General features: G+C 56.6%; 6 protein-coding genes across 14 annotated transcripts; 3 read left to right on the top strand and 3 right to left on the bottom strand.

The window, feature by feature from the left end:
• The first annotated feature begins 15138 nt into the window (after positions 1–15138).
• PTGES (prostaglandin E synthase) lies at positions 15139–40044 on the top strand. Of its 4 annotated transcripts, none has more exons than XM_075439117.1 (5): positions 15139–15228; positions 16010–16192; positions 17736–17818; positions 22073–22318; positions 38859–40044. In XM_075439117.1, the coding sequence occupies exons 2-5, from the start codon at positions 16085–16087 to the stop codon at positions 39175–39177; spliced, it is 756 nt and encodes a 251-aa protein (XP_075295232.1). In that variant the 5' UTR covers positions 15139–15228; positions 16010–16084; the 3' UTR covers positions 39178–40044. The 4 variants fall into 4 exon arrangements, with proteins under 4 accessions (XP_075295232.1, XP_075295235.1, XP_075295236.1 ...); XM_075439118.1 differs by lacking the exon at positions 15139–15228 and adding an exon at positions 15497–15561; XM_075439120.1 differs by lacking the exon at positions 38859–40044 and having other exon boundaries at positions 22073–26755.
• Positions 31021–56299, bottom strand: PRRX2 (paired related homeobox 2). Of its 2 annotated transcripts, XM_075439122.1 has the most exons (4): positions 56056–56299; positions 34637–34821; positions 34284–34462; positions 31021–33719 (listed from the first exon to the last, which is right to left on the bottom strand). In XM_075439122.1, exons 1-4 carry the CDS (start codon positions 56297–56299, stop codon positions 33584–33586), a joined length of 744 nt encoding a protein of 247 aa, XP_075295237.1. In that variant the 3' UTR covers positions 31021–33583. The 2 variants fall into 2 exon arrangements, with proteins under 2 accessions (XP_075295237.1, XP_075295238.1); XM_075439123.1 differs by lacking the exon at positions 56056–56299 and having other exon boundaries at positions 31021–33701; positions 34637–35421.
• A 6138-nt stretch (positions 56300–62437) lies between these two features.
• Positions 62438–68659, top strand: ASB6 (ankyrin repeat and SOCS box containing 6). Its single transcript, XM_075439652.1, has 7 exons — positions 62438–62495; positions 63882–64091; positions 64525–64706; positions 65132–65238; positions 65633–65741; positions 66282–66368; positions 66568–68659. Exons 2-7 carry the CDS (start codon positions 63979–63981, stop codon positions 67242–67244), a joined length of 1275 nt encoding a protein of 424 aa, XP_075295767.1. The 5' UTR covers positions 62438–62495; positions 63882–63978; the 3' UTR covers positions 67245–68659.
• Positions 68660–69529: 870 nt separating this feature from the next.
• On the bottom strand, positions 69530–73044 carry NTMT1 (N-terminal Xaa-Pro-Lys N-methyltransferase 1). 5 transcript variants are annotated; one of them, XM_075439682.1, is made up of 5 exons: positions 72940–73044; positions 71874–72015; positions 70978–71214; positions 70505–70757; positions 69530–70008 (listed from the first exon to the last, which is right to left on the bottom strand). In XM_075439682.1, the coding sequence occupies exons 3-5, from the start codon at positions 71137–71139 to the stop codon at positions 69752–69754; spliced, it is 672 nt and encodes a 223-aa protein (XP_075295797.1). In that variant the 5' UTR covers positions 71140–71214; positions 71874–72015; positions 72940–73044; the 3' UTR covers positions 69530–69751. The 5 variants fall into 5 exon arrangements, with proteins under 5 accessions (XP_075295797.1, XP_075295800.1, XP_075295801.1 ...); XM_075439685.1 differs by having other exon boundaries at positions 70978–71158; XM_075439686.1 differs by having other exon boundaries at positions 71951–72015.
• A 6734-nt stretch (positions 73045–79778) lies between these two features.
• On the bottom strand, positions 79779–204895 carry LOC142363609 (uncharacterized). Its single transcript, XM_075439327.1, has 7 exons — positions 204816–204895; positions 204313–204407; positions 116671–116761; positions 94570–94838; positions 84410–84586; positions 80204–80610; positions 79779–79796 (listed from the first exon to the last, which is right to left on the bottom strand). Exons 4-7 carry the CDS (start codon positions 94685–94687, stop codon positions 79779–79781), a joined length of 720 nt encoding a protein of 239 aa, XP_075295442.1. The 5' UTR covers positions 94688–94838; positions 116671–116761; positions 204313–204407; positions 204816–204895.
• Positions 204896–205255: 360 nt separating this feature from the next.
• Positions 205256–206488, top strand: IER5L (immediate early response 5 like). The gene has a single exon (XM_075439440.1). It carries the CDS (start codon positions 205523–205525, stop codon positions 206462–206464), a length of 942 nt encoding a protein of 313 aa, XP_075295555.1. The 5' UTR covers positions 205256–205522; the 3' UTR covers positions 206465–206488.
• Positions 206489–208919: the final 2431 nt, after the last annotated feature.

The raw sequence follows: 208919 nt of genomic DNA, 5'->3' as shown, positions 1-208919 counted from the left end.
TGTATGCTGCATAACAGGTACCAGATGGGTGTTTAAATAACCTTCAGCTGCAACATGTCATGCTGTTATCTCATTATCCCTTACAAGTTAAATGGGTTCAAGCTGGGCCTGGACATGGATGAGATGTCTAATAGCTGTGGTGGGGCTGACATTGATGGCAATTTCCTCGAACAGCTGTCTGGAAGCTCTGAGTGGAGCACAGACCCTGCAACACCCAGTCCACGGTGCGATGTCTTGTTGCCTGTTGTGTTGTGAGCATGTTGCTCCTCCGTCTCACCCCCCTCCTAGGCCCTTGGCACAGAGTTGGCATCCTGTCGTGTATGTGCACTGCCCCGACCAGCATGGGTGGGCTGGGGGTAGCCAGCAGTGGATTATCTTGAATCGGCTGCCACAAGCTGAAGGTACTGAATATTTGTAGCTGAGAGGAACTTTCAAAAAGCATTCGGTGCACAATAGTTGGGTTAGGGTATCTATGGTTTGTGGTGTTGATCAGCGGTGGAAGTGGTGTGGTGGGAAGGTGAGGGTGTGGGAGAGGTAAAGACATGGAGGGATTATAGAAAGAGGGAGGGTAGGGATTTGGGGAGCAGTGGTATGAGCTGGAGGATATGAGGTGTTTGCAGTGAGTAGGTCTGAGGCATAAAGCTATAGTGATAGGGGAGGTAGTGGAGGTCCGGTGGGTGTGCTGCAAAGGGAGAGGTAAGTGGAAGCTGTCGCTGCTCATTGCAGGGGCTTGGACTAGATGGTCTTTAAAGGTCCCCTCCAACCCAAGCCATTTTATGATTCTGCAGTAAGGGATGCAGAGATGGGGTACCTAAGGCCAAGGAAGAGGAGAAAGTCCCAGATGAGAGCTTTTCCTGGCCTTACTCTGCTTTCGGTGTGTTGAAATTTTCTGTCACCCACCCGCAGTTTGATTTGTATGTTGTTGGTTTAAAGTCAGCATTCTCAGAACTTTGTGCTTGCAGCTCCATGGCAGAGAGCCTAGAGAATTTGGGATATGGCTGGTTAGCGTGGCTTTCTGATCACGAGGCAGCATACCTTGCAGCTGGCTGGTGAGCCAAGATACATAATGTCTCCAGCCAGGGGACAGAGTGCTAGGGATCGGTGTTGCAGCCCTGCTTTGAGTTCACGGAGTGCAAGAGGTTTCCAGGTAAGAGCTGTAGGGTCAATGAATCGATGCTTTTCCCAGAAGAACTCTTGTGTTTGTGTTGGAGAATGTGTAAGGGCCTCAATATTTCCAAGTGCTTTATGAAAGAAGCTTGGTAACATGACTGCTGTTTTACACGAGGTTCTGGGCTGGCAAGAGATTCTCACTGAAGGTTTCTCACTGGAGAAGAATAAGCGGGAGACTCATTTCCCCTACATTCAGTTTAATTTCTGCCTAAACACAGCTCTTCTCTCCCTGCCTTCTGACTCTGGCTAAATGCTCTCTAATGCTTGGAGTTTTTCTGAGGGGAGCTTGGTTTATTTTTGCGCCTTTTCTTTTTGCCCCCAGTATGTGTGGTTTGGGTTTGTTTTCTTTCCCCCTTTCAATTTCATTGTCATCTTCCAAGTGCTCCTTATCCTAAACATAGAGATGAGGCAGTGACAGGAAAGGGCTGCCACTCTGACGTACATTGGGATCTTTTAAGGGTGGGATTGTGGTGGGCTTTGTCCAAATACAGAGCCTGGCTAAGCTCTGAAGACTGTGCTAACGCTGTGGGAAGGCTCTGACTCACTGGAATGTGTTCGTTGACCTTTCTATAATGTGACAGTAGCAATAACACAAGACACCAAAATCTACATTAAAGTTGAGCAAACATTGTCTAATCCTAGCAACACCCAGGGAGTCAAGAGACTGTCATCCTTCTCTTGCAGGTAGGAAAATTGAGGTCTGCAGATGGCAAAAGGTCTGCTTAACATGGTAGTTGATAGCAAAGGGTTTAGCAATTCTATTAAGCTGTACTCAAGAGCTTGAACTGTGATTTGCCTTGGGCAGGCTTAAAATTCCTTGTCTAGGGTACAAAATCACAGAGTCCCTTGAGCCAGTGTGTGCTGGTGTGCTGTGTCAAGAGGGACAGTCCGACAAGGAAAGGTACGGAGGAGCCTGGGGTTTGGGTGAAGTGGAACATCACATACCTGTCCAAATAAATCTGCCCGTGTGCAAGAATTCCTGTGGTCATGTCTGAACCCTTGTGAAATTCTGATGTACCAGTAGGGTTTTTTTTTGTTCTGTTTGCTGTCTCTAGAAAATTGAGAGGTTCTTCCCTATACAAGAGTAAAGGAATTCCCACCCTGATGCCCAACCTTAAAGCCCTTTTGCCTGAGCTTGTGTTGCAGTCACAGACCGGGGTCCCACTGTGCTGTACAAGCACAGCCCTAAGGACCTTACAGTGTCTGGATGCAATGGTGCTGCAGAGCAGAGTTTTACTTGGTCTGCACTGGTACTGCACCTACCCAGGGCAGTGTGCAGTAGCTGAGGATCAGCCAGGGTTTATCAGTGCTGGTGATGCCCTTTGGCCCTGGTGAATGCTGACAGTCTCTGCAGAGGGAGACAAATGTGATTTTTAATCTGATATCAGGTGGTTTTCAGCAGGTGTAGCTACACAGGTCGTGTTACCTGGTAGGGAGAGGGGTGAAAGGTAGGGGAGAGGAGGTGCTTAAAGCCGTGCTTGACCTACAGCATTGGTGTGGGTGAGGGAAGCTGCTGTCTCACATTTCTTGCCTCCCGTGGGAACTTCCTTGAAAGGTAATGTTTTATAGAGAAGTGCAAGGTGACAAGATGGCGGGACGTTTCTCTGCTCTGTATAGCGTGAGACCTGCTGCTGAAACCCATTTGATCTTTTGGTCATACCAGCTCCATCAAGCAATGATGGATGGATTAAGTCTTTCCCAGAGCAAGCACGGGAAGTTATTTAAGCTCCTGGCAGCCATACTGGCTCTGCTCCCACACAGACCACTGTGTGCCTCAGAGGGAGCAGGGATGGAGGGAGGCAGCCCTTTGGCTGGCTTTGGAAAAAATGAGAGGTTTCTGTTCACATGCCCAGGAGATGCCAAGACTGCCGTAGTGACAAGCTTTGAGGAGAACAGGGTTTTAATCTGTAGCTGGTTGATCTAAACAGGTGTCCATTTCTAAATGGACTTTCATGGCATAGATGCACTCCAAGCCCATGCTGGCTTTGGCGCCAGGAGGGAAGAGGTTAAGGCATAGCTTGGAGAAAGTTGCTGTTAAGAGTTTAAATACCAGTGCTGCAAGGACAGTGGGGCTCAGGTGGGTGTTTTGTGTGCTGGCTTGGGTGTTTCCTGTTGCAGGCAGCTCAGGGTCTGATGGTACCACCCAAAGCCAGGTGCAAATAAGCAGCAGCCACCTACGGACCATGCAAATCCACCCAGGCTGCGCTGCGAGAGGCACCCTCGGGGCAGGCACTGAGGAAAGCAAAGCTGGGTGCAGAGCTGGCTCTGCTCCTGCCTAATTGCCTCTGGGTTCTGATTTCAAGGGCTGTGTTGTGCAAGATCGAGATGAATAATGTATGAAGTGGTAGTGACAGAGCCAGTGGACCAGCTATTGCTATCGGGTTGCACTTGCATGCTGGCAGTTAGACTCTGTTTTGACTTGTAAACTAAACACTCCTGGTGCAGACATCCTCTGTGGTTTAGCGATTACATCTGGGGACTGCGTTTGGGCTCCAGGGGTCAAGCCAAGCTGCTGTCACCCAGCTCTGAGCAACACGGGGAAAGTCACATCATCTCTTCTTCCTAATCCCCCGTGTGTGTCTCCGTGACATGAACAAGATGGGAAGGAAATCCCATAAAATGATTATGATTATCATCTTAATTTAAATTGTGTTTCATTATGAAACTTATTGTCCCAGGAAGTAGTTTAATTTTAACGGTTTGGACAGTGGACTTGACACGTGTAATTTTCAAGCAGTACCATCATATATGACAAGAAATTTGCAAGAAAGATAATTAAATCTTGTGCTGTAGGTTCCTTATTTGCAAGATGGGGATGCTGTGAGAGTTGGATTTCACCCGCCTTAATCCTGCCTTTGTTTTTTTCCCTTCTTTTTAAAATTGAGCCCAGAATCTGAAACTGGAGACTGTTCCTGTTTGGCTTTGACTGGGCTCCGGTCTGGGTCTGGGATCTGCTTTCTGGTTTTGTTCTCCAGGCTGGCTTGGAAGCATCTGGAGTGGAGTAGCTCTCACGTGAGCCTGTCTGCTCTGCGTAGCAACAGCTCTCATTGAGAGAATAAGAACTAGCAGGAAAACTTTAGCCCATATTCTATCTTAAAACTTGAATTCTGTTGCAAATAGTAATTTAGGGATACAAACTGTGTGAAAGGGATGAAACTTGAACTTGAAACAAAAGAAGAAAACACTATGCTTACGTGGCGGGGGAGGATGGCTACAGGAAGAGGATTATAGGGCATGAGTAACGCTGTGCCCTTGCTCCAGTCATGGGCTCTGGTGTGGCGAGTGGCTTGTATTTCATCCAAAGTACATACATAAAGTGGTGGGTTATTAAGCAGACATCCCCATCCAATGCTTTGGGACCCTTAGGTGAAAGAGGATTTAAAAGTGCTCAGTAGGTTTTGGGTTGGACTAGAATCAGAGGCTGTGTTTGGCTTGGGGTTTGCAAAACTAAACACCCTGCTCTTTTACCCATCTCCTGTGGAAGAGCCGTAAATACAGGTCACTAAAATTAGTCTTGCAAAGCAGCTATTCTGACTGGCGCCTCTGTTATTCCTGCTCCTCTGTCTCCAACTCATGCTTGAATAAAGACCTCTGCCTGGTTTTAATCAGCTTTAGCAGTTGGCACTGAGAAGCAAGTAGGTTCACCACCAGAAAGCAACTATTTGCTGCTGTAATAGTTTCCTCATTTGTTCAGACAGGCCAGGTCTGGCTGCCCTTGGAGAGTGTGGAGGTTGTGGAGCTGGGCTCGGGACTTACCAGCTGGTTGTAAGGCAAGAGAAGAGCACCAGGCAGTTTGCTGGTGAAGGCTGAAGGACAGCAGTGCCTGTTCAGGCTCCTGGTTTGTCAGAGAGTTTCAGAGGGCATCTGTAACCAGAGAACAGCAGACACCAGCAGCCAGCAACCCTTGGCACCAGTGGTGAGGTCTCCTGAGCAAGGAGGGATATGGTGGTTTCTCTGGAGACTGCAGTGAGGAGGCTTCCTGGAAACTGCACCTGGACTGTCCATCTCTGTGGCTTGGACATCAAACTGCTGTTGTGAGACAGCCAAGGCATCTCTCCTGTTTGATGGCTTGCTGTTGGTAGCTTTCCAGTCCATCTCTGACCTGTGTGCTGTCTCTTCTGCCTCTGGTGCTGAGAAAAACCGTGAAGAAATCACTCAGGGTAGCATCTCTTAGACCAGGACTCCAACCCAGAGTGAAACTCTGAGATGACAAGCTATTGTGCCGCTCTTTCCCCTCAACAATAGTGGACTGAAGCAGCCAGCTGGAGAAAAATAGCTTTGTAGGGCCTGAGGTGATCCTGTTGCAGGTGGCCTTTTGGAGCTGACAGCCTCGGGCCCATTTTCCAGGGAGGACCATGTGCTCTGCAGCCTGCCCGTGTTTGTCCTTTACACCCAGAGCAGAGCTCTGCCCTGCGCATGCTGGTCACTCCGGTACTGTGGGCATAACTTCAACTCGTGCGAGCTTGATGCAAAATGAATTCACTCAACCACTCTCTTCAGCTGATAGAAAAAACAGTCATCTTGCTTCTTTCTTAGGTTCTTTCTGAATTGGTTGGTTTGTGTTACTGAAAGAGAAAAAATAAAATACAGGAGCAAATTTTAAAATTATCTACATGTACTGAGAGTTTGGGGAGGATCTTGTACCTTAGGAGCATGAACTTGAGTGACTGCAAACAGACACTTACTGAAGTCCACTTACCCGACTGATTTGAGTGCTGCAGCGCAAGGGGAAAAGCATCACGCTGTACAGGAGCTCCTTTTGGTGGTTCTGTAGGTTGGATATGGGACATGAAAGAGCTCTTGGGCAGGTAAATCTCACAGAAAGGCTGTAGCCACCAGCTCTGCTGTCATCCCTTCACGGTGAGCACCATCAAGCACGCTGGGTGGCTTTCCCAGTCCCCTCGTTCCAGCTCCCAGGCTTGTCCAGCCACATACAGGTTGTTCCTCCTGTGCACTGGAGGAGGGATATCTGTGTTTGCTCCTGCGGAGGCACAAGCGACACACTTACTGAAAACAGATCAATGAACAGTTGTCACTAGGTCTCAGTGTTCAGAAACGTGGCCCTCTATTTAAGCAGGACCAGCTGAGAGGTATTGAATTCTTTCACTAACGCAATGTCCAGCTGCAGTGGTCTGTGAGGACGTGTTAATTTATGCCTCGCATCTTACTCTGAACGACCTGGCAAGTATCATTCCCATACAGATTCATTAATGTTAAATAAGGATGGAGGGTAAGGAAGGGATCTGAAAATGTTTGGTTCTTTTTCCAGGAGATATGTTATCTAACAGGAAGAAAAATGTACTCTGCTAAAATAAAAGGTTGCATGCAGGACTTTAGTTTCCAGCTATTGTTAAAATGTGTGTTTGAGAGCTGGGAACCCTGTGGCCAACAGTGAGCTGGAATGAGTTGAAAACAGGAGAATGGACGTGCACCACAAAGAGCAATGTTAAGTCCATGCTAACAGCGTAGCCAGAGAGGAGACTGCACTGGAAGACACAGAAAGGCCCTGAAGGAACAGAGATGAGCAAGCCAGATCTATTGCCAGATAGCTGCAGAGCGAGTGTCCCAGGGCTGTCTTCTGTAAGAACATAGCTGGAATTCCTTCAGTTTGGGAGTAGCCCCTCCAGAGTACGAAATAACTCAGTGTGGAGTCATCCTGGACCCCTCAGTGAGGACTCGTGGCACTTAAAAGAAAAACGAGCTATTAGGCGGCCGAAGGATGGTTGGAGCGCAAGGGGTGAAAGCAGTTGGCAGTCATGTGCTGGTCATCTGCTTGCTTCAGTGTTGGAGGGAAATAAGAAAGTATGACTGGGATAATCAAAAGCATGGAGGAATCTCCTTTGAAGAGACATGAAAGCAAATGCGACTGTGGTAAAGCTGACTAAGAGGTGATTTCACAGACATGTATCGAAGGAGGAGTACGCTAGACAAAGCTGAGCAAGAACTGCTGTTCTTCCTAACCCTCTGCGTGTCTCTGTGACATGAACAAGAGGGGAGAGAGATCCCATAAAAAGATTACTATAATTATCATCATCTTAATTTAAATTGTGTGTCATTATGGAGCTTATTGTCCCAGGAAGTAATTTAATTTTAACAGTTTGGACAGCGACTTGACGCGTGTAATTATGAAGCATTACTGTCATGTATGACAACAAATTTGCAAGAAAGAGAATTAAACCTTGTGATTCAGAGCTTAAGTTAATCTCTGACTCCTAAAGACTGGATGAACCAGAGCGTGTGGGGCCAGAGAGCCTCAGTCAGTTGCTGACTGGCACAGGGCCTTGTGCTACCTGGAGCCCACACTGTGTCCCATGGCTGGTGCAGCCCGGCAGGCTCCCTGCCCCTGCTGAGGAGCAGCAGCTCCCTTCCACCAGTGAACATGCACACAAAGGTCCCCCACCGTGATACGGTGCAGCGTAGCTCCCTGCGCCTTTCTGTTGCCCAGCTCTCCTCGTGGGACTTGCCAATGTGGCCGTAGCATCCCGTAGCCTCCTGTCCCTATGCCCTGTCCACAGCTGGCTTCCCACCGGGATCCAGCTTCTCCCCTGCTAACGGCAGAGCACTTCTGGTTCAGTTTTGTCTGAGTTGGTGGCACTGTTAGGAGAAATGTGCTGTGCTAGAGAGATGCATTATACTGCTTTGTAAATATTTGTAATGAGCACATATCTCCTCGTGGAGGGCTGCAGAGAGCAGTCAGGGTTACATAAACACAGGGTGAGCAGCTGTCTGGGCACACATCATGGACGTGAGGGCATAGCCTGCACATCGGGAGAGTAATCGAAGCACGGGAGCTGGGCAGGTTCCTGGAGTCCTGCTGGTAGTTAGCCCAAGCATCACTGCCTGTGGAGTAGCATGGAGAGGTTTCTTTACTTCCTTGCATCATGCAGGCCAAATTGTGGTCTTGATAAAGTCAGGGGATCACTCCGGGACGTTGTATGGTCCTAAACCCCCTTCCTTTTCCTCACTGTGGGTTTGGGAAATACGCACTGACTGTTTTTAACTTTCAAGTGCAGTAGATGTTGCATTGCATAGGGTATGTAATCCCTGCTCTGATGTCCAGGCAGGGGCCTGTGAGCTTCATTCCCTTCTCCTTATCTCCTGCTCTGCTGCCCCAGGACACGGCTGCAGCCTTGGCCATGCTCTGTGAGTGCTCGCGCCGCTACGAGCAAGAGGGCGGCTGAGACAGCAACGCAATAAAAGGCTTCCAGGCAATGGGTACTGTACATAATACAGATAAATTACTCCTGCTTTCTGGGCTGATTATGGGGAGGGTGTATTTTGCATGTGGGGGTGTTTATCAGTAACGTCAGACTTGAGACCTGGAGCACCTTTCTCCTGGCTGTGGAGGTGCTGAAGCAAGCCTGGAAGAAGCGTTGTGCGTCACCCAGTCCAGGGAAAAGAAAGGGAAAGTTTTGACATGCATCTGGAGCATAGCTATGGGCTGACAAGTGACTCAACTCCGAAAACCTCAATCTGCCGAGAAGCTCTGACTTCTGCCTGAGTCAGGTCTCGTGAGAAGGAGGCCCTGGTCTGCTGCTCTAGGGAGCCCAGCCACCCTCCTGCTGCTGAGGACCTTGCTCCGAGAGGTGAGAGCATTTAGGAGATCAGCATGTGCGATAAAGAGATTTAGAAAACATGACCTATACGGAAGGGCGGGAGGAATTGCTGCTGTTTAGTCTAGAGGTGATGGAGGGGACACAGAGAACTCGGGGTTTTAAAAATAAGCTCTGTGTTTTGGAAAGCTTTGTGGTGGGTGAAGCTCTATGACAAGGCCAGGAAGGAAGGCTCTGCTTAGAGTCGGTTTCACCAGGATGGTGTAGCCACTCTCAGCTGGGGTCAGGGACAGGCAAGGAAGTGCTGACCTTTCCATTCCCTCCTGTGCTACGTTTCCATGTCTCTGTAACAAATTGAAAAAGCCTTTCTGTTGAAAATGGGTCTTACAAGGGTTGAAAATGGTGAGTCCTGACACCTGCTGTTCTTCCTGGGTTTCAGGGCAGGGTTACAGAATCACACAGAATCACAGAATGGTAGGGGTTGGAAGGGACCTCTGTGGGTCATCTAGTCCAACCCCCCTGCCCAAGCAGGGTCACCCAGAGCAGGCTGCACAGGACCTTGTCCAGGCGGGTCTTGAATATCTCCAGAGAAGGAGACTCCACAACCTCTCTGGGCAGCCTGACAGGTACTCACCTGCCATAAAAGGTCCCTGTTCTTAAGCTGGGCACCCCATTGCATTTCTGAGGGCGAGCAGAGCCCTGCGGATCCACACAGCAGGAGACCACAGTCCTTGGTCAGGCACCGAAGTCCGTCTTGGTTTGTTTTCTACTTTTCTCCTAGAAGCTGCTCATCTGCTGTTGAATGCCAGGTCTCCATAAGGCTCAAATCTGGGACCGCATCTGCCTTCACTCCCGGCCCTGCTAGTGAGTCAGTGCTCTTCATGCTGTAAAACACACACTGATTCCCATTTCTCTGTAACACAGCATGTGGAGGCAGCACCACGCAGCATCCTTTACCTTTGCTCTTGCTCAAGAGCATCCCACCAGGGAATCTGTATTTACTCTGTAGTTTTGTGAATGCTTGAAGCCTAGGAAATGTTTCTCAATTCTGAAATTTTTGGCAGCAGGATTTGTTTCTCTTCTCTCCCAGTCTGGCGGGGAAACTCCCTCTTTTTGGGCAATAGCATAAGCGTTTTTTTGCCTGTTGTTTACAGCTGATGGGATCTGTTTTTTGGGAAGAGAAACACATCACGAGTTTCTTGCGGTGTGGTGAAGCGAGAGAGATGCCGGCTTCCCCCACACCCCAGCCCTGACCCCTGTCTCCCACCTTCACCCGTGGCAGCAGTGCAGGTGCAGCAATGCCGAAAGCCAGCTTTTAAACCAGCTGGGTCAGAGGGAGAAAGCACGTGAGAGGAGAAATAACTTCCCTCAGCCCCTCTCCCAGCTGGGTTGCATCCCTGAAGGCACAGAGCAGCGTAGCCAAGGAATTCTTTCCTCTAAGAGAAAGCCCAGGCGTGAATCCATGTGAGGATCAGAGTAAGGGAAAATAATCTGCCGCCCACATGCTCACAGCCTGGTGGCCTTCCTTCCAGCGTCTCCTTGCTGTCACAGCGGCAGGGGACGCGGTGACTCCCCTGCAGCCATGGTGGGTATGGCAGTCTGGGGCAGGAGAGTGGCCGAGAGCTGGGCAGCAGCCTGGGAGCAGGCAGGAAGGGAGGGTGGATGGAGCTGGAAGGAGAAGGCAGGAGGATGTGCCACTGCCTCTCGCTTGGCCCAGGGCCTGGTCCCTGTCCCGGGGCTGGCTGGGGAGCAGCAGCTTCCTCTGCTCCTCTTTGCCTGAGACCCAGAGCCACCACACCCCTGCCCCTTCCAGGGCCTCTCCTGATGGCTTTCTCCTGCTGCAGGCATCTGGTCTTCTGAGTGTGAAGGACCGTTCGGCTGATCGTACATTCCTCATGCCTGAGGCCTCTCAGATAGTCCAGCCAGTGCAGTCACTTTAAAATACAAAACAGACAAAATCTGCTTGAGTTTGCCAAAGGATGAAGCATCCCATTTGCTTCAGGAGATGCTAATATGGGTGGTTTCACTGCTGAGCGCCTTTGCTGTGTCTTCTGCCATCCTGCCCATTGCAGTGAGGAGCCCAGGGGCTGCAAGTGGAGCAACGGGATTTCGTTCATCTGGGGGAGAATGTGCGTCACGGTGATGTGACTTTTCGAGCAGGCGAAGGAGTGAACACAGGTGGAGCACCTTTCTCTTTAATCAATAGCCAAACCACTCATGCCTTTACTGGAAAACGCAGCCGTGTTCGATGAGCCAGCGCAGTGCAACCTCCCGTAGGCAGCCGGATTTCCCAGGGCTGCGTGCAGCCAAGGGCGAGTGATCACTGCGGCAGGGCATGTCTGCAGGCTCCAAGGCTTTGTGCTGGGAGCAGCAGGAAGAAATGGCAGAGAAGGAGGGCACCAGTGCCCGCAGCAGTGTCAGAACAAGCTGGGAATGTGGCTCAGCACTGGCGGGGTAGGCAAAATCCCAGCTGGGCTTTGCACCTTCTCCACCAGCCCGTGGGAGCACGCTGGAGAAGTGCCACCCGCCTGCCTGTCTCCTCCAGGCTGGAGCGGCCTCCTTGGGCTCTTTGCCCGGCCTGGGCTGTGGGGTGTAATTGCCTGTTTGGGAAAATTTTGGGGAATCTGAACTGTAATTGCCCAAAGCGTCTGCTGCCCTTGAAGGTCGAGTTGGAGCCCAGGCCATGCCAGCCCGGCATACGTGCCTGTGCCTCATTGACGAGCATTTATTACACAACCAAACCTCTCATGTAGCTGCCACCAGGAAATTCCCCAGCATAGCAATAGTGGAAAAATATGCAGTTATAATGCTGTAGTGTAATTCAGCTGGTCAAATAAATAACAACCCATGTGGGAACTGAGGGTGATTTTTATTCCTTAATCTTTTCAAAGCAGGGTTGTTATTAGAGGCTTCTATTTTTAAGTACTTTTCTCAAGCATCTCCCATTAATTTTTCATTCCTTCTGCCTGCTGCAGTTCAATTCCTCTTCCAGCAAAACCCTCCGTCTTTTCCCCACAGCCTAACCTGACGACTAAATCTTTCAAAGCCTGACCCTGATTCTTATTAATCATTTCTCAAAAAAAAGTGTTGTTTTTTGCTAGCAGTGGTGGTTTGGAGTAGGTCCTGTCCTGGGTTGAGACCTCTTGTGCTAAAGGCTTTAAGGCACAGTTTGCAGTTTAAAGATGTACTGCCCTTAGGACATGGTCTCGTTCAAGCAATGGCTCCGTCCAAGCAGGATGTGAGCCGTGGAGTAGGATCAGACTGTTAACAGCCTGCTTCCGCCTGGATTAATGGGATGGCTGAACATACTCCTGGGAGCTGCATTGCTTTGGGTCAGGAAAGCCAGGAAGGTGCGGCTGTGGATGTGTCCTACACAGCATGAGACCCCCAAACTGGAGAAGTCAGGCAGGAGCTGGGATTCCAGGAGCATCACACCTGCCTTCACAGGCAGCTCTGCCCCTCGTCCCCATCCACACAGGTGCTGTGCTGGCAGACATCGGCCCTCCCCACTGGGGTTCAGCTCGGTGTAACGGTGGAAGGGTCTGAAATGCATAAATACGTGGAAAAATAACTTTGCCTACGTGGTTTTTATACACCATGGAGCTCGCCCAACACCCACACCTGGGTCTGTCCCAGGGGCTTATGCATAAACAAACTGTGCTTCTTGATCACTCCGTTCAATTTAAATTTGTGCTAGTTGCTGGTGCAAATTGTCCAGGGCTTCCTGCCAGCGCTTGAATAATACTGAGGAGAAGAAAGTCTGTCTGGCTAGCAGGAGAAGTCCTGGCATGTCTGCAGGTGGTACCAAGCTTGTGCGTATTCCTGCTGCTCAGTGAGGCGTGCTGGCTGCCTCGGGAGGGGAAGAAGGTGCACAAAGGAAAAAGGCCTCGCTGCCGAAGAGCCTGCGGGCTGGATCCTCAGCTGGTAAAAACCAGAGCGGCTCCATGGAGGGCGTGATGTGAAGGGTCTGGCTGCCTGCCCCAGCCCCAGGCTCCCGGGAGAGCTGGGGAAGGGGCTGCTGGAGAAAGTCTCACCCCTGCTGCAGGGCTGGTCTGGCCCTTGCATCACCTCGGTCCTTGGTCACCAAGGTCTTCTCTGCTACGGCTTTGCTCCCATCAACTATGGAGGGGGGAAATGGGAGGGAGCAGTGTTTGAGATGTGGCTTTGCCATCAACTGCTTATGCTTGGCATTATGGCATTCATAACTGCTGAGCTCCAGGGAGATGTGAGTGGGGCTTGCTTGGGTGCAGTTTGGTGGCAGCACAAGGCTGAGGTGTTTGCCCAGCACCCCAGCCCTCACCGCAGTGTTTGAATCCATTTGGCTGCTGTGTGTCCTGGTATCCCCGTTCCCGTCCCCGGGAAGCAGCTCATCGGAGGCATTTGCTGCCGGGCTGCTGAGCCCCACACCGGGCTGTGCCGGGACTTGTTCGGCAGCCGCCCTGACGCCAGGGTGGTGGTGACCAGCTACAAGTACTTCTCCCTTGAAACCAAGCGTTTGGGGTTTTCAAAGGCCCTGTGCACCCTTGGGATGTCGTTGGGCTGAGCCAGCGCATCGCGATGAGCCGTACAGCATCTTTGGATTTGCAGCATCAGGGCAGAGCAGCCATGGCAAGGGAGATTCAGAAGCAAACGCAAAGAATTTGCAGATGTCTGTGCCAGGAGAGAGACTGTGTGCTTGAATTGTGTCCAGTTCTGGGCTCCTCAGTTCAAAAAAGATGAGGAGCTACTGGAGAGAGTCCAGTGGAGGGCTACAGGGATGATGAGGGGACTGGAGCATCTCTCCTACAAGGAAAGGCTGAGGGAGCTGGGCTTGTTCAGGCTGGAGAAGAGAAGGCTGAGAGGGGACCTTAGAAATGCCAATCAATGTCTGCAGGGTGGGTGTCAGGAGGATGGGGCCAGACTCTTTTCAGTGGTGCCCAGCAACAGGACAAGGGGCAATGGGCACAAACTGAAGCACAGGAAGTTCCGTCTGAACATGAGGAAGAACTTCTTCCCTCTGAGGGTGACGGAGCCCTGGCCCAGGCTGCCCAGGGAGGCTGTGGAGTCTCCTTCTCTGGAGATATTCAAGATCCGCCTAGACACGGTCCTGTGCAGCCTGCTCTGGGTGACCCTGCTTCGGCAGGGGGGTTGGACCAGATGACCCACAGAGGTCCCTTCCAACCCCGATCATGCTGTGATTCTGTGAATGGTCCTCCTGGCTCTGAGCTCTGCCCTGCCAGGCTGGGAGAAGCACAGGGGTCTGGAGCCGGGCAGGCTGGGCTGGGAGGAAGGACGTCTGCTCTGGGCTGGCACAGGAAGAGCTCAGCCGTCAGCTGAGATGGCTGGAGCACGCAGCTCACGTCTGAGCTGAGCATGGCAGGAGCAAAACCTCTTTGGCAGTGCTGATCCTGGCAGAAAAGCTGCTCTGGTGTGACTATGTGCTGACCGTTTGCTGGCAATACAAAAAAGGGTGTAACCATCCCTTCTGCAGGGGCAAGGTGGGGGCTGGCCAGTGGCATCCCTCAGCTGCTGTTCGAGGCTTGTGGGACAACGCTGCCCAGGCAGAGAGGTGACTGTTTTCCTTCTTGGCTTCCTCCTCGAGCACCAGCCGACCTTCCAGATCTGCCCGTATAACCTCACTCATGCTCACATCAGCAGTACTTCTGTATCGCCTGGGCCCCAGGGCCGCTGTGCCCAGAGAACGAGGCTGCCTCGAATTCCCACCAGCACCCCCGGCAAAAGGCTGCTGTAGCCTGTTCTCCCCCGGCAGCGGGGTGCCACCAGCATCCCATCGCTGGGGACAAACCTGTCCTTGTGCAACAGGGTCTGCAGGGACAGGACCAGAGCCCGGTCCTGGGCTGAATGCGGTGCTCCTCTTGGGTTACTCTGGTCCCTCCTGGAAAGGACAAGATTAGTTTTGCTCAGTGGCAGTTAAAAAGCCAAAAAGCCCTGAAGAACAAAACCAGTCCCAGAGGCACGAACGCTCTGACAGTTGGTTTTGTAAACGACAAAATGTCATACACCGTTCTTTGGGGTTTGGGTTGGTTGCTTTTTTTTTGTGGCTTAAAACATTTTTTTTATTCTAGCATGTCAGTTAATTAAAAAACTGCTTGCATCTCCAAAGCATTAATTTTCCACTCAGTCTCCGACAGTTTCCATTTGCCTGAAATAAGCCTTTTTTTTTTTTTTTCCTGTGTGAAGGAACCAAATCCCAAATCCAGCCCTTCAACACTAATAAACTTGGAGAGCTCCAATCTGCTCCATGCTGCCGGCTCGCCGGAGGTTTGCTGCTGCCAGCACTGGGGCCGGGGCTGGGGAAGAAGGAGTTAAAGGATTGCGTTGGAAGAGCAGCCCAGCTGCCTGCAGACGCTGAGATCTATCTCTTTCTTCACCAGTGTTCGATGGCTGGAGAAAGCCAGTTCCAAATTCAGATGCTGCTTTGTAGACCGAGGATGAAATTACACCCGACTGCCCTGATTCACCCTCTCGGAGAAAACCAGGACGAGCTGTCGTCGGGGCTGGGCAGGTGGGTGTTCATTTCTGTTTGCTGGTTTGGGGCTTTGTGGTCTGTGCCTTGCCCAGTTGTCCTTCCAGGCTGGTCACTCCGGGAGCTCCCCTCCCAGCCGGGGGACGGGGGCAGCCCAGACCCCGGTGATGGGCGCTGGTGGGGCAAGGGAGGGCTCTGTGCCCTGCGCCCCATCCCTCGCAGGTGGCTGGGCAGGGCTGGCTGCCTCTGCCGCGGGAACAACTCAGCCCACACTGGGCGGGACTGGGGAGTACTGGGAGCGCTGCCGCGGAGGGGTGGGCTGTGGGATCGGGACGGAGGGAGCGCAGGAGCACAGGGCTGGATGCGGCTGAGGTAGGTGCCTGCCTTCTTCCTAACTCCTCCTGCTTCCCAGGACTAACCCGCTCCAGTCCCGTGGGTGAGCGAGCGATGCTCGGAGCCGCTCCATCTCTCTGGGCACAGGCAGGAGGGGAGGTGGGCCGGGGGGCTCGGGGTGTTCTGGTTTAAGGAGGCAGGAGGACGAGCTGTGGCCACGCTGAGCCTTGCTGTGGCCCTCACGGTCGAGGGGGCTGCATCCCAGCTTGGGGTATGGCATCTCTGTGGAGCTGGTGGTGGCAGGGAGTGAGGAGCAGAAGCAGCCTGGTCTGCATCCCTGTCTGGGGTTTGCTCACCGGCAGCTCTGCCACATCAGTTGTTCCTGTCTGGCCCAAAGGGGTCTACAGGGGCTGTGGGCTTTCAATGAAGAAACAGCGGTGACTTCTGTTGTCTTTAAACGTGGCTGTTCCTGCCCCCCCTCCCGCAGAGCCCTCTCGCAGCCCAAGCAAGATCTCCGCTGGCTGTGAGCGCTGCAGGCGACCGAGCAGCACCTTCCCCCAGAATGATGGAAAACAGAGTGTTTATGTCATTTACGTTCTACAGCACGATCTTGATTTTAAAAATGTATGTCGTTGCCATCATTACGGGACAAGTGAGACTCAGAAAGAAGGTAAATTCCAGTTTCCTTTACCTTTTTGTCCCTTTCTGGCTTTTTCCTTGGGTTTCAGTGGGTTGTTTGCTGTTTTGTTTTTGTTGTTTTTTTTTTTAGTTCCTGTAAAGGTCGACAAAGTTTTCCCGAAGCAAGTTGAGTTTTCTTTGACTGAAGTTGAAAGGAAAACATGTTTTATAGCTGCGGCAGATAAATATCTCACTTCTCTTTGGCTCTTTTTGTTTATTTCTAAAATCTGTAGGTTGATGTTTATAATTTCTGAGTCCCAACCTAAATAGCAATTTCAGATCTAAAATGCCATGCAGGTGAGCTGCTTCTGGAAAAACACTGTTTACAGTTCATTTGCCGTGCCTGGAAGAAAAGGAAGGGGGGGGGAACAGTTTAGGAACAAATCATAGCAATGGTCCTTTTTCTTGCGATGTAGCAGAAAGCTTTGTGCTTTCGGAGACTGAATCGCTGTGAATGCTGCAGGAGAGCAGAAAGTCGTGGAGAATAAAAACAATAGCTGGAGGAAATGGTTCTTGGACATGGGGAAAAATATAGGGAGGACCGAGAGCTCTAGCCCCAGTCAGGAGATGGGGTTAACCAGACCTTTGGTTGCCCAAAACCCAAATTGAACTCATGACAAAACTCAGCTGTCTGTAAAATCTGTTTTTAAGTATTTGAGGAGTTTCTGACTGCATCAATGGACAGGGGGGGGGGGGGGGGGGGGGGGGGGGGGGGGCGGGGGCGGGAGAAGAGGGGGTAGATTTCTGCTTTCAGGTAAAACACAAAGATAGATATTCCTGTGCTGTACCATCATTTTAATGGATGATTTGCCTTCTTCCCTTGATTTGGCTTCTCCCCTTGTGTTTCTAAGTGATGCTCCAGCCCTGGGACAGTCTGAGTTTGTAACACTATTAAAGAAAGCACCAGGGTCCTTTCCAGGCTGCAAAGTGAAGCTGTTGCATGTAACCAGGTCCCTGAGGAACAGCTTCTGAGCATAGATGGGGAGCTTGTATAAACCATTTTTATTTGTAAGTTTATTAGTGTAGGATCCGATTCCCCCAGGGCTTGTTTCAGTCATACGGTACCACTGCCAAAAAAACAGCCAGGGAATATTCTTTCTCGGTAGGGTGAACTGATCTGTCAGTCTCGGTTATCTTTTGGATGCCACATTCAGTGTCTGCAAGCTCTGTGCCGGCAGGGATCACATTTGGTGGTTGGCAACATCCCCTTTCAGTGGGTTTCATGGGGATAAGTGGACTGGGATCAGGCTGGATCTCCCTTGAAGCCCACAGTTTGGGACCTGCTCGATGGGCAGAGTTGTTTTTCAGAAGATAAGGAAGGCCCCTTGGGAGGTGCAGGGTTTAACCCCCAGGACTGTGCACATGGAAATGCAGTTGCTGTTGAGTTTGGGAAGGATGGTGAGGAACTGGGGCTGAAAGGTCTCCTTGGGCAGGAAGAAATCCACCCCGGTCTTAAAGACTGGGGGCAAAGCTTCTGCCTGTAAAGTTCCTGAAAACATGATGAACACGTGTGTTATGGGGACTCTCTCTTGCAGGCGTTTGCAAACCCAGAGGACGCGCTGCGGAACGGGGGGCTGCAGTACTACCGGGAGGACCCCGACGTGGAGCGGTGCCGCAGGCGAGTACACGGCAGGGCTGGCATTCACTGGCAGCTGCTGGCAGAGAGGCAGTGGGAAGCTAAAGGGCTCATTAATTAAGTAATTACCTAGGCGGGTTGAATGCCTGGAGCTCAGCTGCAGGACCCTGAACACTGGGGCAGCTTAATATTTAATGGCAGCATGATGTGAGCTGGAGCAAGGACACGTGGAATAACACAGGTTTGGGGTTTGACTGACACCATTAAACTCCTTCCTAGAGCCTCAAGTTGCATCAGGGGAGGTTTAGATTGGATATTAGGAAAAATTGCTTTACTGAAAGAGTGGTCGGGTATTGGAACAGGCTGCCCAGGGAAGTGGTGGAGTCCCCATCCCTGGAGGGGTTCAAAGAACTTGTAGATGTGGCACTTTGGGACATGGTTTAGCAGGCATGGTGGTGTTGGGGTGACGATTAGACTTGATGTTAGAGGTCTTTTCCAACCTTAATGATTCTATGATTCAAAGTCCTTCAAACCCCTGAGGGCTTGTCCTGTACCCACACCCACAGGGTCCTCATGCCTTGCTCTGAAAGGACCCTGAACCCCCCCAGATCCCTGCACAGCTTGGACAGGACAACCAGGCCATGACTGGGAACTGCGTGACTGGTCCCAGTGCTGTATGCTGCCCTGTTTGGGGATCTGGGAAGAGGCTGGACACGATGGTAATAACTGTTGTCTCCCTAATTGGGCAAACCCTTATATCAGATACTCAGCCCAGGGTTTGCTTTGCCATCCTCCTTACCCAGAAGGTGCCCCAAGTGCTGGGCTGGGTTGCTGCGTGGGCTGGTGATGTGCAGGAAAGGGGCTGGAGCCGTGCCCTGCTGTTACTGAGCCCTCGTCTGCCAGCTCTGCTGCGGGTGGGGACCGCGTCTCTTGCCTCTCGCTGCCTGCAAGATTTGCTTTGAAAAATATCCAGTGCCACCTAATCCCCAGGGCTTCCGGAGGGAGGAGGCGGGAAGACAGGCTGTTCCCTTGCTAGGAAAGAGAAAATAATAGTAATAGTAATAATCATAATCCTATTTTGGTTAGTCAGAAAAGACAAACTTCCATAAAAAATAAATAACCGGAGCTGCAGCAAAGACCTGAGGAAGTCTGGGATCTGATTTGTGCAGTTAAAGCACTCAGGGTCCGTCCTCGCTAATCTGTTCACAGCCCTGGGGAAGACAAATTAAACCCAAGGTGTTTCCCCTGAACAAGGGTGATGTTGAGTTTTCTTCTTGGACGTTGCTGGGAGGGGAGCGGAGCCATGGCTGGGCTACTGGGGTCTGCGCAGGGCAGGGGCAGAGCAGGGGAGAGCAAGCGGCGGCCGGGAGGGAGATTTTCCCCTTACCCCCAGCTGCATCTCAGCTCTTTTCTTTCCTTTCTCCTCCCCATTCTTCTGTTTGTCCTTCCAACCCTGCTGAACCTCGAAGTCCTTGTGGGCTTGTTCAGATGGGGCTGTGGTGGGGCGAGGCGGTGGGTGTCCGGCACGGTGGACACCAGAGCAAGCCATGCTCATCACCGCAGTGCTGGGCTGTGGGAGGGGTTGGTGGTGGTACCCACAGAGGTGATTCTGGCTCGGGAAGGCAAGCGGGGCCCTGGGCTGGGAAGGGAAGGGGCTGTGAGCAGACAGACAGCAGCCCGCCTTTGTGTCTGGGAAGGGGCCGGCTCTGCCCAGGGACCATCTGGCTAGGTGGAGCAGAGGGCTTCCAGCAGCTCCCCACAGTGCTTCTGGGTTTGGCAGGGAATATGTCTCCTTCATGTCCGGGCTCTGAACAGCTCATCCCCACCGAGTCCTCCTGGCATCACTGCTACAACAGCAGGACTCATTTTAGTGTCTTTTCTAGGCCAATTCCTCCGTGCTGTCCCAAAATCACACCCAGAGTGCAGCTGAAATAGGGTTTCCAGGAGTGTCCTTGCCACATCCATCCCCGCCCTTGCTTGGGGACGTGGCCCTTAAGCTAGGGACTGCTCCTCATGGAGATGAAAGAGTAGGCAGGAGAAAGCCCCTTGCTCTCTTGCCTGTTATGGGTATAATGGGATGAGTAGCTCGTTTCTGGGCACAGCAGGCTGTGCACGCCTCTCATGCTCCGGCAAAGCCAGGGCTGGAAATGGCTTCGGTGCCATATTTACCTGCAGGTGCCCTGGTCCTGCTGAGCCGGGCTCTGGAGTGGGGAGGGGGCAGCGAGGGACGCCGGCGGGGGCTGGTGTTCAGCACATGGGTCATTCTCTGTGACCAGAGATGGGAACCAGCTGCTGGACCCAGAGCCTTCGCTCGTGTCCCCATCCCTGGGCACTGCAGTGAAGGGGAGGAGGTTGGGGCAAGCTGGATGATCAGAGCCCTTCCCCACGGCTCCTGCTCCATCTCCCAGCTCAGAGATCGATCCGGCCTGGGAGCAGTCACCCTCCAAAAAACCTGGGCACTTGGTGTTGAAAATTTCTGATGGAGAAGCTTTTGGCAAACCTTGGCCCGAAGAAATCAGCGTTTCCCAGTTCAAGAAAGATGAAGAGCTACTGGAGAGAGTCCAGCGGAGGGCTACAAGGATGGTGAGGGGACTGGAGCATCTCTTCTATGAAGAAAGGCTGAGGGAGCTGGGCTTGTTCAGCCTGAAGAAGAGAAGGCTGCGAGGGGACCTAATAAATGCTTATAAATATCTGAAGGGTGGGTGTCAGGAGGATGGGGCCAAGCTCTTTTCAGTGGTGCCCAGTGACAGGACAAGGGGCAATGGGCACAAACTGAAGCAGAGGAAGTTCCATCTGAACATGAGGAAGAACTTCTTCCCTTTGAGGGTGATGGAGCACTGGAACAGGCTGCCCAGGGAGGTCGTGGAGTCTCCTTCTCTGGAGATATTCAAGACCCGCCTGGACAAGGTCCTGTGTAGCCTGCTGTAAGTGACCCTGCTTCGGCAGGGGTGTTGGACTAGATGACCCACAGAGGTCCCTTCCAACCCCTACCATTCTGTGATTCTGTTTGGTGGGGCTGTTGCCAAGGCAGACACCAAGACATGTCTCGCGCCATAGACTTGGCTCCAGGGGCGGGAGAGGGGGCTTAAAACACAGCCCTCCTGCTTTTCCAAAGTCAGTTTTCAGCCGGGTCTATCCCAGCCCGTGTCTACACTACTGAGCTGTGGCTGAACATGCTAAAGCTTCCCAGCGACTTCTCAGGTTGTGCAGAAGAGCAGCACAGGCATCTTGGCCTTTGCTTCAGGGAAAAAACTGTTTATAGTTTTCCCTGGGCTTTATGAACGTTTAAATGTCCCACAGCACAGGAATGGGGAAGCAACAGCAGCTCCTATCAAGGCTTCATCTCTGTCTCTCAAACCTTCAGAGATAACAGGGAAAAGGCAAGTGACCCTTGTGCCTGGGTCACTCTCCAGCCCAGATCCATCCCCACCGACCAGGGCACGGCTGGAGAGTCCCCTCATCATGGCGTGGGGACGGGGCTCTGTGCTGCAGAAAGCAGCTCTTGCATCGCAAGGGAACAAAAGAAGGAGAGGCGGAGGCGGTGGGAGGGCGAGGACAGCCCCACTGCTTTGGGGAAAAGTTTCCCTCCTTCGAAGGACGGTGCCTGGGGGAGGAGGGACACAGCCGACACTCACGGCGCGATCCACTCCTGTTTTGGTAGTGGTGCGGTGCGGGTGGTGGCGGGTGATGCTGTGACACCCAGGCAGGTGCGTGTTCGGATGGGTTTGGTCCCGTCAGTGCCCATGTGTCGTCACATGGCCGCAGCGGTCCCTCCAGCCTGACTGCTGTGCAACTACGCAGATGCTGCTGGCACAGCATGGGGTGCAGGGGGTGCTTGGGGTGCTCCTCCCCACTCTCCAGTCCCCTTTGGATGCGCTTATGGAGAGGGGCGAAGCCACGAACCCTCCCGTCCTGGGTGTTTCTCGTCTGGAAACCACCTCGTTATTGTGTAACATGGCCGCATCTGGGGCCGTGCCGTGCTGGTGCAGCACCAGCTTTGAGCTTTTCGCAGCTTCGCAGGGTCTTCGGTTTGCTTTGTTTATTTAAAAGCTCTAGTGCTCACGCTGTCGTCCATCGTGGCAAAGGCAAGCTTCGGGAGCACAGCATCCCAAGGGAGAGACACTGGGTGTGAAATCCTGGTGTGTGTAGGGGGGATCTGACTCTTTTGGGGGCTGCGTCTGCCCCATCCAACGGAGGGGAGGGCCAGCAGCACCCAGGGATGGACACTCTGGCTGGAAGGGATGGGAAACGGCAGGGAAGCCTGGTGGGAAGGATCAACCTTATCTCCCTTTTCAGGGCCCACCGCAATGACATGGAGAACATCTTTCCCTTCCTCTTCCTCGGAGCCATCTACTCCCTTCTGGATCCCACTCCCGCAGTGGCCAGGATCCACTTCTTCATCTTCTGCGTGGGCCGCATCGTCCACACCATCGCCTACCTCCTGCAGCTGAAGGCGCCCATGCGCTCCGTGGCCTACAGCGTGGCACAGCTGCCCTGCTTCTCCATGGCTCTGCAGATCCTTCTGGCCACCACCCCATACTGGTAACACCCAACGGGACCGACCACCCAAACCCCCTCGTCCTGCGCTCTGCTGGTTTCTCTGGCTGGACCGGGTGGTGCGTGTGTGAGTGTGCATGTGTGCGTGTGGCCACGTGGTATATTGTCTGTGCACCAGGGATGCTTAGTGCAGCCTCGATAAAGTCCCCATGCTATTGAAACTGGGCAGGGGAGTCACCTGAGAGAAGGGGCACGTCTGGCCGTGGAGCAGGAAGGGGATGCAGAGGCAGGTTTCTCTTGCTCCTGCTAAGGGTGGGAGGGGGAAAGCACCCAGACTGCCGCTTGAGGAAGGGGTTCATTGAAGGAAAGAAGGTTTTCTGGCCCAACTGCCTTTGGAACTGGGAAGGGGAAGATGTGCCCTTTCCCCTTGGTCACGAATACCCCGTAAATCGGGAAGGGAAAATCATGAGCATCCCAGAAAATCTCTTGGTCAGCAGATGTGGGTGGTAGCAGAGGAGGGTTATAAAACAGCTGCCCTCCTCCTGCCCGGCCGTGTGGGTGTGTGGGGAGGAGGGGGTCCCTCAGGTTCTCTGTCCCATGAGGAGGAGGACAGGAGGCAGGTATCTGCCAGGCAGCGTAATGTGGAAGTTGCAATCTCAGAGGTGGTGCTGTGAAGCCGCCGAAGCGTTTGGTGCTTCCGGCACCACCTCATCTCGCACCACGGGACGCAGCTCCCTGCCAGGGAGCCTTGCTGCAGGCAGGAGCCTGCCTGTCCCACAGGACGCCCCGCAGCTGGCAGCTCCCGGCCAGAAGCAGCTGTGGCTTTTCCATCTCAGTCTCGTCGTGGCAAGATGCAGAGGGACATGCCTGGAGCAGCCGGCAGGAATCGCTTACCCCATAGAGAGCCGGACACAAAGCTCTGGGACTTCTGGAAAGACTGAGATGCTCACACAAAGCAAGGGGTTTGCAGTTTGCAGACAGAGCTTTCTCCCAGGGGCAGTATCTGCATTCACATGCCGCTGACGCCTGAAAGTGCTCCCAGGGCAGCAGACCAAATTTCTCCCCCTCTGTTTGTAGCCTTTCTCTGGCCGCAGAACAGCCCGTTGCTATTTGGGGAATGTGCCGTGTTTCCTGCTGTCCACTGCTGCCGAGCCGTGCGCAGCCTGGATTAGCCGGTGTTTGCAGAAAGCTCTGGAAATGAGCGGAGCGGCTTTGAACCTCCTGGCAGGAGGAGAATACCACTGCCCCGCGGTGTTGCCTGCGAGCCGTTGTGTTGGAGAGAAGAGGCTGGGAGCAGGGTACCGCAGGATGACAAACCCTCCTGAGCTCCTCTGCCGTGCAGCTGTCCCGGCATGCCAAGGGCTGGTCCAAGCAACAGCAGCACACGACGGAGCATCCCTACGGAGGACAGGGCAGGAGGAAAGGTGTTGCTGCTCAGCACCTTCTCTCTCCTCTAAAGACAGTGCAGAGTATTACTAAGATCACAGGGGGAAACCAGAATGAGCAGAAAATAAATTCCCCTTCCACCTGTTGTAAGCACTAAAGCTGTTCCCTTCACCCCGCTGTGCTTGGAGATGCTCTTCCCGACACGTCACTGAGCGCCTGCGTGCGCAAAGCACGGGGTGAAACACCCGCTCAGACTGATGCTCTGAGCCCTTCCCCAGCGTGGGTAGCAGCTTTGGTACCCATAACTCCTGACCCCGGCGCAGATGTGGCCTCAGGCCAAGCTCTTTGGTGAGGTTTGGAGCTGAGTGCTTTGCTCTCCCGCGGGGAACGCGGGGCCCGCTGCGTGCGGAAGGTGGGCAAGACTGCAGGTTCAGCAGCTTGCTCTTGGCCACTTCTCGTTTACACAGCCTCAACAGATGTCTGGCTAACACATACCTCTCTTAACAAGCCTTTCCTGCCTCACATGGTGCACGAGGTCCCGAAACCCTGTATGTTTTGCTGCTGCTGCACATGCATCCTGGTGGCAGGAAGCAAATATTCCCAATAAAAATAAATCATTGTGCTCTGATACATCCTTCCTTCGGGAGCAGCAGATGCAGCTGGGCAGCAGCTGGGTCCAGCCCCAGCAGGAGGGCTCCCCGGCTGCGAAGTGCTTTGCCATACCCCACTGCAGAGCCTGGAGTGCCCTGAGACTCCTAAAGAGATGTCCCTTTCCTTGGGGCCCACCTGCCCTGCAGAGAAAGCTCTTCTCCAGGTGTGCATTATTTGTGCTGATCCTTTAAATTCAGCAGAGCTGGGGCTTGTAAGGTATTTATGCTCAGTTTTTCTTCCTAGAGTAGCAGGTTGCTATAAAGCTTGGTGTTCCCCAACCCTCCTCCATCTCAGCTCCCCCAGAGCAAGCTAGGGGTATGAGGTGCTTTGTCCCAGCAAGTTTTCTTCACACCCTGCAGAGCCAAGCTGGTGCTTAAATCCTGGAGGGCTGGAGAAGTTCAGGTAAGATGTGGTTGCTCTAGTTTCTGTGCTTATGACTTGCAAAGGAGCTGCCTGTGTTTTTGAAGCTCAGCAGCCCTCTGCTTTAGCTGGTAGCTTGCTAGGAAGCAAAAGCCTCATTTCCCTGGTTTCCTCCTCTTTTCATGAACTGTTGGTGTTTGGGACGTGCTGCCCCATCAGTGTCTGTGTTAGCTGGTTGAGATGGACAAAATGGCTTCACTTGGTAGATTTTTCTTTCCCTCATGCTTTTTGCTTTCAAATAAGAAAGGCAGCAGCTTTATAAAATGGATTCTCTCCAATACGTGTTGCTTGGTTAGAGATGTAGCTGGGACTGAGATTTTTGGCATGGAAAGGAAGAAATGGGGCTGCAGAAGCCAGCTCCTTTAGCCTCTAAACTGCCTGTTCAGTGCCTGGGGCTGATGCCCTGCTCAGGGAAGCTGAGGTTACATGAAGAGCTCTGCTTTCTTCCTTTTTATGAAAAAAAAATAAACCCTGCTGTACTGGCTGCAGAGAAAATCTTGGGAACGTGAACTCTCCTGGCTCCAAGAAAACAAACAGAAAAAGCCCACAAGGCAAACTTCAGAGAGGTCCAACAATTGTGCTTATTTTGAAATGCTGCGGAGGTTTGTGGGACGCAGGACAGAGCCCGGCTCCCGGCTGCCCAGCCAGCCTGAGCCCCGTCAGGGCTCTCCCAGGACCCAGGCGGTCAGAGCCGCTGGCTCTCCCCCAGGCACAGCCGAGGGTGTTTGCTGCGTGCGGGGGGAGTGATGAGCTAAAACATCCCCTGCCTTTGCCCAAATAATATCTTAAAGCCCGGAGCTCCCACTGTCCTGCTCCAGTCTTGGCGCAGGGGGAGGATGAGCCCAGGGTCTCTCGCAGCTCCAGGGGAGCAGGGATGGTGGTTGCATCTACCAGCCTCTCCGTTTTGGTGCATGCGTTGTGTGTGCCAACGATGTGGTTCTCAAACCTGAAATGGTAACACTGCGAAACCCACCTGGGACCGCAGAACTGCGGAGTTCAGTGCTTAGATATTTGAATATGACTCACACTGCCAGTGTTATGTGTCTTCCCTCTGCCCTGCTGAGCCCAAGGTGTCTGGAGGTGGGGAAAAGCAAGCGGAGACCCAGCAAAAGCCGCTTCCCCTCCCATGCACTTCCAGCCACTCAGTCCTAGCCCTGAGCTTCAGACGTACCCCTTCCTCACCTGCCTGTGCTGCTTCCCGGGTCTCTCCTGTTCGTCCAGGCCTATCACAGAACGGTAGGGATTAGAAAGGACCTCTGGGAATCATCTAGTCCAACCCCCCTGACAAAGCAGGTTCACCTGTCCAGGCGGGGCTTGAATATCTCCAGAGAAGGAGACTCCACAACCTCCCTGGGCAGCCTGGGCCAGGGCTCCATCACCCTCAGAGGGAAGAAGTTCTTCCTCATGTTCAGATGGAACTTCCTCTGCTCCAGTTTGTGCCCGTTGCCCCTTGTCCTGTTGCTGGGCACCACTGGAAAGAGTCTGGCCCCATCCTGCTGACACCCACCCTGCAGATATTTATGGGCATTTCTAAGGTCCCCTCTCAGCCTTCTCTTCTTCAGGCTGAACAAGCCCAGCTCCCTCAGCCTTTCCTTGTAGGAGAGATGCTCCAGTCCCCTCATCATCCTTGTAGCCCTCCGCTGGGCTATCCCTCCCCCCCCCCCCCCCCCCTTGGGCACCTCTCCTGTGACACCAGTCTCTGTCTTCTCTGCGCTCCCCAGATCTCCGCTTGCCTCGAGCAGGCGCGGGGCTTTTCCTTCTGCTGCGTGGTTTTGCCACGCAAATCCCCTTATTCCTTAGGAGCAACTGGGATTCTCCGGGCTCGTAGGGAGAGGGGCAAGAGCCGGCCCTAAGGGCACGGACACCCCAGAAGCTCCCCCCCACCCCGAAAAGGTAGCGCTGCTTCCCTGCTCCCTTCCGGCATCCCCGGGGCGAAGGTCGCCCGAGGAGAGAGCTCCATCCGCCGGGTGCTCCGGAGCGGGGCTGCGGGACGGCCCCGGGTCGCGACACCGCTGCCAGGCGCGGGCGGGGGTCCCCGGCCCCGTGCTGGGGGGGGGGGGGGGGGGGGCGGGGGGCGGCTCCTCTCCGCACCTCCCGCGGGGCTGCAGCACCCTCGTGTGGCGGCGGCGCGAGCTGCGGGGGGACCCGTCAACCCCCACCCCGAGCAGGCAGAGGGGATGCTCTGCCTCCCTGCGATAACCCTGCCTTGGCCTTGTCGCACCCGCTCCGAAGGGAGCCTTTGCTTCTCCCTCCTTCCCCAACTGTCACCCCCCCAGCTGCTCAAAAGCTGCCCTGCTCCCGTGGGTTGCTCCCTTCGGGGCTTTGGGAAGAAGCAGCAGCGAGCAGAACATCAGCTGCAGGGGGGAGATGCTCCTTCCCGCACAATTTTGGGTGACCGTCGCGTCCCTCGGGGCAGGAGGTGACATGTGGCTGTCAGCTGCGCCCGTGTTTCTGCAGCGCACAGGAGGTGTCAGCAGGGCTCGCAGGGTCTCCGCGCCTTCCCGTTGCCACCCGAGGGAGAAGGGCTCGGTGCAGGGGCAGTGGGAGAGCAGGATGCGGTGACCGCTCGATGTCTGTGCGATTCATTCCGGATGGGGATAACCAGGCTGGCATCCTGGTGAGCTGGAAAATGTGAGCTCTGTTTTGTCTCGCTGCTGTGGCAGCCGATGCTGATGACAATACGAAATTGTTCTCATTAAAATATTGCGGGGGCAAACGTCAACTTTTCATCAGTCAGAAAGCCATGCGCAAGTGTTGGGCTGTGGGGTCAGAAACAAGGCAGGGGGTACGGGGAGGTCCTCCCATCTGCTGACACTCGCCTTTGGGAGCCGGCTGATTGAAAACCAACTGCTTCGAGGAAAGAAACACAATTTGCAAATAATGTTCTCTAAGCCTTCTGCCCCTCCACCTGAAGGTGTGGTGTATGGAGGGAGACCAGCTCGCCTGCAGAAATCGGTTCTGGTGCTGGATATGTCCGTGACAGGCTGCTTCCTAGAAGGAAAAATTTTCCCATGCTGGAAGAGGAGGAGAGGTAGCACAATGCCTCTGAGCTCCTCTTCGTTGGCAGCCATCCCCTGGGCGCATCCCTCCCCTGCGGAGTGCAGACCCTGCCAGGTGAGCTGCAGCTCTCCGTGCTTGTCTGTCTTCTGGTTTGCAGACCTCTCGGAAGCAGCCCATCGGCTCCTGGGAGCTGGCAGACCACGGGTTGAGACCTTCTGCTCTAGCGGGAGCTGAATTGAAGCTGGGACAGTTCAGGCAGGAAATAAGTGACATATTTCCAGCAGTTAACAATAATGAGTCACTGGAAGAATCTGCCCTGGGATCTGCAAGCTCTTCACTTCCAAGGGTCTTTTGACTTGGGACTGGGTGCTCTCCAAAGGGATGCTCTGCGTTGGCCTCGTGCTGAGGACATGAGGGTGCTGCTTGGGTGATATTGTCTGCCTGGGGCTAGGCAGGAGGTTGGACAAATTATCTTAATCATCTACAAGTCACTGAATGAATGAATAAATAGGTGGTCACAGAGCAGTAGTGGAGCAGTACAACAGGGGTGGTTAAGCTGCTGGTGAGTGGGACCGTGGCCGCTGGAGCGGGCCAGTATGGCGTTATGGGCTGCACATCCCACAGATCGGACCTGTAAATTGTGTGTGGGGTGCCCCGAGTCCCAGCGGCAGGTCATGGTTCTGGGCACTGAGAAAAGATCTCCGTGTCTGTCTGGAGTTGCCCACTGCCCCGGGATGGCACAAGGAGCTCTGTGGCTGCATGGTGGAGAATTCGTGCTCCTTTCAAGCCTTTCATGGTGTGGCTGCCCCCTGGTTTTCCTCCACTAGAACCAAAAACAGGGTGGAAAGACACAAAAGCTTAGGCAGTTAGCAGGCTTGGGGTGATGTCCAACACAGGGACTTGCTCCCCTTCTACTGGGTGCTGCACTGAAGTGCTGGGATGAAATGGGTTGAGCTTTGTTTCCCTCTGGGGAAAGCTGGGACGTGTTGCTGTAGGGGTCCTTCCTCAACCTTGCAGTCCCGTGGGGTCCATGTGTCACAGAGGCCACTGGTGATGGGGGGACGCAGGGGTTGCTGCTGGGAGGGAGCTGGTCCCACGGGCTCTTGTGGAGCTGAGCCCCTCTGGGTGCGTGGGAGGTAGCTGCAGACCCCCTGGCTGGGGGGGATTGGGGATGGCTTGGAGAGGAGGAGGTGGGGCAGATGTCCTCCAAGCAATACCATGGTAGCTGGCTCAAGAGGAGTCTGCTGCAATTCGGGAGATGAAGAGACGTAAAAGCAACAAGGCAAGCCTGGGGTGTCCCTTCCCCACCCCTGGAAGTCAGCAGGGCAGCAGCGTTCTGCACAGGCAGCCGAACCTCTGCCGTGTTGCACCCACACAGACCCACCCGCCATTAACTTCCCAACCCAAGTACGCTCTTTACCTTTGATCCCTGCAATACCTTGGGGTGATGGATTTCAGGCTGAGTTGTGCTGCAGGTTTCAAGACAGCCGTGAGGACACTTTCTGCCTTTTCTAATCATTTCCTAGCAATTCCTGCCACTTGTCTCGCTGCTTTTCAGTCTGGGTGTGTGCTGGGTGGTTTCCCTCGGGCGCATCTTCACACCTCTTGGCTTTGCGTTACCTCTGCTGCTTTGCAGCTCGGCACTGTGAGCTCCTAGAGCTCGTCTGCCTTTGGCTGCCCCAGGCTATTTGGTATCTCCTTTGCCTGACCACTGCTTCCCCCTGTTTTTGGGTGCTCTGTGCCTGCTCTGCAACTGTGGCCCTTTGCTCCCTGGGAAGCACTCTGCAATCCAAGACCTGATGGTTTATTCCTACCGTTTTGTTTCTGGTCTTTCAGCTAGTGCAGAATCTGACACTTCTGCTTGCTGCCTTTTAGCTCAGTTTCTGTAGACCTGGAGGTGAAAACGCCCAGGGAGCCACGTCCTTCTCTGGTCCCTGTGTGTGTGCTCCCCGGCGGTGGGCTCCTCGGGGGCTCTCCCCGGGAGTCATCCTGCTCACAGCACCCTGTACCGCTCACAGCACCCTGTACCGATCCCAGCTCCCTGCAAATCAGCTCAACCGCGAGGCTCTGCCGAGCCTGCAGTGAGGCCGGGCTGCCCTTCAGATCCTGTGTCGTCTCACCCCGTCAGCCTGGCTCTCTGCCCCATCAGCGCCCAGCCTGCAGCTCACCAGGTGAATGCCCTTCTTGGTGCACAGAACGGAGCCTGGCAGAGCTGGATTCATCTGGGCTTCCCGTGCTTGTGCTCCCCAGCCCTTACAGAGTCTGTGTGCCTGACAGCGGCATCTGTCTCAATGCCTGGATCTGCCTGCAGTGGTGGTGTAGGAGACAATCTCCTTGTTTCTCCACTGCCTCCAGTTCTCCAAGCTGGTCGCCTGTTGCCTCTTTCCAGCTCCCAGGGCTGTGCAATAACTTTCTGATGGTCTCTGCTGGGACCATTGAGTGCTTGTCCCAGGAGGACAGGACGTCTCTAACAGATGCTCATCCCTGATGTCTGTGGAGCATCAGGCAGTGTTTACAGGTTTCTACCCCCATTTGCGATGCAGTGTTTGACCTGACAACCTAGCAGCGAGGCGCTCTGCTGCCTGCTCCTGGCCGAATCCCACCTCAGCCCATTTTCTTGCTGCTGGGGGGAAATGCGGGTGCTGCTCTCAAGGCTGGGGGTATGGACTGGGGCTGGTGTTACATGAACTGCCTGAGGCAGACCCCATAAGCTCTGCCACTCCAAGTGGGATTTTGAAGGGGAAAAGCAAACCGAGCCCTCTTCCCTGACACCCCTACCTCAATAGCCCACAGTCATTATCCTGGAATGAAATAAGATGGATCTGGCAAGGCCCTGCAATTTGCTGTTATGCAGGGACCTTTGTTAGGCTGTTTTCTGTGCCCCGTGAGTTTCCACCATCTCTGCGCATCACCTCAAGGGTCCCCAAGCTGGAGGGTCCTAGCAGCTCTGCTGTGGGACTGTGGTCCCTCTGCCCTGTCTCAGCTCAAAGGGGCCTCGACATGCCTCCCCCCCCTTGCTCCTGCCCCTCTCCTGGGGCATGCGGACCACTTGCTCTCTGGGAGCCTGGGATGAAACCCAGGTCTCAGGGAGAAGCTGTGAGATGCCACCACCATGCAAGGAGAAGGTGGCCGGATCATGGCTCTTGTCCCCTCACCCAGGGCAGTTGGTCCCCTGCCCGTGCTGCTTGTCCAGGGCAGGTGGGCAAACTGCAGTGGCCGGTGAGGAAAGAGCCACATCCCCATCGCATGCATGGACACGTCTCTACTCAGTAAAATATTTATTCCTCCATTATTTCACAAGAGTTGTTTTTACAAAAACCTTACAAAAATTTCCAAAACACAGACATGCAGAAGAAAAAAAAAACACCCACCATGGATCTTGTTACAAGTAATTGAAATGTACAAATAAAAGGCGAGAGGGAGCTTAGATTACAATAATCCCTCTGTCCTGCTACCCCTCCATGGGTGCAATTTGTATCTCGTCTCGGTGAGGCTTCAGCGTTGACTGACAAGCTGCGATAAGCTGCCAACAGCATGGTGAAGGAGGAGCCCTAAGATTAGAAGTGAATGTTTTCAAATATATATATACATATAGATATTTAGTGAAGAAATATTTATTCCCTGCTTTTTTTAGGTTTACAGAAGTGGCATCTGCAAACTATTAAATGGGTTTATTTTCATTAATGCTCTCAAAGAGGCAGCGACATTTATATCCCTGTGGTTTCATCTTGTATAACCGAAAAAAGAGCCCCATGCTTTCCACGGGAATAGGACACCCCCAGCCCTCTCCTCCTGCCCCAAGCGATGTTTCTCATGGTGGGTGATTTGATCCACAGTGGATCAGCCTTCCCCCTCGGCCTGGCATGTCTCGGCTTTTGTCGGGTCTCTGTGCGGCGTCTCGCTGCGGTTTGGGCAGCCGTGTGCTCCCCTTCTGGCATGGCAACTGGGAGGGATGGAGCCTTGGAAATAGGAGTGGGGGGGCACAGGGTGGGTATTTAGGGTGACTTTGCTCCCTGGATGAGGTGGGAGATGTTGGTCAGGTTGTGCCCTCTCCCTGCCCGATGAGGAGGAGGATGTGGCTGCTCCCAGTTCAGGGGCTGCATTGGGTGGAGCAGAGACAGCTGGGGATGGAGGCAGGATGGAGGGGCTGGTTCACCCCCAGCCAGAGGACATCTGCTCCTCTCCTGGTTCTCCCATGAGGTCTCCAGCTCCAAGTGCTGGGTGAGTCCCCCAGGGCAGGCACTGCCTGGGGTGAAGCCGAGGGTCCTGGCGTCGCAGACACTGGGTAGCATGTGCATCTGCAGTGGGAGCCCCAGTGGCAAAGGGAGAAGATGCTCCTGGGAGCAGTGGGGACTCAGGTGGGCACCTGTGCAGTTGGGACACCTTCAGCCTTGGTGTCGCACACGGGAGGCTGTTTATCTGAAGGAAGCACCTTAGCAATTACTGTATTCGTCCTCAGATCTACCGCTACAGTCCCCAGCCGGCTAAGCCCTCCTAGGTGAGCAGGGCTGGTGCCTTCTCCGCCAAGGCCATCCATCTGAGCTGGTGGTGTCCCCGTGCTTGGCTGGTGGCTCTTTGTAGTGGGTAAGGAAAGGGTGGTCTGGTTTCTGGAGAGCTTTGTCCACAGGGTAAAACCTCCATCACTCTGGCTTGTCCCCCGCTGCTGCAGCGTTGGCAAGGGAAGGTGGAGGGTGCGTCTGCAGCTCAGATCCACAGGCGAAGGGCTGGGGTGGCGTAAGCCTTGGGCAAGGTTGCCTACCCTGTGTCCATCCCCCTGCACATCCCACCTTGCAACCTCATTAGGCTGCATGGCAGGGTGAGATGAGGGAGAAAACCATTTCCTTTCTACAAAACCAAAAAAGCCCACCCCCGCGGAGTTGCCAGCCCCAGATCCCCGCACACATCTGCAGAGCTGCCGACGGGGAGGCTGTGCCTCCGGAAGGCGAAGCCTGCTTTGCCGTTGGCATGAAGCGCTGGGAGCCGCCTACTCAGCTGAAACCCAACAGCTTTTTCCAATTTTCTCTTTCCCTGGGACGGTTCAATGACCTGGGGCTCTGCAGAATTGCTGGCAAACCCACCGAGGCAGGGCAGCGGTGCCTGCCTGGGGACCGGCGATGTTCCCAGCGGGTCACAGCAGAGCTCACAGGCTCCAAGTGAGTCTGTTGAGATGCTCCAGCCCTCCTTGCCCCTCTGGGAAGGGACAAAGCTTGATGCCATCGACACAGGCAGCTCCTAAATGCAGGCAGCGCGGTGCGGGGAGCTGGCTGGGACCAGCCGTGGCAGGGCTGAGCCGTCGGCTTCCCAAAGTCTTTCCCAAGCACCGTGGCTGGGGACGCACAAAGCGGCGAACACACGGGTCGGCGTCGGCATGCGCGGTTGAGCACCACATGTCACAGCCCGGCAAAAAGGGGGGCTCATGATCCTCCCACCGCCGCATGCTGTCCCTGTGGGAGGAGAAGACCCAATGACTCTTTGGCTCTCTGGGTGAGATACCCAAATTGGTCAAATCCAATAGTCCAAGATCCTTCCATGTTTGGAAGCAAATTCTTGTTCCCTTGGCAAGTCTGTTTGTCCTCGAAGAGCGCGTGGGGGGTATGTGTGTGTATATATAGCCTTTATTATAAGGGTGTGCGGAAAAGCAAGTTTCTAACCAAGTTTGCTCCATATGTGGCTATGATTATGTGCCACTTTGGCCTGGGACTGACTCTACCTTCAAAAGGGAAGAGGAGAGGAGAGGTGCTGAGACGTTGGATGAGTGGCATGTGGGTTGGGTGGGCAGCAGATTTGTCCTGGACTGGCACAGGAGCTCCACGCTGTATCCTGGATGAGGCCATGGGGCGGGCTTTGCCCTGGTCAGTTCACGGTTGGCACCTGGTTCTGATGGAGGCTGAACTCTTTGGCTTTGAGGCGCAGGCTGGCGATGCTGTTGGCCATGTTCACTCCTTGGGTGGGCGTCGCGGTCCCGCTGGAGCTGTAGGAGGGCACAGTGCTGCAGGGAGGGAGCAGGGGGGGAATGAGGCATGGCCCACGCAGGAGTCCCCGTGCCCCACGTGGTCCTGCTGGCTCCCAGGCCAGACTGGCCGTTCCCTCTTTGACATCTCCCACAAGAGCAGTCAAGGCTTCAGCATTTTTATGTGGCTGGATGTGTGTGGGAACCCCTTAAACTATGCACCAGGAGGTCTTGCCTTGAGCTTTTGGATGAGATGGCTGGATGCGGAGAGCTGGGAACCAGAAGGGACCCATGCCACCTCCCGTGCCGAGATGTGGGAAGGGTCAGCACGGGGCCAAGCGAATCCCTTGCGAGGACCAGCGCCCCTGCTCCAGCCCCAAAACGCATGGAGGCAGGGAAGCCTGATCCGCGGTGGGCAGGGGATGCTCAGACGGGGCTGAAATGGTTTCCCAAAGCAAAGCCTGATGAGCTCCTTTTGGCCTCATAAAACTCCCTGCGTCCTCAGCAGTGGCACAGGGCTGCACTCCCGCAGTGGTGCGACGGTCCCTAGGCAGCATGCCACATGGCCACCTCCTCCCCAGCTCCTCCAGCGCCTGCACCTACCTGTACGGGGAGGTGCTGGTCCAGGAGAGATACTCCGGGGTCAGTGCGGTGGGCCGTGGTGCCATGGGCTGCTCAATGGCTGCTTCTTGGCTATAGGATTTGAGGAGTGATGCCGATCTGTTGGCCAGCATTGCCCTCTCGTTACGGCGAAACTTGGCTCTCCGGTTCTGAAACCAGACCTGTGCGGGGAGGGAAGGTGGTCAGCAGGGGCCCGGCATGAGCAGGGATGTCCCAAGTATCCGTCCTACCGATCATGGTCACATGCAGGATGAAACAAGAGAGGGGACAGTCCCTGCTCCTGCCTGGGGACAAGGCAGAGGGTGTTGTTTTCTCCCACACAAACCTTTGCTCACCTGGACTCTCGCCTCGCTGAGGTTGACCCTTCTGGCAAGCTCCTCCCGCACGAAGGCGTCAGGGTAGTGCGTCCTCTCGAAGACCCTCTCCAGAGCCTGCAGCTGGCTGCTGTTGAAGGTGGTGCGGTTCCTCCTCTGCTTCTTCTTCCTCTTGGCTGCCCCGCGGCTCGGGCTCAGGCTCTCGCCTGTGGGGAAAGCGCAGAAGAGGCCACATGAGAACCCCACGTGTGACACCCCACAGACCCCACACAGGGACCCAGCTGGGCTTGAGCCCTCCCAGGGGTTCATACTGCCCTGCTCTGTGCCAGCCCTGCTCCCTGCAGGCAGATGGCACTCTGCGGGGAGCAGCATAGGTGCAACCCTGTGGTCTCCATGAGAATCAAAACCTGTTTCAGGACCTGCTGGGGCTCAGGGTTAAACCAAATGTTTGCAAAGACCTGTGGTGGTTTCACATCTGGCTAAAACCACCTGGACCTGATTTTGAACACCAGCCTCAGCGGACTCTGGGGCAGCACTTGACCCAGACTGCTGGGACTGCATCTCACAGCCACCCCCAACAGGGACATGTCCGCAGGGTGTCTTGGGCTTGGCTCTTGCTAAGGGTTTGGGTCAAGCTTTCATGGACAGCGATGGAAATTCGGCACCAAATAATTTCTGAGATGCGGGTCTCAGCTCCCACCTCCAGCATCCCCTGAAGCCCCAGCTGTGGCATGTCCCCAGGGTGACACAGGACTGCAGCCAAGCATCTGCTCATCCAACCCTGGTCTTCAGAGCTAGGAACGAACGCCACTGCGTCTCGCAGAGCTCGGCTTCCGCAGTGTTTATTTATGGCTTTGCTGGCTCATGGAAACATGAAGCTGAGGGTGTAGTTTGGTTTCTCAGTATTGATCTTGGGCTTTCAGCCAGGCTGAGATTAATCTCCTCTTTGTCACTAATATCATTGGATTTAGGCGAGTTTATGAAGTCTTTTTCTGAGGTACCCAGTCAGCTGCCTGCAAAGGCTTCGTGGGGAACGCGTCTCGCTGGCGTTCTCCTTATAGAGGTACTGGTTAATTATTCTTTCTGCTAATAAAGCATCTGGATCCAATCTGTACCTACTGGTGGGAAAGTATTTTGGAATTATTTGAAATGTTAATAGTTTTACGACATTCTGATTCATAGCAGGGTTATGTTGGGGTTTTCTGCTCTATATCATTGCAGAGGCCATGATGGCAGGAATTACCACTCCTGAATATGCTCAAGAAATAAATACTTGCTAATAAGCTATCTTGGTACTTATTAAATAGATGTGCAGTGGTTTCAGATGATACTTGAGAAAGTAACAAAATCTATTGGAAGGGATATTTATTCTCCTGCTTCAAGACACCACAAAGCTGTTGAGCAGGAGGAAGCTATGGGTTCCAAGATCTTTAAGGCCAGAAAAACCTTCTTGGACCTTAATTCTGAATAATTTAAGCCATGAATCTGCCACCAAGTTCTCCATCAAGTCTCTAAGGCCCCTTTGTGCCCAAGTGTATCACTCTCAAGGGCTGTCCCATCCTGAGAGGAGCCATGAGGATCAGAGGAACTCCAGTATCTGCCGGCAGGTTGTCCCTTGGACTAACCACCTTCTGCCCAAAGCAGGGTCCAAACTTAGAGCCACTGCAGAGTTTTCTTGCACCCTTCTCTGAAAATCATGCTTCTGGCTAATGCCACCAACAGCATCCCAATACCAAATGCAAGCCACGCCAGGGGATGTGGCAGAGGAGGAATGGTTAAATTTATTTCCGCTGCTGGCAGTGGCCTCCTGGAACAAGCAGATGGCTTCTCTGGTGCTTTGCTACAGTAAGGACCAGTGCCAGGGCCTGGGAGCGCTGCGTGCCTCCAACACCCTGTTGGGCTGGGAGGAGATGCAGGGATGTGGAGGTGGGACCTGGGCACCACCACCAGCCCCATTCCCCATCTCCCAGACATGTGCAGGGGTGCTGCATCGTTTTGACCATGATGGGGCCAAACTGCTGGGATCAGAGGGAGAGGATAGCATCCCTGGATGGGGAGGAAAAGGAGCTCCATCCACCTCCCAGGGCCTTGCTGCAGCCACCAGTATTTCTCTAGGTCTTTTATTGTGTTGCTGCACTTCGCCGTTCGTATTTAAAGGCTCACAAATAAAATTCTCCAGATTCCCTCCAGCCCTTGTTCCTGCAGCTTCAAATATTCTGCCAGTCTGTGCTTTCCAGTTGCCCCTTTTAGTTAAACTCCTTTTTTGGTCCTGTTTTCCTTCAGCGAGCTAACGAGCCGCTGGATTAAAATACATGAAGTCCAGCCATGGTTGTCCCCGAGTTTTCCGGGAGCCTGGGGCCAAAATGGGAACCATCAGGCTGGGAAGGAGCTACAGGATCTAAGAGGGTGAGAGATGTTTCCTTACGGGTTTATGGCCACACCATAGGGCTTCTGGGGAAATTATAGACCGGGGCTTTGTACAAAATGTGCCGTCACCAAGGGCACCCGCTGCCCCCCACCGAACTGGCAGTTTCAACAGAACCCTAATAAATGTATAAATAAAATTTATAAGCCCCCTTTGGTTTTGTCCTCGATTTAAAATCTGGCTCTAAGACTTTTCTGTAAGTGATGACTTCTCTCACCCACTCTAACTTGGCTGAGAGCAAGGAGAAGGAGAAAAGGTTTCTTAAATTAACTCTCAAACCCACTCGGTAGGATCTGGCCCCGTGTCTGGCTAGTTTCTGCCTCCCCCAGCCCATGGAGGCAAGAGCTGAAGGGCTGTGGGAGCCAGGCGGTGCCAAGCGATTCCTGTACGGGGCTGGTAGGCGTGCTGGGATGGAGATTCAGGACTAGAGCTGGGTCAGGATGCATCCGGGTGCCAGCAGTTCCTGGGTGGCTGGAGAGCTGCGAGCCCTGGGCAGTGCTTGGGTTGGGGCATTTTGTTCAGCCCCTTTTGCTGGTTTTAGTGGCAGGGCCTTCTCCTGCACCACGAAACCCTGTGGGATGCTCCAGGGAGCTTCTTGCAGGATGCTGGCAGCCAAAACCCCTTCCCCATCTACTCACACCTCCCCTAAAACACGCTGCACCTCGGTGTAGCTCAGAGCTCCCCAATCCCCCACAGAAACCTTTGCTTTCCAGCTCAATTCTCCGCTATGTTCATTTCCCCCCCTGTTTTCTACCCCATCTCCGTACCGCAGGGAGGCAGCTCCTCGCCCGGGGCGCCTGCCGGGGTCCTCTGCTCTGCTCAAGGATGAGCCTTGGTAAAGGATCTACATCTTTTCCCCATTAGCTCAGGCATCGCAAGCTTGTGGGACCAGATAAATGCCACCCTAATTGCTGGCAGCGTGCGCCTGACAGGTTTACAGCGTGCAAGGTCGGGCCGGATCGCTTCTATCAAAGATGCTTGAACAACCCCAAATCGGCTCTCCAGAAATGAGCATCGCCAAGAGCTCTGTGGCACCGGAGGAGGAACGGGGAAGGGAATGGGCTGGGTCCCCTGAAGACCCCCTGCCATGTCACTGCCACCCATCCACGGGAATTGGATTGAACCAGATTGGCTGACACCTTGACGGAGGAATCGGAAACCGGTTCCCCGCCCCGACGGGCTGCCAGGAATAAGAGTTTGTAATTTGCACAAAGTTAAAAACCAGCTCACCGCCGTCTCTCTTTTGCCCCAGCACAGTGCTCGAGGAGCTTACGGAGAGAGCTGAACCCTTGCCTTTGTCATTTATAATCTGGGGGTTCATTTGGGGTGTGGCTGGTGGCATCAACTTGATTGCCCAACCCCGAGGTCAGGGGGACTCCTGAGCCATCCCCCCAGCCACCTTCACCTTCGGTGTATTTATATTCCACGGATTACAATTTCCGCTAAACGGAAAAAAAATGCAGGGGAAGGGGGAAAACGGAGGGATAACGTTACTGAATAACGAAAGATGACATGGTGGGGGAGGATGGGGAGAGCGAGGCGCGGGGGCTTTGTGCAGAGCAGGATGGGCCTGGTGTGCTGCATAAAAAAAGCCTTAAATTGCCCCAGCATTAGACAAGACACGAGTCTTTTCGCCCGTGGTGTGGATGATTTTTGGGGTGCTGGATGTGGTCTGGGTAACCTCCAGCCTTCTCTCCGCCATGCCCCAACCTCAGGCAAGGCTTCTTGCCCAGAGCTACGGGCAGCCCGGCAGGCAGCGCTCTGCCCTACGGGTGCCACGGGGTGCTGGGAGTCACCCCAAAACCCTTCTCTATGCAGGAGCACCGACGCCAGCAAGCCTGGACCGTGCCATGTCAGCGAGCCGCCCTGCCGCCGCGAACTGGGGAGCGACCGGTCCTGCCCCACTGGCGAAGGCAACGGCCCCAGCGCCGCCAGGTCGAGCTGTGCTGGCTCAGCTGAGTGCCGACCAAGCCCACTTTTCCGGCTCTTGCCTTTTCCCTCTGTGCTTCCATTAGTTTCCAATAGGAAGGGCTTGGTGGGTTCCAACTGCCGAAGCCTGGGCGCTGGGCTTGCCAAGGGGGGCCCCCACGCTGGCAGGGCCCCCAGCCTCCCGCGCAGCAGCCGCCGAGTGCTGTAAAGAGGTAATTTTCACTAGATTTCCTCCGAGGCTTTGGCTTTGACTTACGACCCCCATTAGCAAGCGATAAATGACCTCCGGGCAGCTGTGATCCAGACCTAACAAGAGTTTAAAGTCTCAGCCACTCGCACGCCTGAGCCCTGGGGACCGCGACGTCCCTGGGCAGCGATGCTCCAGCAGGGCAGCTCATCCCTTGTGATGGCTTTCGCTGGTGGGCTCCGTCGCCAACCGTGCTCAGTCTCCTGCTGCGGAGCAGCTCCCCTCTGGACACCCGGTTTGGGGGGTTTCTTTGCAAAATGCTCATCCCAGAGCGTGGTGTTTGCCCCGCACCGTCCCTGCGACCCGGGGTGGTCACCTTGGCTGGCCACAAGCCCGTCTCTCCCTCAGCCGATGCTGCAAATCCCTGGCGTGCACCGCCACATCCTGGGGCAGGTTTCACTGGCTCAGCTCTGCCACTCGGCTTTGGGGGGCAAATACCCCCCTTTTTCAGGGGCCGTGCCAGGAGGGAGCGAGTTCAACCCTCTCCTGCAAAAAAACCCAGGCTACATCTCCAACGTGTTTCATTTTCCATTGCGCCACAGACCCCGGAGCCCCCAGCAGTTTTCTGCCGTTAAATTATTTCACGCGTTCCATTTATTTGCGAGCAGTTTGCCAAAGGCCTTTTTAAGCTTTGAATTTTTCAAAAGCCCTCACCACCCCCCCAGTCAAATGATCAAATCTGCCGTACCATTTACTTCCCTTCTCAGCCTGGAACAACGTTTTTTTTCCCCTTTCTTCTTCTCGGGTATAATTTAAGGGTTGAAGTAGCCTGGAGGGAATTAGCTGTAAATTCTTCCTAAGACAAATAAATTCAGTCCTCTAAGTTTCTATGTTTTTCAAGCTGTTGAGAGACGTTTTGGGTTTGTTTTACTTGAAATAATGATCGTGGCATATCTGACCCTCAGGCTGCGGCCAGCTCTAACCAAATAAATAGCTCTTATTAATTAAGGTTTATCCTTAACAAATAAAACCCCAATTTGATCTTGGCCGGCTGAATTAGCAAAAATAAACAACGGGTTCTCCGGGCGCTTGATGTGGATTTAACAAATTAACGCTGGGCCTTCATCAGGGAAGCCGCAGGGTGGTGGAGGCCTTTTACAGCCAAGAAATCCTTTGGAAAAACAATGTCTTTCGTTTCTCCCATGGTCTCTCTCGGTAAACATGTGGAGTCCCTTCATCCCTTTATATACTCGGGGGAAGCGGGGAGAGCTCCGGCGATGACGTCCGCCAGAGTTTCATGTGCAATTGTTTAACTTGTTCCTCTAAATCATGTGATGGGGAGGAAGCATTTCCCTGCGGATCGCGGCGAGCAGCGCCGGAGCAAAGCTCTCGGGTTTGGGAATCGCCCCTCTGTGGCGTCCACCCGCTCCGGCTCCTTTTTCTCCTGTAACCTTCAGCTGAGACACCCAACGGTTTGGGGGTGCGAGAGCAGCTGGGTGCAGCTGAACCCCCTTTCCAGGAGCTGCTGCCAGCACCGCCCTGTCTCGGGACGTGGCTGGGGACAGCCCGGGAGCCCCGGGGGGGTTTCACCCACCCACACTGGCGCTGGGCAATGAGGAGGGGTGGGAGGAGGGATGCTCTGCAGACCAAGGCGAGCCAGGGGCTCGTCCCCGCTCGTGGGCGCAGGCAGCATGGGGTTTGTCACAGAAGCGATGGTGTGAGCTGCCCACACCTCTGCAGGTCTTTAATCTCCCCACATCACCTTGGGAAGCCCTGGGGGGCTGAGAAACGGCTGGGAAGCTTCCCCTCCGTGTGTGCTGGGTCACCCAGCCACGGTGCCTTTCCTGCACCCACTGGTGAGCCAGGCCTGGGTGCAAGGGACCAACACAGCATCGCAGCTCGGGGGCAAAACCACATCGGCATAACTCCGTTTTCTGCGTGGTTTCACCCCGCTATCTGGGGGAGAAGCCCCTTGGGGCCGCCAACACCTGCCCCCAGGGTGCCGGTCCCGGCTTTGCTCAGCATCACGCTGCGAGGTCCAAACCCATCCCGGGAACAGGCACAGGGAAAGGGATCCCTGGGGAGCAGGGGCTGCCAGCCCCATCCCGGGCTCCCGCACTGCCGGGAGCGGGCTCCGACCTCCCCATCCCACCCCATGGCCGCTCCCTGCTCCCCCTCCAGCTCAGCCCCAGACTCGCGAAGACCCCGGGAATGCCGGAGGCTCTGGGGCAGGCGATTGAAGCCGGGGGGGGGGTCCAAATGTGCTGAGTCCGACGGAAACTTTCTCGACTAAAGTGGCGTACATGAAAAATTTAAGAGAGGGGCAAGTCTCAGCTACTGGAGAAACATTACAGCGAAATGTTTCCGAGGATGTTTCACCTCATTAATTGTGAAAAAACTGAAACGCTGACACGTTTTTACAGGCTGCCAGTTTTGCTGGGGGAAAAGTGTCTCCGTTAAAAAGGAGCAGCTAAAGCCTGGACCAAGAAAGAGGCCAAGGCTGTCCCGGGAGGGCCTTAGCCTGCGCTCACTGACAGGCAGCAGCAGACTGTTTTATGGTTATGGAGCTGCCGCCGCACCAGCCAGAAACCACCCAGCGCCGCGGTTCGCTGCCCGCAGCCGATTTTCAGGAGGATCCTGCCCGGCACTGCTGCGACCCCGGGGATGCTCCGTGTGCCGCCTGCACCCCCCGAGCCCAGGAGGCTTTTCCCTTTGTACCCCCAGAAGCTGCAATTGCTACTCGGCGGCGGTGCCGGGGATGCTGTGCGGTGTCCAAGCACCCATCGTGGCATGTCCGACCGAAAGCCTGAGCAAGCTGGGAAGGTCCTGGAGAGTCGGGAGCATCCCTGTATCCCAGCAGGGACGTGTCCAACCTGTGCTTACAACCCGACTGCAGCACCGCAGCCTTCTTCCAGCTCATTCTCATCTCTAGCGCAGCAAACGTGGCGGGAGCGTGGTGCTTAGCTGGGTTTTGGGACCAGAAGGAACCTGGGAAGGAGGAGCCCCGTGTTGCAGGGTGCTGCCCCTCTTAGGGACGGTCCCAGCGCAGCAGCAGCCACCGAGTCCACAGGCGAGAGCCGTGAGCGAATTCAAAGCGGCTCTCCAGCAAGCGCAGCAGTGATTTATCTGCCCCAAAACCCAAGCACACAAGAGGGACAAGATTAGGAGGTCACAGAGAGGAGGGCAGGAAGAGAGGAGATGAAGGAAGAAGGGGATGAAGAGAGAGGAACCAGACACCAGAGAAGCCAGGAGAGGACCGAGCCGGACCAGTCCTGTGCTGTGCTGCAGAGCGCCCTGAAAGCTGGTGAAATCCATGGGGCTGCAGTTGTCTGCAGCAGGTAAAGCTCCGCGGCTTTGTTGTGCCAAGCTCTCCCCGAACACTCCACAGCCCTTCCCACCACGCCGGAGGCTCCTGCAGCCCAGCTCGGCGCTCACCCCGCTGAGGCCAGGCCCCGGGAACGGCATTTTGGCACCGCCGGCTCCTGCGTCAGTGGAAGCGTTTAATGAATTAATTGCAGCCACATTCCCCGGAGGAGGAGGCAGGGTCGGTGGGATGCTGTCAAGCCTCGGGAAGGGGCTGGGGAGCATCTCTGGCCATGAAGCTCCGGCAGGCAAAGGCTGAGCAGTGTGAGAAATTCCCCCCACTCTTGCAGGCGGCTGGGGAAGATGGTGCCACCACCCGCATTTTACCTTGGGTGGGAACCACCTGCCCGGGCTCAGACCTTTGGAGGAGGGGACGTAGACAGACCCCGCTGCCAGCCTCGCCGGCTCCGGGATGCACCCCAGCACCTGGCCCCGACCCTGCGGCAGGACCCAGATCACAGAGCCTGGCACCGTCAGCATCCCCTGAAACCAACAGCTCCAGAAACAGCCTTTCAAGCCGCGCGGCGGGGGCTCAGCGAAGCCTCTGGCTGCGCTTTCCCAGCCGCCTGGCTCCCACGCACCCCGGGAGCCATTGTGCAGGGCCGCAGGGCTCCGACTGCCTGGCTGCGCCCGCCGACCGGTGGCACCGGCCCAGGGCACCCAGCCCGGGACACGGGGTGCCGAGCACATCCCTTGGGCTCAGTGATCTGCAAGAGAAAAAATTCCCTCCCAGGGCCGCGCCTGTGCGGCGGGTGAGCCCAGCCCGGCGAAGGGCTTTTCAGGAGCTGCCAAGAGCATCCCGTGCGCTCGGAGGGGGCTGCAGCCGCAGCCCGGCACAATGGGCTGTCCCAGCTCCAGCGCCGCCATCGCCTCCATCGTGTCCGGCCTCCGCTGGGACGGAGCCGCAAGAGGGGACAAGGCGGGGAACGAGCTGGGGTCTGCTCCCCGCCGCGTACCCCGGTTTTCCCCCTCGAGGGATGGCAGGAAAAGCCTCCCAGGAAAGGTCTGTTGTCTGCATGAGTTTGCCGGGGACGGTGGCACTGCGGCCGTCACCTCCGGGCATCGCGGTCGGCTTTGCACGGTCAGGGTCTGGCATCTTCCCTGCTCGTGGCAGGGGAACGTGTGGCTCATGGGGGTTCATTCCCTTCTGGGGTCCCCCTTTCTCTAGATGGGGCTGGGGCCACGCTAAGCCTCCAAAACTCATCTGTGATGGTGCTGGTCTGGGACATCCCCTGCAAATGCCAGAGGGAGAGGGCGAGACAGGATAGAGACAGGGACGTGGTGCGTGCTGTGCCACGGCTCCCGGCCGTGCCCAGGGATGCTCAGAGAGGCCACGTCAGGCCAAAGGCTCCTCGGCCGCACGCCATGGCTGTGGGGCTGGAGGTGGCCGGAGCCGCTTGTCCGGGCGAGCCGAAGCCCTCACGGCACAGGAAAAGGCACCGTGGTGGGTTCGAAGCGCTGAGCCGGGCCAAGCACAGAGCAGCACGGACCGACGGGGGAGCAGGAATTTTAATTTTGTTCTCCCACGGATCTGCAAGCCCCCGCGGTGGAGGCCCGGGGACCAACAAAAGGCGCTGGCTCTGCCCCAGCCGCCGGCAGCCGGGAGCCTCCCCGGTGAGGAGGCATTCACCGCGGGGTTTGGCTTCCATCACCTCCTCAGAGCTTCTCGTGGCGGGACGAGACCGGAGCTCGGGCTGTCCTGTGCCTTGCGCCGCTGCAGCACCCTGGGATGCCCATGGGGACAGAGCCCTCGCTTCGCCAGCACCGGTGATGCCGTGCGGGAAAATAGCTGAGCGCGGAGAGTGGCAGTGCCGGTGATGGTTGCCAGATGTGTGAACGGGCTTCTGCGGCGCAGCGGAACGGCCGGCCCGCGCCCCGCTGCCAAAATGCCGGGGTGTGGGTCAGCCCCGGGCACCAGAACAAGGGGGTCTGGGCAGAGGGGACGGCCACAGCGGCTGCCCACAGCAATCGGTGAGCGGGATGCCGGGATGGACAACGCCAGGACGGGCGATGCCAGGACAGACGGATCCCACCGTCCTGTGCCGGGGCTGAGCATGGCAGGTGCTGCTTCTCTCCCCATTCCACAAACGTTTTAGGCACCGTTTGGTGCATCCATGACACAGCCATGGCGGTGCCAGCACCTCTCACTCGCAGCCGCCTGACTAACAGGTTACACGGTTTCCCAGCAGGGCATGGGGCATGTGTAATTAATTAACACTAATGAGACTTGTGCAAGCGCCGGCCCTGAGAGCAGCACCCGCCTGCGTTTGCAAAGCTCCGCTGAAAACTCAGCTTTAACTGCAAAGTGAGTTTCTCTGGGGGGTTGGGAAGGGGATGGGGGACGGGATGATGGGTGCCTCAGAGCATCACGGTGTCAAGCGCTCGCTGGGACTTTCGCATTATGTTTAAAAAATAAAACTAATCAGCCAGGGCTGCACAGCAGGAACACTCTGTAGAGGGCTGGCTCCCAGCCAGGGACCCCTGCAATGGCAATCCCAGCCTTCCTCTCGCCCCCCTGCCCCCCCAAAAAGGTGGTTTCTTGAAATTTAATGAGCAAAAGCCCACAGCAAGCCAGCCCCCATGGCATCTGGCACTGAAACCCAAGCCCAGCCCGCCAGGTTAAAGCGCAGACCCCACTGCATCAGGGTGATTGCCAAGGAGGGGGAAGAGGACGGGCAGGGAACGAGGGGAACACCCACAGTGTCCCCTCCTGTCACCTCCTACCACCAGCTCAACTCCCCTCTCTTTTCTGAGGCCAACTGGGCGTTTTTCACACCCAGGCCAAGGTGCCATCGAGCACCCATTTTGTCACCGAGCACCGGCACCTGCCGAGAGCTCATCCCGCAGCCACCGGCCGGCGTCCCTGGCCGGGCGATGCTGGCACGTTTGGCCAGGGCGTGGGCTGGGCACAAGCCCCCGGCCGGGACCCCATCCCACCGCCGCTCCGAGGAGGACCCTCGTGGGTGCCTGCACGCACAGGCGTCCCGGAAACCCTCGCCAGCGAGCAGCATCGCTGTCCTCCGGTCTGGTTTTCATTTGAGGTCGGTGGCCTCTCGCCAAATTTATTGTAAAACATTCATTTTAATAAGTGGCTCGTATCTTTTTTTTTTAACCCCCCAAACCCAGCCCGGTTAACTGTTTCCAGGTTAAAGCGGAGACGTGCGTGGTGAGGATGGCAGGGATGGTGGGGATGGCAGGGATAGGGTGGCAGGTAGGTTGCTGGGGGCAGGTGCTGGCCGTGGGGAGGACACCGGGGAACACCTCGGAGATGCCAGGGTGGTGGCAGCTGCATCAAGGACCCACTTCTGCAAAGCCCGGCGGCGCTGAGACCCTCACCCTCAGCACCCCAAGCCTTCCCCCTTTCCAGGTCCCTGGGGAGCCCAAGCACCATTTCACGGCGCTGGGGAGCCCAGCCCCAGCACCAGACTGGCTGAGACCCCAAAACCCAGCCAGGAGTAAAGTGAGGGGCACATTGGCACCAGTGTTTGGGGTCCCGGGGTGCGGGTAGGGGACCTCTGGGCACTCTCATACAAATCTCATTAAAACTTAACCCCCGATGGGTAACCGGGCCACGCCGAGCAGCGAAGGGCTTTGCAAAGTGGACGGTGCCTGGTAGTTTAGTTTCAACATTTGTTTTAAGTTTTATAAACCTCTAATACTAATAGAAATGCTTCAGTGTCTTTTAATTTAAATGAAAACAGTAATTTTTTTGAATTTAAAAAATTCCCCAGAGGTATTCACAACCCCCAAATTACAGCCACGCGGCTGGCCCAGCCAAGAAAGTGAAATCGGTGAGGAAGGAGCATGGCGGCCGCCCCAGCCCGCGCCGAGCCCAGCACGGCCCCAAGCAACGCCGCACCAGTGGCCGTCCCCGTGTCACCATGTCCCCTCCACAGCACCCCGTGGATGCTTTCCTGGGGATGTGGGATCCCAGTCCGCAGGGCAACCAGCCCCCCCCACGGCTGTCCCTGGCAGGGCGGCATCCTTCTGTCTTTCCTGCCGTCCTTCTGTCCTTCCTTTTTCACCCTTCCCTCTCCCAGCCTCTCCCTTCCTCCTCTCTTTCCCTCTCCTGCACCCGGATCAGTCCAGGCTCTTTGCTCCCCTCGTCCCCGTCCAGCGCTGCGTGCGGGGTCCCCCCCCGTGCTCCCCTGCAGCTTCCCTGCTGCTCCCACCCCAACACGCCCCTGCAGCAAGGCAAACCCCCCCCCAGCCCCTGCAATGCGCTGCGGGGCTCGGGGTGCAGTGCAGCCCCCCCATGCATGCGCTGCAGGGCACTGTGCCGCTCGGGGTGCGATGCAAGCCTCCCCCCCCCCCCCACTGCCCCGTGAGAGCTGGGGTGCGGTGCCACCCACTCCCCATTAACGTGCTGCGCAAAGGGGCTGCAGTGCCCTGCACAGCTCGGGGTGCAATGCAGCCCCCCCACAAGCAGTGGGTGCAATGCAATGCCCCTGCATGACTCCAGGTACAACGCAACACTCCCCTCTCCCCCCAGCGCCCTGTGCAGCTCGGGGTGCAATGCAACCCCCCCCCCCCATTGCAATGCCTTGTACAACTTTGGGGTTCAAAGCAATCCTCACCCCACCCAAGCAACATGCTGCACGACCTGGGGTACAACGCAGTCCCCCTGCATGACTCGGGGTGCAATGCACCCCCCCACACACCCTGCAATGCCCTGTACATCTCGGGGTGCAATGCAACCCCCCCTCATAGACAGCTTGCAGTGCCCTATATGTCTTGGGGTGCAACACAACACCCCTCGTAGACAGCCTGCAACACCTTGTACATCTTGGGGTGCAATGCACCCCCACACACCCCCTGCAATGCCCTGTACATCTCAGGGTGCAATTCACACACCCCCCCCCCCTGCAATGCCTTATATATCTCGGGGTGCAACACAACCCCCCTCGTAGACAGCCTGCAATGCCCTGTACATCTTGGGGTGCAACATAACACCTCCCCAAACACACACCCTGCAATGCCCTGCACATCTCAGGGGGCAATGCGCACCCCCCCCACCCTGCAATGCCCTGTACATCTCAGGGGGCAATGTAACCCCTCCCTCATAGACAGCCTGCAATGCCCTGCACATCTTGGGGTGCAGCCCAACACCCCTTATAGACAGCCTGCAGTGCCCTGTACATCTCAGGGTGCAATGCACACACCCCCCCACCCTGCAATACCCTGTACATCTCAGGGGGCAATGCAGCCCCCCCTCATAGACAGCCCGCAATGCCCTGTACATCTTGGGGTGCAGCCCAACACCCCTCACAGACACCCGGCAATGCCCTGTACATCTCAGGGTGCAACGCAACCCCCCCCAAAGCCCCGCACGCCTCGGGGCGCAGCCCACAGCCCGGGACGGCACGACCCGCTGCAGCAACCCCTCTTGCTCCAGCTCCGTGCAGAGGCTGCTCCCCGCAGCCCCCCCCGGGCTGTGCCCCCCTCCCCAGCGCCCCGCTGCCATGTGCTCCCCGCAGCCCCCCGGCTCCCCGCCATGTGCACTCCGGTTTCCTCGCGTGTGAAGCCGGCAGCCTCTGGATGCCGTGGCGGGGAAGCGCGGCGCCTCCGCACATCTGGTTCAGCGCGCGAGCCTGGCGCCGGGCTTAGCCGCAGTCTCCATCCAGAGACACACAGGCTTTAATAGACTCGCGCAATTCTTCCTGATCTATCACTGAAGCCGCAGCTGAAAAGCTGCTTTATTATATTCACTCCAAAGGGCTGGGGGGGGGGGGGGATGAGGAGGGGAGGGGGCTGGTGGCTGGCGCTGCCGCTTTCTGATGGCTCCCAGCCCGCCCGGCGTCCCCCCAACCCCGGGAGCTGAGCTGGCCCCCCCGGCCCTGCCGCGGCTCCGGGGGCTGTTCGTCCCCCAGACCCGGGGTGAAGGAGCAGCGCCGCGGCTTCATTAGGCCTCCTGCTGCCGTTTGCACCCACGGATGGGGGTCTGTCCCCCTAACACCCCCAGAGGGGTGTCACTCCCCCGCAAGCTGGGGCAATTTCCCCCCAACCCCTCCGACATCAGCGTCTCATTTACCTCCCAACTCCCTTCTGTGGGATCCACAGCCGGAGCCGTCGGCACGGGCTGCCCCATGGGTGGGCACCGGACCTCCCCAGTGCCCCCAGCAGGTCCCAGCACTGGGACTGGTTTTCCCGAGGGAAGCACAGGGCAGGGAAGCGCCTGGTGAGGGATGCTGAGCACGGCCAGGGCTTCTCGTTATACCGTGGGAAGGCTGGAAAACATCGCCCGCAGCCACGCGTCCCTCGGGCGAACGCAAACGTTGGGAATGCCTCAAGGGTGAGGGTGTGATTTTTTCCTTTAATTCTCGGAAATTTGGGGGCATCCAGTGAAAAACAACCCAGTTCTGCAATGCCGGGGCAGCGCTGGCCAAGAGGCACTGGAAAGCCACCTTGAAAGCCCAAACCAGTCCTTGATCCCCAAGCGGGTTTGCATTCCCCATCCTCCCTGACCTGGCCGGGCATCGCTGGCCCCAGACGGGCACTGCAGCGGGGCAGGGGATGGCTGACGTTGCCCACCGCGCTTTCGCCTTTTCCCAATTGCTTTTTCCAGTCAGGAAAAAAAACCTGATTTGCATTAACCCTGATGAAAATCCTTGCCGAGTCCCAGCTCAGCCCAGCTACAACTCGCTGCCCCGGCGTTTTGAAGGATGCTCCGAGCCTTCTCGGTGGCTCAGGATCCCATCCTGGGAGGAAAACTCCTTCCAGCTGCTGCTGGCACCTCAGGGAGGGGACAGGGTGCCAGCCTGGGGACACCAAGCCTCTGCCAGCCCCAAAGCTCCCACGTCCCATCCTGCTTCCAACCTCATCCCTTTGGCTCAGTGACTTTGCAGCTCTGGGGGAATAATTCCGCGTGGCCGGAGGAGATCAGCCCCGGGAGAAGGGGTGATTGGCCCCGCTCCCTGGGAGACAGAAGGGTTTCTAACGAGGCAGCCTCAAAGCCCCAAATCATTTCATCAGCCTCCCAGCTACAGACACACGCCCAGGCTCTCTTAAAATGCTGATTCGTTGAAATTCACCCATCTTGGCTGCGTGGAGTTGAAATTTCATATTTTTCCTGTGAATCAGACCCGTTCCCTGAAATAACAGCCCAAAAGGAGAGGGGAAATAGTCTTGCACTGAGCTGTTCCTGGTCAGGCTAGACATAACAGCCCGGGGGGGGACAGGCAAGGTGTCCCCACGCCCCGGCACCCTCCTGGGCTGGGCACGGCCATGCCACGGAGCACATGGAGCTGCTGCTGGGGCTCCTGAGGGAGTGTGGCAAAGCCCCGTGTCCCCCCCGTACGTGGGACCCGCTCGCTGTCCCCTCCGGACCCTACTGAGCGGTGACTTTTGCAGCTCTGCCCCACGCTGGAAAGAGGGGTGGGAACCAGCATCCCCGCGGCAATGCTCTCCAGAAACCTGGCTCGCTGGGAATGCTGAGGGGGGAAAAACATCAGCAATGAGAACTGCGGGGTAAAAAGTGATTTTCCTGCCCTCCTGGCCCAGGCAAGACTGCTCTGGCTCTCGGGGTCCCCCAGCAAGGGGGTGGCCCATCTCCCCAGGCCCTGGGTTTGGGTTTTTTTCTCTTTTCGCTCTGGCAGCAGCTCCCCCAGCGCAGATGTGAGTGTGCTGGGACCCTGCAGAGCCCTGCAAACGCTGCAGAGAACATGCTGGTATTTCTTTCCTTGCACCCCCGGGGAGGGCTGCGAGTGAGCAGAGCTGCTTCCCTGGGGCTGCGAAAGCCCCCACTCCAACCCAGAGCCCCCCAGGCTGGGGTGGGGGGAGCCTGGAGCCCAGGTGGGGCTGTTCAACCCATTGGGGGCAAATTTTCCCCAAATTGGAGCCCAGGTGCCATGAGTCAATAAAAGCCTGACTGCAGCCCAGGGTGCAGAGCATCCTTGTGGAGCACAGGAAGGACTGGAAGGGTGAGTGGGTGTCACTATGGGAGGACTGGGATGGTGAGCGGGTGTCACCTGTTGGGGCTGGAGGGGACAGGGAAGCAGAGAGCAGTGGTAGCAGGGTGGGTCCCATCCCAGAAGCCCAGTGAGACCTGGGGGTCTCTCAGCCGTGACCCCCACCCCAGGGTCCCTCCCCGCCTGTGCCTGGCAGCGGTTTGTGCTGCTCTGGCTGGTTTTGGCAGGGCTGTGACCTTGCTTGGCCTCTTGTCCTGCCCACACCATGTGAAGAGCATCGCTCCCACCCACCCTGTGATTCTTGGATGGGCAAGACCTGGGGACCAGTTTCCCCCCACCTGTGGGACAGGGGACCCCCAGGCAGCCCACGTGCAGGACAGCAGGTCCTGTGGCAGTGATGCAGGGTGAGAGCCATGGTGGGGAGGCCTCCAGTTAGGGATGGGAAACCTGGCTGGAGGTGTCACACTGCAGTCTGGGGCTGTCCCCTGTCCCATGCAGCAACTCAGGAGGGTGCGGGGTGAGTCCCTCCCCATAGCCCTTTCTCTTTTGACTGGGATACACTGGGCTCCCTGCGAGCGGCTGGAAGCCGTCTGGGCGAGCTGGGACATGTCAGGCTCCTCATCCATCCCTCGCCTGTCACCAGCCTCGTGCTAAGTGCAAACAAATGTGGAGGGCCGGGAGGCGGGCTGGGGCGGGGAGCTCCCGCCCGGATTAATTGGTGCTTACTCAATACGTGCTGATGGATGCTGCACCCAGGACCTGCTAGCATCGGGCACAGGGCAAGTGCTTGTTTTGGGCACAAGGCTCAGCTGTGCTGTCCCCCCACCTTGGGGACCATCCCTACATAGACACAAACCCCTTGTCTTGGGGTCTGCAGCCCTCAAAGCCCCCCAGGGAGGGAGATGTCCCCAAGCAGGTGCTGGTGGGGACAGTGAAGGTGGCTTGTGGTCTCTGAGAACCATGGCTGTGCAAGGCTGGCTCTGGTCCCGGTGCCACCCAGCCCAGCTGTGCTGGCCTTACAAGGGCTGAGACAGCTCACCTTCCCCCCAGCACTGGATGCCACCATCCCCAGCTCTGCCACACAGGGACTGTCCCCACCAAGGGCCTCACAAGAGGTCTGCCAGCCCAGGAGGATGCTGTGGACAGGGGATCCTCTGCCCAGGCACCCTCAGCTGATGCTGTTTTAGGGAGCAGCAAGGGACCATGGGTGCTGTAAATCCCATGCCCCAGCCTTGCTGCCTGCCAGCAGGTCGTGTCCCACCCTGGTGCATCCCAACCTCATCCCCCAGGCTGGGGCAAACAGGTCCTGGGACCACCCTGAGCAGCTGGGACCCCTGCTGTCCCCTCCTTTGGGGGACAAAAGCATGAGAGCATCTCCTTGGAGAGCTGCAGCCGTGTCCAGAAGAGACTTCTCAAAGCCTCTTCCCCCAAATGAGGGCTGAGTCAGGGTCCCGACACCCCTGCCCCTTCCCGAACAGTCACTTGGAAACCATGGAAGGCCTCCTGGGCAGAGGGGCTTGGGGGATTTACAGCACTTTTGGGGCTGTGGAAGGCAGATGGGTGTTGGAGAGAGGGGTCTGCCGGGTCTGAGGTTACAGGGCAGGGGGACCTCGGCTGGCTCCCTGTCCCTGCTGGTCCCAGGGGTCTGCATTGCCCTGAGCCAGGCTCAGGGGGTTGGCCATGAGTTAATGATGCTGGTTTTAATTGCAGCTGAGCCATGTACGTGCACGGGTGTCCCAGGGAAAGCAAATCCCCATGGGTACCTTCCGGCCCTTTTTCGGCAGCATTATGTTACAGGGCTGCCTCCTGTCCCCAAGCTGTGTCCCCTGTCTGGTGGGACAAGCAGAATGGGAAGGCATAGAAATGCAGCCGAAATATGTGCTGCGAGCCAGGACCAGCACAGCTCCCAGGCTGGGCCACCATGGGGACATTGGCCAGGAAAGTGGCCAAGCCCTGGAAGAAGCTCAGAGATGCTTGGGGCAATCAGCCACTGCTTGACCCCAAAACAAGTCCCTTCCCCTTTTCCATGCTGTTACCAGGTCCTTGCCCCTCCCTGCCTTGCTTCCCCCTTTTCAACTGCCTTCGTTTACATAATTAAAACCAATTTGCTGTAACATCTCAATCCTCTCTGGTGCAGCCTCTCCTCTCGCTTCATCACTGCTCTGCTCAGCATCCGCACAGCCCCAGCATGGGCCGGAGGGTCCCGGGCGTGAGGAAGGGGCCCCAGGAGCTGTTCCACAAATGGGCTGCCCAGGGGCCACCACATCTCCCCATCCCATTGCCCGGTGCCACTGGCTGCAGCCAACGCGTGCCCGCCCCATGCCAGAGGGTCCCCTTGGAGGGGCCGCAGTCCTTCCTCCGAGCCCGGCTATGACAAAAGTGGCTCTTTCTGAGTTTTCAGCCCCGAAGCATCCGTCGGAGCCAGCGCCCGGCTCCCTCTCCCATCCCCAGGCGGCACCAAAAGTAAGTTCATTGTTTGAAAAGCCATCAGTCAGGGCCTGCTGGCTAAAATTACCCTCCTGCTTTATCATCTTGAGAACATTAAGGGCTGTTGTTAACAGATGTTTCGCGTTACACATTATTTGTTAGTCTAATGAAAGGAGGTGAACAAGCTTTCAAGACCTCAGAAGTTTTGCGGAAGGTTTTCGATGGGAGGCTGCTGCATCGCTCCAGGGGAGGATGAAGATGAGGATGAGGACCTTGCCATCCTGTTGGTGTTTTCCCACTCTTTCCTGGCTTGTGGGATTTCTGCCTCCTGATTTTTGGGTGCCATGAGAGCATCACATTGCACAGGTGATATTTGCACTCTTTTTCACGCAAGGATGCACTGGGTGCCCTTGGGCCAGTTTGGCGCTGGGGCCGAGGTGGGGGCTGAGCAGCCCCCTTGGCTGGAGAGGGAGGTGGGGATGGCTCTGGTCCTCAGTGCCAGCGGGAAGGGATGTGCCAGCCCTGCAAGGGGCTCATGGAGGGGTTGCTCTCGGAGCAGAGGTGTGCCCAGGGCCCCGGACATGGGGCTGCCCCCAGCCACCCTACCCAGCTGGGAGGGCTGTGGGACCAGGGGTGGTAGGTGAGGGCAGGGAGGAATTGAAATTCTCTCTGCAAAGAATAAAACCCTGCCCTGAGCTTCTCTGGCTCTGCCAGGCTCGGGAACAGAAGCTGCCTCCTGCTGTGGCCGCCCGGGGAAGGGGAGTGGGTTTCGTTGAGGTTGAAGTCTGCTGAGCACAGCCTAAAGCATCTCCCTGCCAGCGTGGCCCCCCCGGACCACAGTGAGCCCTGCCCGGCAGACGGGGTGCTGGCAGGCTCGGGGCTGCTTTTCCTCCAACCCCTGGCACAGTGACCCCGATAACGGCTTCCCGGCCGGAGCGCAGAGCCGCATCCTGCAGAGACACTCGGGTACCGGGGTCTGTTTTGATAATATACTCGCTGCCACCGACCTGTGGGGCTCCAAACTTCCATGTGGTGGAAAAAAACCCCATGACGGTGAAGAGGGAGACCAGAGAAAACTGAGAGGCTGTTCGACTTCAGGATGCCAATAAAAGATAACGTTACCAGTAAAAGTTCCTCTGCTGTCATCACGCTGATACCGAAAGCATTGCAGATGTGTAGCAAAAGGCTGATGCTCGCCACGGCAGGGCGTTTGCCCGGTATTTCACGTCTCCCCATCTCAATTTTGGAAACAGCATCCCAGCTGAGGCAGCAGCAGTGGGTAACGGCTCTCACAAGTCGGGGTTTGCGTGCAAACGGGTTTTCTTCTCTTCCTTCTCTTCTTGCTCACTGCTCTCAGCTTCATCGCTTTGGTATTTCTCTCTCCAGGTGGGATCAGGGGGAGAAACATTTTCCACTCCTGGATGGGCTGTTGGAGCACCCCAGATGCTGATGGTGTCTTCACCACTGCAACTGCCTCAAAACAAACTCTAATGGGAAAAATCCCCCGTGGTCCAGTGGTGCTGGGATAGGTGGGCCAGGGCCACAGGGCCTCTGCCCCATGAGGAATGGGCTTTTAGGGTGAAAAATGGGATTGTGGGGATCAGCCAGCCCTTTTGCCCCTCTCTTGGGTATTTGCATCACCCCAGTCTCCACAGAGCCTCTTTAGGGTGCATTAGGAGCTCGGCAGGGTGGTAGTTTCTGTGCTGTTTTGCAAATGGCCCCGTGAGGTGAGCTGGCTGCTGCAGGCTGGGCTGGGTGTCTGAAAGCGGCGCTGACCCCGCACAGCGTACTGTCCCCCCGTATGGTCCCATCAGCAGGTGAAAACCTCCCCCCAGTCCCAAAGGCAACGCGAGAAGTACAAACAAAACCCGAGGGAAGGGGCGTGAGGGTGGAAAATAACACTGAAAATACCAGATACTACCCCAGAAAGCAGCACCCTGCTGCACCCAGGCCTCAGCATCCCAGGCAGATGCAGGTGGGGGGGCTCGAGGGGAGGTTCTCTGTGGAGGAAGGAGGCTGTGTGGGGAGTGGGATGTGGGTGGGAGAAAGATGGTGGGATGAGCAGGAGTACCCCGTGCAGTGGGGGGGTGATTCCCACCGGGAGCCCCTCACCGCAGGTCTGAGCAGCCTCTGGGGAGGGCTGAGCCCCCCCCCCCCCCCACCGGCACAGCTTCCCGGGTGGGCTGCGCGCCCAGGGCAGGCCATCAGCACCCCAGGGCTGCACCCTGGGGGCCGCAGGAAACAAGCGCAGCTGGGGGGCAGGCTTGGGGGGTGTCACCCCCTCCAGGGTCCCCTCAGGGTGGGCACCACGACCCGGGCCGTGGGGGGATGTGGGGAGGCTGCACCTCCACCCCACACTGTCTCCCCTCTCCTTCTCCATCCCATCTCCGCGCCCCGAGGGGGCACCCGGCTCCGGGAGGGGGGGGGGGGGGGGTTGGGGGCTGTCGAGTGCCCCCGGACCGGGGCTTTGCGCAGGGATGGGGCGAATCCTCCTCGTCTCCCCCCCCCGTCATCCCCGGGCACCGGGGCCGGCGGAGCGGCGCGGAGGGATGCACGGAGCTCCCGGGGCTGTCCCGTTAACAACGCGTCTCCTGCCAGGACCGAGCGCCGCGGAGCCGGGTCCCGGGCCGACCCCCGTCCCCTCTCCCAGCCCCGGCTGTGTCCCCGCTGCTGCCGGTGCCACCGGCCCGGAGAGACCCCGCCGCGTCCCGGTACCCCCCGGCCCGCAAACCGAGGCGGGGAACCCCGGGGGAAGGGGGGGGGGACCCCGCAGGCCGCGCAGCCCCGGGACGCACCGGCTGCCCGGGCCCGTCCCGCACCCGGGCCCTCCCCTCGGTGCGGGGTCCCCGTGCCCCCCTGTCCCTGGTGCGGGTCCCCGTCCCCCGGTGCGGGTCCCCTTCCCCCGGCGCGGCGATGTCCCTCTGCCCCAGCCGTCGGGGTGTCGGCACCCCCGCGGCTCACCTCGACGGGGGTCCCCCCTCGCCTCCCCCCGGTTCCCCCCACCCCTCTGCGGGGGGGACACCGACCCCCCCCCCTCCTTTTTGTCCGCGGTGCCCGGCGCTGCGCGCGGGCCACCGGCTCCGCAGCCCGACCCCGGGGCGGTGGGGTGGGGGGGAAAGGGACGGCGGGGACCCCCCCTCCATCCCCCATAGCCAAAGCTGCCCCAAACCGGGGGGAGCCGTCCCGGGGCGGCGGGACTCACCGTCCTGGGGAGCTGCTTCGCTGCCGCTGCTCCCTCCCGACGGCTCCGGCATGGCCTTGCCGCTACCGGCGGGGGGGGGACCGGCCGGGGGGGTCCCGTTCATGCCGGCCGCTACCTCCTCCAGGTCGAGGAGGTGGCTCACGCTGAAGTTTTTTCGGCTTTGAGGATTTTCGGGCGGCTCCGGGCCTCGCACGGCGCTGGGGGCGAACGGCTTGTCCATGGCGAAGGCTGGCGGCGAGTCCATGGCTCCCACCCCCAGCCCGCAGCCCACCCCGAGGTGCCAGGCCGCTCCCCGGCCCTCTTCCCCCACCCCCCACCCCCCCCAAAAAAATTAAAAATAGATAGAAAAAATCCTATAATAATAATTTTAAAAAAATAATGGGGGGAAAAAAAATAAAATCGCGGCTGCCCTGTGACTCCGGCTCCCTCCCCAGCCCCTGTTCCGCCTTGTGCTGACGTCTGGGGAAAAAACCACGCTCCCAGCCCAAACTTTCTTCCCCTGCTCTTTGCTCTGGAGCTGTTCAAACAAACGCCCCTGCTCCGAGCCGAGCGGGGCGGCCCCTCGCCCCCCCCCGGTACGGCGACCTGCCCCCCTGCCAGGGGCCGAGCCCCGCCGGCAGCCAAGCCGCGGAAAAGGGGGGGCAGAGAGGGGGGGAGACCCGCTTTTCTCACCCTTACCCCATCCACATCATCGCCCCCCCCACCCCCCAAGTCCTGCTTTAAGTGCTTCTATCAACAAGTGTAAGTGGCTGCGCTCCGTGGGGAGGGATTGCGGGGGGGGAGGGGGGAGAGGGGCCGGGTTTCCCCAGCCCCAAGTGGGGCTGGAGGGAGAGGTGACCCTCAGGTTAGCGGGGGACGCGGCCCCCCTCCACCTCCAGGTCCCCATCAACCCCGGAGCAAGGTCACCTCTCCTGGGAAAAGCCCGGCTCTCTTGCCTTAATGAGATAATTACGTCCTGCACCACAGTTAAAAACTCATAGGCTGTTTCCCTTGGGGTTAGAAAGAAACCTCCCTAATGAAAACCAGCCACTGCGAGAGGAAAAAGGAGTTTTTCCTCTTTAAAAATTATATACATATTTTTATATGTATATATACACAGATATATGCAGGGAGGTGGCGGTGGGAGGGAGGGGGGCAGAGCCAGCGGCTGGTTGCTGGTGTCCGGCGAGGGCTGGGCTCGGAGCGATGAGCAGAAATCGAAGAGGTTAACGGTTATTATCTCTCCCCCTGATTCCAGCGCGCTCTCCTGCCCGCCGCCGCAGGCACATATGGACGGGGCTGCGCGCACGCAGGGCTCGACGCGAAATCTCCGAGCGGGATCGGCCGCTGCCGCCCAACCCTGAGCTCGTAAACATCCCCGCTCCGGCGCAGCCGAGGGAGGCAAACCCCTGGCTGAGTTATTTTAACATTTGTCGAAAGCTTTGCTTGCGCTCTCTTCTCCTTCAAGTCGGAGGCGTGTGGATTTTGAAGCCAGCCAGCGCTGCCAAATCTGATCTTCCTGACGGGGAAGCGGCTTCCCAAAGCTCTCCAGCTTGGAAGGGGTGTAGCTGAAGGCAGATTTTGGCTCTCTCCGGCTCCGCGGGGGGCTCCCCGAGTGTGCAAACAAGCCAGCCCAGCCTTCCTCACCCTCCCCCCTCCTTTTTTTGGGGGCATCCATTTATTGGCCCTATTGGCCCAATTTATTGGCCCAAGGGCTGCTTTCGGAGCCAGCTCCGGCGTCTGGTCCTGCCCCCTTTGGCCGTGTAAATCATGGGCTGGTGTCACACCGCTTTCTGCTCCTGCGTTCCCGGGGGGGCTGCTCCCCACAGGCAGGGGTTTCACCTCCGCCCAGCGCCCAGCCGGGTGGGTCCGCGCAGTGCCAGGGCGATGCTGTGCACTGGGGTTACGCACTCAATGCCTATATTGGAATACAGATTCCACATATTGCCGTCGGCCTTCCTGGCTGCTCCATGCTCTCGGGGAGGGGGGGGGGAGATGCCTGCATCACCCCTGGGAGTGGGCCCCGGGGGACCCAGCGCAGCCCTGTGCCACCCTTCCTCAGCCAGGCACCCACTTGATCCTGCTTTTTTCCTCCATGGCTGTGGGGACAGACCCGTCCCAGGACAGGGATGACACCATGTCCAGCAAAAACTGCTTGAGGAGCAACCTGGGGGACAGAGACGTCCCCTCGGAAGGCAGCAACCTGTGGGCGATGTGCCCCGGCTGGCTGGAGCTAGTGGGGGACCCAGGGCCACGAGGACCCCCATCCTTCTCCCAGCTTTTCCCCCTTGGCCCCAGAGACTGGGAACACCTTGCTGTGATTATTTTTTTGGGGGGGGGGCTGTGGGGCAGCTGGTCTTGGCCCATGAAGGGCCGAGGGCGGGAGGGGGCAAGGAGCAGCCCAAGCCGCGTTTGTAGCCCTCTTCCTCCTCCTTCTCCGGGGCCAGACCTTCTGCTTGAACTGTCTGGCTTTTCCAGGGGAGACGGCTTTCCCTCAATTCACGGCATTAAGTAATTAAATGGAGGGAATAATCGTCGGCGAAACCCCCTTGGGTTCGCACTTCCTCGAGCCCTGTGATTGCTGATATTTTTTTGGGTGAAATATGACCTTTTTTATGATCAAAGGGGATCAGAGTTCCAAAGGAAAGCAGCAAAAAAAAAAGGTTAAAAAAAAAGAGGGCAAGCATTTTCTTTTTTCCCAATCCTAGCGGTCTGGTAAAGTTTCTTTAGACATGCAAAGATTTACACACCTTTCTGCAGGGTGCCTTAAATTACCCTCCGACTCTTTACACGTTTCCATGAGCAGAGCAAGAACAGTAAGTCATTGAGAAATTAACTGGCCTTTCAGTAATATCCCCTGTCGGCCTTTCAGAAGGAGAATGTCTAATGACTTTTTTGAAGTAGAGGTCAGGGTTTGCTTTTTTTAAATAAAACAATCTGTATTAATGCAATTTCCTTTTTAGCTGTAGGATTTGCCTTTTTTTTTTTCAGCATCATTTTTTTTTTTCAACCCCGCCAGCCACACAAGGCATCTGAAGCGAGACCCGCTTGTTTGAAGCCCACCCTCCCGGCCTTTCCTAACTCTCTTGTGCAAGCTCTTCCTTCTTTTTTAGGTAAAATATGTGTTGAAGTGATTAAAACTGGACCTTGGAGCTGGCAAGGTGACTCTCGGCACGCTCAAGCAAAGCACGGTTTGGAGACAAAGCCCAGCAGGTTTGCTTTGCCTGGTCTGTGCTGAGCGGGGTGTGTGCTCAGAGTCCAGCTCCGCTGAGCCGGAGCGGTTGGGCTGGCGAACGAGAGCGGCACCGAACCAGCAGGGCCATGCCGGGCTCCTCGGTGTGCGGATCCGGCTGGCCAGAGCCTGCCAAGTTTGCAGTTTGCAGCCCTTGGGGTGAATGTGTTTCTGTTTGCTAGTCCTTCATCTTCCTCTCTTAAAGAGGTATTTTTTGGTAATCTCACTCTGTGTCCTCCTAGGGGGTTCCTGATATTTCTCTCATGCTGTGATAACATCTCGCGCTTCCACAGCGCTCGCCGCGGCGCGGATCCGGACGTGCCCTGCCAGCCCCAGCCCTCCTGCTCACCCCGAAACGCCCGGGCTGGGACGGTGCAGCACCCCCCGAGCACCACTTGGGCTGGTGCTGCTCCCATTGGTACCTGCGTGCTTGCTCTCCTCCATATTCCCAGAATCTTGCCCTTTGGCTGTTACTGTGTGGAGAAATTGGGCTGGCTTGCCCACATCCTCCCTGGGTGGAAGGATTTTCCTTACTGTGGAGCTGCACCTCTGCGACGCCGTAAGGAGGATTTTTGGAGTAAGGAGTATGGGAGATGGTGGGAGCTGGACGGTGCCCGGCCAGGGCGCAGCACCCGGCTCTCGGCACGGGTGGCCGGGGCTGGGGGAGCCGGGCTGCCCGTCCCGTCTGCTTCAACCGCAGCCCTGCCCGGGGCAGGGGACGAGAGCATCCCGGTCCTGACCCGGCACCGATGGCACCGGGCCGGGCACGGGGCCGGGCACTGCTGCCCGCAGGGTGATGGCCGGGGGCTCTCACTGTGCCCAGCCCTGCCGCTCCCAGCGGGAATGATATTCCTCTATCCGCTGAGCAATTCCCATTTCTCCCTCCATCCTTGCCAGGCCCCGAAAGCGCAGTGTGCCCTGGGCTAGCTCCTCTCCTCCTCCTCTCCCCTTCAGCTCTCACAGCTCCCCCCGTTCCCTCCTAGCTCCTTGTCTCTGCGGTCGCTGGCAATATAAAGCACCCCAGCCAGGCCCTTGGTGAAGGTTCTTCTCCCAGTTTTTGTATTCCCTCTGTTTCTGCCTCTTTCTTTTGCTCTTTCTTTTCTCCCTCTCTTTCTTTCCCTGCCAGGAATCCCAGTCCCAGATGAACAAATACTCCGTGGCTCTGCTATTTCCCTTTTATTCCCCCCCTCCTTCAACAGCGAGATGGGAAAAGAGTGAACTAAAAAAAAAAAAAAAAGAAAGAAAGAAAGAAAAAAATCAAAGCTGCACATATTGGATCCAGATGTGCTTACAGCCCTTTCCAGCAATTTAATTAAATTCCCCCAGACAGCCAGGAGGATTTCTTAATGATCAAATTTCCCTGGCTTTCCTCCTAAAATGCCCCTCTTTCTTCGGCTGGCTGTTGCTCTGTCTCCCTGATGGATAGCCAACTCGCATTCTTCCTAGTCCGCCCCGCCAAGGCGATGGGGAGGAAGGGGGCAGATCCCGACGCTGTTATTTTAGCCGGGCACTCGAAAACCCCGGCCGACTGCGCCAGCAATGTCCCTATTTGCAGAACCGATTTTTTCACCCAAGAAACGTGGGGACGGGGAGTCACCTCCATGGAGGCCGTGGCTCGTGGCACAGACACGGCAGGGATGCTCCAGGAAAGGGACCCCGTGTGCCCGGCTCCCCGCCGGCCTCGCCGTGCTGATGGCCAGGGAGGGGTTTCAGCCCTTGGGTCTCCAGGCTTGACACCTCCCAGGGCTGGTTTTGAGCTGGGTTTGACCCCACATTGCACCCCCAAAGCCTCCTCTCCAGCCTGGTGGGGGGGGATTATTGGGGTGGGGGCAAAGCCTCTGTGGGCCTCGTGGGGCTACGGTGAGTCTGGTGGGGCCCTTTGGGGCAGCCTGGGGTCCCCTCTCACCCCTGAGGCCAACAGGGCTGGGGTCAGAGGTGGCAGCGGGCTGACCTGCGCTTGTCAGCTCTCCTTTCCCAACCAATGGTGGGGAATGCTGGGGGGATTTCCCCCCAAAACGGTGTCTGGTGGAGGGCTGGAGCCTGCATGGTCCCTCCGCGCAGCTGGGGACAGTGACTGCGCCCGACTGCGGAGGGTCCGGGGTCTGAGTTCACCCAGTAGCCAGCAGCAGTGAGGAGGCACTCGGGACTGGAGCGAGGGTCTCAGCTGCCCAGCCCACCCGACGTGGGGTCCCCCGGGCCAGGCTGCGCTGGTTTGAAACTGGTTCAATGGGGAGGGAGAAATCCTCACTCCCCGTTACTCCTCCTGCTGCCCGGGGTGCTTGGATGGGGTTATTCCCCCCCACTCAGGGCGGCACGGCGGTGATGCCCTCCGAACCCAGTCCACGGGGGCTGCTGGGCTGCACGGGGGGTCCATGCCAGCTGCCCAGCGAGGTGTCACCACGCGGCACCCCGCAGCACCGCAGCCGGCAGCCACGCTGCAAAGGGCCTGGGACCCCCCACCCTGCCCCAGAGGTGGTCTTGGGGCCCGGGGGCTGCAAGCACTGGGGTCCCCTACCCTGACACCCCACTTTGTGTGGGGAAGGGTGGGAAACAGGGGGGAGCGTGACGGCATGTCAGAAAAACGCCCAACCGGCGCGGGCGGCCTCCTGGCTCCGCTCTGCCCCGGGGCCGCGGCTGCCTGCTGAAAGCTGGACGCGCTCCACCAGCGTAAAATAAATACGTAAATGGGAACCCCACGGCGGCTGCAGCTATCGCCGGCTCCCCAGAGCTCCCCGCGGCTGCAGGCCCCACCGGAAAAACGACGATCGAAACAGCGATGATGGCACGAACACCGATAAACCCCGGGCTGGCGCTCCCCGAGCAGCTCCTGCAGCAGGCGAGGGGTTGGGGGTGCTGCGGGCAGCAGCCCCCGGGCACCCCGAGACCCCCGGGACCCCCCGAGCCCCGGGACCCCCCCGAGCCCCGGGGAGGCGGCGGCCGCCCCCGCCCGCCCAACCCGCCCGGTGGCTGTGGGCGGTGGGTGCTCCGGGGACGGCAGGCCGGATGCGTGAGCTCCGGGGGGCTCCGGGGGGCTCCCGCGCGCTCCCGCGCGCGCTCCGGGGCGCCGCTCCCGGCCGCCTGCTGCCCCCTGCCGGCCACGCCGCAACCCTGCCCCGGGAGGCACCGCCCCTGGGGAGGCCCCGCCCCCTGGTTAAGCTCCACCCCAGCTAGGCTCCTCCCTTCCCGGCACTACTGGCGGCTTCCGCTTCCGGCGGCGGGGCCGGGAGAGGTGAGGGGTGGCGGGGCGGGGGTGAGGGGCCCCGGGGTGGCTCTCGTGGGGGCGGGGTAGTTGTCGGGGCCTCCGGTTCCCGCGCCCGTGGAGCCTGCGGGCACTCCCGGTGCTCCGGGGACTCGCCCCGTGGGGCGCGGGGGCGTTAGGGGCCGTCCGGTGGGGTCCCGGGGGTGCTGGGGGGGGGTTGGTGGGCCTCTGGATTGCCTCTGTGGGGGGCCTCTCGGTCCCCTCCCCGCGGGAGGGGTCGGTGGCCCCGGACTGGCTCCCGTGGGTCTCGGGGGGGGGGGTCGGTGGCCCCGGGCTGGCTCGCGTGGGTCACGCGGAGGGGTCGGTGGCCCCGGGCTGGCTCCCGTGGGTCACGGGGGGGGCTGGTGGCCCCGGGCTGGCTCCCGTGGGTCTCAGGGCTCCCAGAGCCCCCGGCCTTGCGCAGGCGTCTCCAGCCCTGCTCCCCCCCCCCTCGAGGAGCAGGTAGGGGTTTGGGGGCTGCAGGCCCCTCGGAGCCTCTCTCCGCGCCGGCCGCCCGCCCTGTGGCACCCCCAGCGGGATGCAGCCTCTGCGAGGGGGCTCTGCCCCGAGCCTGGGCTCTGCCCAGCGCGTTGGCTTCTGCGCCCAGATAACCCCGGCCTGCGGCTCTGCGGGTGGGAGATAATTCTCACCCAGCTCCACGGCGCGTGGGAGGGAGTCCCTGTGCTGGTCTTCATTGCTGTTAAGAAACACAGGAGGAGGGAGGGAGGGAGTCTTTTTTCTAAATGCAAAACTGCTAGAAAGGCGCGTTTGTTTTAAAAGGAGGGGTGCGCTAAGAGGAGTGTGGCCAGCAGGGCGAGGGAGGTTCTCCTCCCCCTCTGCTGTGCCCTGGTGAGGCCCCATCTGCAGTGCTGTGTCCAGTTCTGGGCTCCCCAGTTCAAGAAAGATGAGGAGCTACTGGAGAGAGTCCAGCGCAGGGCTGTGAGGATGATGAGCGGACTGGAGCATCTCTCCTACGTGGAGAGGCTGAGGGAGCTGGGCTTGTTCAGCCTGGAGAAGAGAAGGCTGAGAGGGGACCTTAGAAATGCTTATAAATATCTGAAGGGTGGGTGTCAGGAGGACGGGGCCAGACTCTTTCCAGTGGTGCCCAGCAACAGGACAAGGGGCAACGGGCACAAACTGAAGCAGAAGAAGTTCCGTCTGAAGATGAGGAAGAACTTCTTCCCTCTGAGGGTGACGGAGCCCTGGCACAGGCTGCCCAGAGGGGCTGTGGAGTCTCCTTCTCTGGAGATATTCCAGCCCCGCCTGGACGCGGTGCTGTGCAGCCTGCTCTGGGTGACGCTGCTTCAGCAGGGGGCTGGACTGGGTGACCCACAGAGGTCCCTTCCAACCCCAACCATTGTGTAATTCTCTGAAAAGGCCTTTGGAAACCAGGCAGCGCCAGAGTCCTGAGTGGGGGGAGACGCCACTGCCATGCTGGAGGCCCCTGGATGGTCAATGCGCAGAGCAGAGCACGATGCCTTTCCTGCACGGCTTCCGCAGGATCATCTTCGAGTATCAGCCCCTGGTAGACGAGATCTTGGGGTTGCTGGCGATACAGGATGCGGAACGGCAGAGCGGCCTTGAGAGGTAACTGGAGGGGGGCTGTGAGCAGAGCTCGGGGGCTGAGCGCCCGCGTGGTGTTTTAGGGGGCGATGGGTGGGGCGCGGTGATGCAGCCGAGATCAGACCCAGCACTGGCTGAGAACAAACCCCGGTCCTGGTGAGGAGCTTTGTCCCGCGGCCCTCCCCTTGCTGCTCGTCTTCGGGAGCGTGGAGGTGGAGCAGAGCAAACGCAGGGGCAGCCCTTTCTGCCTGACCCACGGCAATAAAGCCTAAACTTTGGTTCAGCTGTGACCCTGCTGCTGCGTAACCCCACAGCCAACAGGTTCCAGACTCGGTGGTGACAAGACAAGAGCGGAGACCCGAGCTTTTTCTTGTTCCCTGGTGCTGCTTTGACCTTTGCACACCCCTGAGATGCATGCCGTTCAACTGAGTAACTGGGTGTTTCTGTGTGTCTCAAGCCCTGCCTGTCTGGGCAGCGACAGGAGCCAGCTCTCGGCTGTGAGACGAGTCTTGGAGAGAGAGACCCACTCCCCGTTTTATCAGGAAGGGGTGAGCTACGCCCTGCTGAAAGTCACCGAGCTGGGGCTCGTCCCCGCCGCAGAAATCCTGCTGGAGTTTGGAGCTGACCTCAGCTTTGAAGGTAAGGCCTTCAGAGGGGGAGGGGGCTGGGCCTGGGTCCGTTCCTGGGGCTGGCCAGGAGGAACCAGCCAGTGAGAAGCACCCTGGGCAGTGGTGATAGCTGGGGCAGGAAGAGGGGGTGCTGCCAGCTCAGCCCCCCGCTCCGCTGGGGTAGCGTGGTGGGCTTTGTGGCAGCCCGTGTCTAGACCAAGCTGCGGGGATGGACTGGGGGAAGGCCAGGGCCTCGGTGGCCAGTTTGAACCTCCGAGGACTTTTGCTCGAGGTGGAGCCGTTGCAAAAGCAGGACTTGGGGGTGTCTGTGACAGCCCGGTTCTCACGGGCTTCGCTGTGTTCTCAGGGCCCTCCCCAGCTGCCTCCTTCCACTTCTGGTGGGTATCAGGGCTGTTTCGGGGGAGCCCTTAGTTCTCTTTGTGTTTTTGTCCTCAGATCCAGTCACCTACTACACTCCCCTGCACATCGCGGTGCTCCGCAACCAGCCGGATATGGTGGAGCTGCTGGCGCGCCACGGGGCTGACATCAACCGCAGAGACCGGGTACGGGCTTGGCTGCCGGGGCACGGCCACACTGAGCCCCCTGGGACTTAGCTGCGAGGGAGGGGAGCTGGAGCCCAGCTCCTGGGCTTCACTGCGTGCTGCGTGCGCCAGACGACCTCCTGCGCTCGTTGTCCGCGGTGCTCCGGTGCTGTGGCAGATGAAGTTGCCTTTGGCTGAGCAAACCTGCCTCTGCCACGGAGCGATGGGTGGGAGGAGGCTGGGGCAGACAAACCTCTGCCCGTGGATACCCCGGGGAAGGTTCACTTTGAGTTTTGGGAGTGGGTTCAGATCTGCTCTCGTGTTGGCTATGATGAAGCCCCAGCAGCGACTCTCTGGCAGCACTCAGTGTTTTAATACTTACTAGTGGTTTTTTTTTTTCCTCTGCTCTGTGCAGATCCATGAGAGCAGTCCCCTCGATCTGGCCAGCGAGGAGCCCGAGCGGCTGCCGTGCCTCCAGCGGCTGCTTCACCTGGGGGCCGACGTCAACGCAGCTGACAAAAACGGTCCGTGTGCCCCGTCCGGCTCCCCCAGCCCAGGCGCTCCCAGCAGTCGGCCCTCGTGGGTGGGCTGGAGCAGGGCACGGGGTCTGGGTCCTTCCGACTCGCTCCTGCAAATGCACACTGGTTCCAGGCTGGTGTGGAAGCTGGCTGCAGGCTGCAGAACCTCCCTGGTGCTCTGTGTTTCCTCCGTGCGTCTTGGCTGTGTCAGGTGCAGATGGGGACTGAAACCAGCCCTGTGCAGTCCACGGGAGATGGGGCTGCGCTTCCGTAGCCCTGTCGTGCCTGTGCGCTCTAAAACGTGCTCTAAAGCCTGCTCTGCCGTGGCACACGTGTGCTGTGGGGCTGCCACCAGCCCTGCACGCAGGGCCTGTCACGCTGTCCCCACAGCTGTGCACCATCACGGGGACAGCGGGAGCCTGCTGGATGGGGAAGGGCTGTTTCTGCCCAGGTTTGGCTGTCTGGTTGGTGGGGTGGATTGTTTTTGTTCCTGCCTTTTGGGGTGTCACCCTGTCTTCATCTGACTGACTGCTTGCTCCATTGCAGGCAAGACAGCACTGTTGCACGCCCTGGCCAGCAGCGACGGTGTCCAGATCCACAACACGGAGAGCATCCGTCTCCTGTTGGAAGGAGGTGAGGGAAACCTTCCCTCCGCGTGCACAACCCTTCCAGGCCTGGTGCTGGCTGGTTCTTTGTACAGCGCCGGGCACCGCCCTCTCAACTCTTTTTATGTTCCCACTTGAGCAAGAGTTAAGCCCAGCAGTGCCAGAGCTAGTGCTGTCCTGGCCTCGCTGTCTGCAATGGCAGTCACATTCTCTGTCCCCTCCTCCAGGCGCGGATGTCAGAGCCACCACCAAAGATGGTGACACTGTTTTCACCTACGTCATCTTCCTGCTGGGAGAGACGGTGTGCAGCAACGCCGAGGAGGCGCAGGTGATCAATCGCTTCTGCTTTCGCGTCACACAGCTGCTGCTGGCCCACGGTGCCAACCCCAGCGAGTGCCCAGCCCCCGAGTCCCTCACCCACCTCTGCTTCAAAAGCTTCAAACACCACTTCCCGCTGCTGCGCTTCTTGCTGGAGTCGGGTGCTGCCTACAACTGCTCCCTCCATGGTCCCTCGTGCTGGTCGGGATTCCACATCGTCTTCGAGTGCCTCTGCTCGCACCTCAGCGTCTCTGAAGATGACAGCTTCTCTACAGACCTCATCCAGAAGGGTCAGACTCTGCTGGAGCTCATGATGGCCAGTTCACAAGCTGTCCAGCTGCCCAGCAACTTCGAGGTCAACACCAGCAGCTGTAGGTACCACGGGGAGAAGATCAGGACTCTCTTCTGCTCTCTGAAGCAGCTGGAGCGCTCCCCGCAAGCACTGAAACATCTCTGCAGGGTGTTTATCCGGCAGCGCCTTAAACCATGGCCAGTAGATGTCAAAATCAAGGTCCTACCTCTTCCAGACAGGCTGAAGTGGTACCTCCTCATCGACCATGGTGCTGCTGGGCACGAGGACCTCTGAGCCTGACTGATGCCTCTCCGTCTTTCCCCTCCACGGTCGTGGGTGCCTGCAGCCACCAAATCTCTGCTCTGGGCCAGTTTTCTCCGCAGCAAGAGGTGTTGCCATCCACGCACCCACAGCTTGGCCAGCACTGCCCACGGCGTCCCTCTCTGCTGCATTTTTGGGTGTGCTTTTCTGGGCACGCCGCTGCACGCACGTCTGTGGAGGCCACGTCGCTGTGGGGCACGCTGTGGGGAGGTGGGCAGAGCCCCGTGGCGCCCGGGGGGTGCAGAGAGCCCCTGGGCATTGGGAGCCAGGTGCTGGGGCAGAGGGTGGCGGGTGCAGGTTCTGAGAGGCAGCCTGGTGGGCAGGAGAGTGGGGCGGTTGGGGTGGTGGGACCGGACGGGCAGCCCGGCCCCTCTTCCCAGCCCTGCCGGGTCCGGGGTGGGTGAAGTGGTGCCTTGGGTGAGCGGCGGAGTTGTGAGGTGCCTCAGGGTGCTGGGAGGTGTTCCCTGTGCCAGGAGGGTGCTGGCGCTGGTGTCCTGGTTTCCTGCCTCCAGGCCTGGTGGTGGGAGCAGCTGTGGTGGAAGCAGGTCCGGCATCTCCGTGCAGATGCCTTCCTCGCTCACCCGGGCTTCTGAAACCAGGAGCGTGGCGGGGCTGAGGGGAAGCGGGGCTGGCATCGGTGGCCGGCTGGTCCGCACCCCCTGAGTTCTGCTGGGAGCACCCCATCCTCCTGGCACGGAGGACCATCCACCAAGGACATCTCAGTGGTGCTGGGCTCCAGAACAGACAAACGGGGGTTTCTTGGCTTTGTGGTGTGTTCCCTGTGCAAGGACGAGGGACGGGCAGCTAACTGCTGAGCGCCTTGTGCCTCCCTCCCCGTTCCTTGGCTCTTTCCCTTGCTGACTGCTCCCAGGCCGTGGTCTCCGGTGCCTCCTTCCCAGGAACAAGAAGTTGAAGCAGGACTGGGGGTTTTCTTTCCAAGCTGCTACTGGAAGCTCCAAACTCAGGCTGCACGTGGAGGTCCTGCGTCCCAGCCGCCTGGCTCCCCCTTCCAGGCATCTGCGTCCTCGTGACGTGCCAAAGACTGGATGCAGAGCTGAGCCCCCCGCGTTCTTTGGTTTGTGGGGTTTTTTTTGTTTTTCGTGGGAGACAGGTGCAGAAGAGGATAAAAAGAGGAAAAATCTGCTCTGAGTAGGTACAGTTGGTAGCGGGTGGGTCTGGGATCCACCAGCAGTTTGGCTGCAGAAGGGCTGTCTCCCCTCGCTGCCCTCCTGGCAGCATCTGTGTTTTGCCTTCTCCAACCCCACGGAACTGGAGCTGTGCATCTTGGTGAGCTGAGGTTTAAAAAAAAAAAAATATACAACATGAACAAATACTCCCCTGGTGTTTGGAATGGGAAAGGAGCAATTAAACGACGCCTTTCTGTGGTAGCGACAAGGGGCTTTTTTTCTTCTGCAGGAGAGGTGGGGTGGAGGAAGGGGCTCTGCGGGGAGGGGGGAATCGCGCGTGAGCCCGGCTGGAGGGATGGGCTGCGGCTGGGGGGGGGGGGGCCTCTCGCCCAGCTGGCGAGCTGTCATGGCAGCCTTGGCCGCATCGTGCTGCATTAGGGTGGCACGAGCAGATGACCAGACTCAGGCAAAATGAAGTGGCTACAGCCATGGAGGAGATGGGAGCGTTCAGAGCTGGGTGACAGTGTGGGGTCTCGGGGGAGCGGCTGTGGGGTCGCAGCGTTCGAGCGGGCGGTGCTGGGCATCACTGTGAGACAGGCTGGGGGGGCCGCAGGCAGCTCAGAGCGGGGTCCCCTTAACACCCACAGCATGCCAGCTCTCCCCTGGGGTTTGCAGGGCTCTGGGCTACCCCTGTCCCTGGAGGAGGACATGGGGGGGACCCAGGATTGTGTCCCCCTCCCCTCCTGCTGCACATGCAGGACACCTGCTCGTGGGTTTGACATAGTGGCCCCTGCAAAGCCCCAGAACCTGGTGTTGCCTCCCCAACCCACTGCAGGGAACTGGCAGATTTCTCCCGTTTGCCTTTTACCCAGCTAGTGAGCAGCAGCGAGTTCAAGAGCGGGCAAGGGTCAAACACCCAAGCAAGGACTGGAGCCCTGAAAGTCCCAGAGGTGCTCGAGCTCCTGTTCGCTAGCAGAAGCCCTGTGCGACAGCGGTCAGCGGCCTGCTGCGGCCCATGGAGCGTGGTGCTCACGGAGAAGACCTTCTTGCTCTTGTACTGAGCCCCCCCGAAGGTGGCATCAAGCCAAAGTGCTGTGTCCAACAAAGCCCACGTGCAGAAGTGCAACAGCAGGAAAATGTATTTGGCAAACACGTCTTTTCACAAACAGCAGCAACTTGGAAGACAAAGCCCCATCCTTGTCACCAGCCCCGGAGGGAGGGAGTCGCGACACCCTTGCCGCTGTCCACCACCCCGCGGTGAAGGCATGGTCCTCACCCTTCTGGCAGAAGCCACCGTGTTGGACCGTGCCCCGAGCTGGCCCCGGAGAGACCTTCTCCCACCACCAGTCACCCTCATCTCATGGCAAAGGTGTAGACATGGTAGATCTCATCGGGGAAGTTCTCCTGGCGCTCCTCGGCCAGGAGGTGCAGCCCAGCTCGGCGGATGATCTTATGGACCACGTCCAGGTCCCGGCAGACACTGCTGTCCACATCGTCCATGATCACGCCCTCCTGAGCCATGTTGTCCTTGATGACCACGATGCCGTTGGGCCGCAGGCCGGTGCGGCACCGCTTCAGGAAGTCAGAGAGGTGGTTGTCGGTGAGATGTCCTGGAGGGGCAGAGCGGGGGTTAGAGGGCATGGGGTGACCGGGGCAGGAGCCCCCCCCAGCAGCACATGACATGAGGGGAGGAGACAGGAGATTGTGGCTGGGGTCCCTCCTGATCCGGGCAGCCAACTACTCGAGCTGTTTGCAGGTGAAAGCTTTAGCTTGGGGGTGTCCAGCTTGTGTCCCACCAGCTCTATCCAACTCCACCCAACCCACACCTCTGCGCTGGCCTCTGAGGGCTTGGGAAAAGCCCAGCTCTATGCTGGAAGGACAGGGCTTTGGGAGCACAACAGACCGTGCCACCTACCCGCAGAAACCTGCGCCCACGGAGTGCAAGTCTCCAACCCAGCCTCCCACCCACGCCGTGATGCTTCTCCTTAGCGCAGACCTCGAGCTCTCCTGCCCAAAGCTCTCCCCAGTGCGTGGGGCACCCACCCCTCAGGGGAAGCTGGACAGAGGACGGCCTGGCGAGACCCCTGCAAGCTGAGCAACCCTCACCGATGACCCACTGGATCCAGATGACATCGTAGGAGTTGGGCTCGGGGCTGAAGTCCTGGAGGCCGCAGCAGAAGTAGTTGCGCACCCGCCTGCCCTCCTCTCCCAGGTAGCTCTTGGCCTTGGTGAGGAAGTCCTCCGTCACGTCCACCATGTCCACCGTCTTGAAGAGGGGCAGCAGCAGCCGCTTGGTGATCCGGCCGATGCCCGCCCCGCAGTCCAGAGCGCGGGTTGTCCCCGTCCGGTTGGGACCATCCTGGAACAACAACCATGAGGGGCTGAATCCCACCGCGAGGTACCCACAGACGAGAAAAGGGGCAACCACGCGGGCTGGGGTATGGGGGACCCATTGCAGGGCAGAGCTCTCCCAGCACGCACACAACAGAGGATCCCACGGAACAAGTCAGAGGGAAAAGCCCAGCTCTGTGCTGAGAGAAGGATGGGGCTTTGGGAGCATGGCAGACCGTGCCACCTACCCGCAGAAACCTCTGCAGGAACTTCCTGGAGCTGTTGATGTCGATGCTGGAGATGTGGCCGTAGCCCCCCAGCATGCCGTCCACCGTGGCGGGCACGTCCTTCCAGTACTTCTCCGCCTTGGAGTAAAACTCAAACTCATTCTCCACCACCTCGCTCGTCATGCTGGCCGAGGGGCGCGCACTGCTCCTCCGAGGCAGGGGAGAAACCGCCAGTCAGGTCCAAAAGAGCCCCCCGAACTGGGAAGGCAGGCATCAGCTCCGTGAGTACCCCAGTTTCTATTTATCACCCCTTCCCCCTCCCCAGGACTATTTCAAACCCTAAAAACCTTCAGCTGAGAGCAAGAAGGAACAAAGATCTAAATCCTGGTATTTTCTGGAGACCAACAAGCCCCAAACCCCTTCCCGGGCAGGGATGGCTCAGCCAGACCAGGCATCCCGGAGCCTTGCTCAGCAATACACCCAATTACATGATTATTTTTCCAAGGCTGACCCACTCTTTTCACCTATTCTGCCTCTTTTTTTCCCCTGTCTTAACGTTTTACAGATTGCATGTTTATCTGCAGCGACAGCCCCATCAGTCACCTCCAATTACATCTGGAGCTGCTAAAAGTTATCCTAAGCACCTACCTCAGGACCGTAAATCTCAGCCGTGACCATAAGTTAGATATTTGCAATATAATAAAGTCAAGGCATAATCAGCAATACAAGCTATAAATCCCCCTCAGACATCTCATAATTCAAACCACTGTGGATTTGATTAACTGCGCTGGGGATTAGAAACTAGATTTAAGGTGACCAAAGGGTAAATTCAAGGACTTCAAACACCTTCACAAATAAAGAAATATATAGTGTTCGTGGCTTGAATTTGCTGGCAAATACCCCATTAGACACAAAACCTTTTCTTAGGCAGTTTCGGTGGCCCCACGTGGTCTTGAAGAGCCTGGGAACGGAGCAGGGGGATGCAGCCTCTCACCTCGCAGATCACCGGTTGAAATCCAGTTTGGCTCGCTGGTGCCAGGAGCCGGTCCGCGCTGCGATCTAGGGTAAGAAAAGATGGGATTTTAGTCCCAAATCACCCCTCTGGTCCCGCAGAGGCCCACCACAGCCCCAGGGAGCCGGGGGTAAGAGCCACCCCGACCCCGCAGGGTGGCTGTGGGGCAGAAGCTGCTGCTGCCCCACAGCTCCGGGGTGGCCGGAGGCTGTGCCTCGGGGAAGCGGTGCGTTGGAGGGTTCTGGCCCCACTTTCGGCAACGCTGCTGTCTGATCTCAGGGGCTGGGACCCTGGTCAGACCTCCTGGCAGCGTCACCCCCTCCTTGGCCCTGGGTTCGACTCGGTGGCTCCCTGGTGATGTTCTCCAGGGTGCCACAGGCCACCGGTCGAGAGCACCCGGGGGGGGATGACCCAGCGTGGACCCTGGTGCGGGCACCTTCCCCCTTCCCCGAGACCCCCCAAAGCGTGGCAGCTCCCCAGCTGACCTGCGCGCAGGCGCTGGCCCCACACCCCCCACCGATGTGGGGCTGGGGGGGGTCACCCTGGTGTGGGGCCTGACCCCCGACCCCCGCCGCCGTCTGCGGGCTGGGGAGCGGCAGGGAAGGGGGGGGAGGGAAGTGTCCACCGCTATGGGGGGCACTGGGGCCCCATCCCGGGGGGGGGGGGGAGGGTTACACCGGCCCTGCCCGTGGGGGTGCGCGGGGCCGGTGCTTGGTTCAAGGCCTAAACCCGCCATTTCCCCGGTGCCCCCCGTCGGGGTTGGGGACCCTCCCCGCTCCAGGGCCGCGCCGTGTGGGGCCCCGCAGGCCTCTGGGCTCCAGCCCTGCCCGCCGCGGGGCCCGGAGCCGGCCCCTCCCGGCCCCCCCCCCCCCCAGCCGCTGCGGGCCCACGGCCGGGGGGTGCCCGGGAGTGCCAGGTCCCGCCCGCTCCCCCGGGCCGGGCGGCCGCGACCCCCCGCTCCCACCGGTTACCTCAGGCGCCGGCCGCGCTCTGTCCGCCCCACCCCCGCCGTGACGAGCGGCCGCGGGAACCAACCAGGCAGCGGCGCTCGAGGTGACGTCAGGCTGAGGTCGACGGGGGGGCGGGCACTGACCCGCTCTCCTGCCGGCTGTCCGCGAGGGGGCGCCTCGGGCGGGGGGTGGGTCCGCTGTGGGACGGACCGGGACGGACTGGGAAGGACTGGGGCGGCTCGGTGGGAGCCGCGGCGCGGTCCTGGGCTGCCGGCGGGCCCCAGAGGGGCTGCGTGCTGGGCCTGTCTGGGGGGGGCGGTGGCACCGGGATGGCGGGGCCCGGGGTGCCACGGCAGATCGGGGGGGGGGGGGGGGTGTCGGGGCCGGGCTGCCCGCCTGCCCCCGGCCCCGGCCCCCTCTGCCGTTGTCCTTGTCCCGTCCCGGTCCCCTCCCGCCGTGTCGTGCCGCGGCCGCGCGGGGGCGCTGTTGACCCGCCGTTGCGCCGCTGCCGGAACTTCGCTGGGGGGGGGGGGGGCTGGACCCCGGCTTTGAGCCCCCCCCCCCCGCCCTGCACCGGGCACCCCCGGGTGCTCCTCTGCCCGCCGCTCACCCACCCGTACCCGGCGCCCACCCGCGCCCCGGCGGGGGCACCGGTCCCGCTGCCCCCGGGTGATGTCCGCGCCCCGCCCCCCCCGCCCTGCCGGAGCGCTGAGACCCGACGGCCTCATCGCAGCTGTGGGCCCTCCTCCTGGTGCCCTGCGAGGCAGCCGGGACCGGCCCGTCGGGGGACGCTGTCGTGTGTGTGTGTCCCGTCCCCCCCCCCGGGGATGGGCCGCGGTCGAGGGGCAACATCCCACCCCCACCCCCCCCAGCCACCCGGGCGGGGTTGACCCCCTCCCCCTCCCCCGGATGGGGACCTGCGGCCCCCCGAGGCGAGCCCCTCCCTCAGCAGGGCACCGGCCCCTCCCGCGCCTTCCCCCGCACGCCGACTTCCACCAAACCCGCTGGAACAAAAAAATCTGCGTGAAATCACCCAAAGTGGCCCGAAGGTCACAGCAATGGGGACGATGCCGCCTGGGCTCAGGGGGCGTGGGGCCCGCTCCCGCCCAGCCAGCACCCACTTCCACCCCAAAGTGTCCGAACGGCCTCAGCAAGGACGGGCTGTCCCCAAAACACAGAGCTGCTCGCCCCGCGGCCACCCAAAAATCCGCGGCGCGACCAGGATGCGGCCTCGGCGCTGGAGCCCGTTGCCATCCTTCCACGGTGCCTCTGCCGAAAGCGGAGGGAGACACCTACCTCTGGGCAAGCTGCTGTCACCCCGGGACAGCTTTTGGGCACCCAGGTCCCCCCACAAAAGAGCCCGAGCACGCCAGGGTGGCCACGACGCGAGCTGGGGGCTGATGGCCGGGGGCCTGGAGCGCGGGTTTAGTCGGCCGCGGAGTTGGGGATGCAGCGAGAGCATCTCTTGGCACAGAAAGCGCTGCTTTTGCCCCATTTTTCTTTCTAGATCTAGGTTCTCTGTCACCGGGGAGGGGACACTGAGCGCAGGGTGGCAGCGCCCGGCTGCTCCCGGGGCAGGGGGTGGTTGGGGGGGAGCTGGCACCGGGCATCCCCCGTGCACGGGCACCTGCACGACCAAACCCCACCAGGCTCCCCCTCTCCGGAGCTACCAGCTGCCATCGCATCGCCCTGCTCACCACCCCTGCTTCCAAGCAGGCCACGGGACACCCGCATCCCATCCATGCCACCCATTTCCCACGCGACCCCACAGCGTTTGCTTGCCCTGCTTCCCAAAAAAAAATGGACATTTTGCTCTTTTTTTTCCCCATGCTGCGCTGGGGCTCCTGCAGACCCTTTCGCTCAAGCCCCAGTCACCCCCTCCATCGTTCCCCACCACCGAAGCCCTTTGCGGTGGCAGGGAGGGGACGGGGCTCCTGTCCTCCGCGGGGGCTGGGGCTCCACGTCAGCCCCTCAGGTTTGGATAAAACCTTCAGCGGTTGCCTGGAACCAGGGGCCAATCTCGCTCGTAACCATCCCCTTCGATTCTATGTTATTATTAAGGTAACGGAGTGTGGCTGAAAATTAAGAGAGGAAAAAGAAATCGCTTGAGCGTCCCTCATCTTGCCACACTCCTGAGCCCGGCAAAGGGCCAGGGACGAGGGTGCCACCGTCGAGGATGCCCCGTTGAGTCCCGCTCTCTGCTGGAGATGGGTCCAGCCGTGGGGCCGGGTTGTGCAACGCCAAGGCTGCAGAAAAACGTGGCAGTGGCCACGGTTCCGGCCGCGCCGCAGAGCCGCCCGCTCCCCGCCTCGGCTCGGCTGCCTGCCGGTGCTCGCTGCTGCCGGGAAATGCTTTTCCTCTGACCGGTTTCAATCTTGTCGCTCGGTAATTCCTGGTGCGACGAGACAGAAAACACCCCCCAGACCCCCTTCTCCAGCCCATTTGTTTCCCTGCGCGCTGCTCCTGCTCCCGCTCGCTCGCTGCCTCCCGAGGTAATCACTGGGGCCGCAATCGCTCGTCAGGAATATTGGTTTTTTTTCTTTTCCCCAGGTGCTTAATCACCCTTATTACCCTTTTCTGATTAATTAATTCTAATTAATTTTACACTATCATTTTTTGAGGAGAGATGACCAGGACGGCACATGTTGTTGCAGGTGATTTGCCAGGCAGGTCCCGCAGCGCGGGCACAGCCCTCCCCTCCTCGGCGTTTCACCCTGGCCCGGGTGGGCGCCTGCTGCCCCGCTTGCTGCCATTAATGGCAATTAACAGAGCGACGAGCCCTCCGAGGCCCAGGGAAGACCCCCGAGGTACTTTGCTGGCACCCACGCGGGATGCTCCCACCTCCTTCGCTCTGCCCAGGCAGCGGGGTCTGACCCCGGCCAAACCTGCCCCCGCGTCCGCGCCTGCCTGGCTCCTTCCGCCGCCTTCGCCGCGCCGTGGCCAAGGCTTGGGAAGTCAGAACAAATTAGGTCACGGCTTTGCCCCGCTCACCGAGAGCCGCCCAGGCGCTCGGAGGGGTGGCAGAGAGTCGGGTCCCTTCGCGCCAGCCATGCTCTGTCACCTCTCATCTGCCAGCAGCGGTGCCAGCCCTTCGCCGGGTACCGGCACAGGCTGCACCGCCGCGTCGCCCCGGGGCCTGCGGACCCAAAACCCTACGGCGTCTGGGTGATCCTGCCCTTATAGGAAATACACGTCCTGTGTATTTATAGTGTGGGACAGAGGCCAGTGTCCCTTTGCTCTTCGTCCCAAAAGCAGCCCCTGGTGCACAGCTCATCCCCAGCACCCGGCAAGGAGCGGGGACATGGGCTGGGAGGCTGCGGCCGTGAGGTTTGTCAGGGATTCCCGTGTCCCTGCCACCGGCTGCTGTCCCCAAAAGGAGCTGGTCAGATGCTGCTGATGGCCAGGCGACCACCCAGCACGGCTCGGGGCTGGGGACCGTCCGTCCCACCTCGCTCCCTCGACCACTGGCTCTCGCCGACACTGCTGAAACCCCCCAGCAGCCCTAAATATATAAAATGTATGTATTACATATAGTGTAATGGATGCTATATGCTATAACCTGCTATACACTAGACAGTAGGTAATAGATATAGTGTGTATATATATATAAAAATTCTCTCTGTATACTGTGTGTATAATATTGTGAATATAATAACTCTGTGTGTATTATATACACAGATATAGTGTAAATGGACCATTTATGCCTACATGTATATACATATACAGCAGACCATACACGCCATACATCTACACACAGATATTCACACACCAGAGAGACAGAGGTATAAGCATGTATGTATATGCACATATATATGCTCACACACAAATATATCAATATAGATAAACCCATATTTTTTTATATGTATGTATGGTGTACATGGTATGGCGGAGAGGAAGAGGGAGGGAGTACGTACGTGTGTGTGTACGCAGTGCACAGTGAACTGCCCTGACTCTGTGACCAGTGAGGGGTGGTGGGGAGGAAGAGGAGGAAGAGGAGGAAGACATAGAGGAAAGTGCACAGCAAGAAGAGGGAGAATACAAACCTCTCTGAGTTACCAAAGCTCCCCTCGTTGATTAATTGTACTTTCTGTTTGATAAATGTTACTCATGAGTATAAAATATGCAAAGCACTTAGCAAGTTCACACTGTTTAAAGAACTCGGCTAACTAAATTAAAATTCCATGATACGAACGGAGCCGCTGCAGAGCAGCGTGGCAGCGCACAGTTCGGGGAGCCAGCCCGAGCGGGACCCTGCGCCATGGCCACGCGTCCCACCCGTGCATCCCTCCCCGGTGAACCCACCCACGCCAGCCACAGCATGGTGGCACCCAGCCCACGGGAAGGCGCCTTGGCCCGGCTGCAGCCGGTGGTTTTGGTGAGGCCATGGGTGGGGGTTTCTCGTGTGGGCCCCCCCCCACCCCGGCTGGGTCCCCGCAGAGCTGCAAGGGGCCAGCCCGGAGCATCCTCACCCCACGACCCGGCTCTGCGGTGTGGCCAGCCTGGGACCGTGCTGTGCAGGCCCCCACACAGGGCTGGCTGCCAGCCCGGCGGGGGGCTGAATAATTTTCTCTAATTCCCAAGCTCCCACCTCTGCGGGCGGCAGCAGCCAAGCACCCAGCCCCGGGGACCAGGGTGGCTCCAGTGGATCACCCAAACCCCCAGACCACGGGTTTTCTGGCACTGCTGAGCCCTGACGCAGCACCCCAGCATCCCACCCTGTGACCCCTCCCCACCTTGAACCACCGCGTCACCCATCACACGCTGGCGAGCGTGACAATTCCCCACACACTCGCAGCGCTGCGTCCTTCCAGACCTGTGAAGAAAACCAACTCCTCCCTTTCCAGCTCTCCCAAAATGACAGCCGAGCACACTCGGGTGAGGAGAGCCCTCCTGGTGTGGGAAGGATGGGGGACCCAGTCCCCCCCATGGGGTACCTGCAGTTCTGCAGTCCTCTGCCCCAGCTCGTGGGCCGGGGGATGCAGCCAGTGCTCTGGGGAGGACGCAGTGTGTGCACTGGGAGGATGCAGTGTGCACTGGGAGGATGCAGAATATGCACTGGAATGATGCAGTGTGCACTGGGAGGATGCAGCGTGCTCACCCAGTGCATGGCACATGCCCAGTTCACACTAGACACGCTGCTTGGCCTCCTGCTCTCCGTCACCACCGTCCCAGTTGATCAGCGCTTGCTGGAGGTGGCTTCGGTGGCAGCAGCCTGTCAGGCAGGCAGCAGCTCCCTCCTGCCTGCATGTGAGAGGAGAAAGGAGGAGGAAAACCTGGCCTGGATCCTGCCTGCCTTTCTGGAAAGATTTAGGAGCCTGGCTAGCGAGGGTTCAGCGTGGTCCTGGAGCTGCCTCCGAGCCCCTGGGTGCCCCACTGGGTCCCAGGGACCCCCAAGCCACCCTCACCCTGGCTCACAGCCGACTGGAAACCCCCGAGTGACCGAACTGCCTCATAGCCAGGATCAGCCCCCATCCGCAGCCCCGCTCCCTCCTCCCGCCCGCTGCCCCGTGCCCACCACGGGCAGGAGGTCCCACCACAGCACCGGCACCGGACCTGCGCCTCCCAGTAACTCTACAGCCTAAACACTAACGGAACTTCACGTTCACCGTTTTTGTGATGCCAGCAAACCCAGCCCTCGTGTTGGTGCCGATGGGGCAAAGCTCTTCGCGTCGCCCTGCCCAGGGGTATTTCTTCACCTCCTCGTTCTCCCGAGCCTCTTCCCAACCCTTTGGCTGAGCCGAGCTCTTGGGCAGCGAGCCACAGCCGGGGGACAGACAGGACAGGGGGATCTGACTGGGAGAAAAAGATATTTTTTTTTTCCCAAAGCCACTCTTCGCTGAGCCGATCAACCCTTCTGCAAGGCGTGACCCCCCCCCACCCACTCAGCCCCAATGGGGAGAGACTAAAATGACCCACGCTTTGCAAAACCTCTCGGGAGTTTTTGCCAGGGTGGGATGAGCCGGCATGGCACGGCGAGGCGGTGCTGGGTCCCAGCCCTGAGCCCCTGGCACAGTCCTGGGCCCCCCGGCACATCCCACGGCGGCACAGCCGATGCCGGGCTCGGCGGTAGCGAGCTGGCTTATCCTTGCAGTTTGAGCAATGGTTTCGCCCCTCTGAACCCACCCGGCTGTAAATCCTGGCACAGACGAGTCCCAAACATTCGTTTCAGGCAATGCAGTTTGTGTCATCTCGGGATTAGCATTTACACTCTTATTAATTAATACTTGTTAAACTGAGACTAAAAATAAAGCGCTCAGCTCCTCGTCTCAGCTAACGCCTCTCTGCCCTCGCCCGGCAGCGCGACTGGGCTGTGGCAGGCTCAGCGCCCGGCTGCTCCCTTTTCCATAGCCAGAAAGGAGGGAAAAAAAGGACTGTGTTGAAGCAGGAATCCTGCTGTAGCACAAACCACCCCTTTCTGCACAGCCTTGGTGGGACAAACCGGCTGCCCCGGCTATGGGTGTGCGGCAGCACGTCACCTGCCCTCGCCTCCGCTGCTGCCTGGGATGAGCTGTGGGGTGACAGGGATGGCAGCGCGCGCAGAGTTTAACCTTTATTTTCTGTTCCAGCCTCTGAAGTTGTTTTTCTTCTGTTCCTTTTTTTCTCCCTGGGCTGGGCCGGCTTGGTCGCGCTTCACATTGGGAGCTGGTTTCATTTCCCAGGCGGGACATCCCGGCAGGGCTCGTGTCCAGCAAGGACACGGTTCAGTGTGGTGGGCACAGGTGGGCGTTTGCCCCTGCAGAGAGGCAGGGGCTGCCACCGCTGCCTGCAGTTAGAGCTGAGGGGCAGCGGGTGCTGCAAAAGCCCCTTTCCCCTCCACAGGGCTGCTGCCGCCCCTCGGCATCCCTTCGGCCGCACATCGGTTAGTGCTGCTGGGGGAGCTGCGGAGGAGAAAAGGGCCTGAAACAGGGGTCGAAAAGACTTTTGGGGAACCCCAGGGGTGAAACCCAGCTGGGTTTGGGCATGGGCCATGGTGCTCCCCACCTCACTCCAGCCCACGTTAAACCCACGAGGCTCCCTGCTTCCACCCTTCCCAATCGCCCGAGCTCGTGGGCCCCCTTCAGACCTCAGCAGAGCAAAGGGAGCAAAGTCTCAGCCCAGGCTGCCGCCCGTACAGATTCCATCCATGGCACATGGATCTGTAGCGCACACCGAGCCGAGGCGCAGGGCCGCGCGGTGCCGGCTGGGTGAGGCTGTGCCGACTGTTGCTGGAGAAGGCAGCCTGCTCTGCAATATTTAATAACATCAATAAAAATAATAATAATTTCATAGTAAGTTGTTAGTTAACCTTTATTTGAAAACACAAAGCCTGCAAATTTACGCAACTGTGGGAAAGCCCTGGGTTACCAATCTGCACGACTTCAGCCACCAGATCTGACGAGACTTGGCCATGACCTTGGCTCCCGACTCGGGTGCTCTTCCGGGACCCCTCAGCTTTCCTTTTCTCGGAAAGCCCAAGCTCCATCGGAGCAAAGCCGGTGGCCAGGGCCCCCCCTCCCTGCTGTGCCAGGGCAGCACGGTGTGAGCCGGGGGGCCGAGGGGTTCTCCCAGCGCAGGCTGTGGGAGGGCGCAGCCGATGCCCGGGTGCCCTCCGAGCCGGGTCGGGTACCACTTGGCGATGCAGCACGGCTCGCACGCATCGGGAGTGAATGTTAATGGTGCCGAGCTCCTCAGAGAAATGATCAAATTCTCCATCTAAAGCAGGGAGGAGAAGAAGGGGAGGGGGAGGAAGGGAAAATAACTCCACAAATTAATTCTGCTGATGAAAATTAAAATCGGGCATCGCCAAAGCAACCCCAGAAAGAGCTGCTCTGGAGTCGCAGCTCAGCCCCTGGCTGCATCCACCTGCCAGGGTCCGGACTTGCAAGCACTGATCTGTCCAAGCTTGTCCCCCAGCAGTCCCCAGAAAGCCAGCAGCTCCCCACACAGGTCAATGTGCTGCAGCCTGTGGGGCAGGATCAGGCCCCGGCGCCGGGAGGGGCTGGGCTAACCCAGCTGTGAGCATCACAGCTCAGAGAGAGTTCATCTTCATCTCTGGTGCCTTCGGTTCACCCGGCTTCACCTGCACAGAGGGTGAGTCAGAGCACCCAAAATCCTGAGATTCATTTCAATGCCAAGGACTAAAAAAATGAAATGTCGAGGGGGTTTTATTTATTTTTTATAAAGTCCCTGGGGTTTGAGCCTTTAAAGTTTTACTTTTTCCCCCCGTGCTTTCCGTCGAGGACGGCTCCAAGGATCCTCTCGGTCTAAAAAGAAGGCAGAGACTCGGCAGTGATCACGGGACTCCAGGAGCGTCTGCTTTAAAAAGGAAACCAGCTTTAAATAGAAAATAAGGTAAGAGCTTGGGAGTGGGCCATGCCATGAACCGCTGCAGGACCCGACCCTCTTGGCCGGCAGCTCCCTCCTGCTCTGTTCCTGCCAGAGCTGGAAAACCTCCCATGGAGCCCGGGAAGACCCTCCAGCATTCCCAGGGAGGCTCTGGGGGCACAAGGGGACTTTCCTTGGCTGGGACAGCTACGGGCACGTCGGACGGCACTGAGGAGGGCACAGGGGTCTGTGCCGGGCGACACGGTGAAGACTCGAGGGTCTGTGCTGGGGTCGGGGCTGCAGGGGGACTCCCCCTCCCTGCACACGCTGCTCTGCTGCAACCCACGTTCCCAGTCCCCCCCACTGTGCCGCCAGCGTCCCCTCTCCCTGGTTGTGATTCCATTCTGATCTCGGGCTGCTTTCCTCCCTCCCTCCATCCCTCCTCCCTCGCTCGCCGCTGCCAAGTCCGCAGGTTCCTGCTGTGACCTTGAGCTGGATCCTGGAGCTGGTTGTGGGTTTCTTAAAGGAGCCGTGGGGGCTCCCACCACCCCCTTCTGCTCCACCACACCCCAGCCCAGCCACACGCTGGGACCCCTAGGGATGGGGGGAATGGGGAGCAAGAGCAGGGGGGCCCCCAAGGGCACAAAAACTGGGAGATGGTGGAAGTGGCCAATTCTGTGGCCACAGAGCCACAGCTTGGCCACACTCACCACCAACTGTTGTGTTTTCTCCAGGGTCAAACAGCTGCTGGAAGGGGGCTCCTGGCCACCCGTCCCAGCGCTATGTGAGGGGAGGGGTGGGCAAAGCCCCTGCTTGCGCGTGGCACCCAGTGCTGGCAGCAGCACGGGGAGGGGGACCCCGGTGCCAGCATCAGGAGGTGCAGGGGGTGCACCCAGCTCCCAGCACGGTGACAGGTTGGTGGCCCTCGAAGCCCCACAGCCTCCAGCAGCAGCAAGGAGAGCTTGGAAGCGAAGGCAATGCCGGCTGCTCCCAGCTCCTCTCTGCAGCCAAGCCAAGGGACGGACAACAGCCTGTCCACCATGGAGACCGCAGGGTGAAGCCTGCAGGCAGCCTCTGGTCTCCTTGCCGGAGAAAACGTGTGTGTGTGTGTGTGTGTGTGTGCGTGCGCGCACACACGTGTGTGCAAACACAGCGTGGCTCACGGGAAGCTGTCGCCTGCACCCAGCAGTGGGTGTTGCACATCAACCCCAAAGCCCATGAGCATCCCCACGGCCCAGGGCGAAGGTGAGCGGCGCCTGGAGACTCAGCAGGGCAGAAACCCCCAAACTGCCCCCACCCCGTTCCCTAAACACACCCCAAACTCTCCCAGGAAAATCCTCTGGGTGAAACCCTTCATGCGATGTGGCATGGCCTGGGGGGAACCAGCTCTCGGGCTGAGACGGAGAAGCTGAAGGCATCTCAAATTGCAAGCAGCTCTGGTGTGGACACACACATGGAGACCCTGCTCCCGGGTGCAGAGGTGTCCTGGCGCCCATGATGCTATGATTTCAAGCCGCAGCTTAGCTAAACTGGACAGGCTGGGGTTTCAGCCTTGCTTGGCCAGCCCAGGCCATACTAAAAGCTCCATCAGCTGGAGAGGACCCCAATCAATAAGTGCCTTCAAGGCAAGTCATAAAACTTTGAAATTATGCAGGCAGCGCTTGGCGCTCCGCAGCGAAGGCGGTGTTTAATTCATGGGGTGCTCTCGGGCAACCAGAGAGCAGGGTCTTAAATTCGGGAGAAAAGACGAGGGGCTGCACTGCTGCCATCTGCACCAGGTGTATGGTGCTTGGATAGGCTTGGAAGATGCCATGGCGACAAAGCCACTGCTGAGCCTTCCTCACTGCAGTGCCCAAGAGCAGCACCTCATCCAAAACTCACCGGAGGTACTGGAGAGATCCAAAGGTGCCCCAGCCTCCACCCTTGTCTGAGGAGCTCTCGATCCCGGGGAGATGCTGAGCGCGCAGCATCACTCACTGCTGCCTTGTGAGTGCAGGAGTCACGGAACCCCGCAGATGAGCCTAGGAACCCCAAAACCAAGCGCTGCCCTGTGAGCTGGGGCCCAGCCACAGCTTCTGCCCTGGACACGGAGCCCACGGTGGCTCGTAACAGTGTGGGAGGGAGCAGGAGGGGATGTTCTCAGCCCCATCTATTATAGATACATATGGGGGAAACTGAGGCACCGCGGGGTTACAGAAGGAGAAAGGATAAAGGACAGTTATGGGAGAACCTCAGCAGGGCTCATGCCCCAGAGCAGACCAGCCGCTCAGGGCATGAAAACCGAGAGATTTCCCTCTGCACTGCTATAAAAATAAAGGTCACATTCAGACCACATAAAGGCACCAATGGACCACCAAAAGTCATAGCCCAGTAGCCAGGGCACCTTTGGGAGCCCCTGATACCACCAAGGAGAGGAAAAATTGCTCCTCTGCTGCCTTCATCTCAGCTGCTGGCATGGGTTCTCTCTGAAAGGAGGTGATGGGGGCTGTTGAGGCAGCACGGGAGGCTCAGCCATTGCCGCCACCACCGTAGGGACAGCTCGGGAAAGCCTGAACCCACATCCCACCCAGTATGGGGACACAGCCCAGCGCCATGTTGGGAGGAGGAGGAGGGATGGAGCAAGAGGAGGCGGGAGAGAGGGAAGAAAAGGAGAAAAATGAGTTTTCCTGCTGCCCCAGTGGTGTGGCGATTGATCGGGTGCAGGCTGGTGTGGAGCGGTGCTGAGAGCCTCATTCTCCACCGCCGGCTCACAATTATTGGGAAAAAACCGGCGCTGCTGCTGCAGTGAAATTAGTTATTGATCTCTTGTCTGGGTGACAAGCGCGGCGCTCGGCTGCGGGGCTGCTCTCCCCGCCAGCCGGCCCCGCAGCCTCCTGCGCTCACCCTGCCGGGGCTCAGCATCGCCAGGGCTGTCCCGCCGGCGGAGGTGACGAGGAGGCAACCGCAGGTCTCGGTGCTCGCCCCAGCTCCAAAGCTGCTCCCCGGAGAGGTTTCGCATGCAATGAACACATCGGTGTGACAAAAAGGGCTATGCCCCACAAAGGATTGGACCCCCGAGTGCTGGCTGCCCCCTGCTTTCACCCTTTGCAAAGCTTGGCCCCCCCCAGCCACAGCCATCACCCACCCTGCCAGGGCTCCTGGCCCCCAGGCATTGGGATCAGGGTGCCCTGCGGATTTTTGCACCTACCGATAACCTGGCCATCACGGAGGGAGATAAGGCAGCAGGAAATCAGGCAGCTGGAGAGCTTTTGTTGTCTGGAAAGGCTCTGCGGGTCCCTGGCATCGGCTGCCCGGCTCCACGGGGATGGGGACACGAAGGGAGCTGTGAGGCTGGGGCAAAGGGTTTCCATCCATCCTAGGGACACTTTCACAGTTTCAACAACAACAAAAAAAGGGCATTTATTTTCTTGTTGTAATTCCCGGTGCGAGGCAGGAACAACAAGGGACATTTCAAACAATCCTGTTTTCCTCCAAGCGTGGTCACCAGAGAAACACTTCGCTCCGGGCAAAGTCAGGGTTTGTTTTCCAGTGGGTCCGTTTTGAGTCTCACCTTTGCTTTGAGTTAATTTGTGCGTTTCTTTTGCACAGAGCAAGGGTGTTGCCAGCGTGGCCGGTGGCTTGAGGCTGGCCCTGGGGTCCCTTGATCACATCAGGGTTGTTTGACTGCTCAGAGGGGTTTTTCCCACCAACTTTTTGCCCCAGAAAGAAGCTCCCTGAAGCGATCCTTCCCCAGGGTGTAATTAAAGTGGCTTTTGGGGTGTAAATGAAAAGGTGGGTTCCCAGGGCTGGTGGTCTCAGCAAAACCCACAAACTTTTCGCTTGGGCCTTTTCTGTGGGGTGCCTGCGATGGGGACGCGGCCGGTGCCCCTCTGCCTGCGGGCTCCCATGGGTGCTGGGTGTAGATCAGCATCTGGGGGTGTCCCCGGCGGTGGCCATGGGCTGGTGGCACTGCCCATGTGCAGAGCCCGCAGGCTGTGCAGGAGGGGACGCGGTGGAGCAGGATCTGTCCCACGAGTAGCTCCCAGGCACAGGCAAAAAGTGGCAGCGGGGTGGTGGGCAAGGGGGACAGTGGCTGGAGGCCACCGAGGGCCACCAAAGTGGCTCATGGGGTGTCCCCAAGCCCTGCGGCGAGGGACACAGCCAGCTGCCACCTCCTGGCTCCCTCTCAGAATCCCAGGCAGCGCAGGACCCTGTCAGCGTGGTGTCCCCGGGGAGGCTGGGGGGTCCTGGCCCCTTCCCCAGCCCTGGACAAAGGCCTGGGAACAAAAGCCAGTGGGGTGGGGAGGCATCTCCCGGCCGGGGGTATTTGTTTAGCCCGGGGGGAGGTGGAAGGGGGAGAGGAAGCTGCATTTCAAAGTGTTTTACTCTTTGTGAACCCTTCAAAGCCCCCCCAGTGCCCCCCACGGCTCCAGTTACAGCGGGGTTCCGTTGTCCCCTTCGAGAGGGCACTGGGTCCCCTCCAGCCAGCCCGGCCCCTTCCTCGCGGGTCTCCAGGAGGGAAAAAGAGAGAAGATGGGGAAGGAAAAAGGCCAGTCCAGCCAGGAGGAGGGAGCAGATCACTGCAGGAGCTTTCCCCCAGCTCAGCCCCTCTCTGGGTGTGGAAATCGAGGATGCCCCAGCCCCCGGGGACCGACTGCTGGGCTAAGGGCAAGCTTGGGAACTGACATCTTTCTCCCCATTTCTCTCCATTCTCACAATTCCACTGGGGTGTTTTTTATTTGGCTGGTGGGGGGTGTTATCCTGCGGATGGATCAAAACCAGCGCCTGACCCCTTCCCAATCCGCCAGCAGGGCCGCGGGCACGCAGGTTCCCTTGGAGGTTGGCAGAAGCCAGCTGGGCAAAGCCCATCCCTCACAGACTTGCCCAGGCTCCCCAGTAAGGTGCCACCAACAGTGGGAGGGCTCTGGACGCCTGTGGTCGTCCCTGGGCTGTTTTTGCAGGTCCCCTCATCACATTCATCGCCCAAAGCTGGGCACATCCCTGCACAAACAAACCCCCGGTGCCTCCAGCCCCGGCTGCGACACCAGCCTGTGCCCCAGGGACTGCTGCATACATGAGGTCTCCCGGGGCTGTTTTGGTGTTTCACCACCCTAAAGGCATCCATTTCTCCCTGAGCTGGGCAGGAAGGCACAGGAGAAACAGCCACCGGCATCTTCTCACAAGAAGCAGCTTCCCAGTTTGCAACTGGGCGCTCTCCCAGTGAGTTAGCCTCACCCTGTCGCTGGCATGGGAAGGCACCTTGCGAGCCAGCCAGCGCAGCCCCGAACCCCCAAAATCCCGGCCAAGCTGGGCTGTGGATCCTGACCGCTCCTGAGAGCCTCCAGAGCTTTGCACTCTGCGGGCGCTGCGCAGAGATGAACGGGGAGAAAGGTGCAGGCGACGGGGCTGACCCCATCCCCGGCTCTCCTGCCTCCCCGCTTCCCTCCAGGGTGCTGGCGGAAGCCGAGCCCACGCCGACGGCAGCGGCTGGGCAGATGGAAAGACCAAATGATGGCTTTGCAGGGGGCCTGGGATTTGTTTGAGCCATCGCTGTCTCAGTGAGTGACTTCGAATAACGGATACACTTGAGAAAATCGCCATCTGCTCCCGGACAATTCGCAACCAGAGGAAAAGGTGGAATAAATTCAGTGACTATATTATCTGCTCGTCCCTGGCTCCAACAGCAGGGTCAGGCTTTGTGCAGCGTCCTGAAAGCAATTTGGGAATGAGAGGATGGTTTGGGATGAGCAAAGAGTCGAAAGGCAGAAAGAGGTAAGGCCCCGGGATGCTGCGCCCGCAGCAGGGCTCTCCCGGCATCCTGGGTTTGGTGAGTTTGGCAGGAAGATGAAATCTCACCAGATCCATTATTTTTTTTCCATCTCTGAATTTTGAGTTCCTCCTGCTTCCAGCTGGGCTGGAAATACCACAAAAACAGATGCTACAATGCAGCACTTTACTGCTTCGAAACTGGGAAGAAAGCAGACATGAAAAATAAATGCAGGGGTTTGCATTGCTGGTCTCACGGCCAGGCTGGGGACGAGTCCTGAGCACAGCTGGAAGAGCCCTCGCACCCGCAGACCAGCCCTTGGCAGGCTCAGCAACTCCAGAAATCAAACCCCTTATCCTCAGCAAAGCAACTCCATCTCAGGAGGGGACAAAAGTGCCCTCTGCATCTCTGCTTGGCCGTGTCTGTGAGCCCAGAAACCCCACACGGCTCAGACGGCTGATTTTCACACACTTGCAATGAAGAGGGGGACAAATCCTGCCCCCAAAGCCACGGCACTGTGCGGCAGTCCTAGGCTGGAGGGGCCCCTCATGCCTCCGAGGGGACTTTGCTGGGGAAGAAAAAGCCTCAGCACTTGGTCTTGCATGGCCAGGAGAGACCCACAGATGTCCCTTCCAACCCCTAACGTTCTGTGATTCTGTGAACCAAGCTGGATGTGACCATTTTTGGTGGCCTTTCGCTCCCGGCAAGCCCAAAGCAAGGGCGTGGAGGTGCCCGACACCAGCGCTGCCCTGTGCTCCGGCACTGAAGGGCACCTGTTGCACCGGGAAAGGCGACGATGGGGTTTCTTCACCTGTCTTTCACCCCTCGCCGGACTTTACCTGGGCATGAGGGTGTGTGTTTGGCACGTGGGGAACGCCACCCACGCTGGCACCACCGCCCACCACCTCGGCCAACGCCTCCGCACCGTCCCAACCCCGCGACCCCGGCCAAGTGGCACGGGCAGCTCTTGCTTGGAGCAGTGAGGGAAAGCGAGTGCCTGGGGAGCATGAGGAAGAGGAAGAGGAGGATGGGGAGGAAGAGGAGGAGGAGGAGGAGGAGGAGGAGGAGGATGGGGAGCAGGCAGGATGGCAGGCAGACCGCGCAGCCGAGACGCAGCGAGCGGGAGCGGGAAGGCGAGGCTGAGAGAGCGAGGCAGAGGGAGCAGAAATCTGTTGCCCAGGATGTGTGCTTCGCTGTCAGCCGGCTCTGATTAACGGGCTGCCTTCCAGCTCCGCGCCGGCTGCGTTCCTGGCAGGAGCGGAGCCCCCCGGCTTCCTGCCGTAGGAGCGGCTCGCTGAAAGGTTACATTTGCACAATGTGCCGCTGGAAAAGCGGTGCCAGAGGTTGCAGGCGGGGGAGACGGGCGAACGGGCGAGCAGGCAGCTCCGCTCCCCTCCGCTCTGCCTGTGTAATGGAAAAAACCCTCTGGGGGACGCGCAGGAAAATATCAAGTTACGCTTCCCCAGCATCGCAGAGCTGGGCCCGGCCGGCCATGGATGTGGGGAATGAGAGCGAGGGGTGGGACGATGGCTGTGCACACCCTCAGACCCTCAGCACTGCTCCAGGGGACCCCAGTGTGGGCAACAACAGGGCTCTGCCCCATGCACCCCCATCACCGTGGGCTGCAGGGCAGCGAACCCCCCCTTTCACGAAGCTGGGCTCCCCGGTAGGGTTTTGCGCTTGCCGTGATCAGGATCCCACGTCTCTGCCGCTTGGTGGGGAAGACTGAGGTTGTTGTGGGGAAATTTCCAAATCTGGCAAGGAAAAATTTCCTTCGATGGAGCTTCAGTCCGCACCACTGTGATTTATGGGGCTTGGCATAGCCACGGCTACATCCACACACATGCACATGTCTCATCCCCAGTTTTCCCAGCCCTGCCACTCCATAACTTTTGGTCTGGGAATATTATTTTGGTGTCTGGGAAGTCCAGATCCTTGTAGGATTGCTAAGCCCACCATGGCTGCTCTCTGCCCCACAGCATCCTCTAAAAACCTCTGCTCACCTCCTCCATCATCCCTCTTGCACCGAAGCAGTCTCCTCCTGAGCAGCTCGGTACCCTCCAGGGCAAAGCCCTTCGTCCCTTCCTGCACAAGACCCTTCACCTTCTCATTTTTTTATTGCATCTCATCCCGGTCAACCTTTTGCACCCCAGCCACAGAGGAGGGGTCAGGGCAGCACCCACCCTCAGCCCGGGGTGCTGGAGCCAGCTCGCTCTGCCTTGCAGGAACCAACATTTTCCTTTCTGTCTCCCTCGTTTCCTTGGTTTCAAGGTTTCTCTTCCTCACTAAGCCCCTAATTAAAAAAAAAAAACCAAACTAGGGAGTATTCCCAAATTCGGGGTGCTGGGGGACTGCAGCAGCCCCCGCACGCTCCCTCTCCCTGAGCACGGGACCCAACGGTCTGACCCTGGTTCCTTGGTTTTGCCACAAAGCTTTTAAATCTCACCCTCCCCTGGTGCTGGAGCCGGCCAGACTCCAAACCCCACCAGGTTCCCCCGCTCAGCATCGCCCAGCTCTGGTCCCACCGTGCTGGGGTGCGAATCCTCCCCCTCCACTGTTCCCGGCTTCCCTCTGTGTCTGTTTTCATTAGGATTTGGAGATAAGCTTCCAAATAAAGGCAGTGTTTTTAACCCTTGGCCTTATCAGCCAGCATCCAAAGGCATCCACTATCCACCCAGCAGGGCTTGGCAGATGCTCCGAGGGAAAAGGGGACCCCAAATATCCAGACCTCTCCTTCTCTAAGACGCAAACCAGCCCCACAGCCTGCGGTGTGGCTCCAGGGGGTACCAGTGGCTTCGGGAAACTATTTCTACCATTAATGGCCCCTGCCTGGGGACAGCAGTGTTAATGCAACCACGTGCATGAATAAAACCCAAGGACCAGCTTGGCACACCTGGATTTTATTCCTGGTTCTGCCACTGGCCTGGGGATGACCTTCGGCAAGTTGTTTCCCTTCCCCGTGCTTGTGTTTCCTCTCCCACTCGGTCTCCCACTACCAGCCCTTTCTAAGCCCAGCGATGCTCTGCCTGGCAAGAGCCCCCCCAGCCCAAGAAGACTCCATCTGACTTTGCATCCCACCCCCCAAAGGGGTGCAAACAGCAGCAGCTCTGAGCATCAGCAGGTCCTACACCCCCCGAGCGCTCGCCAGAGCCCCCCGCCGCCGAGCCCCCTCCCCGCCGGGCTGTCCCGTGGCTCGTTTTTACAGCCTGTGTGCAAAGCCCTGAATATACGAACCAGCTGCCGGCAGCTTCCAGCGCAAAAGCTGTTCCAGGGAAAATCAGCTCCTCACATGAGCCTCGCCACGGGGGTGTCCCCTGGGACAGGGCTGGGGGTGGAGTCTCGCTCTCTTATAGGTCTTGGGGACCATGGTGGGGGGAGGAAGTCCTCCAAGGAGAACCATGGGGGAGTAACCCCAATGATGGCAGCAAACTTGCTCCCCTAACCATCCAGCTGCTTGGAGGCAGCAAACCAGCCCAAACACCCCAGGTAAGCCCTACTACTGTTGCCCAAAGAGACCCCACCCCGTGGAGGGTCCCCATTCAGATTCAGCCCTGTTAGAGACCTGTTACTGGTGACGAAGGAGCACTTCTACCTGGACGGCACAGAGAGGAACAGAAGTAGCAGCCGTTTCTACCCCTCACCAGCAGGATCTCAGGCCTGGGAGGCAGACGCTGCCCTGGGATGCGGGCAGGGAAGGTGGCAGGCGATTCATCAGACCCCGGGTGCTGCGTCCTGCTCACACCGCAGCCCGGCTGAGCTCCCTCCCTGCACACAGTGGAAGGTGCTGGGGGGCTGGCTGGGAGGAGGGTGGTGGTGCAGCCTGGCAGCACCCACCTCCCCAACAAACCCAGCCCCAGGAGCGTCACAGGAACCTGGGACTGGGGACGGCGGGGGCAAACATGTCCCATGTTAAGTGCCTCCAGTGCAGAGCAGAACCTCCATCGCAAGCCCCATTGCCAGAGCATGCAAAGAATCCCAACATCAAAGCACAGCCAAGACACCCAGCTCTTTGGGGAATCAGACCTGGCCACAGCATTCAGCATCTGCAGATATGGACAGCATGGTGGCTTCTGGGGACAAATGTGTCACGCTGGGAGCTGCTGGGTCCTCTGGCCTCCGTCCACACTCACTGCTTTCCTTGAGCCACAGCTTGTCTTGAGGATGAGATTGTTTCCTGCCCTTTTCCCAAACAAGGTCCCCAACCATACTGAAAAACCTTGAGTTCACCAAGCCCTTGCTTGTGGACAGCAGAGATTTGCCTGAGTGCATGGGGTTGGCTTTCTTCCTCCTTTCCAGCTGTTGACAGTTAAAAATACATCGCATAGTTTCCTAATGTGACTTTTCCATGGTAAGCAAGCAGCACGGCCACTACCGAGATGCTGGAGGTCGTGGGGAGAGCTGCTTGCTGCGCCCATGGACGGCCAAGCAAGTGGTTCTGCCAGCTTGCAAAGGCCTGGCCCCGAATTTGGGTCCCACAGAGGGGAACAGCATGGCCCAGCAGCAGCTTTGGCCTCGGCAGACTGGCCCAATGGGCTCACTGCCTCTTGCCTCAGTTTCCCCACTTGTAAAAGCATTTATGGTCCATCCTCTGTGAGGAGATCTCACATTAACAAAACTTGGCATTCTTTGTTGGGCTTCACAGAAAGCGGGTCTTTCGCACAGGGATCAGAGGTTAATAGAAGTCCAGGGTTGAGCTAGAAATGATCAGTTAATAGGATGACAGCAGAAGAGCCTAATTCCTGAGCATGACTGGAACTGGACGCATGGCATCCTGTCAAAGTGCCAACGGGACATGGCCCAGCCAGAGCCCGCAGCGGGTACGGGGCAGTGCCGGGGTGGCTGAGCTCAGCCCAAGGCAGTGGCGTTGCTGCAAGACACGTGTGAGCTTGGATGACTCTCCCCTTCCAGCGGCATGGCAGGCTCCACTGGGGTCTGGGGTGGGTGGATGGCTGGAAAAACCATCTCCTTTAGGCTTGCTACAGAGCTGGAAGGAGCTATGTCCCTGAGGATGGGTTCCTCGCGGCCGGGAGCCATCTGTGGTGTGGGGAAGGCAAGGGGAAAGCAAAGGTGATCTCCGTGGGAGCTGGGAGAAGCATTCCCGCTGCAGAGCAAACCATCCTCCTCCCGCCCATGGCACCACGGCGAACATGGCCGGGGCAGCCCCAGATCAACCTCCCACCTTGCGCTGAGTTCCCCGGCGGGGACAACCCAGGATGAGCCCTGGGATGACGGCGGGTCCCTCAGCTCCCGGTACCAGGAAGGAGGGTGCATCTGTCCCCTTCACCCCAAGCAGGCTGCATCCGACCCAGACCAACCCCCACAGATGTCTCCTCAACCTCTCACAGGACTGATGCCACAACCCCAGCATGGGCTCGGCAGCAGAGAGGAGCCCAGCGCCCCAAAGCAGCTGGGGCACCCCAGACCCCTGGCGAGGGGCTGGTATGGGGAGGAGAGCCTGCGAGAGGGCGAGGAAGGAGTTAAATCCCCAGCACTGCCAGCCCCCCCTACTGCTTCTCTGCTAACTTTGGGAGGAAGGGAATAGCATAAAGGTAAGAGTGGAGGAAGGAGAGAGGAGACAGATGAGAGAAGGAGCGAGCGAGGGAGAGGGGGAGCGGGAGAGAGGAACAGACGGCAGAGAGGGAGAGCGTGGGGGGGAAGATGCTGACGCTTCTCCTCCATCTCGGCGAGAGGCAGATAGAGGGGAGCAAGGAAAAAAAAAAAAGAAGGCGGCAAAGACCAAGGGAACATGGGAGAGGGAGAAGGAAGGAGCCGGAGCGAGGGAGCATGTGTGAAAGTCGCAGTGAGAGAAGGGGCCTCTTTGATTCCCCGTGCCTCATACCAGACAGTGTCTAGACTGCAGCAATTATTGTCAGCTCAGAACACCCAGGCATTGCCATTTCAGCTGAAAGGGAGCTTAACAAAGAGCAAGGAAGAAAAAAAATACCCTGCCGGCAGAGAGCTGGTCTCCCTCCAGCACAAGGGGCTCGTTGGAGGGCCCTCCATCGCCCCCAGCCCCAGTGAGCCCCAGCCCCAGGTGCCCTGGCAGTGGGGGGAGCAAAGAGTTTGCTGTGGAGCAAGGTGGCCGCGGGGTGTGAGCGGTTCCCAGCCTGGCGTCGGGGTCCTTGGCTGGTTTTGGGGTGCAGTCACCAGGCTCAGGTCTCCCTGCAAGCCCAGGTTATGGGGCTCAGGGCAAGGGGTGAAGGGTTGGGGTGAAAAGGCCCCCCCGGGGAGGTTGGAGGTAGCTCGGCGGAGAGGCAGCTTCCCCAGCAGGCAGCGTTCAGCTGTGCATGCCCACGGAGCTGCACCCTGGGCCAACGGCGGACGGTCAGACGGACACCTCGGCCTCACCGCGGAGCCCAGGGGATGTGCACACTGCCCCTGAGCAGTGGGGACGTGAACCACGGAGCTGGGCACCTGCCCCCTGCTTAGGGACCCCGATGCATGCTGCTCACGCAGCTCTTTAGCTCCCTTGGGTTTAAGGAAATGATGGGAGGTCACTCGTGCAGAATCACGGGAATAAAAATCATCCCTCCTCTCCTCCATCCAGTCTCCCCACCACCATCAGAGGAGTTACCCACTCTCCTCTTGGGCCCTTTGCCCTCTGAGGGGCTTTTGTGCCTTTGGAGGTCTGGGATGCAGTCAAGTCTCCCAGGAGGGAATTAGCACCCAGAACTGGCCAAGAGTCAGGAATTCCTGGCGTCCGCTGGAAACACCCACCCCATGCCCATCCCGGCTCTCCAGTGAGAGCCAGCTTGGAATACCTCCGAAGGGAAGAGGTCAGGAGGAGATCTTGTGTCCCCTGTCTCCACCATGCCCACGGTTTTGGGGGTGGCAATGATCCCGCCCTGCTGTCTGTGGGGATGCCCTGCAGATGAGCCCCCATTTCGGAGCATCCCCAGCTCTAGGGCTCTGCCACCCATCTTCAAAATTTGGGTGTAAAGAGCAGCACAGCAAACAGACCTTCTCCACTGCTGGATAGCACAGAGACCGTCCCCACAGAGAACCACGGCCGGTCTGGTGGGAAAGGCAGCCAATCCCTCCAGATGCCGGAGCGCAGCTCAGGTTTAATTAGCACTTTTAATGCTTGGAAAGGAGGCACGAGGGAATACCACGTGGGTTGGACATATTTTCCTCACTAGCGATCCAGGCTGGTGACAGGGAAGCTCCCCAACTCCAGCTTGCTCGGCTGGGATGGGGTGACGTAGCCCTGGGGTTTAAAACATGGCAAATACCCCTGGTGAGCCCCACTTGGACCCCTCAGAGCAGGGTTGAAAGGGTTTTTTTGTAGAAAACCCAAAGAGTCGGCATGCTCTGCCAGCGTGGGACGCAGTTTGAGAGGTGCCCGACCCAACACTACCTCAGTTGGGCTGTTTGTGCTTGTCCTCTCTTTGCCTTTGGGGAACAAGATCCATTTTCTGGCCAGGTCTGGTCATGTCTGCTAAATGGACTTCTCCCTTGGGTACATGGCATTGATGTTGCTGTGTATCAGTGCCATTCGGCATCTGGCTGCTGTGGCAGACCAGAGCAGATGACAGCAGAAGTCCCACAAAGGACTGGGATGGCATCACCTGCCTGGGGCGGGACTCGTCCCCTTGGTTTACCTTGGCTGGCCGTGGCATGTCCATGGAGAGGATGCTGTTTCGCAGCATGGGGTTCCCCGCTGCAGGTCAGTGGAGGAAAGCGCCAGCTCTGCCCGTTGTTCACGTCTCCCATCACCATCCCCTTGCAGCGGTGCCCTTGGCTCCCAACGCCGCGGTGCAGAGCTCCCTCGTGCCGCTGCAGCCAGCATCACTTCTGCATCTCGGGAATGGGGTCTCCAGCTCCCAGTTGCTCCAGCAAAGCCCTGCATCTGGGGCTTGTAATGCTTCTGCTGTGGAGTAAAATGATTTTCCAACAAGTGTGGGTGCTGCAATGAAATAAATACCTGGTATGAGCAGCAGAAAGTCATCACTTTGTGAGCTTGGGCCAGAAAGTGTTTGACGTTCACAGGGAACTTCTGGCTAGCCTGCCCTGAACCAGAACTTGGCCTCAAGGAGCCCAGATCTGTGATAGGACTCTTAGGCCTGGGGAAGGGGCTCCCTGAAGATCTGCCAGTTGCAGGGCTTCAAAACTACCACCCCAGGACCCTGTACCACAGACCCGAGCCACGCAATGCAGCAGGAATGCCACCAAGGCCTCTCTGCAGTTCTCTGACGCCGGGCTCCCACTGCAGCGTGGCAAGGCAATGGAAGAAGGCAGACCTTGCCTTCTACCTTCTCTCCAGTGTCCCTCCCTCGGGCAGTCAGGCAATTTCCAGAGCAATTTGGGGACCCCCAGCTCCCCACGGTGTCCATGTGAGACCCCGCCCTGAGGAGACGTGGGGTCCCACCAGCAGCCCCTGAAGCCACCAGCATGTGCCCACCATTAGCCCTCTTCCGAGACCCTGCACCCCCCCCAGCTCTCTGAAACAGCCGCAGTCCCAAGCAGGGGAGGTGAGGGGGGAGCTGGGAAGCCACAACCGCCGCTGCACGTGTGTGAGCAGGAGGGCGGGAGGGAAACCGGCCGCATCCCACATCGCCATGTGCCGGGAGAGGCCGGAGGCGGCGAAGGCGCTAGGCAGCCCGGACTCTCCGGCCGCGGTGGCACGGCCAGCCGGGCCTGGCACCACTCTGCACCCTCTCCCCACCACTGCGCCAGGGCCATGTGGGGAGGCATACGGGGCAGCCCTGGCATCCCTGCCCCACGCCGCGACCCTCGCCCGCCTTCCCTCCCCTCTACGAAGCCATCTGCAAGCTGCCTGTTTTCCAGTTCCTCCAGATTTACCCCTTCCTCTTTTTTTTTTTTTGTCCCCCCCCCCTCCTTTTTTCTTCTTCCTGGGTTAAAAATAATCAAGTTTCTGGGAAGCAGCAACTCCTGCTGCGCCTGCCTCCCTGCACCCGCGCCCCGGAGAATAGCTCAGCTCTCGGCTCCGTGCTCCGGCCCCTCCTCGCTGCTCTCTCCTTCCTCCTCCCCACCCCCTACAGGGATCTGACTAATATGCTTGGGCTCTGCTTGCCAGCTCAGCTGGAAAGGAATTTAACCATTGCCTGGCCTGGAGGGAAGGAGCGGAGAGCCCGGACCTCCCCCGGAGAGGAGCGACCCTTCCTCCATCACCCGGGAGCCCGGGGCTGGGTCCCTCCAGCCACGCTCCCCTGGGTGCTGGCCGGAGGGGGATGGAGGAGGAGGGATGCAGGGTGCCAGCACCCCATAGCGAGCAGGGGTCCCAGCCCGGAGCCCCACGCAGGTGCAGTAACCCCTGTGGACTCCCTCGGAGGTGTCTTGCCTTCCCGTGGGCCAGGCAAGGCGAGACGCAGCACCCCAAGTGCGGTGGTCCCCGTGGCTCGGCTCACAGGAGCCCTTCACCTGGCCACGGATGCTCCCTGGGCACCCACACCCCGAGCCTGCAGCTCATCACAGGCCTCAGCGCCCGGCAAAGGTGGGAGCTGGGGTCCCACGCAACGCTGCTTGGGGGTCACAGTGGGACCAGCAGCTCCGGCCCCACAGCCCCAGTGTCTGCGGGGGGAGACCCCCAGGTCTGGGGAGCTGCAGCTCAGCCCTGCTGCAGTGCAGCTCTGGCAGGAGCCAGCAGCCTTCCTCTCCTTCAACACAGTGGGTAGGAAGCGGCAGGCAAAGGCAATGTCACGCCTGAGTAAAAACCACACGGGGAGAAAACTCCCCCGTCCTCCAAGCCTAAACCCGGGTGCTAAAAAAGCCAGCGTTTGTGCGGACCCCCTCCGCTCTCCCCCCATGCCAGCCAGGCTCTGAGCACAAGCAGATTTAGCAGCATAGAAGGAACGGGAGCCGTAGCTGTGCAGTAAAGCAGGACAAGCAAAGCACAAAGCCTTGACCAAGGTTACCCCAGAAAGTCTGTGGCAGAGATAAGAGCTGATCTCCCCCCTCCCATGGCTTCAGCTCGCTGGTGTACTGCAGCATCTCCCTGCTCTGTCAAAGATCCCCTTGAAATCTCCTGCCCATTGCAGAAGGACTTCAAGGCCAGAAATCCTAAGCCCAGCACCCCAGCGCTGAGCAGAGCTAAGAGACACCGGCTCGGCTGCCACGAACCCCCTGCGCTGGCTGGCTCGGCCCGGCTGCTCCAGTGCCAGGGCACAAACAGTCCCGGAGGAGAACGCTGCCTTTCCCGGAGCCTGCTGCCGAGCGAGCTGTAAGCACAGCCCCTCCGGAGATGGGGCTGGCGAGGAGGAAAGGGCACCGGGCACAAAGCAGAGACCCAGAGAGCGCAGGGGAAGTACAGCCAGAGGACGACCCTTTAGCTGCTGGGATGCTCCACAGAGCGGGGTCCAGAATACGGCAGGGGAGGGGGGTTGTGCTGGCAAGAAGGGATCTGAAAGAGGAAGATGACTCCTCTCTAAATCCTCCCTTAAATGGCAGTTGTGCTGTAAAACAGGGTAGGATGGAGCTCAGTGTTTGTTTTCTCTGCAGGACCTGAGCGCGGTTCAGCCTGGGATTGCAGAGTCAGGCTGGGCTCCTCACTGACACAGCCCTGCAGGAGCAGCACTTTCTGCAGCCCCAGCTCAGCTGTCGCAAACGTCCCCGCAGAGCCACTGCCACTGCGGCGCAGGGACCCGGGGCATGAGAGACAACGGGAATCAGCACCCAGCTTGCTCCCACTGCGGCTTTCTGCCCCGGCTGCCAGGGCTGGAGGCAGCAGGATGGGTGCGTGGGGGACCTGCGAGCCCTCGCTGTGCACCAGGAGACGCACAGCCAGAGCCCCTGTGGCCCCGCACAGCCGATGGTCAGGGGATGAAGCAAGTGGTGGCAGGACACAGGCAGGAGATGGAGTGAGGCCAGGCTCTGACCATGCCTAGGCAAGCAAGGTCACTCTCATTTGCTCCCCCATCCTAAATTCCCCGGTGCCTTGGGAGCTCCCCCCGGCCCCGTGGGCCCCGCAGCAACCTCAGCAGCCAGGAACCACTGGCAGGAACGAAAGGGATTGAGAAACTGCAAGCAGCAGGATGAGACACGAGCCAGCACAAGCAGGATGTGACTCGGGGGTGACGGGGACTGCCGGAGGGGTGTCACCAGGAAGCGGTACCCGGGGCCCATCCTGTACCCTCCCTCTCACGCTTCTCACGGCCGAGCCCCAGCCCAGCCTCTGCTCCCCACACAAGTTGCCAAGTCCTGCTTGCGTTTCACCACCACCACCTAAATTCTCTGTTAACAGCACAGCGATGCCTTCTCCCTCCATGCACTGTAGGGTTTTGCACTCCCACCCTTCCTGCGGCAGTCACCCAGGGCTGTCCGCTTCACTGGGGCTGTCCCTGCCACCGCAAGGCCCCAGGCCGGTCACCCATCTGCGTGGCAAACCTGGTATTTCCCAAGGTTTCTTCAGCACAGATTTGATGGCAGCAGTGGGAGGTTTGGGGCGAAACGTTGGCTCAGACGCTGGCTAGACCTTGTCCTTCTCCTGCCTCAAACCAGCTGTTGTAGCACTGCAGAAAAGCAGAAAGGACAGGACGAAGGAGGAGAAAAAAGAACAGGAGGAGAAATTATTTTTTTCCTCACTAAACACCCAAAGCAGCTTTGCTTTGTTTTTGCCCCCGGCTGAGGCCGGCTCGTCCCAAGGTGGCCCCTTCCATGGGTGCTGTCTCCCCTGCAGCTCCCATCTCCTTGTCCCTCACCTGCCTGTCCCCTCTGCATGCTGTGGTGCCTGATGACGACTCCAGCAGATCTCCACCTTGCATAGCTCCAGCATGGCCAAGGAAAGCCAACTCAACAGCCAGTCCTGCAAAACTGCCTGCTTGGGAGGAGAGCTCCAACCCCATGCACAAGCCATAGCATCCAGTCTGTTAAAAGGCAAGAGGGGCCGAGCAAAGAGCCCCCCGGCCAACCCAAAATGTATTCAAACCATTAAAACCCAAAGACCCCAATGAGGAAGACTGGACACGGACTCACTGGCTTTGTGGCTGTTCACCCCAAATCAGCCCCGGCTTCAGCTCACACTGACATGAGTGCAGAGGACCTGGCATTGCGCTGATCCCTCAGAGCAAGGGGACCCATTTTACTCTCTCCAGCAAGGGGTCAGGGTCCAAGCGAGGTCCCAGGGGTTCCCAGGGCCACCTCGTGCTGCTGCAGGGCATGGGGCAGCTTTGGAGAAGGGGTATGGCCCTAGGGAGGGGGTGGGAGGTATCACCCCCTCTTCTTTGCAGGGGAACAGCTCACACAAGTGTCACAAAAAGTCAGTGTTCAGCAAAGGGCTTTAGCTGGGTTAGCACCCTTCCACCCAAGGAGTCCAGCTCAGTTCCCAAGCCCTACCTTGCCCCAGGGTCACCAGCCACGCCTCCACATGGGGAATTATTTGCCTCAGATGAGGAAAAACATAGCAACAAGGAGATGGATGCAGCAGTTGAATCCAGTAAAGCCCAAAGCTGGATCAGCTGCTTCCTTGCCATGCGGCAACACCACAAGGAGACATCAGCTTGCCACAGGGCAGAGCCCAGGACACCCAACTCACTGCACCCCCTGGTAGACAAGGGCTTCCCACCGGGCAACAAAATCTCAAGGGCTCCAAGGTGTTGCGGCTCTCCTTTTCCATCTCTCCATGTAGGCAGGTCAGCAAATCACAAGGACACACTGCCGGGGGAGGGAAAGCTCCAGAGCCTGGGAGGGAGAAATGAGAGTGCAGGAGCACAGTTTAACTTGAAGGCCAGGAGATCCTTCTGGGACATTCTCTGGACCCGGGACGATGCAGGAGCAAACAACCACATCACAGCAAAGCCCTGAAATGTCACAGGCACTCCCTGGGCAAAGCAATATCTCCAAGGTGGAGCAAAACCTTTCTTGTCCATCCATAGGTGGATCCAGGAGCCTCCATTACCCAGAAAACATGGGGTGTTTGTCCACGGGCAGCTCCAAGCCTGGTATGGAGGCAACACCTGTAGGGCTGTAAGAGGACTTGTGCTGTGCTCTACTCACTTGGTCTTTCTTACCTTTCTAAGAGCTGAGGGGGAATTTTGTTTGCTTGGTTTTGGAGGAATAGTAGATTTACCAAAAAGTGGAAGATTCAAAAAGGCTGAATCATCCTGAAGCTCAGGGTGAAGCTGAAAAATTTTTTTTAAATGAAAAAAAGAAAGACATGTTGGGCAGGGGAGAAGGCTTTGAAGATGTCAAACCATCTTCTTCCATCACTCCCATGATGAATTGTTGCATTTGGGCGTTTTGTGAAAGAATCTTTTTGCCTTTTTCATTCCAACAAATCTATTTTTTTCAGTTCAGAAAATGACCTCAATGCAAAAGAAGAGATCTAGTTAAAATTAGGCAACTCCCAAACATAACAAAAACCTTTCAAGCCAAAAACCTAAAACAACTGTTTGCACTGGTATGGGGTATTTTGTGGGTTCTTCTTTTTTTTCTTTCCCATTTTGCCAGAAACCACCTTCTAAATCCCTGTTCTGGGTTGACATGGTCCAATTCGCACACCCAAGACGTTCCCCGTTGGGCACCAACCAACACTCTCCATTCATTTTCCCAGCTATATGGTTCTCCATCAATGGACCAGACCCACTGGAGGAACCGTCTCCTCCAAGGAAGACGAACACTTCGGTTCACTTTGCTCACAGACCTCAGAACCTGCCCTGTGCATCCTTTATAAGACTCTCAGCCAACCTCAAAACTCTGGTTATTGGAAGAGGCTTAAGCCTTCTTAATAATAACAACCCAACAGCCACCTCTACTGTTACACTGGAGAAACCTCCTCTGGGGAGGGGAAACAGAGTCTCTTCTCAAGAGACCTGCTCTCCAACTCAACTCGACCCAATCCAACCCGACTCAACTCAACCCAACCCAGCCTTTTCCTTGCCACCAACCACAGCCCCAGCCTCCATTCCCCACCACCCAGGCCAGGTGGCATCATGTCCAGCTCCAAGCTCACCAGACAGCTATGGCCAAGAAGAGGGATTTAGCATCGAGAAAAACCAAGTTTCCCTAAGGCTCCTGCCAGGGAGGTTGGGTGGGTGGGTGGGGGGCTTAGACAAAGAGACTCGGGGCTGCATTTCCAGCCCCTGCGCCTGGCCGCAGAGGCAATCGGCAGCAGGGCTGTGCCCTCCGACCCCAGGCAAAGAGGTGAAACCCCAGGAAAGTAGCAAACAAGTCGAGGTGTAAATACAACACGAATCCACGGCACTTCAGCGTGGTTTGTTATCTCCGCTTAGACTGGAGTCGGTGGAGCCGGGTTTGAGAAGAGCAGAAATATCAGCAATTAAAGATATGTCGTGTCAAAAAAACTCTAAACTGATTAAAGTTGAAGGCTCCGTTTTCTTCTTTTCATCAGAGAACGGAATCAAAACCTGCCTGGAAAGACGCGCTCCCCCCGTTCCCAGCGCTCCGAAGGCAGCGCCTGCATCCGTCCTGCTGTGTCCCTGCATTTTAATTACCACCTTATTAATATTCATGAGGCTAGGCACTCAAGGGGGATTGCAGTCTGTCATTCTCTCTCTTTCTCTCTCCACACCCCCCCTCCTCTCTCCGCTGAATTTTTTTCCCCTTCCCTTCCCAACAGTTGGTGTGCTGCAGATCCCTACGCGGCCGCGTGTGCACGCAGCCCCGAAGGTGCCGAGCTTGCAAGGGGTCGCAGCGTGGGGCAGGTGCCCGTGCTCGCCGTTGGCAGGTGGCACGGCTTGGCGTGCGGGTGGGTGGGTGGCTGCTGCATTGCCCCTGCCGTGCGTGGCAGCTCCGGCATCCGGAGATAAAACTTAGGGATGCCGAACGGCACGCAGGCTTGGAGCATGTGTGCGCGCATATGTGAGCGTCGCGCACTCGGGGCGTGATGCCGGCACACGAGCAGAGCTGCCCGTTGGAGAGCGGGAGAGCTGGGGCACGCATGAGCGGGCGTGCAAGGAGTGGGAGCAGGGAGGGGGGGCACGTCTGCGTGTGCTCACGTTCGCGTGCGTAACTCCAGGCAACAGCATCACTTCTGAGTGCTGAGGTGATGGTGTGGGACCCGTGTGAGAAGAGCACAGCCGTGCAGAATGGCACTGGGTGAATGCAACTGCCTGCAGCCCCCACCCCATCACCTCTCCTCAGGGACTGAGCACCCCGCACCCCAGTTCACCCCACACCCCAGCTCTCCATGAACCCCAGCTCTCCATGCTCGGGCAAAAGCAGACACTGCTGAAGCGGGCAAGGGCACCATGGCATAGCCAAGGGGCCACTGTCTCCTTAGAAAAGACAAGGGCCATCAGGGTGAAGCAGGACCCAACAGGTCCTGCACACACCCAGCAAAGGGGTGACCCCCCAGCTGCGCACCGTTTGCTGGTGCAGCTTGCTGGCTGGGCAAATTGGGGGCCGTTTGTTTTCTCAGGTCCGTGGTGTTGGCATGCCCTGGGAGGAGAGAGGGCAGAAAGCCTGACTTGAGGGCACAGGGAGGGAGTGGGCTGGTGATGGAGCTGGAGGAAAATCTATTTTCTCATTTCTAAGTTGAGCAGTGTGGGGTTTACCCCTGCCTCACTGCCCTGCAGTGTTTAACCCTTTCTGTATTCCATACTGAAAACAGTGGCCACGTGGGCAGCAGAGAGCTCGCCTGGCTTTGCAAACCCTGCTCCTCTCCAACTGAAGGAAACCACAGGAGGGCCAGGCTGTCCCCTCCCAGGTCCCTGTCCCTCCCCAAGGGATGAAGGGTAGTGCTGGGGCGATGCAGAGCCCAGCTGCGGGCTGTGGACAGATGTCCCCATCACCCCACACTACTCAAAGCTGTTGGCAAAGGAGCACACAAAGCTGCCCCATCCCAACAGCCACCAGTTGCAGGTTGGAGCCCACCTTCATTTGCCAGGCAACCACAGCCAGACCATGCTTCCATCTTCCCCCAGCATCTTCATCTTGGCTAACACCACCCAAAGCACCGTCATGAGCCCGAAGCCCCTTTGGGGACAGGGGCTTGCAGCCCAGAGCTCTGCCTCCCCATCGCCAACCACCTGCGAGCAACCTGTCGAGAGACACTCCAACTCGGCGGCTCCCCAACGCCCCACTTGCTCAGCTCCACAAATATTTGAATTAAGGTCCCCTGGGGAGCCGCAGTCACAGAGTAACTGATTTCTCCTCCTTCATTATATCTCTGTGTAATTTACCGAGGGACGGCGACGTGTGCCTCCGTTCGAGCGAATTCCCAGCAGGACTCCCGAGAGCTCACAAATCAGGCAAAGGCAAGGCATTAGAATATGAAAGGTGAGGCTGGTCTCCCCACCAAGACTCATCTCGCTCTTCCCCAGCTCTGCCAGACCCGAATAGTGTTTTATTTCCGCCTGCTGCCTCTTGTGCGAGCGGGGAGGTGATGGGTTGGGGATGGGCCACGGGGCTGTGTCCTCAGCTCTGTCCTGGCTCCTGCTCCCTTCTGGGCAAGAAGAAGAGGAAAAGGGTCCCCTCCCTCTTGGCAGCATCTCGAGAGATGCCAAGGAAGCCAATGCAAACAAAGGTTTCCAAGTGAAACCATGTCACCTGGCCCCAAAATCTGACTTCTTTTCACCTGGATAAGTAGCCTATGCCTCAGTTTCCACACCTACAGAAGACAGTAGTCACTCCCTCCATTTACTAGCTTAAGACCACCAACACTTAGGTGTTGGAGGTCTGCAAAAGGCAATCAGCATTATGGATCCATCTGTGTTGCATCTCCAGCAAGGAGGAGCTGGAGGACAAGTTTGCCAGTGTAGCTCGATAGTTACCAGGAAGAGCTCATTAAGTCACCAAGGAGAAACAGAGGAAAAGAAGGAAAATGAGGAATTTGGACTAAGGATGCACAACTGAGCTGCTGGGGGTTGTTATTTTGTGAAACACGAGGTGTGAGGAGACTGCTCTTCAGCAGACCCATCTCAGCCCGAACCCAACTCAAGCAAACCCATGGCCCATCACCATGTCTCAGCCCTGCAGCGAGGTGCCAGCATGGGAGCAGGCCACCCTGAGAGCGGGAGGCATTTGTTAGTGGTGGCTAATGGAGGACCACCGGACCTCTCACAGGTCTTTGCAGCATCTATGGGCTGGGTAGGAGTTGTCCCTCTCCAAACCCTCCGGCCCTGGCCACCGTCGGGGATGTGACACCAGAGCAAAGTGCCGGCCAGGCTTGGACACAGCGAGCTCTCTGTTCCAGCTACGCTGCAAACAGCGGAGGGCAACATTTTGCTTCCTGGAAACCCAGAGAAAGAAGTATTTTTTCTGAAGAGCTGCAGCTCATAAGCAACCTGTAATGGAGATTTCAGAAAACTGGGTGTTCCCCCTTCCACCTCCTCTGCAAAGACAAAGACTTGGCAGATGGTGGTGGTGCTTCGCAGGGCTTCTGCTAGGCTTTTCTTTGGGATCTGGGTGCACGAACCCTCACTCTCATGCTTCCCTTTAGAGGTATGAGAGATGTGAACTCTGCCCATCCCAAAATCCACCCAACCCTGGGCTATCTCAACTTCTCAGAGCTCCTTGAACAAGTTGACTTGAAGACCTGGGGCTGTTCAGCCTTTAACAAAGAGCTCCATTCTCCCCAGCCTCTGCCAGTCATTGGAGTTAAATAGGCTGCACTGAAACCAAACCAAACAAAGCCCCTGCGAAGCGGCTCCAAATCCCCGTCCCCTTGCCAGCACTCTGGATTTCCCCCCAGAGCCTGAGCATGGTGCTCCCAGGTGCGCTATGGCTCGCTCCCCTCTCCGAGAGGTGGGCACGACTGGCTGAAGCAGCGAGGTTGCATTCGCTCCTGTGCTTCTTGCTGCTGGGCATCCGTGGGAGCCCATGAGGGGGTGTCGGGGGGAGAAACGTGTCGTGGAGCTGGTCCAGCCTCTCCCGGCAATACCCCTGCTCCAGCAGATTTGCCGGGGACTCCGGCCACGCTGCTGCTGGTGCCACGAACCCCCCGTAGCAGCTCCAGAGCAGCCCTTGTCGGTGCCACGTGGCTTTCCCAGGTGCGGGGCCGCCGATGGGACCTTTCCAAACACACTGCCCAATCCACCCCCTCACAGAGCCCCTGGGGCATGTTCACCCTCTCCTATTTTGGGGGATACCTCCCCATAACCGAGCAACGAGCCCTCCTCCCGCCAGCTCTTGGCATCAGGCACCATTGCAGCAACCAATTTGCTGAAGCAGCTGCCTTCCCCAAACCGGGGGGTGATGGCAGACAGGGGTCTCCATCAAGCAGGGGGGGGGCATTTCTGGCAATGCCAGGCGCTGGAGGGGCTGCTGACTGCTGGGCCCTGGGCGTGCAAAGCGCGGGGGTCCGGGGGGGGTCCCTGTGCAGGCAGCTCTCCTGATCAAAGCACTGTGAGCAGCCTGGGGCCGGGGGGAGGCAGGCGGTGCGAGATGAAATGGAGCAAAGTTCTCCGGGTTCGGACGCGGGAGTTGGAAAGGATTCGACGGCAGCTTGGAAAAGGAGGAGGAGAGGGCCGGGAGCAGCAGCGTTCAGCAGAAAGGAATGTCCTGATGGGACGGCAGCCTGAACGCCGGCCAGGACCCCCCCTTCCCAAGGCTGTTTAAAAGTCCCGGACCTCTCCAAGCCCTTTAATTGGCGCTTTAAAAAACTTCCTTGTTCCTTGACGCGGCAAGGTTTGCGTTTCATGCCCAAAATGACTCAATTCCCCCTCTCCACCCCCTCCCCATGCAAAAAAAAAAATATTTAAAAAATCTCCTTTGAAAGGTTTGCTAGAAGCCAGCTCCGTCCCCCCCCCGCCAGCCCCGGTAGCCCCCAGCCCTCACCCCACCAGCCTCTTGTGTGTATTCTTGTTCTCCCCTAATAATCCACATCCCAGCTGCCTCCCTCTGCCTTCGCCCTCCTCCTCCCTGCTTCTCTCGCTCCCTCTTTCTCTCTCCTCCCCCCTTCCTCCCCCTTTCCATAACTCAAAAGCTTGTCAGGCTGGTTCCAGACTGCTGGCGCCAGGCTTCACTCCAGGAAAAAAATAAAGCAAAAGAGAAAGGCATGCAAGGCAAAACAGCCCCGCCACATGAACACACATCAAACCAGCCCTTTATCTCTCCGGAATGCTCTCCCCGCTGCAGAGCTCCCTACCCCGGCCCGACACACGCGTGCTCCCCATCCCCGTAACCCTAATGCAGCACTGCCGGGCTGCAAGCGCACACGCCCCGGCAGAGAAAAGCGAAGGAGCAAACACAAGATCTATTATTTATCAGCGTTATCAATTATTTAGAGCCCCGGTGCAGGGAAGGGGTGGGGAAAAGAGGTCTTGGCGGAGGTGGCTTTTACCCTGGCAATTCAGGCGAGGGGCTTCTGCCCGGACCCACCTCCGCGTTGCCCCAGGGAGTGGGGTGTCTCCAACACCGTCCCTTGCATCCTACCCCACTAACGCGGGGTTGTTTCTTACCCCAGTCCTTCCTGCCTTCAGCAGAGAAGGGCTTCCCCTGCAGCGAGCCCTGATACCCAGATCCAGGAGCATCCCAGACCTGGAGGCATCGGACCTGGTGCCTGAGTGAGGGCTGCAGCACCCCACGTGCAAGAAAGGGTACTTGCACCCAGCACCCTGACTCCTTGCCCAGGGATCTGGTCAACGCCCAAAAATCTGAGTTTTGGCATCAATATGCACTTTCTCAGGCACTTCCAACAGTGGTCTCTCTGTTCAGTGGTGCATGCCTCTACCCCACCTCTCCCCGCAGCCTGGAGGATGCACCCCGCTGCTCATCACCACCCCAAACTGCAGCGGGGGCTGATGCAGGGTACTAGAGCCCCAGGGTCACCCCGCTTCCAGCCAGCTCTGATGGATCGGTGTCAGGGCAGAGCAGGAGGAGGAAGGTGTCCATGGTTCTCCACCTCATGGGGGTTTCAGGTCAGGTCTTGCTCCCAAAAGTTCAAAACCAACATCCCAAACCCAAGACCCAGCCCAGGTTGCAGGAAGAAGACTACACCAGACTACACAGCCCCTTCCGGCTCTACTTTCTCTTGGATTTTGGAGCAAACCCCAGCCCACCATCTTTGTGATGCTGCTGGGAAAGGGTCCCAGTCACCAGGCAGGAGACACCGATGGGCACGGGTTTGTCCATGGGCCATTGCCGCAAGCTAGCAGATGGCTACTGCAGCCTCCCTGCGAGGTAGCCGCCTTTCAGCGGTAGATCGCACTAAAGTAGCTACAGTGGGAACGTGTGATGAGGTGGGTGTGCTAAGATTTTTTTTTGGCAGACTTTGGGATGACTTTATTGCTCACAAGTTCTCGAGTCATGGCTGAGTAACACACTCATTGCATGTCTGAAACAAAAAAAAGTCCCTTACCCCAGCACAAAATAAATAGCCTGGACAAGGCGTGTTTGCTTTGCTCCCTTTCCCCGCTCCAGCTTTGCACGGCCGGGGGCTGCGAGGCTCCCACATGGGTGCAGGCAGCTGCTGCCTACGAGCCCCAATATCTCCCCTGCGGTTTGGGAAGAGAGATGGGCAGCAGCTCCCACCAGACACGCAGACGAGCACCAGCCCCATCCCAACACCTCCCCCAGCGATGCCCCTTCCCGGCCGGTGGGTCCCCGTACCTGAGGCAGAGCCGCATCATCCACACCGACGGGATCCCTGGGAAATGGCTTTAATCCGGATGGCTGAAGCAGGCCCGCCAAGCCCAGACTTTCACAGCAGAAGGTGCAACCTCAGCCTGCCACAGCCTCAAATACTTTCTTCTAAGGGCCAAGAGCTCTTCCCCGTGGCACCACGTCCTCATCCAAGCAGTGTCAAGGCTCCTGGGCTGGGTCAGGCGAGACCCTCAGATGCACCACGGAGGATAAATTTCTGCAGTGTGGCTGCTGGTTTGGGTGCTTCTGGGTGCCAAGAGGGTGTAGAAAGCCATGTTGTCTAAGGACAGAAGTGTCCCCACCTCCAGTGCCTTCAACTCCGAGAAACCAGTAGCTGCTCTAGAAAAGCAACCAACACATCTCTAACCCGGAAGGAAAACTACTGTCCTCTGCTCCAACAGAGTCAGTGGGGGCTGATAAAATCCCTGCGGCAACTCGGAGTGATCAAAAGTATTAACAACCCACAGAAGCCCATGGGTGCAAAGAGCGAGCCCTCCTCTTTCCCAGGTAGGGGAACAAAGGTGAAGGGGGACAAAGTGACTTCCCCAAGGTCACCCGGAAAGTGTTGCTGGAGAGCCAGGAACATACTCCAGGACCTACAGTTTTCTGGTCCCGAGCCCTCACATCCACCCTGACCTACCCCTGAGTCAGAACCAGCCCCCTCCCCCAGCCCCACAGACCCCACAGAGCCCCAGTGACTTCTGAACGTCCCTCCACCAGAGAAAGGAGAAGGTCAAGGACATGAACCCCACTGTACGTTGGCTTTTGGGTGCCAAGAGCTTCACAGAATCCTTGCTTTTGGGCTGGAGAAACCTCAACTGGGATGGAAAAATCTTTCCCTTGAGTAAAGAAAGAGTAGGAGCTTCTCGCTGCCCTTTACTGTCCCAGTTCTCCCACACCAAAGGCAAAGGACAGATGACAATTGGTTGGAAGAAGGGGAAAAGCACAAAAATTATTAATCTCGTTCCATTTTAATAGGTTCAAAAGGAGTTTTTGTAAATTTTCTACTACATTTTCCTTTTTTTGATTTTGAAAAACAACATTCTGGAAAAAACAGTCCTTGTATTTGCTGTTCCTCCTCCTGAAAGAGCATATCTTGGGGAGGAAATCAGGGAGGCTTATGGAAGGGAGAAATTTCACTGAAGATTGAGGGGGGAGAAGCAGAAGGGCAGGAGGAACTTTTCAATTAGAAATGTCACAGCCAGTTTGCGACAAAGAGAAAAATCCCATTATGTTGAGAATTTTTCATGAAAATTTTGTGTGCATTTGTTTTTTAAAAGCTGGGTTTTTTTCCAGCTAAAAATAAAACTCCACATGCAGAAAACAACAACAAAAAAAAAGGTAGCCATCCCTGGGCACAGCCGAGCGTGCTTGGAGGGAGAGCAGCTACCCTGGGACGGCTTGTGCCGCCTCTTGACAGCCGGCCCTGATCGTGGTGACACTGCCAGCCCTCGCTGCGTGCCGGGGAAGGTTGGAAGGACGCGATCTACCCCACGCCACCTTTAAATGAAGCCGGGGAGGCGGCTCGGCTGCACACTGCGACGGATCTGCAGCGAGCCAGAGCTGACGATCGCCAGATCGGGGCTGCATCCTTGCCGCCAGCTCCTGGCACAAGGCGATGCAGATGCCCGAGAGCACACCTGGTCGCGTGTGGCTGTTCGGCGGCTCTCAGCCAAGCTGCCGAGCTGCACCGACGAGTGCATTTGCTGCAATCCCCGATGGGCACCTCTGGGAACCCAGTCTGTGGGGGTTGGCCCTGACCCTGCCCATTCCCGCAGCCCATCCTGGCGGAAAACTGAGAAGCAGCAACGCCGTTGGGGCAGAGCATGCGGGTGCCGCGGCCGCTCCCAGCTGTATCCTTTTCCTATTTCCCTTCCATGCATGCAGCCGGGCTCCCCGCCCCGCTGAGGTCAGCCCCGGCTATTCTCTCCTCCGTTTCCCCTGCTCCTGCCATGCACTTCCCGTCTCCCTTTGATATCTCACCTTCACTGCGTCATTGCCCTGTGCCGGTTTGGGGCTTGCATTCATGTGGACATGCTGTTCCCTGCTGTTGTTAAAGAGCTGAGCTGGGGCCAAGCCTCACCGTCAGGGACTACTTGTGCCGAGGAGCACAAGAAATAACCTGGCTTGCACAGGTAACCTTTCAGCTGAACAAGCATGAGCCCAAAAGCTGAGCTTGCACCAACAGCTTTGAGCAGCACAAGAGGGGGAAAAGCCATGAAAAATAACGAGGAGCTGGGAGGAAACAAAGGCTGGGTGAAAGGGAGCGTTTCCAGCAGACGGAGATGGCCAAATCTGGCGGTCTGCTCACAGGGCTGGACTTAACCAAAGCTGAGCAGGGCCTGGACCTGGCCCAGGTTTGGGCAGAGGAGCCGTCCTGTGTCGGCCCCCCACTGCCCCAACACATCTCATGCGGGGGCAGATCTCTCCCGGGTGCTACAGATGGGAAACCCGAGCACCCAGTCCGCTGACCCGGGGAGCAGCAATCTGCTGCAGCAAGGGGAAAATCCCCGGTGGGGTTTGGGAGCAAGCAGCTTCCTCGTGCTACTGCGAGGCCCCAGGGAATCGAACGCCGAAGAGAGCAGCTGGGCTCCTCCCCAGGCAGGGTGACTGCCACACTCACACGTGCCCCATTGCAGCCAACTCTCCTTTCCACCGAGGAGCCACCCTCCTCCCTTTTGTTTTGTTGAACAAAAAATGTCTCCGCTGGCCCCTAGCACTGCCTGCTCCCACCGCAGCACCGGGCCAAACCCCTTAATAAAAGACGACTGAAACAAGAGCACGCATTAACTCCATGGTGGATCTCCCTCGACAGACCCCAGCGAGGAGCATCGCCCACCCTGCCGTGGCAGAGCTGGGCCGGCAGCACACAGCACTCACCCATCAGTGCAGCGGCAGTGACGGGGTCACTTCGAGCTGCCCGGACCCATCACATCCCCAGGACACCGCTCCAGCTCTTCAACACCGACAGCCGACGTCTGCCGGCGACCTCCTGGACAGGGGCTACAGCCGAGCCATGTCAGCGAGACGAGACGCCTGCTCCCAGCGGTTTTCAGGAGGAGGTGGGGGGACTCTCACGACATGAGAGCCTGGAAGAGGGCCCTGACCCCAGGTTATAGATTTTTGCCCGTTTCAACGGCAATCACTGACAAATGCTCATGAGTACATTTCTTTGGAGGAGCAGAAGCCTACTGAGATGAGAGAGCTGAGGGAAGGGCCATGCGCCTTCTCCCTGTGCTCTCCTGCCCAGCTGCTGCTTTCAGCAGAGGCTCGGCCAGCCCAGGTCGCATCCCACCCCGCTCCGGGGTGCTCTGCACCCAGGGATCACAGACGGTCCCATCCTGCTCTGCAGGTGGTTCCCAATAATGAGCAGTGCTGCCAGGGTACAGGTAAGACCTCCAGCGCTTGCTTTGCCAAATGGCTTTAAAGCTGCCCCATCCCCTCGGGCTCTATCACCTCTGCCACTGCCTGGGGAGGGATTCGGATGTCCCCAGCTCTCCCCTCCTACAGCCTTTCCAAGCAGTAAGCTCTCACACAGTCATGGATGTGCTCCCAAACCATCACAGACAGCACTTGTCACTTGAAGTCTCTTTTGGATACCATCTGTAGGGGAAAAACCCCTCAGTGCCCACTCCACCCTGCTTTTAGCTCATGGATGCTCAGGACAGGGTTGATGCCTTCAAACACTCACACAACCATCTCTCAGCCTGGACCTTGGGTGTCCTTCAGAAGCGAGGAGGGGGCTGAGAGATGAGGGATGTAGAAAAAGATTATCAATAATGGCTTGAGGACTTGGAAACCCAGACCCAGCTCTGGATGGTGGTGGTCTCCCAGCCTATTGCAAGGGGCAGCAGGGAACAGGCACAATTTTGTGTTTTCAGGCTCAAAAATAGAGTGTTCAGGTGAGTCACAGGGATTTTTGTCCCTCTCCTGGAGGCCTTTCATTCATTCATTCTTCCTTTCTTTTGTCTTTTTTGATACCCTGAAATATTAGTCAGCTGGACTGAATCTGCAGGTTTTACTCACCACCTCCACAGGAAAACAGGACTAAAAAATACACCAAAACAGTGTGGCCTACCCCAAGCAACCAGAGATGGATCTCCTAAAGATTTCCAGACTCTGAAAAAATCAGGGATCAGCCTTTAAAATAATGAGATTTGCAAGGGAAAGAAAAAAAAAAAAAAAGAAGGGAGACCAGTTGGCTTGCTTTTATTTCCCTGTTGGCTTTTGAGCCTTTAGGCTGCTCTGACGTCACGCTGCTAAGCTCGTCTCTGCAACCGTGAGGTAAGAAACCCTTAAACCAGCAAAAACCCTGCCAGCACTCTGCAACCACACAGCTTCAAATAAAAAAAGGAAAGAAGGAAACGCTGGGAGCTGAGGCAAATCTCAAGAGGTTTGGAGGATGGCTCATAGGACCGAGAGGAGCATCGGTGGGCAACGCAGAGCGAGCAGTGCCCTCGAAAGCCCCTCTCTGCCCGTGGGGTGACAGAGAACTGGGGACACGGGGTTTCAGAGCAGGGCTGCGAACATCGCCAAGCACCAGTGGGGCTGTGGCATGGGGCTGGCTCGCTCTTGGCAACCAAGGATGGTCCCAGGAAAGTAAAAAGACTTCCAGCACATTTCAGCAATTTCTCTCCGCTCACAAAGAAAGCGTGTTTACTGGAAGCCATTTTCTGCATAAATAGCCCTTTCCTGCTGTTTCCCACAAACTCAGACTAAAATAATTTCCTAGGCTTGAGGATGCCAACCCACAGCTTCCTAGATGGATGCACAGAGCTCAACCTTGAGCAAGAGACCAAAGACACCCATGAAATCCTTCCCAGAGCCCACCCAGCTCGCCCAAAGCAGATTTTACATCCCCTTCTCAGCAGTGCTTCTACCAACTTCCAACAGCTTCAACGCATCACTCTGCGCCAGTGCTTTCCTTTGGGGGTCTCAAAGCTCTCCGCAACCTCAGGCCCATTCGCCCTCCACACGCGCCCCAGAAGGAAGCATGACCTGAGACCACTGCTCAACACGCAAAGAGCGAGGAGCAGCTTGCTCAAAGACCCAGGCAGTGCATGCTGGCAGATAAACTGGTCTTCAGCCCCCAAAGGACTGGTGTGGAAAGGCAGCAGCAGAGATAGAGACAGCCAAGTGGCAGGGCTCTCCCACCCCACACCAGTGTAGGGCTGATATCTGCTCCAAAGCAAGGAGCTGGTGATGGGAACAGGTCCCTGTTCACACCAGAAGGACATGGCGGTCCCCTGAAGGGCCGTGCAGCAGCGCTTTGGGGGCTGCAGGTTACAGCTGCGGTGCTGTAGATCCAGGGCGAGGATTGAAACAAGGTCCCCCCCTCCATCCTCCCCAGTTCTTCAGCCCAGCACAGGATCCCATCAGCCAACAGATGGCTGGAGGAGTCCCTGCCTGCACCGCTGCTAGCTCTGCTGACGGCCCTCCTTGGCCACATTGTCTAGGCTGGGACTTGGCTGGGATAGGCTGAGCCTGCACAGCACAGTCCCCATCCCACATCCAGCAGCCTCGGCAACAAAACCACTTGAAGACCATGACCATGATGGTGAAAATCCCCATTCATGTGTCCTGACCATACCCTGAAGAGCCCTTGCCCTGTCCTCCAAGGCCAAGCAGCCCATGGACGTTGAATGCCGAACTGCTGTTCTCAGGTCTAGGGCAAGGAGGAGGATTTGGAAACCTCTCTGTCTGAAGCTGCTTGGGGGGATGAAGGCAGAGGGACTGCGGCGCTCTGGAACGGGAGATGGGCAGGACACAGTTAACGCCTGGTTCCTCGTGCAGGATCAGGAGGAACTTGGCTTCATATTTCAAGTGTGGGATGTTGCAAGAGGACAAGGAGCCCTGAACCCCAGCGGCATGCGTTCCCCCCCTGCTTGGTCACCGCCGCAGGGATGAAACCATGACGTGCCCTGGCTCCATGATCGTTCCACCGAGGGCAGGAGACTCCTTCCCGGCGCAGAGGGCACCTCCAGCGAAGGCCAATGCCGCCACACCAAGAAACACCAGAGAAACGCTGAAGCTGTACCAACTCCACGCCAGCATCTCAATGCCAGCAGTTTTATAAACGGCAGCTGAGCGGCTGGGGGCTGCGGGCGGAGCGGCCCCACGCGTGGCGTGGAGCAGGGGGCTTCACACCGCCTGGCTCCCCGGCTCTTGAAAGCAAATACAAAAGCTGGGCTCCCCCAGCCCTGGCTGATGCTCGACCTCTCCGTTGTCCTCGCTGCACGCCTGTCCCAGTTCCAGCAGCCGGTTGCTACAGCAACTGAGCTCTGACTAATCATTTGCGCAATGACCTTTTTTCCCCCCAGAGAGAGGGAGGGAGGGAGATGGAGAGGAGGGAGGGAGGGGAGGAGAGGCAAAACAAGCAGAGGTTAGCAAGAAAAAGCAGCCAGGGAGAATGTGGGGTTTTTTTAGGCGATGCAAGGTTTTGGGTGGGGAATTGGGGGGATGCGGGTGGTGGGAGGTGGAGAGGAAAGTGGGTGTTGAATGGGTCCCCCCCACCCGGCTCTGTACTTAGGAAGGGATGGACGGGGGGAAAGCCAGCTGCCAGCAGGCAAAGCCCCTCGCTGGGACCATTTCCATGGGCAAGGGGCTGGGAGGACCCCAAACAGGGCTGACACTGCAGTCCTCCTCCTCCTCCCCACCCCACGCCGACCCCAGCCACCACCAAAAGGCCAGAAGTCAAGAATTTGGCTCTACCCCACCACTGAGCACCTACAAAGGGCTGGCTGGCCTTGGGTTAGCCTGGCTCGAGTGCCCCAAGCACAAAACCTCACTGGTGGGTGGTGTCTGGGGAAGCTACACCAGGGCTTAGCTGAGCTAAAAAATCCCGAGTCAGCATTACATCAAGGGGGAGCATGGCTGGGCTCGGCTGAGCCACAAGAACCAGCCTGGGAAGAAACCTGAGCCCAGCTCCAGCAGCTCCGATGGTGTTACTGGGAGGGCTTTGCTCCCACCTCCACTGCCTTCAGCTGAATGAGACCAGAGTCAGGTCTGGCTCCAGCTCCAAAACAGAGTAAATAATGCAAAAGCCTCTTTCGGCACAGCTCTGAGGAGCACACATAATTGGCTCAGTAGGAGAAAACAAGTTCAGAGGTTGCACATTGTTCCTCACGTCAGCTGGCACTTAGAAAACAGATGCTGGTGAAACCAAAAAAGCCGTGGCAAGCAGCTCCTCCTCACCAAGGGGTGGATGGTTGTGCCACCAGTCCCGAGTTTTCACGGCAAGATGGATCTGGGATTTTCTCCAATGGGATCAGAAAATAGTCACATCTGACCTTGACAAAGTCCTAAGTCAGCCGAGGTGGACAATAACAGAGATCCCTGGTGACCAAGAGCAGAAAGCTATGGAGATTCACAGAAGAATGGGTTGGCCATTTGGAACGAAAGGGAAGCTTGAAGAAAACAAAATGTTTTTGCGAGCAGATATTCCACAACAGAGCCTGACGAACTGCAGTACTTTTGTGTGAACTGGAAGAGAGGAGAAGGAGGACTTGGTATGACTAACAAGCAAACCAGGAGAAGAACAAGCTGTATTCTGAATGGTGCTGAGCGCACACTCCCCACATGCAACTCCTGCCAGCACAAGCTGGAGCTCAGGACAGGGAGATCTTGTTGGGCAGGACAAAATCTCCTTCAAAGAGATATTATGGTGGCCTTGGCTGTTCCGTCCTTGCCCTGTCTTTCCGCACCAAAGAGAGGCCCTTTCTTTATGGCCACTCAGACAAAGTCCTTGCTCCAAACACCTCCAAAAGGTCCTGGAGCCAACCCTCCTCTTTCAGCTTACCACGCTTTCCTCTGCCCATCAAAATGAAGCAAAGGACAGGACACTTCTAGCAGGCATTCCCCAGCTAGTTTGTACAGCTAGAAAACATAAAGCAAAACTCGCTAAATCATCTGCAATTTATTTAAGGCAGAGGCCAGGTTGCGAGGAATACTCTGCACGCAGCATGCACCCAACATATTTCCCTTATCAGCATGACTTGGCACCTACAGAAATTCCCACTGCAGCATCTGATCCCAGACTTGGAGAAACCAACAGGAGGGTTCGCATCGAGCCGGTACCGGTGCCTACGCTACGCGGGGCATTGCAGGCAGCCACGGCTTGCTCTGCTTGAGCAGATCAAAGCCACCTCAAGCCCCACGCAATAAGTGCTGCTGAACAGCAAGATACGTTGACTCAGGTTTGGTGCTACGTGGCCATGGTCACCGGGCTTGAAATCCAGCCCGAGCTCATGCCTGCCTCCAATCCACCTTGTAGGTGAACCTGGGTCTGCAGTGAGTCTGAAACACAGCGTGTAGAAATAAAACTCCTTTCCATCTCTTTTCGGTTAAATCGCTCTGCAGCTTGCAGAACTCCACCAAGGACAATTATTTCCAGCATGTGCCGTGCATGAATGCTGAGAGCAAGACGGAGCTGGAGTTTCATCATAGCCTGGCTTTGTGTGCAGAGAGAAGAAGGAGGAAAAAAAAGAGAGAGAAAAAAAAGGAACTTGGAACTGGAGGCCCCCCCGGCCTCACCCTGATCCCGAGGAGGCTCCGCTCTGCTCTTGCTCAACCCGACACCGAGAATGAGGAAGCGGAGGAGACAGGCGGGGGAGGCGGAGAACGGTCAAGCTGAAGACAAACAGCCTCTGAGCCCGGTGCCTTGGAAAGCTTCGCCAGCGAGAGGGCAGGGGAGCGAAGAGCAGGCTGCGTCCTGCGCTGGAGCCCCGTCCCTGCCTGCGCTGGGTGCTCCATGGCCCTCGCCCTGGAGGATGCTCTGGGGTTTGATAACCTGAGCCCAGGTCATAACGGAGATGGTCTCCAGCATGGAGATCTGCAAAGCCTTGCTGCGTTGCCAGCCCAGATCCCACGTACCCAGGCTATGGCCGGCAACAGCTGAGCGCCCACGTGCTGCAATGCCCTGCCCGGGTGCTCCGCGGTGCACAGCGCCGTGCCATGACGTGCCGTGCTGGCCGCAGCCAGCCAGCTCTCTCCCTTGCTCGGTTAGAGCTGGCTTTCAGCACAGGCAGCAGCTCGCCTCCGCGCTCTACAATACCAGGAACCATGTCCTTTGCAAACAGGAGTTCGCATAAAAAATTAAACCCCAGCCAGGTGTGCGATGTTCCAGGCAGCTCCATGTGCCCAGGACTGGTCCACTCCCATCCCAACGCCCTGCACCTTACTGCTCCGGGAAACGCACACCTTACCTCCATCGTCCTGCATGCCCATGGCTGCTGTCACCTTCCCCATCCTGCTGTCCCCATCGGTGCGTGCAGGCTGGTCTCTCCTCGTCTTGCCCTGGGGGAGGGAGAAATCCAGCTGAAGGGAGCCCAGCATCTGCACAGCCCCGTTGGTGACAGACCAAGACCCCAGCATGACATTCCCCTGTTGATTTGCCCTTCCACTTTGGGAGGCCAGTAAGGAGGTACCTTGATCTCATCCCTCTTACGGCAAAGGACATTGTAACAAAGACATGAAGGGACATGCCCAGGCCAAGGAGGACAGAGAACCACGCAGAGAAGTTGGCTGGACCTGCTTGTTTGAATTTCTTTACAGCAAGTAACATTGCTCTATCCCAGCAGTGTTACTGCCTGCGAGGGATGGCCGAACAACTGCAACCGATCTGTTGAGGACAACCCCACGGTGGCTTTCCCAGCCCTTGGGCAGGGCTGTCCCTGAGCATCACCAGGGATACAGGCACTAAGCACCTTTCCGGCCGGTCAGCCCATGATCCTGCCCGGCTTGTAAGCCTGCTGCAATGCAGCACAGTCAGCCCACAAGGCACAAGGACCCGTGAAGAAAAGTGGTTTACATGGAAAGGAGTGAAGATGTAGGGCTGGGGGGATGCATCAGTTTAGTTTCTGTTAAAACCACACCTTGAATTTGCCCAGCACAGGGCGTGTGTGGAATATCCCTAGAGGGGTTCACATTACCGTGACTTTAAGAAAGATCAGAAACAATGGCCCGCAAGGCAAAACCCACGCTCAGTCTCCACTCTCTCTGGGTGCACCAGCAAACAAGAACCAAGACACTGAGATGCATCAGCTCGATCGCCTGGATCCTAGAGGTTCACACCAGTGGCTGCCCACAGGGATGGAGCAGTCTGGGGGTCACCACATCCCCCCAGACATGTGCTACCCCAGCTGCACACCTCCCTGGTACCCCAAGGTGAGGGGAGCTACGGCAGGAAGGAAATGAGAGGTTCCTTTCTTAGAATGGGAAAGGCCATTGCTGAGGTTGATAAAACCCCTCCCAAGGGAAAGGGTTTGCTGTTTCCCAAAAGAAGTGGCAAATCTCAAGGGACCAGCCCTTCAGGAGTGCCAGGGAGGCAGCCAAACCTAGAGAGAGACAAGCAAGGAGAGGGGAAACCCAGCAAACCCTGGGGTAAATGGAGCTTTCTTTCCCTTCCACAAGGCCATCGCAAGGCGGGAGCTGGGGGAAGGAAGCCTTTACCCCCCTGCCCGGCAGAGGAGATGCCGTAGGAAGGCAGGCAAGCGTGGGGCCCTGTGTGATTGCCTATAGTGAATGGCAATTCCAGTAAGTTTACACCTAGCTTGCGTTTTGTCCCGGAGGCATTGAGAGCATCCCTGGAAGGGAAGATTTGCTGCCAAAAAGCCATGAGCTCCGCCTGCCCAGATTTTGGAGGGAAGGCAGGTTGTTTGTATTTCCAGTTTGGCTGGGAAACTGGAAAAATACAAACCTGAGAAGCCAATTCCCTCCAGCCCATCACCTCCCCCAAAATACACTGGTCTCCAACCCAGAAAGATACTGGGCCAGCACACCGGTGGGGACCCGCGCTCCATGGCAGGAGACTGGGGGCCTTTGGAAGCAGGACAGTGGCTCTGCAGTGGGCATGGACTGGGAGAGGGGCTTTTGGAACCTGGGCCAAAAGTAGAGCAAAGGCACCAGGATGGGGCCTGGGGGCACCAGCCTGACAGCCTCTGTCCACCACTGAGTCATCCATGGGACCCAGAGATGGAGCAACATCACTGGGTTGAAATAAATAAATACAATTCTGCTGAAAGGGGAAAAGCAGAAAAAAAAAAAAAAAAAAAGAAAAAAGGATGTGCCTCTCCAGTGCCTCCTCCCCTCCCAGAAACCTGTGTGCTATGCAAATACATGCAAATGAGACATGGAAGGGGGGATGAAACTGGCTCTCTAAACCAGCACGGTTTTAGACCAAGAAGAGTTGGAGGCAGCTTGCTGGAAAGTTGAGGCAGAAATAGCTGTGCCATGAGGGACGAGTGATGACAACTGGAGGGTACATGTCCCAAAACGCCTTTGGCGGTGGGATCAGCTCCTGCAGAGTCACACCAGGACACAGCGGCAGCAACCCTCCCTCTTGACACCCCAGGTCAGCAGACAACCTTGAAGCACTCCCCAAATCCCACTTCCTTTGAGCCCAGGTTGGGGGGAGGAGGGAGGGGGGAAGGAGAAACTTGCTTTACTGCTGTTTGTGATTCCCCCCCATGATTCCCGGGAGGGGATGGCAAAAAGCACTGCAGTGCATGGAAACCCAAACAGCTCGGTCCAAAGCAGGGAATGGCCAACATGGGCAGCCTGGGGCGATGCTCCCCAAGGTGGGCACTTTCCCTGAGGACTGCTTAAGGAGTGACATCTTTCTCACATGAAGAATGGGATTGTACAAATTCCAGCTCGTTTGTTCCAGGCAATTTATCCACCCAAGTATTGCCTTGTTCGGTAACATTTTCTCAAGGGGTTTCTGCAGAGAAGCAGGTGAAATCTAGAAAGTCTGAAGGCTTTGGGGTGTAAACACCATTTGCCTGAGCAATGCTGCTCACGTTGATAGTCAATGCCTGAGCATTTTTTTGCTCAGAAACAGGAGGGGTTTCTGTGTTAAACACTCCCTGCTCAAGAGCAGAGCTGGCTGGAGCAAAAGCCCCTTTCCTGCCTCCTGACCCAGCACAGGATTTGTACAGAAATAGCTCAGAATCTCTGAGCTCCATGGAAAGTTTGGGACGGACTGCCAATGTCCCGGGCAGCCCTGGACCACAGCAGCCCTGCAGTTTCTGTCAGCACCCATGGGATGGGTCGGGCTGTCGCCTACGGTGACTGCAGGGCTTTCAAAACCCACCCCAGGCACTGGAAACAGGGGAGAGGACAGGGAAGCAGAGAGAGGACGATACCGGCATCAGCGGAGTTGTTCTTCATGCACCTTGAGACCGAAGGTGTGACACTGGGGTCTGCTTCATAACTGACAGCGTGCTGCAGAGGAGTAGGATATCTGCTACAGGCACTGGAAAGGACTCAGCTGCTCTCTGGGCTGAGCCCACACAAGACTGCCATCTCCTGTGATCCCCTCTCCAGTGATTCTGCCACCATTTGTAACCTCAGCTTTCCCCCAAGAAAGTCACGGCACCGTATACAAGACAGCTCCCACAGCCCCATGTCTTACTTCGCTTTATCTGTCTCATTAAAGGCGATCTCCAGCGACTCCGACACCGGTCTCTAGCATGGCCGGTGCTTGTGTTGCCACCGTTGGGCTGCACAGACGGTTGGCAGTGGCAGCCCATGGGTGCTGTGCTGAGCAGGGAGCAGAGGCACCTTCCACCCGCCCGCTGCTTTGCAGTCACTGTGGAGTTAGCGAGGTACGTCCAGCACCCCAGAACTAACCCCTGGCAGATACTACAGCTTCAGCGTCACACATCCTCTAGACAGAGGTTCATTACCTGCTTGGCTGCAGTATCTTGCAGTCCAGCACCAGCATATTGGCTTCCCTGGACAACGTATATAAAGCTGTGCCATTCCTATGCCACAAACTCAGTTCCTTTACTTGGCCTGGTCTGAAACACAGGGACAAGTTTGAGCATCTTTCTCATTGGTGTTTGAGCTGAGAATGAAGCATCTCTGGCTCTTCCCTGTGTTTTTCTATCCTTTCATCTACCCTTTTTCCCCGTATTTCCCTGACACCTCTCGGGGAGCTGCCCCGGCACTGGGGCTCCAGCACGCGTGTCTGTTGGTGCACGTACTCACTCCAACCACAACAGCATTACGTAAACCTTCAGAGCACACAACAGCCCGTGATGACAACATTTTGTGACTCCATATTAAAAACGCAGCCTTAACCCACCTCCCTGAAGAGAGAGGTGCCATGAAGGTGTCGTGGGGTGGCGAGTCCAGGAGACACCTGGCAAAGGGAGAGAAGCTGCTGCTCACCTGACCTCTTCCCGATCCCTTCTCCAACTCCTGCTCCCATCCAAGAGCCGTTTATTTTGCCCCCTTCCCCACATGGCAATATGTGAATATGAAGAATAAAAGGTGCAGACTAGCTGGGATTTCAAATTCTGTGATTAAGGATGGAGGCAATTTCTCCCCTCCCTGGGCTGATAGAGCAGGCAGCGGATGAGGACGGCTTTTTTGCGTGCTGCCAGCAGCTGCGATAGGCGCCTCTGCCGTCACCAAGCAGAGAGATTATTCTCTGGATCTCCCGGGCTGTTTATCAGGAACACTCACTGCTGCAGCCGCTAAACCAGCTTAAATACCAAAATTAAAAAATAATTTAAAAAAAAAAATCTTTTCTGTAACCTCGGAAGGAGAGGGATTGGGGAAGGGGAGGTAAAAGCATCTGGGGAGGCGAGTTGAGGTCTGAATAAAACAACCATGGGCACAGGCAAAACCAGCTCCACAGCTGCCACCACGGGGACCGAGATCCCTGTCTGGAGGGATGGAGCAGCAAAACCCGCTGGCAGGGGACCGAGGGACCCGCCTGGAGCGGGCAGCTGCCAGCCTTGGCCGGCACATTGCTAGGAAGCCAGGACAAAGTCAGCGGTGCCCACGCTGGCCCTGCCTTCAGCATCATGGCGTGGGGAGCCATTGGGAACATGCGAGGAGCAGCAGCTTCGCGCCACGGCCGGGGTGGCCCGGCTCCAGTACCCAAGGAAGAGCAGCAGAGCAATGCTCCCTCCCCATGCACAGCCCGGGAGGGAGTGGCACGTGTCGGGGATAATAAATTGCATGAGAGTCCGGATCTGGGGACTGCACGGGAAGAAAAGGCACAAGGTCTGATTTCCTTGGGCATTCGGAGCCTTTGAAGATCAGAAAGCAGCTAAGTGCAAGGCAGGCTTTCAAGCTGCCAGTACGGGTTAGTGGTGGGCCTGGGACTCCCCAGGGAGCAAGAGCTGCAGGATCCCGGCTGCCGGGTTGGATCCTGCTCCCAGCTGCAGGAAGGTAAACAGGAACAGCTCTGTCGACACCGCATGAATGCGCTCCTCCATGGGCCGTTAATTAGCATGTGGGTGTGAGCCACAGAGCACCAAGCTGTTGGCTTGGGGCTGGCTGGGTGCTCACTGGTTTTGGATCATTCTGGCACGTCCCCCTGCTACAATCCCCCCCTCGATTTCTGTCCAGACAACCCGCTGTGCTGAGGATGGTCCCACCCCCTGATATCAGGGGTATGATGCCCAGGAGTGCCCTCTTCGGGCAGAGGGGTTCCTGCCCCTCTTCAGAGGCAGAGTTGGATCCTCCAGACGTCCCACTCCCCTGAAATTCAGAATGAGCAAGACCTTTCCTGGGGTTTCTGGCAGGCAGGGAACATCCCAGCCACTTGCATGAAAGGTTAAGGCCACTTTCCAATTAGAGAGGCAGGAGCCATCGCAATAAAGCTCTTCTGAGGCGATATTAATCAGGGCATCTTCCTCACACGGAAATGCAAATCAGCAGAATGGAAACAGGAGTGATTAGAGCCAGGGAATAACGTGGGCACTTCAATCCCGGCTCCATGAGCAGCGAGGGACATGAGGGGACAGAAGAGATGCCCCGGGCTCCTGCACCAGCCCCGGGACCCAGGTGGAGGTGTGGGGGACCCACGGGCTCCACCTGGGAATATTCAGCATCAGGTTTCCAGGTCAACACTAGCGTCAAGGCCATGGGAACAGCACCAGTTACGGCAAACCAGCCCCGAGCTCTTGAGCTGGCTGCAGGGTTTTGGTCCATCCACCTGAAACCACCCAAGAGGGAGGCTGGAGATCTGGGCAGCACAGGCACAGGGGTGGGGACCTGGCAGGAGAGATGGAGAAGATAGCAGCAAGGGCAGCAACACCGGAAAAAGGGTGTAAGAAGGGAAGGAGAAAGGGGATGAAGAGCAAAAGGCAATGCAGAAAGGGGCCAAAGCATGGTCCAAGGTGGTGGGGTGCACAGAGCAGCTCCCTGGCCCTGCCCGGAGAAGTGCCGCACTGAGTCCAGAGATGGATCTGCTCCTCGCAGCAGGAGGCATTAGATCCAGCTGAGCTGCTTCAACGCAGCGTGCATGTAAATCAGCCGGACAGGCAGAGAGGAGAAAAACAAGGGGGATGAGATAAGAGGATAGAGGCGAGGGGAGGAGAAGGAGGAAGGAGAAAAGGGGAGGGAAGGAGAGGAGCAGGTGTGGAGAGAAAGAGAAGAAAAGAGAGGGCAAAGGGAGAAAGGGAGAGGGAGGAGGAGGGATGGGGAAGCAGAGAGCAGCAGGAGGGCAGGGTGATGGGCCGGGGTCATCTGGTGCACCATGGTCCTGCCTGAGTGCCTGCCAGGCCATGGGCAGGGGCTCCCACCGCCCTTGGCGCAGAGCACAGGATGAATGGGCTGGAGGTGCCAGACTACCACCCAGCCTGGGCTGAGGCCACCTTCGGCTTGGGCACGCTGCTCCCGCCCCTCGGCTTCCAAACCCTGCAGCTCTGCCAGGACCCCGCTGGGGGCTGGGGTGAAGCAGCCCCACACAGTTGATTTTCCAGCCTTGAAGATGATGTCTAATGGTCATACAAGTAGCCAGTCTGCCATCCTATAGTCCCTCACCTGCAAACGCAGTTCCCTCAGATCACCTGTCCTGAAACCTGACATGCATTTACAATGGAGGAGTTGGTGGGTACCAACATGGAGATGGCTGCATCTGGGGGATGAAATGACATGGAAGTGTTGCTCTTCTAAGTCAGGAAGATCTTGCAAAGCACAGCAAGGGATTCCTTATAAATAATAACTGGGCCCTGACCCTTTCAATCAAGGAACTCAACGGCAAAATATTATTATTAAAACCCTAGGTTGAGGATTCGTGGTTTCAGGAGAAGTTTTCATAACTGGGCAGGACACAAGGGTCTCCTGACATCAATACACACTAAGCAACCAATGCTGATGCAAACACCATCTGCTGTAATCATGACATCACCTTTAATTACATAACGAATGAGGATGTCACCACATGCAGAGTCCTGACATCACCAGCAGAGCTAGAAAAAGGTCTAGAGCAGGATGATAAAAAAATTAGTCCAAAGGAGGAAGATCTTAGCCTGGAAAAGAAGCAGCTAAAGCGGCACATTTGTGGCCTCAGGAAGGTGAACCGAGATTGATTGCTCGCTGTGTCTCCCAATAAAAGAATTAGGAGATATCCAATAACATTAAGAGGCAGAAGGTTCAAAAGAAACAAGAGGAGATGGTTCCTCACGTGGTGCGTGGCTAAGCAGTGGAAGTCCTTGCCACAGTTCTCCAGGGATGATTAAAGCTTATGTGTTTACAGAAATCAACTAGACAAATTCATGGGAAATCCATTGAGGAATATTAAAGACAAAATGCCACTCTGGCTCAGGGAGTCCCTGAGCTGCCACCAGCTTGGGGCTGGGAGATGCATCAGTGCTGGTCATCAGGGAGGACAGGCAGGGGACAGCCGGGTCTGGAGACAGCCCTGCACAGCTCTTTAGGCTGCGCTGGAGATTGCAGACAGCATCTCCAAGCCAGCACACTGATGTCAATACCTTCTGCATCGCACCCCGGGCAATACCAGAATCCCAGCAGACCCCAGTCTCAGCAGATGCTGAACTCCCCCCACAGATATAAAGTCCATAAGAGCAGGACCCGCAGTGCCACTATTAATGTCACCAGTTTAACACAACACAGAGCTGCCCTTAACCTCACCCAGTCCACGTCACTTGCCAAACGCTATTTCCCAGGATGCCAGACCCCACTGGGCTGGACACAGGAGTCTGTCCCCGGGGAGCCTGGCCATGCGCTTCCCCATGCGCAGCATCCCTTCCACGCGCGGAGTCCGTGCACGTAGCAATCCCAATTAAACCAGACTACATCGCAGAGGGGCCTGGCAGCGCTGCATTTATCAGCCTGCCTGGAAGGGGCTTGTGCAAGCTGTCCCCCCGGCTGACGGATTAGACAGCAGACAATTAGGTTTCAGACACACACACACACATACACGCACGAGCACACGCAAGCACACGCAGGGACACAAATCCTTTTTCTCCATCCATCTGCAAGGCCGAGGCGGCCGAGCCCAGCTGCGCGGCCGTCCGGTGCTTCTGAAGCTGCGTGCAGCTGAATAAGAACGAGCCCCCGCGCCTCGGCTTTCAGCGCCCGCTCGCAAAATGAGCGAGAGGTCCCCAAAGAGATGACACAATTGCAATGGAAATGATTAACCCTTGATGGGCTGGTTTCGCCGCTGCCTCCTCCCCGCTCCGTACTGCTGCAGCCAGCCTGGCGGCAAACTCCCACTCTTTGAGTTTCAAGGACAAAGCTGGAGCAAGTTAGCACTCAGCCAACATCACAAGGAATGTGCGCATCCTGCGTTTCTGCTTCAAGGCAAGCTGGGCTTATTTGGAGTTTGGATTATTTCAGATGCATCCCTTCGCTGCTGGGAGATTCCCAGCTCCTGAAAGTGGGGACGGAGTCTCAACATGAGCACCACTTCTGCAGAGGTCCCACCAAAAGCATCCCCTCTTGGTGCCCAAGACCAGAAACTACGACTGCGACACGCAGATCCTAGGTGCAATGCAAGCCAGTGTTGCTGCTTGGATTGTCCCTTCCAAGGGCTATCCAGAACAATAATTCAGTATTTCAAAGTTAATTGACACATGAAATGGCTAAGATAGAAATGGAACAAGCTAGGGTGGCTTCTCAAAGGCAAAGCCTGCGTGTCCACTCCAGGAGAGAATTTCTGATGGAATCAACCAAAAAATGGATAAAGGGAAATCAGTAGATATCCTTTATCTGGATTGTCCTAAAGCTTTTGATAGAATCCCACAGAAGACACTATTAAGGAAACCAAGCATTACTGGATGAGATGTAAAACACCACCGGGGAGTGGGAAGCGATAAAGTGGCACAAACCGGTGTGGGAGGAGGTGGTCAGGGCCCTGCTGGGACAGAGGTTGGGGCAGCCGGAGCATGGCCATGCTCCGAGCCCAACACCTGCCAGCATCGGGAGCAGGGAGCCAGGAACTGAGAGCCCCAGGAAGGCAACACTGTGGGTGCTCAGGGCACAGCAAAACCTTCACAAAAGAGCTCCCGAACTCCCTCACTACTCCTTCCTCACCCCCCACAGTCTGTCTGTCCCAGGCGGCCTGTCCTCCCATGCAGGCAGGGGTACGGGGCCATGAGCAGCTCCCCTCTCCCTCCCTTCATCGCTCACACCTACTTGAGGGAAGATAAGCTGAACATGACACCAAGAAGGACCATGTCAGCCCCTGGCCTCGCTCCTCACACTCGCAGCCCTTGATCTCCCCGTGTCCTTTCAAGACGCCTTTCAACTGTTCATTTGGAGAGGAGAAAGCCCAAGGAGAGAAATCTCCGACCCTGTGTTAGGAGTGGGACATGCCGGGGGGAGGGAGGATCCTCCGGAAACACCACACTCAGCTGCGCCAAGAGCTTTCTAAAAACAGCACCATGTTTAAATTTTTTTCTTGTAGTTTGTTTTTGCAGAAAGGGACATCAGATGAGGAAAAGCCCATCTTGGTGCCTGTACCCACGTCGCCCACCCAGGCAGGGGACGCAGCCAGCTCCAAGTAAACTGATGCCCAGGTAGAAATGACCACACAGGTAACTCAAACTAATTCCAGCAATTTGGGGAGGTATATTTTCACAAAATACAGACATAAGCCCTAGTGTTACAAGAACTTAAGTTAGAAGAAGCTCTCCAGATGCACTGGGGAACATCTAGATGTTTGCTGAGGAAGATTGCTACTCTCCCTGAGCTGTGACTATTACTGGTAGCATAATACTGGAGACAGGAGGATGGACCTGGCCTCACAGAGCACGTCATACTGGAATTTAGGACAGCCTGGAGGCTGACAAGTTTTTCGTCTGCAAGCAGCCAGGTCTGCCCCACATTCAGGCTGCTCCACCTTCAGACCTACCGGCTTTTCACCTGCTCCAGTAGGGCTGGTTCGGAGCCTCATCCCTCCCCTCACCAGAAACCAGCCCATCAGTTTTCAGCCTAAACTTATATGTGGGCAGTTTCTAGTCATTTGGTCCTGTGCCAACAAAATCCATCAGTGAAACAGCTCCTCTTCCCCCCCAGTGCTCCATGTCCCCTGGTCTACCAGATTTGCAAAGCTGAGTTTGCAGAGTCGCGGGAGATGGGCCATTCACCACTTCTCCTTGGGGACTTTGCCATAATTTCATGTATCAATCCATAAATCACCCCTCCAGGTTTATCAAGGACCTATATATTTCCTTTCGCAGTACTAAGCAGGGTACTGGGGAGAATTTTCTGATATCTACGCTGCATTTTCCTCTCCTCCTTTCTTCCCATTACCCATAGTTATATCTCTTAGACCACTCTAAATAATTACTTAGCTGGGTGTTTATGACCTTCAGATATTTGTCCATCCCTGGTTTAAGTGAACTCTTAGCCAAGCTATGTTTAATATTTAGACTGCACAGAGAAACGCTCGTGTTCAAAATACTTCCAGGCTGTGATGAAGTTGATAGAAAGGGCTGATCCTGCACCATTTGCCACAGTTCTGAGGCCATTTTTCAATCCCAGGCAGATTTCCGTTTCCTCCATGGAATGTTTTCCTACTAAAAACCCCAATGCCTGGAAACCCTGTGCATGCTTCCCCCCCGTCCTCAACTTAGGGACAAGGGAGTGAAGGGACAGTTTCTATGGAGTGGTTCATGAAGAGTTGAGACGTCTCCAGACAAAGCTATCCAGATACCTCCTTTGGGAGCGAAGAGCTGGGTTGTCTGAAAAATGCTCTTGGGAACTACAGGGAAGGGAGGAACAACCCTAGGAGCTTGCAAGAGAAGCCAGCCTCCAAAATGACACCTGACAAGGCCAGGAGGACCCAGCGCTTTCCTTTATGCCAGGAGCATCACCAGCGTCGGCAGGGGTGCCTGTTCCCCTCCAGCCTCCCAGGGCCGAGTGCCTGGGCAAGGTGAGGGTCAGGGCCACAGCGAGGGACAGCGAGACTGACCACAGTAACGGAGATTTACTGCTCCGAGCCCTATTAGCTGGGCCATCTGGATACCAAGCATCAGCACGAGTTATTAGAGGCTGCAGCCTGATGTCGTAGGGGCACAAAGTCAGGGAGAAGTGAGAGATGCTGCAATAGCTTCTTCCCATGCAGGAAGAAGGTGGGAGCTCCGGGGAGGTTTCTGCTGGAGCAAAACCCCAGCAAGCAGAATGAGAAAGGGAAATGCACACCTGCACGCTGCATAGGTCCTCATGGATACCAACACGAGCGCACTGGTGTGCCTGGAGGAGGAGGAAGCAGCAGGACGAGCTCCCCAGCTGCAGCGCTGACAGCTTCAGGCATTCACCTGTCATTGCCAAGCTCTAAGCAAAATTATGAGGAGGGTCTGAAAGTTTGTGTCTAAAGAGTGCTCAGCTGGGGGTGGTTATGGTGCATCTTCTGCTTTCTGATGATTTAGGAGGTCCCATTTTCCTTCATTGATTTTGCTATGGCCACAAGAGATGGAAAGATTACCTTTATTTTTTCACTGAAAGCTGAGATCTTCTCATGGCTACCAGACTCTGTGACCTGGACCTTTAAAGTAAGTATTCACTATTGACGAAGAAAAGAGCATGAGTGGGTGACACCATTTTGCACAGCAAGCAAACCCCCCCTAGGACCCGGCACAAGGACACACTCTCTCTTCTCGTAGCCAGCCCAGGTTTCTGTTCCTTTCCAGTGAGCTTCGCCTCAACGGTTAGTCCCAATATATATCCTACAAGAGGCCCCCAATCTGACTCATGGAGAGGAAATGACTCACTGTGGTTACGAAGCATCACTTTCCCAAAGTGGAAAACAATCCAGCACGTGAAACAAATCCTCTTTCCTTCCTTAAAACTGGGCATCACCTTTCAGGAGACAACAAACAACCCCACCTGACCCATACATGGTCTGGGAAACAAAACCTGGCTTGCACAGGTAGAAGACTATTTCCACCAAACCTAGAAGACTATTTCCACCAAACCTGTGCCAACCCCTGGATCTCCAGGTACTGTCCCAGGTCTTCCACCATCGACGTGACCCTAACCCTGGACCCATTTCGGTCCTTTGTGGGTGATATAGCTGCCTCCAAGCCTTCAGCCCCAAAGGGAACAGACCTGGCTGCATCCAGCCCTACAGAAGAGCGTCCTTCATGCATTCCCTTCAGCCCCCCCACCCCAACACTGCAGAGAAATAACCTCCAGTCACCCCCGCCACCTCAACAGCTCCTCAGAGAAGGGCAATTCCAGCTCGAGAAAAATCAAGTAGTATGAGGGGAGCAAAGCAAAAAGAGGCAGAAAGGAGGACAGAAATGGGGCCAGGGATGTAGGGGGCTGCCAGGCCGGGGCTCCCACAGGTCTCAGCCCAGCATCGGGCTATTTTCTGCCTTTTCCTCTTCCTCACTGCCACATCGCCATGGCAACCCCATCAGCTGAGCAGCTCCGATTCCCGCTCTATGGGGATTTTGGGGTTTTTTTTCCACCCCGTCTTCTCACCCTGATTTCCCACTCAGGCGCCCATCTCAGGCCCCAGCCTGAGGAAGAGGGGGGGGAAGCCTTTCCTGCTCTCTGTTCAGACAGCATATCCACATGTAACAAAAGAGCCTTCCACAAGAAGAGGGTGCTTCAGAGCATCCCCTGGCATTAGGTACCTTCTTCCACTTCACACCACTGCTCTCCTTTTGCCCTTTGAAAGCCCCAATCTTACATACAAAGGAAAGTCTCTGGCCCCTCGAAAGCCTGACTTTGAGGAGACCAGAGTCATCTCAGCAGTATAATCTCATCTCCCTCGCCTAGTGTTTGGCCCTGCCAAGCACTAGGCTAGCGCATCCCCAGAGCACCCTGAGCTCATCCCGCCTGCCCAGCTCCTCGCCAGGACAGAAGAGTCCCCTTGGGGTGTTTTGCACTGGGTTGGGTGTCTTCAGAATAGCTGTGGTTGGAAATCAGAGGCTGGGTTAATCTGACCCTGTCATACATATCAGATGTGCAGCAGAAACAGCCCTCCAGTAAGTGTTACCACGACATTTGGGAAGGTTTTTTTTTTTTGGGTTTTTTTTTTTCTTCTTCTCTTTTTTATAGCAGACATCTGCAGCAGAAGAGGGATAGAGGAAAAAGGAATGAGAAGAAACAGCTATTCCTTCAATAGCCAAATCCCACCGACTCTAAGACCCCCATCACCCCCAAATCCCAACTGCTTAGGGTCAGACCAAAACCCTGCCAGAGAGGAGCAGCCTGACAGCGCTCCGGATAGCTCAGCACGATTCCCTGGCACAGTTATCCCTGCACACATCCGTGCCAGGCTCCGGGTTTCTTTATGTGCAGAATCACACTGACTTAACTTAAGGTGCAATTTTGCAGCCGCTTGCTGGGGAAGCAGAGTTTCTTTCAATGTGGTTTAAGTCAATTAGGAGCAGGTTGAAGCTGAAGTGAATTAAGGCTTTCAACCCCAAATACGAGTGCCTGCCTGGAGGAAAGGGGAGGGGAAGGCAGCTCTGCACCACTTTTAGCTAATCCAGTGCAACTCAGCCGATATAAAGCCAAGAACAGACAAGACAGCATCCTTTCTCTCTCCTCCTCCTCCCTGTTCTCACTTTTTCTCCCCCCTCCTTGCTTCCTGCATCCCCTCCCTGAAGACTTTCTCTCCTGCTGTTCATCTCTTCCCCGCTTTCTCAGCCCCCCTCCCAGATCCCACATGCGTGAAGGGGCTGGGAAGCAGTTGGAGATCAAACTCCTGGCAGCGCTGAAGCATCGGCCGTGCCGAGAGCCCAAGACAGCTCCGGAAAAAGGAGGCAAAGGAGTGGGATGAGCGAAAAGCAAGTGCAAGCAGAGGAACCACTTGCAGCTCGGGAAGCTCAAGGCTATAAGAAGGCAGGGGCGAGTCTGCTTTGTAGCACAAAGCACCGGTGGAGTCACTGGGGCTTGTCCCCAGCCGGACCTGCCTGTATCCAGCCCCTGCCAGGATGCAGGGCGGGGAAAGCCGGCTTGCCCCAGCAGCCGGTCTGATGGCACGGGAATAGCTCGGTGGGAAGCGCTGCATGGCAGCAGGCATGCCTCATGGTATCCCTTGCTTCTCTGTTGCCTTCCATGGAGACATCAGACAGCGACTTAGACCCCAATTTTTAGGGTGTTTGGAAGTCTGTAAGGACTTCCATTAATGCAGGAAGATGCATTAACGTGGATGCCACAGGGTGTTTTTAAAGTTTAAAAGCCCCTGAAGTACCACCTTCCTCTATCCCTCAAGAAAGTCCTTAATTTCTCAGACTGACATCTGGAAATAAAATCAAAGTTTAGTTTCTCCTAGACCTCATCTAGCTATTCAGGTGTCAAAGCCCCTGGAAGAAGGATGGCTTCTGGCCCCACACTGCGATGGTGGAGGTGCAGGTTGCCCCTACACACACCAGGAGCCAGCTCCAGCTGCCATTAGGGGCTTCCCTCAGCAAAAGGAAAGCACAGAGAGGATTAAGCATCTCCAAGCCTGGGCTCTCGGACTGTACTGGGTTTCTTTGCTGACGCAGAGTATCTGCATCCCTCCCCTGGAGCCACAAGTGGGGTTTTCCCAGGAGGCTGGGAGAGAGGAGAAGGAGGAGGATAGCAGCCCATTCCCATGGAGCTGCTCAGGAGCTGTTTGGGGGATGTCAAAGCTCTGTGCAAAGGTATTCGCCACTCTCTGGCTGCTACCAAAGACTTGCATACAACACAATCTGCACGAAGAAAACGCAGCCAGAGTGAAGCCCCACACACCCTGCTCTGCGCCACAAACTGAGCTGCAAAATCCTCATCCCCGGTTGTTCTCTGCAAAAGGGCAAAACCACCAGATATTTCCAGCGATCCCTGCTGCAGGTTGAGCCAGGCGCACTGTGCAGTTAGTCTCCATGGTTCATGGCATTGGCTGCTGCCAGCAAAGAAAAGGAAGAATTGTGGGGGGAGAACAGAGCAAGCACAGTGGGGTGACAGTTAATGAGAATAGCTGCCTGAGATGTGGGCTTGCAAGACAAACTTTGGGATGTCCCTCCATGCCTCATCAATGCAAACAAAGCAGGAGGACCCAGGGAGGCATCCCGGGCTCCCCATTGCGTTTATACCAAGATAACTGGATGACAAGGCTGGCTCCCAACAGCCACCGGTGCTCCTGGCAGGCTCCGACCCATAGCTGCAGACTTTTAGTCTCCGCCAGCACCGGCTTGGACAAAGGTGTGGGAGCTGCCGCACACCAAACTTGCTGAGCTTGTAAACGATGCGACTCCAGAAAGAAACGTGGTGTAGACAGACTGACAGGAAGGAGCCCACGACCCACCACAAACCTCTCTCCCCTCTCTGCTTCCCTCCATGCCCTCAGCATCCCCACACACCAATCTCCTTCTGGGGACACGCAGCCCTGGGTCACCTCAGGACTGCTGCGATCTCCTCAGACACCAAGTGCTTCGAAAGTGCCAAGTCATTATTTTCTACCTAAATATAGATTTTCCTCAACACCCTCTGGCTGAGCACCCAAAAGAAGCCCTTGCCATGAAGGAAAAGCAGGACCCAGCCCTCCTTGCATGGAGTCTGTGCTCCCACCCAGGAGACATCAGGGTTGGCACAGATATCCCAAGACCTGGTGCCAGAGTTCAGGAAGCTCCAGCTGGAACAACGTGAAGCAGGCGTGTGCTAAGGGTTAGAGAGGAAGGCTGGACACGTGGTACAGGAAGCCAGGTCCCGTTCCTGCCTCTGTCCACAACTTCCCCCATGACCTTGGACATATTCCAGGGGCACCAGATTTTCTGGCAACTTCTGCTCCCATTTGGGCCCGGACTTACCCGGGCAGAGCTTGGTGTAGCAGACAGGACGCTGAGCAGGCTGGAAAGCCAAACCCTGGTCAGCACCTTGGTTCCTCATCCTTCTGAAGGGCATCACCAAGGCTGCCTTTCTACCACCCCACTTCCAGCCAATTTTTCAGAGCTACTGAAGTGGAAAGGAGATGCTTCACATTTGTGCTGCTCCCTGTGAGCTGGGGGAAAGTCCTGCTCATCCAGAATGGCTTAGGTGGTATCCAGGAAGGAAAATGATAAAGAAAACCCTCCTTAGACACCATATCAAAGTGTGGGGTCTTTCCACAGAGCCAGGGCAGAGGGTGGATTTGCGAGTCCCACTGTCTTGAGGGAGGTCAGACACGTCACTTCAGCACAGTAAAAATCTTCTGGGTTGAGCAAAGCTTGCAAGGGACTTTGATGTTTCTCCAACGCTCTAGTGCACCTGAAGCCCAAAACTGGCCGAAGAGATGCAAGACTTGTGCTCTGAACCACTGGTGCAGGTGCAAGGAGTTTCGAAAAAGCAGCAGCACCAAGAGCACCAGATCTGCCGACCCCGGCAGACCCATGCTGGCCTTTGCTCTCCGTTTTGTTGTCCCCAGTAGTTGTGTAGCTGTCACCCAATGCAGCTTTCTGGAGACCCTTTGGGGCAGGGCAGCAGGGGCGTGCCAGCATCTCATCCTACAACATCAGCTCCAACTACTCCAGCCCTGACAGCAGCAGCAAGGAGAAATGGAAAAATACAGAAAGGACCTGAAGAAAGCCCCCTCGTAAGGGGCTCAGGCCACATTTTGGACCCTATTTCCCACCCCTGGTCCCTTGTCTCGACAGCTGCACTGTGTATCCACAGGGAAAGAGCAGATCCGAGCTGCAAACTTTAAAAAAAAAAAAAAAAAGGGAAAAGAAAAAAGGAGAGAGGGAGCGAGCAAGCGAGAGAGTGTCTGACTACAGCCCTAAGGGCTGTCACAACAGATAAAACCTCAGCCAGGCTTCGCAGTTTGAGCTCCTGCACGCTAATGCGCAGCGGAGCTAAAAATACCGACGTGTGGAAAAGCAGAGGCTGCTGTTGCTGCCTTTCGAGCTGATCATGGGCTCCAGCTTCCCCACCAGCCCAAAGCAGCCAGATGTACGGCCACAGAGGGGGAATTGCAACCCCAGAGAGGGGCAGGGGCACCCCGGGGGTCTCCCCCACCACCTGGCTGCGGGGCTGGCTCTGCCCACGCCGCGCCCAGCCAAGCCATCTCCTGCAAAGGGCTGGGCTGGGTTTGTGCTGATGTGAAGTAAAATATCTGGGCCATGCGCTTTTTGCTCTGCAGGCAGAGCGGGATGGCAGCGGAGGGGTGGAGCAGCCTTGGGGAGAGGGGCCGATGTGCAGAGAAAGGGGAGGATAGAGCACACGACGGAGGAGGATGCAGCGAAGCTTTGCGAGACAACGAAGAGGCAGGACAGATCCAAAGCCCCATCCCTTGGGCTGCAAAACAAGCAGCCTGGTGCTAATCCCCAAAGTCAGCCTCGTGCAAGATGGGAACGAGCTCGTGGTTGTGTTGCCATGCTAACTCCTGATTTATCCAACCATCTTCTCTACAGCAATCGTTGCCCTGTCTGAGGCCCAAGAACGGGAACGTACTTAACTGTGCACTTAAATTCAAGCATGCACTTAAGGTCAGTTTTCTTCAATGGAGCTGAAGGATGTGCTCAAGGGGCGGCACGTGATTAGCTGCTTTCAGCAAAGGTCAGGTCTCCAAACCGGGGCTGGCTCAGAGACCCCTTCTCCCAAAGCCGGGGAGGACACCCGGTGTCCCCAAGCTGTTACATCCCCTCCTGCAATTCAGACAAAGCTCACTGCTCCTGGGGATGACCGTCCTCCGAAACACTGATGAACAGCAGGCACCAAGCAGCAGGTTTGTGTTGTCCCCGCCAGACACCGAGCAGAGCAGCTGCCTGCCCAAAGCCCCCACCTCTGCAGCCTGGGAAGGTCTTGGTCTAATTTTGGAAGCCATCAAGATGGTGAAGACTCAGATGGTCTCCCTCAGCTCATGGCCAGATTGCATCTCATGTGCTGTGCATGCTCCTGCCCGGTCCCACAAGTGGGACAGACACGACCATCTCAGGGCCATTTCACCCCAAGATCTGGAGCCCACACTTGACCTGAGCCAAAAATAGAGTCTCCAGAGCCCCAGTGTCCTGGCTAACACAGCCTGCGCTGCCTTCCCCCATGTCAGCCCTGTATCCCACCTCCCACATCAACATTGACCCACCTGCAAAGTTCACAGCCCAGTTACCCCATACATCATCCAATTCCTTTTCTACTCACAATCACATTCAAGACACCAGCACAAAGTCCCCATGGATCTTTTTCAAGTTGCATTATCAGCACATTTGGCATTTTCATCATGCTTAGGACACGGCCCCCTACAAAAGGCCAGTCCATCTCGAAATCAAACCCCTGCCTTAGAGGCTGCAGTTGTCAGCAGGCAGCGGTTGTGCCAACACAGCCTTTGGGCAGGGTGGAGAGACCTGCTAAACCCGACAGCATCGACAACATCCTACTCTGGCATACACAGCCAGGAAAGGAACAACAGGCCCAGCTCAACCAACTACACAAACTTCTCATCACCTGAACAGGTTATTTTCACCATACCAGTGCAAGCCACGCTAACAGATCAGTTCTCGAATAGTAACTATTAGATTAATTAATTGATGTTTCCACTGTGTGCTGAGGAATTAAAAGGATGGGGAAGGGTGAAGGAGTGGGCAAGTCAACAAAAAAAGTGCCAAGTCCAGAGGATGAACACCACGCAGGAAGAGAAGAGCAGGTTTTTACAGTAATTGCAACACCAGCATTTATGGATTAGGGCAGGCGGGTCCCCCCAGGCACCGACTGCAGCTGGGTCTATCTGCAGCCAGCCTCACTTGCACGGGACAGGGCAGGAAAACTCTGTCTCCCAGCCCAGCACAACCTGTCCGAGCTGAGCATCAGTCACTCTCTGTAGTTTGTTTTGCAGCATGACAAATTCTCAAAACATCAAAACTCCAGCTTCTTCACACCCCTCCCTTCCAAATCGAGTAGACACTTGCCAACCAGCGAGCCCAGCCCCACACTTCTAGTATTTCGAGGGCTCTTCCAGCCCTCTTTTTTGCTGCACACAAGAACATTCATCTTATAGCTACACTAGATATATAAACCTTAGACATCATCGTCCAACTATAACCCAGCACTGGCAAATATCACAGCACCATCACAAGGTGTTTTGAAACCTTTGAGTTCCACAAAGCCCCTGATCCCAGAGCCATGAACTTATGGAAGAAAAAAAAAAATAAAAAAGGAAAAAAACAAACCCTTCTTTTCATTAAAAAGGAAAATTCACAGCTCTTGTGGTTAGAGGCAAAGAGCTGAAAATATGAGTTCTGAAAATATGGCTCCTAGTCACACAGAAACTGCAAAGCACATAGAAATTAAGATTTTTTTCACACAAGTTTTACACCAGACTTTTCATCTGGGGGCAGCAACTGGCATTACACTCTCCTTATTTGCTTCCATTTGAGCCTACAAAGAGAACAGATCCCAATAGAGCAGCACTCACAACCAGGATCACTTTTCCAAACAGAGTCAGCTCCAGCAAAAATCTGGATGTCAATTGAGCAGCCTAAGCAAGAGCTGATCCCATCTAACAACCAGCTGTGATCCCAATACCAGGGAGTCCCACAGCCCAGGGAGATCAGACACCCAGCAGAGCCCCTGCTGCAGTCCTACCCGTGGCTCTCAAAAAGCCCCAGTTCCTCACCTCTTTGGCTCAGAAGATCACTGGTAGCCACCAACTCTTCTGCTGAACCACCATATAGCTTCATCATCAAGCATTTAATTGAAAACCCTCTAGAGGGAGGGCTGCACCAGCTGCCGTTGCTCAGGATGGTCTCACACCATTAGCACTCTTGAGGAACCACTTTGCAACAGGGAGGTAAACGGGTACGGAAACTCCCACCTGGAGACTCCGAGCTGCCCAGCCCAGGGCCTGAAAGCAGCTCTCTGGTTCTGATGCCCCAAGGGACCCCGCATTGGTCCCCATGAGGGTGTACTCCTTCCTTACCTGAGGCTTCAGTTTGGCTTGCCAGATCCGTGAGACAAGGAGCACCTTATGCATTGGTCCAGCTGCCTGCAGCCTCAAAGTGCTGCTGTAGCAAACGAAGTGCAGCTAGATGAGTTTCCAGTACCTACTATCAGACTCATCACCATCAATTTGTCCTTGTTGGTCTTCCCAATAGAGTGTCCAAGAAAGAGAGGGGCTTTGGGCTTTCACGCCTCACAGTGTCGTCTCCATCAGCGTCACATCCACCAACCAGCACAGGGAGGTCACCCCACAGCACTCCATCTCCCAGGATCTGGGGCAAGTCAGCCCACCCCATCTGCTTCTCCCAGGGTCAGTGCAGCCCTCTCTGCCTCTGCGCCCCATCTCCAGCCTCCTGCCTGAGACGTGGAAAACCCAGAGCCATTCCAGAGGTGCATGCTGTCACCGGGGTGAAAACCCAGGCATCTGGGCAATTCGGAAAGCCCCCAAACCTGCCTTGGTCCAAGCTCCTCGAGATGCTCCTAAAGTGGCACTGCCTGACAGTGGCAGAGTGGGTTCCTCTCGCACATTCCTGTCCCATATTCATCAGGTCTCTTTGCTAGCTTCGGCCTCTTGAAATTCTGCACACTAATAAAATCCTAACTAATTTACATCCAAAATGGGGAGTGAGTGGCAGCTGTTGCTATAGAAACCCTCTCCCGAGCCCTGGCTCCCGGCTGCAGCTCCGAGATGAGAGACTGGAAGCCAGCTCAGACCCCAGCCCTGACGGCACTGGGACGTCCCAGATGCCTGGCCGGCCCCGCTCGGGCTGAACCCAGCGCTGCTGCCCAAGGTCCCGCTGCAGCAGGGGTACACGGAGCATGAGGGGGCCACCACCACCAGCTGTCTCGGGTGTCCTGCCTTCCTCCAGGCCCTGCCTTTTGCACCCTCTGTCACTAAAGGGTCTTCCCTGCCTGCCACCCTTCCCCAAGAGCCTTTAATCTCCCAGAGCCAAGGCTCTGTGTGACAAACCTCGCTCTCATTTGAAGAAAGCAAAATAAAAAGGACAACAAAGCAGAATTACTCCCTGAGATGCCAGACTTTGGGAAAACACTGGAAAACCCAAGCTGAGGATCCCACGACAGAAGGAAAACTTGCAATGTGTTTAACACTTAATGTGGGTTTATGTTATTTTTTTTCTTAAGTTGGACTGATGATTATTCAGTGAACGACCTCTGGGGAGGTTAATGCTTTGGATTGACAACAGCACCTTACACAAGACCTTCCCTCAGCTCCAAGCAGGCTGAGTCCTGATTTACGGAAGGAGCTCAGCTTACAGCATGAAACCTGGACCCGTCACCAGGGCTTCACCATTCCCTGATGGCTTTGCTGGGAGTGGAGACATCACATCTCCATGGTGAAGCATCCAGGAGTGAGCTTCTTCAGCAGAAAAGCAATCAAGGTACATAGTCTCCGTGAAGAAGGGAAGAAAGCGGCTCCTCTTTCAGTAAAGCAACCAGCAGACCCCAGAGCAACTGTCCCACCTCAAACCTTCACGCCGGAGCCAGGTGGTTGCACCATCAAGGGTGCTGAACCCTGAGCTCTGTTAGTAGCACCTGGATGCAGATCTGCTCATGGCAGCGCATGGGGGACAGTCAGTGAATAAATGTGTCTGGCCTTTGGGATGGATCCTGCTCTCAGAGACACCCGTGTAAAGCTGGAGGGAATTGGTTCTTGAACTGACACATCAGTGTGTGTCGAGGAGAGGCAAGCGCAGACGTCCCGGATACATATGGGTGGGGTGAATGTGCTTCCTCCCCCATGGGTGTATTGCTCAGGTCTTCCTGGGAGCAGGATCCAGCCCACAACACAAGTGTTCCTGGGCCAACCCCCTTTTCCCTTGGCCAAGATGTCAAGGATGTATGAAGGTTGCTCAGTGGAGACATCTTCCTCTCCTTCAACTCCTACATATGTGCCATGCCCCATGGGCACCGCAAGTCCAGGATTGCGGGTGGTGGAAGGCTCCCGGCCCACCACCTTGTCCCCAGGGACGGATGTTCCTGGTGTACCTCAGGAGCTATTTATTCCTCCCTCTTGCCCTCAGCTGCCTGCTCCGTCACGCAGGGAAAAACTGACTCAGACCTTCCCAAGATAAGGCAACCACATCTGCAGCCCAGCTCCCCAGGAATGCAATCAAAATAGCGACTGTCAGCCCAGGCGAGGGAAAGAAGGGCAGAATTCTTCGCTGCGGACTCCGACCCCCTGATGGACCGTTGCCATGGAAAGCCGGCAGCCAGCAGCCCCAGCTGGGGTCCTGCTGAAGGATTTTCCCTGCTTGGCCTGAGGCTAGGGCAAGGGGAAGGGGGGGAAACACCGGGCAAGATCTTGCATCTGGCTGCGACAGCCCTCCCCTGCTAGCAGGTGTGGAGCTCACCTCCCTTTTGGCTGGAGCATCCCGAGATTGTTTGTGATCCCGCAGTGGGCTCAAACACTGCTGGGCAGGGTTTGAAGCCTGGTGTAGGAGCACGGATAATAAACCCAATAAACCCAGCTCCGTACTAATGACAGAGGGACCAGGGGACGGATAGGGAGACAGTAACCTAAGAACTGGCTGCCGTCCTCTGAGATGGTGAGGTCTCTGGGGCACCCATCCAGCTCCTCTCCCCTTCAGCCTGTTTCCAATCCCTCAATTCTGCATGAAGAAATAGGACTGTAATTCCTCTCCTGCGGGGAGAAACAATACAGGAGCTGAAGCCGACCCCTTCCAGGCTGCCTGAGCAGGCTGGCATTTGGGGGAAGATTCGTACAACTTTCGTATTGTGAAAAAAATCACAAGTCACTGAGTTGGTCACTGCACGATGGGTTCTTGCCCCGGTGCGTTGAGATGAGGTGGAAAAGGCTGGAGCCTGAAGCTGCCTACTTACACCAGAGCCTGGATCAGGCACTACAAAATCTGCTGCCAGCAGCAAGCACCCAGAGGAGCCGTCACCCCTCCCGCTGCCTCGCCGGGAGCTGGCAGGAGGGGACGGACAGCTGCTTCTCCATAATCATTTCTCCACCACTGACAACATGCTGGAGCTAATTTTCAGAAGACACCTTGGGAAGAAGAATGCATTTACAACAGCAGAAGCACCAGCAAGAGCATCTCCTTCCAGAGTACCAAAGACACGCAGCAAAATAAAATGTCGCTTCTTGTTAACCCTTGCCTGTACCTAAGCAAGAAGTACAAAAGTTGCTGGTCAAATCCTGCCCATATTCACAGTCCTGTAGATTTGCTGATTGTCTCAGCAAAGAGACAATGACTCTTCTGAGACATTATTGACTGAAAACTCTCCCTGAAGGAGGGACCATGCCCCAGTTTGAAGCCAAGACTTGCTCTCTCAGATGCCTGCTGAGATCATGGTCATTCCCAGCATGTCTCAGCATTCAGCGCGTGCGGCATGCACAGCAGCCAGGATGGGTGATGAGGTGCAAAATCCACCAGGCAGAGACCCCAGCCCTGCTCTGGATTTGAAACACAGCCCTGGCCTGGGAGAGGAAAGAAGACTTGGAGAAGGTGAAGGAGAAGGGAGGGGGAACACCACCTGTGTACTGATCTGACGATATGAAAAGGGTTTTTCTTCTGGTTCCTGAGCTGGAGACAGGAACCTATTGGATGAAAACCTCAGCTCTCCCGCTGCCCTGGTTTCAGCCACTCCAGGCTGCTGTTTAATTAGATGAGCATTAGCAGAAAGGCAGCTGGGCAGCCGGGAGGGGCCCGGCTTTCTGCACCCCGCCGTCGCAGGCTCAATGGCAGCGTGCTGCTGTCGGAGGCACTGCTCAGCCGTACCTGCCGGGGCATTCCCCCGGCTCCTCCGGCAGCCAGGCTGAGCCAGCCAGGAACCGGCCAAGGCGCACCAGGGAGCAGACCTGGCTGACCCTCCAGCCGTCTGGACCCCAGCCGACCCCACGCAATGCAGTCATTAACCCTTTCCCCCCATATTTCCAGCAGCCATGCATGAAGCCCAGCAACAGGGCAGGGTTTCCCTCTTGCATCAGCCCCAGGTTTGGCTCAGTAATGACCCAGGAGCCAAGGAGGCTGGAGCGTGGAGGAGGCATTTTTCCTGCCTGCGTCCTATCTGGGAGAAATTATAACAAAGTCGTGAAGGATTTGCAGTTATTTTCACACTCCTTTTCCCAGATTAACACATGGATCCACTTTCTGTTCAGCAGTCTCAGAGCATATTATTTTGTCTCTGTCGCAACCTCACACTTCCAAGTCCCAGAGCTTTCCAGCGCCCCACCAATGGGTATGAGCTATCAACAGGAAGAGAGGACCTCACTTTAATTGGCGTGCACTTCTTCATTGGACTGCTAGCTCCCCAGCAAGTCAGATAGTATTTTCTCTTAATTTTACAGACCTGGCAGTGAGGAGGTAGCAGGAAGACCAAGGGCTGTGACCAAGGGTGGTCAGCAAGAAGGTGGCAGAGTAATGGAGAGATGCCAGGAGTCCTCCCTGTCCCCACTACCTGCACCGAACTCAGCAGTGACGTTACCTGGTGACAGCTCACCAAAGCACTCTGTTTGCAAGGAGTAACAGGAAGATCCCAGATTACCCACTTGCATAAATCACCTTCTCTCCCTTGCTATCCACAGAGCGACACAGATTCAAGGAAACTGGGTTAGACCCACATTTACACCGGGATGCAACACTCACAGGTTAAGCAAAGTTCCCCCGACTGTCAGACCGATGCCAAATCCCACCAGGGGAAAGAGCCTGCCCAGATGGGGCTTAGTGTCAAGGCTTTACCAGGGACACAAGGCAAGCTCTCATTACATGCTGTAAAATAAACTTTCCAACAAGCCCGGCATGCAGCTCTTTCAGCTGCTTTCAGCAGAAGACATTGTCTGTGGAGCAGATAAACTCAGTTCAGCCTTACCTACGGCTCCACAGCCAGCTCCTCCACAGCAGCGCCAGCACTCAGCTAGCTGCTATCAGCGCATCTGCAACGCATCCGTGCTGGAGCAAACTTAATGCCTGTTGGTTTGGAGGGAGAAAGGCAGAGCCTTTGCATTGTCCTCCTCCTGCACCACTCTGGTCTAGCTGGTCTGAACTGGCTCTGGTGGGGGCAGGAACGCGCTGCTCCAGTTTCTCACCCTGCCACTGCTTTTCTGTCCTCATCTCTTTCCATGTGTACTCGTTCCCAGGCCAGCATGGAAACACACAAGGAATCGAATAGCTGTGAGCTCCCACGCAACAGTGGCCCACACAGGGCAACAACCTGCCCCCAGGTCTTCTGCAGACCACAGAGTGAAGGGCTGCAAATGCTGGTGGAGGTAGTTGGGTGAAGGCACAACCCACAGCCAGGCTCTCCGGGGCCAGAAGCGGGAGAGATGAGGGAGCAAAGCGTTGGCTTCCATTTCCCCCTCGCTTTCTTACTGTTCCTCATCACTCTCAAGGGGATGCTTTTGTTCTGCATTTGTCCAGGTAGAGGTGTTAGCTGAGACGCACAACCCACCATGAGAAAGCGCTGTGCCCTGCTCTGGGACTTCCACATGGTCCAACAAGCTCCAGCTGGCCATGTGCTTTGCACCCCTGGGTCTGAAACCCCTGCGTCTAGCTCAGGAAACAGGTTGACCAATATCTATGGGTAAAAAGGGGAATATGGGAGCGGAGAGCAGAAGGGTCAGTCAAGACAGGTGACACCCAGCCTACCAACTCCGTGAGGTGCTGGGATGCCCAGCGTGGGCTCTGGGGCTGGCGTCCCCCTGCGCTGGTGGAGAAGCAGGCTCAGGGGCTCTCTCCTTCAGACAAGTCCTGAGGGCAAATTTTCCCTGCCGTGTCACAAGACCCAGTGCAGCAGCCCACACGCATGCCCGTGGACCCGCTTCAACCGCAGAACCCCACCACCACACACAGGAGCACTGCAAACCTTGCACACACAAAGCAGCGAGCACATCCCTCCGAGTGGAACTGGAGCTCCAGCAAGAGCTGCGGGGAGGACTCTGCCCACACCTCCGTGCAAGCAACCCATCGGACCCCAGCAGCAGTCCACAAGCAGAGCGAGAGCTACAGGCGGCAACGTTCCCCTCCCGCTGCCAGCATGACTCACACTGGTTGCCATGAAGAAGTCAACATTTGCATGCGGCTTCCCCAACAGGAGCGAGAAGCTCCATCAGCTATTTGCTGACTCTCTGGGGGAGGGCAGCGAGCAGTGGGACCTCAAGGACCAGCGTGGTACCAGATGGCAAACTCTGGCATTTCCACAGGCATCTCCAGGCTGCTACCAACGCAGTCTGTATGTGCAGCACGCCTCAGACTATACTCCCTGCAAATGAGATGTTCAAAAGAGAGAAGGGAGTTGGGCACCCAACTCCTATTGGATTTAGGTTTCTTTCAGCTTCTTTAAACTGGCAGCCTCAAAGCTCTCCACCCTTGCCAAGCACCGTGTAGAATTAGCTACACACGGAGCGATCGATGCCGGCGAGGGAGAAGCGCACGCGCGCTCGCACCCACTCGGCACACGCCGCTCAGCACAAAGTGAGCGCAAGCACACAGATCCCCAGCCCAAAGCTGAGCTCTGGCAATAGCGAAACCCAATATATCCATCGGCAATTTCTCCCAGCATCGATGCACCGCACTGAGGTGTTCTCCTGAGCAATGCCCCGGCCCCGCAGTGGGACTGCTGCTTCCCCAGGGGTGTGAAAAGCCCCGGCTTGGGAGAGAGGGGGTAATTATATGCCAGGGGAGCAGCTGATTCAAACCCTTCCTGACCCCAGGCTGAAGAGTTCTCCTGATCGATCACGAAGATGCTCTTTCATTTTCCTCAAGCGTTTCGCTGACGGATGGAAAAATCAATGCCCCACAGAGGAGTCTGGAGGGGGGTGGAGCAAGGGGAAGAAAGGGAGAGAAAGAGAAGAGGGAATGGAAAGGAGACGAAGGGAGAGGCGAGAGAGGAGCATGCGGTGGAGGCAGGGGCTCCTGGAGGGTGTGGTGGGAAGGCGGGTGGGCTGGAGGTAGCTACTGCCATCGCTTGCCCCCAAGGTCTGGGATCTCCTTCTCGCATGGAGGACCCATGGCAGAGCAAGGCTTCCCTGGGCTGCATGCCGTGGAGCCAGGGCACTGCTGCTCCAAGAGCCCCCGCTGGGCTGGTACCTCTCCACGCCGAGCACCACTCATGAAGGCCCCAGATCTGTGCCATGGTGTGTGTCCCCTCCCACAGCAACACTGCTGGTTTCCATGGAAACACCTCCCAGTTCCTCACCAGGAGACATCCCTGGTACCCACAGTCAGATGTGGGGGAAGAAACCCTCAAGGTCCACAAGGCTTTTGGGTGAAAATTCCCCATTACCTTATTTTTCATGAAAATTGCCCTGCTGAGATCCCCCAGCTCTGACTCACTGTGTGGGTGCTGTCCAAGCACCGTCTTGGGGTCCCCTCCTACCCGTGCAGCTCTGCAGGGTGCCCTGGGCTGGGACAGGGATCTCCAGTGCCTCTGTGCTGGCAGACCCAGCGATTCCAGCATCTTGCCATTCCTGCTGAGCAGAGACGCTGCTTTGGGGAGGGAAATCTTTGCTAAAGACCAAGCTAAGACCCATGCAACTCATTTAGCTCCTCAGTTTCGGACTGCTGTGGTTTTCAGAGAGACGCTCGAGCCTCTCCATTCATACTTGCCGACAGCAGCCACTGGAAAAGACACCCGCGAATCTCCCCTTGGGTCAGGGGAAAGCCAGGCCCACGCTGCTGGACGCAGATGAAGTGGCAGCTTGCCTCAAACAGTTGGGGTTTTCCAGTACTTTCTTCCCCACATCCTATTAATAATTAACACAACTGCAATGAGACCGGCTTTTAAGAGGCTTCACTACCATGGGCTGCGTTACAGTCCCTCTTCTAGGAGCAAAGGTTTGTCTGTAACCACTGGAAACCGGGAAGGCTCCGGTCTCGGCCAGGGATGCTGTGTCCCCACTGCGCTGAGCCAACCCATTGCACTGCCAGAGCCGAGCCCTGCCAAGGCAGCCCACCCTCAGCCGCTTCCCAAACTCCCAGCCTGGCTTACAGACGGCTTATCAGGCCAGTTTAAAATGGCCACCCTCTTCTCCTCAAGGCTGAGCTGGGTTGTGAGCTCTCCAGGCAGGAGGACAAGCCCATGCTCCCCCTTGATATAGAGGTTAAAGGACAAAGTTTGAGGGTTAGGGGTGGTCTCTGTCCACTGGTGCGCAACCCCGTCCCCTGGCATTTGTAGAACAGCGAGGGAGCAAAGCCAGAGTAGCCCACTGCAGGTCTGGAGGGTGTCTTGCCCAGCTGGCCATGCCGTGCCAGGCTGGAGACGATGCTTTGGACTGCTTGGGAAGGGAGAACAGGGTTCAATCTGTCCCCAAAGCCTGGGATTTAGATCAATCTCCACACCTCCAAACACCCTGCTTGGGAGAAATGCAAACAGAAAACAGGGGATGTGACAGAAGCAAAACCCTCAGCTCGACCAGCCCTGTTTCCCAGTAATTGCTTTGCCCCCACTGGGCTGGGGCCCCGATCTCCTGGCCAGCCCCACGCAGGGCGGCCGCACCGGCCCGGCTGGTTGGGGCGGCTGCGGGAGGCAGAGCGGGGCCTGCAGCAGCCCTGGCAATAAACAGCTTCCACATGCACGCCTCGCCTCGCCGCCCGCTGCCGCCCTGACATACCAGCACACTTATTCATCGGCGCGCGAGGGGCCGAAGCAGCGTCAAGGGCGCTCGGTCCCGGGTACTCCGGTGCCTGTGAGCTGCAACCCCCCTAGGACGGGGTGCCATGAGCCCCCCATGGTCCCTGGGGTGCAGGTACCCCCAGGTGCCCATCCCGCAGCCATGCCACAGCTCCAGGGTTGCTGCGGGACCTCCAGGCTAGCAAACACCGCCCTAAGTGTGGGCGCCAGTGCTGGCAGACCCCTTTGAACCTCCTTTCAACTGGATCCCCAGCGTTCCTCCTTATCCCACTCTGTCCACGTCCTCCCAGGCCACTGTGCCGTGCCTCTTCTTCCATAAAGGCCAGATCAAACCCACCAGCATCAGACCCACGCTGGCCTTTTCCCTCCCCAGCAACACTGTCATGACTCGTCCTTGTCCTCTGTATGGCAAAACCTCACAAATCTGGGGTTGGAAAAAGGCTTGAGCCCTCAGCCCTGCAGCAGAGCAGGGGGGGGGGTCAGTGCTCTGCAGAGCCTGCAGCCGTGGGGACATCAGGGATACACAGCCCGCCAAGATCCCATGGCTGTCCCATCCCGGCTGGGACATCCAGAGAGGGGACAGCCCCATCCCGGCAGCCTCTGGGGATGATAAACCCCCTTTGCAAGCAGAGAGCAGGCAGGGCTCTGGCTCGCTGGCATCCCGGCGGGTTTACGAGGAGATTTTTAGCAGCACCAGGAACAGTCCCTGGATTAGAGCTACAGGCTTCAAAAGGAGCTGCTGAGCGCGAGAGCCGAGGGCTGGAGTCGCTGCGGCTGAAAAGGGAACGCTGCACATTATAAATAGCTGCCTCACTGGCAGCACATCTGTTTCAGGCAGCAGCTCGGGAAGGCTGTGCGTGTTCTGGTTTGGCTATTTTGGGGGAAAGAGATTTGAAACTCACTCATTATTATTATTGTTCGCCCAAGAGATGTGAACGATGCCTGTTTCTCCTTTACCTTTTTAGAAAGCAAAACGAGGTGAGTTTCAAAGCGCGCTGTGGTGTAAGGTTCCCCGGGAACTGCAGCTCTCACTGGGAGATGGAATGAGCACCCCAGTGACACCTGGATCGATGGGTGGTGGCACTAAACAAGGCTGGCTGTGGGACGGGGACATCAGAGCCCGTCTCTGGTCAGCCACAAGCCACCCTACAGCCTTGGGAAGCCACGGCGGCTGGAGGGAGGCAGGCAGCTGCAGGCAGCAATGAGGCCAAGGGCAGGCGTCAAGGCGAGGCGTCACTCCTAGGAGTGATGCTCCCCAAAATGCCACGGGCTCATTTGTGCCCATCAGACCGGACTGCGTCATCCCCCCGCTAATGCCACCATGTCCCCCCCACAGCTCTACCCCATCCCTGCTCCAGATGCCAGACCCGCCCAGGACTGACCCTCATGCAGAGGAGCAAGGCTGGGCAGCGGGATGAAGGCCACAGCCCCGGGGATGCTTCAGCACCATTGGGCCAGAGGACAGAGGGATGTCCCAAGCCTGACCACCTTGTCCCTTGAAGGGCCAACGTCACACAAGAGCCCGGCTGTGCCGAGGAGTGGTGGGGCACCACCAGAACGAGCGTGCCAGGGTGAGCAGAGGAGGATGAAGAGGTGCCAGAGGTCCGGCGTCGTCGGAGCAGCCCCACAGTGCGCAGCCCGGCCGAGCGCTCCCGTACAGCCCAGCAGCGGCTCATTAATCACTCGGCACCGCGGTGGGATGGAGGCCCTTGCCGGCCGCCGCCAATCCCCGCGCCGTTACCACAGAAACAACCCTTACCCTGCACAGGCTTCAAAGGGTTTTGTGCGTGTGCCTGTGTGTGCTTCTCCATCTCCCCCCCGCTCTCGTTGTTGTTTTTTGTGTGTGTGTGCAAGAAAGAGGTTTTTTTTTTTTTCTCTCTTCCCCGGGAAATGTTTGGCACCAGGGCTTGGATCATGCGAAAAGTGAGCGCGGGAGAAATGGAGAGACAGACGGACGGAGCAAAGGAGAACCAGGCGAACCAGCCATGATAGCCGCAAATCTGGGGGGGTCTTCAGCGAGGAGAAGGGGAAGAGTTGGGGGAGGTGGAGGCGGCTGCAGTGCTAACGAGTCAAAAATAAATATTTATATGAGGAGAGTTTTAAAATCCTATTTTGCCTCGTTATAATAAATTATTCATCTGCCGGTTTCTCCCTGTCCACCTCTCCTGATAGGGAGCTGTGAAGGGGACAGTGCTGTGGGGTGGGTCAAGGGGGTCACGGCTGACCAGGACCCCCCCAGTGCCCTGGAGAGAGAAGGCAGGGAGGTCTGGGGAGGGAAGCAGGGACACAGCACAGAGGCCACCAGACCCTGACACGGCCGCAGCGGTGCCAGATGGGGAAGGGTCAGGAGAGGTGGGAGTTGGGAGCAGGCGGCTGAAGGTGCCCAGGGGACTCGGCAACTTTGCGGCCAGCAGCGTCAGAAACAACACGGCTGCTCTTGTGCCGTACACTGGCTTTAAATGGAGCCCTCTGACTCCCAGGGCCCCCAGTTTTGTTTTGTCAAAGACAGTAGTTTCCACCGGGCTGGCCGATGCCCTGCAGTGTCCTCCTGAGGAGGTGAGGATGGGGAGCTCTGCAAGGAGCCCCGCTGCCCCAGCTGCCCCGCATCCCCGGCCCCCCGGGTGTCCTGTGCTCCCGCTGCGGGCAGGCACACACACGCAGGCAGCGACGCAGCTCCTGCCCACACTCCCGCGCTCGCACAGCCAGCCACGGAGCCGACGGGGAGCCCTGTGCCACGGCTGGGACAGCGCTTCCAGGAGCCGTCCTCACCTTCGCATTTCCACCCACGCGCTGACACGCGCGCGACGCAGCCCTCTGCAAAGCTGGCAGCGACTTCCCATCAATGGCTTGAGCAGCACCTCCGAGGCTGCCCCCAGACCTGGTCTTGACCCTTCTGGGTGCAGCAAAACGTTTGTTTTGGTCACTATTGCACATCCCAGTGCTCTTATTGCAGCTGCCATCACCCCCACCAGCATACAAGATTTGAAAAGAGCCACCAAGCACAAAGGAAAGGTTTTGGGAGGAGAGGCTTGCCGTGGCTATTTCCAGGCTATCTGCAGTTGCATTTGCCAGAACTGCTGCAACAGAGACAAAAAGCAAGGAGAGAGAAAGGCATGAGCCTGGATGAGCAAGCCACCAAAAGCCCCTTGTATAGCTGGAGGCTTCCAGCGTAAAGAAGGGGAGGTAAGAGGGCTGGAGAGGATGAAAAATGATCTTCTAGATCGCCCCATTATCCCCTCAACTCCCCTTCAGCCTCTCCTGACAGCTGCTCGTCTGACCTGCCCCTCCAGCAACTCCCCAGCAGCCTCCTCCGGTGCTTCACCCCCAGGATATCTGAACATCAAACCTAAATCTCCCTTGTGCTACAGTTTAAGCCCATAATTTCTTGTCCTACCCACCGTAAGACACAGAGAATCGTTTATTCCTATCCTGTTTGCAGCAGCCAGTGACATATTTTTGAAGGCTGTTATCACATTTCACCTTCAGTCTTAGACCTTTTCATGAAAGATGGAACAGAAACACAGGTTTGTGACAGGGAGGAAGGACAGAATAACAAAGAGGTTTTTCTGGATCACACATGGAAACCAGGAAAGCCAGTGGAAAGGCAGGGAGCCAAGGAACAGGCAAGGAGCAGCCTGTAACACTGAGAAGGAGCTGAAGTGCCACCAGCCAAATTCAAGCACAAGGGGAGATGCTGGAGACACAGATCAGCAGGGAGGAAAAGTGATGATGTAAGAGTCATGGTGACATGGTGCAGAGCACCAGGACAAAGTGGACCTGGGGTTCCCATGCAGGGTGATGTGGCAGTGCCCAAAAGGGGCACTGGGACTCGGTTGCAAGCGAGAAGAGGACCTAGCTGGCCTTGCTTCTGCTGGTACCTTTATTTATGGCGGGTAACATGCCAACTCAGTCCCAAGGCACTGGAAAGGTGCAATGGAGAACCAGAGATGTGAACAACAGGAACACAACAGCATGATCTAATACGCTTATCGTGCCTTTGCACAGCCGCACGTGTCAAAAGTACTTACAAGAAGGAGATAATCTAATTTGATAAGGGAGAGGGTAGAGGAATAACACTGTGGGCACAGATATCAGCAGCAGAAAACAAAGGAGAGACTGTGGCAGGCATCTGCTACAGACCCCCAAGACTTTTTTTTTTTTTCAAGAGAAAGAAAGAACAAAAAGATTCCTGAACCAACTATCAAAGAGCTCGCAAACACAGGATACTTGTACTCAGGGGGCACTTTAACCACCCAGACATCTGTTGGGCGACAAACACATCAAAACATAGTCAGAACAGTTTCTTCGTTATGTAGAGGACAATTTACAGATGAAGGAAGTAGAAAGGCTCCATGAAGCTTCTCACCAATAAAAACACACTGTTAAAAAAGCAACCGTAATAGGGCAAGTTTGTAGCCTGTGATCACAAGCAACAGAAACACACCGGAGTGAGGACACGGCGGCACGAGATATTTACTTCACAGCAAACACAATGCAAGGGGAACCAAGGGGCAGCCAAGAGCAGCGGAGCTGGAGCTGCTTGCGGCAGCCCTGCGATTGTCCCCTCCAACCACACCGCTGTCGATAAGGGACAGGATAAGGCTCCCAAATGTGATGCCAAGAAACAAAGCAGAGAGAACAGCCCTCTGCATCAGGGACAGGCCGAACCGTGGGCTGTGGACCCAGTGAGCGGGGCAGCCAGGGATCCCATCCCAGCTAGCAGCTACAGCATGTCTCAGGATTGCCAAAGGCAGGCTTTTGCCCAGAGCACAGGGGAGGTGAAGGCAGGAGCAGGCAGCCCATAGGAGCTCATCTCCCCAGCAGCGAGACTTTCCATGCCTGTTGCATGAATGCAACCAGCTCTTGCACATCACTGCAGGAGCTGAGCACCTCTAAATACCAGGTCCCCTCTTGAACATCACCCCTTGGTCCCTCTAACTCTGTGCCAAAAGCAGGGACTCAGTCTGAGTTTCATGGACCAGAGCCCCAGCACAAGGGCGGTGCACTGCCGTGGCTCCTGCCTGTCCCCCCGCAGAGGCAGGGGCACAGCCATGCTACTGCATGGAAGGGGCTTTCACAACATCCAGCACTCAGGACACACAAAACACTCTTGCAAAACTTGGAGATGCAAAAGTAAACATATCTGACAAGTCTGTACCGCAGCAGAGGGGGTTTCCCAGTGCGAAAAGCCCTTTGGCTTCTGGGAAGGAAGGTAAGGAATGTGTTGGAGGGGTTTTGTCTACGAACTTCTGGAGGAGTTTGGAAAAGATTTGGCTTCAGCCAAACTACCTGTGCTCCACAGAAAGCCCCTGGCTCTGGGGAGCACAAGCAGCAGGAGGCTGCCCATGGCTACCCGCAGCCCTGGGGCTCGTGGCCCCCGGCTCCCTGCAGCCCTCCCACCCGGCACCCTGCATCCCCCACCAGCCATGGCAGCTTGGAAAACTAAGGCTCTGGCACTCTATAACGGGGTTCAAAACTAGCCAGGATTTAAAGGTGCTTTGTGTTTAAACGTTAAAATAGCAAACAACTTGAAGTGCCTAATAAACCTCTGAAATTCTGCCCTTTGGTGTTTTAAGGACCCAAATTTCACCGCAGGGTGTGGGATGCAGCACGAGCCTCCGCTTCCCCCGCAGAGTCATCCAGGCGATGAAGAGATATGTCATTCCCTGCTCCCCCCACCTCAGGACCTCCTCAGCCTTCACGGTTACCTCCAGGCAGATGCAAAAGCTGGAGATCTGTAACTTCAAACAGCGTAACTTAAAAAAGTACCATCACTTGGGAATAGGAAAGTCTCCCCTACTTTTGGCCACGTTTCCAAAGGTGGTTCCCACATTTTGGCCTTAGCTGGAGCACACCTTTTCCCATTGTACTTATACAAATGTAGCTCTGGGTATACGAGTGTCCAAGTTTCACAGGTGCTGCTTTTGAAGTGCTTTGGAAAGAAAGTAGCAGCAGCCATATACTACCCCTTTGCAGGGAACAACTCTAGACATCTTGCTCCTTATTTATTTAAAAAAAAGCCAACATTGCTTTCCAGACCTGAAACCCTGACTTCAGTTATGACATGTGTCTATTCATCAGGAGAAAAGCTGAATATTTCCGCTACCACAAGATTATTGCCAGTGCTTGGATTTTTCCTTAACCTCCAGCTAAAACCCTCTGAGCTGACGCTCTGAAAATGGAATGGCATACGAAATACGCTCCCTGACTCGCAGAGTTGGAGCCCCCCCCCCTTCTCCCAATAAACAATTTTGCATATATTTAAACCTCCTTCCCCTGGTTTCCCAACTCCTCCACCCTCCCCAGCAAAGAAATTACGAAAATCCGTCATTTCACTCTTTTTCCCTTGCACCTCCATCTATCAGCGTTTCAAAGGCAGTCTCCTCGAATGCAGAGCGGAGCAGGAGATGGGCAGCGGTAATGGGAATGTGCTCCTGACTGTGCAAACCCACACAGAGAGTGAGGACAGGAGAGACTGCATTTGCATACATATTAAACGAGAGCAGTAAAAAATGCAGACGTGCAAACCATTTGGACATGGCTCGCCTCGGCAATGCGCCCTGCAAGGGAATCAATCTTCAGCGTTCTTAAAGGGAAAAACCTGTTAGGGAGTGAAAAGCAAAGCCGGAGAGACGTCCGCTTGCAAACATGGGTCAAGGTTTCGAGACAATCTGACCTTCCGCCTGCGCTCACAAAGATCTGCTGTGCAAAGGCCATCGTGTTGGAGAGGGAGAGCCCAGTGGGAGTTTCTGCCTCCAGCTGCTGCCCCTGCCCGGGTTTCAGCAGCGCAGGCTGCTGTCTTTGGTCCTCTTCCCACCATCACCCAGGGGAGGAGAGCTGGTGGGACCCTCATCTCCAGCCAACCTCACGGCTCCCTGCTTGAGCTGGAGCAAGGTATTGTCACATTGACCAAGCCCTCAGGCGAGGGTAGCACAGACACCTCCCTGAAACAGCTTGAGCTGGGGTCCATGGGAGAAATAAGTGACACCTGGTTGTGCTGAAGAAGCCCAACCTCTGCATCCCAGTACCTTCATCTGCATCCCAGTACCTTCACTGACGGAACTGTGAGTACTAACTGTCCCGCTTTGGCCCTGGGTGTGATCCCAGTTACCACGAGCTCCAGAAAGCAAGGCAATGAACCTGGAAAACGTGACTCCCCAAAATGGCTTTGGTCCAAAGTTTTTGGGAATCCCTTTGTTGGCCTCATGGAGCGTCTCATCCACCCTACCACACGCCAGCTGCCTGTGCTGCACGGGTCACAACAGCAGCATTGCCCATACAGGCATCTCCCGTGCACAGGATTTACCTTGCCCTGGGAAGGCCCAGCCCAACCTCACCTCCACTTGTCCCAGTGCCCTGGCTAAGGACGTTCCCAAGATGGGATATTACACCCAAGACAACAAGGAAGTACAGTGGGGCTTACAGAGTGGATTATTCCTAGGTGCCTGCAAGAGTACGGATCTAACGAGGCAAATCACGCAGGCAAACCTACTGATTTCAAAGTCTGCAGGTTCAGATGCATAAAAAGTGCAAAATCAGTAACTTTTATATTGCCACTCAAGGAACCACAAAGATAAAAGCAATATTCTGGGAGTGAAGATGCCATGAATATTTCTCATCTGCACTTATAAGGGATATTTGGGACCAACGGTTTGATTCTGCGTTAGCCTTGTTCAAATGAGATAATTTACATTCCCTGCCGGCTGAAAACAGGCTGTCAACATATTTACTTGTGTCAGGTTTCTCTTCCCAACCACAGTGCTAAAATCCACCAGGTGCATGTGGAGAGCGAAGGTGGGCAGCAGATAGGTCCAGGAGCAGGCAGGAACAGTGAGGATGGGGTCTAGTGCGGACACCTTGGAGTGCTTCAAGCCAGGAAAGCATAAAGGTCCTTCAGGGAGGGACATTGGCGTGCGTCAGCAGCCACTGCTTTGCATCACAGCCTCCCAGCTTCTCCCTGCAATGGTCCCTTCTGGAAAGCCAGGAGCTTGCCAGGCTTGGCTGTCCATCCCTGACGGTCCCGAGACTGCAGACAAACCACCGGACATACCTCCTCAAGTGTCATGTCCTGTTACTGCAGGCACAATCTCCTGCTGACCGAGCCTCACCACCCAGCAGGGCTTGGCCCCTCTGCTCCCGTGGGAAATGCTGCCCGGAGCCTCCCTTCTCCTCCCCTCTCCAGTTACCCCCCGCCACGGCCAGATCTAATCTCACCGCCTGCTTCTACGTGGCTGACTCAGCCCCGCCTGCCTCTGCACCTACAGCCCAAAGGACACGAAGAGGGAACGTGCTGCCAGCACCTGCCTGGCTTTCAGCAGACCTTCCCCACCGACCCCCAGCAACATCGCTTCTTCCAGGTCCACCAAGCTCGGGGTAGCGAGGCAGCGTTTAATTGTCCTCTGCTTCTCTACCACCCACCAGCCACTCCAAACAAGGCAGTCTGGGGTGGGGAGGCAAATGAAATGGGCTTGCCAGTAGCCTTTCCAGTGTGGGTTCTCTGGTGTCTCGTAAGGGTTGAGTTCCCATGCAGCTATCAAGCGCTTGGGTCTCTCCTCTTTACCCACCCACCCATTTTCACAAGACTTGCGGGAGCCATACGAGAGCTCTATCCTTCAGCCAAACGCAATTGAAACTCGTCGCTGGGTAAAAAACAGGGGGAGGCGGGAACAAATGGAGAGAGAAAGAAAGAGAGACACGTACACACACATGCACAGACTGGATCACAGAGTCCCTATTCCCTTAAAGAAAGAGAAACAAAAAAAAGCAAAAAACAAAGTAAGACTGCAGTGGCAATGTGCACAGGCTGAGCTGTTGGCTTGCTTGTACGCTGTGCAATCCCACTCCTCTGCCTCAGCTGCTGGGGATTTACAGGCACAAATGATCTGGGGAGGGCTGGTTTATCCACACACGAGTGTTTCTACAGCAGCCTGCACAAGAGTGGCCCCGTTTCCAATAGCAAGTGACAATTTGGAAACATTTTGGGCTGTTAATCATATTCCGATTTCATTTTTTTGCAATAGCAATGCCCCCATGAAAGGGCAGTGGTGACAATCTCGAAGAGGGAGCCTGAGGATTTCCACCCAGAAACTGGCCCCTGCCTTGCCAGAGAAACATGAAGGCAAAAGAAAGTGGAGTTTGACAAAACAACAGAAAAACAACTTATTGAATAGCTGTCAATGGGCAAGTATAAATGTATTAGAGATTGTGTTGATATTAGGCTTATATCAAAGGAGATTAATTTGATAATTGCCTGTGCAGAGAAAGAAAATAAACAAAAAAACACCAAGTCTATTGCCACTGGCATCCAAAATGCCTTCCTTGGTTAAACGTTTAAACCAATTTCCTTTTTTTAACTTCATTTGAGTTAATAAGAAAGCTATGGTGTAGCCATAATCCCAAAACAGCCCCCCCCCCCCTCATATTTATTCCCTTTTTGACTGAACTTCTTTTGGCATCAGCCTGACAGCCTGGAGCAACCAAGGGCCAAGGACTTCATTTGTCAGTTTGGACCAGTTTAAGAGACAGTAGAAAAATGGAAATTCTTTTGCTGAGAAACTTGTCCACGAGCTTCCCCAGTGACATGGCGTGCCACCTCACACATGGGTTAGGTCGTCCTGCAGGACCCATGTCCCAGCAGTAGTCAGCGATGTCAAACTCACCCCGCAAATGGCTCCAAATGACATTTTTAGAGAGGCTCCGTTATCTGAGACTACAAAATTAGCACCATATAACAGCCTTGCTCTGCAAGACGGTTCCTGCCAACGTCAATGGCGGTGCTGCAGAAGATCAAAGGCAAAGCACAGTCCTTCAGCAACAGCAAATGTTTTGGCTGGTGGGAGAGTGTGGGGGGAGCACGGCAAAGCCAGCAGCAATCCCTGCCCTGGGCAGAAGAAGCTCCGATGAACCCCAAAAAGCTCCAAAGCAAAAAATTATCCTTGCCATTTGACTAAATTAGGCAACCCACATGCACAACTCTTCAGGAATATTCAAGAGTCCTTTATCAGAAAATTTAGAAATAAAAGCATTGCCCTTCTGCCGAAGAGTTAAGAGCCCTGAGTGAATCGGAGGTCTCGCTCTTGCTGCGGGATTTCTCCCAGTGACACCATGTTCCCACTTGGAGACAAGTTTCTTTGTTTGCTTTTCCCCAGTTATATAAGGGACATAAATTTTTGTTGCAGAGAGAACTCCAGGAAATCTGCATCTCCCTCAAAGTCTGCATCTCCCTCCAAGGGTTCTCGCTATGTTTCAGCTTGAATACCACTGCTGTTGCTGCAATTTTTCAGGTCTTGCCTGCGTCTGCATTAAACCCTCTCCGCTGCCCTGGAAAGCAGGAGCCTGCCTGAAACACCGCTCCCCGTCAGGTCTAACCCCACGGGAGCGGCCACAGCCCTTCAGCACCCTCCCATCCCCAGCCCGTGGCATGGCAGAGGCAAAGACCTGAGCACAGACGAGCTGTAAAACCTTGGGCTGGCACAAGGACGTGCCCAGATCCACTCCCCTGTGCAAGAGCATCGTGGGCAGGCGTCTCGGTGGAGCTCGGGCTGCTGCTTTGCAGCTCGCCTCTTTTCCAACCGATCTCCTCCAGCCGCTGGTTTTGCTCTCCCAGCAGGTCGCCGATCCCCAGCCCCATCACTCAGCGCTGAAGGAAGGAGCCAGGGGAGGGGAGGTCATGCCGGGAAGGCTCTTGCAGTGCTCGGTGAGGGCTGGGTGCTCTCGGCCGGCCGGCGCCGCATTGCACACATACCAGCAAACCTCAGCCCAGCAGCCCCGGAAGGGGAATGCAGCAGCAAGCAGCAGCTCCCAGGCCAGCGAGGAAGCCTTAACCCCTTCCCCACTACGGCCAAGAGGCTCCTTGAGAGCCAAGAGGCAGTGGGAGAGAAGAATCCACCCTAAGGCCAAGCATACTGCTGCTGCATCCCCCCCCCCTAAAGAAAAGTCCAAGCAATGCCCTAAAAAATCCCTGGGAACACAGCGCTCCTCTTCCCCTTCCCATGGCCCAGCAGGGAGGCAGGGGACAGACCTCACCCCTGGCCAAAAGCCATCAACGCTCCCAGCAACCAGCACAGCCCCAGGCGACATGGAGCCCTGCACCAAGGCACCCCTCTGCTGGGGGTCAGCCCCTGGGAGACCCCCGGTCTCAGCAGGGTCCCATGGGGGACCCAGCGACAGCCACAGCCTGGTGAGGTTTATTCTGCACCCCAGGGAGCGGGCACCTTGAGCCCCTCCATTCGCAGCACTTAAAATCGCAATGGCAAGGAGCGCTTCTCATCAGCATCGACAGAGGAGAAACCTCTCAAGGTGAGGTTTTGCTCTCGGGTCTGTGGGGGTGAATCCCCCTGCAACTCAAAGGCAGGACTTTGCCCATGGGCTTTTGCACCCGTCAAGAGCCAAGCTGACACCTTGGGTGCCCAGGGAAACCCCAGCTGTCCCAGGCCACTTCCTTGGCCTGGTTTCTCTTGATCTCTCCCGCTGAAGGTGCTTGGGCTCTGCTCTCCCAGCAAGGCAGAGCTGGCATATCGGTCGCCAAGAGCCGGGGTGGGAGGAGGTGGCACGTCACCTCTGGACCAGGTACCAGCACACCTCACCTCTGAAAAACCAGCAACCAGGTGTTACTTCAAACCATGTGAATGGACTAAAAATGCCCTGGGCAGGGCTGTGCCACCCCAGCTGGAAATCAGCTTGGTCTGAGCAGTCTCCAGACACAGTTGCAACAACTTAAAAATCACATTTATGGATCCAACATGACAGCAAACACTTTTCTTCCCTTTTTTTTTTTTTTTAAATTTAGTGGAAAAAACAGACATAGCCCTTCCCAACCCGGGTAGGATCACTGAAACCCAGGGCTGAGCCCACGGAGAGAGCAGCAGCTCTAGGGGCAGAGGGTGCCAGCCAGCCCCGGTGCCACGCTGCCCTCCCGGCAGAGATCGGATCTCCCGCACAGATATTCAGCTCTGCTTGGTTCGCTCCAGCGCCAGTCCGATCAGATCAGGCCTGACAGGATTAACCACATAACGCAGCACCAGTGGAAGGCAGATTTGCCATTTAAAAAGAAACACACACCTCAGAGTCCATGCTAAAGAAACTGCCTCAGTTCAAGAGTTGCCTCCAAATTTAGGGTTTCTAAAATTAAGATTCTGTATTTTTTATAAAATAGAATTAGTCCCTTCATAATAAATTAATAATCAAAGACTCACAGAAATGTTTCCATAAACTATTTTTCTAATTCCAAAGGAAACCATTTGTTTAAAAGAAGCAAGTGTTCCCCTGCAGAGCCGGCACTCCAGTAATTGCAGCATGATGATAGAAAATAGGGCTGGATAGCAAAAATAACTTAAAACTATTCTAAACAACCATGGAGCTGAGTCATCTGTTTCAAAGTCCAAGGGGTGATATCCCAGTGACTGGGCCCACAGAAAATGCTAAGGTGCATAGTTAAAAGGGGAGGGGAGAAACAAAAACAAACAGTAAAAATAGTACAAATTCCTTCTGATACTATTTGTGACAAAAGATGAAAGCTAGGATTTTCATCCTCTTTCCAGCATCTCGACTGCAGCAAAGCTCAGTGTTTCGTCGCACCAGGCACCCCTAATGCAACAGTCCCGCGGATGTAAAACCAATACCAAGTACCGGAGCTCAGTGTTCCTCTAAAAAAAAATCAAAGAAAAATAAAACCACCCTCTCCCCAGCTGACACCAGCCAGTGCAACCCCACGAAGAACAGGGGAAGGAAAGGCCAAGCCCTGATCTCTCAGTCTTTTGTACTCCAGCCTCCCTTGTATACACTGCTATCACGTTACAAAATGTGTAAGTTGCTGTATGAATGGCAAGGTGCCACCGGCATAAATACATTGGTATCTGGACAAAGGATCTGTCCGCACATCAGGATCTTCATTAAAAATGAGTTTGTAAGCACTTCCCCTCATTCTTTTAGTTCATTTCCACAAAAACAAAAATGTAGCTTTGCGTCAAAGTTGCAAGGACACCCAACATGCGACCAGACCAAGCGCTTGGTGCTTCAGACCAAGCCAGCTGCACTTTCACAGCACACCCAGCTTTCCCAGGCTCGTCAAGGCACGGGTTTAAAGCAGTGGCATTTGATCCTGGTAACTAGCTTGATCTAACAACAGGTAGATCTAGAGCACAGCCTGGCACAGCTGCAGTAAGGCCATGGGCAGAGCACGGTGTGGAAAGGCAAAGCCCGGGCAAGAAGCTGGGGACACGTTGCGCAGGGCGGTGAGGGCTGCACCGTGAGCAGTCATGGGCAAGAAGTGCCACAGCCACCAAGAATAAAACCATCACGGCTATTTAAACACAAAGGCGCAGGTATGGCACCTTGCTCTGAAGGTTTCTTGGCGGATGTTACTGGAAATGGGCAAGGGAAGGTCCTCAGCATGTTGCTTGCATGTGCTGGTACACGACGGCCAGAGCTTAGCAGACCTGGTCTTAACCAATGCAGCCAGTCATTTATGCCCTGCTACCAAGACTAACATAAAACTAGTTCAGGTAGATATGGACACACCAGCCCACAGGGGTTGCCCACATCAAGTTGACAGCATGGCATTTGAAAGTCGACTGGAAGGTGCTTCAAACCAGCGCATCGTGAAGGGCAGTGTTTCCGGAGCTGCTTCATGAGCGGTTCAGCCCTGCCTATGTGAGCAGCCATGGAGAGAGCAGAGCAGGAGCCTCCTCCGCTGTCCCCCCAAGCCATGAGGCACTGTCTTTTGGCTGGGGCTTCACGGACAATTCAGTTCCCCCGGGATTTCACAAGCAGTCGACAAAAGCAGGAGCCCCAGAAGGAGGTGACAAAATGGTGGTAAAGACTGTGGGAACAAGCAGCCTGCTACAACCAAGGGACAAGTGACAGTGACAAACCTTTCGTCATGCATGCTCGACAGAGGCACGCTGGAAACCCAGTGGCCATCCCTGCTGCCAGCACTTTCCTTTCCATAAACAACTTCAGACTTCCCTTCTCCTTCTCCAAAAGATCCAACCGCCTTAAATTCTTCCTCACACTGCTGTAAGGAGGGAAGGGCTTTTGCTTTCTGCTTGCTGACAAGGAACCAACATCCAAAAAAAAGAGCACGGATCAGAGGCAAACAGACTTTGCAGGGAGAGGCCACAGCTTTTATCAGGCCAGCTGACAGAGCCAGAAAAACAACAGGCTGAATTTTGGGCACAACTGGCTTTCTTCAAGGTCTGTCTATGTTGCATGTAGGAGAAGCCTGTAGTTAAGACAGGGTGCTCCAGTTTTTTTGCTAGGCTGCACCGTGAGTTAAAAACACCACTGGATGAAGCACTGGAGAAAAACAATGAGTTCAAACAGGAAGGCGTCTAAGAGGGGGATTTCCAAAAAGGTGGGGAAGAAACCATCAAAGCAAGACTTCCAAAGAGCTCAGTGCGTGGGGTGCTCTTTGGGCAGGGAAAGTTTTCCAGGATCTGTCTCCAGGACAACTTCAAGACAATGACACCATCAATGTGTGAACCTGCCTCCGTCCCCACTCCTCCAACATGGGTCCAGGTAGGCAGGAGACTGTTGGATTTAAGAGCAAAGCACAATGGCAGGTCTGAACCTCATGTCTCTTTTACACACCACTTTCATCGTGAAGAAGTCATAAAGCAAAACTTCCCCTAAGCCAATGTAAACCTGTTTTTCAGCAGATAGAGGTATGAAAGGGACTGAACTCATGGAGAGTCAAGCCTTGCATCTTGATCACCACAGGTCGATCCTCCACCTCCCAACAGCCAGGCAGAAAGACTGTGGGCTTTATCCTAGGTCAGTGCTGGAGCAGGCAAGCGCCTTCCACATTGGATGTTACAACATCCCCCAGGCTTTGTGGAGTCTCTAGCAGCACTGCCTTTGGGGGTCAGATACCTGTTGGGATTGGTGCCTGGCTGGAGGGATGAAGGTGCCTTCATTTGATAAAAGCGCACACAAAAGAGGATAGGTTGTTCCCTAACGATGAGCACCGTGTAGATTTACCCAGCCTCACCCAGAAGACTTCTCACCCTCATGCCTAAAGTACGTCCTAAGCTGTCACCAAATTCACAGGTCTCGCAGTCTCCAGTGTGCTTGTTCTCTGACTGCCTCAAGAAGCAAGGCAGCACTTATCTGTGTTTCACAGATGGGTCACTAGGGGCAGAAAGACAAAGCCCCAGCCTCCTTCTGCATAAACTCCTCAAAGCACCAGGTTTGAGGATTTCATGGTGTTCAGGCACCTGAACCTGGGTCCAATGTCACCCAAAGCAAAGAACCAACACCAAAATCCCAGAATCTGGGCTAAGAGCCCTGACCACTGGCCACCCTTGCCACATCCTGGCCAGATGAGACTGCTCTCCTAGATTTCATCCCAGCCTTCATGCTTTGGACCATCTCAGAGGAGCAGCTTGTGCTGAACACAGAACAAAATTCAGCCTTTGATGCCATTGGCATTTCCTTCATTAGTTGCTTTGAAGATTAGGGCCGGAGCCTTAAATTGGATTCAGAAGCTGATGGGAAGCCAATGGAGCAGCTTGAGCTCCCGGTGGCCCAGCCCTTTGGGGAGGTGAGTGGTCGTGCCCTGCACCAGCTGGCCCCACCACACTGTTTCTACTTTCAGCTTCTGCTACAAGGCACAGAAGCACAGTCAGCTTGAGCCAAGCAACGGCATCGATACAGCGGACAAAACTGTCCCCAAGCTGGAGGGAAGAAGGCAGCATTTTTGGAAATAACCATTGCTTGGTCATAACAGCTAGCAAAGAGGCTGGATAAAATGGGGATTCTCCAAACCACTCCCACAGCTCAAGGCAGCACGCTAACAACAGAAGGAATGGTGTCACCACGGGCTTCAAAGCCTCATGTTTTCCAACCTGCTTCCCCTCCGTCGTCAGCTTGACTCAGCTGCTCATGCCCGCATCCCACAGCAGCAGCAGCAGCCCTAGTGGTTGTGCCAGCTGGGAATGAGAAACATGCCCACGGCTCCTCCATCTCCCCTCCCAGAGGGGAGGCCCTCTCCTCCCATCACCACGTGTCCCAGACAGCCCCTGCCCTGCAGCGCTGCTTGGCCTGGAGTGATGGCCAGCAGCAAGGGCAAGGTTGCCTGGGAGTAAGCAGGTAGCATGTAGGCCAAGCACACAAGCAAGGAACGCTGCAGAGTGGGAGCGTAAAGGCGTGGTTTTAGTTCCTCTGTGTGTTTTTCACCAGACCACTTCTGCACTCACAGCATTAGGCGCAGCACACCCACAAACATGCACAAAGAGACTTTGCTCTAATCTGTAAAATTTCAGCTCTCAGTAGTGCCTGTGCAGCTCTGCACACAGGGGTCTCAACAAACATCCCTCCCCCTGACCACGTCCCCTCCCTGGCTGCCCCCCAGCCAGGAGCCGTGGATCAGCACAGCTAGATTTCACCCGCACCCACCACCCAACCCCGCAGCATCCCCTAGGACAGGGCCCATTGCCCAGATTCCTTCAACCCCTTTGGAAACTGCCAACTCAAAGGATGCTAGGAAAGGAGGCGCATGGACCACAAAAAGCCACAGCCCCTCTCTCCAGTCAAGCTGAATCCCCAAACGAGGGAAGAGATCCACACATGACAAACTTGCTTCCAAAGCATCTCCCTCCTCCAGGAGCCAGGGCACAGGGGCAGCAAGACGCTCTGTGCCGTGAAGTGACATGCACCGAAGTAACATGTGGCACAGTCACAGCAACTCTATTAATTTAAGTTAATTTCCTGCAGTTCTGTCTTAGTTTTCCAACAGATTCAGGACTTAAAGGTTAAAGCGTAACCTTGTCTCAGTAGCTTGCTATTCGCTCCATGCAAATGTCTACCTACAGCCTGGTAATTACATGCATTTCCAAAGAGCCAATCCGCCGTCAGCCTGACAGATACTGATCTTCCCGTTTTATTTTTAGCTCTGTGCTTCCCCCTCTAGATGCAAAAAAAAATTCTGTTTGTTCCATCTTTTGCTGCAGCCTCTTTTTTCCCCGGCTCACTAGGCAGCTCCCGTCTCACCGGGCTGGAGCAGGGAGCAGCGTGGGGCGGCAGGCTGGGCCGGCGTGGGGCTCCTGCTGGGATGCTGCACGGGTCCCCAGCACGGTGAAAGTGGGCAGCCGGCTCGTTTGGGGCCACCCAGGGAATTCGTCTCCTCTGGCAGAGAAGGGTGTTCAAATGGGAAACTCAAGTGAGACATGAAGAGCTACGCACACCTTTGCAGGGGAGCTGGACACTTTCTCTTGGGGACATCGCCAGACCGCACACATCCAGCCAGGTCCCAGACGAGACAAAAAGGGGCCAAATCTGGCAAAATTCAGCCGCGTGCTAGTGGCTCTGCCAGCCCAGGATTTGTTGTCTCGCAGAGGTGGGTGGCTTCCCCAGTTAGCCACGCAGGGCCACCCAGACAGAGGAGGCAATGCTAGCAGGGCAGACAGCAGAGCCAGGGCAGCCACGCAAAGACAAAGCTCAATTGACGCTTCCAACCCCTAAAATGGGCACACGTGAGACTGAGTGTGTCTGGTGTGGCTGAGGCCAGCATGCTGTCCTCCTCCATGGGCTGCGCTGGTGGCTTTGGGGAAGAGGGAAGGTGTGCAAACCACTAGGAATTTGTGTCCTCTAGAAGTTTAGCCCCACGGGGCAGCCCACCACCAAAGAGCAGCCCAAAAGGCTGATTGTAAATCAAGAGACTTGGAAGAAACAGGGATCAGGTTCTTCTTCTTTGCCTTTCCTTTTGGGAGTGGGGATGGGTCGGGCTTTGAGGGGTGAGGTCTGCATGCCTCTCTCTCTCAAATGCATATTTTAGATTTAAACCAGAACAGATTCGCACCAGCTTTAGTCACGTGATGGGGAAAAAAAGACACTGAGCCTCAGAAGCCACATGCGAGGAAAGGGCTGGCTGTCGGCACCGCAGCACAGAGGCCAAACTCCCCATGGCCAATGCTGACTGTGGGCCACAGGGTGAAGCTCAGGGACATTAAGGGGGTGAAAAGTGTTTGCACAGAGCAGAGAAAGGAAATCTGCATGCAGGGAAGCCACAGAATAAAATGCATTAAATAAACAGCTGAAGAGAAAGAAGAAAGAGGAGCAGGGATGGGATAAAGCAGAGGGAAGGGTTGAGTGTGGCAGCTGCAACCTGTATGAGACCCCAGTAAAAGCCAGCAGAGCTGAGGCTGATGAATCTCCCCAACATTACGGACACCTCTCTAGGGCTCACCCCTGCATTGGCTACCCCAGCTTCAGCCCCAGCCACCTGGGAAGCCAAAACTATGTTGCATAACTGCAAAGAAAGGATTGCTTGTCTTGTTACTACTAAGGATCCTCCTAGTCACAACGGTATTAAAAAAATAATCAAGAAATTATCTCTACATGGTTTTACATTTCCAGAGGAATCTGTTCAAACCTCACTAGTGATTTCCCTCCTTGAAAGTTTGTAGCAAATAAAGCACACAACACTCAGAGGCAGCTTATCCAGCAGTTTTCAAAGGTTTTCAACAGGTAGTTTTGGGCAGCTAGTAGGAACAAGGATTTTACAGGTATCTGGGCTCCACTGTCCCAGTTTTCCCCTCCCATGGCTGCTAACCTTAAGGTCAGTCTAACACACAATCAGGGGAGCAGGAGCCAGCCCAGCAACTGGAGCAGGCACTGGACGAGACCACGGGACGACAGAGCAGAGAGCGTGGAGGGGAAGGTAATTATCCCCGTTACAGAGCTGGGAGAGCGGAGGAACCGAGTATTTACTTAACAGCCCACAAGCTAGGAATCAAGCTCAGATCCCAAACCCCCATCTTTCTCCACCAAAATAAATGAATAAACCAACCAATCAACCAACCTGCCTCCCATCGAGGAGGAGCTGGGGAACTCCAAGGGAGCTTTTCCACCCTGTGCACAAATGCAAGCCCTGGCTGAGCTCCGTGAGAACCAGTTCCTCTGATGCCAACAAGTTTGGCCAAAGGAATTCATGGCAAGCAATGAGAAAAGGCTGGTGCAAACCTACCCCTTCACCACGTTCCTGCAAAACATCTTTCAATCTGAGAGCTTCGCATAATTGTGTTTTAAACAATTCAAACCTGGCACTGCCAGCCTTGCATTTGAGAGTCGCTTTCTTGCTGCTGTCTCGTTTGGGGTTTTTTTTTAACCACTATTCAGTCTCCATTCTCCTTTGTGCAATTCCATCCTATCGTTCCCACCTTAGCTTGAAATTTTAAAGGCTGGGTACCCCCAAGCCTCTTTCCTTGGGTTTACACCCTTGTTTTACAGAGAACGACAACAGTCTCTGCCACACGTCGTTTAACGGAGGACTGCACCCAGGGCTGCGTCGTTCACTCGCATCCTGGTCACCCCTGCAAAGCAACCAGCAGAACCCAGGGCCTTAACTCTTTTAACCTTTCCTCCCACACTATTTCCTCAGGCTCCATGTCATCGCAGTGCTCTTCTCCAAATCCCTTCCCAGTGGGTTTACACTCAAATGTCATCGCAGCGCCCAGGCTTGGGCACTGGAAAAGTGCTGTGAGCACAAGCAAGAGAGGAAGACACAGGGTAGCGTCTCCAGGGCTGCCTGACACGTGGCCTCAGCATCTGCTGCCCAAAATATATCAAAAGGCAAATCTTGCACTTACACAAGACATGCACAACAGAAGGTTGTGGCCACAGCCAGCTTCAGAGCTGGGTCCTCACCAATGTCTTTTTGACCAGTGCTTACATTGCGCTCTCCAGTCCTGTGCTGACATTTATTCCAAGTCTTCCAGCTCTTCAGCTGTTCTGCAAGCAGCTCTTTCCCTCTAGATCTCTGTTGCCTTTACGTCCACTTGCCATTTTCCAGGTCACATTGTTATTTCTGCCCTCTTACAGCTGACCTTCCCAGGCTTTCTCTGTATTTCTTCCCTCCTTGGTATTTTTGGTTTCTCTGTCTTTCTGCATCTAATGAACACCCTCACCATGATCTGGGAGAGGGCTGCAAACAGCGACATGAACCTTGCTGAGCAAAGTCCCATGACGGAGGACGTGACCTGCTAAATGAAGCTGGGCCTGCAGTCAGACCCTTGGATGGGTGCTGGGTGCTCCTCCTCACTCAGTCTATGCCTGCTCACTGCAGCGTTTCAACCTATGGCTGCATATATCTCCAGCAAGACATCCGGAGGCACAGGGTAGAACTGGTCATGGAGCGTTGTGTCCATCGAGTTCCTCTGGGCTGCTCCGACCCACAACAAGCCCTCCCACATGCTGTGCTCCATCCCATGGCCCTGCCACATCCTCCAGAACCAGCTCAGACATCATGGGAGCAAATGTTTAACTTCAGGTGCATTGCTGGGAGCCACTAAACCCCACCTCCCTCCCAGTGCCAGCTCCGCTCCTTCGCTAGAGACTCCTACCTTGTGGCCAGATGGAAGTTGCCCAGCTCAACCAAGTTCCTCCCTCCATCCCCCTTGCCCCAGCCTTTCCCACCCCACCCCACATTTCTCCTATGTCCTAGGCAAATGTGAGCTCTCACCCCACAGCAGGGACATCTCTGACCTGCCAGCACAACATCCCAGCGCCAAATATATGGACTCAACAGGAGCCTTTCCTCTGACTTCAACAGCCACTGGCTTCATTCCACTGTCCCTCTTGGCCTCTCTATTCCCTCATGGGCTGCTCTTCTATCTGGAAGTCCATGATTGTATCTGACAAGGTCTCCTAATTGTCTCCACCGATTTTACCAGAGACTGATTTTAAAAGCAGTTCAGTAACTTAGTCACTTCAGTATCATTGCTGAATTCAGCTCCCTCATTTATTAATGGGCCTACTTTTGCTCTTTCTCCCCTGATATGTTTGCAAAATCCTTTTTTATTTCTCTTAACCCCTTTGGCTAACATTAACAAGCAAAAACTCAGTAATATTTGATATTATATGTGTATAAATAAAAGCAGGAAAAGATAACTTACTCACTCCTGTTATAGCTACTAAAGCAGGCCTAGGGCTCTGGAATAGCAGCTTTACTGCATATGTTAAATATCTCCATTACTTTATTAACGCACAGCGTTGGAATTTTATTGGATAGTTTGAGTTATTTACCTTATAAAGTAACATGGGCATCACAAACCACGAAAAGAGAGTATTTAGTACCTTCTCCTTAAGCCTGCATCTCCACAAACCAAGTGAACACAAGACTACAAAACCAAAACCCCATGTGCTACATGTTCTTTCTTTTACGAGAGGTGGGGAGGAAGGGGGAGAGGGGAGACCAGCAGTTGTCCTGGCACCCACGCCATCGCACATTTTTGATCAGGAGGAATTTGTACGGGCAATGTGCAAGCAGCAATCCAAGCCTACTTTTATGGCTATGACAACAGCCAGCAAGCACAAAGCAACACTTGTCCAGCTAGAAAGAGGTTTCGGGGTGCCCTTTCCTCACAGCCCAAATCCAGAGATGACAGGAAAGAGGAGGAACAAGAAAAACCCAACAAAACCCAAAAAACATAGAAGCGGTTTCCAAGAGGGAATTTTCCATCTGCAATATTTTCATTGACTTCTCAAACATGGTTCAAGTGATGTAAAATTGGCATAATCAGAACTACATAGCAAAGCGACAAAAAAAAAAAAAAAACACACCACTTCCAAGAGTCTTTAAAACAATTAAAATAATCTGGGTAAGTCAAGTCAGCCCTGACGAGAGGCCAGCTTTCTAACTGCAGGCAGGACTTCTATTTACCTGCCTTGAAGTCACTGCCTCAAAGACTCCACAGCCTGGGCACCCAGAGACCAGCTCTGTCTCCCTGCAGAGAGAAGATAAGCGGTGAGACACCGGAGATCACTCAAAGGAGCTGCTCCAGGGTCCTGGCCCCACATCTCAGTGTTACAGCTCCCTCGGGCCCCAGTGCAACGGGGGTCCCATGGAAGCGGCAAGACCAGCTTAGGCAAGTGTGTTTTGGAGCTATAGAACACCTGTGCTGGATGCCCCAAGCAGAAATTCACAGCATTTCCCTTTCCGATTTAAAGCTGGGGTGGGCAAAACAAAAAATAAACAAGGATTTATCCCAGAAAACAGAGCAGCACTTGAGCCTCAGCAGGGCAAGGCTGAGGCACATCCCAAGCACCTGACACCCTCACCTCCTTCAAGCCATCATGATGGCGAGCCGTCACCCTGTTTATTTGCTGCCTTCCCCTCCTTTCTCAGCGGACGCTGCCCTCCCACACGCCACTGCTACTGAAGCGAGGGAGAAAATGCCAAGGAGAAGCCAAACACGGGCATGGGGGGCACGACATGTCCCTTGGTTGCTCCCACTCCAGCCAGCGCTAGTCCCCGGGGGGTGAAGAGACAAGAGGGTGGCTGGCACGAGGTGGCCTTCGCCAGACAAAGCCCTTCCTGGGAGCTGAGGATGCGGCACGGCAATGGGATGAGCCGGGGAAGGAAGGATGCTCGGACCCCATCTCTGCCAGGTGCACAACGGCCAGGCAGCACGGCTGCAGGGTGAAATCCTGACCGGCACCACGGCGATGGGCAATTTGGGGAGAGCTCACGTCACCCCTCAGCAGGGCTGAGGTGATGGGTGACAACATTGTCCCTGACTTCACCCCTGCAAACACTTCCTACACAGTTTTTTGGGGTGCAAAACCACATGAAAGCAGACTTTCCCCATCACCCTCCACCACACTCCTTTAAGTGCGAAACTTCCCCCCACCACCTATTTTTAAACCCAGCCCAGACCAAGCAGGGGCTGGGATCCTCTGGTGGCTTTTTTTCCCCAGGGGCTGTGATTTTCGGCAGTGGCAGGGCAGCAGAAGCACCTGTGCCAGCCACCCCGGAGCTGCGTGCAAGACTGCCCGCAGACCGCAGGCAGCGGCAGAGAGGGAGGGCAGGCGAGCAGGCTCCCCTTGCAAAGTCTGTCCTGTGCTGTCTAATAACACAAGGTGTCATTGTATACCCAAATCAGTGCCTGGAGCTTTATTTATAACAACTGAAACACAAAACCCAGCAGGCCAGAAACAGCGAAGGGAGCGAGAGATCGGGGAGGGCAGGGAAGCAGCCGGGTGAAATCTCCCTATTTAGCAGGATTTGCCGTGAGATTTTCAAGCTGGATTGAGGCCGGGGGGGGGACACACACGCGGGGGGCCACAGGAGGAGGGAAGAGAGATGAAAGGGAGTGAAGAGGGAGCTGGCAGAGCAGTGATGCAGGGCGATGATGCCGTCTCCACCACGGAGCCGTACCGGGAGCGATGGGGGTGCTTAGCTCGCAGCCCCCCGCCAGCCAGGAAAGGGAGGTGCGGGGAGGCTCCAGCTCCCCTGGGACTCTCTGGCATTTACAGCTACTCTTTTTTAAAGGCTATTTGTGGCATTTTAGCCACCCCATCCATCCCAGGAAGAGCTTTGCAGCTCACCAGCTGGCTCCGGTGGGCTCCCTCTTGCATTGGAATAGGCTGTATCTGCAAACTTGGCAGGAGCCATCCCAAAGGGACTCGCCCAGCCCGGCAGACAGCAGTCCCAGCGCACTCCCTGGGGCGCAGCTCCTACCAGACCCAACGCCAGCAGCTTGCACTACTGTTCTCCTGCGAGAGGCTGAGCACCCTGAACTCTTGCTGAACTCAGCGGGAGCAGAGGCGGCTCAGTGGCGAAAGGTCCCAACCCTGCACTTACAGCATCAGGAGATGTGCTCTCCTCGGGTGGGTCCAGATGTTATCACCACCACTGCCAGCCCCGGCAGCTTGCTCATCTGCTCCCCCGTGCCGGAGGCTCCCGCTGCCGGCATGGCGTCGGTGGAACAGCTCTCGGGCTCTCCTCCATGGCTCCTGGGCAAAGACTGGCAGCTTTGCCTAAAGCCCCTTTCCCCAGCAGCTGGAAGGAGCTGCTGCCAGACTTTGTACTGAAGCGGCTGAGGTGGGAGCATTCGTGTCCCATTCTTCTGACTCACAGCGGAGGTGTTAGGCAGCAGCAGGAGGGAAACAATAAACAGCTGGAGGGGGTAAAGGGGGAGGTAACTTCTTAAGGAGTTGCAGGTAGGGATGTCGTTTGGTGTTCACCTCCCCTGCAGACAGATATTTAAATCTCCAAGTGCAAAAGCCACTGAAAGTTCAGGCTGAGTCGGAGCTCCAAAATTTGACCCACTACCAGGCAACAGAACAGGGCCATTAAGAGATAAAGCTGAATACTGAGTCCATCTTGCACCGAGGGCCACTTTGGTCCAGCTCGGCTTCTGCTGAAGACAGCGGGAGCCAAACCATGCTCCCTGCAAACAAACCAGAGCCACGCTACAAAAGCAAATTCATAATCCATAAAGGAAAAGGCTCCCATTAACTTGCCCAGGACTTTAAAATCTCCCTTTCCTCCCACTCTATCCCAGTATTAGTCTCAGATGTTTTCTGACTCTTCATCTGAAGAGCGAAAACAAAACACCACCAAACCCACAAGGCGCAGGGGGAAGCGGCTTTCGAGTTCCTTCGCTAGCAAGCGTTCACCCAGCACCGACCCAGCTGCGCCCGCCGCCCTCGGCCCCCCAAAGCCTACCTGCAGAATTACATTTGCAAAACTGTTGCCCAGGAAATGTGCAACTAAAATCTGTGAAATAAGCATGCCTGGAATCAGACGTTCCCAGTGTAGTTAAACGACCGTGCCTTGAAATCTGCCTCTGCGTTTAGCTACGCTGCCATGTACAGAGCTACAAAACAAAACGCTCGGCTTGTTTCACATCCCGGCCTCGGCACCGGGACTCTTGTTCCCTGCAAACAGGGAGCCCAAACTCCTTCCCCCAAGGCCTTTAGGAGTGTGGCAGCAGGAGGAAAGGCAAAATCAGTGCCCTATGCCTACGCCTGTGTACAAAATCAGTCCGAGGGCTCGAAGCGCAGGGTATTGCCCGTGCAACGAGCTGCAGCCGCTCAGGAAATAAAACCCCGGCTGTCTACAAGCAGCAGAAAAAGAGAACCAAGACACTGGAATTCCCCATATCTTCCACCACGCGTGCCTCTGCAAGGGGCAGAGCCAGTGGGGACAACATAACCACAGCCTCCTTGTTTCAGCACAGTGAAAACAAGAGCTTTCATGGGGAACAGTGGGACCCCAGGAAACATCCACCAGGGTCTGCATGGCGGAGTAAGGAGCCTCCAGGGCAAGCAAACCATGTCAGCCCCACGTAGAGCATCAAGGGGGTGAAACTTGGGTCCCCTCAGCCCACACAAGGGCTTGAGACATCATCACTGCTTATTCCAGAACAGGGCTTGGAAAGCCTGAGCCCGCTGGAAGTTTCTGACAGGTAATTTCAGAAGGGTTTGTCCTATGCAATAGGAGGGTAGGGTTTTTCTTTTTTACTCTTTTAAGATTTTTGTGGATGGGAAAACATCTCTGCTTCCCCTCTCTGAGCTCATCATTCCAGTCTCAGGTCTTGCTAAAGTAAACCACAGGACACAGCCTTCCCACTCGCCTCTTTTCCCAGCAGCAAACAAGTTTTCACTCCATTTTTCCTGCCTGGGAATACTGGGAGGTGGAAGGTGGGCAGCAGAAAGGCACATCCCCACGTGAAACCACAGCTCCACTGCAGCCCCCAACCACTCGCCCGGAGTCCCCAGCCCTGGGGGGAGAGTGCAGGGTTGGGAGCTCCCTCGGAGCTTGGCTGCTCCCCGGGTCTCACACAGCACCCACACCTGCAAGGAGACACTGCGCGATCCAGAGGGTGTTGCCTCCCCGAGACAATTAGGTTGCGTTCAAACCACGACCTCAAAGAATCAGATTAATTATGGCGATGTCAAGCATGACTTCATCTACAGGGACAAGTCATGTTTGCCATCCATGCCAGCTGGTTACAGGGCTGGAGGATGAGCGAAACCGGCACGATCCCTCCCCAGGCTGGTTTATTGGCACGCGTTTGGCAGGTTCTGGGGAGAACAGCCCCCATGAAAGCCTCAGCAAGCAAAACCTTACACCAGAGTATCCACACACCAGCCAGATAGAAGCCACCTTGCAGTGTCACACTGACACACACAGTCAGAAGCGATGGCCAGGTAGAAAGCCAGGATCTTCCAGCAAGCAATGGCCAAGTTTCGTGGAGCATCCAAGCAGGGGATGACTTAAAACTGTTGTTTTAACACAGATCGGGAGGTCTCCTCAGGGAAAGACAACAGGTCTCACACATGAAATGGCAAGTTCCCCAGTCTGATCTCTGAGTTTTAGCTAGCATGCAAACATCTGATATTCTTTCTCACCTGCTGATGGGTCCTGACCATGGGAGGGTTACACAGTCGGTCCCAGAGTCACAGATGGAGCTACAGACTGGAGCGAGGTCTCCCCGAAGGGTCAGCGTCCCCCTTCCCAGCCACCCTGCCTGCACCGCCTTTGCTCCGGGGCTGCCCACCTCCTCCCGCCAGGCAAGGCTCTGCCTCGAGAAATCTAAAACAGTAACACAAAAAACCCCAAAACCCCAAGCTGATCTTTGAGGCCAAAAAAGGGTTTTGAAGTAAAGGGGAAGGGGGGAGGTGGGGAAGGAATCTGAAGTTGCATCACTTGGAAATACCCGAGTGCTTTGGAGATGTATGTACATGTTCAGCTTCCTACTGTTTCTCCAGAAACCTACTTGGGAGCAGCAAAGTGACACAAAAAGGAGCCCAATGACATTTGCCTGAAGCAAATAAAAACAGCCTTGAATTTAACCCAAATTAGCCCACATGCAAAATATTCCCTTCCTTGGAGCTAGGCACTTTGGGGGTTTGGAGCTCCAGTCAGACGAGCGGGGTGAGAGAGGTTTGAAATATAAATCAATCAAGAGCTTTTGCCCTTTGGCTGGGCTCAAAACCAATTCAGAGATGTTCTCCATGGTATTTCAAACATTTCTCAGAACATGGAATTAAAACTGGGTTTCGTTTCCTTCAACAGAAGTCACCATGGCTCCTTCATGACAAGAAAAATAGATTGGAGGGGAAAGTCTTCTTTTCAGTAAAAATTTTGCTCTTTCAGAAAACAAGGCTGCTTTCCAGGCAGCTTTCCTGCAGACAGAAGACCTGCACCCAGCTCTGAGAGGTTGCTCCTTCTTCCGCCCACGCAGGCGCACTGAAGCCCAAGGCGAGCACGTGGACAGCGTAGCAGGCATGCTCCTGTTCGGGGAACGTGATGACCGCTGGGGAGGCCAGTTTTGACATCAAGCCAGGATGCACCTCTTACAGTGACCAGTCTTGGTCCAGCTCAGCTGAGGAGACACAAGCCATCCAACGTGCTGGGCCAGGAGTGGACCTGGCTCTTCTCACACCCCCCCCAGTGATGCAAAAGGCTTTGCTCGCTGTTCGGCGCAGGCAGCTCTACCTCCCAGACGGACCCAGTTCTCCAGGGGCTCCCTTCAGCAAGGTGTAAGGCAGGAGGAGGGGAAATATAAAAACTACAGGCCTGATGCTCCATTTCCAAAGGCTGCTGTGAGCCACCGATGCAGACTGGGAGTGGCCCAACTTGACGCCTGCAGCCTCAGGAAGAGGATCCTCGCTGGGGCCGTTCCCTCTGCCCGGAGCATCCCCGGCCCCTGCTCCCACGCATCCCCTGGCGAGCTGCCCAGCACCGCTCCAAAATGCCTGCGCAAAATGGTTAATGCGGCAGCGGGCCAGGCGGCTCAGGTGTGCATGCCAAGCAGCTCCCGTCTCACCTGCAGTGACTTGTCGAGGGGGAGCAGCATCTGCCCTTTCTTGTCTGGCTTTCATCTGCCTGGGGAAAAGGGAGAAAAGGGATTGGGGAAGGGTAAACACAGCTTAGGCAGCTGCAAGTCCTGGCAACCAAAGGGCTGAGCAGGTGATTCAGGGAGCTGGGGGCCTGTAGACACCCTGTCCTCTGCCTCCCGCCGACATCTCCAGTGATGGCAGAAGCCTGGGAATTGCCAGGGAGGAATGTGCTAGCTGCTGGGACCGCAGCACCCATTGCTAGCCCAGCAAAGGCAGGACAGGGAGTCTGCACTGCAGGGCCTGGGGTAAATTCCTGCCTCTTGCTCTGCTTCACTGCCTCCCTGCAAAGGCTGATCCTACCCAAAGACTGCAGGACCCAAGACGAACAAGGCAGAGTAGGTCCTGCACCAGAAAAGCATCCAGCACTGCTGCAGACACTGCGACCTCCCCTCAGACACCTCCACGGCGTTGCCCCTGTAGAAACATGGCTGTCCTGTCGCCCCAGCCACAGCTCCAGCTTCCTCGGCGTTACTCTGCTCCACGGGACCACGCTACCTCCGTGAGCCTCTCTGCTCAACAGCCTTTGCCCCTAACACTTCCCAGCACCAACAGCTTCCTCACCCGTGGCAGAAAAATAGAGACTAGGCTCAATCAGGTAGCTCATTTCTGCCTTTGCTTTCATTAGCCTTTCCACAACCCAAAAAAATCAGTGAATGAAGAAAAAAAGACCATTTTGCCCCAGTAAGTGGCTGAAGGCGTTTGAGACATGAGCTGATGACTTTTGACTTGGGGCTCTTACACAGTGCCTGGCGCTGTCACAGACATCACCTCTTGATCCTCTGCTGGGACATGGGAACACCCAAGATGGAACTGAGCCCCGCTGCCTCCAGCCCAGGGTTTGCAAAGGCTCCAGACAGAAAGGCTCAGGACCACAGACATTTGGTCCTCATCCAGCTGCAGAGACAGATGCTCTTGGGGGGAGGGAGCCTTTCCAACTGCAACTGCACCATGGAAGCAGCATCTCCAACCTTGCCCATGACCTGGGAACCAGCCTAGCCAACCAGTCAGGGATATTCTGCCCGGGTGAATCAGCTCTCAGCCCAGTGAGGAGTCCCAGCGTGGGGCAGGAATGCGAGCAGCAACAGGAACGCGTGGGGCAGGAGAAGGGAAAGGGGCAGGAGAAGAGAAAGGGGCAGACGGGCAGGGAACGGCAGCGACTCGCTCAAAACTAGGTCACAGCTCCAGAGAAGTCACGCAATGTCTCCCCAGGCAGGGAGGGCAAGGAACCGGGCTGGCCCAGCGCACGGAAGAGACTTGTCACCCCTGCGGCCCTGCGAGCCGTTGGCCCCACACTCGAGGCAGGCAGCGGCAGGCAGGGCTGTTTTGGGGCAGCAAGAGTCCCTGGTGCAAACCCAGGAAAGCCTCTTGGCTCATGCTTGTGCTCCATGCTTTCTCCACCCCAGAGGCTCAGGGTTACAGACATGCCAGTGCACAAGGCAGGGCGCAGTTTCCTGGCTTTGCGGAGAATTTTTTGCAGCATGGCAGCCTTGGAAACCGCCAGAACCCCACAAAACCTTCCCCGGCCTGCCCTCTCCTCTCCGAGCCAGGGAGAGCCATAACCCATTGCAACCCCTTGTCTGACAGAGCCGCAGCGCTTGGAGCTGCCCCAGGGAGACAGGAGAGCCAGTCTGACTGGCTCGGGGCTTGCCGAGAGCTCCCTGGGCGAGCAGCCTTCCTCACCTGGGAAACACTGGGAGACCTGTGCTCCCAGTTACCTTCCGAGCAGGTCAGGACGAGGGCCCTTCATTGCCCGAGCCTTTGGCCTAATTATTTTCATTCTTATCCCCCCACCCTGCCCATAACAGCAGGGATGAAGATGTCTCTTACAGCACACGTGTTCCGGAGCCACTGCCCTGTCTGCCAGCAGTTTAGAGGAGGCGAAGTGGCCAAGCCGGAAAGAAAGAGCTTTGCAAGCCCAGCCTACGAGGTTGAATCCAATTTGGTAGGCACCACGTGTATTTGGGGCAGGGCAGAGGAAAGAATGGAGCAGGAGGGTCCCTGACTGCAGATGCAAACACCCAGCTGGGTTTGCACCCAGGCAGACAGCTCCGTGCTCAGATCCATCGGCTGGATGCCAGCGCAGCCGTAGCAGCAAGGTTGCGATGGGGAAAAACTCTGCCAAATAAGTCCCATTGATTCCCAAGTGGCACCAACACTGCACGGGGTGAGGGCTAAACTTGCTGTCCTGGTTTTGGCTGGGATAGAGTTAATTTTCTTTCTGGTAGCTGGTATAGTGCTGTGTTTTGGATTTGGGATGAAAACAATTTGTTGATAGCAACAGCTAGAAGCATCAGTAGGTTAAGTAATCAACGACTTTTCAGCTTCTCATGCTGCACGGGAAGCTGGGAGGGGACAGAGCCAGGACAGCTGACCCATGCTGGCCAAAGGGATATTCCATACCGTACGGTGTCCTGCTCAGTACATCAGCTGGGGGAGCTGGTGGGGGGGGCAATGGTCACTGTTCAAGGACAGGCTGGGGATTGTTCATGGGGTGGTGAGCAATTGCATCATGCATCACTTGGTTTGTATGTATTATTATTAATATTGTCTCTTCCTTTGCTTTCCTATTAAAGTGTCTATCTCAACCAGTGAGTTTTACTTTTTTCTTTTTACTCTCCTCCCCATCCCATGGCGATGAGCTCATGGCTGCATGGTTCCAGTTGCTAGCTGGGGTTAAACCACGACACGTGCCTTAAACTTTTAGCCTAACAAACAGGAGGGGAACATATAGATATGAGGAGGAAACATGTGTGCGTAGGGAGGGAAATACCAGGATAAAAAAAAACCTAAAAGAATTAAATAAGAGGAAAGAAGAGCTGGGAGAAAATAAATATGGGTAGAACAGTCAGGCTCTGGCAGCAGTTAAAACTTCCATGTGTTTAGATCGCTGAATCGACGGTTAGAGATGCTACAACAAATGTCACCTTCATGTGAGCACCAGAACTGCAATTTTCTCATCATCCTTTTTTTTCTCTCCCCACCCATTCTGTGCCTGTTCAGAGGATAACCTGTTGGGGGCAACCCCGGTACCCAGCAGACGCCGGGTTTCTCTCCTGGGTTCCCCCTCTCTCCCTCTCTTTGTCCTGCGCTCTGTCGCTCCCGCACACTCCGACTCCCTGCCAAGTTTCTGGCTGATCCAGAGGGAGACGTCGGTCCTGCCAGCTCCAGCATCCAACTGCTCTTCCCGGGCCCGGGAGCTCCAGTAACCATAGAAACTGCATCCAACGCGCAGGCTCCGCTGGGGGGGCCGGTGGGATGCTCAGACACATGCACAGTCAGGTAGGGACCAGCCAAGGCTCTGCCAAACCACCTCCAAACGATGCTCAGGTTGAGGCGAGGGGCGAGGCGGAAGAGGGGATGATCAAGGCTTTGGTCCCCCAAAACCTCGCAGAGCGGCTCGGAGCAGCGCTGCGAGGCGTTTCATCTCCAGGCTGAGCGCTGGCTAGCCGGTTGCAGAGCTGACAGTGCATTTTACGGCACGCGGGGAGATCGGTGAGGTAATTGGGAGGATTCTGTTGCAAAGCTTTGTCTTGGTCTGCCCTGAATTTTATCTGCAGACTAGAGATGGGTACCCAGGGCTCCTGCTGTCCCAAGAAGTAATCAGTCATTAATCCTTCGGTCCTTTTTGCACTGTGAATATAAACAGGCCAAATCCTATCCCCGGCTGTGCTGGGGAGAGTCTTTATGTTGATGGCTCTGGCAGCATCACACATGCCTCCAAGGGCAAGATTTGGACCGGCACAGTTAGTTAATGACCTGATCCAAACATTGCATTAATTTTACACACCTCCCAATGCAGACATAACCCCTGCTTTCAGCAGCGCAACTCAGAGCAGGCTCGAACCACAACCACCTCTTCAGACGCCGCACGTTGAGCCCTTCAACTCATGCATGGCTACGGAAGAGGCGCGATTTTCGGAGTCACTGGGCACAGCAGATGCTCGGTGTCTACAAGAGCCAGACAGCATCCATTTCAGTGCCAGGAAAGCGGATCGGAGGGGGACTGGCGAGGGAGGACAGGGAATCGCTATCTGCAGCCACCCATGCACACCCCACGGGGCAGGACGTGGCTCTGGCAGCCACAGAGGAACCTGGGACTGGCGACCGGGATAGCACATGGAGATGGGCAGACATGAACCATGGGGACAGCTCAGTGGCTTCACCAGCTGTGGATGGTGTCTCCATCCCTCTCACCCGCCACAGACGAGGGCTCTCGGGAACGCCGCGATCCTACCATGGGGCTTTCCTCCTCTCTGCCCCTCACCCCCATTGCCCAGCCATCGGGGCAAGCCTCTCGCTTTTGCACCGGACAGAGGTGCCCAGCTTGCGAGGAAGTTTAAGTGCCTATGGGAAAGTGTGGGGCAGGGATAAAAATACCAGCAGTCCTGCCTTTTTAACATCATAACACAAATAAAAATAAGTGCACACAACTGCCAGGCTCCCTCCTTCCTTCCCCCCCCCTCCAAGCCATAAATACTCCACAAAATCCCCGCACACAAACAAGCCACAGCCCCTGGACAAAGAGGCCCAGCCTCTGAATGGCCACTAGGCACCTATTTTGGGCTGTAACTCAGCCAGGGTGGAACAAGCGGGCTCAGCTGTCCTCCCCGTCCGCAGCCCGCAGCCTGGCCGGCCGGGCCTCACCCCGGCTCCAGCCCCTCAATGGCCCCATTGTTCGGGGCTGGAGCTCAGCTGCGAGGGCCAGGGCGGCCGTCTGGCTCCCCGACATCCGGCAGGGAACGGGGCTGCAGCGGGCCGGGGGGCTCCACTGTGCCGGGGGGATGCCTGCAGCCCCCCAAAGGGGAGGGAGGAGAGGAGGGGGCCGCGTCCTGGCTAGGCAGAGCCGGGTTGGGGTCTCCTCCCTCCCCAGGGCTGTTGCAGGGAGAGTGCAGGGCAAGTCACATCTCCCACATCCTTGCATGGCTTTGGGGGGCTTTTCTGGGGGAGGAAGAAGCAATACAGCGAAACAAAACGCACAGGAGTCAAACTTTCCTCGCTCACCCCAGAGACACGGCTTAAAATCTCCTCACTTCCCCGGCCAGCTCCCCTTGTCTGGCTTCCCCATGCCAAACTGGGGGTGAAAGCAATCCCACAGGCAGCTCTCATCTCCGAAACGGGCCAAGGGGTCACAGGGCAGGTGTGCGTGCAAATCCTCCGAGCAGCCAAGAGCAGAGCCGAGCACGGGCTGGCGTCGGGGTGGACACACTTCAGCAGGTCCCAGATCGGCAGGAGATACCGGCACCCAAGGAGCCTTCCTGCGGCTCGGCGCCTTGCCAGCCCGGCGCTGCCGAAAATCAGAGCCCTCGAGCTACAGCACGGAGAGGCTCCGGCACCCTCCACCCAGCCGGCGGCTTCAAGGGCTCTGCTCGACACGCAGACACCCCCGCCAGGAGCTGAAATGTTCCAAAAGGCAGGTCGGTGTCGACATTTCTTTTTAAACTCCCAGGAGTTTCCTCCTGAAAGATGCAAGTGAAGGGCTGAAAAAAATCCCTTCCTTGTGCAGCACAAGGGCAGCATCCCCAGCAAGCTTCAAACATCATCCAAGGAAAAATATTAAAGAGACCAAAGAAGCCCAAAAAGGAACCCAAGGTGCCTCTAAGTCATTGTTCTTTCTGGGCCAGAAGGGGTGAAAATGCCTTGGGAGCAGCAGTGGGACATCACTTATAACACCAACATGACACACAAGGGACTGTGTCCTCCACTGTGTCACACCACAGTGTCTCGCTCTGTTCCTGTTGCAGGTCATCTCTGCAGCATCCCATCCAGGCCTGGTCATACCAATTTCGCCACAGTAGCCAGGGTGATTCTTTATCGATACCAGCAGAGCCCAAAGGGTCACCCCCATCAGACATCCCCGTACCAAACCTACCGAGCCAGCCCCGTGCAGCAGTACCACCACGTACTGGTTGAACTGGCAGGCGATGCCTATCGATACAAGACGTGCCTTCTTTTTGCATAGCTCATTTCTCTCTGCTGGATGAGAATAGCTTTCCTGGCAGTGCCGGTAGCCCACGCGCAGGAACAGCTTGCTGTTTGTACTTGAAACAGTGAAGTCGCAGAGCAGCCCAGCACAGGCAAGCCCTGCTTTTCTTACTGCTTGAGACAAAATTACTGCTGTTTAAGTAACTGTTGTCCTGGTGCAAGGCTGAGCAGACCTGAGCACGGACAAGTAAAGCGAAGGGTGCTTTGGATTATCTCTCAAACTCATGTCCCCACCGGGTCAGGGAGGTGCAGCCTGTGCTGATTTATTGGAGGAGATAAGATTTAAACCCACTACCTCTCCCAGTAATTCTACAGCTTTTCAGATGGCGCATCTGCAATTCTCATGCTGTCCACACGGACTGTCTCAAATGATCCCAAATGAAAGATGGAGCCTACCAGTCCCCAAGACCAGCTACAGCTGACACACGGCTCCCCAAAACAAGGGAGAGGGGCAGCAGGTACCTCTTTCTCACAGCATGTCCCCAGACCAGACCTGGGAGAAGACAACCCGTCACCACCGCATTGTGAAGGCTGCACAGTCCTCTCCCTCCTACCATGCTCTGCTTGCAACAGGAGAGAATCTTTTCATGTCTGTACCCCACTTTTGAAAAGTCTCTGTGATGGCTTAAAGGAAAAAGCCAAGAAAACAAAAAAACAAACAAACAAACAAAAAAATCTAACTGGCCCATCCCCTTCACAGACTTTGCTCATAGGATTTCTCTCATCTTGGCCTGACACCTCCCTGTGCCACACAGGCTCTTCAGCATCTTTCCTGAAGGTCATTTAGCAATCAGCTCTTTCCCCTGGACTGACCTCTTATGTTTTTGGCTGCCACTGACCCACCTCTAAGCTCACAGAGAAGGATCCAGTGAAACAGCCACATGCTGCTGAAGACCTGAAAGTGTCATTCAATGGTCTTGCAAATTCAGGAGATGCTTTTGTGAAGCGAGTTTGCAGGCTGGTCTCCTCCAAGCCTTGCTGGAGACAGCAGCAGAGCACGCTCCTGCCAAAACCCCTCTGGTTGCCCCTTCCCCTGTAAACCCCAGGTCTGGATGCTCAGGCCATCCCAGAAGGTTTTTGTTTGCTGTTGCTGAATCCAAGCATCCAGGGAACAGAGCTTGAGCAGCAGCAAGCTGGCTGATGCTATTCATGTGTCTGCTTCAAGTGGTTTTGCCCAAATAGCCTGGAAGCAATGTCACCTCCAGCACGCGAGAACCCTGTGCCAGATCTCTGCTCTGACAGCTCCAGAAGATGATTCACTGAAGAAATATTCAACCCAGGGTCTCCCCGTCCAGAGGGAATACCCAGTGATCTGATCTCTCAGAGACTATATTTTACTCAGCATTTAACACTGGCATAACACTTGATAGGACCCAGAGGGATTTCTGCATCTGCTGATCCACTGCCTCTTCTCTCAGTTCCTCTCCAAGTTTTCATTGTTGCCTTGAATTTGACTTCAGCGTGCTTCTTTTACGGTATGATGCTGATACCATCACAACATATCTTCCCAGAACTTTTAAACCCACTGACCCACTTCCAGCCAAGTTTATCGGGGCAGGTGGAGACCTCAGAGATAACATTCCTGCAGCCACACAGAGCGAGCATGGGACGGGCTGGGGAGCAAACTCTGCTTAGACATCGTACAATGCACACAGAGAAAGACACTGTGATTTTTTTTCCCCTTAACCACAGGGAAACAAAACAGAACAAGCTGCAGAATTGGAGCTCATGGTTTAAAACCCAACTGCTAGACAAAGCTGGAGGAATTGGGCTTTGCAGTCTCCAGCCCCTGCAAAGCTGCACAACCAAAGCCTTTCATCTACAAGGCCAGAAGCGAGGTGAAACGCTGGGCTTCAGGCATTTGCTGGAGGAGCTGCTTCAGAGCTAGCCACATTGCAGCAGCCACTGCTCTCCCGGCAGAGCAGCCACGGCACTAGATAGATTTAGTAGCAGAAGTGGGTGATGCTACAATCACTGTAGATATGTACTCCACCCCAGAATACCTCCCTCCTGCTCTGCTCACCACCACACAGTTTGCCAGGTGCTGCCAAATGAAAAACAGCCAAGAATCCCAGTGAATCAGCCACAGGTACAAAGCAGGAGAGATCAAGGACTTTGCAAACACCTCACGTTCCTGCAAGAGCAGGGTAAAATTCCCTTGGGATCCTGGGAAAGGGATCATGCCCCATGCTACAGAACAGGTTTCCTGCCAGCATAGCCAGACTGAGGATGAGAAAGCTCAAGCCTCAGGACAACCACTCCACAAAATGGCATCCTGGAGATTTAACATCCCTGAGGAGCATCAGCACATCCTTTCCTTTATAGCACACCTCTTGCTGTGCCCAGTCTCCCCATTCAGAAGACAGCAGAAACGATTTCAGATACTGGCTTGATACACCAAGGTTTGCAATGAAAAAAAGTCCTTTCTTGCAGGAAGCCTGTAGAAGCCTGGAAGCATGGGCTTGACAACACAAGATCACCCCAAATTCCTCTCCCTCTTTAGCTCCTCTAGCCGCTATCCTGCACACCAGCCCCTACATCAGCTCCCAGCCAGGAACAAGGTGGGTGAGGGGCACAGGCCCACACTGAATCTCCTGGCCTGGTGGGACGGTGCCTGACCCATACCGCATTCCCAGCTACCAGACCACCTTTGCCACCACGCTGTTGCTGGACATCCCGTTTCATTAGCGACAAGTCGTCAGCGCGCCGGCTCACACAGCCTCGCCCAGCTGGCTGCCCAATTTACTCCGCCTGCCCCAACTCAGGGACACGAATCTATGTCAGACGATCTGAAGTTATTATCTGATTAGCCTATTTGATATCACAGTGCCTGATTCAATACCCATTGAAATCAAAGGCCCCTTGATCTCAACAGGCACTAAATCAAGCTCTGGTTCCCTCCAGCTGAGCACAACCATCCCGTCTTCACCGGTTACTCCAGCAGCCTAGGCCACCGCTACATAATTAGAGGGCATGATGCTGGGTTTAACCCAGAGCACCAACATGGCTTTTCTTATCAGTTGTGAATTTTCTCTTGCTTTGGACTTCCGTTCCAGAGGAGTTAAGTGCTATTAAAAGCTTCTGTAACCACTCGCATCTGAGGATCTCAAAGCACTACAGAGACACCAGTGAGTTATGTTAGCAACTCTCCTAAGAGAGTTTGAGCAAGGTTTAATACAAGGCAGAAATGGAAACACTGGGAGATTAAATTGGGTCCATCCCAAAATGTCCCTGGGCCCAGTTACCATCTTACTTTCAGTGCAGATGCAAGTCAGAAGTAACTACCCCAAGTCGCAGAGCTGGAAAGAGAGCAGAAATCTGGCCCATTGCACGAAAGCTGCAATTTGATATGCTATTTATTTTTCTTTTGCTCATTCAGGGGCAGAGCTGCCTGTGTTAGCAGCCACGTCAGTTCTTGGCTCCACAGGATCCAGGCTGAAAGACGAAGCAGCAAAGGGAAGAGCAAACCAGAGACCACTCCACGCTGTGTAAACGAGTCAAGGATCGTTTCTGGGAAACTGACACTTGTGCCTGACGTATTCTGGAGCAAAGTGCTCCAGAGGCACTCCTGCTTTTGGGGCAGCAGGAAGACATCCATCAGGACTTGGGCACATATCGCTGAGCCTTGGAGCCTGTCTAATCCCAGGAACCCCATAGGGTTGTAACAGGGGATAAAAGGGAGCCTTGGAGCTCCTCTCCAACAACATCCCCCGTCCCCATCTCCCAGGCTGTCCTAGAGCAGAGGCTGGGAGGCAGCACAGGGAGGGAGCGCTCCTGCCTCCAGCACAAGAGATTCACCATTTGCTGCTCCAGCAACAGCAGCTGAGATGGTAAAAACTGTTGCATGAGCAGGAAGGAGAGACGGACGGGGCTAGGCTGCGAGCAGGATACAGCCTCCCTTGCTAGAGCAATGACTTCCCGTCCCACTCTGCCAAGAGCAGGAAAATCCCTTGCACAAATAAAACAAGCAAATAAATAAAATAAAACCCTGGGGTTGGGGAAAAGGAGAAAAATCCAGCACTAAACCAAAGCAGCATGTTGGCTGAGTCCTGCCAGTCAGCAGCGCGGCTGAGCAGCAGGAGCAGCAAACAGTGGAGCTCACAGCAACAGGCGCCGAGAGCTGCGGAGCGGGTGGTTTATAGGCCAAAAAGTGGCTTTATAAAACTGGATCTTTAAATATTTGCTCTGACGTGTCTTGAGTCCCATCTGCTGTGGCAGTTAAACACTCATGGTCCTCATGCGCGTCCGGCTCCCACAGCAATTCAAAGAGGACAGCTCCAGCATGGCAGCAATTTCCTGTCCCTGCCCAGACCCAGGGTCTCCAAGCACAACGCGGACATTTCCATGCAAACCCAGCCCCTTCCTCCCCGGGCTATAGCAGAAATGGATGTGAAAACCAGTTATTCCTTTCCCACCTCTCAAAGAGGAACAATAATACCAATTTAGCAAAAAAACCCCAGATCTGCTCATTTTGGTGATAATGGAAACATCGCTGTCTGAACAAGCTACTCCAGAATTAAGAATCAGGAGATGGTGAATTGACAAGCAACATCAAAAGATCCAACACTGTCATCTGCCTTAAGGGTCTGGATGCAAGGATCCTCCAGGTCACCTATGGCCACCCACAGCTCTGGGCAAGCCTGAATGCCAGGTTCCCAAAGGGCAGCAGGGAAAAGTGGTTCCCACATGGCAGATCTGGTATGAGCAGCTTCCTGACTGACTTCCAGCGCGGCAAAGAGAAACATGAGAAGACTGAATTCCTCCAGTGCCGGGCCGGATGCCTCTGGGCTTCACAGAGTCCTGCTGAAAACCCATGACCCTTTCAAGCAGCTCCAGAAGGCTCAGACAAGGCAGGAGGAGACCTCCGCTTCCTCAGGTGGACGGGGAGAATTTGAGCCTGGGCACATGGAAGATGCTGGAGACACAGAGCAAGGAGACCTCAAAACACAGTGGATGCAGGTTGGCATTTTCATGCCTGCCAGAGAACGGGACGAGAGCGAGGATACACACAGCAGAGGACAGGCAGCACAGGAGCAACAGGAGGCAATGGGAAGTGGGGCAGAGGGATGTGCAAACCAAACAAGCCTGTCCCTTGCACGCCGCTGAACCAGCGAGGCCTCAAGGCTCTGGATTAGACCCTCGATGCTGCATCCAAGCCCACTGGTCCATCTCCTTCATGGGACCCTGATGTGCCAGGCACTCGTGCAAATATCCCATATTCATGGCCCTAGTGCTGCGCCTTGAAAGGGGGGGGTCACTTGCACCCTGTCCCCAGGCTGCTATGGGACAGAGAGATCCATTTCTCCCAGGTGACCATCTACCACCACAGCTCCATCCCCAGGCTGAAGGACAAGGGGACCTTCTCACTGCAAATGGGGCTTAGCCCTGCCTGTACCCAGCCAGCACAGGCAAGGCTGTGGGCTGTGAACTTAAAAGGAGCCAGAAAACTTTCAGAAAGGTTTGGCATAGGAGCGGTGCCTCTCCCACAGGTCACAGCCATGGCAGGTGTGTCCAGCACCCCAAACAGCTCAGCACAAGCAGCAGGTCTAGAAAACATGCATCACCATGCAAGGGAAGCATGCAGCGTGACAGAAGAGCTCGTGGGCCAGCCGTTGCTGTTGACACCTTAGCAAACCCTTTTTGATGGGTTTTCTACATCCAACCTCCATCCCTTCCTGTGATCAGGGACTCTGCTCCTCCCCAACACAGAAACTCCCCCAGTTCTTTCACAAAAGCAGCAGCTGCCAGCATCAGAGAGTCCCAGGATGTCCCTTCTCACTCCTGCATGAGATTTTGGGGTGACCAAAGACACTCTTTCACTGTTCCCCACACCTCCTCTTGCCCAAGGACTGCATTCAGGATTTTGCCTGTACGGGGCTGGGAGGAAGCACCTGACCAAGCTCGTGTGGGGCATCAGCCCAGGCAGGATCCTTGCCTCAACGCCTGGAGCAGACAGACAGTGCAGGCAGGAGGGTCACGGTCCTCTCCCAGGAATGGCTGGGCACCAGCAAAAGAGCACAATTCAGACACAATTTCTGGCTCAGAAATGGCCTGAGCCTGCTCATGCCCGAGCTCTTTTGCAAGCTCAAATCACAGGGTTTCTGAAGCTGCTTTGCTCTAGGAGAAGCAAACAGCTGCAGCAAGCTGGATTTCTGACTGTGCTGCTGTAGGGCCTTCATTTCCCAACGACTGCCTGTCTCCAGCTGAGAAACACAGGCTGACCTTCCCTGCACGGCACCCAGCCTCACCTCTGCTGAGCTGCCTTCCCTCCCCAGCACCCTCCTGCCTCCTGCACTCATCCTCCAGCCCCCCCAGGGCCAAACACACTCATTTGCTTATGAAGAGCCTGAAGGTACATCTATAGCAAAGGGGAGCAGCATTCAGGCTGCTTCATTTTTCACTTTTCTCCTCCTCTAGCTCTCCGCTGAAGCACGAGAGCCTTCTCTGCACCCTGCGCTGCTGAGCAGCCTCCACCTCCCAGCTCGAGAAGAAGTCTTTCCTCTCCCTCCCTTTGCACTGGGTCTGCTGAGCGGCTTGGAAGCAGCCTGCATGAAAGGTACTGACAAAATAAAGTTGGATTGTACTGCATTATTGAAAAAGTGACCTCCAGTGGTCAATAAAGCCTTTGCCCACCGTTTCCAGGCAGCAGTGCCTGTTGTCAAGCTCTGCCTCCGTTCAGCAGGACGGCGGTTCGCCTCTCCCAGTCCCAGCTCCCACGGGTGGCTCATTAAAACTCAGAGTCTGCACTTTGGTAACGAGGAGCTCAAAGCACTTTAATGCATGGATGCAATCATGAATGCAAACAGGCTGCAGGCGAGAGAGCAGCGTAACAGCAGTCTGTTCCCCCCATCTCCATCCTCACAGCTCCTGGCTCTAGGCGAAAGCACAGGGTCTGATAAGAGAAGTTGGCAGGAGGTACAGTTCTAGGACAAGGCATTTTTTGGTGTTACTGCAAACCCTCAGCCATGCTGCATGGGGAGAGGGAGGGGGGGTTCAAGGGACACCATTCCCTGTGTCTCAGCAGTGCTGAGCTCAGTGTCTGGACTACAAGGAGGCTGATGGACCCAGCACAGGTAGCACACAATTTAACCCGAAAGATGCCCTCCTCTGTGCCACCGCATTCCCACTCCTTTCACATTTGATTTCTATGAACAATTGCACAACCAGCTTCCTCCTTCCCTCCCCTACCCTACCCTAGCTGCAGAAAGCAGATCTGTCCCAGCCACGTGAGACACTGCCGCTGTAGGAGGTTAACCCCGGCACGGAGGGCAAGTAGCCCACCGACAGCACCCCTCTTCGGGGCACCCCATCCTCTGTGTGGAGCCCGAAGCACAGCCTTGCCTGAGGAGAGGAGAGCTGGCTTCCCTTCACATCACACATGGAGAGGTGTGGGTGCCCTGCTACATGCATGCACACGCAGCCCCACGCCGCTCGGAGGAACACGCACAGGAGACAGCAGCGGCCCATTTGCAGGATCAGCAGCTCCTGCACACGCAGCAGCTTGCTGGCGAGCCCGAGTGCTCTCACCTGCAGATCCAGTCCCCTCTTCCTTTCCCCTCTCCTTTTACAGCCTCGGCAAGGCAAGCAGCATCCCCTCACAGTCCCCCAGGCAAGAGCCAGCTGGGAGCTCTACGTGAGGGGTTTTGTGCCCTTGCTGGGATTAGCTTCTGGCAGAGTCCAACCACAATGAGATGAGCTTTCTCAGAACATTAAGTGAGTACAGAGAAGAACCAGCATTCCCCATAGAAATGGAGGGAAGGCCCTAAAGCAGTCCAGCTCTTAAGGATCCTGCTTCATCTCCAAGTGCCAGTGCCACCATAGCAAGGGGTGCCTCTGTCCCTTCCACTTTGAAGAGGAGCACAGCAACGGCCATCCCCTCCCACTTGAAGAGGAGCACAGCAACGGCCATCCCCTCCAGGTCCCACACCGTGTGTCAGGACCAACACTGCTCAGGGACAATGTCCTCCCACCTTGTCTGGGATCTGAGCCCAAGGAACAGCCCCAACACCTTCACCAGCCAGGCCAGGCTGGGAAGAGCTCCCGACGCCTTGGCAGGCCCTCGCGATAGGAGCTGGAGCCTTTGCAGCATCACCTCCCCTTCCCGCCAGGGAAATCTGTACAGGGCAGATAACAAGCTTCACAGAGGCGTTGCAGAGGGGGTCACCAGCCAGCGGGGTCCAAGAAACCTGGGCAGTGAGAAACAGGGGGGAGAAGGGGCTAATTAACCATCTCCTTCCCCAAGGGGATTGGTTTAGACAGCGTGAAAGATTAAAGGTCTCAAGGATGTAAGGGGAGGTGGAGAGGAAGAATCTCCTCCCGTGCATGGACACAGATAGGCACCACAGAGCTTGTAGGTATGGTCTGGGCCACGCTATGAGCTGTGGATGTGATCTAGCACACCAGGCAAGGAGATAACCAACAAAATGGCATCCTCCTAAATTTAGCAGCCACCATGCATATCATTTCCCAACCCTTCACCCCGACAGCCCACCCTCAGAGCTGTGCAAGGCTGATTTCCATCAGGGGCTGTCTTGGAAGAGATTCTTTCCATTTCAACCCATCTGCCAAGTGCAGGCAGCCTTTCCCAAACCAGCTCCCCTCTTCTGCAGCGTGCCAGCAGCACGGACCGCTCCACCTAAAGCAACGCACCCACGGCACAGAACAGCAGTTGCCTACATACCACCTGCAAAGCAGCCTCCACTCACATGGAAAAGTGCAAAGCATGGGTAACTAGCAGCAGCATCCCGGTGCATTTATCATACCCTGTTGGTGGAACAGCCATCTCCCCTCCTCCATTATTCTGTGGTTTACAGCCCCGGGATCGAAAGCAAGGGCAAAGCTTGCCGTTCCCCTCTGGTAGGCATCCCGCCAGCTCTCTCCTTCGGCTGTGCACTCATACGGCTCTTGCAGCCAGCAACTGGTACGTGGCATCCCTGCCACGAGGGTAGGAACAAGGAGCTCCAGCTGAAATAGTGATCTCAGTGTCACTCTCCAGACCTCAGCATCTGGCACAGCTGCAGCGCCAAGGGCAGGATGCCTTCAGGCAGAGCCAGGCAGTTGCTCCATTCTGCAGCAGGTTGCAAGTTCCCGAAGGAGAAGTGGACCGTGACATTCAGAGGGGCAAAATCACAAGGCTGAATCCCCCCTTCCTGCAACAAGAGGACATGGTCTTGTGATGGCCACGCATGGCCAGGAAGGAGGGAAGATGAAGGGACCCAAGATTTTGGGTGACACTACAGCCACGCCCCAGCTGCCTCCAGACTATAAAGCATCTCTGCTCCTGCCGTGGACGGGTGTGGAGACCTCCTAGATACAAAGCTTGGCATGATCCTAACACCATGGCAATCGCTGGTGGCCCAGCCATTTGTCCTCCTGAGGACTAGAAGACATCAGCAGCTCCTTTCAGCTCCAGCCACAGCTATTTCCTGTGATACCCCACAGAGCTCAACCTTGTGGGGCAGCAACAAAAAGGGTGGCTGCTTTGAGCTGCTGTGAGCTCACACCATCTGGTCACAAATCCTCTACATGCTGCTGGCATTCAGCCCCTTCTCCTGGCAGGGTCACTCGTGGTGAAAGCAGCTCTGGAAAGGGTACCTCCCCCTCCTGCCCCCCAGGATGGGGTAAAGGATGGTTATCAGGGACTGGAATTTCACTTTTTGCCTTTTTTCATGGTGCTGAAGGACAAGCTGGACCAAGCATCGCTCCGCATGGGTGCAGACACTGCTCTGGGCTCTGGTGGGGCCCAGCAAATCCTCCATCACTGGCAGGACCCGTCTGGCCAGACTCAGCCACACAAAACATCCATTTCTTTCCAGAGACATGAGGACACGCCATACCCTAGGTGTGAGTCAAGCCTGGTTTTCGGGATGCCAAAGGCAGCTGCTTCAACCCCTGAAAGCTTTGACTTCAAGCCTAAAGCTGAGGCCTATGGCTGGGTGGAGGCGAGGGACAGGGTGGGATCCCTTCACTACCTTTGCAGGTCTCCTTTGGAGCTGCACCAGCACAACCCTCCACAAACAGCCATCACATCCAACCTCATGTTCACCTCTCCACCCCCGGCAGATCGGGTCGATCAGGTGAATCTGGGCCCAAGTCACAGCTTTGCAGCTTCAAGCTTTAGAAGTTTTAAATAATAATAAGGCATAGCCTCACATCTCAGATCAAGTTCTCTTTTGGATCATCCAAGCCCCAGCCGGGAGTGCTAAACTAGACAGGCAGGACTGGAAAACATTCCCATCCTACCTCTGCGAAGAGGAGCCTCTGCTCCACACCCTTCCAGTCTGCCCCTGGGGTATCTGTCTGACAGGCGGAGCAAGGCTTTGTTGTTTAAGGCAGGCTAATCCTGCAACCCTTACATCAGTGGGCCCAGATCCTGGCTCTCTTGATTTACCCAAGGTTGGGCCCTTCTTGATTCACTCAAGGTTGGGACGCAGCTGGGAAGGGAGGGGATGCCTGCAAGGGACAAGAGAGGGGACGTGATTTGAGGCCATCAAACACCAAGCAGCCGAGCACAAGTCATGATAGCTCTTCCCTTTTCTCTGCTTCCCTCCTGCCTCTGCAAACCCCTCTCTGCTTCACCCGGCAAGCAAGGCTCAGCCCAAAACCAGGCCGCAGTACAGTTGTACCTGCACGTGTTGGTGAGTCAGAGCTGGCCGGACAGACGGACACGCACCAAGCCCTCCCCCAAAGCCCCTTTTAATTTCTGCCTCCTTGACATGCCCTCACCAGCAGTTTAAAGATGTCTTTATTTTTCCCCCTCCCTGCTCTCTCTCTTTTCTGCTCTTTTTTGTTTCCAGTCCTCCCAGTGGGTGGGAAAAACCCCAGGTGTCAAACTTCAAAAGGGAAGCCCGAGTTCACATCGCATTCCCGTCCAAGCGCTGCCTAACCACGGGCTGTTGCCTGCACCCGCACCCAGGCCGGCAGGAGCTCATGTGGGCCGACGAGTTGGGCACTCGCAAAGGGTGCAACAATGCTGCTGCCTCCCCTCCGCTCCCAGGCTTGGCTGGGGATGTCCATTTGTCCATCCATGGCTTGGCACACCAAGAGATAAAGGGAGGGTTTGGATGTGAAGCTCTGCTCAGAGGGTTGCAGGGCCAGGAATCAGTCCCCTGCCAACAAGCTCACCCCAAAAGCAGAGTTCCTGGAAAACATCTCTGCAGGAAGGAGAGAGAACCCCTTGCCTTCTCCTCCTTGCTCGGCACCACGTCCCCGACAGCAGCTTTGTGGCACAACACCCCATGAGACACCTCGGTGGCACAAGACAGCCCTAGGACACTTCACACCAAATATTTTGCTTTGTGGATTTGAGTTCATTCTTGGTGTGTGTGAGTTTTGCCAACGATTGTGCCCAACCAGATAGAGCAGCCAGACAAAGGAAGAAGCAGACCACAGACTGGCACAGAGGCACAAGATGTGCTCCGTGCAATACAACCAAAAACCACGGGGCACGAGGAGGCAGCCTGTCCTCTACAAGGGCTTCAGTGGTGATGAATGGCTGACAAAGCCATCTGCACCAAACCCGCCATGCTGCACAGAGCTCGGGTGCTCTCTGCGCTGCAGAGCTAACGTGGGGCAACAGAGCCGCCAACATCAGCCTTGCCTTGTTCCCACCTACAGCAGCCCTGATCCACACGAGCCACCTCCTTCACATCTCCTGGTTTCCAGATGAACAGAGCAGGGCAGTTTGGACCTGGTGCTTTCATAACAAACCTATTTACTATCTGCCAGTCACCTGCAACAAAGAAAACCAGGCACACAGATAGTCGAAGGAGATGTAGCATCTATTTGATTTTCTATTGTACTCCTGAATAGTAAGTTAAAGCCTATTCACAGGTGATTTGGTTCTGTTTTTGGTGGCATCTGAGACCCTCAGGTTTCATGGGGAGATGAGCTCTCCTACAGAAGAGCTGGCAGGAGCCACACTTGCAAAGTTAGGAGGCAGGTCAGTCCTGAGAAGTGAGTCCAGAAACCCCACAGAGAGAAGAAGGGGGGGTGCTCGGAGCAGGAGACCCTAGACCCATGAGCCTGCACCAGGAGCCCCACAGTCAGAGATTAGGAACAGCTTTGTTCCTTGCCAGGAACGGAGAGAAACAGCAGAATGGCATTTTGTTGAAAGAGGGTGAGCGGGAGTGTGGGAGGATGTGTTGATGTGTTGTTCCTCCCTGGAAGAAAGGGCACACTTTTCAGTGAGAAAAAGCTGTCCTGGCTCGATAGCTGTGCCAGGGAGGACGAGGAGCACTGGATGGGCAGTGCTGCAGCCTCCTCTGACACCTGATGGGCAGATCTGACACCCAGGTCAACCCGCATCATCTCTGGCAGCTCACCTCTGCCAGCCATCACCTTGCAAGTCCACATGCCACGATTTTAGTCCCGCTCTCCCCGTTGGACACCCAACATGTTTGGATGCAGTGTCCTGAGCCATGGCAGCAAGCACTGCCTGGGAACAGGCTCTTACCCCACTTGCAGCACCAGGCACCCAGGCTCTTGAGCATCCGTGTGGTGCACAGGACCAGATATCAGGGTGTACAGCACACCAGTCTACTAAAAGCCTCAGATAACGATTCCTGAATACAGCAGAGGCAACGTAGTTGGGGTTGCACTCCCACCGCAGATGCCTGCTCTCAAAATACCTCCTGCGGGCTTGGCTCCAGCAAGGTGCTCACCTCCATCAGCTTGCAGAGCCAGCCAGGCACAGAGAAACAAGTAGTCATGCTTTTCCACACAGCCCAGGCTGCCCAGCAGATATTCAGCCTGTGTCTAACCTGTTGAAAAGCCCTTTTTGATTGCATTTGCCCTCTGCTCCCTCCCCAGGTAAGCAGGTACCCCACAGCACCCCAGCATGCAGATGTGGGAAGGATGCTTCAAGCAGCACCCCGGTGCAATGGAATAAGCCAATGCTCCAGGACTGCTGGGACAAACCTTAATTTTAAGAACGGGCTCAAATATCCTGGAGTTGCAGGGGGGCTTGAGAGGAGGGACATCCTTGCAGTGAGGTAGCCAAATAGAAACACCCACATTTCCCACCATGAGCCCCTCCTGAGGAGAGGCAGGGCAGGAGGTCCCCAGCATCTCCTCAGAGCTGCCCCCAGCAAACACTTCAGCCCCCTCAATGCCCCTCCAAAGGGGTTTCCACTGCAGGACCTGGGCAGGAGGCCAGGAGCCAAGGGAAGGGGCTGCTGTTCCTCCAGCCTGTGAGCAGAGGAGGATGCACGTGACTAGGTGTTGGCTTGGATTTCCTAGCCCTGCGACAGCACCAGCTGCTCCTGCCCGTCCCTCTCCCCCTAAAGAGGCCCACAGATCAAGTTTCCCGGGCCACCACATCCAGGTGAGTCCCCGCAGACCTGGCCAACGTCCCCTTCTCTGCAGCCATCGCATGGAGACATCAGACCAGCCCTTTGGCAGGTGAGCACTGGAGCATCCCCGTGGGCTCCGGCCGACACAGCGGCAAGGGAAGCCAGCATGTCTCGCCTCCTGCGAGCCCAGGGGATGCAGACGCTGTACTGGGCAGGGACTTGCCCCAGCAGAAACCAGATCTGGGCCACTCCAGAACCAAAAATAACCTGCCAGCTGCCCGGGAAGAGAGGAGAGCCAAGCGTGCACAGATCACACACATGTCAGGAGGGGAGTCATCTGCACCCATCTTCGGGGATAACGGAGGGGGGAAGCATGGTTTTCAGTGCAATTCAAGGGATAACAGCAAAGCAGTGGCAAAAAACAGCCTCCAGGCCTTTTTGGGCAGCAAAGCAGCAGACGGCCAATACCCCCAGGGCCCCATCCTCCATCTGGGGAAGAGCTGCCGTGCCTGGGAGCTGCACACAACCGTGGTGCAGCTGTGCCGAGGAGCAGAGCGCCCTGCTCAGTCCCTCCTTCCCCCCCAAGAGGCGGCAGCAGCAGCCAGAGCAGCTGGGAGCCCAGAGAACTTGCAAACTCATGCTGGGTGGGAGGGTGTTCTCTCACCCCCAGTCGCTCCAGCAGCAATTACCCAGAAATGCACTCTCAGCCCAAGCAGGGGTGAGCGGTGCTCGGAGCAGGCTGGAGAAGCAGGGAAGAAAATCCAGATGTGCAAACCAAACAGTAAGGAGGCACCAGGGTTCGTTCACATCTTGTGCCAGCCTCCTGCCAGAGGCTCTTGGTGCAGCCACACCTTGTGTTTTCCAGAAGCGGCAAGAGCCCCGATCCTCACAGTTTTTGGGGTGGAGGATAAGATAGAGCTTTTTAGCCCTTGGGTTAGCTGTGATGGACACCCAGGACTCAGGAGCAATTAGGGCAGAGAATCCAGAGCTGCTTTTGGGGTGAATGTAGGCAATCAGACCCCATAACAACAGCCCTTTGGGCAGACACAAGGTTACCACGGCCCACAGGTGGCCCACCAACAAAGGAGCAGAAAGCGAGATGCTCACTCACCAAAGGCCTTCACTACCAGCACTGGAAAGGTGCAGTCCCTTCTCCAGGGTTTTCGGGTACTCTGCCACTCAAAAGATACTTTCGCTGGGGGATGTTTGCAAGCAATGCCACAGATTTGCCATATCAGAAAAATATGATTTTCCAAATTCCATAATTATGTACCGATCACTACCAGGACTGGGGCATAGGGTTAGGCTGAACTAGAGAAGCAGCAGTTAACATTTCTGCATCAACACATACTTCAAGGGGTCATGTTTCCCCTGATCATTCCCAAATCTTCCACTTTTCTTACTTCTTCCCACCAGCAGGACACTCACAACTTGATGAGTTTCAGGACCTGCCACCTCAGAGCAGGTCAACACCTGCCCCAAAACCCAAGGAGCAGAAAGACCTGGCACAAGTCAGTCAGCACCCCAACTTCATCAGCCTCCCAAAGGCACCAGCATTGCTCATCTCCAAGCACCGTTACCACAGCCCAAGGGAGGGCATTCGCAGGACACACCTCATGACAAAGCTCTATAAAGCAGGGCCGGGCCCTCGGCAGGTACAAGCCAACCCCGAGCAGAGCTGCAGTGGAGCTGACCTCAAGGGGAAGGCAGGAGCGTTTGCAGCCAGACTTGGGAGGGGAGCTGGCAAGAGCGACGCGAGGGCACAGTGTTGCAGGAAGCCGGCACCTGCATTCACACAACGCCTCCTGGGTTGTGCATGGGATCGGGCCGCTCCTGCTTTCCCCGAGCCAGCCTCCCTGGGCAGGAGGAGACAAGCAGGAGCTCGGCACTCCTGGAGCTGCCGTCCTCCCTGCTCCCGCTGCAGGAGAAAGCAACATCAAACAAGTCTTGGGCTGTCGGCTTCCCAGCACCCTCAGCAGTGTTGGCCGTCCCAGCACGGTGCTCCTCCACCTCCTTCCCTCCTCGGCATCACTGTGTCTGCAGAGAGAGAAGGAGCGGCTCTTCTTCCCAACCCAGGTGTAACCGCAGCTGAGGAAGGATGGAGCCAGTTCCTCCTTCTTTCCCAGCCTCAGGGTGCTGCACCAGCCAGAGGAGAACATCTCCTTCCTGCTGATAGTTGGACTTGATGATCTTAGAGGTCTTTCCCAACCTTAATGATTCTGTGCTGCCCGGCTCCTGGTTCAATGACGGCCAGGGAGGAAACCCCCGCATGGGGCTGTCACCTCCCCAGGAAAGGCTCATCTGTGCAGGGTGGAAGAGGAGGCCCTGGCACTTCCCAGCTCCACCATCATCTCCCTGCAATGATTTGGGCAGAGCTGCTCCATCCAGGTCTCCCTGCCACTTGCTGAAGGGGGGAAGGCACTGGCCCACCTCCCACACCCAGACTCTGCTCACTGTGCTTCACCAGGAGAGCCTCCATGCAGTTTTGGACCAGACTCTCTGGTTGCCATCAATAAGTCTTCTGGTCAGGAGGTTTTAGAGCCTGGCGCTGCTGGCTCTGCCCAACAAATCTTACCAGCCTGTAGAAAAACCCTTAACTTTGCTCCCCAGAGTGGGTCCTCAAAGCACCCACCAGGGATTAAGACCTGCTGTCCTGACCCTCAGCATCCCAAAGGACTGAGCAGTAACTCCGACATGCAGAAGCTCCACATTATTACTCTGCACTGTCTAAAAGCCTTTTATTTCATTTCACTTGCTCTCTCGTTTCAAACTAGCCACCAATACCTTGGGAAACACGGGCTAGAGAGACTTAGGATTTATTTTTGAGAGCTTAACATCCATTATGCTCTTAAAAAATTTATGCCCTTAAGCATCTCCACAGTGGCTGCTGAACACCCATTAAAAAAATTTCATCCGTTGCTTAAGCCTGATAAGTCTCACCTTTGAGAGATACCTGTAAAGACCTAGCAAGATGCTCAACTTGAGCCCTGGGCTCCTAAGACCCGGCCGTAGCCCAAACAGCCCCCGGAAAGACGTTTTCCCCCCAAGAGAGCAAGATACCAGAGGTGAGCTTTATATCCTGGAGCAACCACTACGTGCTGACTTTGCTGCAGATGACCGTGGCAGGACAGCTTGATGTGTCAGTTGGAAATGCAATTAACTTTGATGTGCAAGCGGATAAGGGAAGAACTGAGGTTCCTATGGATGCAGTTGCTTGGCTCTTAATTCCTCTAGCAACACTAGCCTAGCGATGTTATCCACGTTTCTACCCTTTCCAGAGCAGGAAAAGTTCCCTTCAGCCCTGGGAACGCCTGTGTGGGGGGGAAAGTCATGCAGCATGCAAAGCTGCACTGCACCCAGGAGCTGTTTGCAAAGAGCTTCACCTCCAGAACCCCCAACCCACAGCTCCTGCTGCCTCCTCCAGCAGCTGCATTTCAGCCTTTGGGGCTACTGCTCCAACATCACAGCAGGAAGGGTCTGGGCTCGGTCCAGGGCCAAGCAGAACAGCATCAGAAGTGATCAGCTTGGGGAATGCAGAAGGATGCACACCTCTGTGGCATTAGTGCATGGTACCTGCTGCAAGACAACCATCACAACGCGTTAGGCAGCCATGAGGCTGCTGGTACGAGGCTCCCGAATGGCAGGCAAGGGATGAAAAGCAAAAAGGAACAAGCAACAGAGCTAGACAGGCCTGCAGGGGAGCTTTCCTCTGCTGTCTTCCACCAGACAGCTTCACCAGGTCCTTGTGCAGCCCATGAACCCCTGTCCAAATGCTGTGTCGGGGCTCACACAGCCCCGCAGGCGGGTCCCTGCTGGGCCAGGCACCAGCCCATGTACAGGAGCTGTTTGCAAGACAGCGAGCGTCAGCATCGCAGCACCAAGGAGCGCAGAGAGCACAGGGAGTAAGTGACGGGACCAAGGTCAGGCAGAATGGCTACGGGCTGAGCTGAGCAGCCCAGTCCAGAGCACAGCACGCACCACCTTAACCAGCCCCTGAAGAGCCCCAGAGAGTACCCAGGCACAGAGGGACGTGTTAGACTGAGCCCCCATCCTCTCCCCTGCATCCAGGCAAGACAAATTTGTTTCCTCCTACGCAATCGTCTCCATTCGTGCCTCACTATAAAGGGTGCACTGGTCACTCTGTGCTCCCACATGCTGCTGTGGGCTGGCCACAGTCAGGGAGGGACCCCCCAGGCTGCTTACTTCAGCATCCATGAGGCAGCAGGCTGGCTGCACCCACAGCACAGAAGCGGTATGGGCTCCCTGCACCCCAGGCTCCTCACTGGATTCAGCAGCCGGCAGCTTGCCGCAGGCAGCCTCTCCCACTCCACTGCTTCCTTCTGCACAGAAAAGGACCCAATGCAGACTCTGCTGCAGCCCAGAAGGATTGTTCTGCTGCCTTTGATGCGCCCAGGAGGTCACAGCTACACGGGTTGTGATCCAGCGTCCAACCGCACAGGTCCCTGCATGCCGGGCAGCCAGGTCCTGGCACCGCAGGTCACTCCACAGCTGCAAGCTCTGACGGGCTCCAGCCCTTCTCTTTCCACCGTGCCACTCGTGCACCGGGAGCTTTCTGGGTATGAATTTCACCCAGACAACCCCAAATCCAAGCAAGACCAGCAGCTCTGCCCACTGCCAGCCGTGCTGGGCTAGGCACTGGGCTGGAAGCAGTGTATAGACACGAGCCTGAACTCGCCCCATGGACCAGCTGGAGCCCAGTTCCAGGCAGGAACAGGCGTGCCCGATACTCTCTCCAACACCTGCACCCAGAACGGAAAAAGGATCCAGCGCAGCCCCTCAGCAGGCGAGCACCCAGCCCCTGGGCTGTGAGGAGGCTGAGCTGCACCCAGCAGCCCAGGAAAGAAAGGCTCGGCCGAGAGCAGTGGGTTCAGCCCTGCCATCCAAGTGCTCCCCTTGCCTTCACTCCAACGATAGCCCACAGACCAGCCACAGCGTGCGGCCCTGGGCAGCACAGGCAGGCCTGGGCCATCTGCCCCAGAGCATCACCTAACACCAGCCAGCTCAGCTGCCTGCTCCCTGCAGCGTCACAGCCCTCCCCACCAGTTTCGTTTTGGTGGTTATTCCTGCTTTTCCAGTCAGCAAGGTTCCCTGCTGCGCTCCAGCAGCCCCTGTCCAGCACATTTGCCTGCCAGAGGCATTTCACCCACCTCTGCTGAGGCTCCGAGAGTCATGGAGGCAAGGACCACCAGGACAGGGCAGCAGGGACAAAGAGATTTGAGGCAGCCAGGAGCCAGCCCGTGGCTGATCGGCTCTGCTGGGGCAGATGTTTCACGGACATCCCCATACGATCCCAGTGCAGGGTCACCCACCCAGCTGTGGCTCCCTCCACGCACCCAAGCCAGCCCTGGCTGCCCCACAGCAGGCGGGAGCTGCCGGGGGCTGGATGCTGCGCTGTCATCTCCCTCCAGGTTTGCACAAGTTGTCTAGAGGTAGCTGCTGGCGAGGGGCCAGGCAAGCCGCCGTGGCTTTGATGTGGGTGTCTGCTGGGCACACGCCAGGGCCAGGCCAGGGCATTCAGCTGGAGGCACTGGGTGCCAGACTGAATTATGCCGGGGGGGGGGAAGAAATCTCCAGGTCATGGCTGTGCCACAGCAGCATGAGATATCTGCCTTGCTACCCATCCCGTCGCTGCTCCACGCTTCACTCCAGAGCTCTTTATCTACGGGGCTCACAGGCAGGGATGCCCCCCCTGCGAGGAAAGAGCCACAGCGTTGATTTTCCATGGCACGGAGAGCACCGGACGGGTTCTGCACCCACCACCCGGCAGCACCAGGCTCGGGAGAAGGATGCTCTGGAGGGGATGCGAGACCCGAAGTGGGAGGATGATGCTCTGGAGGGGACGCGGGACCCGAGGTGGTCCAGTGTCACACACTCAGCCCCGTGGCGAGGCAAGGCCCATTGCCGCCGTGCCGGGCGGCTGACGCCAAGGCGCCGAAGGAGTTACTGAGCGCGGGAGATGCCGTTAATAACGAAGGCCACGCGAGCGATTTTTATCTTTAAAAAGCCCACAGCCCAGGTTGCACAGCTTCGCTAGGGAGCTCGCTCGGGCACAGCCGCTGCTCCTTTAAGGTATTTAACAACAACGTGGGTGAACACGCTGGCTCCTCCCCGAGACTGCACATTCCCTCCGGGTCCCCCCGCCCCAGCCACGAGTGGCAGCGGGGACCCCCACGCCAGGCCCGGACTACCAGTCCCGGCATCCCCCCGGGGGTTCGCTCCCTGACGGGGACTGTAGTCCTCGCATCGCCGTCCATCCGTAGGTCTGTCCATCCACCCGCCGGGCATCGCAAGGCCACACTCCTCCCCAGCTGGAAGGGCTCTGCCTGGGGAAGGTTGGAGCTTCCATGGCAGGCTGCAGCAATTAACCATTTCGGAGCCCCGCGTCAGCTGGCAGCACTAATTGTGCGTGCCTTGGGTCAGTTCTAGCGAGGAACTGGACCCCCAGCACGCCTGGGGCTGGGAGCCCAGCCCGGTCCCATGCACCATCACAGCGCTCGTTCCCTGCCTGAGCCACAGCTCCAACTTTAATATGATTTTTGACCCGCCTGCCCTCCCTGCAGGCTTGGCAAGCACAGGGGACAGGGAAGGATGCGCTGCTTTGGTTGCTCTCAATGCCAAGCATCACCGCCTGGCACGGCGAGCCCCGGGAAGGTGGTCTCGCTGGAGATGGACAATTGCTATCGCAGGAGTCGCCCAAGGGCCCTCCCGAGCCAGACGCTGCCCGCGTGGTAAGACAGGCTCTGCCCTGCACAGATTAGCATCTAGAAACCACAGGACAGAGTAGGTGGGAGGGGAAACAGAGGCAGAGAGACACAATTAGCGCTAGATCACAGACGCCTGGTCTCCATGCCCTCCCATCACTGTATAACAGCTTGCTGCCTGGGCTCCTCCAAGAGCCCACTGGTCCCATCCCCGGTAGGGAGTACGGATGCAAGCCCACTCGGTCCCACGCAAGTCCCATCCTGCTCCACCCAGGACAGATGGAAAGGGGATCTGCAGGTTACATCCCGTGTTCACACTGGTGCTAGAGGCAGACCTTCCAGTTAGGGCAAGGACTGTGCTCCAGCACAGCCACACTTACAGCTATAACATGGGGTCAGACCAAGCCCAGGGATCAACCCTTGGCTACGCAGCACTAAAGGCTTTGGGAGACTTAACCTAGAAATTAAACAGGGCTGCATTCGGGTACCACAGCCCAGCAAGCAGCCCTGGCTTCCTGGGACATCTCATCCCTCATGGAAGTGATGCTGTGGGGCTGCAGCAACGAGACCCCGAAGCAGCTCCAGAGAGCCAGTCGCCACCAGCTGCCGGGGCAGCCCCTGGTATGGGCCTGCTTCCTCCAAGGAGGTGGCAGTCACATCCACAGCCTCCAACAAAACCCACTCCGGAGACCTGGCACCAAATGCAGCAAAAAACTGTGGGGCCTTTCTCTTGGTTTCTCCCCAGGACAATCCACGCCCAACACCAGCATGGAGAAGCAGCCTGAGTGCTCAGCATGCAGCCAGACCATGGGGACAACAGCACATTTCCCAGGCAGAGACGGAGCTCAGAGCTGTCCTTTAGCCTGGTGTTCACCTCTCCATGGGCACCAAGCAATATCTGTTGCCTTCCATAACCCAAGAGCCACCACAGGTCAAAGCATCCTCCCAGGAGTGACTCCACAGTACATAGTCAGGAGTCCCCTGGGTGAGGGACCTATCCTGACCCCCCTGCAGCCCCAGTCTCCAGCTCTGCTGAGCACAGCCGGGTTTCATGGACAGAAGCACCCCAGATTCCCTAGCCCTTCGGCACAGCTCCCACGTGTCAACCAGGAAAGCACCAAGGCAGCTGAGACCACCCTGGAGCCACACAGCCCTGTGGCCAGGCTGAGCTTCAGTGCCATCATCAGTACAAGCTGCACAACTCCGATCACCTGCAAGTCCCTGCTGAGCAGGGCAGGGACCATGAGTGCTCTGACTCCTTCGGCAGCTCAGAAACGCTCAGGGGAGCCTCTGACACGCGGCTCCCATGCCAGCTCCCGGGCAGCCACCACGGTGGCTGTGCCTGCCCTGTGCAGGGTGCCAGGCGAGCCAAGCAAATCACACTGAGACCAACCGGGATGCTGCAGCCTCCCTGCGAACACCCACAGCTCTGCTCACACCATCAGCAGCTCATTCCCCCCAGCTCCAGCAAGGACCAGATCTGCTGCTGCAGACCAACCTACAGCATCAGCAAGCCAGCAGCAAAAATATGCACTGGCTAAAAAACATTGGCATAGGCAGAAGTCCCCTTCTCCTTTGGGTCACGTCACCAGCTGGACGACATAGCCAGCATTTGCCCGCTTGCAGCGGAATAAGCTGAGCCCACTGTGGGGGCAATCAGCAATAAGAACCTGGTAGCAATCACCTCCTCAATTCCCCCCTCCCAGGATTAGTCAAAGCAAGAGTCATGCAATTCCCGGACAAGGAGAACTCACAAATCTTTGGTAGGAGCGCAGGAAGCACTGGGAGTGTTTGTAAGTAACAGAGGGCACAGGGATGGGTTAGGCTGTGCTTGGCCACGCAGTGGCGAGAGCCCGTGAAGCAATGGCAGGGAAGCTTATGAGCTGCACCCATGGCCTGCATGGCAGTGTCCGGGGTACAAGAAATGTAGGAAACAAGTCAGTAAAATTAGGTAGGAACAGACTAGATTAAAGAACAGAGCACTTCATCTGTGCCCCACGCCACGGTGGTACTTGGGAGACATTATACAGCTCCCCAGCTGAACACAAGGAGGAACAATTACTAAACGGATGATATTTCAGTATGGTTTTGTCCCTGTTTTCTCCAGGGTTTTGTACAAAGTACTTGACTGTTGTGTCAGAGCTGTGAGAAAGAGCTAGCAGCTATGACAGTGGGGCAAAAGCCTTACCCCCAGCCTGCGCGATCAGTACGGATGGATACGCTGCTCCGAGGGCTGCCGGCTTCTGCACCAACGTGGCCTGTCCCCTTCGCACTGCAGCAGAGCCCATGGGTCTGTGCTACCAGACCCCCGAGTTGGGGGGAAGCTTGGGAGTCCAGGCACCATTACGGCTGCCCAGCAGAGGAGAGTGGGTGGCAGAGGCCAGCCCTGCTCCCAGAGCTCAGCCTGAAAACCTTGTTCTGGCTTGTTTTCCCACTAGCTTTGAGTGCCTGACTTGTAATAAGTGAGCCTGAAAAGCAGGCTCCTTTTCAGACATGCCAGGCACCCACAGCTCCAACTCGCAGACGCGTCTCCAGGGAGTCAAGTTCCAGGTGTACCCAAAAAACTCATTGTTTCAGCCAATACCCAAATGCCTCTGCTTCCTTGTCTGAGAAAATCTGGGCAATGCCCAGGCCCAGGACTCTGAGGCTCAAGGGGAAATTGCTCTACAGCAGCCAGTCTAATTGCACCGAAATTATGAGATCAAGCAGTAAATTCACCTCTGTGTTCGTTGCTCTGGGTGGCAAAGCTGCACCGGCAAGCACCTGATCTCCAATCGCTGCAACTTCACATTTCATTGGAAAGGGAAGGAGGGGGTTAATGAAGTAGAGCATTGCCAGTTGGAAGTGCTACCTAAAAAGGGTTTCTCCTACTAGCTGAAGCAAAATGGTTTCTCTTGCCAGCTTGTTTACTCTGCAGCTGAGAGCAGCGGACCGCCAGGTTTTGCTGCTGGAGCCTGCTGCAGGATTGACGGCTGCGAGACCGGCCCTGGCACCAGGACATCAGCAGGACCAGACAGACTGCGGTGCAGCTGCGTCCCCAGCCCAGGGCCAGCCCCACAGCACCCACACCGCCAGCGGGTGCTGAGGACCAACAGCACACATGAAGGGAAACGTGCACCCACCACCCTCCAGACAACAAATCCTGGGCCCATCCTCCTTTCCTTTGGGAAAATAATGGTACTCGCCATTTCATTGCCAGTTAAAAGCTGCAATTACATTTGACCGAGATGGTTTCAGACCAAACGTCCCCTACAGCAGAAGGGTCCTTAGGGCCCTTTCCCATGGGAAGGCACACAAACCCCAGCAGAGACCAGGGAACAGGGATGCTAGACAGGACACAGAGATTTTCCTGGGAAAAGACAAGCGCCAGACAAACCCATCCTGCCCCAGCTTGCTGCTGCAGAGCCAGAAAACGGACTGGACTCATTACCCTCTTTTAGAAAACCAGAGCTTGCAATCATGTGCCAAGACAGGTATCAGCCAGATCCCAGTCTCCGGGAGACTTCGGAATCCACAGACCAAACTGAAGCAGCACAGCTCTCGCAGCACACAGCCCGTCCTGGCTCCAGGATTAAAGCCACCGTGTCTGCAAACAAAACGCTCTCACCCGCCGGGAGAGCCAGCCGGGGAGCAGAAGCAGCCTGCAGCCTCCGGCCTCACCAGCCAGAACGCGGTGCCCAGCAGTCAGCAAGAGGATCAGGCCCATGTTTTATAGCCTTTATATTAATTACCCAGAGTCTAAATAAGATTAAAGTTTTAATTCCATCTTCATGTCCTAGAGGGTCCTGCTGTGCTCTTGGGTGCTTCTGGTGCCACGAAGCTTCCCAGGCAGCTACCACAGAAGGCACATCCCTGACAGCCAGACACAGCAGCACCTCCCACATCGGTGCTGCTCCACGATGCCCAAACAGCCCCGACGACGCGCCACCCTCCGCAAGGCCATCTGCACCGCCATAAACTGGCACTGCAGGCAGAGCCCTCCAAAGGCCGCCTGCCCCTTCACTTCAAGGCACAAACCCAGGCCAGAGGGACCACATGATAATTAAAGAGCGGGAGGGCCAGCGCTGGGCAGTGTCCCGAGGCCACGCCGCAAGTCCGAGCCGAGGCAGGATGCAGAGCAGGAGCTCGAGGAGGAGGATGTCTGCCACGGCGATGCCTTGCAGCTGGCACCATCTGCGCTGCCCAAGCCACCCCATAGCAGCCGGCCAACAGGCAACTCAAGCTCTTAGGCTGGACCACCTAGGCTGGGGTTTTACAGCTGGAGATGGGCCAGAGAGCAGCAAATGTCACCTGAGCAAGAGAGGTGACTGCTGCCTGCCCTGGCTGGGTGGAAGATGTGGCATGGGCTGGCAGCAGCAGCGCTCACTGCCCCAGTTCCCCAGCGCTCAGGAGGCCACGTAAAATGCCGCAGAACTGCAGCTGGGGCTCGCCCTGCAGGCGCCAACACCCCGCGAGGGCTGAGATTTTGACGGCACTGAACAGAAGCAAGGCCTGGCTCTGGCCACCAAAGTACCGAAAGCTGGGTCTACGTGATGTGCCCCAAACCTGCACAGACCAGCTCTGGGTATCACCTCCTGGATCTCCAGCTGCAGCGCAGCCACAGCCTTGGTAAAGCCAACCCGCAGCCAGGAAGGATTGCAGAGGAGAGAGACTGGTGGGGGAGAGGAAGGACACAGCGCAATCCCCCATCTCAGATGCTGCCCACAGCCGCCGCCTTGCCTTGAGCTACAGCCATCCCCTGGACAGGGTTGTCATGATTTTCTACTTTACAGACAAGCAAAGCGGGTCAAAAGCATCCTACAAGAGCTTGGGAATGCACAGAGTGTCATTCACCCTGGTTTGCGTGGCTGAGAGCAGATTGTAGAGAAGGTTGCTCCACAAGCAAGGTTGCACAAGCAGAGAGGACTTAGCCAGCTGCCACTCAGGGGCCAACGAGCTGCCCCAGCCAGCTGCTGTCCAAGGGACCCTCTATAGGGAGAAAACCCTCAGTGGCACTGTGCCTGCTCCCGTTCCCTTGGGTGGAGGACACGGATGAGCTGAGCCAGCGGAGCCCAGCCAAGCCAGGAAGTAAGCAAAGCCCCCACGCCTCCAAGCGCTCCCCGACAGCCCCCCTGGGGAGCTCAGGCTTTGCAGGGTGCCCCCAGAGCTGACGAGCCCAGCGACCACCTTCCAAAGCCACTCCTGGGGTTTGGAGGTGCGGCTGCACGGGCCAGAGAGTGGGCTGCAGAGTTTTGCTACCCGGTAGGCTCCCCACGGTCTGCAGACGTGAGGCTGCCCGTGGTCACTGCTAAGGTACGTGGGCCAGCGCAGCCCCCAGAGCAGGGACCCCCCGCAGTCAGGGGGGGAACCCCCTCCTCTTTCCCGTACCCCCTGCTTCCTACGGTTCCAGAAGCGGATCTGCAGCCCCCGTTGCCCCAGCACCGCAGTCTCTCACAGGCCCTGCTCCCACCGAGGCCCTGCAGCCCCCCTCCCCGAGACCCCCCCAGCTGCACACCCGGACCCCAGATCTTACCTGCGGGCCGGGGGTCGCTCCTCCGCGGCGGCACAGGCTGCCCTGAATTACTGCTGCTCCCCGGGTGGGTGGCTGGGTCCCTCGGCGGCCAGGGGCTTTAAGGAACGACCACGGGCAGCCATGAGCCCCCACACACCACCACCGCCCCCCAAGGGCCTGCCCACACCGCCCCCCCCGCCCCCCGCCGTGAGGGGGCACGCGCCGGAGCAGCTGTGTGGGGTGGGAGCCCTTCATTAACAACGACCCGTGCAGGGTCCTGCTCCCACCTGGGGGGGGGAACTGGTGCGACTGGGGCGCGGGAGGGGCAAACGTGGGACCCCCGCTCCCGCGTGGGGTGGCGGTGAGGGGAGAAGGGGGTGTCCTTAACCTTCCTTAACCTTCCGCGCCGCGGGGCCGGGGCAGAGCGGGGAGGGGGGGGATGTCACGGTGAGAGGGGCGCGGGGGGCCCCCAGCAGCCGTGAGGGAGGGGCCGCCCCCCGTGGTGGGAGCCGCCCCCCGCTCACCTGTGTGAGGGGAGCGGGGATGGGAGGCGACCCCTCCCCGCTGCCCGGCACAGCCGCCCGCCCCTGGCCGAGCCCCCGCCGCCCTCCCGGGCCGCGCTGCGCCTGTCAGCATTTGAACAGCGCGAGGGGCCCGCCTCGCCTCTATTGGCCTTCGAGCCCGCCCGTCAGGCCTGTAGCCGCCGTCCCGTTGGTCGCCCGTGCCGGGGAGGGCGGGGCGCGGCCGGCACGGCGCTATAAAAAGCGGGGGCTGGGCAGGCAGGCGTTCAGTGCTGCTGCGCGACAGGTACTGACCGGCGTGGGGGGGGGGGGCGGGGTGGAGAGCGAAGGGGCGGGGCAGGCGCGCTCGCGCGGAGGGCGGGCGGGGGCGGTGCCGCGGCCGCCGCGCGGGGAGGGCGGGCGGGGGGCGCGCGCGCGCGGCGCTGACTGCACGCGCCGCGGGCTGCACGGAGCGCGGCAGCAGCGGGAGCCACCGGCGCGCGCGGCGATGCCCGCTCCGGTCCCGCCGCCGGCCGCCCCCTGAAGCCGCCCCTCTCTGTTCCCCTTCCCCTTCTCCAGCGACCTCAGGCTGCTTTTCCCCCCCCTCTTCCCCTTTCCCCCCCCTTCCCCTTCGACTTCCCTCCCCCCCCTCCCCTCCCTCTTTATCCTCCCTCCCGGCCGCCGGTGTGGATGCGGCCCGGGCTGCCTGGCTGCGCGGGCGGCGAGAGCAGATGCTGAGGGGCCGGAGGAGGATGATGGAGTGCAGCCTCGATGCGCAGAGTTTGATCACTATTTCCCTGCGGAAGATCCACAGCTCCCGCACTCAGCGAGGCGGCATCAAGCTCCACAAGAACCTCCTCGTCTCCTACGTCCTCCGCAACGCCCGGCAGCTCTACCTGAGCGAGCGCTACGCCGAGCTCTGCCGCCGCCAGCAGCACTACCCCGACGGCGGCCCGCTCCTCGCCATGCCCCCCCCCGCCCCGCCGGAGCCGGCCGCCCTCCCGCCTCCCGCCGACACCCAGGACCGCGGAGCGCGGAGCTGCGGGGCGGCGCGGGGAGGAGCGGAGCTGCCGGAGGTGTGCGCGGCCCCGGCGGAGCTGCAGCGAGCTCCCTGCAGAGACTCGTCCCCGGGTTTCTACCGGGCCCCCGGTCCCGGCGGAGGGGGGGGCCCGGCCCCGGGGCTGCTCTACGCCGCCGGCTGTGACTTCGGGGTGCCGCACTGTAGCAGCCGCACCACGGTGCTGGATTTGGACACTCACGTCGTGACCACGGTGGAGAACGGGTACTTGCACCAGGACTGCTGCTCGCAATGCCCGTGCTGCTGCCAGCCGGCCCCGGGGCTCGCCTCCCCCCCCGGCGCCAAGCGCAAGTATTACCCGGGGCAGGAGGAGGAAGAGGAGGGGGTGGAGGAAGGGGAGCCGGGGGGAGGCGGGGTGGCGGGCGGACCCCCCTTCGCCCCCTGCCCCAAACGCGCCCGTTTCGAGGAGTACAGCGCCGAGCAGCCCCAGGACTCTTCCAACATCTCCAACTTGATCTCCATCTTCGGCTCCGGTTTCACGGGGCTGGTGAGCCGGCAGCAGGCGGACTCGGAGCAGCCCCTCAACGGGCAGCTGTGCAGCAAGCAGGCGCTGGCCAGCCTGGGGGCCTGGACTCGGGCCATCGTCGCGTTTTAGAGGGGAGCGGGGAGCAAAAAAAAGGGGGGACCGGGGTGGGGGGGGGGAGGAGGGAGGAAAGGGGGGGGGCTGTTTGCAAAACGGGGGTGCGATCCGAGGGAGAGCGGCTCCGGAGGGGGGGACCCTGAAACAAAGGCGGGGTGGGGGGTAGGGGGGGAGGGTTGGGGAGGGGAGGGGGGGCTGGGGGGGTGCCGAGGGGTGCGCAGGGGAGGTGGGAGGGCAGAGCCACGCTAGTGTTTTATAAATTGTACAATAAAGAAAAAAAAAATCTAAGACCTCGGGACTTTATTTTTGCAGAGAGGGGGGGAGAAAAAAAAACAACAAAAAAATAAGCGAATGAAAACAAAACAACAAAAACAACAAAACAAACCCGAAACGACAACGAAGCACCTATTTAAATAATCCTCTTTGTGTCCGCTCGCGTTCCCCGGTGCGGGCAGCGCCACGTGAGAGCCGGGACCCCGCACCCGGGACCCCGCTCCCCGCCCCAGGCAGACCCGGCAGAGTCCCTGCTCCCACCCCGGCTGGTCTCGGGGTGCGGGGACGGCAACGGAGCGGCCGCTGCCAGCCTCGCTTTTACGCCTTTCTTTGTGTATATATATATTTAAAAAAAAAAATGCAGAAATGCAAACATTTCAACTTTCCTCCCGGCAGAAACGCGCGCGGTGTGACTTCTCCTTCCCACCGCTTGGGCCAGGGTAACGCCGGAGGAGGGCTACGAGAGATGGGTTGGGGGGGAGGGGGGGGTACAGCAGGGGACGGGGGTCCTGCCGCACCGGGGAGGGAGGTTGGGGGGGCCGAGCCGCCCCCTGGAGCCCCGGCGGGCGTCCGTGCTGCCGCAGGTACCGGTAACCCTGCTCGCCCCTCCGCTGCGCTGCCTCGGCTCTCACTCTGGGGTGGTGTTTTTTTTTTTTCCTTTCCCCTTTTTTTTTTTTTTTTCTTAAGTTCAACTGTTCCGCTCTCAGCCTCCCGCACCATAAACCCAGCATTGTTTGGTCTCGGGAAGCGATCTGTCTCCTGTAGACTCTCTTGATTTTTAATTCTTTTTTTCTTTTTTTAAAGAAAAACCTTTTGTTGTAAAAAGGTGGGTTTTCTGGTGGTCCTCCCCCTCCTTGTTTGTTTGGGGTTTTTTGCAGCCTGCCCACTCCCAACTTCACGGTACCAGCGCTGCGCGTAGCTGAGGATGCTTTGCCAAACGGTCCGGTGGGGTCTTTTTTCCTTCTTTTTCCTCCTTTTTCTTTGTTTGTAAGCCTGTATTTTCGTGCGTACGGACTTGTGTATCGCCGTGTAAAACTGTTCAGAACTGTTTCAATACATAATCTTAATAAAAAGTCGATTCTCAAGTCGCCGTGCCCTCGCTTTCCTTCCCACCGCAGCCCCGCTCCCGAGCCGCTGCTTCCCCCCCGCACCGGCGAGCCTCCCCCCGCGCCCCCGGCCCCCCCTCTTTGTCCCCTCCCCAGCACCAGCCAAGCCTCCCCCCCCCCCCCCCCCGCAGCCCCCCCGGCTGCCAGGAGGCGCCCACCCCCCCAACCCCCCCCAGTGGGTTTGGAGCTGCCACGCACAGCGAGTCCCCGGGTGGGGAAGGGGCCGGGGGTTGCGTCCCCTCCTCGCTTCCCTCGGCGGGGGGGGGAAGCCGGCGGGTCCCCCCAGCGCTGCCGCTACCTGCGCGGCCCCCCCGCACCTGGCCTGCTCCCCCCCCCCCCACACGCTCGGGAAGTTTTTTTCGAGTTGGAGTTCGCTGCCGCCGCGCGGGGCCGCTCCGGGCCGCCTGCGCCTTGCTCCTTTTTCGCCCCTTTTTTGTGCCTGGATTCCCCCCCCCCCCCCCGAATGAACGAAGCCGGCCCCCCGCCGCCGACATCAGGAGGGGAGAAGGGTTTTTTTTGTGGTTTTAATTTTTTTTTTTTTTTTTTTTACAAATCCCCTGCAAAACGCGCAGTTTCCAGCACCCAGCGCAAATCCCGCAGCTGGAGCCGCTCCTCAGCCCCCCCGTCTCCGCACCCCCGGGACCCCCCCCCCCCCAGCATCCCGGGACCCCCGCCCCGGCCAACACACGGGCAAACACCACCCCCCCCCCAGCCCCTCCATCGCAGCCTTCCCTCTCCCGAAGACCCCCAAAAAACGGGACTGCGGGGCTGGGGGGGGTCCGCGAGTGCGGAGGAGTCGAGCGCTGCCCCCCCCCCCGCTCCGCGCCCGCGCCCACAGCGCCCCCTGGCGCCCGTAGAGGGAGGCGCAGCGCCCCGCCGGGACCGGGACGCGGGTGGGGGACGGGGACACGGGGACCGAGGGCAGAGGAAGGGGCCGGGGTCGCCGCGTTTCTCCCCCTCCCGTCCTGGAAGCAGGGCCCGGCTGCGGGGCTGAGCCCCCTGGCCCCCCCCCCCCCCGAAAATCAAATTCCATCTATGACCCCCCCATGTCCGGGCGCAGCGGCACTGGCGGGAGCACAAGCGAGTGCAGA

Source organism: Opisthocomus hoazin, chromosome 19, assembly GCF_030867145.1.
Source record: "Opisthocomus hoazin isolate bOpiHoa1 chromosome 19, bOpiHoa1.hap1, whole genome shotgun sequence".
NCBI classification, from domain to species: Eukaryota; Metazoa; Chordata; class Aves; order Opisthocomiformes; family Opisthocomidae; genus Opisthocomus; species Opisthocomus hoazin.
Note: the sequence above shows the minus strand (reverse complement) of the source record. Positions and strands in the feature narration are given on the sequence as shown.

Bases quoted from the DNA above. Each gene is read 5' to 3' on its own strand.
- PTGES (XM_075439117.1), top strand. From the start codon at position 16,085: ATGATGGAAAACAGAGTGTTTATGTCATTTACGTTCTACAGCACGATC. The intron at 16,193-17,735 runs GTAAATTCCAGT...TCTCTCTTGCAG, and splicing joins AAGTGAGACTCAGAAAGAAG to GCGTTTGCAAACCCAGAGGA. The intron at 17,819-22,072 runs GCGAGTACACGG...CTCCCTTTTCAG, and splicing joins GACGTGGAGCGGTGCCGCAG to GGCCCACCGCAATGACATGG.
- PRRX2 (XM_075439122.1), bottom strand. From the start codon at position 56,299: ATGGACTCGCCGCCAGCCTTCGCCATGGACAAGCCGTTCGCCCCCAGC. The intron at 34,822-56,055 runs GTGAGTCCCGCC...CTTTCCCCACAG, and splicing joins CGAAGCAGCTCCCCAGGACG to GCGAGAGCCTGAGCCCGAGC. The intron at 34,463-34,636 runs GTGAGCAAAGGT...CTCCCCGCACAG, and splicing joins TCAGCGAGGCGAGAGTCCAG to GTCTGGTTTCAGAACCGGAG.
- ASB6 (XM_075439652.1), top strand. From the start codon at position 63,979: ATGCCTTTCCTGCACGGCTTCCGCAGGATCATCTTCGAGTATCAGCCC. The intron at 65,742-66,281 runs GTCCGTGTGCCC...GCTCCATTGCAG, and splicing joins CAACGCAGCTGACAAAAACG to GCAAGACAGCACTGTTGCAC. The intron at 66,369-66,567 runs GTGAGGGAAACC...CCCCTCCTCCAG, and splicing joins CCGTCTCCTGTTGGAAGGAG to GCGCGGATGTCAGAGCCACC.
- NTMT1 (XM_075439682.1), bottom strand. From the start codon at position 71,139: ATGACGAGCGAGGTGGTGGAGAATGAGTTTGAGTTTTACTCCAAGGCG. The intron at 70,758-70,977 runs GTAGGTGGCACG...TTGTTGTTCCAG, and splicing joins TCCTGCAGAGGTTTCTGCGG to GATGGTCCCAACCGGACGGG. The intron at 70,009-70,504 runs GTGAGGGTTGCT...CTGCCCCTCCAG, and splicing joins CTGGATCCAGTGGGTCATCG to GACATCTCACCGACAACCAC.
- LOC142363609 (XM_075439327.1), bottom strand. From the start codon at position 94,687: ATGGTGATGGGAGACGTGAACAACGGGCAGAGCTGGCGCTTTCCTCCA. The intron at 84,587-94,569 runs GTAAACCAAGGG...AAACTGTGAAAG, and splicing joins ACATGCCACGGCCAGCCAAG to TGTCCCTAGGATGGATGGAA. The intron at 80,611-84,409 runs GTAGGTGCAAAA...TCCCTGCTTTAG, and splicing joins CCGTGATGGCCAGGTTATCG to ATGGAGAATTTGATCATTTC.
- IER5L (XM_075439440.1), top strand. From the start codon at position 205,523: ATGCTGAGGGGCCGGAGGAGGATGATGGAGTGCAGCCTCGATGCGCAG.